Source organism: Archocentrus centrarchus, chromosome 24 (assembly GCF_007364275.1).
Source record: "Archocentrus centrarchus isolate MPI-CPG fArcCen1 chromosome 24, fArcCen1, whole genome shotgun sequence".
NCBI lineage: Eukaryota > Metazoa > Chordata > Actinopteri > Cichliformes > Cichlidae > Archocentrus > Archocentrus centrarchus.
This window is the reverse complement of record NC_044369.1, coordinates 6441673-6712303: the sequence shown is the minus strand read 5'-3', so window position 1 is coordinate 6712303 and position 270631 is coordinate 6441673. Positions and strand designations below refer to the sequence as shown.

The window sequence follows — 270631 nt, the reverse complement described above, 5'->3', positions numbered from 1 at the left end:
TAAATGTCTTAAATGTTAAAATTCTTTGGTTTATTTTATTTTTTTCCCCTTGATTCTGACATACAGTGCTTACTAAATTTATTAGACTACCTGTCATCAAAAACAACTATTTTAGAAATCTGTCAAAACTTGTTTTAAAACTAAAAAATTATATATCAGGCAAATAATTTCAGGCAGCATATTGGATTTCTCTGAGAACTCAGAAATGAATCAAACATAAAATTCAACCACTAAAATATTTTTCTGTTCAGAAATGCAAGTAATTTGGCATTTTGGCATCTTAATCAAAAAATAATAGTAATTTGCGTTACTATTTTTTTTTCTGCTTTTTTTAAATAAATGTAAAAAATTGTGGATAACAATAACTGTATTTTAGCATTAAAAATGTAATTTCAGTTAAAGAACTTGTGCATACTGCTGGATTAACCATTAAAAAACATAAAAAAAATATTTTGATAATTACCAGTGCTGTTAATTTATGGCAACTGTGGCATCAACCTTACGCTGGGTGGTGGTCTAATACATTTGTGAAGCGCTGTATGTAACCGGGTCTTGTTAAAGTCACATATCTGAGAAAACCTGGTCAGAAAATACAGATAAATTTTGTCAATTAAACCAAAATCTGTCTGGCTGGCTGCACAAAATAATTACATTTTTGGTAATTTCATAGAATTGGAATGAATTTTGCTATAAACATCAAGACTGATGGTGTCTTTTGTTGTGCAGAATGGAGGATAATTATGTTTCTGGGGTGAATCTTCCAAGATATTCCTTTATTTTTCATGAGGTGTGATGTTAACACGCAGCAACCTGTGGAAACAAAATACTGTCAGGAAGTAAGTTTAAGCACAATACAGAAAAAAATGACGAGGTAACTCTCCTGGACTCTTCTGTGGCCTTTAATGCTTAAAGTCTCACCATTGACAGACATATCAACACTGCAGCGGTTCTTATTTGAATGTCCAAAACAAACCCGTCTCTCTGGTGTCTAATTTGTTTTCTCACATTACAAACATTCAGGTCCTTCACTTTTTTTCTAATCGATTATTATGCTAATTGGTTGTTATTGTGTGCTGGGTGTCCCAGTCATTTATTTCTGCAAGGGGCTTTAGGGTGAGGAGTGCACAGCCTATCTAATGTCTTCAGACTTGAAGGAGGGAATTTTTTATTAAATGAATGTTCAGCAGTCAATAAAAATGGTTGACAATTTTAAAAGGCTGTTGTGTTGTTGCTGTTTTTTTTTGTTTTTTTTTTTCTTCCTCACAAGCAAAGTTAAAGCATAATTTAGTCAATAAGAATTTAAAATGTACTAAATGAGCTGCTTTCAGCTGCTCCCTTTAGGGTTCGCCACAGCTGCCTTCATCTCAACCTTATCCCTAGCACCCTCCACTGTCACACCAACCCTCTGCATGGCCTCCTTCACTACATCCATGAACCTCCTCTCTGGTTTTCCTCTTTTTTTATTTTCCTGCTTGGTAGTTCCATATGCAACATACTTTGTCCAGTATATCCACTCTGCACATGGCCAGGCCATCTCAGCCTTGCCTCTCTAACTTTGTCTCCACATAGATCAGCCTGAGCTGTCCTGCTGATGTACTCATTTCTAGTTTTGTCCATTCTGTCACTCCCAGTGAAAATCTGAGCATCTCCAGCTCTGCCACCTCCAGCTCTGCCTCCTGTCTTATCATCAGTGCCACCGTCTCCAAACCATACATCACAGCAGGTCCTACTACCCTGTAAACCTTCTCTTCCACGTTTGCTGCTATGCTTCTGTGACAAATCACCCCTGACACTTGTCTCCACCCACTCCACCCTGCCTGGGCTCTCTGATTCATCTCTCTTGTGCACTGTCTGTTGCACTGTTTGACCCACCTTCACTACCTCTACTCAGCTCTTCACCGTTGCACCTGTCTCCCTGTTGCACCTGTCTCCCTTTCAGTCATGTTTTTTCTTGCTTCTACTGACTTTCAGTCCTTCCATCTCCAGAGCATAACTCCACCTCTCCAGGCTATTGTCCACCTGCTCTTTACTCTCAAATCTTAACACACAAACACAGAAATCTGCTTGTAAATCTTGGTGAAGTTTTCTTAGAATTTTAGTTTTTTTTTCTTTAGTTTTTTTTTCTTCAGCAGAGACACTGAGACTTCCCCTGGGCCAACTCCCCCAGCTCTTCCACTGACGCACTGGCATTCCCAAGCCAACTGAGACATGCCATCTCTCCATCATGTCCATGGTCTGCCCTCGGGTCTCCTGCTGGTAGGACATGCCCAAAACAGCTCACCTTGGAGGCATCCTAGATAGCCCTCAACTGGCTCGGTTCAAAGCAGTGGCAATACTCTGTGCCCCTCCCAAATGGCCAAGCTCCTTAGCCTATCTCAAAAGGAGAGCTCAGCCACCAACCAGAAAAAGCTCATTTACACCGCTGTTATCCACAATCTCATTCTTTCAGTCATTACTCAGCGCTTGTGGACATACGTGAGGGTAGGAACCCAGATCAGAGTCACGGGGTAGAGACAACAGTGAGAGATTATTCAGGATCTCAGGATCAATTTAAACAAATGTAATTAAATTACAAACAGCAGAAAACTGCAGATGTATTTACTGAGAAGTAGGAGGTTAAAAACAATGTTAAAATCACTCCATTTGCCCTTGAAAACATAACTTGAAATTGCATTATCTAGTATTTTTATTTTGATAGGGCTCAACTTTACTGCACTTCAATTTTATGCGCTTAAATGTGTTTTGATTGCACATATGGGCTTCCATATTGGGTGGATGGGCCATGCTTTAAAGGGCTCAGTTTCCTAGACATGGATTAAGCCCAGTGAAGATCTCCACTGAAAAAAAGGGGCTAAATCCACGTCTGGGAAACTGAGCCTGAGAGTTTTGCATTCTGATTTAATGAGACAGGTTCTCTTCTTGCCTCTGAGCCTCCTGCAGTGTTGTGCATTAACAGTCGTTTCACACCTTCATCAACGTAAGAAGCTCCCCTCTGATCTCATCAAAAATTTTGCTGACTAACCAAGTATGTACTGCACGTGAGGGCAGTTGTACCTGTTTACCTTCAGTCACAGAAAAGAACCATTTTATCTGTTTACACTTTGCTATATTGTCCCAAAAACAAACCCTCGGCTGCATATTAACTAAGCTGGTGTCATCTGAGGTGTTCATCACTATCGTTGACTGACAGCTGCAAATATCAAAACCTCAAAGAACTGAATAAACGCGCTTGATTCCTCAAGTCCAGACAGCATTCGTGGCTGCTGCTGAATATGTCAAACTGAATTCATTTCTACTGCCTGGACTGTTTGAGCTTGATTTATTTGATGATTAGAAGCTATGGCTTAATGATTTGAAATGGATACTTTTTTACTGATTGATAAAAAGGAAGACGTTTGTAAGAGCAACAGATGAGCCAGTGATTACGACTGTTTGTGTACAGAATTGAAAAACACATCAAATTCATGTGTAGTTAATGTTTATTTTTGCTGGACAGGTTGTTTGTTTTTTGTTTTGTTTTCTTGAATGAGTATAAAACGAGTATAAAAAAATAATGAAATTAGAACAACACGTTTCAGACTGTGGATGAAATGTCTTTCTCTTGCAACAGTCACTGCTGACCACTAGGTGTTGCATAAAGGTTTTAGTCACAGTCAGAGCAACGTGATTTTGTCATGTGGAGAATGTGGCTGAATTTGATCCCTACACTACACTGCTGATCACTACGGGTTAGTTGTCATAGTGGCTGTGGGCTGAGCTGGTGATCATGGCTGAGGATGTGGCCGTGTCAGAGGAGACTTTAACAGACGCTCTCTCTCTGTTGGTCAACATGGGCAAAGTTCTCCTACAGAACGCCAAAGAGGAAGCAGCAGGTAGGACTGATCACCTCACTGAACACCTGTCACATTTTAATCTGAAAATATAGACACCACTTAGAAATTTAGTTTTACGTCTTTGTTTGTTTTTTTTACTTTGTTTGGCCTCTTGACTAATTCAGCTTATAGCAAATGCAAATTATTATTTAAATTTTTAAAATGTGCACTTTATTACACAGTAATAACTGCCTTGTCATTGCTGTTTTACACAAACGACGATTGTAGAAAAACAGGTTGGACAATATTAGCTTGCCGAATTAAAGAACAGATTCAGCTGATGTATGTCTACAGCTGATGTTTTATTTTTGTTGACTTTTTTTAAACGTTAATCTTAGAGTATAAAAATGAGAGAAATTTGAATGGAGTCTGGGATTGCTTTTTTCCCACTTGATTTAAAGATTAGATCCAATGTGTAAAAACAAACACACACACAAAAAAAAAAAAGTTTTATGAAATTTAACCTGATAATTAATTAATATATTAAAGCTGAGTGTTAGAGTGTTTGCTACAGTGAATATTTAATAACTTGGCTTCTTGAGCATTGTTGAAGCATTGTTAGTGGATTAAAAGGGTCGTGCTGACATGAAGGTGGTGTAATGTAATCCCTGTCATGCTTATTGCCAACACAATGATATTACTCAATCAGCTGGGCCCAGTAACTGAGGCTCTTTGTTCTCTTGCAGCCTCCTTAGAGAATTTTGTCCCACATAAAATCACCACTTTATTCGGCCTGATCACAGCTGGAGCTAACTTCTACAAAAGGTAGGATTTGGCACTTAATGCTTAAAGAAACACATTTCTCTGTGTCTTTATGATAAAAATAATCACCATTCAATCTGTTGAGCAGCCTTGGAGTTAAGAAGAAGAGTGAAGCCGAGGCTATTTGGCAGAAGTCCTATCAGTAAGTATATTTAGATAGCAAGCCAAAATAAAACCACATAAATATTTTGTGAGGGTGGCAAATGGCACAGATTTTCTTTAAGCAATTTTACTAGGGAATATTTTTCATGTGTCCTTATTGCCTTGCATTTGAATTCCTTGACACCATCATGCCTGTGATATAAAATTAATGCAAACAATTTACTGAGGCAAACACGCGAGGGAGGCAGTAGACCTAATAAAATATGGAATAATAAAGAGAAAATATTGATAATATAGCCCAGCCTCCATCCCACTTGTAACTGAAAATTTGCTGAAACACCCTCAAATGTTCCCTTTTATATAATTAAGTCACCTTTATACTACTTAACACATACCACAGTTAATGAAAGGCTCTTCACAGCTGTGGTTTCAAGATACATAAGTTCTTCCATCAAAACCAATAAGTTGGCATAATAAGCTGAAGTTTTTGCTTTACTAGTTCACAACTTTTACATCATCTATCATAAATCACCTACTAGTAAAAATAGATAACTTAGTAACATTTAACAAGAATCAAAAATTTGCATGCTGAAAAATCTGACCTGTGGTGAAACTACAGTACTGTGCAGCCTGGAGTCTTGAGCAACCCCTCGTTTCTTAATGTTGTGCTTTCAAGGAGCCAGACTTTTATGTAATGTTTTTAAAGTGGTGGCTTTCTGAAGGTCTTTCGAAGTCTTTGGTTGGACATTGGCTGCTTTTTCACTCATTTTCAGTCCAGTTCTTCTACTTGAGCATTTTCAGAAGAACCTTTTGCTTGTTTGTTAAGCCACCTCACACTGACCTGTGAATCATTCAAGCATAACTGAAGGCACCCAGCTCAACTAGTGTTGTATCTACACAACAGAAAACTCAGCTTAAATTGCATCTTTAGGAACTTTTGTTTTGTAACGATCTGTTGCAAAAACACATAATTTGTTTCCATTTCTTTAGTTGAGTCTATGAAAAATGCCAAAGATAACACAGTTTGACAGACAAAAAATAATATTTTTGCACCAACAAGGTGATTCCCAAAGAGCAATTAGCTGAAAACCTGGCATATTGGCATGCTGTGCAGTGTGTCTTTAAGAAAGTTTGACAAACTGGACAAGTGGCGGACATAAGGAGTGGCAGGCCTAAAACTTTCTACAGCAAATGAACAATATCTAAGAAACAGGGAAAAAAAAAAATCCAGCAAAGACCTGACACAGGACAGAAAAGCACACAGTGGAACCCAATCAGTCATGGATTGGCCTCCCCAGAGCCTGAAGGTCAACATTATTGAAGCAGTGTGGGATCATCTTGGCAGAGAATGGAACAAAAGGCAGCCAACATCCAAAGAAGAGCTTTGAGTGTCCTTCAGTAAGCCTGGAGAACTATTTCTAAAGAAATTACAAGAAAGCTTGCATCAGAGAGTTCAGGCTGTGTTGAACAATAAGTGGTCATACCAAATATTGACTTTCGAGCTTCTTAAAATTGTGCAAACTCGTAGACTGTATTTCCATTTATGTTTACACACATTTCAATAAATCACTAAACCTATTTTCCTAACAAAATCTAAAGAAATTAGGGGTGACTCAAGACTTTTGCACAGAACTGTAACTGCTGACAGCAGCAAATCAAGAACACAGTATTAGCTCAGGTGATCTCGATGCTGACTGTTGGACGTTGGATGGCAGACCATGTTGTGCTGGTTATCATTTTCTTTTGCTGTGCTGAAACCTTTGTATCATCAGTCGTGTGTATTATTCCAGCTGTGCAGCGGTGAGAGAGCAGGTGGAGGAGCTTCTGCAGCTGGAGGTCTGTACATGTGCAAACTTCATTTAAGAAAGTCAGAAATATTTGATCTTGTTAGCTGTTAATTTGTTTATTTTGTCAAAGACGATGATATCTTGGTGGACTGGTTGAATATCGACTAATTATTTTCTTGCAGTATATTTGTGGGAATTACAGTTACTAGGAAGTACTAGGAAGCATTAAAAGTGTGACCTAATTATATTTTGATGATTATAACTCAGATTAGCCCTGTTGGTTTATCAGACTTGGTCCAGTATGACGATAAAACTGGTGCTAAAATTCAATCTAAGTGTTACTAAAAAGTAACAAATTTAACCTGGTGAACCAGCAGAAGCACCATAAATGTGATATAATGTTGCCTGCATTGTTGGCAAATTTGTTCTCTGCCTTACCCAAGGACACTTGAGCATTTGAACTGTACGAGCTGGGGATCGAACTACCAACCTTCAGATTGGTAGACAATCCGCTATAGTGTACATCTGTTTGTTTTTAATATTAATGTCCAACAAAATGACAGTATGCGGTGAAAAAAACAAAACAAAAAACAAATTGATCCTTCTGTCCAGACTTGATGAAATGCAGATTTTTTTTTTTTTTGTAATGATTTATCACCTGAACCATTTATTGCTGATTGAGGAAATTTGGAGAAGCTAGCTTATATTAGTTTATAAACCTTACTGCTACTTTTAAAAATAGTTTGTTTAGTTTCCAGGCAGATGTTCATTTTTAGAAGTGTAAACCAAACCCATGACACTGTAACAGTTTAACTCTTTAAGCTGTGTGCTTGTGTTTGCAGAACGAGTGGGACTCCTTCCTGGAGAGTGTGGACGAAGGTCTGCAGACAACAGATGTGCAGCTGTCTGGAGGAAACAAGACAGACAGTCTGAGCCCAGAAACTCTGTTTACAGATGGAAGGAGTGGAAAGTAAGTTCACACACCAGCCCTGATGGTGGCGCCCTCAACAAAAACTAGTTTAAAGCTAAAAGCATCAGCTGGTTTGAAGTGGTTTATGTTGTGTCTTAATCAGCCCGCTTGGGATGAACATGTGTGTTTTGTTTTTTGTTAAATGAAAGCCAGAGACTGGCTTCAGTGTTTCATTAAGAGTTGTTGGTTCATTGTCTGGTTGTGTGGTTAAAGGAGTGTGACTCTGGGTCAGTACCTGGGTCAGGGTCAAAGCCTGCTGCTGGTTCTCACCAGACATTTTGGATGTCTGCTGTCACGAGACCATGTGACCGAGCTGGAGGCCTGTCAGGTCAGTCAAAATATAGGAAAATACATATTTTTTGAATTACTAATGAGTAATTTCCAAAAGCCACAAATGACTGGTTAGAGGGGTGAGAACAGCGAAAGCCAAGTTTAAGGTTTAAATCTATAAAGGCCAGTTTGTGATGATGAGAGTGGCTGCTAGGTATACTGATTAACATAAAACAACAATCATCATCATCATAATAAAAGGCGGTATGACATAAAACCAAGTCTATAGCCTTTTCAGAGTGCGCTAAAATGTAATCTTATTATCTCAGAGGTATAAAGATGGGATCAGTAATCTGCTCAGTTTGATTTTTATTTATTTGCTGCAAATTCGTCTTTTTATGAATTGGAATCACGCATAATAATGCCCTTCATTTTTACACTTCCTGTTTTACATGATGTCAAACATCACGCTTCATCTCACTCAGAGTTTAGGCTAACAATATTAACTTTGCCCTTTCCATTTTATTCTCAGAGAAGTTCACCCTCCAGGAACTCCAGCCAGTCTTAGCCGCATACCGTTGGTCACATTGGGCCAAATTAATTAATCAGTTAACTCTCTAATAATTAAATAAAATAATTAAAAGTAAAAATATACTGTTTTCAAAATAAAAGTAGCTAAGTGGCCAAACACCCGTCATAGTGATACAATTACAAACTAGCAGGAACAGCAAGTGTGCTGTTTATTGTAGAATCCCTTCACATTAAAAATTTCACTAAAATTGAATAAGATTTTTAACATTAGCTGCCCCTAGCAAGTGTAAAGGTAGCCATCAATTTGCTTGTGACAATCAAAACTAATAAGCATTATTTTGGATAATTGTTACAAAATTAAGACTTTAATTAGTAAATCTGACACAGTTACCGCTGTAAGCTGCACATGCAAATATTAAATACGAGCAATTAGGTGGCAGCCTGGTTCTATCAAATAAAATAAAAGCACATTTTCTTAACGAGCATTTCAAAACCTCACTCACATAATATTTTTGACTTTTTTTTTTTTTTTAAATCATTAAATAAGCAGAAGATGGATGGATGGTAAACAATTGGAAGATGCACATTTTATAATAAGTTAAATACAGGGCTATTTATTTGCTGTGAGCATTGAGATCCAAGTTAAGGAAACTAAGTATTCATACTGCAAACTTCTTAGCAAGAAAGCACGTAACAAAATATGAAGATGCTGAAATATCACTTTTATCTCTTTGAAACTTTATTGTGTCTACAAAAGATTCCAACATTTTTCCCAAAGTGACTGTCCTCACTTGACCTTGCAGCCACAACCTATTATCCATAGGTCTATACAAAAAAAACCCCTAAGCAAATGGCCATAGAATTAAAAGTGAAATAACAATAGTCAAGAGAAGCAAAAAGAGGCCTTTAAGAAAACATATTAACAGTGTTTATCGGTGTTTAACATCTTGTCGTCTGCAGGCCCTCCTGGAGGCTCGGTCAGTGCGGGTCCTGATAGTTTCTTTCGGCAGTGTCGAGGGAGCTCAGCTGTGGTTGGAGCAGACTGGATGTACCTTCGACATTCTGCTGGATCCACAGAGAAAGGTTAAGATCTTTTTTTATTGTCCTGATCCAGTCGTCTGATTTATTTAAAAAAAAAAAAGTATGTTTAATCATTTAACAGTTAAAATGAAAACAATCAAATGTATTAGAGTCCATCTGCATATTGTGTTATATTTTATATTTCTATTCAGTGCTGTTAGGGAGGTGCATAAACTTTAAATAGGCCACTGTAATTTATAGAAAGTATTTGTGGCTGTGGCTCAGTACAAACAAACTAAGGGGAACCAGAGGATTTAGCAGCTGTTTGATGATGTGTCGTCCACCAGAGTCAACCACCAGATGTCAGCTGGAGTAAAATAGAAACAACCAAATATGAAAAAAGAACATTTTCCACATGGCACACAAGCAATCATCTTCACAAAAAATGTGTGTGTAAAAAAGTTGTGTGCTACTGACTCTATAGAACTCATGGTACGTTAATGTGTCTTTTCTGGCACAGGTGTACAGAAGTTTTGGCCTTGGCTCGTCCTACATCAAGGTGATGAAGTTTGACTGCCTGCTACAGTACTCAAACTATGTAGCTGCAAACATAGACTTCCCAGATTTCCCGCATCGTCTGCTGGAAGACCTCTACCAGGTAAGAATGCACAAGTCTGCAAAAACCTTTGACGAGTGATGACGCTGTGAAGAAAACCTAGAAAATTATCCAAGGTTGGATTTACCTCTATTCTTCTTTTTTTCTGTTCCGTGAATATTACATGGTACCAGGTCTTGGTGGAAATATGGACATGTAGGTAGAAAACACAAATCATTAAATTCAGGTCACGGTATACACTAAACAGTAAAAAATTTCATGTGCTTTTTAATAGTGTACTTTAGAAGTTATACTATAAACTGTAATGCCCACTAGTTGAAACAGTCAGGGTTCCTATAACAAAAATGAATCTTTTGGGGTTTAAGGGACTCCAGAGGTTTCAGGTGCAATACATTTTTAGGTCACTTGGGGGCAGTGGCACATTCACGTTGTCCTTTTAAGGCAACCTTAATGGTAAACAGTTATTTATTTATATATGCAGCATGTTATGGAGCAACATATTCATTAACTTTTACATTCTAACACTATTTTCATATTTACATATCTCTGTAATACGTCAGTTATAGCTGTTTTAAAGCCTCAGCCGTCTCTTGTTTTAGAAAATGAATCTTAAATAGTCCGTAACAGATAGTGTGACTTGTTTAGGTGGATGTGGTAGTTCAAAGTAGCTCTCATTGTTGGTTTGTTATTGGGCGTCATTGAAAATCATGCAAAAACATTTTTTTTCCCTGTGTACTACTTCTGTACTGTGTCACACAGTCTCAGATGCATTTTTCTTCACTGACTTCACTGAAACTTTAACACTTGATTCTTCTTCTGATCCTTAAAATTTGCAGATTTAAAAACATGCAGGAGCGGTAATAACAGTAATGTCTGCTTATCTTTTCAGTTGGGAGGCGACTTTTTGCTGGACGATGCAGGGAAGGTGCTTCTGTCTCATCCATCTAAAAACCCTCTGGACAGGCCGACTGTGGAGGACGTCCTGCAGGCTGTGGACCGTGAGCTCCACTAACTCTGCTTATAAGCAGAAGCTGTGAAATTCACAGTGGCAGACACTGAGCCTGTATTCATCGGCGGTAGGAGCGGTTTAAAGCTGACGCCACAGAGGAAGAGCAGCTATTTGGCTCACGTTCATGACGTCACACCTTCCACTCATGACATCATGAAGAGGTGCGACTGATGCTGCGGCGCGAAGCAGAGACGACTGCTCTTCTTTGTTGTGTCAGCGTTGTGATGGCAGCATTTTTAAATAAAGTAGTGAATTTAATTAAAACTTAGTTTTATAATATATTATTCGTTATTTAACTTTAACAAGGACAGCGATTTGATTGAGCAATGTTACCTTTAAAGGTGCATTAAGCAGGTTTGGATTTTAGCGACCCCTAGTGGCAGTGGAAGGTAACACTTTTGTAATTTTGAAATGACATTACACAGAAATCAGGCAAATTGCTCCTTTTAACAGCTGCTGTGATGTAGATCTCATTATTTTATATCTATGATTTGGTATAAATGTATACATGTATGGTCATGTATGCAGCCTCGATTTAAATAAAAAGTGCCATTTGTAATAAAGTTCTTACATGTTTCTGACAATTTAGACGAAATATAACAAGACCTGTGACATCTTCTATAGCAAAAAAAAAAAAGGAATTCACCTCTGTAACAGTTGAGAAATTGAGGAGGTTTTGTCTTGGTTATTAACATTAAAACTCATTTGAGGCTATTGATTCAGCAGTAGTATTTACAAAAAAAAAAAACAAAAAGCACCATGCCTTACAAAGGAAAGAAATCTTTCTTTTACCTGTTGAATGAGTCTGACGGATCAGAAAGTGATGATGTACACTGTATCAACCTCTAGTAAAGATTTATTTAAAAAAAACAAACATCCAGCCTTTTATATACAGTACAATTTTCTCATTTTATGTATGCGCTCTGGCTTAGGATACATTTGCATGATGTGTCATTTTTAAGGAGGTAAAAAGGGGTTCAGAAGTGAGACTGCAGTTTTCTCTCACCAAAGTTATCGGATAATCAGGGAATCACGCCCTGCGCTAGACTTTGTGAAAACATCTTCGGTGTGTAACAGAGAAATGCTGCTTAATTCCACTTCAGCCAGAGTACACACTGATTCGTCCCTTCAAGAGGTTCAGTATGTGCCGAGAAAAATGCCTCCAAATGCTTTCCATTTTTCCCTTTTTTTTTTGGAAACTTGACAAATATTTAGAATTCCGTGAATGAAATCACAGCAGAGTCCCGTCTGGCTTTAACTCATATTACTGCTGCAGCATGAATAATGTAATATTCATAAGTCATAAATCAGTACAGAACTGAAATAGCAATGCAGGAATTTCTGTGTATGAGACATCATTGAAAAGGCTTTAAATACTATGAAGTATTTCCATCCAGCAAGAGACTACTTAAACAATGCTACAATGCCTTAAAAGAAAATAAATTATTAGAAAATTATAAATGGATTTTGATTTCCAATGATCACCTGCTGGTGTTTGATGTCATAAAGAGAGGTTATTTTTAAAAAAGAGTTCCTTCTAAAGAGCCACCCTGTCATCAAATTCGCACATATAGTTCATGGACCGATCGCAGTAGTGGTCCCACCAGTCGCCGTCATCTGACGACATCGCCACGCAGTTCTCTCGCCTCCCTCCGTCCGGCTGGCTGGACAGGAAGTGTTTACGCCACTGGAAGTACGTAACCCCAGTCCCATCGTCAAAGAGGTACAGGCCCTCTGAGCGCAGGTCGTTGATACCCAGCCAGACTGGCCAGTTTCCAGGGTGGAAGAAAGACTTGACATAGTCAGCCAAGGCCTCCTGCTCCTTGCGATCTCGTGGCATTGCCATGCGACCTCCACGTTCTATGCACTTCCTGGACGCTCCGGCGTAATCCTCTTGGCTATTGTACACCAGATAACACTTGTAGCCGATCCGGTGTCCCTTCTCGCACCCTTTGAAGCAGAGAAAAATGATACAAATGATATGATTTCAGACATTTAGGGTGAGTTTCTGGATAGGCCACCTGACCCAGGCTCCAAAAGTGAGGCAGTCCCCGTAGAGAACCATGTAAAAACTTTACAACAGAAATAAACACATAAGGACTCTTGTTTTGGTCTCTGTGGTTTATCTGCCCCTTCTTGGTAACCTTATAAAGTAACTGTGGAAAACATGCTGGCATACAGAAATTAATGCATGTGTTGTCTCTGTTTTTAGCTGTGTTTTGGTCTCCACTGTCACCTAAGGGAATTTGTTTTTGTGACTGCTGAATTCCCCACCTTTATGCAAAAAAGTCTGCTGTTTGAGCCTGAGCAGGTACCATATGTGGGTTTATTTTCCACTGAAAACAGTTACCATGCAACAAGAAGAGTGAACCAAAACAAATTCATGGCCTGAATATAAAAACGTGCTAAAACAAGCCACAGAAGTGCGGGAAGCAGTGGTGACAGTTCTCTCTCAGAAGCGCTGGTTTTGGTTGCAGGTATCAGAGCTGATTGACTGACTGAGCTGTGGTGCATCTCCCTCCTTTTTTATGTCTAACTACTACCCAGAATCAAGTCAATCCTTTGTCGTGCCTCATGCAGCTACATCTACTCGGGTAATGCCTGGAGTGCCGAGCCATCAGCGCGATCTTCAGTTTAAAAGTATGAGTGCTGACAGAAATGCTGTAAAATTTCAGTTTAAAAGTATCTGAGTGCTGACAGAAATGCTGTAAAATTTCAGCACATCTTGTTGATAAAAATATTGGGTTTATTTGCATATTACTGAACAATGACATGTAAGCTCCTGCATGTTGCATCATGTGCCCAGGTTGCTATTCACCTTGCACATTTCTACGCACTTAAATATCACAGAAACAGCAGTAAGCTGATGTGCTTACCTGGGCTTCAGCTTATATAACCCCTCCTCAATTGAATTAAAAGTCTGGTAACAATTTATTTATCCTACAGTGAGACTTTTAGGTGAAAAACCTTTTTACATATGTTTTACTCATTATTTTCTCATTACTGATAGTTTAACAAGTCATATGGAAAAGAATAACACACTTGTACCTTCCAGCCTTCCGATCTCCTTGCGGTTGTCCTTGCTGTGTTGGTAGACCTCCCGGATGCTGTCCTCCAGCTCCCCGACTTTAGCTGCCATGTGAGTGATGAGGAGAAAGAAGGGGACATAAACGTTAGTACAGCACTGGGCTTTGTTCTCATTAGTTTTCTTGAATTTTAAGGTCTGCAGTGGAAAATAAAAGCTCCCCCACCACAACAATAATACCCCTAATCTTCAATTTATACCGACACACACACGTTACAATTAAACTGAGATAGTGGGGAAAACCATCACCGCTCTTACCATCCATTCTAGAGAGACGGTCCATCAACTGGCTGACTTTAACATCCAGAGTGTAGTGGCCCACATTCAGCTTGTGGATCGCCAGGTCCACACTGGCCAGTCTGGATACTGTCAGAGCAAAGAGTGACAGAGCACAGTGTGAGATATATATATATATATATGTATATATATATATCAAAGAAGGGAACTGCATCCATATGTGCTACTTTCCAAATGTGGTCACCTCTTGGCCCCAAAACTAAATACCAACGACCAAAGACGGGCTAGATGTGAACGCACAATGACATCATCAGGGATGTCCAGTTTTGGTGAGTGAAATGCTAGTATTCACACTCATTCGCAGGTGTTAGTGTCCATGTGATACTGCTATAAGTCTATGGATGCATCTTACTAACCAAGTTTGGTTTCATTACTCAGCTCTTTTTCGGTCTCTACCAACTCTTGAGGGTGATGCCTCTCTTACAGTGCAGAGATAAGACTCTGATTATGGATGATATTATAGGTTTCTCCTACAACCAAAACCATTCAGTATTTGTCTAAACAAGGCTTCGAACATTTAGAAAATAACATACAGACATAGTTGTATGAGTTCTCAAAGTCCGATAACGGGCTGGTCGGCTCTGGTTCCGGTTCTGGAAGAATATCAGGGACATCGCCTCTTGTCCTCTTCACCTCTGGTTCAGAAGCCTGTTGAAACACACGCACATAAAACTCCCAATCCATCACATTTAAGTGTGTTTAGTGACTGGGCTTTAGTGGTTAAAATAAAACCAAAGCCACCTTCCCTTCCCGCCCTAAACCAACTTATTAGAGTTGTATCCAAAATCCAGTTTATACACATCTGGAGCTATTTTACTTTCATAATTTCCTTACAGTAGAAAATAGAGACACTCAAGTCAGGCCAACAATTTCACTTCCATTACAATTATGGGATGCAGAGGAGCTCAACTAAGTTTATTGTTTTAGATTTAGATTTTAAAGCTTAGTGGATAAAAATGTTTCCCTTTAAAAGTTTAATATCTATTTATCTTAGCTGGAAGGCACGCGGTCTATACTTTGATCAGCAACAACATTATATTCACAAGTATCAACATGTTCCCTCAGTAGCTTATGGCCCACTGGAGGGAGAGGGGTGTTTTATTTTGAAGTCAAACACACACAGACAAGTCCAATGAAAGAAAAACCTGTTGGGTTGATCTGCTTCTCTGGGTGTGTCATCATCAGTTCTTCACATGTCCTTTCCATTACATCATAACTTACAGTAGATAAAGGAGTTTAGGTCATGTTTTCCACTTTATTCACAGGTTTGTCTTAAGAAAAAAAGAAAAGAAAACCCTGCCCTAATGTGTCTTAATTGCCTCATTCACTAAAACACACACATTCACATTCACTTATATACATGTACTGAATATGAAAGGAGTTAGTGTCTTAACCAAACAGGAAAAACACAACAGTGAGAGGAGTCTAAAAAGAGCGCCGAACCGAACGTACTGTACAGCATATGAAGTCCTGACCTGTGCTGATGCAGCGCTGATCGTCCCTGTAGGAACACACGCACCCAGAGAACATAAACACAGCAGAGCGAGTGAGGTGGCAGCCGGTCCCATTTTCTGCTTCATAGTAACTCTGCTTTTCCTTCAGCAGCAAAAACTCCCTCTGTACCTCCAAGTCTCTCTCTCTGTCTCTCTCCTTTCACTGTCTGCGTTCCCCTCTCTCTCTCCTTCACTCCTCTTTCCCTGGAAGAGCAGCAGGAAGGCAGCAGGAATCTCCCATTAGATGTGTGAATGGGAGCTGGTGTACAGCCCCCTTTAAAAAAAAAATCACAGGTATCAAACAGGAAAAATCAAAATAAAGCCCCGTTGCCTGCCTGCCTGCAGCCTGCTCTTCTCTCCTCCTTCAGAGTAGCGCTCCTTTCAAACAAAGGAAAGCTCTTTGTTTTTCCTCCTACCTCCCATTTCCACTCTTTGTGTGCACACTGTGGATTTACAGGTCTCTGTCCGGTGGAAAACATGTACAGTATCTCTAAAGCATAAACAGTTCACGGACCAAGACAAACAGGCTTATTCTCAGCTTTGCATTAATGTATTCTGAGGCTTTTATAAATACCTCCAACATATTGGCAACAAATTTATCAGATAATCCAATGTTTAGGATTAAATTAGCTTAAAATAAATGCTTCATCCTTCCTCTCTCTTCAGTAACTGCATCTTTATGACTTCTTGTGCTTGTGTCAATGTGTAAGAAAAAGGTTACATGTTAGCATTAGCCACTTTCAGCTACTAATTCTAACAGACCAGGTGAGGGTAAGAAAAAGTGAGCATTTTATTTCAGTCCTGTTTCCAAAAAAAGCTGGAATGCTGTCAAAATGTAACTAAAAGCAGAATGCAATTATTCGCAAACCAAAAATCTAAATGTACAGAGATCAATATCACATTTTTAAACTTTGAGAAATTCAGACAGGGATAACAAAAGACTGGAAAACCAAACACCTGGTGGATTAACTCACAAGTGGGCATAAAGAGAGCAGTAAAGATGGGGAGGGGTCACCGCGTTGTGGAAGAACGTGAATAGCATATCTCAGTGAAAAAGTGCAACTATTTTGTGCATTCCCTCATAGATTGTACATAATGTGACAAAAAAAATTCTGAGAAGCTGGAGAAATTTCTATGCAAGGCGTTGTCCAGAAACTAAAACTGAACGTTCAGAAATAGGACATTTCTGAAAACCAATGTGAATGATAGTGCATTCACAGAATCGAGCTGAAACGCTCCCGTGGCCTGAACAATTAAATCTGTCCTCGGCAATCTGTCCAGGGTGCATCCCAGCTTTCACCCAATGACAGCCAGGATAGACCCCAGCAGCCCCACCCTGCATCCCTGAACTTGTTAAATGGAAGAAGATGGACTGACTGATTCTGACAGCGGTCACATCATCAATAAACATCAGCGGCCTGGGTTCTGCTGGCAGCTGTGTATGCAGATGACATAGCATTATCTCCACCATGTTTGAGACGATGTGGTATGCTTCAGATCATGAGCTGCTTTTCTCCTTCTCCATACTTTTCTCTGGGTTTTATCTGCCCGAGCTGTGCAGGCTCTTTTAGATGTTTTCTACTCTGACCTTCTTGTTCTTGAGTTAAAACAGTGGTTTGCACCTTGCTGTAAATTCTCCGTATTGTCATTCTTGAAGGCAGCTCTTGGTTGTAGACTCTGCAGACTAAGGAAAGAATTCTTTCATTATCTTCTGTGGTCTTTAAGGCCTTTTGGTGTTGCTGAGCTGGCCAGAGCATTTTTCATTTTAGCACTGTATGAGATTGTTGATTTGGCTACTCCAAATCCAAGTTTCTGCTATCTCTGATTTATTTTGGTTTTTCAGCCTAATGATGGCCTCCTTCACTTGCATCAACATCTCTGCTTCATTTTTCATGGAGGGAACAGACCTCACCTCACTTGAAAGTCAAATTATATATACTATATATCATATATACAGACAAATAGCCCTTTTATTAATTTGGCTAAATATTTATAATTTGACCTGGTTGTCAAAATTTTCTAGTATAATTAAACACACTGCTGCAACAGAAGTATGGTTTTGTGAATTTGTTTAGGAAATTGTGACATAATGACAAAACTGCCACTGAAACCTTATGTAAGCGGATGTGTGTTTGTGTGTGTGTGTGTGTCCATGTGTGTTTGGGCCTGCAGCAGGAGGTATGCCAGTTAAAATGCCACAAGAATCCAGCTGAGTTTCCAGGGAAGCGAATGAGGAAAGGCTGTGTGATGTGGAGACTGGGTGGAGCTCAGACAGGGACTGCGAGGGACAGTCAGGTCTGAGTCTGCAGGACAGCTGCACATGCACAGCTGGTTTAGTAACACAACTGATTCCAGACATGTTTCCAGACCTCAGTTTGGAGTCAACCAATGGTCTGGAAAAAAATGTGAGCAGGAAAATCCCTGCTTTAACATTAACGTTTCTTATCACTGGTTTATGGAAACAATGAAATCAAAGCAACTATATTCAGATGTGTCATTATACATTATGCATTTTTTTTACATGCTCAAAAAGTACATGCTGTACATTGTAAGACATTTATGTCATACTCTTTACTAGTGCATGAAATGAAATAATCCTAGTAGTCATAATTTTGTAGAATAGGAATGAAATATAAGTTTTGCTCACTTATCAAGTGTATCAAAAATATCTGGATGACTCAGTCAAATTTCCACCGAAATTTGGATGGACCTTATCATGTCTGACTTCTCAGATGTGAACAAAGCTTTTAGAATAGGGGAAAACATCAGTCAGGAACAATACTAACATTTCTGTTGGCTCTGCAAAGATGACCTTTGGTTTTATTTTCACTTAATAATGTCTGTAGACTCCCTCATTAGTCTGCTAGACATAAGGTAACAAACTGTTACACAACAAGAATCCTGCCTCTGTTTTCGTTGTAACTTTAATACCATGCGATGATTTTCATTCATCCAAATATTTGGAAAAAAAAAAAAAAAAATCTTCACCCAAACATTTCCTGAACACAAAGCAGCCATTCAGGGCCTGGAAGCACTGGGTGGTGGTGCAGTGAGGCGGCTGGACTGGACAGAGGTGCCTCAGTCCAGAGAAGGTGGTGATGAACTCAGATAGAGTAGGCAAACTTGAAGACAAGCACTCATAATATATGACATACCAGCAATATAAGGAGGTTATGACCCGACTCTGACTAGTTTAAAGTCACACATTGTAGCCTAATTCTACACAACTTCAAAATGAATTTGTGCCAGTGTTGCACGCACTGAAGTCTGCTAACAAGTAGCCTATTACTGTATATAAAGCTTTTTTTTTTTCTCTTTTATTTTTTAGAATTGGACAGGGGGCTGTGCAAACACTGAAACTGCCTCAAGTGATCTCACCTGACTCAGTGGGTCTGAATGCTCCTCATATTTGCTCAACTCTGTCAGATGACAAGTTGCATTCTGGGTAATGTAGGTGCCAAATTTTGAATGGGAAGAAAAAGCAGGCTCTGCAGATGTGACCTCAGGGACTGAGAAATAAAGCTAATGCCCCAAGCGCTAAAAACTGCAGTACCTCATATAGCCACTTGAGGCTGGTTCCAAAATTGAGCCTTGCTACCCAAGCTGGCCAGTCAGTCAGCTGTAGTCCAAACATGCAAATTTAACGAATTAAACGTTTTAAGTTACCTTTAGACATATGTAAGTTTCTGTTGTGAATTAACTACACTTCTAGCATCTAGTCATTATTTGTCAATGGTTGCCATCAAGGGCTAATCAGCATGCTTCCCTGTAAGAAACACCAAAGGACATAAGTACAGTTTTATTTTGTTTTGCATATATTATTGATGCTCTATTTTCATATATCATTTTCTTCCATACATAATTTTCTATCCCAGCTGTCATAGGGAGAGAGGCTGAGAGTCTGAGTGATTGAGAGGCAGACCACCCTCCACGCTCACATTCACACCTACGGTCAATTTAGAGTTACCAATTAACCTAACATGCATGACTGTGGGAGAAAGCTCAGTTCAATATTTTGGATGCTATTTTTGCAGCTTTCTTACAAACTGACAAAGATTCAAACTAAGGATATTTCCTCTAGATTTTTATTGTATTTTACTTAATTTTCAAAGTTCAAAACATAATTTCAGTTAGTTTGAATTTGTTCAAAAGTCTAGCTTTTATTTTAGTGAACTAACATGTTTTTACATCTAGTTCCTATTTTAATTAGCTATAATAATCTTGCATTCTTGCCTGGATACAGTAAATGGTACGTAGCCACTGCCAACAGCCCGTTCACTTACTATGAATAATGGAAGCCTGCAGAGCACCTGCACCTCTAAAGCTAACTTATTGTTACATTGCATGTTTTTATTCTATACAGATATGACTCCTTGAGCCTTTAGGCTACCTTTGGGCTAAAACAGGAAAACACGCTTCCCCATTTCCAGTCTTTATGTGAAGCTAGGCTAACAGCTACATATTTGTTATACAGACTTTACTGAAGTTCAAAGAACTATTTTAGATATTTAGGCCCATCAAAAGACTTGCAACAATGACAAATGTTACTTTAAGTGCCAGTCTCTCAGCTCCATATACTGACTCATGTAGCCATGCCTACATCAGCCCTTCACAGCATGCTTAATGCATGAAACAGAATATCGCTCTCCCATTCTTACAATACACACTGCATTGTGGTCGCTTTGCACCTGAGGGAGACGGTAAATTTAGGTCTAATGATTCTGAATGGGGCTGATGTGTTGTTTTCACAGAGCAGCAAAAAAAATTTCCTTCATCTGCGGCACCCTTCTCTCCTCATTTTTCCTAACGGCATGTTGGAGCTCTTAGAAATTATAGCTGGAGAAACTGATCTCATGGAGCTGAGGTCAACGAAAATGCAAACAAGCAGGAAAAAAGTTCTGATGACAAACAATTGACCACCCTGGAGCAAAACTTTGGGTTGGCAGTGGAACTGCTAATTTCTTTTCTTCTGTTTTTCTAATACGAAACAAATTCCACCAACTGATGAAGCATTTGCTACTATAAGCTACTGCAGTGACCTCCTCCATTTCCTCCACATGGAAGTTTGGAAATCATCATGGCCTTTATTAAATTAGGGATTATTTGTGGGTGTGATATGTCCATTACAAAGGAATGTGGTTCATGTTAAAAATTTAAAAAGAAAAAGAGGCAGGTTTAAGTTTAATTTATTTACTTCCTTCCAAACTGTAACCCCAAAATGCACGAGTGTGATACATATGTGTAAACAGAAGATACAATGAGCAGATAGATATAAAATCTGTAAAATCTAACTATGTACTAGATGTTACATGTACATCTGAGACAAGTGCTACCAATCACTATAAGCCTGCCCATTTACCTACCACACAATGTTTCGGTGCAAGTCGTTATAGATGCACACTAGCTTTGTTCAGCACTACTTTGAGGTCAAAGGTGAAAGGTGGGAGGGGTAAAAGTGTTGGCAAGGAGATCAATCCATACAGAACATCTGTAACAGGTTCCCACAGCAGCCCAGACAAAAAAGCCCATGACTTTGGCATGACTAAGTGTGAACACTTCCCAGCTGTTCTTCCCTCCTGTGTGTGTGTGTGTGTGTGTGTGTGTGTTTAAATACCAAAGAGAAGGTTTCTACTTTAGCTGTGTTTAAACCAACCAACAACTTCTATGTATGTATAAAAGCTTTAAATACATTCTGCAGTAATATGAGATATAACGGTAAAATCCCATGATTTCTACTGTAGTAATTGCACTATGTGAGCCAGGACTGCAACACTGAGCACTACTCTAAATCTCTTAGGTTTACGGGAATATATAAGTATAAATAAGAAGCACATGAGAAGAAAATCATAACAAAAAATAAGAAAAACATGGAAAGGGTTTTAGTGTTTTGTTCCATGCTTATGGTATAAAACTGTTGTTAGTGTCTAAGAGCTACATTTGAAGTCAATTGTGCATTCATACTGCAAGCAGCAAAATCATCAGGTTACCATATTTATCAGGATTACGTGGCCAGTGTGTACATGAGGTCAATGAACCCAGCATACACAAACAACATTTTTCTCTGACTGGATTTCCAATCAGCTTTATTCCTCCTTCATATTTTCTATCATTGTTATTCATATCAAGTGTAAAATGGGGAGTGTTTGGCAATTCTAAGGACTCAAGCCTATTCCAAGAAGAGAAAGGGGAGGGAAAAAAAACAACAACCCACCAGCACAGGGGCAGTGAGATAATGTCTTAACTACCCACTGGAGACAATTACAAGAACATAATGTGGTTATTTTTAAAGAATGTTGTCTCTTAAATCTAGACGTGGATGTGTGTAGTCATGGCAGTATGGTCCTCTAAATTGATGATGAGGATGACTCATTCAGAGCGGTGACTGGGTTCTGCTGTGGTTTACCAGTTGTCTAGGAAGTCGAATCCAGTCTTCAGGATGCTGCTGCTTGTGTTAAACTGAAAAGAGACAGGGAGACGCTGATGAAGAGCATAAGGGACAGAAGATATTGTACAGAGACTGGTTGTGTTTGTGCCATTATTATTTTAGCTTAGCCCCTGCCAACACAGAAGTCATAACAGAGAAAGACCTTCTTTTGTATTGTCCCTCCCACTGCCTTAGAGGAGGTCCCACTGACAACTGGCTGACACGAGAGGCTCGTCAGATGATGCAACTCACACGGGCCTCTCAGGCTATAAAAGCTTGTGGCTCTCTCTTTGATTCCTCATAGCAACAACCCTCTTTAGCATTTGTGCTTTTTTTTTTTCAAAAACAAGAACATCTTGTGTGGTCTCCCTCCTGGCTCACATACTTGTGCCAGTTTATAATGAAAACTGAGGATTCAAACCAAAAACTCTCGGCAGCAGCCACTGTCTGTGCTTCTCATGGATTCTTTTTTTTTTTTTTTCCATGTTCCTCTTCTTGGTAAACTCTGCTCTGTCCTGTTCAAGCCATTCAACAGCATCACTGCCACTGGGATCTGCTGTGTTGGTTTTTTATAAAACTGCATGCAAGCGTCTCTCCACAGTCTCTGCATTGGTTCAACTCTATGCAGCCAAAGTCCTACTCGAGCCGACACCAACGCGGGACCATAACTCACACATTAGTCTTCTGTTACTAATGAAATGAAGGTGACCGTGTCGGTTGGTGCTATATAAATACAAGTGGATTGAACTGCATGTTTCACAGTAGAACGACATGAATGCAGTCTTTCCGTAGCACCTGTGCCGATCCTGTAATGCCACCATTTTTTAAAAAATTTATTTGACCTTTACTTAACCAGGAAGTTAAACTCTTGATATTGTAGTGTCCTGTGCTGAGATAGTGAGGGTTAACCGGAGCTGCCTGGTTTAAACTAAGAACCCTCTTGCTATGAGGCAACAGTACTAACCACTGAGCCATCTTGGACCAGGAGTGGATTAGCTACACAACAGCCTGCAGCTTTAATACAGAAACATGGGTCAGGTATGAGCAACGAAATTAAAATGTAACAGCTACATATAAACTCTTAGCTCTAATATTATGGCACAACATGCCAAGACTTACTGTTACATGAATCACTGTCAATATCCAAGTTCAGTTTTCATCCATGGGGTCAAATAACAATTTAACAAGTATGATATAACGAGTCCTCGATCAAATGTAAAAGCTATAGGTTTGTTGTTAGTACAAACAATAATGGACAGAAAGTAACAACAAGTACTTATCAATTCCACTTCTAAAGTGCTGTACTCGGTAACTGCAGCTTCTGAAAAATGAACTTACCTGGGTAAAGTTGGGGCTGATGTCCAAGTTGGGCGAACTCTCTTCCTGCTTCTCTTTCTCCTTAGGGAGGTTTGAAGGCTTGGACACCAGGTTGGAGGAGAACATTTCATCCACCGTGTTGCTGACGGATGGCAGGGTGCTCTGAGATCTCTCCCAGCCGCCGTTCGAAGATGGGACGCTGATGGGAGGAGGTGGGTTTGGAGAGATGGAGATGGATGCCGGGGTTGCACTGACAGCGGTGGGGACAGGAGGTGGTGGAGCAGGAGGCCTGGGTGCTCTCTGCTTGGTGGACCTAGTAGGAGCCGGAGGGTGGGGCTCTGCTGTTTCAGGCTCCCTGGGGCTGACAGAGGTTTCCTGTAAGAAAATGGAGAGAAAGAAGCTGAAAAAGATAATACTGAGAAACAAACCAGGCATAATTTTTTTTGAATGGTTTTTTTTTTAAACTGTAATTTGTTTACATTTGCCATCTGCTTCTATGACACTCACTGAGGCTTCACAGATGCCAGATATCTTAGTTTCAGGCTAGATTCTATTTCAAGATACAGTCTGGCAGATGGAACGTTCCAGCCTTTACACACGTTATCATTTATTGGAAACTTTACAGACCATAACTCCTGCTTTTACTTCAGAATTCAGCAGTAACCAGAACTTTTTTGAAAAAGTTCCAACCTGCAGAAATGACACCTGATTGTAATCAGTAAGCGAGATGTGATGGTATTTTTCCGTGCTTACCTGTCGGAGGTAGGATGGGAGGGGTTTCTCCCCTTTCTCTATGGATTTGATCTGACTGGGGGTCAGGGACTGGAAGTCAGCTTGCTCGCCCTCCAGCCTGGACCTCTCAGCGCTGATCTTCCAGAAAGACGACTCCTCCTCCGGCCTCCGGCCCTCACTGACAGACACCTTCACAACCAGAGAAACAGTTCATTACACAATCCTGTTGATTTAGCCCTGCATTCTTAAGATATTGTGAAGCAAGGCTTGCTGGGTAAAATTCCTAAAACCACACTCAAGCAAGTTCTGTTCAAAATGTGAGTAAAGGTGAAGATTATTCAGAAAGCAATTCTATATAAAAACACATTAATCTTTTGCGGATACAACAAGCTATTGTTATGAGGAAAATTGCAATAGTCACATATTGTACAGTACTTAATATTTATACCATTTTAACATGGCATTAAAAATTATTACATCTACTTCATTTTGCCTTAAAATTGCTTGACTATTTAAGGTTTTAAATCATTTTACAGTCCTACTGTATCAGTCAAATTTTATAAAAGACCATTACTAATTAGGTAAACACTGCCTTTCCAAATGAACCACAGTACACTCCCAATCGCTGCTTCAAATATGCGGCCTGATCATACCTTTGTTCCAGGTGTACTCTTGCCAATCTGACTGGCAGCTTTTACAGCTTTTGCGTCGGCCTGCGAGGAAGAGATCCCCTGATCTGCAGAGCCTGATGTCAAGCTGAAATCCATCTGACTCTGAAAGACGGGAATTACATGTAAGGTAAGATATACCAAAAGTGAAATTCCTGTTTTACAGCAACCATAAACACTGTAAATAACTGTACAATAGAAAGAAGCTCAATTAAATATAAAAACTCTCCATCCATCCATCCTCTTCCGCTTATCCAATTCAGGGTCACGGTTGGCCTGGAGCTATCATAGGGCGAGAGGCAGGGCACACCCTGGACAGGTCGCCAATCTTTCACAGGGCTAACAGACCACCAGTCACACTCCCATTCACACCTACAGTCAATTTAGAATCACCAATCAACTCAACGTGCACATTTTTGGACAGTGAGAGGAAGCCTTGGCACATGGATAGAAACCACGCAGACACAGGGTGAAAACGCAAACTCCATCTTCTTGCTGTGAGGCGATGGTGCTAACCACCACACCATCGTATTGCCCTATTGCATCTAAATAAAAAAAAAACATTTTAAAGTAAAAATGGAAATTAAAAAAATTAAAAGCAGACTGAAATACCATAAATTGATGTTATAAAGTAAAGAAGATAAGATAAGATAGTGTTTATTTGTCACATGTGCAGTTATACACAGTACAATGCACAGTGAAATGTATTTAATAACACCATTGTTAACTTGTAATTGCAAGATTCTGCAAAATGTGCATGTTTATACACTGTCACATTAAAAAATTTGACAGGAATTTATTTTTACCTTTGTTTCCCATGAAAAAGGGGCAGAGTGCTCATCCTGCCAGGTGATATCCTAGACAGAGAAACACATGCTGTGATTACAGATTCAGCTTATACAATTATTGCTTTCAGTACCCATGTTTAAGTATATTTTTAATAATTTAGGTGGTTTTAGTAACATAATGTATAAGTCTGGATATTTTCCATAATCCAGCTCCCACACCTTCATAAACAGACTTTACAATTGCAGGACTTCCGTTGCGAAACATTGATTTATCAACTTTTTGACACTTCCTACCTGCCAGTTTAAGAGGAGGTTGAGGGTTTTAAACTTTCTCTGTATCAGCTGAATGTTGGTCAGAATCTGGTCATAGCTGCATTCATATCATTAAAAAGCTATTCTTTGTGTACATCAACTCATGCAAAAATGTTGTTGTGAGCTGATTTGTTCTTGTTTTCATACTTATTATAAAACAGCGAATACCTTGTTAGTTGCAAGCACCTGTGGCCCATAAAAGGACACTGAATTTGCAACCTCCAACGTGTTTTCAGTATTTATCTCTTACAAATGAACTATTGCATTACAAAATCCATATATAATCAGCGTTTCTTTGCATATATAAAAATACAACAAATGTAAAAACTTTAATATATATATTTTCCACTGTTACATCTTTCGATTCATTATAAAATAATATAAATACCATTTGCTGCCAGTCGTCTCGACAGAGTGACGTTTACCAACATATTTTAAAGGCTACGTGGCTCTTGTTAGCAGGCTACTCCTGTTAGCGGGCTACTCCCACCCTAAAACACACCTTAAAACCCACAAAAGCCGAACTCTAATGTCTTTTAACTACCTCTTCTCCGAAATGAACTATCTTCTGGCCCGTCTGAATGAGCAGTTTAGGGTAACAGGCCACTTCTTCACGCTCAACTCTGTGCATAGCGTATCGGGCTCGAATATGAGGATCCATCATCCAGTTGTCGATAGCGTTGTCTTGCTCTTGCGGCGTCATTTTCTCCCAAGACGAGCCGTGCTTGGCTTTGATTTTCTCCCTCTCCTGCATTATTTTCTTTGCCATGGAGTTGATGGAGGAGAAGTACTCCAACTTCTTTTCCTCCATCCTGTGGGCATCGAGCCCCGCTACGGTTGCGGCGGCCATCTTTAACTGGGGCCAGCTGTTGTTATTGTGAGAAGGAGGAAGCCGGTATGCGTCGCTGGGTGGGCGGAAGCATTCACATTTGACGGCTAGTGGCGTCATCTAGTGTTTTTCCTGACTGTGGGAATGTGCGTTTGTGACCTGCTACTGATCCAAAACGTACTGCTTAAAATAAAATAAAATAAAATAAAATAAAGAAACACGTTTAATCGGAGTATATATTGGACTTCTGGGACATTGATCTTGTCGGTTAAGTAGCAGAGGGGGTTGCTAATAATCAGTTTCAGCTGCTTTGGTGTTAATGAAAATAACAACAGGTGTACAAGAGGAGCAACAACAATGAGACACCCCCCAAACAGGAATGGCTTTACGGGTGGAGGGCACTGATATTTTCCCCTCCTCATCTTTTCTGACAGTTTTTTTTTTCTCACCAGTTTTGCATTTGGCTACGGTCAATGTCACTGATGGTAGGATGAGGTGATACCTCGATTCTACAGAGGCTGCACAGGTTGTCTAACTCCTCCAGGATGGCACACCAATATGTGACATTGCCTTGATTTTGAAGTCTTTAACTCGCATGCTTTTGTTTTGAAGGCAAAACATGCGCCCCCCCCCCTTCCTCTGAACGGCTCTGAGTGTTTGGGAGGTGGGAGACAGCGGCAGGAGTCAGAAACTCTTGAATGAGGTAAAACAGTCTGTTGGGAATGTTGCCATGAACAGAGCCGGACTGAGGCATAGGCGACATATGCGGCCCCCCAAGCTCACATACATTTGTAATGAAACTTTATGCTAATGCACTGGTGACATTTGTCTATGCACTGGTAACAATTATCTTTGCACTGGTAACATTTATCTTTGCACTGGTAACATTTATCTGTGCACTGGTAACAATTATCTATGCACTGGTAACATTTATGTGTGCACTGGTAACAATTATCTATACATTTGTAACAATTATCTATGCACTGGTAATATTTGTGTATGCACTGGTAACATTTATCTGTGCACTGGTAACAATTATCTGTGCACTGGTAACATTTATCTGTGCACTGGTAACATTTATCTGTGCACTGGTAATATTTGTGTATGCACTGGTAACAATTATCTTTGCACTGGTAACATTTATCTGTGCACTGGTAACAATTATCTATGCACTGGTAACATTTATGTGTGCACTAGTAACAATTATCTATACATTTGTAACAATTATCTATGCACTGGTAATATTTGTGTATGCACTGGTAACATTTATCTGTGCACTGGTAACAATTATCTGTGCACTGGTAACATTTATCTGTGCACTGGTAACATTTATCTGTGCATTGGTAACATTTATGTGTGCACTGGTAACATTTATCTGTGCACTGGTAACATTTATCTGTGCATTGGTAACATTTATGTGTGCACTGGTAACAATTATCTATACATTTGTAACAATTATCTATGCACTGGTAATATTTGTGTATGCACTGGTAACATTTATCTGTGCACTGGTAACAATTATCTGTGCATTGGTAACATTTATCTGTGCACTGGTAACAATTATCTGTGCACTGGTAACATTTATCTGTGCACTGGTAACATTTATCTGTGCACTGGTAACATTTATCTGTGCACTGGTAACAATTATCTGTGCAATGGTAACATTTATCTGTGCATTGGTAACATTTTGTCCCCTTAGAATTATAAGGTTCTATCTATGTTCTGACCAGTTTTGAGATATTGAGCTTTAAAGTTTTTGCACTCTTTATAGCAAAAATTACACATGGAATAAGTCTTGTTCACACATGATTATGAAACACACCCTATATGTATTCTAAATCAGTAATATCAAAATCCTATTAAATGTGCAAATGGGTTTTTTTTTTTTTTTTTGAACAAGTATAATGCAGATAGAACCTTCTAATTCTAAAAGCTCCTTTTTTGTTTGGAATTATAAGGTTCTATCTGCAAAATGTGATAACTACTACTGATTTTCAAGGAATGAAAAATAGTTAACTTATAGTAAGTTTTAAACCATAAAATTATAGATATAATAGAGTGTCCACAAGTATGGTTAAATCAAATTTAATGAATTCTGTAACATTTTTTTAAAATTTCTTCTTCTTCTGTTTTTACAGACACATTTCCCTTCCCTTTACTAGACGAAGATGATGCTTGACAAAGTTTTATCTTTGAATGTTTCAATGCTACAACATCTCCATCCATCCATTCTCTTCTGCTTATTCTGTTCAGGGTCATGGGGAAGGGGGGGGGGGGTCATCTGGAGCCTGGAGCCTATCACAGCTGACATAGGGTGAGAAGCACAGTACACCCTGTACAGGTCGCCAGCCTGTCGCAGGGCTAACACAGAGAGACAGACAACCATTCACACCTATGGGCAATTTAGAGTGACCAAATAACCTAACCCCAGTAACTGCGTGGCTTTGGACTGTGGGAGGAAACCCACACAGACATGGGGAAAACATGCAAACTCCACACAGAGAGACCCGGGCCAAGGTGGAATTGAACCCAGACCTAGATGTCAGTCTAGCAGTAGTGTTAACCACCATGCCGCCTTGCTGCTCAACATCTATTACACAATTTTAAAATTGTAAAATAAAAAAAATAAATAAAAAAATCAATCTTTTCATTAAACTCATGTTGGCAGACTGAGCCCTCTTTTTTCCCATCCTTTATTTTTCCAAAGTTTTCTTAAGATAACTCAACATATAATTATATGAAAACCAACAAGTAAAAATAAAATTTATAATAAATAAATAGAACAAAATAAACATTTGATATAAATTTAGGAGGCGTATACTTTGACATATAAACAAACTCAAATTTCAATGAAATTTGTACAGAGTCAAACAAATTCTGGATAATTTACCACAATGTTTTTTTTTGTTTTTTTTTTCCCATTTAGCCTAGATCTTTTTAAATTTTACAAGCTGCAATCTACCTGAAAAAGCATTCTTTAAAATTCTGAATAAACATTTAGATTCTGAGTCCATGTCCACTGAGTACAAAAATCCAAATAAAAGCTCATCCCACTTAAAAGGTAGATTTTTTAAACTTGGATCTTTAATTAAAATCATTCTGCTATAAAAATGTCACTGACAATGAACTGTTTTCTTTTGGTTAGATTTATTCAGGAAAAATGTAACAATTTCTTTGCCGTCCCTTTTCTGGTGTTTTTTCTTTTACTTGCTCTTCTGGAGTTTGATGACAGAAATAAAAATAGACAGAACTCATTAGCATGGTACCACTGCTAGGTCATAGAATATATTAAAATCTGAAGTCATTCTTCAATCAATAATATTTTATACGTGAGGTAACTTATATTATGACCTTTGACTATTCTCAATATTACCAACTAGATTGTTTGTTTTTTTATGTTAGCACTGACCACAGACAAACAATACAAAACTAGTGTTAGCTCGCTAGCTTCGTAGCTAACAGTGCAAAGAAACAGCTCAGTGCAATCTAACAAAAAAGAAATCAAAAGTTAAGAATTTTCCTGCCATTAGTACTTCTGTCTGTTGTCAACTCATTTTTAAAATCCTCAAGCTTTAGATGTCTTGTAAACAGCCCCAGCTTACCATGAAACATTTTCTCTAGCATCTCCTCTGCTCCTTTGCTTGAAATTGGGCACCAACATTACAAAAAAGAAGCAGCCTGATTGGCTCTCTTGTGAACATTTCAAGTGTGCATTGGTGCATTGGTAACATTTATCTGTGCACTGGTAACATTTATCTGTGCACTGTAACATTTATCTGTGCATTGGTAACATTTATCTGTGCACTGGTAACATTTATCTGTGCACTGTGCATTGGTAACATTTATCTGTGCATTGGTAACATTTATCTGTGCACTGGTAACATTTATCTGTGCACTGGTAACATTTATCTGTGCACTGGTAACATTTATCTGTGTATTGGTAACATTTATCTGTGCACTGGTAACATTTATCTGTGCACTGGTAACATTTATTTGTGCATTGTTAACATTTTTCTATGCACTGTGAACTGGTAACATTTATCTGTGCATTGGTAACATTTATCTGTGTACTGGTAACAATTATCTTTGCACTGGTAACATTTATCTGTGCACTGGTAACATTTATCTTTGCACTGGTAACATTTATCTGTGCACTGGTAACAATTATCTATGCACTGGTAACATTTATGTGTGCACTAGTAACAATTATCTGTACATTTGTAACAATTATCTATGCACTGGTAATATTTGTGTATGCACTGGTAACATTTATCTGTGCACTGGTAACAATTATCTGTGCACTGGTAACATTTATCTGTGCATTGGTAACATTTATGTGTGCACTGGTAACATTTATCTGTGCACTGGTAACATTTATCTGTGCATTGGTAACATTTATGTGTGCACTGGTAACAATTATCTGTGCAGTTGTAACAATTATCTATGCACTGGTAATATTTGTGTATGCACTGGTAACATTTATATGTTCACTGGTAACAATTATCTGTGCATTGGTAACATTTATCTGTGCACTGGTAACATTTATCTGTGCACTGGTAACAATTATCTGTGCACTGGTAACATTTATCTGTGCACTGGTAACAATTATCTGTGCACTGGTAACATTTATCTGTGCATTGGTAACATTTTGTCCCCTTAGAATTATAAGGTTCTATCTATGTTCTGACTAGTTTTGAGATATTGAGCTTTAAAGTCTTTGCACTCTTTATAGCAAAAATTACACATGGAATAAGTCTTGTTCACACATGATTATGAAACACACCCTATATGTATTCTAAATCAGTAATATCAAAATCCTATTAAATGTGCAAATGGGTTTTTTTTTTTTTTTGAACAAGTATAATGCAGATAGAACCTTCTAATTCTAAAAGCTCCTTTTTTGTTTGGAATTATAAGGTTCTATCTGCAAAATGTGATAACTACTACTGATTTTCAAGGAATGAAAAATAGTTAACTTATAGTAAGTTTTAAACCATAAAATTATAGATATAATAGAGTGTCCACAAGTATGGTTAAATCAAATTTAATGAATTCTGTAACATTTTTTTTAAATTTCTTCTTCTTCTAACTGTTTTTACAGACACATTTCCCTTCCCTTTACTAGACGAAGATGATGCTTGACAAAGTTTTATCTTTGAATGTTTCAATGCTACAACATCTCCATCCATCCATTCTCTTCCGCTTATTCTGTTCAGGGTCATGGGGAAGGGGGGGGGGGGGGGGTCATCTGGAGCCTGGAGCCTATCACAGCTGACATAGGGTGAGAAGCACAGTACACCCTGTACAGGTCGCCAGCCTGTCGCAGGGCTAACACAGAGAGACAGACAACCATTCACACCTATGGGCAATTTAGAGTGACCAAATAACCTAACCCCAGTAACTGCGTGGCTTTGGACTGTGGTTAGGTTATTTGGTCACTCTAAATTGCCCATATAACCTAACCCCAGTAACTGCGTGGCTTTGGACTGTGGGAGGAAACCCACACAGACATGGGGAAAACATGCAAACTCCACACAGAGAGACCCGGGCCAAGGTGGAATTGAACCCAGACCTAGATGTCAGTCTAGCAGTAGTGTTAACCACCATGCCGCCTTGCTGCTCAACATCTATTACACAATTTTAAAATTGTAAAATAAAAAAAATAAATAAAAAAATCAATCTTTTCATTAAACTCATGTTGGCAGACTGAGCCCTCTTTTTTCCCATCCTTTATTTTTCCAAAGTTTTCTTAAGATAACTCAACATATAATTATATGAAAACCAACAAGTAAAAATAAAATTTATAATAAATAAATAGAACAAAATAAACATTTGATATAAATTTAGGAGGCGTATACTTTGACATATAAACAAACTCAAATTTCAATGAAATTTGTACAGAGTCAAACAAATTCTGGATAATTTACCACAATGTTTTTTTTTGTTTTTTTTTTCCCATTTAGCCTAGATCTTTTTAAATTTTACAAATTTTACTGTGCATTGGTAACATTTATCTGTGCACTGTGCATTGGTAACATTTATCTGTGCATTGGTAACATTTATCTGTGCACTGGTAACATTTATCTGTGCACTGGTAACATTTATCTGTGCACTGGTAACATTTATATGTGCACTGGTAACATTTATCTGTGTATTGGTAACATTTATCTGTGCACTGGTAACATTTATCTGTGCATTGGTAACATTTATCTGTGCACTGGTAACATTTATCTGTGCACTGTGCATTGGTAACATTTATCTGTGCATTGGTAACATTTATCTGTGCACTGGTAACATTTATCTGTGCACTGGTAACATTTATCTGTGTATTGGTAACATTTATCTGTGCACTGGTAACATTTATCTGTGCACTGGTAACATTTATCTGTGCATTGTTAACATTTATCTATGCACTGTGAACTGGTAACATTTATCTGTGCATTGGTAACATTTATCTGTGTACTGGTAACAATTATCTTTGCACTGGTAACATTTATCTGTGCACTGGTAACAATTATCTTTGCACTGGTAACATTTATCTGTGCACTGGTAACAATTATCTATGCACTGGTAACATTTATGTGTGCACTAGTAACAATTATCTATACATTTGTAACAATTATCTATGCACTGGTAATATTTGTGTATGCACTGGTAACATTTATCTGTGCACTGGTAACAATTATCTGTGCACTGGTAACATTTATCTGTGCACTGGTAACATTTATCTGTGCATTGGTAACATTTATGTGTGCACTGGTAACATTTATCTGTGCACTGGTAACATTTATCTGTGCACTGGTAACATTTATCTGTGCACTGGTAACAATTATCTATACATTTGTAACAATTATCTATGCACTGGTAATATTTGTGTATGCACTGGTAACATTTATCTGTGCACTGGTAACAATTATCTGTGCATTGGTAACATTTATCTGTGCACTGGTAACAATTATCTGTGCACTGGTAACATTTATCTGTGCATTGGTAACATTTATCTGTGCACTGGTAACATTTATGTGTGCACTGGTAACATTTATCTGTGCATTGTTAACATTTATCTATGCACTGTGAACTGGTAACATTTATCTGTGCATTGGTAACATTTATCTGTGTACTGGTAACATTTATCTGTGCACTGGTAACATTTATCTGTGTATTTGTAACATTTATCTTTGCACTGGTAACATTTATCTGTGCACTGGTAACAATTATCTATGCACTGGTAACATTTATGTGTGCACTAGTAACAATTATCTATACATTTGTAACAATTATCTATGCACTGGTAATATTTGTGTATGCACTGGTAACATTTATCTGTGCACTGGTAACAATTATCTGTGCACTGGTAACATTTATGTGTGCACTGGTAACATTTATCTGTGCATTGGTAACATTTATGTGTGCACTGGTAACATTTATGTGTGCACTGGTAACATTTATCTGTGCACTGGTAACATTTATCTGTGCACTGGTAACATTTATCTGTGCATTGTTAACATTTATCTATGCACTGTGAACTGGTAACATTTATCTGTGCATTGGTAACATTTATCAAGCCAGTTTGCCCATGTCCTACAATTATAAAACATACATATGTAAATTATACATGCAATCATATAAGTCTACACAACACTATTTTTCCAAGAAACATTTGAAAAATAAGAAAGTAAAAGATCAAATAGCATTTTTTTTTTATGCTTTTCTCAGAGTATTTATGGATCTGTCAGGTTTCCGATATGTGTCCCCCCCAATAGGAAACACATTCCTACGCCCCTGGTGGTGAGGGTGTACAGAAAGTTCCGTGAGGACAAATGAATTGGTATTATTGATTAGCCCCCACGCTTGTCTGACCTAAATGCAATGGAACACCTCTCAGACATTATGTTTTGGTCCATCGGATGCCACTAGGTTGCACCTCAGTGTCCGGGAGCTCAGTGATGCCCTGATCTGGGAGGTGGTCCTTCAGCAGACAAACTGCTGTGTCATTAGGAGCATGCCCTGATGTTGTCAGACATGCATAGAAGTACGTGGGAACAATAAGAAGTACCAGTTTGAGTTGATGCAATGAAATTTCGGCAAAGTGGATTAGACTGCCGCATCATTTTTTCACCTTGATTTTCCAGGTGTCTTTGAACTCATCCCTCTGTAGATTGATAATTTTCATTTCCATTAAAATGATGGGAATTTCTTTTGTTCCTAACAGTCCTTATCAGACTCTTCAAACTCTACAGGTGTCCTTTAAACCTGTTGTTTGTTTGTGACCTCTTGGGGGCAGTGGAAACAAGCTTTAAAAGCAATATTGCAACATCACTTAATAAGTTGTGTCAAAGGTGTTGGCAAACTATTGTTTCTTAACTCATTTAGGACCTATGTGGTGATTTTAATTTAACTGAGCAGTTAAATTATGTGCACCATTCATGTAAATTTGTGTTCATGTAATCCATATTGACAAATAAAGAACTCCAGAGCTGCATGACACTTTGAGGTTAATTACATCTACTCTGTAAGTACCAGAGCTTCATAATCCACAATTTAAAAAAAAAAATTTGATCTGATATTCTACATCTGAGCATTGGTGTTTATTTCCCTTGTAAGCCTTTGAAATTTGTCTTTGATGTTTTTCTGCTTCTAAATGAGCCATTTATAATAGATCAAAAGAAATCCTTATCCAAGAGTTTCTGAGACAAAGAGAATGAAACATAAACAGAGATGCAAAACATTAAAATGTTTTGGACAAAACTCCAAACATTAAAACAAAAAGCATATGTGTTTTCTCAACAATATTTATTAAGATTACATGAGGTACAAAGACAAGCCACATGAACTCACCTGTATTAATATACAAACATGAAAAACAAATCCTTTTAAATTAAATAAGTCACATTTCCAAAAATCCCCATCCCAGTATAATTATCAACATGAGAGAAACAAAAAAACCCAGAAAAACTGAAAAAAAAAAGACATTTGGAAAGCAAAGTAGTGCTAACAACCCCCACTTTTTTAGTGCTACAAAATGACTTTTAGCCAAAGCAAACTGAACCAGATATAAAGTATCAGCAGTGGGTTCAGAAATCTGGTCTCCAAGATATTTAGCCCGTGCAGTCACAGGCCACATCAGACTGTCAGGAAGTTTTAAGTCACTATTTCCAACAAATACCAAAAACGGTGCTTTTAACATTATGTACAAACTCTGAAGTAAAATTTTAAACAAGGACAAAGAAATTTGCTCCATACATCATATTATTTTAGATTTTTCATATCTCTGGAAATGTGTTTATTCCACGAATTTTTACCACTTAAAAATAAATAGCTGTGAGGGAATTTTTTATTTTTTTTTTTTTACAAATGTGTGCTCTGGCCTCTTGTATCCCTATTAGCCACTTTTTTATTGTTCAGACTTTGCACACTGGATCAAAGCGACGCTCCTCAGGCTGTGCTGTGACTCACATCATTGAGGCTGAGTTTCTGATTTCTCATCATGGTGGTGCTGTCGAAACGGGGGTGAAGGGGAACAGCGGTCATCGGCACCGTTTTGGACCTTCGTCTGGATGAGCGACAACATATCAGGTAGAACATCTCAACCACGTTGAGTACAAGAGAGAGGCAGGACGCCGCCAGCATGAAGATGATGAAGATGGTCTTCTCGGTGGGTCGAGACATGTAACACTCAACGGTGAAGGGACAAGGGGCTCGGGAGCAGACGATTAATGGTTCCATGACGAACCCATACAGATAATACTGCCCCACAATGAATGCTATCTCCAGGAGGATCCTGAAAAATATGGAGACCATGTAGTTTCCCAGCAGATTGCCTTTAATCTGGACCTTCCCTTTCTCATCAGAATACTTTGGACCTTTGGTTATTTCACTGCTAGAGTGGGTCTGAATATATTCTCTCAGCTTCTTCTCTTTGTGAATGATATGCATGACATGACCAAGGTAGATCAGTGTCGGTGTTGAGACGAAGATGATCTGGAGGACCCAGAATCGGATGTGTGAGATCGGGAAGGCTTGGTCATAGCAGACGTTCTTGCAACCGGGCTGTTTGGTGTTACAAATCATCTTGGATTGTTCATCACCCCAAACCTGCAATGTTGAAAGGCATTTTTTATTATTATTATTATGTACAACAAGTGTTACTTTAAGTTATTCGAAAGTATTATAAAGGTGTTAAATTTAGTTACACAGAAGCACAAATCATCAAGGATCTCCACTGAAGTGTAAATGCAAACGACATCCTTATGTATATTAAATGAGTTCATTTAACCTAATTTATACTAGTTTTATAAATTAACCCATTTACACTGAGTTATTTGTACTTTTTTCAGTTAATAATTTGCAGTTGATTTGTCTGAGTATGAATAGTCCGCATTGGTGAATGCAAGGAGTCCTGGGACACAATGTATGGTTTAAGTTCAAATCATTGATTTTATTGTGTTGTGATTAGTGTTTCAGTTTTTCATTGATTGCAGTGGATGTCTGATGGGATTTCTTGTGTTTGTGTGGCTGAGAATAATCTTAAGGTTTGGCAACAGGCCACCGTAACGGAAACTACTGTTATGGTTAATAACTTCTGGCCACTGTTAACGTTCAGGGCTGTTGAAATATTAAATAAATTAGTTTTTCTGTAGCTGTGCCATTAATGAGGAATGGAAATTTGACTTTAAAAATGACATACATAATTCTTATATTATTATCAAGAGGATAAAGTAAAAATATATATATATATATAAAATGAATTGTAATAAACCTGATGATTGTTTGTCGGTCTTAATGTACCGCATTAAAGCATTATCTGAATTTCAGCTTCTCTGTTGCTTTTACTCTGGAGTTGTGGAGTTGTGTCTCCATTATGGCCACCAGAGGGCATTTTTTCATCTGAAAGGCCAAAACTCATAAAAGTACATTAGGTGCATGAGTTATGTATAATTCTCCAAACAAACGATGGAAAAGCAGAAGCAGACCTTCTCAGCTCCAGCTCCAAGGATCATGATCCTGAAGATGAAAAGCACGCTGAGCCAGACCTTCCCGATGACCGTGGAGTGGGACTGGACCTTATTCAGCAGCGACGACAGAAATCCCCACTCACCCATGGTGTCTGAAAACAAATGAAAATCCTTAATGACTGACAAGATGTAAATAATCCACAAGTTTCATCAAATTCTAGCTCTCAAAATCCGTTAGAAAAGAAATGTGTCACTGAGGAAATCATGTTTTGATTATTTAGCTGTTGTATATATTGTATATTATGTCCAAATATAACAAGAGATCCACTGGAGACAAACCCTCAAATTAAATGTATTTGCTGTTCTTTATGAAGTTAAATTTTTATATTAAATAGGCCTCAAATTTTAAAGCATTTTATTTTTTTTAATTAATAACATGTAGTTAGGTATAATTGCTTAATGCAAAACAAAGACACAATCATGTGGCAGCATCCCCACTGAATCGATTGAATTTTTAGAGGGTAAAGAAGGAGCTGTGGAATCAATATATTTGATTGGATTTCAAACAAGAGAGAAATTTATATGCAGCAGCTGTATTTTTATCATATGAAAGGAAAGTCCTTTAGGGCATATGCAGTGTACTTGCTGCATATCATTGCTTCATTTAATATGAAAATATGTAGTTAATCTGATGTTCATCCTCACAAATTACAGATAGTGTATCACTGTCTCACTTACACTCCTATTAATACCTTCAGTCCTCATCAGTCAATACATGGCAAGATGCATCTTAAGATCGCTTTGTGGCTGAGCTCATTTGTATCTTAGTCCAAAATTATTACCATAAGTTTAGCCTGATTACATTTTATAAATTAAAATAAATACATTTTAAATAAGCAGCATTTTAAAAGTAATTCTTTAGCTTACCTTTGAATTTGGACGCTCTTCTTGGAGACAAACGAACCAGTCACCAGTGGTGCAGCTGAATGGTGGCGAGTGCACCAAACCAAACGTGTCTATGATACCTTGAACTTTAGATTAGATGAAGTTGTGCAAGTGTGTGAGCTGTCACGTTGTCATGACATCTGGAAATGATAAATCTCCTGTGGACAAATTTGGGTTGAACACAGAAAAGGTTAATGATTGGCAGACTTATAAACCACTTGTGCTGATTTTTTTTCTGTCTTTGCATTAGTTTCATGTGATTGGTTGTTATTATTATCGCTGTGTGACAAGCTTCTTTAATGTTTTGCATTCAAAGAGGTTTGTCAGTTATGCATCTATAAAGCTAACATCTTTAGTAAAACAGTAACAGCAGTGACTAAAGGGCATGCACAGAATGACATGAACATGAATGTTCAGTCAAACAGTGACCCTCCTGCACCGTGTGAGGACTCAACAAACAGGCTGATTTTGTCAAAGCAAAAAAGGCTTCAAGTCTGAACAAATCGAGTAAATTTAATATTATAAGCTTCACAATGATTGAAATATTGAACTGAAATATGCAGAGATGATGCATTTCATGTACTATGCCACACTTTTTTAGGGGTTCTTTCTTTATATTTTGCATTTGATGTAGATGTTCTCACTGTCTCTAATCAAAGTTTGAATGAAGGGAGGTGTCCAATATCAGTTAACCTAACAGCCGCACCCACACAGAAGAAATACCAGATGTATATGAATTATAGATCTGAATAACCCACCAGGTGATTAATATGTAACAACTTTATAATAAAAATATTTTATTTACTTTTTTTACTATTTTATTTACTATATATTTACTTTATATAAAATAACTTTTGCAAAATGGGATTTGTTGACCATAAAAAATAACTGTTAAACTAATTAATAATAAAACATAATTATTAGCTGTAGCCATGAAGTTACATTAAATATGTGTAGTTAATTTTATTTATTTATTTTTAAAAAAGGTGTTTGTGAAGTGTGAACATATAAAATCAAGAGAACTATTCAAGTTCAAATCATTTATTCAAAACAAATATGTATACAAAAAGGTTATGAACATATAACACACAGCATCATCATCATCATCATCTTTCAGCAGGTAAATCAAGGCACAGAAAATAAAGACAATAACTTAAAGGGCAGGTTCAGTGACTGGGGATACAGACTGGTGGCAGGCGTGCCAGTAGTTTTCCTTCTAATCTACTTTACAGTAAATTGCTGTGCTTCATGATTTTACAGTATACTACTGGCAGCAAATGTTTGTTTGTATAAGATAAATATGTCAGTATTGCACTTTTTATTAGAGGATTTTCAAGCACGTACTATAGAATAGAAGCAAATAGAAGAAGAATAGAAGTAAAAATATAACAATGTATACTCTGAAGACTTTTCTAAGCATATATTAACACATTATTTGCCATTATGTTGTCATTTTAGTTCCTTGGATGTATCTGAACAAAAAAACCATGAAGTAAGATGACACATTTTCATTGTCACAGATGTGGTTTTTAATGTCCACTCAGTGGTCGTTTTTCATCTTTGGCCCCATCTAAGCTTCCCCCGATACTGTGGCTGGCCTCGAGGTCTGTGTTCATCCTGTTCTGCTTGAGGATGTCATCTGTAGTTGGCCACCTCGGATCTGAGAGGCCGGCAGGGTTTTTTGCTGAGGTAATCTGAGTGCGAGCTCGGGACCTGCACCTGACCCTGGTACAAATCAGGTAGAACATCTCAACGACGTTTAGAACCAGAGAAACGCAGGCCACCACCAGCATGAAGATAATGAAGATGGTTTTCTCTGTGGGTCGAGACATGTAGCACTCCACAGTGAAGGGGCAGGGCTTCTTAGAGCAGGGGAACATGGGGACCATGACGAAGCCATACAAGTAGTACTGACCCACGATGAAGCCGGCCTCAATGACGATCTTGAATGCAAGCTGGGTTAGATAGCTCCCCAGCAGATTCCCCTTGATGTGCACCTTCCCCTTTTCATCTGTGTACTTGGGCCTTTTGTACTGGGTCCCACCAGGGCTGGAGATCAACTCCCTCAGCTTTTTCTCTTTGTGGATGACATGCATGGCGTGGCCCAGATAGATCAGAGTTGGCGTGGCCACAAAGATGATCTGGAGCACCCAGAAGCGAATGTGCGAAATGGGGAATGTCCAGTCATAGCAGACATTCTCGCAACCAGGTTGCTGAGTGTTACAGATGAAATCTGACTGCTCATCCCCCCACACGCTTTCAGCACCTGCACCCAAAACCATGATTCTGAACAGGAAGAGGACGCTCATCCAGATCTTACCAATCACAGTGGAGTGTGACTGGACTTTTTCCAGCAGCGTTGACAGAAATCCCCAATCTCCCATCTTTGATGATGATGCTCAGCCACTAATCTGAGAAAAGAAAGGAAACATTGTAACCACACAACACCGCACCTTATTACTGAAACATTAACCACAACCTATTCTTTAATCAATAAACTGCTGGTGAATAAAACAGCTCGGTTCTCTGTAGATGGATCAGCTTTATGTCCTAAAATCTGAGAAGGAAGAAAAAATTACAGTATTCTGAACTTTGAGCTTTTTGGTCAACATTTTTCCCCACATAATCATTAATCCTCGGAGAACAAAAGAACAGACTCTGTGTCATGATACAAATGAGATAAAAAGTTCACACAGAGAAAAAAAACAAAAAATAAATAAATTCCTTGAAATATTTGGTTAAATTAAACTATAACGTGATTATGCCAGTTTTTTTAAGCTATACTTTTAAAGAAATCAATCGCTCGACAAAAAAAGTAATTATGATTGAAAAGTAAATTAATAACAAGCGACGTTCTTAGAAAATGTAAGAAATAAACCTCCTGCATAACGTCCCTCTAGAAAGATTCCAATACAATAGTTTTATTTTTTGAGAAAATGATCGTTATCTTTAGCAGAGAACAGAAATCGTTGCATCTTACCTGCAGATCTGGTCAGAAAGGACTGCGCCTGGTTGGGACAGATCACCAGCTTTCGTTGGACCTTGGAGTTTTGTGCTCAGAGGTTATGTTGCGCAACACACATCTGGCTTTAATGTCACGTTGTTAATGTCAGCTAACGGGCGCAGAAACGGTTTAGGAAAGACCAGACTCAGTGGGGCGAGCGTGTAATAATTGACAAGTGTTCAGTTGCATGTTCAGAGGACAAGATATGTCTCTATGTAACGGCACTGAAGTTTGAAAATAAATAAACAGGTGTGTGGATTTTATAAAATATTTATTTGCAATTTGTTTTTGTTTTTTTGTGTGGATTTTATATACAAATAAAAAGTGGACATTTGAATTATTCTGTGTTATTCTAAATTGGTATATATTTTTTAGATTTACAAATGCCGAAGCATTTGTCAGCTTAGTCATAAATGTGTCAGAAGAGACTGTAGATGACTTTCAGCCAGATGCATTGATCATTTTTGTGACTCACAGTATCAACTAGATTCCAGCCAGCCAAAAATGATCACATCCAGGATGTAGAGCAGGTCATCTACTAATTCAAAGGCTTTCCTTTCTTCGTTTGCAGGTTAAAAGCTAAGATGTAACCTGTTAATCTGTAATCTTCAAAGGAGATGGCACATGACGTTTTGTTAATTTTAGACAGAGCCAGGCTAGCTGTTTCCAATCTAAATGCCAGTCTTTTGTTCCAGTCTTTATTCTGTCTTATATAACTGTTAATCAGTATATTTCCCCACATACTCTGCACTACTCAACCCCCCGGACTAAGTATATTATTGCACTTCTGTGCATATACTGCTCATGCTATCATATGATCTTTTATTTATCACAGCTCAAGCACTTCTGGTTAGATGCAATCTGCATTTCGTTGCACTGTACTTATGACATATGCAAATGCTCAGGCAGCGGAGCAGGTTGTCCACTAATTGCAGAGTTGGCGGTTCAGACGTGCGAAGAAAGACCTTTAACCCCACGCTGCTCCTGCAGGCAAGCACCTTGCACGAGAGATCCATCACCGTTGGTGTCTGATTGCTTGTTTGAGTACAAGTGAATGAGAAACACACTATAAAGTGCTCTGTCTAACCTAGATAGGGTTAAAAGACACTCCTAAATACAGACAGTTTGCCTAATGCTTTTAGATGCTCAGTTTCAACTAATAAAACATTCTGAATCAGAAACTCTGCACGCTCATGTTCTTGCAGAGACCTATAAATAGTTGCACAGCTTGATACATTTTAGTTCATTTATTAACCTTTACTTAACCCGGAAGTGAAACTCTTCCTAGCTCCAGATTTGATCAGTTTTGCATGCATTACAAAACACACATATTAATGGTTTAGTTTAGTTTTAGTTTTCATTTCCTCCTAAAGTTAAAGTAAATATTGCATTTATGAGTTGGACTTTGCACATAAACTTTTACTATATATTTTCTGTTGCTTTTACATACAGGGGTGGTTCAGATCAGAAAAAGAATAATGCACTGTAAGAAAAGGACAGTTATATTGTGACCACTGCTGAGTATGAGATTCATTGAATCTGTTATTGCAATTATCAAAAACTGAATCTGATTCATTGTGATCATGGATCTATCCAGCAAACTTCTTTTGACTTTTGTGAAAGAGTAGCCATTTTCAGCAGCGTTTTGCATGTGACTGAGACTTGTTTACACAAACTGCCCATTTTCTCACCCACCTGCTTTATTTAGTGCCCCCCCCCTCCCCAGCACACACACGCACGCACGCATGCACGCACACGCCGTTCCTCCCCAAAGCCAAAGTCAGGAGCCACAGTATTTGTACGCTAAATCACTGGCTTTATCCTTCAGATGTGGATCTCCTTCGTGTTGTTGTTCTCAGATGATCCATTTTTAGGAACCTCACTGACTCCACCTGTGATGCCGTTCACCCCTAACTTTCGTCCTTGCAGCTCCAGCTCCAGGTTGACATAATTCTGAATGATCTCATCCCGGTTTTTAAAAGCTTTCCTTTCTGACTGTGGAGGAGTTACTGGGGTCACAGTGTAATCCTGCCTCCTTTCCATGCACTCCTTCACAGCTTTCACACACAGATAGAACAGCTCCACCAGGCTGAGGAGGAGGGAGACACAGGCTGCCACCAGCATGAACCAGATAATGACTGACTTCTCTGTGGGCCTGGACAGGAAGCAGTCCACCTTGTGAGGGCAGGGGAAGCGGGTGCAGACATAACGAGTCTCGAGGGAGAAACCGTAGAGAAAGTACTGACCCACAATAAACAGAACTTCGAGGGCGATCTTGGCCAGGAGATGGAGGACATAACTGCGAAGGAGGCGGCCACGGATGCTGATCTTGCCACTGCTTTTGGTGTACTTGGGAACTTTGTAGGCCCTCCTGAGGAGCAGATTAGTTTGGTCATCCAGCTCTTCCTGCTTCTTCATTCTTTCCTTCATCTTGGATTAGAAGAGCAAGAACACAAAGTCAGACATTTTCCAGTAAACAGAAAAAGACTTCAGATTTGGAGCTGCAACCTAAACTTCTGGCAGTCCACACAAGCTCGCACAGTTCCAAACTGTTTAGCCAAAATAAGGCTAAACAGTTACTCCAAACTGCCACACTGTTCCAAAATGTGCTTTCATTCACATTTTGGCAAAATATATGAGCACAATATAAAATATTAGAGTAATATGAGCATATGGGGGAACAGCTAACAATATGATTAAGTTGGAGAAGCACCGAGAAGCTTTTTTGATTGTTCAAACAAGCATTAGACAAAAAAGCTGCTTTTTAAGCCATCGAGCTTTAATTAGGCCAGTGTTGTTTCAGCTAAAACAAAAGCTTTGTAGACATCAACACTCGCTTGACTTGATACCCCGACCCTAAAGATAGCACAAATGGACACAGGCATATATTCTGCCCCCTGCTTCACTTGCCTATAGTGTGGCATTCCTGATGACAAAACAAGTATTGAGCAGTCATGCTATCCTACCACACCTACTGGTGTGACACACCTTCTTCTCGGCGTGGATAACATGAAGGACGTGACCGAGATATAACAGCTTTGGAGTCGCTATTGCAATAATCTGAAGAATCCAGAAGCGCACGTGAGAGATGGGGAATGCGAGGTCGTAGCAGACGTTCTCGCAGCCGGGCTGCTGAGTGTTGCACACAAAATCCGACTGTTCATCTCCCCACACCTGGATGAGATCAGAGGAAAAGTGTTATGGAAGAAAATAAACTATTAAACTATAAACATCAGACTTTAAACTGTAGCTGCTTCACCACTGAAAATTCACTGGCTTGTATTCCTGGCTTTTTCCTTTAAACTCTAATTAAAAAGTTGTGACTCAAAAATTTCTCCATTGCTGTATTTCTCCCATAATGACACTTTAATTTTAATACAACTATTTGTTTTGTACATTACAAATACTCCTACTTTTCACTGTGATATATCCTATGAAAATATGACCAAACCTTCTCAGCACCGGTGCGCAGGACCATGATGCGGAAGATAAACAGCACAGTGAGCCACACTTTGCCAATCACTGTGGAGTGGCTCTGCACTTTATCCAGCAAGTGGCCCAGCAGATCCCATTCACCCATTTCAATCACCAGTTGTCCTGCTTTCAGTTAAAGAAGAATGGAAAATGAAATAAACCGTTCTGATGAAGTCATTTCTGAAAGGATACCTACACGATTTCAGATGCATTTACACCATTACACCATTTTGCAAACAGACTTGTAGTTACTTGTTAAGGTCAGAACAGACAGCTTCTCTCTCAAGGCCAAACTTTTATCAGTTCTTGCAGCCTTGTGACTTTGCAGATAGAGGCCACGGCTGCTGATTTCAAGCCTCCAAAACACACTTATCTGCTGGACACTGAAACCTTAGCCTCGGTTAACACCAACTACCGCCGAGCATAATTCAAAGAACGTGAGAAATTGAGCTTAACTGTACATGTGCAAACACAGACGGATCTGCCAGAGTAAAACGAGCCGATGTCAACTTAGATTTGAAATCATAAATTAAATTTGATTTGGCAGCGTTTCTTTTAAGTGATCATTTTGAAGCTACTAACTTTTAATTCAGCATTTTGTGTTGCTTGTGTGGCTTTCCTACTCCATATTGCGTTGCATTGATTTTTACATGACTATAAATATATGATTTGCAGGTGCTTTAAAGTTTTGTCTTTGCCAGCTCTGGTCCTTATTTGCATACTTAGTTACATTCAGTGGCTCATAACTATAACCATTTAGATACAAACACAATGATGATGCATCCTTGCATAATGGTACAAATGAAACTTAACTCATAGCATAAATATATTCCAACATTAATCCATGAACTATCATTTTTCCAGACCATGAACATCAACATAATTGAATTTTTAGTTTGGCGTGCTGAAATCAGAGACTACGTATGTATAAATATCAACTTACCAGCTGAACAAACTGAAAAAGCGAGAAGGAAAGGTGGATGAAGAGAGCAATGGTGCAAGAAGACGACGAAGCAGGACGTGAAGAAGCAGCTGTCCTTGTTTTATTGTTCACTCAGCAACTTATCTGGAAGGTCACCATCCAGAACACAGCAACCCCGAAATGAATGTGAGCAGAAATTATGCTGAAGTTTAACCGACCATCTTTGTTTTATCCACTTCATTTTATTTCTGTGGCATTTCTGCTTTTGTAGGGAAGTGAAGAAAGAACGGAGCCATCTGCTGCACGTCTTGTGTTTCTTCTACAGATGTTGAGAAGTTTGTAGACAAACAGATGCAGAGGAGTTTGGAAGTGATGTGAATAAAGTGCTGTGATACAAAACGTTTATTGAATCTTATTTAAAGGTCTGTTAAGCTGATCTTCTGGAGCTTTCTACATTTTTTCTATCATTTAAACAGAGTGAAATATTGTCTTGAAATCAAAGAAAAAGCAGTGTTTATTTTAGCAGGTTTTTTTGTTAGGTTCCTGTAAATATTTCACAGATGTCTATAATTAATATGGTCTTTCTCATGTGGAAAACTGCACCTGAGGAAACTGGGAAGAAGACCTCAGTAACCTCTCTGAAGGAATGACCTTTCACCTAGATCTTTTAAAAAACTTTTTGCAGTATTTTTGCTGTTGCTGGTAGTACTTTTGTTCTGCCAAAACTGCTTTTTTCCATAAATATGTGAAAGCTCATTTTCATGTGTAGCCCCTGAATGGAGGCCTCTAATGGTGTGCAGAGCTAGCAGCCAAGTGTAATCCATGTGTCTTCTGATGTGCCTTTTAGTCATTTTTTTATATTTCCTTAATACTCTATGAATGTTAAGGTTTTGTCACCAGCAGCACACAGTATTCACAGACATGTTTATCCTTCTAAAGCAGGAAGGGTTCGCTCAGCACTGCATGTGTTTACTGCAAACCACCCCACTGTGTGTTCATGAGGTTTCCTCTGACGTGGCTCATCTGTGGGGGGGGTCACAGACTGAACTCTGGAAGCCTGCATGGCCTCTGTTCTGTAAATGATTTACACCATGCTTATACTTTAAAGAGAAAAAAACAAAGCCTAGCCTTCAAAATATTGATCAACCGATCAGATCATGCAAAAACCACAAGTGAGAGCTTTTATGACAATAGGCTTCAACATGCAAGATATAAAGTCGCTCCACAGAAAAGAAAATAACCACAAGAGTAATGCTGGATTGGATGATCACACAAGTATTTAATATTTGTAATTACTGTATATTCAAACAATCACTTAACACAATATATCTCAGTATGTTCAACTGTCACACACAAATGATAAATTAAAGCAGACCTATTACACTTTTTTATATTCTTATTCTCATATATGCACTGTTTCAGTGGTGAATGTTTATATTAAATATAGTCAAATTTTCAAATACTGTGGTCCGGGTACGAGCAACTGATCCATGTGCCAACGCCCAGGCTTCACATTGCCTTAAATACTCCATTTCAATCTGTGTAATGCCAAAGAGGTGGATATCTTTAACATACCAGGCACCTGCTGTTCAAATCTTCTGTTTGTGAGGGACAGCTAATCAGCTGGCTTAAAGGGAGAGGAGTTAAAACAGGCTGTTTTCAGAGGGACAAAGAATAAAAATGTGGCGCTGGAAGCTTAACCCTAACAGGTCCACTTTAAGCAAAATGTCCTCATACCAAATGTGTCTTAAATATAGTTTCTTAGCAAAATACATCACCACAAACTTCAGTGCACTTTTAAGCTGGAGATGTTTGACTATCACACTTCACTCACTCGTCACACACGTATTTGTAAACACTCTCTGGAGCTTGAAAAAGGCGACTGGACTTCTTTTTGTTTCTTGAAGACGTTTCACCTCTCATCCGAAAGGCTTCTTCAGTTCTCAACCAAATGGTGGAGAGACCCAGGTATTTAAACCCCTGTGGGCGTAGTCCCCTGGAGGTGGTTATGACCCTCTATTGATCATGTGCGTGAACACATGTGCGTGAACACATGTGTTCACGCACATGATCAATAGAGGGTCATAACCACCTCCAGGGGACTACGCCCACAGGGGTTTAAATACCTGGGTCTCTCCACCATTTGGTTGAGAACTGAAGAAGCCTTTCGGATGAGAGGTGAAACGTCTTCAAGAAACAAAAAGAAGTCCAGTCGCCTTTTTCAAGCTCCAGAGACTACTATGACCTGGATGACTGAGAATCTACACAGACATTTGTAAACACTCTTATTTTTTACAGCAGATGAACACCACACTGGCACATGTTGGTATTTGAACTTTGACCAGCAAAAGCAGACCAGCAAAGCAAAGAAGCCAAGGACATAATCTCAGTGCAAGAATAAGCTGAAATGTATACTTTTTTTTTTTTTTTTCTACCTTTAATAAACATGTCTGTAACATCTGGGTGAGGTTACCCATGCAGCTTTTTCATACAAACATGATGGAGGAATGTAACGTGTTATTAGTCTGTTTTTTTTTTTTTTGGGCAAACACCATTTCCTCTGTGTATGTGCCAGATAGGTGTGCCCAGAGGAGTACAAGCTGAAAGGACAGGAAAGGCGAATGTCAGCTTACAAGTTGTTTGACCTTCTTTCTATGGTCCCCAAAAAGTTTTTTGGTTAGACTGAAAGGCTGTAGATTAATAGCAGATAAGAAGAAGCCTTATCACAGTGCATGTCAAAATACAATTCTGAAATGTAGGCTTGTGTGTCTAGTGAATTTGTTCCGGTTGCATTTATATTGCTATAATCTATTACTGTAGGAGTAATGCAGGATATTCTTTACTTCAGGTGAATTCCTCTTCAAGTCCTTTAGTAGTGAATACCCAATCAAAAGAAAGAAAACTCTAACAACCTCATCAGAGCATCAGAATTAAACAAATTTGATGGCAGAAGAAGCTGAAACTCAATGTGAATCATGTAACAAGAAGATCCAGCAACTGGGGTTAAGCTCTTAGCTTGAACTGATGAGCACGCGTGATCCAAGAACCCAGATCCACTCTGGAATGCATCTCATCAGTCCGTACTGGAAAGACAAAAAAGTGAGGAGAGAAGCAGATGCAGAAAATCATTTTAATGTTTTAAGTTCTGGTTTCACAAAAGCTGGAAATGTATCAGCGAACTGTGAGTAATATACTTCCTGTGAAGATACCAAGATAAAAACTGATGGCATGACTTATTTGTACTGACCTGCAGGGTATGAGGCCAGTAGCCTGTGGTCTTGTTCGAGACACCCAGAGTGGAGATGGCATGGCGAGCATAAACTTCTGGCTTTGGTACAAACCAGCCTTCTTTTCGTGATGGTGATGATGATGGCTGCTGCTCACTTGAGGCTATCTAAATGGAAACGGACACAAAGATTTAAGAAGCTCGAATTCACTCATCTCCTAAGCTTTATAGCTAATTCCATATAACAGGAAAGTATATGTTTTGAAAACAATGTGCAGTAGCATTCATTGTAAACACCAAAAAAGATCAGGCTCCTTCATTTAATGGGAAAAAGAAGAAAAACCTAAATGTTGCATGATGTGAAAACCCAAGCAGTCATACATCAGCAAAAGAGCAGTCAAGATTATGGATCTGGTCAGACTCTTGCTGTCAGCACTGAGGAATTAGAGAGCAGCAATTGTTCGGTTATTTACCTGGAAAGGGATCAGACTCTGAATGAAGATCCCTTTGCCACTGTACTCAAGGTGAAGCGCTCTTGACAAATGATCCAGGTATCCCTGAAATGTCAGAGGAAAGATTACTATTGTCAGGAAGAAATAATGTGTTTGTGACTGGGTTTGCACTCAGTGCACAGAAGAGGAAAAGCAGATGACGGCTCGGAAACATTCAAACTTTACTTTAAAAAGTGGCTCACTCCATTTGCTGGCCACACCCCCACTTCACATGCCAAAAGAAACTTACATATTTTAATCAATCATTGACAAAAGAGTGAGGATTAAAGCTGAATTTCGGTGAAAACAGGTGACTTCAACTTATTTTAGAAAAATCATATTTGTTCAACTTAGTTTCCCGACATATTTTTCCCCAGGTCATCCACACCCACCAGCAGTGGATCTACTTGCCAAAGTTTGAGAACCACTACTTTAAGGGGATCCAAGTAATAATTGATCAGAACCATCAATGTGCTATTACAAAGCATCGGCTGCGAAAAAGATCTATGCAGGCTATAGATGTGTTTTACTGGTATCTTTCCATGCTTGCAGAGTTTAGCAGTGATTTGTCTCACAGTGGAGGCGGTGAGCGTCACTCTTCCAGGAAGAGGTCTGCAACAAGCACCCGATGATATATTGACCACGGCGCCTCTGCTGCGCTCCACCATTCCTGGCAGAACCAATCGGGTCATCAGAGTAGTGACTGCAACGTTCCTATTCACCAAATCCAAGAGGTGCTGCTCGGGCACTTCAATCAGGCTCTGGGGTGAAGCCAAAGACTCATCGACACAGTTCACCAGGAAGCCGATATCTTTCCCCCTCAATGCGTCTTTGAGTGGCTTGCATGCCACTTGGTCCAGGGAGACATCAGCTGACACGACAAGAGTTTCCACTTCATAACTTTGGGAGAGGGATGCAGCAGTGTCTCTAACAGAGGAAGGGTCCTGAGCGACAAAGATAATGCTGATGCCATGCCTGGCCAGCTCCTCTGCATACGCTTTGGCTACAGGCTCTGTTGCACCTGACAGGAGAGACGACAAAGTCATGCCATAGACAACAAAAAAGTGTACAGTAGCACGTAGTTTAGTAGTAAGTAGTTTAAGCATTTTTTTCATTTATTGAGAAAATAGAAGACCAATCACAGAGGAAAATGTATTTCCCCCCTTTCATGATTTCTCTCTTTTTTTTCCCCCATATTTGTCACAATTAAATGTTTCAGATCCAATCAAACAAATTTTAATATTAGACATAGATAACCTGAATAAATACAAAATTAAGTTTTTAAATGATGATTTCATTTATTAGGGGGAAAAAAGCTATTCAAACCTACCTGGCCCTGTGTGAAAAAGTGATTCCTCCCTAATTTTGTTAAATCGTGAATTCACTGTGATTAACCAGTTTTTGGAAAGCTGAGTTCAATTTCACTAGCCACACCCAGGCCTGACTACTGCCAGACCTGGTGAATCAAGAAATCACCTAAACAGAACCTGTCTGACAAAGTGAAGTAGGCCAAAGGGAACACATCACATGACACAATCCGAAGAAACAGCTGAGAAACAAAAATCATTGATATCAGGCTGGAAAGGGCTACAAAGGCATTTCTAAGGCTCTGGGACTCCAGAAAAACCACGATAAGAGCCATTATCCACAAATAGAGAAAACTTGGAAGAGTGGTGAACCTTCCCAGAAATAGGGGTTCTACAAAAGTTACTCCAAGATCACATCGATGACTCATCCTGGAGGTCACAAAAGAAACCAGAACAACATCTAAAGAACAGCAGGCCTCACTTGCCTCAGTTAAGGTCAGGATTTATGATTCTGGGCATAAATGGCCTCCATGGGAGAGTTCTGAGGTGAAAACCACTGCTGACCAAAAAGAACACAAAGACTTTTGGGAAACAATTTGAGACAAAAGTTGAACTTTTTGGAAGGTTTGAGTCCTGTTACACCTGGCGTGAAACTAACACTGCATTTCATAAAAAGAAAATGATACCAACAGTCAAACATTGTGGTGGCAGTGTGATGTCTGGGGCTGCTTTGCTGCTTCAGGGCCTGGATGACTTGCCATAATTGAATCGTAAATTTTACCAGAAAATCCTGAAGAATGTCGGGCCATCAGTTTGTGCCGTGAAGCTGAAAAGGACTTGGGTTATGCAGCAGGACAATGATCCGGAACACACCAGCAAGACCACCTCTGAATGGCTCAATAAAACAAAATAAAAGGAAAAAAAACAAAAACAAAATGAAGGTTTTAAAGTGCCCAGTCAAAGTCTGGACTCAAATCAGAAGATGTTTTGACTTGACCTTAAACAGGCCGTTCATGCTGGAATTGTGGCTGAATTAAAATAACTTTGGAAAGAAGAGTGTGCCAAAATTCCTCTGCAGTTATAGCAAACGCTTGGTTGCCATTCTTGCTGCTAAAGGTAGCACAAACAGTTACTAAGTTTAAGGGCAATCCCTTTTTCACATAGGGCCAGGTAGGTTTGGATAGCTTTTTTTCCATTAATAAATGAAATCATCATGTAAAAACTGCATTTTGTATTTACCAGTGTTATTCATGTCTAATATTAAAATTTGTTTGATCAGATCTGAAACGTGACAAAAGCGAAAAAAAAAAAAAAAAAAAAAATCAGGAAGGGGGTAAATACTTTTTTGCAGCACTGCAGATATTTGCCATTAAAATAACTAACAATCAGCATGTTATGACTACTTCAAAGATTCCAAGTGCCAAAAAAATTCTCTGCTTCACAAAATAAACATTTTGGGGGCTGTTGTAGAACATTAAACAATTAGCTGACTGACAGAAAACTTACTGGTAATAATTTTGACATCTTATAAATCATTTAAGAAATTTATAAAAACAGTTGATGCTGTAACTGTAACCACAAGGTTACAGCTTCTGAAAACAAACCATCTGCCATTTTAAGGATTTGTTTCCATTACACTATATCCACTTCTTGTTTTTCAGTTTAACTTCTATTTTCTGCACTTGGTTGTGACAGGAGCTTCAGTAGAGTTTATTTCAATTATGACATAATTTAAATAAGTTCTGTTGTGGCCCATCCTTACCATAAACGACAGCCCAGTCACCGTATCTCTGAGTCAGCTTCTTACTTGGGATCATTCTGGGCAGGAAATGCACCCTGACCAACGTGCAGCAGTCACTCAGCAGGATTACTGCCCTGCTGGCCGTGTACAGAGCACCGACCAGAGCCAGGGTCTCAAAGTAAGAGCTGCACGACCGAGAAATTTCTCTGTACAAAAACTGAAAGCTGTCAACCGCCGCCATAGCCCACGCTGTTGTTGCTGAGATAATTTGCTAGACAATGCTCATTCAGCGATACAACGCTGGAATTTGTACGTGTAAAGGTTAACGAGTAATTCAGACGTGTGAATGAAAAATGCAGCTGTGTCCTGCACAGTAAAATTTCTAATAATACGGTAAGATTTCACGTTTCAAAAGCAGCAAAGTCTCCTCTGTGGCGCCCGGTGAAAGGAGTAAAAACATTGGATCACGTGACAGCGTGGAACAGCGGTGCTGCGTTCAAATCCATAAGAAATAAATTGTCTAAATTCTCTCACCTCATGTCAAATGCTTTTAAAAATATTCACAGTGTAGTGACGATTGAATCACGCTATAGGTTTTGCATGAAAAACAATCAAAGTAAACTATGTCTTTTAAATTTTTACCCCAGGCTATCCTCACTGTAAGACTTTCATCATAAAAGCCAGATTTCCGATTATCGTGGCCGCGCCGTGCAGGGTCTCCCACAATGCACCACAGTTAACACTGGACGTTTCCATAGAGACACAGCTGTGGATGGCGGAGTGCTAACTCGATGAAGCGCATTTACCTGCACAAAGACAAGGTGACGGATTTAAAAAAAAAAAAAAAAAAACCCTAAACGTGATACCTTCCTCTTGGCTTCATTGCTTTTTTAGCCCAGCTGCCGTTTCACGTGAATTTGGGCACTTTTGGTTTTTAGCTTGCGGTGTTTCAGCCATGGCAGCATCAAGCTAACCAGAGAAGGGACACATTCATTGTGTTCAGCATCAGAGTTAAAACGGTGGAGGTGGACACTCAAAGCGATTTATGCCTCTCTTTTATTTATTTAACGGCATATTTACGTGGTAACGGTGGTGTAGACCGTGGCTGGAATCGCCTGTTTGTCCAGAAAAGAATCACTCCTGCTGGTGATTAAGTGATTGTCACTTGGCTAAGTGCAACTGAGAAAGATATAATGATAACGTATTTATGTTTTAGGTTAGAGGACTGAAACCTGTTTGGTGCATGCCAGCATTTTCATTAGAAAGAAAAACCCTGTCATGTTCATCATTTGTCATATTTGAAATGAAGTACAAACTAGAGCCTGACCTGAGCCTACCCCTTATTTCTTTGTATTTTGCTTCCAAGGAACAAACGACTTGTAATTTTGGTCTTGAGCAGTAGTTCTCCAGGCTTTCTCAAGTTTGTCTTTGGACATTGGTTGCTTTTTCACATTTTAAGTCTTGTCCTTGTACCTGGCCATTTTCCCATTAATTTTTTTTTTTTTTGTCAAACCACTTAACACTGATCTATGAATCATACAAGCATAAAAAAATTCACCTAACTCAAGAGCTGAATCAGTTTTGTCTCTACGCATAACAGATAACACATCATCTGTTCCCATTTCTTTAGTAAAATATATGAAAAATGCCAAAGATAACAGTTTGACAGACCCAAAGTAGTATTTTTCAAGGGATTAATCAAGGGATTAGATGAAAACTTGGCATATCTCAGCATGGTGTGCAGTCTGTCCTTAAAAAATCTTAACTGGACAAATGAAGGACAAAAGAAGAAGTGTTAGGCTCAAAAAAACAAAACAAACAAAAATCATCTACAGCAGATAACAGTACCTGAAAGTCGGGGGGAGATCTGGCACATCAGGTGATACTGTTCATCAAAGCCTCATCAGAAATGGTTTCAGTGGAAGGGTGGCTAGAATTGTACAAACTCTATTTTTGCCTTTTATATTGTATTTCCATGTATATTCAAATGTGTCCATTTTCATAGCAGAATATAAACGGAGAAAGTGGCTGAAGACTTTTGCACAGGATTGTAAATATGGTATTTTAAACATCACAGTGTACACAAATTAAGAATGTTAGAGTTATGCTGAAAAGGGAAAATTTTGGGTTTATCATTTATTAAATTTCCAGCAAAATATTTGATCAACTAGCTATTAAAATCCCTTTAATTAAAAACCTTTTCTTTTCCACACAGCAGTAGCAGAGATGTCTCAGTTGTCGGCTGAGGATCAGGTAGAGTTGCAGTCCTTGCTTAAGCAGCTGCTGAGAAGCATCAGTGACAAGATCTCCAGTGCTCCATCAACTGAATGTGCTGAAGAGATCCTTCTTCACCTGGAGGAGACCGACAAGAACTTCCACAAGTAAGTCCACCATCAAACAGCATGGCATCGAATTTAAGTGTTGGATTTAAAAGATAGGCTTTGTGCTGTCTCTGTAGGTATGTGTTCTTTGTGTTGTTTTGAATATATATTAACAGTATTGGTGTGATTTGGTTTTTCTCTCCTTTCAGTTATGAGTTTGTCAAGTATCTCCGTCAGTACGTGGAGAACTCTTTAGGCACTGTGGTTGAAGAGGAAACAAAGAACTTGACCAGAGGAGATGGACAACATGCAGTTGGCTTGGGACATGACACCCTGATTCACGCAGTGACCCAAAGGACCAGAGACTCAGCTGAGTGAGCGTCTCTGAATAGCTTTAGCATCTTTTCACTAATGGCTAGTTTCAAACCTCCATGCTTAGTTCCAGATATGCTGGAAGACTGAAGAACTCAACCTTCTTAGTAGAACAATTAAGTTAGAATTTCAAATACAAAAATGTGCTGCTTCTTCTTGTTTTGAGTGCTCCCTTTAAGGGTCATCATTACAGATCGTCTGCCTCATCTCACCCTATCGCTTCCCTTACACCAGCCATACTGTGTCTTCCCACACTACCATGAACTTTCTCTTTGACTTTCCTTTTATCCTCCTGCCTGATAGCTCCATCTTCAGCATTCAGTATATCCTCTATCCCTCCTCTGCACATGTCCAAACCATCTGAGCTGCCCCTCTGACATGCTCATTCCTAATATCCATCCTGGTCGCCCCTTAACATCTTTAACTCTGCCTCTTCCAGCTCCCCCTCCTGTTTTTTGTTTGTGCCACCTTCTCCAAACCATGCAAAATAACTGGTTTTAATATGATCTCATAAACCTTCCCTTTGACTTATGCTGTTACCTTAATATTCTTCTCTACAACTCGCTTTGTGACCTCTCTAGTGCATTCTCTTTTGCTTTGAATAATGATCCCACCTTTAGTTCTTCTACCCCTTGTATCTTCACCATTCCATTTGCCTCACTTTCATTCACACACATGTATTCTGTTTTGCTGCCACTCACTTTCACTCCTACGCTATCCAGTGCATATCTCCACCTCTCCAGACGCTCCTCCACCTGCTCCCTACTCTCACTACAGATCACAATGTTGTCTGTGAGCATCATAGTCCAGAGACTCCTGTCTGACCTCATCTGTCAACCTGTCCATCATTGCAAAGAAGAAGGGGCTCTAGTACTAAACTGTGCTATATTTCTCAGATAGTTTCATGTAAAGCTGCCACCAGTCTTTTTCCTACATAGAGGAAATTTTGGAACTCCAGAAGAGGTTTTAGTGACATCCAAAAGATAAATGTTAAAGAAATGAGAGGAAAAATGCTACTTCAAACTCACTCGAGTTTCATATATTGTCAGATAAACAATGGCTAAGCTTGCTGTGACCCGTGCAATAATATGGGTTGACCTGGTTTTGCTCACTCACTTTCTGTCTTTGTGACAGGTACCAGCAGATGATGCACACCTTGAAAAACACCATGATTATGGTTGTGGAGTCTTTAATCAACAAGTTTGAGGAAGACCAGCTGAAAAAGGAGGAGATACACCAAGAGACGCAGCGTAGTCAGTCCAATCTCCAGTTCACTGATAACTGCTCTGACAGTGACTCGTCCTTCAACCAGGTTAGAGAAACACCGGTTCTAATCTGATGGCAATAAACTAATTTAATTACTCATTGCTTCTATATTGTTTCCTGGCTTCAATTTCTGGATGGCATTGGTCGCATACGTTTCTTTCTTTCCACAGTACACTGAGTAGAGGTGATAATTAAAGTTTGATTCATAGGGTGAAATTGTTGTTGCAAAGCAGTGAGAGCTATTTTTGTTTTTGTTTGTTTGTTTTGTTTTATGATGTATAATGATAATTTTAATTTCCTATCACTTTTCATTTACAGAGTTATGGATTCATCAGACAAGAGCAGCTGCAGGTTTTGGCCGAAAAGCTTGACTCCAACAAGCCCAAAGAGGTAAAAACCTACACACTGCTTTATAGTTTCTTTCAGGTCACGGGAGGATTCTGTAGCTCAGATCCGTAATTCAGGTGATCAGGTGTTTTAAGGGGGTGCAGTGTAAATGAGAGGGATGTGACATGTAAAACAAGGCAAGAACCAGAAAAATGTCATATAACATTATTTCGTCCCTTTTAGCTTTCCTTAGACTTCTAACCAGATTGCAGCTTATTACCAGTTAGCTATGGAGTAAAATTATGTCCCCATTTTTAACAATGTGCACAGTTGGCAAAGACAACACCAGACAAATATGAAATGCTGAATAAATCACAGATGTAGGTGGTGATTTCCTGGTCTGAAAATGGGCTAAATCAGAATCAGAATACTTTATTAATCCCAAGGGGAACTTTCTTTTATTACAGATGCTCACTTAAAATATAAATATTATAGAAAGAAAATGTAAATTCTTTCGAAAAAAAGGAAAAACTAAGGTATTAAAAATGTAATGCTAAATTAAAATTAAATAATCTAAAGCTAAAACAATACTAAGTACAGTATAGATAAGATATTAGAAGTGAAAATAGTCCAATTGTCATAAGGAAGAGTTACAAAGTTTGATGGTCTCAGGTAGGAATGATTCCTGTGGCATTCTGTGGTGCATTGTGGAAATACACCACTTATAGCAATGATGAGGGTTTGTGCAAAGGACTAATCAGCTAAAATGTTACAAAATACTGCTCAGTGTAATTAACAGTGTAGTCCAGGTGCATGATGTAAATCTGTATGTAGGTGCGTTGGGAGGCTCTGCAGGCCCTCTGCTGTGCTCCTCCATCTGATGTGCTGAGCTGTGAGAGCTGGAGCAGCCTGCGCAGGAACCTCAGTGCAGCTCTGACTGAGCCCGACCCCGACCTTAGCGTGAGTCCTGAGCAGCCTCGTCGACACACTGTGATAGTATAAGTGGCGCATTTATACTTTAATCTATAAAGAAATCAATAATAATCATGCCATTTTTTATTAACAATTTCTTGCTTTAAAATTGAACAGAACAAACAACTACAGAAACGACTTAATCTTGTTAAATTTCCTCTCACTGAATTTTCTCATCATTTAAAATGTCGGTATAATTGATTGATTATATAAATGTATGTATGCTCACGCCTGTCCCTCTCACCTCTGTCAGGATAATGTGCTGCAGTTCTTTGCTAAAAGCCTCTCCTCCTCTCCTCTGAATGTGACGCGGGAAATCTACACAAGCCTCGGTAGGCTACTCAGTGGACCGTTGTGGGTTTTAATGTGCTGTGCAACACCATTTTGTTTGAATTAAACCAACATTATTAAAAAAAAAAATCTGAAAGGGTCACTTACTTTCAGGCCAAATGAAGAAACGCCTCTTTCCCTTTTTGTATGTAGGATTATTCAGTTATTAGTAAATAGTAGTTTTGGTTTTATGTTTAGATGTTTTGAGTGGAAGTGTTTGGTTTGCAGGTTTAGGTGGGTTGTATGTGTCAAAGTTAGGAAGTTTCCCGACAGAAAATTGAATTGTAATAATGTGATCAATGTTATTTACACCATCTCTCAGTGGTTTTAATGTTGTGGCTCACCGTTGTATAGCTAACACCTTTATGATCTTGCATGGTTTGTAATAATTTGCTTTTTGATCTGCAGCTAAAACTGTGGAGTCAAGTTTTCTGTCTCATAAGCTGAGCTTTCCAAGTGGCTCAGCTACTCTTGACATTAACAGACCTGAGATCAGTCGTCTTCTTAAGCAGGTACAGGATCTTATCCATGACAGCGTTTTAACTGTATCATTGTAATATAAAAGTACACACACTATTTCTCTCTGTTTTCAGATTCGCCTGATGAATGACTTTCAAAAGGAGGTGACGAGCTTCTGGATACGTCATCCAGAGAAGTGAGTTGGCAAGTTACTTGTTCCTTGTTTGTGTGTCCAGTCATCACACACTATCCAGATGTCACTGAATAAAATGCAATCTGATGTAACATAATAATGCCTAGTAAATGGTAAAGTAATAATTCATTTTAAGGGGTATGAAATTGGCGCATATATATTTATATTAAGTTATCCATGCTCATTCTGTTCTATTCTAAGTTTCTCAACCTTTCTTTGTGGTTAATTTATTTCCTGCAATTATTTATAGAGTGATGGAACAGTCTGTAAGTCTATTTTGAGGTTTCTTCTTTCTGTCTTGCTTATAGATACATGGAGGAAGTTATCGAGAGCACTTTCTCCCTGTTGGCCTTCCATCATGAACATGAGTCACCAGGAACTGAGAAACTCCTGGAACCAGTTCATTTACTGGCTTTACTGGATGTTAAAGCTACCTGGTTTAAAAAGTGGATGGTGTGTATGACAAATGAAAATATGTTTCTGATTTACAGAGGATGGATTTTTGTATGAATCACTGTGTTTGTATTTTTCATTTTGAGGCTTTATTTCTATGTTCTTTTATTTATATTGCACTCTGCTACATATATTCTTTCTGTTTTTTCTCCTGGCATATGCCTCTTAGCATGGATACTACAGCAGGTCTGTGGTTCTCAGACTTCTGGAGAGAAAATACAAGTCTGTGGTGAGTGACTTACTCAATGATCAGTATCTTTCATTAACTTCTTTGTACTTCTAAAAAGGTCTGAAACAAGAGGGGAGCAAATGAACATCAGAAGGATTTACCTGAGTCTATGCAAAACTGTATTTTTGAGGATGACAGATCCTGATTTTTAGTGATTGAAAAAGTCAATATTGAGATATATATCAGTCAAGCTTAATATTATGACCACCTGCCTAATATTGTGTTGGTCCCCCTTTTGCTGCCAAAACAGCCCTGACCCATCGAGGCATGGGCTCCACTACACCCCTAAAGGTGTGCTGTGGTATCTGGCACCAAGATATTAGCAACAGATCCTTTAAGTCCTTTAAGTTGAGAGGTGGGGCCTCCATGGATTGGACTTGTTTGACCAGCACATCCCACAGATGCTCTATTGAAATCTGGGGAATTAGGAGGTCAGGTCAACACCTCAAACTCATTGATATGCTCCTCAAACCATTCCTGAGCCACTTTTGCTTTGTGGCAGGGTGCTTTATCCTTCTTCCCATAGTGCATCCTGGTGCCATGTGTTCCCCAGGTTCCGCATGTGTTTCTCAAGTGATGCACATGTACCAGGCCATCCACGTGATGTAAAAGAAAAGATGATTTGTCAGACCAGGCCCCCTTCATTGTTCCGTGGTCACATCCCATTGATGGAACTTTTGGCAGGTGGGAGGGTCAGTATGGGGACCCTGACTGGTCTGCTGCTATGCAGCCCCATACACACTAAACTGTGATGGACTGTGTCTTATGACACCTTTCTATCAGAACCAGCATTAACTTTTTCATCTATTTAAGCTATAGGACTTAACGTGTTGAGTCAGACCACAGGGGCCAGATTTTGCTTGCCACGTGCATTAGTGGGCCTTGACCACCCATGACCCCCTTGCTGGTTCACCACTGTTCCTTCCTTGGACCACTTTTAATAGATACTGAGCACTGCAGACCGGGAACACCCCACAAGCACTGCAGTTTTGGAGATGCTCTGACACAGTCGTCTAGCCATCACAATTTAGCCTTTGTCAAACTCACTCAAATCCTTAAGCTTGCCCAGTTTCCCTGCTTTTAACACATCAACTTTGAGGACAAAACATTCACTTGCTCCCTAATAAATCCCACCCAGTGTTATCCACTTCACCAGTCAGTGATCATAATGTTATGCTTGCTCTGTGTGTGTATATACACACACATATACATATGCGCACACTGACGTTAACTGACTCTTGCTATTAAAGTCCTGTTTGTCATTTTGTGGGTTGCAGGTGTAAATCACAGCCAAACAGTGCAGGTCAATGTACTGGTTTTTTTGACCAAAGGGCACAGGAGAGGAGTGGCATTTTGACATTTAAGAATTGATTGTTTAAGCTCAAACCTCCCTTTCAACTATAACTCTGAGTTTAGAAAGGATTACTGTGAATCACTGCTGAAACTTTCTCTAAAGAAACTGTCAATATCTTTCTAAAACACTGTAAGCCTAAACTGCTCTTGCATCGCAGAGCATTAAAATTCCCCACAGTGCTCGGATTTAGATTAAAAGCACCAGTTCTAGTCTTAAATCGCTTGATTAGATAAGAGGAGGTTGCATTGAAATTCTGACTGAATTCTTCAGTAAATATGCAGTTTTGGGCCTGTTTATAACAGCAGTCTACAAATTTGACTCGGCACATTAGTCATTGTCATTTTATCCAGGTAATTTAACATGTTTAGCAACCAAAGCAACATGCATTATTTTAATCTTTTGTTTTTCAGGCTGTAGCGGCTCTTCAGCAGTGCATTCAGTACAACGAGTCCTGTGAACATTTCACAAATGAGACAACTGATCTCCAGTCAGGGGAGCAGCAGAGCATTGGCAAGTAAAAAAACTCTATAAACTCATTATTTCTTCATCAGGTTTGTGTACTCTCTCAGGCATATTCAAAAACAAGTCTTCACTCTGAGCCTCTCCCTGTGTGCTAAGCATCAGCACATTTGAAGTAATGCTGATTTAATGTGTCTTGTGAAACAAACCAAAAAAAAAAAAAAAAACCTCTCAGACTGAACTACTGTGAAAGTCTAATGAGAAAGTAATGCTTCATTTGAAGCCTTTGGGTGCTTGTACCTAGACTTTGCCATCATTTATTCAGTTTCATTTATGCACAGGCGTTAAAACAGGTGTGCAGACGAAAACTATGGAATGAACAAGTCATAACAACAAAGGAAAGAGAAAAAAGCAAACAGAAAAAATGAGTGAATGACAGAGAGAAATGAAAATGTGACAAAATAAATGAACTGAAGGTTAACACACAAAAGACAAAAGTAATGCCACTGAAAATTTGGTGTAGCATTCACATGGTTTAAGAAAATGTTACATTTAACTTGGCACAAAAGGTAAGAAAATTTGTTTGGTCAGTTATTTCTTTGTCATAACAATGCTTCTTGGCAATAAATCATATACCGTATTTTTCGGACTATACGTCGCTCCGGAGTATAGGTCGCACCAGCCAAAAAATGCATAATAAAGAAGAAAAAAACATATATAGGTCGCACTGGACTATAAGTCGCACTTTTTGGGGGGGGGGGGGGGTTGATAGAATCCGAGACTCAGAGCACAAATTCCATCTTGAACGGCAATTTAAAATAATAATGGATTAAAGAACAGGACGAACACGGTTACACCTACGTTATGCTAACGTAGCACATTCAGCTACATGACGCACAACGAACACGTGTTCGGTATTGTTACGTTGTAAACACACTTCCAAAGTCCGCGATATTCACAACAAAGGTCGTCTTTATTAACAGAAAAACGGCTGCTGTAGGCCACAGCCACGCCAACCACAACTACAACAGCGGAACAGCAACACACACACAGGCAAGCTCTCGGTCTTTTTCTCTCTCTCCATGCTGCCTTCACGAACCTCCCGAACAGTCCGAAATCCCACAACATCAACACGCTCTCTAACTAAGAGAATCGCTACAGTATGTTAACGTAACATTAAGTTATTCAGATAACCATAGCATAAAGAACATACTAACAAGTTAACCAAACCATCAATCCATTGAATTCTTCATCCTCGGTGTCACTTCTAAACAATTCCGTACACTCCGTAGACGAAGCGCCGCTTCCTCTTCTGTGTAGCGTTAGTCAGACTCGTCGTCAGCTGCAGTTCCAATTATTCCAGCCTTTCTGAATCCCAACAGGATGGTTTGTCACTGAAGCCCATGTTTTCTTGATCCATCCAATGACTTCCAGGAAAGTTGGGTGGCGCATTCTCCCAGTTGCCGTTAAGCTGTGCTCTCCATCCATCATCCACTGCGCCCACAGGTTACGCAAGACTGCCTTAAAGCTGCAGTTCACGGAGATGTCAAGTGGCTGGAGTATTTTGGTTCATGTGTTATAAATGTCACATATACGTCGCTCCGGAGTATAGGTCGCACCCCCAGCCAAACTATGAAAAAAAGTGCGACTTATACTCCGGAAAATACGGTACTGTTGGAAAGCCTTTCTATTTCCCCCTAAATGGTGCCATATTTGTATGAAAAATCCATTTGTGGGTTGAGCAGCAGAGTTGAATATGTGGGTTGTGCCCATGAAAAACTTGACAACTCTACCTCCAGAGTTCAGCCCCAGACTGTGGAGACAAGGCAATGCCACTGGCTGCAGAATCTCATCTCAGTCTCTCTCTGCACCATCACGCTACCTTCAATAAAAGCTGATACCCTATTGGTGCAGGAATCAGTATAGCATTCTCCACGTCTTCTCCACACTTTGACCCTGCGATCCAGCTGCTGTAGGCAGATTCTGGACTCATCGCTGATCATAATGTTCCTCCACATGTTCAGGCTCAAATACACATATTGCAGAAATCAGCACACACAGGCCTGATGGTGAAGGGCAGTCATGGCAGGCCTGCTGGCAGTCCTATTAGACCGGAGATTGGTTGTGTGCAGTCTGTTCTGGATTGTCTGGGTAGAAAGCTGGCGCTATATTGTCCTGCAAACCTTGACTGCAAATCTGCCTACAGTTTGTAAGTGCTGGCAGGGTGAGGAAACAGTCTTCTTGTGGTGTCGTCTTCTTGGACGCCCACTTCGCGGCCTGTCTCTGACACCCTCCGTTATATAGAACTTGTCCTTCGATTTGGAGATGATACTAGCGTTCGCGCCAAATAATGTTGCAATTTGGTTTTGCGGAACACCAGCTTAAAGTTGCCCTATGGCATGGGCCCTATCCAAATCAGTCAAATGCAGAAACATTGTTACAACAAAGAAATTAACATTGTAATTACAGAGTAACATGGACATCAGGTGCACATCAGTTCACAAAGCTACATGTTGAAATTGAATAAATCAGAATGAATACAGGTGTAGATGGGGGGCATAAGGGAATGCTGGTTCCCTCTGTTATCTCCTGTAAGCCAGCTGGCTCCTTGAGACTGAACACTGTGACCTCGTCTTGGATAAGTGGTGATACGCCGACTCCCTCGGCACTGATACAGTCCACATAAAAGAGTTTTTTTTTCTCTGAGCTGTGCCTCTTTTGGCTCTCTGTTCTCTAGAGACATGGCAAGCCTGCCACAATTTTTCACCTGTCAGTCTCATTGTAATTCTACAGCCTTTGATATGAAAAGTCTGAAAATTGTCAGTCCACTACAATGCTGCCACATTTATTTTGGTTTTATGAGCACTTTTAAAAAAGTTTCACAGCCTTTCCTTTGTTTTATTCTTCTCTGTTTAGTTCCTTAAAATCCTCTGTATCACTCTGGTTTTCTCTAAATGTTTCAGGTTCAGCACAGAGGAGTGTTTATTCTGGAAAAGAGCTTGAGTATTCCTTCTTTGTTCACTCTCTGTGTGTCCTGGGGAAGCTCATCATCTACACCAATGGAAGAAAGCTTTTTCCAATCAAAATAAAGAAACACAAAGGTTTGGCATTGCAGGATTATCTCTTGCGCACTTTAACACATTATCTGTCACATCATAGCGAATATTATGCAATGGCTTATATAAGTGTTACATTTGACTGGAGTTAAATGAAACAACAGTCAAAGTTCTTTGTAGTTACAAAGAGCTTTCTGTGTTTATATTGCCTTTCTGCAAGCCACACAGGAACTCACTGAAGTTAAAGGGACACTGATAGTTTATTGATATGTGCTGATCATTATCTCAGTGAATTCAGTCTTTATAGCACAGGAATGTGTCTGGTCAGCATGTATCACTCCCTACATTTCAAGGGTGAAGAGATTTTAGCCCTCCACCTCTCCACCCTGTAATTACTAATGAAGTTACATAATACTGAAATTTCACTTAGTCAGATGATTACAGCAGATTTGTCATCTGATGTCCCTGCACTGAACTGTAATTAATTTACCTATTGATTACTCCTTCCAGGCAAGTCACACACAGTCAAAACATTCCTGTTTTATAATTTTATTCATCAGAAGTTACACACTTAGGGTGGAAACCTATTGATAAGCAGCTCATGGATAATGGTACACACCTTGATTCCTTGAGTTGGTTGTTCAATCATATTATGACTTTTTTAATCTCAGTTTGGGATTTGTGGATTTTTTCTGAAAGATTATTATATAACTGCTTTATATTTGGGATTTATTAGATTACAGTATTTTTTTTTTTTGAGGGCACCACTTAAGTAAAGTGCTCACATTTGTAGTTGTTTAAATTCTGCAGTTCAACCAGTTCAATATAAAGTCTATTATGCCAAGAAGTAGTAGGCTGTGCTGCCTTCAGATTTTTAGCAGTGTGGTTCTTCACATCATAAGAGATTAAGTCGATTAAATTTCGATTCAGCACTTGGTTTTTGTTTATATGAAGTAATAATAATAATTGTCATGCCATGTGTGACAGTTTATTTACAATTATCTACAATCAGCTATTTACAATTAACTCAAGGTCATCAAAACAAAAAGGGAGTTGAAAAAGGTCAAAAGGAAGTGTGTCAAACATCAGGGTCAAAATAACAAAAATCCCGACTTCCTAGAAACAAGAGTAGAGCTAAGCTTTAGGTGAAAACAAGAAGACAATGCCTACGCTCCCTCGCTGGCCACAAAACAGGAGACAAAGAGTGCACAAACAAAAATGGCCTACCAAGCTTCCACTAACAAGAGAGCTCTAACAAAAAAACAAACAGAAAAAACAGCAGAACCAACAAAACAGCCACCAAGGTTTTGCCATTTCCAGTCATATAAACACTTGAAGCATGAACAGCCTTAGTTCAGCAACCACACGTCGAATTCCAGTGGCCAAATGGCAGGGAGCACTTGCTGCTGGAGCCGTATATGCAGTTTCCCGAATGACTGCAGTGCCGTTCAGCTGTGGCAGTTAGGCAGGAAACACCAAGAGGAGAGAGGAGGAGAGCAGCTGTCTTTCAAGAAGAGGCCATAAGGTCAGTGGCTGTAACACCACGGACTATTGTAATTCATTACTCTCAGTTTGTCTTTAAAGCTCCCTGAAAAGCCTTCTGCTGATCCAAAATGCTGCAGCTAGAGTACTGATAGTGACTAGAAAGAGAGCATATTTCTCTCATATTGGCTTATTGGCTTCTCTTCACTGGCTCTCTGTTAAATCAAGAATTGAATTTAAAATCCTTCTTCTCACATACAAGGCCATGAATAATCAGGTGTACTTAAAAGTAGAATGGGAGGCAGAGCCTTCAGCTTTCAGGCCCCTTTTCTGTGGAAGCAGCTCCCAGTTTGGATTTGGGAGACAGACACCCTCTCTATTTTTAAGATTAGGCTTAAAACTTTCCTTTATAGTTAGGACTGGATCAGGTGACCTCGAACCCTCCTTCAGTCACACTGCAATAAGCCTAGACTGCTGGTTCCTGTGATGCACTGTTTCTTCCTATTAAAAGGGAGGTTTTCATTCCCACTGTTGGCAAGTGCGTGCTCATAGGGGGTCGTTCTGATTGTTGAATTTTCTCTGTATCATTGTAGGGTCTTTACCTTACAATACAAAGTGCCTTGAGGCGACTGTTTGTTGTGATTTGGCGCTATATAAATAAAATAGAATTGAATTGAAATTATGAATGACAAAAAATGCTGGCAGAAAAAGACACACAAGTTCAATATTGATTTGTCTGTTTATTTTTATTATCCTGTTATAAAATCAGAAAATGTCTGGTTATTTTAGTTTTCAGACATTTTTTAATTTGCTTGTTTTTTTTGCCGATCAAATCCAAAGTCTTACTCCCAAACATTTTAAGTGATTTCAAACTTCAGAAAGGCAGCAACTCTCTTTACTGTAGTACCTGCAACCAGGACTTGTGAGTGACATTTATGCTCACAGCAAAATTGCATATTAAGGCATTTATGCAAATATCAGAAATTTTTAAAACACTGCAGATACTAAAACCCATTGTGCACATAATGTACTGAGCAAACTATGCACAAGGGGTTGATCCTTGTCTCTGAGGTTACCTTAATTTCTGATATGGACTATTTCCTTCTCTGAAGTGCCTACTGCTTTTAGAGTCCCTGTCTAGACACAGTCACCACCGACTGATTCATTTATTATTATGTCTGTTTCAGATGCTGTTACCCTGACAGACCTGGTTGTCATTCTGATTAACATCATGTATCAACACCCTAAATTTGTGCACAGGGATGGCTCATGCACAGGTGGGGCGTGTACACTCACACACAGATATAAAGTAGAATTTTAGCTTCCTCACTGGTTTCTGTTCTGATAGGGAGTCTCAAATCAAGTGCTGAGGGAAGCTAGTGACCCGCCCTATGAGATGTAAAAAGCACTCCTTGGGTCATATCTTTTATCTCTTACCCTTGTACTGAGTCATGTAATACTTAATTTGTCTCCTTGAAGACTTTATTGCCCCATTCATTCTCGTGAATTATGTTACAGAAATGTTGCTGCCAGTGATCAATAGTGCTCCCCACCTTGGCTTAGTCCCCTTGGGCTGGGACAGAGAGTCATGCTGAATAAATCAGAGATTGATATTACTATTTTACCTGGAGTCTGATGAAGATCACATGAACCACTCTTGATTGTATTTTGAGCAGCATTATAAAACAAAAACAGAATGCACTCTGTGAGAGAATTAGTCTTGAAAGGGGGATGAGATGTTTGAATTTAAAGCTCCATTAGGCTATGTTTCCAGCTGGAATGCAAACACAACTTGTAAATCTTCACTTTTGTAATTTTCTCTTGTTACACAACATTGAACTCCAGTGATACGTTGATCGGTTCAAAATGTATATTTATGATCCTCATAGACATCAATGGAAATCTGTGTATTTACATAGATCAGAAATGCTTCAAATCATGTCTAAAAGCATCTATTTATAACTGTACATACACTTGTTCTTGCTTGTTTTTTGTCTGTCATTATTCTAAAAATCCAGTGTTGTCAAAAGTTCTTCTATCTGCTGAATCTTTGTGGGTGGGTATATGCAAATTTCAAAAGAGTGGATATACAAACTCTTTATTAGGTAAGCTTTGCTGGGTTAGATCCCCTTTTATGTTTAGTAGTACCTGAAGTAATTCTTCATGACGTAGTTTCCACAAGAAATTTTGGTCCATGCTGACATGAAAGCATCACATAGTTGTATCAGATTTCAACATACTTGAACAAGGCAGTTTGAGATGATTTGAGCTTTGTGACATGGTTGGTTATCCTGCTGGAAGCACTGGGTGCACTGTGGCCATAAACAGATGGACATGGACATACAGGTAGACTGTGGCATTTAAAAGATGGTTAATTGAGACTAAGGGGCCCAAAGTGTGTCCAGAAAATGTCCCCAACACCATTACACAAGGCAGCAAATTTCCAGTCTTCTGCTGTCCAGTTTTGAAGAGATTGTGTGAATTGTAGCTTCAGTTTCCTGTTCTTAGGTGACAGGAGTGCCACCCGGTGTGGTCTACTGCTGCTCTGTAAACCATAAAAATGGTTGTGTGGGGAAAATCCTAGTAGAGCCACACTTTGTGAAATATTCACACCAGTCTGTGACCAACAACCATGTTAATGTCAGAGTCACTTAAATCACCTTTCTTCCCCATTTCTTCCCCTTTGTAACTCCACTGAGTTGCTGCCATGTTATTGGCTGATTTATATACTTGTGTTAATGAGCAGTTGAGGAAGTGTACCTTACAAAGTGGCCTGTGAGTGTATATTTACATGATCTAAAAGTGTAAATCTAATGGGCAGATATAATCCTAGGGGATATAAATTAAATGAATTGATATGCATTTAATCCAGCTAATTGAATGCATATCAATTGCATTAACTGCAATTTAATTCAGTTGGACACATTTGTGATTTCCTGTTGGCATGTTCAGATTCCCTGTCACCCAGCAGTCTGGTGATGGAGGTGCTTTGGATGCTGTGTGAACGGACGGAGTGTGCTGTAGAGTGCCTCTATCAGACTCCAGTTATAGAGAAGCTGCTGGCTCCTGTTATAGCGCTCCTCCATGGACAGAAGGTCTCTCTCTCTCTCTCTCACACACACACACACACACACACACACACACACACACACACACACACACACACACACACACACACACACACACACAAATGTGTGTAGTTTTTCCTTCAGTTTCATCACTGTTAAAGATAAAGGTGTCATTTCAATGTTGAGAATCTGTTCAGGTGGCAGTTTTCCTGAAACAGTTGGTAATTTTGCGTGTTTATGTTCTGTGCTTTGCAGGCTGAATTAAAGTCTCCTGTAGCAACCCTGACTCTCATTGCGGATATTCTGGCTCGTGTTGCAAACACAGACAGAGGATTAGCTCTCTTCTTATATGAGAAGAATCTCATTGCAGCCCACAGTGAGAGGTGAGATGATGTGATTACATACACAGTGTCATTTTGTCTTTTTTAGTAGTAGTGAATAAATTACATTTTCATGACTTAGCTGGAAGATTTTAATATAGAGTAAAATTTGCATAGCAAATCCTGCTGGTTCTGCACTGGGAGCAGATTAGAACATGAGGATGCTTCTGGTTTGTGAGCAAATGGGATTATATCTTATCTCAAATGTCTCTGCAGCAGAAAGTAAAAAAAAATATCAAGATGCTCATCATCCTCATGTTAGTTTTATATTCTTTTGCCTGACCATGACTAGTCTGTAATCTCCTTCAGTCTGCCCAAGAACACTCCTGTTATGAATGAGCAAGAATGTAAGGCCACTTCACTTCTGTGTGCTGCCTCATTAAAAATGCTGGTAACAGTGAGGGTGTATTAAAGGGCTTCAAAGATCCCAAACAGTGTTTTTTTTTGGGGGGGGGGGGGGGGGGGGGGGGTGGTACTCAAGGAGTTTGGAGATGTAGTTCAGACTTTATATAAAAGATAGATGCAGCTTCTGGGTCTGAAAAGTAAATCCAGTGCTGAAGTACCTTAAAACTGCATTCTTTCTAACGGGCAGCAAGAGGCAGCTCCTGTGGGTTCAAGAAGTCAGATGGTAGCCATGTCTATAGCGCTCACTGGATCCATGGCCTCAGTAAACACTTTGCTTGTGATGTTATGTTCTCAGTTGCTAGTTTCAAGTCTTATCAAACAGAACATGATGTTGATTTTGTAAATTATGGTCCTCAAGTCAGTACTGCATGACCACTCAGTGTCAGTGTCAATCAGGTGCACCCTTTGCTCATCACCTGCGGTTTCAAAACCCCAAGACGATGGCAATGAATGTACTCTGCTTGAGACTTCAGTAATGGGACTTAACTAACCAGTACTGTAATTAGTAATGTTGCAGTGGTTACATCCATCTTTATATTCAATATGTGGTCATATATGGAAAGCCTGAGAATATGAGTAATTCAAATTAAAAGGGTTAAAAACTTATGTTGTTGTAGGATATATTTGCATGTACAAACATGTGCAAACATCACAGTTCATCATGCTCCAACATAGTCATTGAAAGTTACAAATTGAGATATCCTACACTCTAAAAAAAAATTCATATTGTGGCTCATATATCTATAATAAGCATCTCTGTCTCTTTCTGCCCTCCTCTGCAGAACCTTTGCTGCTCATATCATTGTGCAGTTCACCCGGAGGCTGCTCGATAGGGAACTGCCATCACTCTGTGAATCTGATGTGTCCCATGCATTATGTGGAGCCTTTATTTTAGTATGTCGGCAGATATACAACACCTGCGAGGGTCTGCAGGTTCTGCGACCCTACGGCCTGCACAAAGCTTTAGCTGCTGCATGGAAAAAGGTACATCCACCTCATTTGTGCCATTTACCGATACTTTAATATGTAGACCTCTTATGCTTTTCCTTAGTTTCACTATGGTGGATGCTCATATTAAACATGGCCAGAATTTCAAGTAATGAGGTCAGTGAACATACAAGTAATACCTGTGAGGTGGCTGTGAGAACAGAGGCCCCACCCACCTGCTGTTCAGATGTTTTGTTTATGAGGGGGAAATAGCTTGTTTCAGACAGAGGGTAAATTGAAGGGCTCCACCAAGGCCCAGTATAAGAAGAATAAGGATTAATTTGGACTTTGAATCACTTGAAACTGCTCTGTCCAAGGAAAAAACTGCTGTGCTAGAAATAAACCCAATTTGTTCACTTTACATTAGCTTTAGTTTGATAAATCTTACTTTGGTTAAGAGAACAGTTTCTAAACATACTTCAGTGGCTTTTAGATTAAAAGCAAAACAAAACAGTATTTACTGTGTGAGAGGAATGTTTCAGTTTTTTCACAAAATGCACCCAAGGATTTCACACACTGTTAAATTGTATCAACCGTCCTTTTTTATTGAGTAGTGCCTTCAAATTCAACAGTAGAAACAGAGTGACATCATCATAAGAGGTGATGTTAACTGTATCTTTTATCTAATATATCTAATAGAGGGGTGCCTGTATGTAATGATCACTGGCTAGAAAACGTGTTGTAATAAAGAGAGAACACGACATTCATCAAGTCAAAACAGCTTGAAGAGCATTATCATTATATGCAAATGGTGGGACTTAACTAACCTTTATAATGTTCTTGGAATGCTGTTTCTGCCTTAACAGCGCATCAGTTATCTTTAGCAATGCAGTCTGTGTTTGAACACAAAGCATAAAATATATAAACAAAACTAAAACCCAACTTCAAACCACCTCTGCTGCAGCACAGTTACAGAGGAATCATAGAAAAGACTTTTATTGGCACTGCTTCTGCCAAGCTGGGGACTTCAGTACTGTCTCAGTGGATGAGGAAGCAGTCCCGCCTCACAGCCTTACATGTCTGTATTCAAAAGATCCAGTATAAAAATTAACTTGTATGAGACATTGTTTTATTATTCTGGAACATTTCCCCACTTACTCCCTCCTGAATTTATCCATCAATTTATCTGTTAAATATTAATTATACACAAGTGTACGTGCTGCACTGTCACGCAGTGGACACACAATGGTCCTTTTAAAGTCTCAAGCTCATGCCCATATTTGTTCATAGCAGGGTTATTATAGTTAACGAAAACGAACGAAATAACGAAAACTGAAATTGAAAAAACATTGTCGTTAACTGAAATAAATAAAAACTATAATTAAAAGGAAAAAACGATAACTAATTAAAACTGAATTGTGAGTTTACAAAACTAACTAAAACTAACTGAAATTATCGATAAACTGACTTTCATTTACTTGTTTTTTTTTTTGTTTTTTTTTTAAACCTTGTGGATTGATATGAAATCATTGTTTCCGCTCTCCGAGTTTAAGCTGGGAGCGCCATAGGACAACTGTGTGAGTGCGCATGCGCGTGCGCTCACCGCGCTGGTCCGCCGAGAAAGCGGCAGAGTCCCGTATGGAGGTTCTTTGAGTACAAGAGCACAGATAGAATCGAAAGTCTTGTTGTGGATGATGAAAAATGTGCGGAACACTTCTCAGTCAGGAAAAACCAGCAACATCAAAGTCCACCTCAAACTGTTGCGTCCTTGTGCGTTTCCGGCTACTTTATCAGTGAGAGAATAACAATCAGGGATAATAATCAAAGCATCAATATAAGGACTCACAACTGTCAGCAAATTCCTGGAGGGAGACTGCTGAAACTATCAGGATGGACGTGAAGGAATGAAGAAAGTGAAAAAAAACAGGGACAAATATGTTTGCAGCCAAAAAACTGAGCACAAAGAGCGAGGACCAAAAAAAGAAGTCCCAGCATGCACCGCATATAAAACACCTGCACACGACCACAAGGTAATTAACACACACACCAGCTACACAAGCATAAATGTGGACATGAGGTCGGACACTTCCGTAGGTTGTGTACAAAGACCCTGCAAGTTTAATTAGCAGCATCTAACCAAGCTAGCTCCAAAACAGAAGCAGCTTCGGGTGGTGAGAACATCAGGATGCAGCTGGATTTGAGCTTTGACTCCTTCGAAGAGTTTGTTTTTGTCAAACACCACATGTAGCTGTTGTTAATCTACTGCACTGATGCTGAACTTTATTGTGGAGTTTATTGTAGAATTTATTGAGTTTGGGAGTTCATGTTTTTCTTTGTTTCTCCCTGTTGATGCTCATGTGTGTCCTTAATATTACACACATTTAGCATGCAATGCTGCTGTCTGTGAACAGTTGGTTGTTGAATATCTTTCTTTAAACGGTATCTTTTGTTGAGTTTTCATTACACAATAGTCACTTTTGTGCCTTGAATCTTGCACCTGATTAGGTATGAAAATACTAAAACTAATACTGAAACTAACTGAAACTAAGCATGAAACCAAAAATAAAAACTAATAAAAACGAGAAAAACTGCTCTGAAAACTAATTAAAACTAACTGAATTAGAGAAAAAAAGTAAAAACTAACTAAAACTAAACTATAATGTAAAATCCCAAACTATTATAACCCTGGTTCATAGGAAAAATAAAATATAGGTTTAATCCTGACTGATTCAGATGGTGCTAGATGTTTACTGAACTTCTTGTTTCATGTTACAGTATGTCTGTTAAATCCTGCTACACTCCTGCTAGTGTTTAGTGCATCAGACAACAACATGTAGGCAAATTATCATATTATTTGGGATTCTGCATTTGCTGATTATTTATTTATTTTTAATTTAAGGATGTCTTGAGTGAGTGAAAATCATCAAGACAAACATGAGACTGTCTGATTCTAAATAGGAAAAGGACAGCAGAAAATATTAAATAAAGTTATATTATTAAAAGCATAAAACCTAGTAGTAAATACAGTACCCCAACATTTCTCCCACTGAGTCAAGATCATGTAATAAATATATATGTGAATAATTTGCGTCTAAATTTTCAAGGGTTCCTTATGTTCTCAAACTGAATTTATTGCAAAGTATATTAAAAAGTATATTTTATAATACTAATACTTTTTTGTCTTTATTTCTAGACCAGCTCGTTGTCAGAAAGGATTCCGACTCCAGTACCTGGAGCCAGCGCTGGAGCATCTACCCAAGAGCTGCAGAACATGTGAGCGCACACATACAAAAAATCTGAATTTGATTAGTTTTTATAAAAGGTCTGGATTCAAAGCAGTAATTGGCCATAATGTGGGTATTATAGAGGACAGTTAAAGGGATAGAATTATGTGTTTTTTGCTCCAAAGTCCATCCAATAAACTATTAGTACAGACATAAATAATTCTGATAACTGTTTGGAGCTCTTTTGGCTGTCCACTTTCCAGCATGCAGCAAGAGCTTTGATTCCTCGTCCTGTATGAATGTAAGCTTAGAAACACAGTTGCACTTTTCAGTATTTGTGCAAGATGATACTCTAGATAAATGCAAACTATTTATTAAAAATGAATACTTATGCAGGTAAGAAGACCCCACAGCCATTGTAAACAACTCAATACAAAGATAGTGCTTTACAGGAACTGCAGGTTGTTGTGTGGGTGTGTACTGATTTTAGATATAACCTGAATTATTTCTTAATGTTACGTTGTTCCCTGACACTTATAAAAAAAAAAGTGACTGATAGCCTGGCATACTGGTATAAGTCAAGCTACAGCATTTATGGCAACAGATCTTCCAGCGCTTCAATTTATTTGCACTGCCAGGGGGCAGAAGCACTGACTTTCTCAGACATGGCATAAAAAATTTAATTAAATTTCAGTGAAGTGTTTTTTCAGTGCCAAATTACAACAGTGGTCATCTCAAGGCCCTTTTATACTGTAAGGTAAACAGTTGCAGAATGACAAACCAAAGATCCAACGATCCCTTGTGGGCAAGTATTTTGCAAGAGTGGAGAAAAAAAAAGAAAAGTTTTTTTTAATATGAAACACCGTCTGCTGGCGTCATTTCGGGGTGGGTGCAAAGAGAAGAGGAAATAATCCTAGATGTGGGGCCATTAAGCATAGATTGGGAGAATGCGTTCTTTGAGCCCGAGATAACGTTGGGTTACATAACGTAATCCCTGGTTCTTTGATAACAGAGTGAGGTGTTTCACTATGGGAATCGCCTTGGCGTGACCAACTACGGAAGCTCCAATGACACCACGTCTGTCTGCGACAGACCTGTCAAGCCGTGCTCAGGGCCCCGCCCCTCCTACTATCACGGCTGACCAGCTCCTCCCTACTCATTCTAAGCAGATTTCTTTCCGTGCCCAAGCAAGGAGGGAAGTGATGGTGAAACACCTCACTCTGTTATCAAAGAACCAGGGATTACGTTATGTAACCCAACGTTCTTTTTCTAACTTCGTTCGGTGTTTCACTATGGGAGATATAGCCCACTCCCGGATTGCGCCAGCCCTCCCGAAGCTGTGCTCCAGTGCTGCCCAGGATCTCAGCTCAGACCTGAGGCACTAGACTCCAGGACTGCCTGAGCCAGGGATGACTGAGCGACATCCAGTCTATAAAACCGCACAAATGTGTGTGGTGTAGCCCAACTTGCTGCTGCACAGATATCCTGGACTGACACCCCTCTGAACAAAGCCCAGGATGTAGCCATTCCCCTAGTAGAATGAGCTCGAAGCCCCGATGGGGGCTGAGTACTCTTACAGCTATAGGCTAGAGTTATAGCCTCTACAATCCAATGAGACAGCCTCTGGCGGGACAAAGGCCTGCCCTTGTGGGGGTGGGCCCAGGAAACAAACAGCTGATCAGATTTCCTGAACCCAGCTGTTCTGTCCACATATGACCCCAAGGCCCGCACAGGGCACAAGGTGTTAAGCCTGCGCTCCTCTACAGAGGAAAAAGGCGGGGGGTGAAATGCCAGCAGTTCTACTGTGGGGCACCTGTATGATGACTCTATCACCTTAGGGACAAAGGCCGGGTTTGGCCTCAGGCATGCTTTAGTAAGACCAGGGGCCAACTGTAAACAAGAGGGGTGAATGGACAAAGCCTGTAACTCGCTAACTCGCTTGGCTGTAGTTAGAGCCAGCAGCAGAGCGGTTTTAAGTGAGAGAAATTTCAACCCTACAGCCTCGATTGGCTCGAAGGGGTGGTAGGAGAGTGCATCCAAAACCAGTGATAAATCCCATAATGGGACCAGTGGCCTTGAGACTGGGAGCTTACGGCGTGCCCCCTTCATGAAGTGACACACAAGAGGGTGCTGACCAATAGGTTTATCACCCAATCCCACATGGCAGGCTGAAATAGCTGCCAAATAGACCTTTATTGTGGAAAAAGCTTTCCCTCCGTCCAGCAAATCCTGAAGAAAACACAGCAACTCCACCACAGAGCACTGAAAAGGGATAACCTGCCTTTCATAGCACCATTCTTCAAAAACACGCCATTTACAACTGTAAAGAGAGCGTGTGGAGGAAGCTCTTGCATTCTGAATGGTGTCAATAACCTTCAGAGGCAGACCTGCAGCATTCAAATTCGACCTTTCACGGGCCAGGCCCAGAGAGCCACCCGGTCTGGGTGAGGATGATATATCTCCCCTCGCGCCTGAGACAGAAGGTCCCGGCGGATGGGGAGCGGCCACGGTTCGCCCGCCAGGAGCTGACTTATTTCTGCTAACCAGTGTTTCGACGGCCACCGTGGAGCTATTAAAATTAGCGACAGCCCCTGATCTCTCACTCTGATTAGGGTTGGAGAGATAAGGCTGAGAGGCGGAAAGGCATATAGCAGTGTGTCTGGCCATGGGTGGGCCAGAGCGTCCATGCCCAGTGGGGCGACTGGGTCTGACAGGGAGAAAAACAGTGGGCAATGTGTGTTTTCCTGCGAGGCGAAGAGATCTACGGCAGCCCGGCCGTATTTCTGCCATATCTGCTCCACCACCTGCGGGTGAAGTTGCCAATCTCCGAACAACGGGTTCCCTCTGGACAGGAGATCCGCCCCCCTGTTCAGAATACCCGGCACGTGAGTTGCCCAAAGGGAGAGGAATTTTGTGCTGCTCCACACAATTATTTCCCTGGCCAGTCTGTGCAACTGCAGGGAACGAGTACCACCCTGGCGGTTGATATAAGCAACTACTGTAGAGTTGTCTGTTTTCACCAAAACATGTTGACCCTGGAGATACGGCAGAAAATGCATTAGAGCTAAGCGCACTGCGTGCAGCTCCAGTATGTTGATGTGAGCCCGAGAGAGCCTCCGAGACCAAACACCATTTACTGCCCTCCCCATCATGGTTGCGCCCCACCCTGACAGAGATGCATCTGTGGTCAGGGTCATCCTGGATGACACCGCACCCAGAGGTACTCCTGCCGCAAGAGCTGCTGGGTTCCTCCAAGGCTGGAGAGCCGCTATACATGACGGTGTTATTTTTGCACTGTGACTGAGATGGCGGTGAGGGCACAGACGTAGGGACGTGACCGCTGAACGCTGAAAATCCCTCATCATAAGCAGCCCCAAATGCACCACATTTATTACCGAGGCCATAAGGCCGAGCAGGCGGAGACAGAGCCGGAAACGCACGACTTTCCCCACTTGAAAGAGGGAGAGGCACTGAGTGAAGGATGCAATCCTGCGCTCTGAAAGCGTGACACGATAACATCTGGAATCTAAAATGAGCCCCAGATATTCCGTATACTGTGCGGGTTTCAAGCGGCTCTTTTCCAGGTTGATTTTGAAGCCGAGCTCCGTAAGGTGGTTTGCCACCACCCTGGAATCTCTGATCGCCTGCTCCCGTGATCGGGAGCATATCAGATAATCGTCTATGTAAGAGAATATTCTGATGCCGCTGTTCCTTAACGGAGACAGCGCTGCCTCCACACATTTGCTGAACACCCTTGGGGCTAATGACAGCCCGAATGGGATAGTCTGAAACTCGTATGCTGCGTTCTGATAGGCGAACCTGAGATATTTCCTGTGCGGAGGATAAATGGCGCTGTGAAAATATGCGTCTGAGAGGTCGATTGTCACAAACCAATCGTCTGGGTGAACGGCCCGACAGAGCGCTTTGTGTGTGAGCATTCTGAACGTGTACTTTCTCAAGTGTTTGTTCAATACACGTAGATCTAAAATGGGCCGGAGAGAGGAACCCTCTTTTTTTGGATTGAGGAAATAGCGGGAGTAAAAGCCCTGCTGAGCCTCCTCGCTCGGGACCGCTCTGATCGCCTGTTTGCGTAACAGGGAAGCAATTTCGTCCTCCAATACGCTTGCTGACTCTCCCTTGGCCACTGAAATCAACTTTCCGTTGAATTTCGGTGGTTTCATTGCGAACTGAAGCCTGTATCCTTGGGAAATGGTGGCCATAACCCAGGGATGGACTGCGCATGCGCGCCATTGCTCCAGCCGCGCAGAGAGCGGGCCCATGAACACGTGTGACGTCACCTCTGCCTCCCGCATGGAGGTGTCCCCCTCGTGAAGAGCGCGAGCTCCCTCCGCGGGGAACGTGGTGACGTGACAGTGACTTTCTTTTATTTTTTCCATTTTCTTTAAACTGGGGGGACATTCTGCCCTTGGCAAACTGCCTGGTTGCAGGAATGCACACTTTATTTCTTTTTGAACCCCCGAAACACAATGAAGTGTCTGAAAACTTTGGGCGGTGCTTGGTGACACTGATAGATTGCTTTGAAGTGAATAATGAAACCGGGGAACTGCATGGTGACACTGCGACCTTTGACCCCACATCTCCTCTCTCTGAACTAGGTGTGGGAACCGAGGGAGGGCTCCTGATGAACTGGGAACCCCAGGAGCCTCTGAACCATGAACCCTGGGAGGTGTGGTTGCCTCTTCCAGCACCTTCCTCCTCTTTGAGGGAGGAGAGAGAGGTGATGCACAACGTTGCAGGCTTGCTAGGCTGAACGCTTCTTCTTCCCTTTACCGGGGTGTGACGTTCGGTTCTTTGCAGCAGCTGCTGCAAAGGAGTGTTTGCCCCAAGGCCTTGGGTTTCTGCCTTGACCTGGTGGGAAGGCTGCAGTCTTGCCGCTTGCCTCTGAACTTTAGCCCCACTCTGCCTACCCCTCACGGCTGCAGCTGCTGCTGCGAAGCCTACTCTAGGCACCTGGCGAGATTGTGGGTTCACTTTTCTGGGTAAGCAGAGATTGAAAGCTTCTCCCTCCTGCTTTCTGAGAGTGCTTGTCTCTCTCATTTTCTCCAAAGCTGGGCCAAAGAGACCCTTGGCTGGGTCATAGGCTGCATCCATGACTTCAGCCTTCTGAGTGTCTCCCAATCCTGACAGGTTTAGCCATAAAGCTCTCTCACCTGAGACTGCAAGACCCATTACACGCCCACAACCCTGGACTGCTCCCCTGGAGGAGCGTAGGATGAGATCATTCACCACACAGATCTCATCCCAGAGGGCCGGGTTTGGAGACCCCGAGTCCAGTTGATGGCCCATGTCCTCTAAAATCTCTGCCTGATAAGCTGATAGCAGTGTAACCGCATTAAGGGAACACACTGACTGTGCTGAATATTTGTACATCCTTTGATAGATGGATGCGGTGAGGCGATCCATCTTACTGGGCAGAGAAATATTAGAAGAAGCTGAAATTGACCTGCGGTTAGGGTGAAGGTGATAAGCCACTGAAGGCTCAACTGCTGGGGGTCCGGTCAGCCCCAGCTCACCCATTCCTTGCATCTCCAGCTTAGAGCAGCCCTGGGTAGGAAGCTTGCTCTTAAAAGGGCTAGACCAATAGCGACTCATTTCTTTCATGCAAGCAGGCACTGCTGGCAGAAGCTGCTTTGCAGGTGGTGAGGCTGGAGGGAGCCTCTTGCCATCATACAGGTCACGTTCTGCCCCTTCAGCCGCCTGGGCTGCTGGCCATGTGATGCCCAGCCTGGCAGCAGCCCGTTTGCAAACATCATACAAGTTGCTGTCCACTGGGGGTACAGCTTCAGCCCCACTTGGGGGCCTGGACTGCTGGGCAGGGAAGGTGGAGTCATCCTCCTCTTCCTCCATGTCTTCTAGGCCGAGGAGGTCGGAGTTGGCATCGCCATCCGCATCCTCATCCGCCGGCTCACCCTCAGTTGGGTCGAGGAGCCCCTCGAACAACTGGGGCATAACCGGGGACACTTCCTCCATTATGTCCGCCCAGCTCGTTGTGGCTGATGGATATCAATCGTAGCATTGTTGGCTGACAGACAGGGGTCCTGGCTGTTAGCCACTGCTACTCTCAACCTCCTTTCCAGGATTTTCTCTGGCATCAAGGCGCAGTGAGAGCAACCTTGCGGGTCCGCCAGAGAAGTTTGAGCATGCTTAGCACCCATGCAAGCTATGCACATCGGATAAGAGTCCCTGCCCGAAATGGAAGCATCGCATGATGCGGGGCATGGGCGGGATGCAGCCTCTTTGGCCTTCGGTTCTGACCCTTTGGCGGGGGTAGGAGCCGTAGCCATCGTGGTCGGAAAGATGGTGAGACTGAGCTATACAAGGCTCGTCGTGACATGTTAGCCTGTTTGTAGCTAGCGCTAGCAACGGGGTTAAGTCCGAGCTAGTCGCCGTGAGAGTCAGCTCGTCGTGACACGTTAGCTGAGCTCTACCAGTGGATTCAGCTAACAAATTAATGCTAACTGAAACCTAACACTGTTTAGGGTCAGTTAGCAAATTAATGCTAGCCAGACCTAACACGGTACTGACCCGCTAACAAGCTAATGCTAGCCGGACACCGAAAAGCTCGCCGTGACGCGTTAGCCCAAGTTACACACACACACAACGGCTACCCTGCTAATTAAAACCAGGCGACCGCTGAAGACAGCTCGCCACGACGCGGTCGCTGTCCAGGGTGTATAACTACCAGTACACTTCTTTCGAAGGACTTACTCAGCACAATCCAGACTGAAAACTGGAGAACTGCGTTCGGCGACGTACCGTATTTTCCGGACTATAGAGCGCACCATACTATAAGCCGCACCTACAAATTTTTTGGAAAAAACTGGAAACGTACATATATAAGCCGCACCGGGCTATAAGCCGCTGGTATCTCCGCCGCTCTCGGTTTTCCACAATTACTCGGCACTCAGCAGAGGGGGACAGACAACCCCAAATTTGAGTTATAACAAGTCAATTCACCATTGATTCGTTCACGCCGAGCTTACGTGCAGCGGCTCTATTTCCCTCCTGTAGTGCCAGGTCGATAGCCCTCAACTTAAAAGCGGCATCATAGGAAGTTCTTTTTGTGGTTTCCATGATGAGGGAGTTTGAAAAAAATCTCTTTTGTGCCTGCTGCTAGCACTTGTTGGCGCTTTCTTCTTTGATTTCCAACTTTGACGTCCCATGATTCATATCCTGCTAAAGAGCCCCCTGGTGGTTAAAGAAAAATCCACAGAAACGCCGCACCGGGCTATAAGCCGCATGGTTCAAAACGTGGGAAAAAAGTAGCGGCTTATAGTCCGAAAAATACGGTACTCCTCTACGGGACGCCTGAGAACTGTTAAACAGCTAACCAAGCCAGCCTGGATGCGCTGAGGGAGCCCGATGTAGTTTCTCACGGGAAGAAAGCGAGAATGAGTAGGGAGGAGCTGGTCAGCTGTGATAGTAGGAGGGGCGGGGCCCTGAGCACGGCTTGACAGGTCTGTCGCAGACAGACGTGGTGTCATTGGAGCTTTCGTAGTTGGTCATGCCAAGGCGATTCCCATAGTGAAACACCGAACGAAGTTAGAAAAAGAACTGCAGAAAGGTCCACAAGTATTCAACAAAGTTAAGTCATATTTTTTTTGTCACTAGTGTATCATTTTTTGACATATATAAGTTTTGCGTTTGCTTTGTTACTGTGATTAGTCATGATTTGGTTACAGTTTTTCAGGGACTCTCTCCAAGGGGACATGGATGGTTTTGCATTGGGTTTTACTTGTGAAAAGTGCTACAAATGGTTGAGTAAGAAGTGGAAAAAGACAGGCAGAAAGACTAGTACAATGCCCTCAACATCATGCCTCTTGCACCTCTTCACAACTGTCTGAAGTGGGTGGCTCAGATCATTGCTTTTCAAAAGTTATAGACAATAGGCGAGACAGACATATACCCTATTCACCATCTGAAAGGTTTGAGATAGAGGGGGATTCTGGAGATTTAGGCTTTGAATGAACATAGCTTATGATTGAATCGCCTGCTGGAAAAGTAAAGAATTCTCACATCTGTGTTATAGTAGCCACAATATTAAGCACACCTTTGAACAAACTAGCATAAATAAAGTAGAATAACTCAATCAAAAGAAATGCAATGTGACAAAACAGAATGGCTCAATAAGGTAAAAGTTACACAAAAGAAATCAGCTCAGTTAAATAGAAAACTCAACAAGTAATCTAAATACAAAACCATGTACAATCTAAATATAGAAAAGTGACTCTATAAAATAAAATCAATCCAATAAAGCAATATAAAACAGAATACAAATGGCTAACTAAATGTAGTAAAAGGGGGAAAAAACAAGTGCAGCAAATGTCAGATGATATTAAAGTGGTTCAGTGTACAAGACTGTAAAGTGTTGTTTTATTCAGAATGTCTTTATGTGTAAGGAATTGACTTCTAGTGATTTTAATATTGTGTTGAATACAAAACACTGCCATGTTTCTGTCTTTCTGCTTTGTGAACAGGCTCATTTGGGAGGAGACATTATTGGACAGCCTGCTGAATTTTGCTGCCACTCCTAAAGGCCTGCTACTGCTCCAGCAGACAGGGGCCATTAATGAATGTGTCTCCTACATGTTCTCTCGCTTTACCAAAAAACTTCAGGTGATAACGTACATAAATATCGTTTGTTAATTTCAATGTGGTCATCATCCTCCTTGCTTTTCTATCATACCGATGTTTTGTCTTTACTTCAGCATTTATGCACTGTAGTGTAGCCCTAGTTTGCCAGCGAGGGCTGCACACATTTTGATTGTTAACATTTTGGTCCAACCTTTAAGGTTTGCTGAGCCAAATGCTCTTTAACACCAGCACTCTGCTCCACATTTGCACAACTACAGTATATATAAGTATCGTCACCTGGAAGCTGCCAAATTCAAATGTAGTCAGTTAGAGGCCAAAGTACAGCAGTGAAGAGATCAAGTGTGGTATTGGGGAATGGCATTATTAGTTCACTTCCACCACTAGATTCAAATCCTCCAATCAAGGATATGGAAATGATGCCAGCAATGCAATAACAGATTTAAAAAAGCATTCTTCAAAAACAAAGTCCGTTAGTTGTAAAAGCACTGGTAGTAGTTTAGGGTTAAAATGTAAGCGATTGTCCCACTTTCGTAGGGATCAGTGCTTATCAGTTTTCAGATGCTGATAAACAATGCTGCTGATGTAGTTATGTTAATGTTTTATTGGCTTTTATGGAAATCCTTTGGCAATTTGATGCTATCAAAGTGCCAAAATAATTTCATGCTGCTCAAAAACTTCTGGGTCATGCTGACTTGAGTTACTGTAATCCTGTAAGAGATACAAAATAAATAATCACTGATGAGACAAAAAAAATAGAGGAAAGGGTAAATATTGGAGTGCATAAAAACATTTGTGCAGAAACTGTGCATGCACATTGTATTTCAAGGATTTATGTTGCATTATTCCGTATGCAGCAAACAGCTTTATTCATTCTGCTGGCTAATGTCACTGATATCATAATTCATTCTATACAAAATGTGGTAATTTGTTGATCCTGCTCCTTCTCAAGGCCACAATCATAATTCCTGAGTACTTCTTAGTATTCACTAGCAGCCTGCTTGACACTGAAGCACACTTTCTAAGATTCATATTCATATTGTAAACACACATACACTTAGGCTTGCTACAAACCTCAGCTGATCCCCTGTGGGCTTAATTTACTGCCATTGTTTACGCACAATTGTAATTGCTTCTCTAGTTCAGCATTTCACTTTAATTATGGAATGTAATTATATTTTGTCTAATTTTAGTTGTGACATTGTGTTGTAATTAATGAAGGGCCCGCACACTCCAAAATCAATTTGCAATTTGATTTCTCCACAGTGTATTTAACTACATTATGTTGTGCCTTTCCAGAATCCCAAATTTAGATTGCTACTACGTTTGCCCTTGACTTGTTCGATCCTTTTCCAACCTTTCATTCATTTTTTAACTGATACAAGAAAAAACTACAAAGGTAAAATGCTGAAATGCTTCCAGGGATATGAGATTTCTGTGTGTTTTCTGTAGGTGAGCCGCTGCGAGAAGTTTGGCTACGGGGTGATGGTGACACAGGTGGCAGCAACTGCTCCGGGTGCTGTGGCTCTACACAGTTCAGGTACTAATGCACTTACTGGCACAAACACACACTTGTCAGCTGTGATGCTTAAGGCTTATATTATAAGTTGTTGTTGTTGTGCTGTTGGTATAAAGCAGACTTCAGGCAGCTTAGGGAGAAATGTGTTTCTCAAACTGTTTTTGCCTGGATAAGAAGGAAGTGTTCTTTGATATTTTTGTAAGGATTAAGATGGTGTGTGATGTGAGCATCAGCCAGGCAAGAGAAAATGTGATTTGGGTTCAGAAATGTTTTCACAGGTAGCATGGTGAGTCATAGGTAAATGAGTTCAAATATCAGGTATATACTACTAGGTGGAAATGAAGTGCAGATATATACAAAAGGCTCAAGGAAATATCATACTGTTTTTAAAAGATGAAGATAGACCTCGTGTCTGAAAAGTGAAGCCAATGCACGGATATCTTAATCCTGCATTTTCCCTAATAGCTGGGAGGGGGTGACTCCTCTGGTTATGGAAAAAGGCCTGATTTCTTATGGACCCTTCAACTGAACAACAGCACCGCTGTGCTCTGAAACCCATTCTTTTCTATGGCCTGCACCATGCAAGAAGGGTTTCCTGCTGTGTCGAACAAAGTGCAGCGATGGCCAGGAAGAACTCATGCATCCTGCAGTGTGACGTACATTTGTGCAACCAATAAAACCGCAGAACTGACAGCAAGTGGGATGTATGTTCAAAAAGTGAGATAGTACACAAATTTTGGGTCATTGCTCAACCTTGTGGTCAGTGCAGTGCATGTCGCTTTCTATAAAAAAGAACCATTAACAGTCTATAAGAAAAAGACTACTGCTCACATGATCCATGCCCTCTGTAAAAACAGTTTATGGCTTTATCACTATTTTCAAGTTTTTTGAATATTACATGATGCTGATATTTTGTTTTTATGGTGACGATTAAAAGTAGTGTGGGCCTACCATGTCATTGACAAGTTGCTAGATCCACCCCTCGCTTATTGCCAAGAATAACACCCTCTGCTCTAGGCTTCAGAAGTTGGCTTTACTAATCAGTTGGTATCAAAGTGGCTACATTGGGGGAAATAATTATTTGATACCCTACTGAATTTGTAATTTTGTTCACTTTCAAAGAAATTTACACTCTAATTTTTATGGTAGTTTCATTTTAATGGAGAGAGACTAAATATTAACCAAAAATCCAGAAAACACGCATTAAATAAAAGTTATAAATGGATCTGCAGGTCATTGAGTGAAATAAGTATTTGATTCACCACAGCCCAGCCAAAATTCTGGCTCCCACAGATTGGCTGTGTGCTCATGTGGCACACAGATTACAATCAATTAATCAATCAATCAATCAGTTACAGATACTGTACTCCTGATCTCGTCTCTTTATGTGCTTAAAGCACACCTGTCCACAGAACCAATTTCTTCCATTACAACCTCTTCCCCTAAACAACCAAAGAGCTGTCAAAGGATGTCAGGGACAGGTTTATGGACCTGTACAAGGCTGGAATGGAGAAACAAGACTATCAGCAAGCAGCTTGGTGAGAAGGTGACAGCTGCTTGTGTGATCATTTGGAAATGGAAGAAATATAAAATGACCATCAATTGCCCTCAGACTGGAGCTCCATGCAAGATCTCGCCTCATGGGGTGAGGATGATCATGAGAGCAGTGGTGTGTCAGCCCAGAACTACGTGGGAGGAGCTTGTTAAGACAGTTAGGACTACAGTTACCAAGAACACCACTGGTAACACACTACGCCGTAATGGATCATCTTGCATCACGCGCCAGGTCCCCTTGCTCAAGAAGGCACATGTACAGGCCCATCTTTAGTTTGCCAGTGAACATCTAAATCATTCAGAGAAGGCTTGGGAGAAAGTGCTGTGGACAGATGAAACCAAAATCAGTGTTCTCCACCTGTAAAACCATTCTTGTTTTTGGGGTTGTCTCGTTGTTGCTCCTTTAGTGCACCTGCTGTTAGTTTCACTAACACCAAAACAGTTGAAACTAATTAACAACCGCCTCTGTTACTTAACTGACCAGATCAATATCCCAGAAGTTTAATGGACTTGTGCTATATGCTGATTAAAAAGTGTTCCTTTAATTTTCTTTTTTAAAACAGACTCACAAATTAATGTTTCACAATTTCTGAATACAAATGCTCAGTGAAACCACTTTCTCCACATTCTGTTGCAGGGTTTATTCAGGCCCTGGTACTAGAGCTGTGGTCTGTTCTTGAGTGTGACAGTGATGATGTCAGAGTGGTCCGTCCCAAACCAACTCCCATGGACTCCATAGACAGGAGCTGCCTTAAGGTATGTATATGTGCATGAGAGGGGAAATAAGTTGTTTAATTATATTAAATGCCAGAAAATTAATAAAAGTTTAGAAAATAGAAAAAGATTTAACTTTTGTTATTAGAATTGTTGAGTCAAAAACAGAAGATGCTGAGTTTACTATTACACAGGGTACCCATGCGTTTTGTTTATTTTCCTGCCTGTATTTTGATATCTGGACATTTTTTCTAGTATGGGAAAGGGACAGATATTAAGGCTTGTTTTAAAATACAAAAAAAGTGTCAGCTACTCTATGAACAAAACCTAGAAAGATTTAGAAAAAATACCCAGATATTACGTGACTTTCTTTTTGGGTTTTTTTTTGCCACAAATATGTGATTTATTTATTTATTTTTTTGGACAGATTAATTAAGGTGTCCTTTTGCCCCCTCCCCATGACCTGGGCCCCAGGACAAAGGACCAGGTGTTTCTGCCATACCAGCAGCCATGTAGAAAATTGAGTGACTTGTGAATATTTATATTCAAGAAATAGTGATAGGCAATAGTGCTTTTAAAAAAAAAAAAAAAAAAAAAAAGGACTTACTTGCTCAGCACTGGTTGGTTCATGGGTGTCTGGGTATATAAGACTTACTTGTATAGCACTACATTTTTAGTTATGTTTTTGGCTGAATTTTTCAGGTCAGCTTCAAAATTTCATTTGAAGCTCCAGTGTGCGCCTGTCTGTGTGTGTCTGATGCTGGCCTCTGACAGGAGCTAAGTCATCTCTCTCAGAGAGACTAGCCAAGTGAATACGGACAGCCAGTGATGTGTAAACTGTGTCCTGCTATCGGCGACTTTAAAGCCTGCCTTATCACTGGGTCAGCTGCCATGTTTTATATATATATATAAAAAACAATACAATTCAATTTTATTTATATAGCGCCAAATCACAACAAACAGTCACCTCAATGTGCTTTATATTGTAAGGTAAAGACCCTACAATAATTACAGAGAAAACCCAACAGTCAAAACGACCCCCTATGAGCAAGCCTTTGGCGACAGTGGGAAGGAAAAACTCCCCTTTTTTTTTTTTTTGGCCTTTTGCAGCTTTTTTGATAGTGTTTTGTATTGGAGAGAGACAGGAAAGTGGGAGAAGAGATGGTGGAAGACATGCAGTAAATGGCGACTAGGTTGGGATTCGAACCTGTGCTGTCTGCACTGCTATGCGGCATATGTGGTGAGCAACCCTGACGCCTGGAAAAACTCCCTTTTAACAGGAAGAAACCTCCGGCAGAACCAGGCTCAGGGAGGGGCAGCCATCTGCCACAATTGGTTGGGCTGAGGAGAGAGACAGGACCAAAGACATGCTGTGGTTGAGAGTCAGAGAATAATAATAACTAATGATTAAATGCAGAGTGGGGTATAAACAGCGTAAAAAGAGGTGAATGAAAAGAAACACTCAGTGCATCATAGGAACCCCCCAGCAGCCTAGGCCTATTGGAGCATAACTGAGGGATGGTTCAGGGTCACCTGATCAAGCCCTAACTATAAGCTTCATCCATCCATCCATCCATCCATCCATCCATCCAGCCATCTTCTTCCGCTTATCTGGGGCTGGGTCGCGGGGACAGCAGTCTAAGTAGAGAAGCCCAGACTTCCTTCTCCCCAGTCACCTCCACCAGCTCATCTGGAGGGACCCCAAGGCGTTCCCAGGCCAGGCAAGAGATATAATCTCTCCAGTGTCCTGGGTCTGCCCTGGGGCCTCCTCCCGATAGGACATGCCCGGAACACCTCACCCAAGAGGCGCCCGGGAGGCATCCTGTTCAGATGCCCGAGCCACCTCAACTGGCTCCTCTCGATGTGGAGGAGCAGCCGCTCTACTCTGAGCCCCTCCTGAAAGGCTGCACTCCTCACCCTATCTCTTAGGGTGAGGCCAGCCACCCTTCAGAGGAAGCTCATTTCTGCCACTTGTATTCACGATCTTATTCTTTCGGTCACTATCCAAAGCTCGTGACCACAGGTGCGGGTAGGAACGTAGATCGACTGGTTTTGCACTCAGCTCCCTCTTCACCACAACAGACCGGTGCAGCGTCCGCATCACTGCAGACACAGCCCTGATCCGTCAGTCGATCTCCCGCTCCCTTCTTCCGTCACTCGTGAACAAGACCCCGAGATACTTGAATCCTCCCCTTGGGGCAGAAACTCGTCCCTGAGCCAGAGAGGACACTCCACCCTTTTCCGGCTGAGAACCATGGCCTCAGACTTAGAGATGCTGATTTTCATGCCAGCTGCTTCACACTCGTCTGCGAACCGTTTCACTGCGAGCTGGAGGCCACCACCTGATGAAGCCAACAGGACCGCATCATCTGCAAAGAGCAGAGATGTGATTCTGAGGCCACTAAAGCAGAAGCCTTCCGCCGCCTGGCTACGCATAGAAATTCTGTCCATAAACATTGTGGACAGAATCGGTGACAAAGGGCAGCCCTGGTGAAATCCAACACCCACAGGAAATGAGTCCAACTTATTACCGGCTATAAGCTTTATCATAAAGCAAAAATAAAACAATGTTTTATTTTATTTTTTTTATCATTAATTCTTTGTACTTTTCTTTTTGCTTTGAATCAGTTTATCTTTTTATAATGGGCAAAACACACAATTATAATATCTGTAATATGGTCTGTAGTATTTGTAGCTGTATAGTATTATGCGACCAATCCATGAAATACACCACTGCATTCGCAGTCTCAGTGGTCTTTGAAACCAAATACAAGCTCTAACAGTCTGTGTTGGTTTTACTTTCCCTCTCTTCAGTCCTTCCTGTCGTTGGTCAACCTCCTCTCCTCTTCCCAGTCAGTGTGGGAACTGCTCGGCCGGCAGCCTTTAGCCGACAAGAGCAAATACACCCTGAGGGAAATGCCAACCTCCATACCTGTGAGTGTGTTTTTTTTCTCCCCCCCCCACATTGCAGTTCTTTTTTCAGCCATGTGAGGGCATGTTTGCACTTTTCATTTGGCCTTCCAAACACCACCCCCACATTTGTTTTACTTCAAACACATTCAAATAAAGCCCCCCACACTGAGGCTGATGTACGTTTTCCACCTTACACATTGTAAATTTCCACACTGTTTTCGTTTTGCACTATAACTGCTGTATTCTTGTTCACAGCCTCTCATTTTACTCCACAGGATTTGATTGACAGGCTGATTGCTGTGAATTCAGATGTGAAGATTCATTCTCTCTTCCACTATGAACAGACTCACACATTCGGCCTGAGGTGGGATTGATATTTTTTTCATATTACTTAACATCAGTGGGGAAGCACACGATATCGGATTAGCACCTGGTGACTGCACACACACTTCAGCCTCTGGCAATATGAGACTGGCATGGTTCTTTATACTTTGATTACCCAGCATTGAAAGGCTGATGAAAGGATTTCTCTGGATAAGAGAGAAATAAGCTGGGCTGTGTGGGTGTTTTTTTGTGTGTGTGTGTGTGTGTGTGTGTGTGTGTGTGTGTGTGTGTGTGTGTGTGTGTGTGTGTGTGTGTGTGTGTGTGTGTGTGTGTGTGTGCGCGCATTTCTATGAGAGCAGACATCCTAACATGTGAGAAGGGTGGTGAAGGAGTTGAAGAAATTCCTCTAAAAAAAGAAAAGGTATTTCAGATTTGATATTAATTTTGAGTTGAGGTTCAAAGTAGAGATTTGCTTGCAGTAAAGAATGAAATTAATACTGAGATGAAAGGATTTAATAAGGCCTGAGAAAAGCTGCATTTTGTATCTTATAGGTATGTGTTATAACAAAGGTTTATTGTAAATGTGCAGGTGGAAATGCGTCTGAGGGCGAAATACAGCAGTTTGCTCAAGTAAAGAATGCATTGATCTTTACATACATTGGTACATACGTGTCTTTGCACAATCCTCTGATGGCAGCTGTGTATCCTTTTGCCTTTTTAAAAGCTTTCTGAATCACAATAGCTTCAGCTTGTTTGGAGTCTTGCTGACTCACTCTGTCTGTGCCTGTCACTCAGCCCACTCCCATTAACATCCTGAAGCAAACTGAAAAGAACAAGATGCTCTGTTCATGTACCACCTAGACTGATGAAAGTAACTGACAGACTCATTGCTCCTCTGCGGCTTGTTAAATGTGGTAAATGTAGCATTTTACCTCTAATCTACCATCTTAATTTTTAACTTATTAGAATAATTGCTTTAAACCAGTGACACTCAGACTTTTTCTGGTATTTTTTTTATCTTTCCCCACAGTTTGAGAACATCTGGGTAAATCTATATTATTTTGTACCCCTAAACAGAGCATGTTCGGTGTTCTTTTAAGTTGTGTTCAGTTAATTTTAATAGAACACTTGAGAAATTTGGACAGAATTTAGAAAAAATTAAAAGGCATCATTTGGGGGAAAAAGTAGTCGTGCAGATAAAATTCAATCATCAAAAGATCTCTAATATAGTAAGCAAAGGTAGAACTTAGATATTTTACCCACAGCTCATCATTCTGAATCACTTCCCCCTTCAGTTTCACCTTACTATAACATATTATAATGTGTCTTTGATTGCGCTCCTGTCCAAAACACACACACACACACACACACACACACACACACACACACACACACACACACACACACACACACACACACACACAAAACCAGTGTGAACAGTTTAACCCAGAAGGCTCATTACTAACACATCATCACCCACAATGTGACTGTTTCTGTTTTCATTCGATCTTCTGATTATCCTTTGCCTGAAGGGATATGACAGTGTGGTACATGGATTGTGCTTTATTGATCCCAGAGGGGAAAATTGCATCAGTAAAGCAGCATTTACACAAAAGGACACTCCACTGATTAATAAAATTCATGTATATAAAAGAAAGAGAAAAGTAAGAATAAAAAGCATAAGTAGAGGGAGGTGAGTTCAAAAATGGGCCAAGATGGAAATATATATAAAAGTTGGATTATATTGTCAAGGCAAGCAAATGTTTAATATGTATATAGTGAAGTATACATCATATTTATGTACATAATATGGTACATAATATGTGTGATTAAGGTATTCGAGATAAACATAACAAAGCCATGTGTGAGTACGGGTAAGACAGAGCGAGAGCTTTGGATACAGGCATTATGTAAATGCAGTCCTTTTAGAATTTCCAATTAACAGAAGAATACATAAATTATATAAATTGTACTAGCACGTCTTCTCTGGCTATGCCATTTGAAATGATTTTCTTACGTCATTAAATATTGATCAATAAAGAAGCAGAAATTGTAGCTGAAGTTTGAAGAAACATCTTTAGATGATATTATTGAAGCTCTGTGGGTGTGGTTTGAGATTTAATTGATCGAGACTTAGTATCAGTGAAGCTACAGCTACAATTATATGACATCACATTTAAACTGAGCCCTGTCCATTTTAAACCCGCTGAAACAAAAACGGATACCTCATTAAAATCAGTTCATGTAGGAATTTCATTATTCATAGTAAGAATCTGTGAAATATTAGCTGGCATTTACTGAAGAACTACAAAATGATGTAGATAGTGGTAGGGCTATAAGCTTCAACATCCAGCTGAGTCAGGCTAATGCCACTACAACAGGACTGTGGGTGTGTACAGTCAGTGGCAACTGGAAGGGAAGAGCTCCTGTTGTAGTCACTGCTACACCACACAAAGAGCTGTAGAGAGGAGCTGTAGACCATGCTTCACTGTACACAGTAAAACATACAGCTGTTTTTGCACAAACACGTGCCACAGAAACCAGAGCCAGGCGTGATCTCACCATGACTGTGTGTCCTGTGGATATCTGAAAGCTGGTTCATGTTGTTACTGACACATTAAATCTGGGGTGTCAAACTCATATTAGTTTAGAGGCCACATGTAGCTCGAGTGAGCTGGATGAGTAAAACCACAGCATAATAACCCATAAGAAAAAGTTTGAATTTCTTTTACCATTAACAGATGGTAAAAACACATTCTGAAAACATTCAAATTTAATGATCCATCCATTTAAAAAACATAATCTTGACTAGTGTGAGATTTAAAAATTTGCATTTCAGAAATCCTTTATTTCCACCACACTAATAGCAGAGCATTTTATTTTCTAAATTAGAGCTGTTAATGATTTCTTTGCAAGCTATTGGGCTGGACTGGACACTGCTCATATTAGATCTTCTCAAGCCAGTAGTGTAGTAGTAGTTTTTTTTCTCTGTTGCTCTAAGGCTGCAGATGATTACCTCATGGATTAATTTGCCCAATTACCGTGTGGTGGACAACAACACCCCCTGCAGTGTAAAGATAATTAAGCTCTGCAGGTTATTATAAAAAAAAAACTAGTGACATGAATGTGTGATTTGTACATTAACAGGATTAATTTATATATTATGCATGCTATGTATTGTTTATGCACTTGTGAATCTCCCTAAGCATGTATTTCCCATTAGCTGCAGGCATTTCATGACAGTATTAAGATATATAATTACTGGTTTTGCCACTTTTATTTTTTTCTGACTCTTTACAAAGAAGCTATTAGATTCCCTCCAGATATCCAAGGCAAATTTCTTGTTTAAAATTTTATGCTTAAAAGCCTTTGTTGTCACGGCTGCATTATTAAAAACAAGACCCCCGAACCCTCGGTCAAACAATCATACATGATGTGCATTGGTTGTGTTTTTAATAATGTAGCTGCAATAATAAAGGTTTTTTTTTCTTCTTCCTTCAAACAAAGCAGTGGACTTTATGGGAGCTTCCTTGTGGATAGTATTAGTTTTTCCCTGCATCAGGGGCAACTGCTTTGTTTATAAACAGAGTTATACTGTAAAGTATAGCAATAAAAATTAGGGATGTAATTTTTATTTTTTAATTTTGAGACATACAGTTAAAAAAACAACTCTTAATTACAAAAACACAGACAAACGGCCGTCTGATTAAGGGACTGTTTTAATTGAAGTAAAAAGAAAAAAAAAACTGTTAAATAGCACAAAAGAACATTTACTGCATTTTGTTCTGAGCTCACTCTCAATAGCAGAGAATGATTATTCTCAGCAGCACCTTTTGTATTCTTCGTTGTATTCATGAGGTTTATTCATGAGTTTCTTGTCATGCAAACTTTGTGTAAACCTTTAGATGAGAAATAGAAACTCTGCTTCACCTGAGGTCAAACGCAGACATATTACCACCTTGTGTGATTATGTGGCCACAATAGATGAGGGAGTGAGGGGAGCCAGCCTCATTAATGTGCTCAGGTGTTGATATATCACGTATGCCACATAATGAATAATAGATAACACCTCCAGGTTGTTCTTCTATTTTTCCCCCCTCTTCTGGTTATCCATTTACTCAACAGGGACATATAACACTTATAAATATGGTTACGTTTTATTTAAAAATATTAAGAAATGTTTAGAACAATCCTTTTTTAATTGGGAGACCTGCATATGGGGGGACATAAGGGCGTTTCTCCATTTTTAGTAGCAGCATATTTGTTTCCTGCTATTCTCTGTTTACTGTGGGTACTTGTAAAGATCAGTGTTGTTCTAAATTTTTTATATTGTCAACATATCTCTCAATACTTTTCATGCCAAGCAACATTTATACTCAACACATTTTTCTTAAAATGGGTAATGATGCTGTATTTTCCAGGAGAAATGTTATGGTTCTAATTATTGGCACTGCTGTAGTCAGCTTAAATTTTATACACAATGAGCATTTATGAAAACGTGACACTGTATCTAGAATTAGCCAAAATACTCTGTGTTCACTGTAATGGTAGAATATCACAAACACAAGTATTTGGATAATATTGACATAGAATATGAGTTATTTCAACTTTTAGGGATACAGGTGACACTTGTAATAAATATACTCTTCTATAGGAGAGTACAGGATAATAGAAGAATGCCAACCTCATCCTTGAAGAGGATCAGAATCAAACCTTAGGAGCTCATTGGAACTATTACAGAACACATAGTTCTGTAATAGAGGCTGGTTTAAAGCTCCAACAGCTTTAAAGCAGCCTCCAGGAGTACATCACAATGTTTGATTCTTAATAGACTAAATCGTTTTTTCTGTTCAGTGCAGGTCTGATCACTGGCATTGCTGTCAAGCAATCCTGAAGTGTAGCCCCCCTTTTTAAAAAAAAAAAAAAGAAGAAGAAGAAAGAAAGAAACCACAATTCCCACCCCTCTTGATCTTCACAAGCTAATGAGAGCTAAAATCCCCCAGTCCTTTCCCTTGTTGCTAAAAGCCTCTTTGTTGTCATGGCAACTGGCTCTCATCCGTCTGTTTTATTTTGTTTTGTTTTTTTGGCTTTTTTTTTTTTTTTGTGTGTGTTTTTTTTGGCTTTCCCCCCCCCCCTCCCCCGTCTGAATTGTTTGGATGCCTTTATTCCACTCTCTGCTATTCAAAGCTCTAAACATGCTGCTGTGGAGCTTCACACGTTTCCACTGATGTGATTTAGTATTAGTATGAATGTGATCTTAAAACTTCCAGAAATGTACCAGCAGTGAAAGAAAAGTTATTGGTATCTTGTAAACTTGCAATCACTAACTTTTTATATACTTTGGTCACACCGTAAAGCTGTTGCAGTCTTTACTGTGTCTTGAAAGACTATTAAAGAGAGCTCGATATGTGAGAATCAGAGGTACAGCCTCTACTATTGACCATAATTTACAAAATGACCTTTATATTTTATTCAATATGGCTTGAAACTATGACTGTAAAGTCATAAGGAACGTGCTCTCTGAGTTCACAGAGCAAGTGAGCTGGGGTCACTTTCCCATAGACTTCTATGTAACCCGAAGTGTTTTTGCACGGTGGGTGCAGGTGCTGCTTACCTGGGCAACACCTGGCACCGGGATGCATTATGGGAAGAAGGCAGGCTCGGTGGAGGCAGTGAGCTACTTTGGGCAATGTTCTGCTGGGAATCCTTGGATCCTGCCATTCATGTGGACATAACTTTGACATGTACCACCTACCTAAGCACTGTTGCAGGCCATGTACAGCCTTTCGTGGAAACAGTATTCCCTGATGTCTGTTGCCTCTTTCAGCAGGATAATGCAGCCTGCCACAAAGGAAAAAAATGGTTCCAGAATGGTTTGAGGAGCACAGCAATGAGTTTGAAGTGTAGACGTGGCCTCCAAATTTCCCAGATCTCAATCCAATTGAGCATCTGTGAGATGTGCTGGAGAAACAAGTCTGATCCATGGAGGCCCCACTTTGCAACTTACAAGAATCTGTTGCTACCGTCTTGGTTCCGCATACAACAGCACACCTTCAGGGGTCCAGTGGAGTCCATGCACCGATGGGTCAGGGGGACCAACACAATATTAGGCAGGTGGTCATAATGTTATTCTTGATCAGTGTGCACCACCACATTAAACTGGTCAAAGTCAGTTAGTGGACCACCATAGCTCAGTTTCTAGCTTTTAGGATTTTAATTAGGCCTTCAAAAAGTAAGGAGTTAAAATGAATGGTCTCTTCATCAGGAAGGAAAAATAAGTGTGGACAGGATGAGCAACTAATCTCAATTTATCAAGCCTTTCATTTCACTTTTTAAGGCTGCCTATTACTTATTTCTTTAAGATTTCAACCTTGGTAATTAAATGATATTTTTCATCAGTGGTTCTTTTGACTATCAGTATAAAACACAACTGGTAACAGCTCATCAGTATGTACAGTCATCATCTGTTTGAGCGTCCTTACCAGAATTTACTTGCGGTCATCTCACCTCACCCACAAAACAAACTAGAATAGAACTGATTGGAAATCAAAACAGAAAAGTAAAAATTAGATTGCTTTTGTATATTTGGCATAAAAAAATATCTGCAACCTAATGTGGAAAACACAGTAGAAGATATTACTTTGTTTTATTTTAATGATGGATTAGCAGCTTATGTCATGTTGTTACTGTGACTCGTTTGGAGTGTTATGGGCCAAATGAAGCTGCTAATTGATGTTTGCAGGTGTTCAGCCAGTGGGGCTTTCAGATGCAGCTCATTAACACGTGCTTTCACTTGTGGAGAATGGGTTAGCTAATAATCTCAATGTTTCGCTGTATGTGTGCAAAGATTGAAAACTTTGTTTCTGGGATGAGTTGTTGGTCTACACAAAATCAGTCTTGTTGGCCACGTCTCAGGAGATTTTCTTTGTTTGCTGCTTCTTTTGATTGAAAATGTATGAATTCATGTAACATTTCATTTGGCAGCAGTGTATAAATATTGATGTCCTAGATTGTTTGATTTCTCGCTCTGACTTCAAATGGTAAAACTCTCCCATATAGCACACCCATAAAGTGTTGACCATTTGCATCTTACCTAATGCATGACTAATCAATCCGCAGCACGGTCATCAGTCATACTGTCAGGCAGATTACTCTTGACTTGCTGTAATTGGTTTATACATAAGTCTTGTGATGCCTGCAGATGTGTGGGCACATCATCAAGTAAGTAATCATCTGTCACAAGTGGGTGTTTTAATGCATGCACGTCTTTCAACATGAAATGAAGTGTGTTGCAGATATGGTCACCACGAATGACAATAAGTCTGAGCCATGAAATGACATAAATTGTAGTGTTTGAAAAAAGGACATGAAAAGTCTGAAATAATGTGGAATAATCACATGTTGAATGTGGCCATTGTTATTCTCTTGATGTTTTTTTTCTCCCAGTGATGTTAACTATGCTGCTTTAATGGTGGCTAGTGCCATTTAAACTGTTCAGTAATGCCATAATGACCTCCATAGTGTAGTGGTTTACACATTTGCCTGACAAGAGAGAGATCCCTGGGAGGAGACACAACCCCCTTAGGCATTGCTTCAGGAAGGGCATCTGGCTTTAAAAAAATCTGCCAAATCAAACATGACCTGCTGTCAGCTGAAAGTAGCTAGTGGTGCCATAGTAACCATATATTAGAAAACACAAAATGAATTTAAGGTCATTTCAAATGACCGGTAGGCAGTTACATCAGGCTCTTTACAATATGCTGTATGTACACAGGGTTGGATCAGTTTGCGTTCAGAACTGCCCTGGTGCTGGAAACATTCCTCAAAGATTTTGGTCTATATTGACATCACCACAGTTGCTGCAGATTCAGGTGCACATCCTATATATGAATCTCCCATTCCACCACATTCTAAAGGTGCTCTATTGGATTGAGATGTGGTGACTGTACAGTGAACTCACTGTCATATTCAAGAAACCAGTTTGAAATGATTTGAGCTTTGTGACATGAGACATTATGGTGCTGGAAGCCAGATGGCTGTAAAAAGATGGGCATGATCAGCAACAATACTCAGATGGGGTGTGGGGTTTAAATGATCTTGAGTTGGTAATAAGGGGCCCAAAGTGTGCCCAGAAAATATTCCCAACACCATTACTCCAGCAACAGCTGAACTGTTGATATAATGCAGGATTGATCCATGTTGCGTGTTGTTTATGTCAAACTCTGACTGCACGATTAAAATGTCAAAGCAGAAATCAAGACTCAATAGACCAGGCAATGTTTTTCCAATCTTCTGGGAGTGGCACCTGGTGTGGTCCGCCGCTGCTGTAGACCATCTTTCCTGTCGTATGTCTGTGTAGATTCTCAGTTATCCAGGTCATAGTAGTCTCTGGAGCTTGAAAAAGGCGACTGGACTTCTTTTTTTTGTTTCTTGAAGACGTTTCACCTCTCATCCGAAAGGCTTCTTCAGTTCTCAACCAAATGGTGGAGAGACCCAGGTATTTAAACCCCTGTGGGCGTAGTCCCCTGGAGGTGGTTATGACCCTCTATTGATCATGTACTTGAACACATGTACCCAGGTGTGAAGGGGGCGTGGGTCATATTTAATCAGTGGTTTCAGTTGAAACCAATTTAGGACTCCGCTCCATTGTTTCCTGTGGCCTATTGAGGTCACTGGAACAAAGGTGTGAATGGGGGTTGAGACGTCTGGGAAGGGAGCTCAGGACAGCACTGTAAGCGGGGGAAAGTTGGTGACGTAATCCACCTCCTCTGTTCAATGATGGTTGTTCACAGTGGACATAGATGGCTTCTTTCACTCCTCTTTCAAACCATCTGTTTTCCCTGTCCAAAATGTGGACATTGGCATCCTCAAAAGAGTGCCCTTTTTCCTTCAGATGCAGATGTACTGCTGAATCTTGTCCTGTCGAGGTGGCTCTTCTATGTTGTGCCATTCGTTTGTGAAGAGGCTGTTTGGTTTCACCAATGTAGAGGTCCGAGCACTCTTCACTGCACTGAACAGCATACACTACATCGCTGATCTTGTGTTTGGCGGGTTTGTCCTTGGGATGAACCAGTTTTTGTCTTAGGGTGTGACTTGGTTTGAAGTATACTGAGATGTCATGCTTGGAGAAAATTCTTCTGAGTTTCTCTGACAAGCCTGACACATAAGGGATGACAATGTTGTTCCTCTTGTCCTTCCCATTCTCTGTAGTTTGTGTTTGGCCTTCATTCCTGTGCATCTTAGCTGATTTGATGAAGGCCCAGTTGGGGTAACCGCATGTTTTGAGGGCTTTCTTAATGTGTGTGTGTTCCTTATGCTTCCCTTCTGCCTTAGAGGGAACACTTTCCGCACGGTGTTGTAGGGTCCTGATCACCCCAAGTTTGTGTTCCAGAGGGTGGTGGGAGTCAAAGAGGAGATACTGGTCTGTGTGTGTGGAGGAAGTCTTGCACTGGAGAGAGTGGCTGAAACAGATCAGGATGAAAGTTTCAGCCACTCTCTCCAGTGCAAGACTTCCTCCATCCAACCTCACCATTCAGGAGAAGAAGGCCATCACAGCCCTAAGCAAGGATCAAAACATCACCATACTGCCAGCCGACAAGGGGAGGTGCACGGTTGTGCTGAATTCATTGGATTACCACAACAAAATTACTACACTCCTCAGTGACAACAATACTTATGAGGTCTTGAGACGTGATCCCACAAGCAACTACAAGAAAAAAGTTGTTTGCTGCCTGCAACAACTTGAAAAGGAAAAAGCCATTGACCGCCCCACTTACTACCGCCTGTACCCTGGAGAAGCCACTCCATGCATTTATGGACTCCCAAAGATCCACAAAGAAGGAGTCCCACTTCGACCCATTATCAGCAGTATAAACTCGGTCACCTACAACATTTCCAAACACCTCGCCACCATCTTATCACCGCTTGTTGGCATCACACCCCACCACATTGAAAACTCTACAGATTTTACTAACAAGGTCCAGAATCTTGTACTGGATCCAGATGAAACCATGGTGTCTTTTGATGTGGTTTCACTTTTCACTTGCATACCTACAACTGAGGCAGTGGAGACCGTCAGAAGACGACTACAGGAAGACGATTCCTTACTGAACAGAACCAGCTTCACCCCAGATCAGATTTGTGCACTTTTAGATCTCTGCCTTACCACAACATATTTTAAATACAATGATGGATTCTACAGACAGAAGCATGGATGTGCCATGGGCTCCCCAGTGTCTCCCATTGTAGCCAACCTTTACATGGAGGAAGTGGAAAGTAAAGCTCTTGGTTCTTTCAAAGGGAAGGCACCTAGCCACTGGTACAGATATGTAGATGACACCTGGGTCAAAATCAAAACCCAAGAAGTAGAAGCCTTCACTCGTCACATTAACTCAGTGGATAAATACATACGTTTTACCAGGGAGGACACCAGAGATAACAAGTTACCATTCCTGGACTGTGCGGTGCTTATCGAGGAAGATGGAAGCCTCAACATTGAAGTTTACCGGAAGCCCACACACACAGACCAGTATCTCCTCTTTGACTCCCACCACCCTCTGGAACACAAACTTGGGGTGATCAGGACCCTACAACACCGTGCGGAAAGTGTTCCCTCTAAGGCAGAAGGGAAGCATAAGGAACACACACACATTAAGAAAGCCCTCAAAACATGCGGTTACCCCAACTGGGCCTTCATCAAATCAGCTAAGATGCACAGGAATGAAGGCCAAACACAAACTACAGAGAATGGGAAGGACAAGAGGAACAACATTGTCATCCCTTATGTGTCAGGCTTGTCAGAGAAACTCAGAAGAATTTTCTCCAAGCATGACATCTCAGTATACTTCAAACCAAGTCACACCCTAAGACAAAAACTGGTTCATCCCAAGGACAAACCCGCCAAACACAAGATCAGCGATGTAGTGTATGCTGTTCAGTGCAGTGAAGAGTGCTCGGACCTCTACATTGGTGAAACCAAACAGCCTCTTCACAAACGAATGGCACAACATAGAAGAGCCACCTCGACAGGACAAGATTCAGCAGTACATCTGCATCTGAAGGAAAAAGGGCACTCTTTTGAGGATGCCAATGTCCACATTTTGGACAGGGAAAACAGATGGTTTGAAAGAGGAGTGAAAGAAGCCATCTATGTCCACTGTGAACAACCATCATTGAACAGAGGAGGTGGATTACGTCACCAACTTTCCCCCGCTTACAGTGCTGTCCTGAGCTCCCTTCCCAGACGTCTCAACCCCCATTCACACCTTTGTTCCAGTGACCTCAATAGGCCACAGGAAACAATGGAGCGGAGTCCTAAATTGGTTTCAACTGAAACCACTGATTAAATATGACCCACGCCCCCTTCACACCTGGGTACATGTGTTCAAGTACATGATCAATAGAGGGTCATAACCACCTCCAGGGGACTACGCCCACAGGGGTTTAAATACCTGGGTCTCTCCACCATTTGGTTGAGAACTGAAGAAGCCTTTCGGATGAGAGGTGAAACGTCTTCAAGAAACAAAAAGAAGTCCAGTCGCCTTTTTCAAGCTCCAGAGATCTTTCCTGTCAAGGTTTGATGTGTTCTGCATTCAGAGATGCTCTTCTGCATACCTTGGTTGTAACATGTGGTTATTTGAGTTCTTGCTGCCGTCCTATCAGCTAGCCATTCTCCTCTGGCATTGTCAAAGCATTTCCTCCCAGAGAACTGCTGCTCACTGAAGAGCTTCTGTTTTTTTTTGGATCATTCTCTGTAAACCCTAGAGATGGTTGTGTGAGAAAATCCCAGTAGATCAGCAGTTTGTCAAATTCTCAGCCCGTCTGACACCAACAACAATGCCATGTTCATTCAAAGCCACTTAAATCACCTGTTTTCTCTGTTCTGATGCTCGGTTTGAACTTTGTCTTCATGCCTAAATGCATCGAGTTGCTGCCATGTTATTGGCTGATTAGATATTTGTGCTAACAAGCTCTACTTCAGAGTTTTGGTTTCTGTGAAGTCAACTACACTGTTTTTATTGTAGCTTGTGCCAGTTAAACGATTTGGTAATGCTGTTGTAACTACATATTAGATATAACTACTTGGCGGAAAACAAAATCTTCAGGAAATGGTCACGCTTAATGAATTGAAGTTAACTTTGAATGGCCTGGAGGCAGTTACATCAGGCTCTTTACATTATGCTTTATGCTTCCTTAGCTTTGAAATTTATAGTGTCTGATGTTTCTGTATTTCACTTTTTCTAATGTGTTTTTGCTGTGTTTATATTATTTGTGTACTTTTGTGAAACCAGTGCTGATTGAGCTGTTGCCTGACTTGGCCATGACAAAAGAGACTGAAATATCAAGAGTCATGTTTTCCTGATTAAATAAAGGTTAACTAAGTAAACACAAAAATTTGGTCACGTTACATTTAGCTGATATGATCCTTTGTCACAACCAGCTTAGAAATGATTTATTAGAAAATATTTATCAAGAGTTTTGATAATTGTGTAACCTTAACCTTAATCTCTGTGATAGTAAACTGAGCATGTTTGTACTTTTGTGCTGCTTCAGATAAAAATTGTTATATTGTGTACTATTACTGATGGATTGTTGACCAGCAAATTATTCAGCAACAAGCCAGCAATTAAAAGCACTAATTGGACACCTGGTGTTCACAACACTTCAAAGTGGAATATCAAACAGACAAAGTGGAAGTAAGCCTCATCCTCCATTTATCTGCTTCAAACTGAGGAGGAGGTCAAAAGGCCCGGCAGACTCTCAGCCTCTTGCTGTGCTGCTGTCAGAATGAGTGAGTAGAGCTGTCCGTCACACAGGTGTCCAGGAAACTGTCCAGCAAGCAGTCGCTGAAAAGGAGGTGGTTCTCACAAAACGTGGCAAATAACATCCAGAGCTCATCACTGCCTCTTGTCTGTCAGCACACAAACACACAATTACATGTCAGTTTGAAAATTGAAATGACATTTTGTGAAACGTGAAATGCAGGTGTTTTCAAAAGTATTTTTAAATTATAAAGACATTTGTTTTTTGGGTTTGTTTTTTGTCGCTTGTGATGGATTATTTTGAAAACCTGGTTCATTAAACGCTTTGACAATGAAGAAGAAATTGGACTTTGAACTATTTAAAAAAAAAAAACTATCTAAAAATACTCGAGGTTGCTATTGAATGCAGATTGTGATTATTAAAACAGTTTTATAAACACAGATGACATCACTTTTATTTTCTTGCATGACTTAAATTGCTGCAGAAAGTGTCAATGATTTTCTGAGACTGTTATTGATTAAGATCTTAATATTTTCTTAATATCTTAATTTTGGTAGAAATAATTTCAGAGGTATAGTCTAGAAAACATATGCATAATAAACATTAACTAGATTGTTATGATTAATGCTGCATATCCTTGATGCACAAGTAAGCTCTTATAATCCAGTATAACACAAAATCAGTTGTGGAGCCGAAGGAATAAAGTGGTGAGGAAGTGACATTTGGTATTTGACAGAGGCTGACACTTTTTTTTTTTTTTTTTTTCTCTACAGGTCATGAACCAAATGTGGTTTCTTTGGCTCTTAGTTTTTCTTCTTTAGTTTGTCAAAAAGCCGCTGTATTTGAGCAGCTTGCACAAGCCTGGCTTCATTACCAGCAACTGAAAATCAACCATGAAACTTTTCCTAAGGGTTCCTGCTTAACAAAGCTTACAATTGGCTATGGCAAGCTGATGGGGGAAACATTATGTTGGCCAAAACAGCACTTGCAGACATAAAAGGCCAGGGGAATTAGACAACAAAAAAGAATAAATGGGGTCTTTGCCTGCCCGGTTTTAACCTGTTGTATGGTGTGGTAGAAATGACGTTTGTTATTCTCAGTGCTGCTGTTCTGCTACAGTATCTCAGGCAGCCAGTACTCTGTATTTTGATGTCTCTGTTTTTGTTTGTGTGCATTACTGCAGACTACTCAGCGTGCTCTGTTGTAATCTGGACTCCTTTCTGCTGTTGGAGAGCCAATATAACATCTGCACCATGTTGCTGCAGAGTCAAGGAGAGAACGTCACTGTCCCAGACTCCGATGAGGGGTATGAACTCAAAAAGACACTCGTGAAAATTTATGACAAAAGACATTAGTTAGGTCCATAAATATTTGGATGATATAAATTTTTGTAATTTTGCCTCTTTACTTAAAATCAAACAAGATGTGACTGAAGTCCAGACTTTCAGCTTTAATACAAGGGGTTCGTATTAAATGTTAAAGAATTAGAGCCATTGACTCATCAGCTAATTGATAAGGAGTTTCATGGCTATGTGAGGCCTGTTCCCTTGTTATTCTAAGACAGTTTAAGCAAATAAAAGCTCTTGAGTTAGGTAGTGGTTGACTTGAATTGTCAATATGAGGTCTATTGTTGTTGAGATGTTGATACAAATGAAGGAGGCCATCACTGAGCTAAAAATCCTAAATGAACCTATCAGAGGAAGCGACCAGCAACTTTAGGAGTGGCCAAATATACAGTGGTACCTTCTTAAAGAGAAGGAATTTCACAGTACAAATAGATAATGACCCAGAGCATACAGCAAACGCAACCTGAGAATTTCTCAAGGCAAAGAAATGGGATATTCTTCAATGGTCATTTCTGTCACCTGATATCAACCCAACAGAGCATGCTTGTCAGTTATTAAATAAAAAACTGAAGACAGAAAGACCCACAATATTTATCGTTCAGATATTTATGGACCTAACTCTTTGTTTTTTATTGTTTAGCAATCAGATAATTCTGTTCATTATTATTTTTTTTTATCAGTAGTTGATTTCTAATGTTTTTAACTTACAAACAGAAATATTAGTTTGTATTTAAGTGATCTAAATTCTGTTATAAATTCCAGCCAAGAATATATGTTGAAATACTTATTAGTTGTGCAGGATGTTGACGTTTCATTGTTGTTATTTTCACAGTGCCACAGTGCATGACATTTGATTCAAAAGTATAATAAGCAATGCAATTCATTATTTAACTAACTATTTAACCAACTGATTACTTGTTAGTTTTCTTCTGCTTGGAGAGTGTGAAAGAAATACAGCTTTATCCTGCAATTTAAACTCAGAGGTTTGGAGCTAACTATTACAGTATATAAAAAATAACTACATGTGGAAATGGCAAACAGGCCTACTAATAGGCCAACGCTCTCTTTTGCCCCTGTTATATCCTATGACAGCAGCTACACGTTAACTAGGTGCTGAAAGATAACAGTCTTGTTTTAGAGACCTACAAAGTCTACATTTGAGTATCGGAGGGGTGGCTTTGGAATATGTAGCAGGTTTGCCTGCCACGAGTGTGGTTCATGTCCCATTTGAAAATTTGTGTTTACCACTTTCTTCTGGTTATTTTGCACTGGCTGTTTTTTTGGCATTTTTCACTTGCTTTTTTTACTTTTGCTTTGACTCGCTGGTTACATTCATGCATTAAAAACAACTTGGTTGGGAACTGCCTGGTTAGGTTAAGGAAAAGTTGTGATCTTGGATTAAAGTACGCACCTATACAATTACCCTGCATGTTGGAAAAAGGATGAGAATGTCACTAATGGGAAGAGTGCAGATGTCAAAGTACACCTTGTTCATAAATGATGCATGCCACCCACTTTGAAAAAGCAACACTAATTGATGCCCAAGGACTGGATAGATGGGGCCTCTGGTATGAGAAGTGATGCCAAAGTGAAACTGCCCTAAACCCGAATTCTTTCTTATGGCCAGCAGAGGGCGACTTTTGCAGTGACAAAAACTATGAGAACATTGCCCTGCTTCTCACTTCAGTATAAAAGTAAACACTTTTCTAATGGGTTTATGGTCTCAGTTGCTACTTCAGTTTTGCTATATTGGTTGCTCTGATATTTGTTCACTGACAGTGTTTTGCTTCTCTGATTCACCCCGATATGACAGAACACTTTTGAATTTAATCAGTGCTCAGGATGAGAAATTGTTTGTTTGTCTTGTGACAAATATAAAATAAAATAAAACAGAAAGAAAGTGAAAAGGCCATTTTTGAGAGTGTGTGTTCAAGAGCCCTTCCCTCTTGGTAATGGTTGGCAGAGTCATGGCTGTTGGTTTTGGATGGAAATGGCCCTGAAATGCCAGCTCGCATGGCATGTCTAAGTGCTGGCTCAATTTTTGAGAGTGATGACTCGTTAATTCATCCTTCCATTTCCTGACATCTTTTCCTGTCTTTCTCCCATTGTCAACATGAGATTATTGTTTCTTCTTTATCTTATCTCCCAACCCCCCAGCCCCATTCACTGTCATCTAAACTTAACATTTTTGGCATCTCACTAGTGACCCTTTTCATTGTCGTTCTTCTGCCTGTCTCTCTTTATTCATATTTTGTTTCTGACCTTTTTAATATGAATGACATCAGTCATTTTATTTTACTTTCTTTTAGCCATTACACTAATATATATATATTTTTTTTCTTACTTAAAAATGTATGAAAATCCCATTTTGTGGCAAGCAGGCCCCCAGAAAGATCACTGTACAAGAAAATAGTTCTCTTTATTACCAATTTCAAGTCCAAATTGCTGCAGCTGTTAGAACTATCCACCAAGGCTGGCACCCTTCGATCCTGAAGTGCCTTTGTAATTGGAATATTCTCTGATCTAATCTGAATTTCTAACATGAAAACCCATCTCTCTTTTCTAACTTGCCTCACAGCAGTGTACAGTTTAAGTTATTGAGAGGCTTAAAACTCTGTGAAAAGTGCTTCACAGAACTTGAATACCAAAAACTCATAGAGTGACTTTCCATTGTGTGTTTCCATTTTAAATTGGTTAACTTTGTCTTGGGATATTATTTCACATTAGGTCATAGTTCAGGAATCGCTGTTGTATACAAACCACTGAAGATGTATGGCCTAAAGGCTGAGATCCATGCTCATTGTTCAACTCGTCTCTAACCTCCCTTCAAAAAGGGGCTGCTAAACTTTCTGCGACTTAACTTGATGTAATAAATGTCAGTAAAATAATCTCCGGTCTTCTCTGTTCGTCTCAGGGCTTTCATCATAGACAGTCTGTCGGTGGAGAGGAATCATGTGCTGGTTCGTGTTGGTGTGGTTGGAGGTCCATCTGAGAGGAGGCTTCCTTCTCGAGCCCTGCAAGAGGTCAGCTCTGCTTTGAATTGTACTGAATTAGTGATACCTTTCCACATGTTGATTTGACTGTTGTTGGCTCTTTCTTTCTTTCTTTCTTTTTTTTTTTTTTGCACAAAAGTAAAATTACAGTATGTTTCTACAAACGGGTCCAAGGAAAAAAAAGATGGCCTTGTTGGAGAGATACATTGCTGACATTTCAGTTTCACAAAATTTCTTTGAGGGGAGGGTGTTTAAAAGAGTAAAAGAGCAAATTCTCAATTAAACAAGGTTTTCATTAAAGAAAAGGGCCAACTTAATGAAATACCTAAGGTTTTATACCTATCATTTAAAAAGGATGAGAGCAAACGTTTAGCAAAGTTGATTCAGAAACTTGCTCAGGAGCAAGCTTACATTTTAAAACTGGCCCACCGACTGTGGCTAACACTTCTCACCAGCTTTTGTAGTCTGGTGCTGATTGTACAGTGGAGTCAAATGGAGAAAAAAGGTGCCAGCTGAGTCAGGGAAAGAGAGGCCTACTAGGCCAGTAACATAGTTGTTTTTTTATCCTTGTTTCATAGGATCATCCTATCCTTTTTTTTGTTTCACTGCTGGTAAACATGGACACAACAGGACTCAAATACACAACCTGCAGCCAGGAGGTTACAGTTCAAAAAAGGCACATTTTACTGGGAAAACAAAGGTTTTGGTGCACAGCAGATCAGACAGGGGAAAAGCAGAGGTAGGACCCAGGGAGGGCAGGCACAGGAACGCTAAGGGGATTTTTAAAAAGGCTGGAATGCTTGACGCAAGGTACAAAGATGATCTGTCACAGAGAGAATTGGATATGTGGTGTGTCTCAGATCATATTCACTGATACTACACTCTATTTTGAGTGCCTAAGTGCGTTCATGTTATCAGTACAGCTACAAGAAGAGCACTATGAGTATCAGATGGTGTATTCAAAAGGGTTGTCTTAACTAAGTAGTGGAAAGAGATTGACCACCAACAAAGTTTTTGCAGCGAGTAGCAGCACACGTCAGAAAATGTGATAGCAGTGCTAACTAGCGATCATTGCTGCTCTGGTGTGTTGTGGCTGTTTGGTGGTAAAGCACATTAACACGTATTCTTCATTGTAGAAGAATTTAGTAGTATGTGTGGTCAGAGGCTCAACATGTTGCAAGTGATTGTAAAATATGGGAAAAATGTGCAAAAAAATCAGGATCAAACCTCGCACAGCTTGCTGTGTTTGAGTTGAAACAGCAGTACCCTGCTGAAATGCATGCACATGTGCAAACATACATTGAAATATGGCAAATATTTGGTATGACCACCTTTATTCTTCAACACAGCCTGGAGAGCTTTCTTGTCATTTCTTTACGTAATCTTCAGGAATAGTTCTCTGGCCTTCCTGATGTCTTTTCTTTAGATGTTGGCTTCCTGTTCTTCTGTTTTCTGTCAGTCCATGACTGATAGGAAAACACACACTGGAACACTATCTAGGTATGCTTTTACTTTAGTGGCACTGTGTTGGGATCATATTCATGCTGAAAAATTAAGCTGCTTCCAATCAGATGCTTTCCACATGGTATTGCATGGTTGATTAAAATCTCACGGTATTTTTTTGCATTCATAATTCCATCAGTTTTCACAAGATCCCAAACACCACTGGCTGAAATACAGCCCCAAAATATGACAGAGCCTCCACCGTGTTTTACAGGTGGCTGTAGACCAGGGCTCTTCAACTCCAGGCCTCGAGAGCCCCTGTCCTGCAGGTATTAGATGTGTCCCTGATCCAACACACCTGAATCAAATGGCTGAATTACCTCCTCAGTATGCAGTCAAGTTCTCCAGAGTCCTGCTAATGACTTCTATATTTGACTCAGGTGTGTTGAAGCAGAGACACATCGGAAACGTGCAGGACAGGAGCTCTCGAGGCCTGGAGTTGAAGAGCCCTGCTGTAGACACTCACTGTTGTGTCCTCCTGACCACCTCCGTACATACTGAACCAAAAGTTTCAAATTTGGATTCATCGCTCCATTAAACCTTTTGCCACTGATTTCCAGTCCAGTTCTTGCATAATGTGGCATACCTCAGCCTTTTCTACCTGTTTCCCTTCCTTAAGAATGGCTTCTTAATGGCTTCTTGATGGCCGCCTGTCCACTGAGACCATATCTGATGAGGCTTCAGTAGATGGATAAATGAAGGGCCAGATGCATCTCTCAGGTCCTGTGTTAGATCTTTGCTGGATTTGTTTTTTCTCATCATGTTCATTGGCTATAAGCTTTTTTTAAATGTATTTATTTCTTTAGGCCCCAAATTTTTTAAGGACACACTGCACATCATGCTGAGATATGCCAGGTTTTCAGCTAATAACTCTTTGGAAATCACCTTGTTGGTGTAAAAATGCTATTTTATATTTGTCAAACAATTTTATCTTTGGAATTTTCATAGATTGCCGCAAGCTGCTAGTAACAAAGTGCCTTAAGACACAATTTAAAAGTTTTTGTTTTCTGTTTCTGTGTAGATACAACACTGTTTCATCCCTTGAGTTAGATGCCTTTTTATGCTTGAATGATTCATAGGTCAGTGTTAAGTGGCCTAATAAACAAACAAACAAAAAGATTTGCCTGAAAATGGTCAGGTACAAGGACTGGACTGAACATGAGTGAAAACGCAGCCAACGGCCAAAGGAAAACTTTGAAAGACCTTCAGAAAACCTGGATAACTATTCCTCAAGAAAACTTTCAAAATAAAAGAAAGTCTGGGACCCTGGAAGCAACATAGAAAGAAATGAGGGGTTGCTCAAGACTATAGACCACAGTACTCTATGTAGCATGTATCATGTGTGATGTAGAAGTGTACTAATGGAAATGAGAGCTGTGAGCAGAAAAAATAAGAATGATAACAAAGGTAGAACATAAGCTAAGACTCAGGATGGGACATCATCTTTTTAAAAATTTTCCCCTCACCATTACTCATTCAATCAAACTCACAATACAAGCACAAACTCATCCATCCATTTCTATTCTGCTCTTGTGCTGCTCATGGTTTATTGCAGATAAAGTGTCCTCCTGATTACCGTGAGAGCTTCAGTTTTTTTGAAGCCTGCAGTTTTATTTACTCAGCATATTTTGGGATAGAAATAAATTATTTAGGTGTTTATGCTGAACTGAATACAGGAACAAATTTATGCTGAGGTCAAGGAAAGGATCTGAAAGATGATTTTGTGTGTGTGTGGGGGGGTGTAAATTGTTTCTGTCATGTTTCACAGGTCTGTCTTATGCCCTCTTATTTGTAGACAATACAAGAGACAGGAAGCTGTGAAATAAGTACTTAATTTGTGTGAAGTTTTCAAAACAAATAAAATAAATCCATTCCTGGTGAGACGTGAAATGATTCACTGTGTTAAAATAATTGTTGTTACTGACATTTCTGACCATTTCTGTCATATTTATTATGAGCGGCTGATGAATACAATCATGGGTATAAAGCTTTCTTTATGCATATACAAATTCAAACATTGCATTTCTTATGAGTTCAACACTCTGCTTCCTGTCACTTCTGCATTGTGCAAATATCCAAGAAAACTTAGTCATTAGGCCTTAGTCATTAAACTTTAAGGGCCAAATTGACGGTTCGCACAAAAACTCTCTTTTGATGTTAAAAAGCTGCTGGGATTTACTAAGGAAGCACTGTGACATGTATTTACATGAATCAGACACGTATTATTTGTTAAGGTTGGCAGCGTAAGCTATTTACAGCAAATTGTATAGTTGTTCTTTGATTGGGGGGCATTTTATGCCTGATGCAACACTGATAGTTGCCATTAGGAGCATCAATTCATGTGAAATGCCACAGGAGATTTTATCACGATTGTGTAACTGGTACAAGTGGATTGCTCAAAGCTGTAAATTTGGCTTTTTTGGCTCTGTCTTGTACCTTTTCAATGAGTCTTCATCTCAAATGTTTAAAGCTAACCCCGATGTATTTTGAGTCCTGTTTTTTAATGTAACAGCAGAGCTAAACATGATATGTTGGAGGGAGGGGGAGAATATCTGCCTACAGATACATCCGGGCAGCAAAGACTACTTTATAAAATGGGCAGAGGTGTTTTTCAGGTTTTTAGTTAGACATTAGTCTATAAGAAAAACTACAATGAGCACAAAAGCCTCTGCACTCAACAGTGCACACATGCAGAGCTCTGGAACACACACAAAAAAAAAAATCGATATCCATGTATTTTCTTTTGTATCTAGTATCAGATAACATAATATAAAGAAATGGCATACAGCTATTAATGTGACTCTGAGATCTGGAGCATCTTAAATTATTGTCTGAATCTTACAATACAGTGTCATTCAGGTGTCACTGTATGTAATTTGGGATTTCATATAAACGTGTTGCTGGGAGTCAGATTTCTTTGTTTGACTTTACAATGTAACAGCACATGCAAGAAAAAAAAATTTTTGTTTAAGAAAACAAAAAACTTATAGTTAGAGGAATTTTGTCTTCATCATCAAATTGTATAGTGCAGAGGAACAACATTGAGAACACTGGAAGGGCATTGTGACAGCCCTCTGCCCGGCCTGCTGTGTGTGTCCCTCTCTGTTGTCTTGTAGGCTCCTTTAGGTGGAGTTAATTAGTGCAACTGGGAACACCTGGCCGGTCTCCCTGGGGCATTTCAGGCTGGCTGTCTTTGTGCTTTCTTCTTCTTCTATCCAGCACCATGCTATTTGTTTGGTTATTTTAGGTTTTACACCACATGACACCGTACACCTACCATCCAAACACTCATATAACTGCTGGCACACTGACAAAACCGACTAGACAGCTCATAAAGTTAACTATGGTTTTGTTTGTTTTTGGTTAATAAATTGGTAATTTTTTTAATGCTTTGCCTCTCTCTTTACTTGTCATGGCTCATGAGCCAGACAGTGCCCATGAGGGACCACTGTCTCATAGCTTTAAAGAAAGTGACTTGAGGTGCACTCCAATTTACTGCTCATAGGTTTAATTAAACACATCTTGGTAGCTTTTGTGTAATCTTACTGCCTAACAAACAGGATTGAAAACTTACCTGTGTCTCAGCTTGCTAATAATGTAGGGACATAAAGGCTAGCCCTGCTGCCTAACAGCAAGGTCTTGTTTGTTTGTCTCTGGGCCTTCAGGTGCTGCTGTTTCCTGCCATAGTCCAAAAACCACAGATCATTCATGACTTCAGGTTTATAGTTTATAGTAATAGTTACCCATCACTGTAATTGACTAACCTGCCAATAGTGTAACCAGTCCCTTCTTCATGCTGCTTCAATCATTACAAGTCCCAAGCTGCATACAGATTGTGTGCAATCCTCAGTACCATCCCAACTTTTTCCAGCATCCTCAGAGAAGCACATCATGGAGTGGTAGAGTCAAATACCCACAGGGATTATCATGAGTGGAGGGAACAGACAATTGGATAAAGAGGCCTGCTTTCTAAACTTCATTAACATTTAGAGCGTGTTATTTTGGCAAGTCACATGCTGAGTTATGGTTCTTCAGAAATAAGTAATGAGAAAAATAATGAATGGCTAAATGGCAGTGGGTTATACAAATAAAGAAATAAATGAAGGAGGATAAGAGGAAAAAAAAACAGAGAGGGGGAAATAAGCAATGGCACATAAATATAAACAACCATTTTATGAACTGCTACCAGCTCTGAGCCAAACAATTTTTTAGTAATGAATCGTCAGCAAGCCACTGTTTAACTGCGCTACACTATTCATAATTTCTTGTGTTTCAGAAATACTGTCATCATATGTTGTCATAAGATTTAGTACAATCCAGTGAATTACAAACAAATGCTGGCTGTCCAGCATCATAATGCATCAAAATCCTCGATAAAACGCCATAACTGCTGTTTAGTCAGAGCAAAATAGAGATAAATGAAAATAACATGCAGGTCTGAAAAGTACATGCAGTGTTCATCAGCACAGCTTGACATGTTTGTATTGTTATGACATTGTAAGCATGTAAATTTTAGCATACCTCATTAAAGCCCGTAAAGAGCAGTCATCAGGTTTCTTTATCTGTTTTCTGTAGGGAGAACATCCTTACCCTTGGCCTATGTTTTCATGCTATCCTCTGCCTCAATGCTACACTTTGAATCCACCAGAGATCCTACATACCTCACCGGGTAAGAGGAACATTGATGAACTCACCAATAATGGCTTAGCATTATTATGATTTTTTTTTTTTTCTTTTCTCTGTGTACAGACTCTGAGATCAGTGCGCTTCTGACTTCATGGAAAGACCCAAAGAACGATGAAATCTGGATGGAAGCCTGTCGAAAACTGTATTGCAAAGTCATGATGTCAAAACCCAACACACTGACCGGAGAGGGTAAGCTGCTGGTTCTCTTGGTTTCTGTGGATCTCATATCTCGTTAGAGGTTTTTATCTTTGAATACATTCTAATAATAGATCTTCACCATTAGTGTTGATTGTAGGGGAGATGCTCTCTCAGCAATGACTAAGGCCTGGAAAGAAAAGCTGTAAATTACCGTTTTAAACTAAAGATTTTCTCTTAAAGTGTAAGAGAAATAACCACAGCATAGAAAAGCTAACCAAAGGTCACAAAGAATACTTCACATAGTGCGCTTGGTATTTGAGCGTTACTGCTTGAGGGTGGTCATAATGCATTTCACGCTGTTTAATTTCAGAGAAAAGTACCAAAAAGGAGAATAACTTTTTTTCATTTTACAGAGAAATGATTAGCAGCAATACTCACACCAGTAAGAACATAAACAGTTACCAATCTCAGAAAGACCTGTGAAAAAAACCCGTGAATGAATCACACTTTTGAACTATTTTGTAACTACAGCTCTACCTTCAGTGTACCTGCTACATTTGCTTGAGTTAGTTTTTTTTTTTTTTTCTTTTCTTCTTTTTTTGGTTAAGACGGCACACGGGTAGTGTATATCTAGGAACAAAAGGAAAGAGGAAAAAAAAGCTGGTGGTGTAAATGGTTTGATTGTGAGTGTTTGTGGATCAGGGATGAGGGGACACATTTAAATTGCAGACAGGAATACCAACGAGTTTGCTGGCTGAATAAGTTATTTTTTGTTCTTATTGGTGTGACTGTAAGCATGTAAAAAAAATGATGCGATCATACAGAAAAACTGCACAACAATGCTGCAGTACAGGAGAAGAAGGTGGAGCTGGACAGCCAGGTGCTTTAGTTTACAGGTAGTTTTTGAGAAGTTAAGATGGGGAAAGTTATTATTGTTCTACATGTTGAAATGAGGTACAGAATACTAATGGGGAGAAAGTAATTTTGATGTTACTGATGAGCGTGAAGATGCACATTTCTTCCCCATATCTGAAGTGAGGAGTAGTTGCGTGTGATTTAACTATCGTTTGTAGTGAGCACGTAGAGACATGGAGTACGTAGCCACGTGGGACTGAAAATAATGGTAGGTGACAGTGAATTGTTAACTATAACTGCTTGTGCTCTGCTGGAGAGGAAGTTATGGATCCAGTGGCGCTGCAGTTAGTTGATTACTTAATGGTGCTGGATTGATGATAGGAGTAAAGGTTATTTATGCGTCATGAAAGGTGAGAATTTACACCTTCTAATCACATTCAGATAAGCTGTATTGGCTTTCACATGTGCCTTATTGACACAACTATTTATGTTTCTTTAATGCCAAGGATAGTTTGGATGAGAACATTTTAAGCTTCTGAAATTCTTCATAAATGCATCCAGTTCAACCAAGACTAAAGAATTGACTTGATCTTTGCTGACAGAATGTTTAAGTGACTCCAAATAACCCATAAAGTGTGAGTTTAGAGTCTAAAACAGTTGTATAGTAACCGTACCACTGGAAAGAGAGAAACCTGATCAACTTTCTGCTGGTGCATCTGTGTGATGTCTGAGCAGTTATTTTGAATTTAGTAGCTATATGAATGGTTTCACAGGTCTGTCTTATGCCCTCTTATGAATGCCCCAGTGACTAATTTCATTAGTCAGTGGGGCACGACTTGAACTTCATGTATAGAATCAAAAGTCAACTCTAATAAAAATTACTTCAAAGGTTTGGTGACATTGCCTCAAATTAAAATTTAAAAAGACTTTATCCCTTCAGGTTGTGCTTCTGCAAGATTATGGCTTCATTTTTTATCATGCAAATGAAAAATGTTGATTGATAATGAAGCAATCAAAGTTCAAAAAACATTTCTTTAAATGCAAAAGCATCTTTATTCTGTATTTTTTTTTTACTCTTGTTTTTCAGTGGGAAAATCATCACTTGTCTTGAGACTCTGTTTTACCAATGAAAGGTTAAATTTAATTTAAAAAAAGTTTTCACAGGACTCTGTACAGTCCTGTGAAACACTAAGTACACCCTTACTGCTTCCATAGGAATTAAGAGGGCAATTAGCAGCCAAATGCTGCTAATTTGATGCACTTTATTAGCTGATCATCAACAAGTATGACCTCTGGAGCATTCAGGTGTGTGTTGACACAATACCACAATCTTCCCAGGAGTGAACATCTCAGTAAAATTCACCCCAAAGTCAGACCAGCTCCAAAAATGCTCTGAACTCAGAGAAATTGTAAAAATTTTAAGAGCTACAGCTCAGACTCTAAAAGCTTCGGTTAGCATGTTAAGGTAAATGACAGTACAATTAGAAGAAGACTGTAGAAGATAAGTATGGCCTTTTTGGAAGGGTTGCCTCTTCTCTCTAAAAAGACCATGGCTGAAACCGAGTTATGCAATAGGGTAATGATCCCAAGCACAGCAGCAAATTTACAACAGAATGGCTGAAAAAGAAAAGAATCAAGGTATTGCAATGGCCAAGACCAAACCTGAACCTGATTGAAATTCTGTGGCGGGACCTTAAGAGAGCTGTGCGTAGGTAAATGACTGCCCAGAAACCTCAATGAACTGAATCAATGTTGTAAAAAAGAGTGGGTCAGAATTCCTCCTGAACAATGTGAGAGACTGAAAAAGTCATTTTGAAAACAGTTACTTCAGGTTATTGCTCCTAAAGGTGGTTCTACAAGCTACTGAATCACGGGGTGTATTTAGTTCCTCACAGTATTGCACAGAGTCGTGTAAAAGCTTTGCTTTCCACACAACTGCATAAGCCTTTATGATACAGAATTTGCAGCAGGAAGGAGTCCACCTTTGTTTCCATACAGCATTCACAAGGTCAAATAATTATTTTCAATAACTTGATATCAATATGTGTAAATTGTGTAACAAAAATCCATGTGACACAATCTGAAGGTATTTAGGATTTCTCATTTAACTGCCTTATTTGCTGATGTCTTTTATTGAAATTCAGGTGCACGTCACACTTTTCCTCACCAAGATTACATAAACCTGATGTCCATGAACCTTTTAAGAACTCTTCATCAATGCCGTTGACAGCCACTGTGAAACTGCACCTACGCTTACTTTTCCTATGTAGGAGTAAATAGCTGTGATTCAACAAAGACGAAAATACATTCAAATGAAGGAGGGCTGACAATCTTGTCATTAATGCATGTACTGCGCAGTGATTGCTTCCTTTCATCAGTACACTGTTGAAGCTTGTAAAAGCATCTACTCCACGGCTCATTTGAAGCCTTTCACTGGAAGACCACGATCAAGATTTATTATCATTTAGCTTCTCACTGCCATCGAAGTGCTATTTCATGTCGCACATCATTAACCGCGTAAAACCTGGCATTTCACTTTTCAAGAAACATTCAATGAAGGAAAGGGTTCATCTTTTATGAACTGACTACTAAATGAATCTGATTTCCTGGGAAGTTTATTCAACACGTGTGTATTTCTGAATATGAAGATACAGTGATTATCACTTGTCTTTGACAAGCTTCTATTCAGCTGGAAGATGATATTGATTAAGCTATCTCATGGTCGAAATGCTTACAATTAGAACTGTTTCATGTTCAATACCTCACTATCTTGTCAGCTTATCGATTCCCTAATTGGTTTCCCTCAGCAGCATATCAATGAAATGCATTCACTCGTATTCAGAGTCACTGAGCTGCATAGTGAATAGTAGGTTTGATCAGCCCTTTTCGTCTTTTTTGAATTTGCAGCCTGTGAAATGTTCATAAGGCTGTGCCACTGTGTTTACAAAACATCTTACACTTCACTCAGTTCACATATTTAGTAGTGTAACAGTACAAAAGTGCACCTGCAACCCTGTGGCAAATGCTAAATGGACTGGTTTTTATTTAGCGCTTTTCTACTCTACATGAACGCTCAAAGCACTTTATGCAGCTTTTCTCATTCACCCACTCACACACACACATTCATACAAGCACTTTCTATGTGCTTTCTATCTAACATTCACACACACACTCCAATGTACTGGCTGCTCCAGTCTGCATCCTTGCCCAAGGGTGCAGACTGGATCGAACCACCAACCTTCCGATTAGTAGATGACCTGCTCTACTTCCTGAGCCACAGCCACCCCCTGAGCATCACCAGGGAGACGGCAAATCATTTTTCAGCACAATGCAAATGTGAGGAATAGGAATCACAATATGGCTACCAGTTTAATCTTTTCTCATAGAAAATGTACTCATCCAAGTTCTTTTCAAATACTTCTATGTGATCCAATCTAAAATCATGCAACTTATGCCAATGAAAAAAACAACAACAACAAAACGAATCCTTTTTTGAATATTTTATTCAACTTTTGTAACATTTTATACCAAAGCTCAAAAAAGAAAACAAAGAACAGACAATGCATGGAAACATGTTACTGAAAGGTAGCCAGTATAAAATAAGACGTGCACAAGTAAACAAATACTACACAGCAGCATAAAACAGCCTGAGACTATGATCCATCCAACAATTTAAAGAAAGGTTTCCAGGTGTCTTGAAATCTGATATAACGTCCTGTGTACCTCTGGATGACTTCCAGTGCTTCTGCTATGTCTCACTTTGACCGCACTTGTGCACCTGCACTTTCACCATGGACTACAAACGTATGCAGTGCATCAATTTCTCTTTCAGACTAACTTGACTTCATGTCAAGGGTCATGACTGGTAGTAAGCTTTGGGTCAAACAGTAGTTTACAGTGCAGGATTCTGCAGTGAAAAAGGTGCTACTTCAGGTGAGCATTCTAATTTTTGACTTTCACAAGATCATGCACCATGAATTTGTCCCTCAGGATCAGACTGTAAATGCAGAGTTCTACTGTAACATCCTGAGAGCATCTGAGGCTCAGTATTTGGCAGAAATCACCTGTGTTGTTGCACAAGGACACTGATTGCACGCATTTGATCATACTTTTGGTTTTTGTGAACATACTAATCATACCCCATGAATAAAATCAAGGTATTGACACTGCCACAAGTTACAGCAATACAGTAGGTTATCCTGGCCACTATGTTGTAGGAGGCTGGTGTTGTATCATCTTTATTACTGATTTTTGCTGGCTTATCACCCAGTGTTCCGCTCTTATTTCCACAATTAGATCTTCAGTGACTGTGGGTGGTTCTTTGCACAGACGTTGTGAAATGACACTAAAAGCCATGCAGACATGGTTTACTCAGTGACAGTCAGGGCCAGTGAAGCCGCAAATTGATACGAGCAGATGTACATTTGCAAAGCTTACTTGATGGTATTACTGCACATTTTTTTTGTTTGTTTGATTTTTCAGCTGAGTTATGATTTCCTGTGACAGACATGTTCATCCTAGATGTGATGCACCGTTGCTTTTAAACTATTATACACTGCTCAAAAAAACCTAAAGTGGACATATCATGCTTTTAAAGCCTTCCTTTTCATATGTAAATCATTCACTTGTGGTCTATATAAAGTAGAACTGCAATGCTTAGGTCTGAATTCCTCATTACTGTAGCTCCACAGACCCCTCTTTTACCCCTGTTCTGAGCGGCGTCGTAGAGCAACTCTTTTTGGTGCGGTCTTTTTAAAGTTTATTTATGCGTCTTGAAAGGTGAGAATTTACACCTTCTAATCACATTCAAATAAGCTGTATTGGCTTTCACACGAGCCCACTCCAGGTCGCAGAGCATTCCACTCGACCCCGTTCGGCCATTTTTGTAGTTTGATAGCAGGAATACGATTATCTACCAACAGAGAAACTTTTTATTCCCAAGATTTTTAAAGATGTCAACAACGGAAGACTCGTCCATCCAGCCTGTTCGAGCCAGAGTCTGACTCGGAGCAGGAGAATGAAGACGACGAACCTGCAGAACCATGCCTTCAAATGAATGCACTGCAATGGTGTGTTATTACTGTATTTACGCCCTCTCCATCCATACCAACTACCTACAATATGGAGCATAGTTTATTTATAGTGTCCATTCATTGGAAACTACTATTGGAAACACCCACAAAAGTACACTGCTCAAAAAAATAAAGGGAACACTCAAATAACACATCCTAGATCTGAATGAATGAAATATTCTCATTGAATACTTTGTTCTGTACAAAGTTGAATGTGCTGACAACAAAATCGCATGAAAATCATCAATGGAAATAAAATTTATTAACCAATGGAGGCCTGGATTTGGAGTCACACACAAAATTAAAGTGGAAAAACACACTACAGGCTGATCCAACTTTGATGTAATGTCCTTAAAACAAGTCAAAATGAGGTATTGTGTGTGGCCTCCACGTGCCTGTATGACCTCCCTACAACGCCTGGGCATGCTCCTGATGGGGTAGTGGATGGTCTCCTGAGGGATCTCCTCCCAGACCTGGACTAAGCATCCGCCAACTTCTGGACAGTCTGTGGTGCAACGTGACGTTGGTGGATGGAGTGAGACATGATGTCCCAGATGTGCTCAATCGAATTCAGGTCTGGGGAACGGGGGGGCCAGTCCATAGCTTCAATGCCTTCATCTTGCAGGAACTGCTGACACACTCCAGCCACATGAGGTCTAGCATTGTCCTGCATTAGGAGGAACCCAGGGCCAACCGCACTAGCATATGGTCTCACAAGGGGTCTGAGGATCTCATCTCGGTACCTAATGGCAGTCATGCTACCTCTGGCGAGCACATGGAGGGCTGGCTCCAAAGAAATGCCTCCCCACACCATTACTGACCCACTGCCAAACCGGTCATGCTGAAGGATGTTGCAGGCAGCAGATCGCTCTCCACGGCATCAACAGACTCTGTCACATCTGCTCAGTGTGAACCTGCTGTCATCTGTGAAGAGCACAGGGTGCCAGTGGCAAATTTGCCAATCCTGGTGTTCTCTGGCAAATGCCAAGCGTCCTGCATGGTGTTGGGCTGTGAGCACAACCCCCATCTGTGGACGTCGGGCCCTCATACCATCCTCATGGAGTCGGTTTCTAACCATTTGTGCAGACACATGCACATTTGTGGCCTGCTGGAGGTCATTTTGCAGGGCTCTGGCAGTGCTCCTCCTGTTCCTCCTTGCACAAAGGTGGAGGTAGCCGTCCTGCTGCTGGGTTGTTGCCCTCCTCCACGTCTCCTGGTGTACTGGCCTGTCTCCTGGTAGCACCTCCAGCCTCTGGACACTATGCTGACAGACACAGCAAACCTTCTTGCCACAGCTCACATTGATGATGTGATGAGCTGCACTACCTGAGCCACTTGTGTGGGTTGTAGAGTCTGTCTCATGCTACCACGAGTGTGAAAGTACCACCAACATTCAAAAGTGACCAAAACATCAGCCAGGTACTGAGAAGTGGTCTGTGGTCCCCACCTGCAGAACCATGCCTTTATTGAGTGTGTCTTGCTAATTGCCAATAATTTCCACCTGTTGTCTATTCCATTTGCACAACAGCATGTGAAATTGATTGTCAATCAGTGTTGCTTCCTAAGTGGACAGTTTGATTTCACAGAAGTTTGATTTACTTGGAGTTATATTGTGTTGTTTAAGTGTTCCCTTTTTTTTTTTTGAGCAGTGTATACTCATACACCCAACAACCGAACATTTTGACTTGTCTACTTGCAACTTCGGCATAACTGAACTTGGACTACAAAATCACTGCGAGGAAAAAAAAGTGGTGGATTCACGAATTTGGTTAGCCGGAAGTCAATGGCCTTGTTTAGCAGTTCCACAGCAAATACTGTGATGTAATTGACAAGAAAATTTAAAAGGGAACAGAGAAAACTGAACAGACTGAAAAATATGACCCAAAAATAATATAAAGATATCTACACGGCACTGGGAGAGAATAAATTAAAATTTTCTGTACTCCTAGACACTCAAAGTACACAAATGTATTTAAGGGCTAAAAATGTGGATTTTGCATGATATGTCACCTTTAAATGAACACTTTTTAATCAGAGTGTAGCATCAAGTCAGTTAAATTTCTAGGATATTGATCTGGTCAGTTAAATAACAGAGGGGGTTGTTAATCTGTTTCAGCTGCTTTGGTGTTCATGCAATTAACAGGTGCACTAGAGGAGCAACAATGAGACAACCCCCAAAACAGGAATGGCTTTACAGGTGGCGGTCGCTGACTTTTTCTGTCTGCATCTTTATCTGATTGTCTTCCCACTAGTTTTGCATTTGGCTAGGGTCAGTGTCACTTATGTTAGCATGAGGCAATACCTGGACCCTACAGAGGTTGCATAGATAGTCCAACTCCTCCAGGATGGCACATCAGTATTTGGCATTGCCAAAAGCTTTGCTGTGTCTCTCAGCTGAGTCTCAAGAATATGGGAATATGGAGGAGATTCCAGGAGACCGGCAGTTACTCTAGGAGCGCTGGTCAGGGCTGTAGAAGTTCCTTAACCATTCAGCAGGACAGGTATCTGCTTCTTTGTGCAAGTAGGAACAGGATGAGCACTGCTAGAGCCTTTCAAAATGACCTCCAGCACTGGTGTGAATGTCTTTGACCAAACTGTCAGAAACAGACTTCATAAAGGACATCCTCTGGTGGGCCCTGTGTTCACTGCCTGGCACTTCGGAGCCCGACTGGTATTTGCCATAGAATACCAGAATTGGCAGGTTCAGCAATGGCGCCCTGTGCTTTTTACAGATGAGAGCAGATTCACCCTGAGCACATGTGACAGACATGAAAGGGTCTGGAGAAGCCATGGAGAACATGATGCTGCCTGTAACATTGTTCAGCATGACCAGTTTTGGTGGTGGATCAGTGATGGTCTGGGGAGGCATATCCATGGAGGGGAGCACAGACCTCTACAGGCTAGGCGACAGCACCCTGACTACCATTAGGTATCGGAATGAAATCCTTAGACCCCTCCATCAGGCCCTACACTGGTGGTTCCTGGGTTCCTCCTGGTGCACAACAATGCCTTGCCTCATGCGGAGAGTATGAAATTCATGGAGGATGAAAGAATTGTAGATTGATCATTTTCATTTTGAACAATGAACAAACAATGTGGCATCATTTTGTTTACAGCACATTATCCAGTCCATATCAGTATAGTAGATATCCTGCACAATTTTTCCCCCACTGAGATCTTTAATTTTTTTGAGCAGTGTGTATCTTTAATTAGTATTTATAATGCTCATGACTCTGTGAGAACTGAACACACTGTATCACTTACTTGGAAAGTATCTGTCCAGTCCACTTACAGCTACTTAATCGCATACATGAGAGGCTGAACTCCAGTCTAAAAATAGTTGAAATAAAGCATCTGATATTTTAATTTTTAAACTGGATTTTCTTTGAACACAATATTTAATGCAGCTCTACTAATACATTGTTTTTTTTTTTTTTTATGTGCATGTTTTTTCTCTTCAGTGCTGGCTGACCTTCTTGAGAAAGTTGTGGCCCATCTATCCAATTCTGCCTCAGAGTGCTTCTTCTCTCCAGCTCAGTACAAAGGTCAGTAAGAAGAGCAACCCCCCTCCCCCTCCCCCCTCTAGTTTAGTCAAGGAAAATAACTAAAGGGCACTTTGTGGATCAGTGAAGTAAGATACATTCTTGGTGCATGGGACACAAGCTGACAATACTGATTTGGTTAAAAACATTTTGTGTGATTTAGAATTAATTTTGGTGTGTTATTGTTGCAGTTGTCACACTAATCAACCACTAACTGCCAGCTGCAGTGGTAGTTTACTGGGTTATGCTTTGATAAAGAGGTGCATGAACTCATCAGAAAAAAAGATGGTAAGTGTGATGGGAGTATTAACTAGAATTTCTAAGTGTGGACAGACTGTAAAGCCCTCTGAAAGTATGCAATTGGAGGTTTTGGCATAATAAAACTGTTGACCTTGGCTGGGAATATTTCCAGACAAAGGATTTTGCACCTGTCACAGGGTCAGCATTGGAAGACTTTGGTAAAGTTTTGTCCCTCTCTTTCGTAGAGTTCCTTGAAGTTGTTGAAAAGCTCCAGTGGGCAAAAGTCTTAATGCTGTTTTTGTCAACACAGTTGTTTACTTATTTAAATTTTTTGGGATGATTACCACTTTGAGTACTAATCAGTACTACTAATCAGGGTGGATAACTCACCTACTGCAAACCAGTACCATCTACTGGTACAATTTAAAGATACTGAACCCCAAGCTGGAAGACAGGGCTAAAAGGAAAAATGTTAGATTTCACAAATATATGAGTGAATGATTTTAGCAGGTTGGAGTGTTTGATAGTCAGTCAGCTAAACAAACTGACTGATGGCAGTCAGAAAGAAAAGATCTTTCTATCTAAATTTTCCCAAAGGTAATATGCAATAAATACCCAATAAGCATATTTGTTTTTCCTAATTTACATCTTTAGAAAAAATTAAGTTAAATCAGATCATGGTTTAATCATGCCTTTCACCCCAAAGACATATTGCACAAGTTGTGATTTTATTTTCCTAATGTATACAAATACCCCTACTAAGTATTAAGTATTGACGTATCAATAGATTTAATTCTGTGTTTAATTAAGTTCAACATCCTATTAATTTGTATAATCACAGTCTCATCAATGGTGGACTTTTATCAGTTTTAATTTCATCAGTATCTGTATGGCTCCACTGAAATAATGCAGTCATCCAGCACTTAATACACAATGTGTTATAATTATAAGACTGTCATTTGTTCAGGCACATTTAGCAGCAATAACTTGAAGTAATTGTTTTCTGTATGACTTTCAGTCTCCCACATCGCTGTGGAGGAATTTTGGCCCACTCTTCTTTACAATGTTGCATCAGTGCATTGAGGTTTGCAAGCATTCGATGATGCACAGCTCTCTAAAGGTCCCACCACAGCATTTCAATCAGGTTGAGGTCTGGACATTGACTGAGTCATTTTTTTTTTTTTCAGCCATTCTGTTGTAGATGTCAGACATGTGTTGGACAGATGGCCTGAGATTTGACTGTAGAGCACTGTTCAGGCAAACAGAGGAAAACACAGTCAACTCAGTGACTGCAACGAGCCCAGGTCCACCAAATCATCACCCCTCCGCCACTGTGCTTGACAGTTGGTATGAGGTGTTTGTAATGATATGCTGTGACACTGTGCGTTATGGCAAAACGTCTCCACTTTGGTCTTGTCTGTCCAAGGGGCATTGTTCCAGACCAGCAGACTGCCCGACCTCTGCTTTATAGAGGTCGTCACTCTTGCTGATGATCAATTCATCAATTGCATTCATTTAACAGCACCTGGCTGCTACTTATACTCTGAATTCTTATGGCAGCACTAAGGGTGGACATAGTTCTTCTGCAGGACTCTGCATAGAGTCCTGTGAAAACTTTGCTTGTCACATGACTGTAAGTTGACCTTGGTGGTTGAAAAAAGAGAATTGCAATTTTTTTTTCATGGAAACCATCCTGCATATTTCAGTTACAATATATAGTCTGGCAAAGGCTTTGTGGCATCAAAATGTTATTTGTTGTGGTGAACACAGGTTTGTGTGCTCTTCGTCGTTCCTTTGTGATGCCACATGAACTACTGTAACAAATTAGAGGAGAACAGACTGGGACAGGTGTGTCTGTAAACAGTTTCTGCAGTAATCGAGCATTTTATTCTCTGCTAATTCCTGCTCAGTCAGACAAAGATTGTATTTCTCTGTGGGAGACTTCTGTCCATAGAACTCCCAGTAACACCACCCAGGCCTCCCACCCACTGCTGTGCTACTCAAATGCATTTAATTTTACTCTCTTCTGCATGCAAATTATGCAAAGAGGTTATATGTTGCCATCTCACATGATGGCAACATGTACTATAACCTCTTTGAGCAGTATGTTATAGATAATATGTATATAATAAACATATAATAAAGATTACATATATGTTTATTATATATTATTATTTTAAGTGTGGGCAACTGTTAATCATCAAAGAGGCAGGTCAGAAGATGTTGGATGCTTTATTTCTGGCCAATGTAACAAAAGCTTACAGTTTGTTATGGCTTTCTATACTCAATACATGCTCCATTAATCATAGTTGTGTTTCAACCACAGTGACTGTTTAACAGTAAATCTAATTTCCTTACACTTAGTTAAATATGGCTCAATTATATCCAGCAAGGGCACTTAAGCTATTAACGGTAGTGGGTGTGAAATACTGAAATAACATTAATAGCGCATTAGATGCTAAACTGCACTCTAGAAAAATTCTGACAAGTTCTGATTATTGTACAGGAAAAAGATTTTCTGCATCATTAGCTGAATTTTTTTTCTGGCTCAGAACACATTTGAAGACATAAGATTTCATTGTAGAACATTAGGTAATATTCTTATATCTGTCACTGACGTGCTTATTATGATTCCTTTGTATTTCTAAGGATGTAATGCCAATAAACTTGCTTATTTACAGTACCTTTTCTAGAAGTCAATCTTCCATGCACATAAACTATGCACAATTTATCCATTCAAAATCACCAGCAGATTTTATGACAAAGCCTTTGAAAGCACACACAACCAAATTGTTTTTCTTTTAGTGTATTTTTGTCCTGAATGCCTAAATCTAAACGATTGAGGTGATCAGATACAAAACAAGCTGCTGCCAAGTTGGACATGAAGACCAATACGTTGTGCAGTTCTCTAATGGTTACTCAACATATAAAACCAAGATTTATTTAAATCTTTTATGCTGTTTATTTCAAGTGCTTTTCAAAGGCCATAAAAAGATATGATGGTGCAAAAAGGCAGGTGATATAAAACAAGGCAGAATTTTAAAAAGAAGATGAATGGAAGAATAAAAGATTACAAGACAATGCTGTATTTGAATAAATAGCTCCATATTTAACCCAGGTTTAAGCTGCAGTTTAGAATGTATGATTTGGTGGAGGCATGAGGCTTAAAATCATTTCATAGGAAACTATGCAATCCTGTAAATTCCTGAGAACACCACATTATTCAGTAACTCATAGAGCCACATTCACCAGCAATAACTTGAAGTAATTGTTTTCTCTATTTTTCTCGATGATCTTATGAGTATCTCACATCGTTGTGGAGGAATAGAAATGGGGGTGTGGCAGTATGCAGATTGCACAAGCCTGTTGGCTCAGAGTGATTCTAAATGATTTTACTAACATACGCATGGTGGTATGACCCTGTGCACGGGTCATAAATCCAATGGTGATTTTGTATATGCACTTGTTTTTTGGGCAGGTAAATAATGTTTCCACACACATTAGTAAATGAGGGCCATTGTTCCAGGAGTCTTGTGGTTTGTTCAGATGCAGCTTGGCAAACCTAAACTGTGCTGCTATGTTCTTTTTAGAGAAGGTTTTCTTCTGGCAACCATTCCAAACAAGCCATACTTGTTCAGTCTCTTTCTCACTGTGCTGTCATGAACTTTAAAATTTAGCCTGCTGACTGAGGTCTGTAAAGTCTGATATGTAGCTCTTGTTTTTTTTTCTCTGAGCATTGCACAATCTCAGATGAATTTGGGATGAATTTTGCTGTGACATCCACTCCAGGAAAATTGTGGCTTTGTGTCAACACACACCTGAACACCCCAGACCAGCAAACTGTAAAAACCTCTGCTTTTAGAGAGGTACTCACATTTGGTGATGATCAGTTAATCAAGTGCATTTGATCAGCAGCACCTGGCTGCTGTATGCCTTATTAATTCCTATAGAAGCAGTAAGGGTGTAATTAGTCACAGTACTTGAAAACTTTACTTATTTTGGTTTAATGTCACATAAACTACTGACATAAACTCCTTGGTGGTTTCTGTAAGTGTACAATCTATATTAAAGTAATGTAGACTGGTACTTAACCTATAGACTCCGATGTTTTATATGTCCAGTGTGTATCCAAACTGGGTAATTGCAATACAAATGAACATTCTTCATGCTTATGGTGTATCGCAATAGAAAGTTTTGAAACAGTCAGATTTGACAGACTTGATTAGTAAAGTCATCCCAAATGTCCCTGAGCTGCTAAAGAAAAGCTATTAAGAGAATTCATGAGAGTAAAAGCATTCAGTTGGATCTATGAATTAGTAGACAGTCATTTATGGCAGGAAGACGGCTAATAGAAGGCAGCATCTGTCTGTAGTGCTGAGTCTATCAACACAAAGGCGTGAGTGCTCTGGGGAGTGATGAAGAATCTTAATTCTGGGTGTTTGTTTTGATGATTTATTTATCTAAATTCACAAACACACTTCAGAGTTGCTTATTTTTTCCACTTTATGATATTTGTTTGTTTTAGACTGTCTCACATTATTTTAATACTTCAAATTTTTGGGATCAGTCACATCCTCATTTGCATAAATTCATTAACGCAGAGCTGTTATGGAAAATAGTCTGCCGACATTTCACATGTCAGACTGTTGTTGCTAATGTTTTTGTAGCCCTGCTCTCAGAGAGAGATTTTAGATGTGAGCTTTGTGATGATTTTGACACACTTTGATGTGAAAATTATCGATAGATTTTAGTAATTCCACTAAATGACATTAGAGGTCAGGCTAGGAGCAGCACAAAGAGGATATTCTTAAAACTGCAAACTTGTGCACTCATGCAGCTGATGAAGGCAGACGTATGTTGCATAAGTCATAATTTCCATTGTTTCTTAAACCTCTCAGGATTAATGAAATAATTTGAGTTACAGAATGATAGATTAGTGTGGACCAGAGATTATAATCTTCTGTAGATGAACATGAAAACAACTATCCAATGATAACATTCTGTATAATGATGCTCAGATATCCAAGTAAAGCTCACTGGTGAGTCTGTACATGCAGGTCTTAAATTCTAGTGACCATTGACATTTCAGTTAATTTACCATCCTGGCCAAATAAAAGCCTGAAGGTGTTTTAAGATGGCTACCAAGCCACAAGACTTCTAGATAGGCTTCTAGATAAACTTTGATTACATACACATTTTGTCTCTAAAAACTAGATTTATGTCCACACGGTGTGAGTGACACAAGTACACAGAAACAGATCTTTTTCCCATTTTGCCCTGTAATCTTCCTCAGTTACAGCAGCCTCTAAAGGAGACCAGATAACGGTCAGGACTCTTGTTGAATTCTGCAATCTGCCAGTTATATTTGAGTGTAATTGTCTGCATGTGATGTGGAAAAATGCCCAGTGGGGATTGGCATTGACTAGTCAAAGCCATTCTTCCCAGCTTGACACTGCCATTGTATAAAGAGAGCAGGCTCATTTGCTGACTGTTAACTGCTTTCAGTTCACCATTCAGAGTTGTATCTCATCACCTGCCACGACACTGACTCCTGAAGGCAGCTGTCCAACAATCCCATTTATCCCAGCTCCCTGTTGAAATTTGGTTACTGCATCCCATAAGGAGCATCTTTTTATGTTCCAGAGACCCAAGATAAAATCATCATTTAAAATATTTTTTTTTCTCCACATGGTCAAACTTTTTTTTAAGGGCCTGCTTTTAAGTATTGCATGAAAAACATTATATCAAAGTTATTTCTCTTTTCAGTCCAAGACAATGCAAGTTGCACAAATGGAGATTAAATTGTATTAAAAAAAACCCAAAAAACAAAAAGAGAGAAATGCCACATATTTTAGAGGGCATTTTGTTGCTGTTCAATGTACAGCAAATGCACCGTGCAAGACAAGATTCTAGTTAATTTAAATACTCTGCATTATATAACCAGTGTAGAAACAGACTACATTCAGTGAGCAGTCAATGGTGAGCTCTTTGTAAAGCATTTAGAAAACTGTGGTGTTTAAATGTTAGGACACAGTCTGAGGACACTTGTACTTTATGTGATTATTTCTGTTCTGTGCATGTGTAAATTTGTACTTCATGTTTATTTCCAGCTGTGGAAATACTTCACTGTAAGCGCAAGTTAAGTATTAAGAAAGTACCTTCACCCTGACTAGTAACAATCCTACTTACACACTGTATAATTGCTAATGAGGATAGGGAAGAATAGAGCAGTGTATCTTGTGTTGAAGAATATCTGGGTGTTAAAAGAGCTTACTATAAGAACTAAACTCCGCATATTTAAAACCAATGTGAAGTCTGTCCTGCTCTATGGTGCGAAAACGTGGAGAATAACTAAGGCTACGTTCACACTGCAGCCTGAAGTGACCCAATTCCGATTTTTTGTGAAATCCGATTTTTTTGGTGTGGTCGTTCACATTTCCAAATATATGTGACTTGGATGTGATCTGTGTGTGAACAGCAGACGAACCTGAAAGTGTCCCGCATGCGTAGTAGAGGACGCGATAACGTCACATGTAGTGAGCGCGCTCAATGTTTGCGGAAGTCACACGTTTTCCTTCCTGCGTCCGCGTAACGGGACGCAGAATAGTGACGTTTGTCGAGTATCAATGACGTGCCGGTCGGATGAATGCGACCTGGCCGTACACACTCAGGTCGTATTTGAAAAGATCGGATATGTATCGGATTTAGGACCACATATCCAAGTGGCCTGGGTCGCATTTGAAAAAATCCGATCTGTGTTGTTCAGACTGGCATGAAAAGATCGGATACAGGTCGCATGAGGGCGAAAAAATCGGAGCCTATGACTACGTTCACACTGCAACCTGAAGTGACCCAATCTGTGTATCCTGTATCAGTGTGAACGTAGCCAGAAGACACAGAAGAAAACCTAGACCTTTATCAATAGTTGTCTGAGACAAATGTTTAGGATTTGCCAGAAGGACAAAGTCAGTGATGAGGATCGAGTAGCACTGCAGACAAGGAGGAGAAAATGGAGGTGACAGCAGGTGCACGACAGTGAGACAACCCCCAAAATAGGAATGGTTTTACAGGTGAAGGCCACTAGCATTTTTCCCTCCTCATCTTTACTGACAGTTTTTTCACTAGTTTTGCATTTGAGGCAATATCTAGACCCTACAGAGGTTGCTCAGGTAGTCCAACTCCTCCAGGATGGCACATCAATACGTGCCATTGCCAAAAGATTTGCTGTCTCTCCCAGCACAGTCTCAAGAGCATGGAGGAGATTCCAGGAGACAGACAGTTACTCTAGGAGAGCTGGTCAGGGCCGTAGAAGGTCTTTAACCCATCAGCAGTACTGATATCTGCCCCTTTGTGCAAAGAGGAACAGGATGAGCAGTCCCAGAGCTACAAAATGACCTCCAGCAGGATACTGGTGTGAATGTCTCTCATCAAACTATCAGAAACAGACTTTATGAGGGTGGCCTGACATTGTCAGGCATGCACACAAACATGTGGGGGCCATACTGAGTACCATTTTGAGTTGCTGCCGTGAAATTTTGGCAAAATGGACAAGCCTGTCACATCATTTTTTCACTTTGATTTTTGGGGTGTCTTTGAGTTCAGCCCTCTGTAGGTTGATATTTCCATTTCCAAATGATGTTGCATCTTTTCATTCCTGACACATTACCCGTGTTTCCTCATTGAGATCTGATGTGGTTTGAAAGTGTACCTTTAATTTTTTTGAGCAGTACATTTTCCAGAGGTAGAATGGTTGTCGTAATGAGTCTATTTTAACACTGTCGTAATTTTATTTAAGGAAGGAGTTCTGTCACAAGTTTCATGTTGATGCATTTCCCTCTTCTGATCTGATTGAGGTAGATGTCATGGCATGAACATACCAGCATGCTGATAATGCAGTGTGCTGCAGAGTTTGAATGACTTGCTGCAACACTGTTGTGGGCCTAAAGGTTCAAATTAGAGCTACAAGGTACTTAGTGTGCTCTATTTAGGTGTTTGTTGCAACCACTACCATGATGTCATTCTCAAACTTGATGCATGTTTGAATGGTGGCCAGGCAGATAGTCATGAGTGATGTAGGCTCCCTCTACTTGGTTTATAGCATTAAAATGGAGGAGGTGGTGCTGCAGTAGGAGGTTTAGTCTTAAAGCTTTTTCACAGTTGAACTTTGAGCAGTTTTGGAAGAATTGGGTTGTGAAGTTTCTTTCCTCACATGTTCCATGCGAAATTCAGTAGGATTCACACTAGTGTAAATACTGGTTTTGGTGAGTATACTGCTTGGAGTGGATCGCGAGGTAGCATCCTTGCTGTTGCTGAATGCTCCAAACTGTTGGCTGTGTTATTTTCAAATTTGCACAGTCTGACATCTTAGTCTTTGTACCAGGGAGATAGCAGGTTAAATGTCCAATAGCATTGTGTCGGACTTTTGCATTCCCACATGCACTTCTGATGATGTCTAGAAAAGTTCGAAAAGCTGAAAAGTTAGGTGTTTTGACTTTTATGAACATGTTAGTCTGAAGGTCGAGTTAGATCATTCATTTTTGATTTTGCAGTTTACGAGGCAATCCTAACTCAGAATTCCCTTGCTTGCTTGTTCTTGAGCTTTCAACCAGACCATGTAGTCCTCAGAAAACTTCTTATTTTCACATTTATGTTTTTACAGCTGCACACAGTCTTGGATATATATTGTTGTAAATGATGTGTGCTCATATCTCTAAATGGTTTCATAGCTATCTCTCACTCTATGAGGTAACTCTTTCAGGTTTCTTTATTTTCAAGATTAGTTTTGTTTTAATTTCTCTAAAGCACAGGGGATTGCACTGGAAACTAAATCAGCTTAGAGCTACAGATTCGTGATATTACTCTTCATAATCTTCACAGTTACACCTAAACTAGGCACAGATTGTCACAACTAATGTCAGAGATAAATTGGACGTGCCACCTTTCATAGTGTATCTTGTTAAATGGTTGTGATTATAGTTATTAGAAACTGCAAAATGCACTCTGGTGGCTCAATGCTGAGGAGAGAGAAATGGGCAGGGAGGGAATAAATACAACAAGAAGAGGATTAATCTCCATTACACAGTAATTGCCATCAGCTAGAGGTTTTCGCAGATTTTAATATATAAGGAGAGAAGAGTGTGAGAGAAATTACAGAACCAGCTGTCCTGGCGTAGATTCATGCCCCCATCAAAAGCTATTTTCTCTCAATTAATATAAGATTTGATGGCCTGTGATTAATCCACATTGGTCAGCTCTGATATTTTGAATGGCAACAATGTTGAATTATCACTTCGATATGTAGATTAAAGCTACTGTTATCATCATTTCCCTTGCATTTTTCTGCACCATTAGTCTGTAAATTGGATTTGAAGTTTTCCCTGCCATTGATGGTGTCTGGACAATACCCATCATATTAATTGTTGAAATGTTCTCATCATCTTTCCATAAACTGTCTGAAGCTGGGGATCCATTTGCACAGATGCAATAATATTCGTTTTCCCCAAAGCCAGGAAGCAGTGGAAACATTTTCCAAAACAAAATGTTAGTCCTCCCACAGTTATTACTTCATTCGTCGTTCCATCTGCACAATGACAACTGTAACTCCAAAAACTAATATATTTTTTTATAGGTCTGAACAAATAATGGCACTAAGTAAGAGCCCATGAGAGCTGCTAGTCAGACTGATTGCAAACAAGTCGTTTGCGCATAAAGCTGTGGCGTGTGGCTCTAAAGCTGGCCTGTATTTTCAGCCACTGTGGGTGAGTCACAAGAAGAAAAGGTCTTGAGATAAAGAGTTTTCTCACTTCGTTTTATTTTTTTTTCTTCAAAACTCTGCCACAGCCCCTAAACTCCTGAGTTATGACTCTGCTGCTCTGGACTGTCAAAATGCTGCTGTTAAATTACCCATGGCTGACTTTTAGTGAAATTACCCAAGTCACCTTGATGCCACGCTACCTCACAAACATCACAATTAAAGCCAAACGACCGCTGTAAAACTGCCAGCCACAAAGTTACCTAGATAAAACGTCTTAAAAGTAGCTTTTCATGATATGCTGTCATGTTTTTCCATTTTCCATGGCGATAATATACGCTGTTAGTGATGTATAGGTAAAATTTCCCCCCAAACCTGCTTTTATATACCCTCTTATTGGGAAATGCCTTGCTTTGTAATAACCACATCTTTTTTCATCCTGTTTTACAGCAGAGGAGAAGACAGTGAAGAATGCAGTATTATCATCTGTGGAACAGCTTGGAGTCAACACCTGTCTGAAGTATGTAAAGGGATTTTCTTTAGCTCATAAACCCTTATTTAATTAGTCTTCTTACAGCAGACGGAGAGCCTGCTGCATATAAACTATATCAGTAAAGTCTTAGAATCACTCAACTGTGCGCACCATGTAAGTAACTACCCTAAAGTATCTCTTAAAAAGAGTTTAAATCACTGCAATGGGAGTAATGTGGATGTACCTGATTTTTCTAGCTCCTCTTATTTGTTTGGTTATGTATTCTTGATTCATAATAAGTGTGAGGAGAGAGTTCAAATTTATATTGGGTAGGGAAAGGGTACATGCAGGCTAAAAGCTGCGTGTACTCAGTTTGAAGTTTTTTCTTATTTTTGCTTCGATAATTAGGTACTGATGAATGTTGACATGGCCCTAATCAGTTGTTTGAATACCTGTGTCTTCTCCACCAGACTCCACATGAAAACAAGAGTCATCAGTGAGGCTTTACTTTGACACAGTGGTATTTTATGCTCAACACTAACATCTTTGACTCACAGTGACGTGCTGATGTTCAGCAGGAGTAAAGTTTACTGTGTTCAGCATCTCAGTTTAGCATGTTAACATGCTGACTTTGGATAAATGGGACTAAACACAAAGTAGAGCGGATGTTGTTGGAGGTGTCCATTGGTTTGGTTTTAACAAAACAGAAAGTGATGCTTCCCAATTTTTCTTATTTGAATTTGATATTCATTTGTGAAGATATGATGCAAAATGTCCCATTTTCCCTCCTTGCACTGGTAAAAAGTCCTTCCAAAGATTCCTGGATCCACATCCAGATTAATTCCAAAAGTTAATCACTTCTAAATTGAGCCAAGCACCAGCTCTGGTAAAATTATCATGCCAAACCATCAATAACTTTTTGAGTAATCCTGCTGACAAACAAACAGACAAACTGAACCAATCACACAAGCTGTTTGGCAGCGGTAATAATGGCTTCATCTGCCTTTAGTTTTCTTCCCTATGGGACTCCTTCACTGTGCTGTAAAAATGAGAATTTTCTCTCCACTATGCAGAGGCAAACAGAACTGCACCGCTACTTTCATATGAAGTACGAACTGCCATCTTAAATTTTTCAAAACATCATAATCCTTTACACTTACTAAAGAATTTCTGTTATAGATCAAATTAATACACTCACACTTTGTCTCCTATTTTTGTTCTTTTGCTCTCCCCGACACCAGCCTCTGCAGTTACTGTGTATAAGCAATATGCATGACTTAGTTTGTAGCTCATCTGGCTTAAGGACTTGTGAATTTGTCCACAATTCACAAGAATTTCCACTAGAGTAGTGGTCAGATGTTAGTAAAAGTTGCACACAGTGTCCTACAGTAATTGGTCTTCACCCAAACAGTACTCAAGGTCAAGGTCACATTTGTTGCTTTACTAGCAATGTACTATGTTGCCAAATGTATTCACTCATCTGCCTTCACATGCATATGAACTTGAGTGGCATCCCATTCTTAATCCATAGGGTTTAATATTATGTCAGCCCACCCTTTGCAGCTGTAATAGCTTTTCCAGCATTTGTCTGAATCTGAGCAGAGTGTATAGCCCCGTACACTTCACAATTCATCCTGCTGCTTCTATCAGCAGTCACATCATCAATAAACTCGAGTGCCTCGGTTCCACTGACAGACATACACACCCATGCTGCTGCCTCCGCCATGTCAGACAGATAATGTGGTGTGCTTTGACTCATGAGCTGTTTGTCTTCTTCTCATTCTCCATACTTTTATCTTCTCATAATTCTGGTACAAGTTAACCTTGGTTTCATTTGTCCAAAGATTTATTTATTTATTTTTACAAAACTTTGCAGGATCTTTAAGATGTTTTCTGGAATCTGATCTTCCTGCTCTTGAGATTGTGGTTTCCACCTTTTTGTACCATGGAAATAATTCTGTCATCATGCACTTTAGTTGTCTTTTGTGGCCTTTCAGGCCTTTTGGTTTTACTGAGCTGGTTAGTGTATGTATTTTATTTCATTTAACCTTTTTTTTTAAATTATTATTATTTTACCAGGAAAATCCCACTGAGTTTTAAATTCTCTTTTATAAGGAAAGAGTAGCAGCAGTATACAGTTACATAAAAACAGACATATAAAACAACAATAAACATAGAAGTGAATTAAAATTGTTAGACTTGAAAATTAAAACACATCTGTATTTAACCAAAATATCCTATCAGCTAAGACACTTACAACCAGACATGTGCACCTCAAAGTCTTTTAAAATGGTCTTAAAATATTTAATGAGATCAGATCCTTCAGATTTAGATCAGTTTGTAATTTATTCCATGAAGATGGAGCAGCAAACTGAAATGATTTTTTTTTTTCCCAAGCTCTGTCCAGACTTTACGTACTGTCAATAAGACGTAGTCGTGGGAGTGAGGAGAGCATCCTCCTGTGGATTTCTGATGGATATATGATAAAAGATAAGAAGGGAGCAGACCCAGAACAGCCTTGTATATAAAAATATACCAGTGATTCAGTCTGTGGGTGGACAAGGAGGACCATCCAACCGGGGTGTACAATACACAATGATGTGTCAAGTTTTTTAAATTGGTGATAAAATGCAGAGCTCTGCGGTAAACAGAGTCCAGTGACTGTAATCATCACCATAATCTAGTACTGACATATAAGTAGCTGCAACAAGTCGCTTTTTTGCCTTGAAAAAGAGGCAAGACTTGATTCTTCTTCTTCTTCTTCTTTCTTTTTTTAAAACCTGTCCTGTCCGGCAGCTTAAACAAGCAAAATTAGAGTCTGAATGATGGCTTGAGTCAGACACATTTGCTTTGCCAAGAGGATCTTTTAAAAAGGTGCCTCTTGCTAATCTTTACTTTTTAAATTCTATATTTATTTTATTATTGATATTGGTATAATAGTGATTTTTGGGGGGATATACACATACAAACACATACACAAACAAGTTTGGGGGCCTGTCTGCATGCTGAGGCTAAACACCACTAACAGCAGATAAACAAAAAAAAAAAAAATGAAACACAACCAAACAAACTGAAGGCTCAGTATATTTATGTGGAACATCAGTCAGTATGAGATCAATCAGTGTTGCTTTATCAGGATTGTTTGGATCGGGTCTGGTGGGACTGTTGACAATTTGAAAAAGGTTTACAGAATCACAGTGAGCGTTCATCTGAAAGTGATTGTAGCCAGTTCAGATTAAAATGACCAAGAATGACCAAATCTTTAGTTTTCTTCAATGCGCTGTGTTAAAGAAGGGAGAGCCTCACTGGTAGCAGCCAATAATAGTAGCATGATGAGTCTCAGAGATCTGTAGATCAGCCGCTAAAAATTAAAATTGATAGGTTGATTTGTTGGTCATGTTTAAAAGCACAGTCAAAATTACACCAAGATTTCTTGCAACCCATTGACAATAAGGAGCTAAAAGACCCATGGTGCCATCATACCCATCAAAAAGGTTGGGTTTACATAATACAATAAAATAAAATAACTTATTTTTCCTGCTGAAAGATTGTTTTCATGATATTCTTCCTCTGTACTGCAACTGCCAAAGATGCTTAATGATATCACTGTGTGTATTACTTGTTCTGTTCTTTATTTTCCCCACAATAGACCCTCTGACTGAACATGCTACATTACACATTGAGTAACTCTTTCATAATCACCTCCTCTGAAGGGGACTCTGCAGTTGAAAAGTTTCAGGGCCTGCCCAGGAGAACATAGTGCCACGTTTTTATTCTGGTATCAACACAGTATGCGAGGACTACCCACAGAGCGCCTGGTATTATAGGATTAAAAGTTGTTGGACATGAATTTATAATTAAGCTTTCACTTACCACGCTGGACTTGTTGAATAAAGTTTTGAGGACTCCTCCTGGGTATTTGCTTTGGACTTCAGTGTTGCTTTATCTCTCAGTTTGATATAAAATATCCCATTGGGCAGTATGACTTTCATGAGGGATTACTGGAACTGAAAAAAAATAGTCATGCTGAGAAATTATCATTTTAAAAAATTTATATTTTCATGGAACCATTTTATAGGTTTTCATTTCAGTAATTTAAAACGTTGGGGAAATAAAAGAAGAAATGTAAAACTGATGAAAAGTAATAAAGAAAGCGGAGCTATTATGCCAATTTCCAACATAATTTTATTCTTGAATTCTAGCAGCGTAGCTTTGCATGATACACAGTTCGAGATGATTCTTGTTAATATTTAACTCTGTCATAGTGTATTTTATCTACTGTCTGAAACAAGCCATTTTAGCTCCACTCCCCTCCTTTAAGCCCATTTTCTTCTGATTGGCTTCTGTGCTCACAGCCAGACTGTGTACCCGGGAACACTGTATTAAATACATTTCTCCTCGCTGACATCATACAGAGCCAAAAATAAGAAAAACTGAAATAAGGATTTAGAGCAGTCTGAACCTGAGCTTTACATTGGCCTCATTATTTGAAACTTGTTTAGTGTGAGCATTATAACTTTACGTAGTCTTTATGTGGTCTACTGTGCAATAATACCATTTACAGTTGATCTTGGAATATCTAAGACGGGAGGAATTTTCACAAGCTGACTTGCATCCTTTTACACACACTTTACCACACTTGAGTTCAGTGAGGTCTTCAGAACGACCCATTCTTTCATAAGTGTTTGTAAAGGCAGACTGCATGGTGATTTAATATACCTGGCAGTGGGACTGAAAACACTTGATTAAGGTTAAGAGGTGTGGCCCAGTGCTTTTGTCTATATAGCGTATATGTAAAACTAAAAATAACAAATGGTTATATGAAGAATTTACACTTGAAGATAAGAGCTTGATATACAGTATATTTCATTTATATTCGCAGGTATGGGATCCACCTCAAGCTTCTGAAAGAAGACACTGCAGACGACTTGATTCTGCTAATGAAGCATGTGAAGATGTTCTTGTCCACACAGAGAGTTAAAACCTCATCAGAGCTCAGTATCCTTTACAGAGTGGGCACTATAAGAGTTACAGTAAATGGACATACTGTGGCTGTAAAAGGTAGTCACCCATCTGACACCGCACAGATGTTCTTGTGTCATACCATTTTGTATTTTAAATACATCAATGTTCCATTTGCATTATACAGTTTATGGTCAAGGTTCCATCCACCATAACTTTGTAATAAGTGGATTCCTTTCAGTGACAACACCATGCCCATAATTTAAAAAATAGAAAATATGCATCACTTTGCTCTAAAATAATGAGTTTTTATTTATGAGACATAAAATAATAAGATAAAATGGGATGGCCTTGGGACTTTACAGTTTTTCATATATTCAACACAATGACTACACAATAGGACTGCTCACTTACACAGAAATATGCCCCAGACCTGTTAATAAATTCATAATATTTATAAATCATTGTTATTGATTTCTTAGTGCTCATAACAGGTACAATTACAAGAAAAGGTTTGTGAAGCCTTTGAAATTACCAAGATATTTAAAAAATTCAGAATTGTAGATACCAAATTCTGAACAAACTACCAAACAAACTGATGGTTTTACTTTTAATGTTTTCATAGAACCCTCACAGTGCAGGCTGGCACAAATAAGTGAATTTAATAACCTCCTCTGGTAGCAATAACCTCAGACAGTTTCTGTAGCTGGTTTTATGATTATATAATGATGAGGGGAAATTCTAAATCAGTCCTAGCTACAAAACTATTTCACTTCATAAATGTTTCTGGGATGTCTTGATTGAACAGCCCTCTTCAGTTCATGCTACAGAATCTCAATTAGTTTAAATTGAGGTCTTTGATTTGGTCATTCCAGAACCTGGAAAATAAGAAAATATTTCAATTGTTCTGTTGTTGATTTACTTGTGTGCTTTGCCTCAGTGCATCACCCCACCTCTCCTATGCTTTGGGTGGTGGACTGCTGGCCTTACCCCTCTGTGGTGCTCCCATCGTTGTGGTGTCACAGTTGGTATTAGGTTTTGGTGTGCAGCTCCCCTTGTTCTTCCTCAAACATAGCGTTCTACATTTTTGCCAAAAACTTTAGCTTTTGTGTCACAGAACATCTATCCCCAAACTGTTATGGCACATACAGATAGTCTTGAGAGAAGTTGAGATGTGCTGTATATTAATACTGTCCTGGATAGCAGAACAGTTAACACCATTCTTATTCAATGTTTTTCTTATAGTGGACATATGAACAAAGATTGTAGCACATTTTGTAGGTTTCTGGAGGATGATCACTATTAGAGAGAGCAGTCCTGAATTTTTTTGGTTTGTCTTATTATTTTTTTATCCTGTCATGGTTGTTGTAATTGAAGCATGTTTCACACCCACAGATATTTCTTGAGACAGACTTTTCTGTAAGCCAACTTTGTATGCCTTTATTTATATGGAGGAGCACCATTACAAACCCTTCTTCTTAAAAGAAGATGCAATTACTACAAAGTAATTATTACAGAGGTTCACCTGACGCATCTCTATAATTCTCACAGTTATTTTAATAAGCAATGCAGAAATTCTGGCAACTCTAAAGATTTCTCAAACTTTTTCTTGTCACTCTAACACACAGTGTAATACACTGTTACCGGCTACTAAGGCAACAGTATATGTGCTGAGAACGCTACAAGTCGGCCTTTTGAGAGAGAGAAAAGGAGAAACAGATAATGTCCCTCATGGTCTGATCAACACAATACAGATTATCTTGCTCCATCTGCGCTTCAGTGAGTAGTTCAACCTTCTTTTGTCCCAAATACCAACTGACAGGCATCCTTTCTCCTCTAGATAGCTTCCTTTGTAAGCAGACAATTGAAACACGAAAACACAGAGTGGAGATAAAGAGCACTCACAAATATAAAATGCTGACATTTTGTTTTTAAAAAAGCTACAGTTCTAGACCAGACTGACATTTCAGCTGATATCAAGAAGCTTGTTTAGGTTAATTTTGTGTTCAGAGGGTAGCTATAAATAGATTTAATCTAATGTTTCTGACAGAACACAGATTAGCTATTTAAGTAAAAAAAACAAAAGATGTTAATATACTTAAATCATAAAAATGTACATTAAAATTAAGAATAATTTATGTCTAAAATTTACCCAAACAACTGAAATCTTTTAGGTAAACAAAAAAAGTAAAGCAAAGAATTGAAAGGATGTTAGATGTTGACTACCGTATTTTCCGGACTATAGAGCGCACCATACTATAAGCCGCACCTACAAATTTTTTGGAAAAAACTGGAAACGTACATATATAAGCCGCACCGGGCTATAAGCCGCTGGTATCTCCGCCGCTCTCGGTTTTCCACAATTACTCGGCACTCAGCAGAGGGGGACAGACAACCCCAAATTTGAGTTATAACAAGTCAATTCACCATTGATTCGTTCACGCCGAGCTTACGTGCAGCGGCTCTATTTCCCTCCTGTAGTGCCAGGTCGATAGCCCTCAACTTAAAAGCGGCATCATAGGAAGTTCTTTTTGTGGTTTCCATGATGAGGGAGTTTGAAAAAAATCTCTTTTGTGCCTGCTGCTAGCACTTGTTGGCGCTTTCTTCTTTGATTTCCAACTTTGACGTCCCATGATTCATATCCTGCTAAAGAGCCCCCTGGTGGTTAAAGAAAAATCCACAGAAACGCCGCACCGGGCTATAAGCCGCATGGTTCAAAACGTGGGAAAAAAGTAGCGGCTTATAGTCCGAAAAATACGGTAATTTAATTTGAGGTATTTCCGTTTCATTGATGGTATTAGGTCACAGCAGATCAAAATGTTATTCCTGTCCTTAGGGGACACTGTTTTATTTATAGTTCTTCATTTAAAAATGATGTCTTGACAGAGTGCATTACAGATGCATGAGGTCTGTCTGTCAATCACTCTCAAAGAGCATGCATTTGTCAGTGAGGGTTGAGCCAGTGGTTAATCCAGCCAGCTCACACTGTGTTTTAAGTATTCACACTGTAGTTTAAGTTTTCAACTACTGTCATAAATTTATGAATATAAAACAGAGGTAAAGTGTAGTTGTTTTGCTTATGGGTAACACCAAAAATTATTTTTATGTTAAGTTCCCTTCAAAAAGTACTGGTCACATTAAAATTCAGTTGGTTGAATGCACTCATTGGTCTCTTCATTAGGTACACCTGTTCAGCTGCTTGTTAACACAAACATCTCATCAGCCAATCACATGGCAGCAACTCAGTACATGTAGGCATGGTCTAGATGAGTGAAAAAAGGTGATCTGAGTGACTTTGAACGTGGCATTGTTGCTGGTGCCGAATGGGCTGTATTTCAGAATCTGCTGATCTACTGGGATTTCCCACATCTCCAGGGTTTACAGAGAAAGAGAAAATATCCAGTGACTGGCAGGTCTCTGGGTGAAAGTGCCTTGGTGATGTCAGAGGTCAGAGGAGAATGGCCAGACTGCTTCAGGCATAAACAACACGAAAGCATTGAATTGCCTTATATCAGTGGTTCAGGCTGGTGGTGGTATAATGCTGTGGGGGATGTTTGCTTAGCAAACTTTGGGACCTTAGAAACAACTTGGCATGATTTAAATACCATTGTCTACCTGAGAATCACTGCTGTCGATCCTTTTATCACCACTGTGTAACCATCTTCTGATGGCTGCTTACAGCAGGATGATGCACAATGTCACAAAGCTGAGATCATCTCAGCTTTGTGACTTTAGGTTTCTGGAACATGACACTGTTCCATGGCCTCCACCGTCACCAGATCTCAATCCCATAGGGATGTGGTGGAATGGGAGATTGACATCGCGGATGTGCAGCCGACAAATCTGCAGCAAGTGTGTTGCTGTCATGTCAGTATGCACCAAAATCAGAGAAATGTTTCCAGCACCTTGTTGAATATATGCTACAAAGGATTAAGGCAGTTCTGAAGGCAAAATATGGTCCAGCCTGGTACTAGCAAGGTGTAACTGATGAAATGTTCAGTGATTGTGTAACCTCCAAACATTCTTTGACTTTATTAATGAAAACAGACTAATCAAGTCAGGATCAGGGAGAAGGTGGACAGACAGTTGAGATGCAGTAACAAATTAGGTGCACATATGAATAACACGGTAGCTGTTTGAACACATTTCAAAGTGAAATCCTCACACTTTTATTGTCAGCAATAACATGATTTCCTGACTTCAAAACAGGACATAAATAAATAGCAAAAAAAAAAAACTCCTCACATCGAAGCAAAAAAAGATGTTTCCTCCCGTCACTTCTTTAACTGATAATCAAAGCTGATGGCACTATCAGCGCGCACAGCGAGTGTCAAGAATGAATTTAAATGTGCTGAGTTTAACAGACGGTCAGCGTTTCTGTGGATTTGGTCCTCATTATTGTGCTTTAATGCAGACAGCCATCCTCCAGTTCTTTTCACTGGGTATCCACAGAGGACTCCTGTCTTTGCCTTTTCTCAATAGTCATATAAGGACTTTAAACGCTTGTCATTCAGATGCAAATTTCAGGCAATTTCCTTAGTCTGTTATAGGATGCAATCAAAACATGACAAAACGAGAATATCAATTTTCTTCGGTAATAACATTTCAAAATCAGCCCAAAAAGTAAAAAGAAAGGAAGCTATTCAAGCAATGTAATAAATAAGTAGCAGTGTTGTTGCATTTCTGTACTTAGTAGATTTTCTCTGTGGGTTTCAGCTGCCTCTCGCTGCCTTGTCTGTGTTGATTTAAAGGCTGAGCATTAAATGTAAATTTGATTATTTAAAGGGGACCTTTTATGCTTATTTTTGAGCTTTATATTATTATTGGACTCTATTAGAGTGCATAATTTATAATGCTAATTGTTTTTGGAACAGCCCCTCGGGTTATGCTTATTCACAAAAAGCCATTTTAGCGCCTCAGCCGTTAAGCCAACTTTTGTCTGATTGGCTGCCCCAAGCAAACAGGATTGAACAGCAGGTGGGAGGGGCTTCTGTGCTCACAGACTGAATGCCTGAGATGACCAGGCATCATGGCAAAATCCCCAGTTTTGCCACGATACAGAGCCAAGAATAGAAAACACTGTCTGAAATGGAGCATTTAGAGCCATCTGAAGCCTGAGCTTTTGGCTCAGTGGGAATATTTGTACACTGACCTCATTATTTGAAGCTTTGACCAGGTTTAATGTGACCATCCAGCATTCTAAAAAAAAAAAAAAAAATATATATATATATATATATATATATATATATATATATATATATATATATATATATGACAGAAAATAAGGAACAGCACGATAGGTCACCTTTAAAGCCATATTAATTCAAGAATATTTTAATTCTAAAAGCAGTTCTGGGTTTCTATTGTGTTTTATTAGCATTGCTCATCAAATGGTTTGAAGAGTTAACATCATTATTTTAGGAGATTAATTAGCTTAGAAGGAACATCCTGTGCAGATACACCCTTTGTGCTTAAAAAAATGTAGAATTCAACAGCACGTAAATATAAATGTATAATCATAAGATGATGAAGAAACACGCTCATGTAGAAAGTCTTTTTTTTTTTTTTTTCTACTAAAACATCCTCCTGTGATTTCCTTGTGGCAGAAATATGATTGCATGAATAATTTCTGAGGTACATGTAGTGAATGTTTCAGGGGGAAAATGTAAATAAATCTTTCTGCATGCATTTCTACCTAAAGAAAAATTAAACGGTGACAGTGTTCAAAGGGATCAATTCAGCAGAAAGACATAAAAAGCAGCGAGTGTTGATAGGCCTGGGGTTGTTTTCTGGAGACGAGCCAGATTGATCGCCCCACAGTTCTCCTGCAACAGGACAGAGACTCGCATATCAGTGCAGTTATTTGCTGCCAGCAGGGTTTGAATGAAATTATCAAACGTCTAAATGTACTGAATTTAATGAGTAATGCTGCAGAGCCTGAATAAATCACTCGAGACGTACTTGATGAAAGCAAGCTTTAACCTTGGAGCCTGATTGCGAATGCTGTTTGCTGTTTTTTTTTTTGGTTTTTTTTAAATATATACTGCTCTGTGCTCACCTTATATTGTGTTCACAAAGTAAAGCAGCCACTCCTGCTTGCAGGAGCCTTATTTAACTTCTATATCCACATAAAATCCCAAAAACCATGTTTTTGCATCAGCTTACCAGTAGCTCTGTTTGAAGCCTTTTTTTCTTCCAGAACTGGATCTTTACAATCTGTTTCTCAGCTGTGAGAAAGCTGATGGTGTACAGTGGTTAACTGACTGTTAAATTGTTACTCACTCTGTAGATAACGCTCACTGGCATCAGTATCAGCTGATACTAAACTAGTATTACCTTTACGTTTTATTTAACCCATGAATGATCAGTGTCTTCTGACACAGAGAATATTTATGAATTTGTTAAAACACAAAATCTCTTAATTTCAACTTAAGAGATGGTTACTAAAATGCACAGGCAGTTATTTAAATCTGTATTACAGTATTTAAAATTAAGAAAAAAAAATTCCATCCCATTTATTTGTTAACAACTTTCATGTTGCCACCACGTCTGTGAATTTGCAGTCTTTGTATATTTTTTACCAGTCATTTTGTCTCTTTAACTTTGAAACCAGTAACTCACCAGGAAGGTTATCCAGGTCACGACTGGCTGGCCTCGACAGTTTTCCTCATCATGGCCGGAAACATGGATCAGTCCTTATGTTTGTTACTCAATCTTTCCTCTCTGCTCACCTCTGCCTTCGTCTGGCCCGCCAGGATACATGCATCGGTGAGTACAAATACAACTACAGTAAAGTGAGTACCTCCTGCTGACAATTAGAAAGTCAGCAGGAGGCAACTTTTCTGGTTGCAAGCAAAAGTCCATCTGCATAGACATTAGCAGGTTAAAGAGGGAATGCTTTTGAGTGAATCTACCTTGTAACTGACAAACTACAACACAACTGAGCTTTTTATACAAACTTCATAAAATACCAAAACATAAAATACACAACACAGTGGCAGTGGATTAAATGAACTTATAGATATAAACAAAAAAAAAAAACAATATTGCAGGGTAATAGGGTTGATTGAGAATAATCCCTAAATCCTGCTTAGCCTCCAGAGTTGTTTCAAAATCCACCAGATGTGCCACAGTGAGTTTCAGAATCATCTCAGAAGCAGCTTTCTAACGCTGCATTACGAAAAATAGACACCAAGTCTATTTTTGATGGAAACCACGTCAAGCTGCAGAGAACAGATGAGGAGGGCAGGACGTCAGAGGCATAGAGCTACTACTGAATTTTCAAAGTAAAAGACCTCTTTCGAACTTAATGCTCCACTTCTGAGACACTAACAGTGTGATTTGTAGCCACGATGGAGCAAACCTGCATTGCAGATGGATTATCACAGACCAGCACCTGGTGAATGGCAGTGGTAATTTTGGAATTTAGGGGCATTTACTTCAGAAAGGTTGCAGCAAGTTATGTGTGTGGAAGCTACTTACCTGTAGTGACTGTAAAGATGTATTGATGAGTGTGATGATGGATGGATCCTTTTAAGATTGGATCGGTCTGCTGGAGCAGGTCAGAATAGTGTGTGAACAGAGCGAAGCCTCACACCGGTCAACAAAAGAACTCTGTGCTGTGTTTGGTAGATACATACAGAATCTGATACATAAACTAGGAGACGGTGAGACCACAGCTGCATGCCTTTTCAGAGGTTCAATTTTAACTGATGACAGTGTGTAAAATAAAAAAATTAACAGTAGGTTATTGCCGTACTTTGTCACATACTGATTCAGGCCCCAGAGAGAATAAAAACCAAAAATAAGCACTACAAACAGATTAAACAGCCAGTTAGTTTCAGAGGGCTAGTTTAAACTTTGTCATCAACCCACCCAAAGAAAAACCTGATTACTTTCTGGCTTTCTGCATTCTTCTAGCACATGCCCTCCATTTTGGCACAAATGCCTGTGGAAAAACATTCCTCTTCTCAACAATGACAGCTCCCAAGCTAAACTGGCTTCCAAGCTTTAACACAAACTTCAGTAGTAAGACAACAATAAAAATCCTACTCTTCATCCAATCCACTGGTCACACAGGAGGGGCTGGAGTGGAGCGAGGATGCAGTAATCTGCATATTAGTTCATTTTGAATTTGATGGCAGCAAAAACGCTGGAACAGGGCCACATTTATCACTGAGTAGCATCCCCTCTTCTTTTAACAGCAGCCTGTATGTAGATTCTGTAGGGGTCGTTACATTTAGCTCAGTCTGCGTTGAGCTGCAGCCACAAACACTGGAGCGGCTAATATCCGAAACATGAATGTTTGTGGAATGTCGTAACACAGACTGGTTAGCTTACTGTTAATTGATAGAGCGTGCTGTAGAGCTGCTATGCAAACTGCTGCAGAGTTTACACAGGACTTTTTTTTTTTTTTTGGTATACCTTTTAAAAACATGTTGCCACACCTCTGACCTCTTTGACATCGTGTAAGTCAGTTTTGGTGCGACCTTCGAGTAAAAGTTGAGTAATGTAAACAGTTACTGTAGGCTTTTCCTCCCAAATCAATCCTGAAAGGATATTGATGTTTGTCTTTATGAAAGTGGCACCAATGAGAATGGTTAGATGAGAGCACTTTGACCAAACAATCAACTAGTCATCCCACAGACTACAGACACACTACTGACAGACGTTTGGCTCTTACCAGTCAGTTTGTTTGTGTTGTTGTTATGCAGCAGTTGCACATGTATATGTTTTCACCTTAAACAGGGTTTTTGCTGCATACAAAACTTTTTGGTGCCTACTAAAGGAAAATCACTTGGACTGTGACACAATATTTACCTTTTGGGCAAAACTGAGAGGAAAATTACTTTTGTTAAGTAAGATGAGACAGAGAATTTGTCTCTTTGCTTCAAAAACCTGTGCATCTTTACAGAGGCAAAGTTCAAACATTACAGAACCATATTTGTATCTACAGTAATTTTCATCTAAAATATTGCCATGTGTGACTTTACTGGACCAAACCAAATCGAGACGAACCTGACACTGGTTGTTTTGGGACTAAGCAGTCCAGAATTATATTTTTAATTTAATACTATTCATCTTGAAGCTCTCCTCTTACAAGCTCCTTGCCAAGTCCCTGTCCCTCAGTCTTACATCCTCTGAATCAGTTGTGTAAACCTGGACATCAAGCAACAGTTAAACAAACAAACCCCTTATTTCTGATGCTGCTCCTTCAAATTTCAAACAGCTTGAAAGTGTGTCTCTGTGTTGTCCTCATTTAATCCTAACAAAAAAAAAAAAAACCCCAAACAAACAACTCCCCCACCCCCTAAAAAAAGCAGCACATCAACAAACAGAAACGAAAAAAACGAATAAAAGGAGACGAATCATCGCTTTCGTGACTTTCAGTTTTATGGCGTCTTCTTTTCAACAACGAGAAAGGAAAAATAGAAAAACAGGATGTGAAATAAGATTTGAGTACAAATGAGGAAAATGTACTGGGGGGAAAAATAAATGAAAGTGACAGTTCAGCTGAGGGGAAGAAGTTTAAAATGAAGTCTAGCTTCAATCATTTGAAATTGTGGGGGAGAGCTGAGGTGCTGAGATTAACTTTGCTGTCATTATACCAGCCTCTATCATCTTATCTGCTGTCGTCAAAGTCAATTACGGCACAATGGGACTAGACTGAACATGTGTTTTGTGCTCTCAGTGCATTTGATGTAGATGCAGCAGTTGAATATCTCACATAGCAGTTAGCCTTCAGCTACACAACGCGGTCGATTTCATCAATATCACAGAAATTTGAAAGGGCACGAATAATTAAGAGGCAGAGACAAATGGAGGAAATGTGGGCGTGAATACACACTGCTGTTAACACGCACACTGACACCTGAATGTGTGAACAAAGCTTCGTGCTGTTCCTGTTTTTATTGGTCTGAAGACTATATCTCCACATCAGCACTGAACACAAAACTTGTAGCTTGTAAATTATGTTTTTCTTTTCTTTATTTTTGTTTGAATATTCCTCAGTAGTGCAAGTAAAATCTAACGTTATTTTCAGATATATGCCAAAAAGTTATGAAATCAAGATGCTTTTCTGTGACAGATCCATTTTCCCAAGGAAGTGGCTGAATCGGGAATCCTTCCCGTCTACTGGTGCACGGCTCACTATGTGGAGATGCTGCTGAAAGCTGAAGTTCCTCTGGTCCACTCTGCCTTCAGGATGTCTGGTTTCACCCCATCACAGGTATTATCTGTAACACCAAGCATATTAATATGTTTGCTAATTCTCAGGTTTATTCAGCAAGTTTCAGTTTCTTTGTGTCGTCTGTGACATTTACAGCATTGACTTATTTTTGTTCATCAGGTCTGTGCTATGACAGTAAGACAAGATAACACACTCTTTTTTTTTTCACCCATAATACCTAATTTAATATTTAAGATTATTTCCTTGTGTACCTTCTTATTATTTTTGAGTGATATGAAAATGGAGTGTCAGAAGATCATAATGCTCCTCATAGAGAGAAAGGGATATTTATCCGCTCTGTGACAAGCAGACATTTACAATTATTATTACAAACACACTGTCCAAAAAACAGAATTCAGTATCAGCATACTCTGCAGGCTTACATCAGCCATTTCTGCTTTAGGACCTAAAAGAAAAGTGACAGAACCTCTGAAGCACAGAAACCAGAATCACTTTGCAAAGTTTGCAGTTTAAAAGTTTAACAGATATATTTTGGGGGGAAACTAAAACCAATGTTGGTGTGATATTAACCTGCTGTTTTAAAACACATCACATATGTAATGTTTCAGTAGCAGAACGATCAGTTTCCACTGTATTCTCAACAATACAGCTGTCAGTCACTGTTGCTAAAGAAGCATATATTTTAAGATTATACTTTCTACTCTTCCAACAGCCAGTTTCGATAGCCGGGGATCGGTCCGCCAGGGCCTCCGCCCTCGGCCACCGCCCTACACACATTGCACCCGACCCCTACATCACCTCCTGCGGGTGGTGGGCCTGCAGGAGGGCGGGCCCATGTAACCTCTTCGGGCTGCGCCCGGCCAAGCACCACGGGCTAATGCCTGGCCACCAGACGCTCTCCCTCGAGCTCCCTCCCCAGGCCTGGCTCCAGGGTGGGGCCCCGGTAACCCTATCCCGGGCAGGGTAAACTGTTCCCTTGTTTTTTCACTCATAAGGGTCTTCTGAACCGCTCTTTGTCTGGACCCTCACCCAGGACCAGTTTGCCATGGGAGACCCTGCCAGGGGGACAAGCCCTCAGACAACATAGCTCCTGGGATCACTGGGACACACAAACCCCTCCACCACGATAAGGTGGCGATTCACGCAGGACACCCTAAGTCGCAGGTCGATGATCGATTTTGTAATCGTATCATCAGATCTGCGGCCGTATGTTCTGGACACTCGGGTGAAGAGAGGAGCTGAGCTGTCAACTGATCACCACCTGGTGGTGAGTTGGATCAGGTGGCGGGGGAAGATGCTGGACAGACCTGGCACACCTAAACGTATTGTGAGGGTGCGCTGGGAACGCCTGGCAGAAGCCCCAGTCCGGGAGATCTTCAACTCCCACCTCCGGCAGAACTTCGACAGCATTCCGAGGGAGGCTGAGGACATTGAGTCCGAATGGACCATGTTCCGCACCTCCATTGTTGAGGCTGCTGCTCAGAGCTGTGGCTGCAAGGTGGTTGGTGCCTGTCGTGGTGGTAACCCCCGAACCAGATGGTGGTCACCGGAGGTGAAGGGAGCCATCAAGCTGAAGAAAGAGTCCTATCGGGCTTGGTTAGCCTGTGGGACTCCGGAGGCAGCTGACAGGTATCGACAGGCCAAGCGGAATGCAGCTCGGGTAGTGGCCAAAGCAAAAACTCGGGTGTGGGAGGAGTTCGGTGAGGCTATGGAAAAAGACTTTCGGACGGCATCGAAGCGATTCTGGCAAACCGTCAGGCGACTCAGGAGGGGAAAGCAGTGCTTCACTCACACTGTTTATAGTGCGGGGGGGGTGCTGCTGACTTCAACTGAGGCTATAGTCGGACGGTGGAAGGAATACTTCGAGGACCTTCTGAATCCCACTGACACGCCTTCTGTAGTGGAAGCAGAGTCTGGGGATGAGGGGGATGACTTGACCATCACTGGGGGTGAGGTCACTGAGGTAGTTAAACAACTCCTTGGTGGCAGAGCCCCTGGGGTGGACGAGATTCGCCCTGAGTTCCTGAAGGCTCTGGATGTTGTAGGGCTGTCTTGGTTGACACGCCTCTGCAACATCGCGTGGAGATCTGGGGCAGTGCCATTGGATTGGCAGACCGGGGTGGTGGTCCCCATCTTTAAGAAGGGAGACCGGAGGGTGTGCTCCAACTTTCGGGGGATCACACTCCTCAGCCTCCCCGGTAAGGTCTATGCCAGGGTGCTGGAAAGGAGGGGGCGTCCGTTAGTCGAACCTCGGATTCAGGAGGAACAATGCGGTTTTCGTCCTGGTCGTGGAACGCTGGACCAGCTCTTTATCCTCTCAAGGATATTCGAGTGTGCGTGGGAGTTTGCCCAACCAGTCTACATGTGCTTTGTGGACTTGGAGAAGGCATTCGACCGTGTTCCTCGGGGTGTTCTTTGGGAGGTTCTGCGGGAGTATGGGGTGTCTGGCCCATTGTTGCGGGCCATTCAGTCCTTGTACAACCACAGTGAGAGCTTGGTCCGTATAGCCGGTAATAAGTCGGATTTGTTTCCTGTGGGTGTTGGACTCCGTCAGGGCTGCCCTTTGTCACCGATTCTGTTCATAATTTTTATGGACAGAATTTCTAGGCGTAGCCAGGTGGCGGAAGGCTTCTTCCTTGGTGGCCTCAGAGTCTCATCTCTGCTTTTTGCAGATGATGCGGTTCTGTTGGCTTCATCAGGGGGGGGCCTCCAGCTCGCAGTGGAACGGTTCGCAGCCGAGTGTGAAGCGGCTGGCATGAGAATCAGCACCTCTAAGTCTGAGGCCATGGTCCTCAGCCGGAAAAGGGTGGAGTGCCATCTCCGGCTCAGGAACGAGTTCTTGCCTCAAGTGGAGGAGTTTAAGTATCTCGGGGTCTTGTTCACGAGTGATGGGCGAAGGGAGCGGGAGATCGACAGGCGGATCGGGGCTGCTTCTGCAGTGATGTGGACGCTGCACCGGTCCGTCGTGGTGAAGAGGGAGCTTAGCGTAAAAGCGAGGCTCTCGATTTACCGGTCGATCTACGTTCCTACCCTCACCTATGGTCACGAGCTTTGGGTAGTGACCGAAAGAATAAGATCGCGAATACAAGCGGCAGAAATGAGTTTCCTTCGAAGGGTGGCTGGCCTCTCCCTTAGAGATAAGGTGAGGAGTGCGGCCATCCGGGAGGGGCTCAGAGTAGAGCCGCTGCTCCTCCACATCGAAAGGAGCCAGTTGAGGTGGCTCGGGCATCTGATTAGGATGCCTCCTGGCCGCCTCCTGGGTGAGGTGTTCCGGGCATGTCCCACCGGGAAGAGGCCCCGTGGTAGACCCAGGACACGCTGGAGAGATTATGTATCTCGGCTGGCCTGGGAACGCCTTGGGGTCCCTCCGGATGAGCTGGAGGAGGTGGCTGGGGAGAGGGAAGCTTGGGCTTCTCTGCTTAGGCTTCTGCCCCCGCGACCCGGCCCCGGATAAGCGGAAGAAAATGGATGGATGGACTTTCTACTCTTTCACTGCTATATTATGGATAAATGTTAAAGATTAAAAAGTATTCACTGTAAAAAGAAAATCTTGCACACTCTCACTCTGACGTGCTCTCACTGTATTAACAATATTATGTATTCTTATTAGACCTGAGTTCTAAAACATTTGAATGTACTGTGGTAGTAGGCTGTTTACACATAACATGTCTAGCATTGCAAAGCCAGTTCATGTAGTTGTTGAAGAATTGTGTTCACCTCTGTTAGCTTTTATTCTGGCCCCGAACAGCTTTTTAACTATATTAGTTTTTACAGTCTGAGCCAGAGTTGCATCAGCTTGTGCAAGCAATCCTGTAGGGCAGCAAGAGAAGAAAAAATATATCTACCTTTTACATCAGTGATGATATCAAATACACACTGACAATTGTTAAGGTCATACAAACCCAACAAAAACAAGTCCATTGTAGATTTCTGTAATTTCAGGCATAACATTCAAGCAGGAAAATGGAGAAGCTTTGCTTAAAAACGGTGCTATTAACACAGAACCAATGACGTGAACACAGACTCACATCATCAGGAGTCACAGAAAGTTAAAGTCAGACTAATGAACTCTGTGAAGATAATATTTACTGGCTGCAGTCTTTTAGTTTTCAAGTAATGAATACTTTGGTATCTTGGAGTAACAACTTAAGTTTTCTAGGATCAATAAAGGATGATTGTGAATACAAATGGAGTGAATAAAAGGAGCTAAATTTGGAATAGAAATGTTCCATTTAAACTACACTGCAACAGTACTTTGGCCAAGACGGACAACAATCTGTTAAGTTTTTGACATTGCTATGTATATATTTAATAAATCATGTCCCAAAACCTTCCATAGCCACACTTGTCACCCTGCAAATAGCCTCCCTTTTCATTCAGCTTTGACTTCAGTTGAATTTAAAATACCATAATACAGCTTTGACATTGAAACCTCTTCCTTTTTTATTTTTTAAATACCAGAGCAGGTGAAAAGTTAGATCTGTTCTCCTCTCTGCTTCTCTCTCTCTCACACAAACAATGAGGCACAAAAAAGGTTTTTCACCTTGAACACTCTCATGTTTGATCTCGTCTTCTGCGTGTCTCCGGTTGACAGTGAAGGCTCACACAATGTACGGCAGCAGGGGTGCTTATAAGACTCTGCGCATTTGCATCAAAGATCTGAACTTGCCGTCTCCGGGGTGGAGTAATGTGTTAGCATTCAGTTCATCTCCTTTTTGTTCAAGGCGCTAATGGGCACCTGTTCTTCAATGAAAAATGGAAAAATCTATTTCAAAGTTTGAGCTTTGAAAGCCTGACAAAGCAGCAGTGGTAAATGAAACATTAAGAACCTTTGACTTTCATACAGTAAAGGCTGTGTTCAAATGTCTGTGCGTGAGTGTGGACACAGAACTTATTCAACATCCATCTGCAGAAGGTTTCAACATTTGAAACACAAGTGTTTGTGACAGGAATCATGAAACAAAGCATTATACGTGTCTTATTAAAAAAAATAAGTTTCTTCAGAGGTCATTCTGCCCTAAAGAGTGTGAAAATCATCTGACTTATGCTTGTAGTGACAAACCTACAGAGAATCATCACATGAATCTGAAGCTTTCAGCTTTATAAATAGGGGCAGAAAATGGGCATAGTTAGCCTTGCTGGTGTGCAAATATCTCCTCTGGAGTTGGTGGAGATCCAAAATGGAGCTAAAAGAGGGACTATTGCCCTGGCATTTACCAGGTAGACAGAAACATGACCCGAAATACTTAACAATGTTGCCCCATAATGGCTAGATGTTAAAGAAAACTAATTAAAAGCCAAAACACTTTTTAGGTCTCTAGGAGAAAAAAGAAGCTATAAACACAACATTGTCATAAACTGGTCCAACCGGTTGCAGCAGATGACTGCCCCTCCCTGACCCTGGCTCTGCTGGAGGTTTCTTCCTGTTAAAAAGGGAGGTTTTCCTTCCCACTGTCGCCAAATGCTTGCTCATAGGGGGTCGTTTTGACTGTTGGGTTTTCTTTGTAATTACTGTAGGGTTTTTACCTTACAATATAAATTGCCTGCTTGTTGTGATTGAATTGAATTGAATAAAGTTGTTAGATGAATCTAGGAGACACAGAGCAACATTGTTCATTTAGGGTCACATTTCTGTTTCCCTCATGAATGTGAAGGCAACAATTGTTCTCATTTTAGCTCTGTTGTTAGTATCTACCAGTTTGTGAGGCAAGCACAATATTGATCTGCAACTCTAAATGCTTCACTGGGGATTTTCATTTAAAAACACCTGCCTACTTGTCCTGGAAACAAAGATTATGTTTTTATGTTATTTCTCATTGCAATAATAAATTCAATGATTCACAAAAGTGATTCACAAAAGTTACAGGCCATCAAACCAACAGTGAGCTGAAAGACAGGAAAAAAAAAATGTAACATTGACCAAGGTCTTTTGTGCATCCCTGGATGAAGATTCCAGTTTATTATTTACATATTTACCATGCTTACTTTTGGTTGGTTTAGAAATGATTTTAAAGTAACTTGTGTAAAAATCAAACTTTTCTGAAAACTTGGGGCATAAAGCTCAGGTTCCCTGCAGCATTAAATATATTGGACGCTGCACTTGTCCTGCCATGGCCTGACCTGTTCAAATTAATAATAGTTGTCAGAGCCGATACTTGGGAGGAAAAAAGTTAAGTAAAAAAATACTGTGAGAATACAGTCACACTCACCTTATCTTTGTGTACAGCTACTTTCAGTACTGCTGATATTTATTTAGACTCTCTCTCTCCGACTGATCTTTCTTAGATAACTTCAGTAGTTACATCCTCCAAACCATCAGTGTTTCTGTTGGACCCCATTTCTGCATGACTGCTCAAAGAAGTCCTACCAATCTTTAATATGATCAATCTGTTTTTATTAATTGGCTACATACCACAGGCTTTTAAGGTGGCAGTAATTAAACTGTTACTTAAAAAGTCGTCACTTTTGTCTTAGCTAATTATAGGCCAATCTCCAACCTTCCTTTTCTCTCAGATTCTTTAAAGAGTAGTTGTAAAACAGCTAACTGATCATCTGCAGAGGAATGGTTTATTTGAAGAGTTTCAGTCAGGATTCTGAATTCGTCACAGTACAGAAACAGCATTAGTGAAGGTTAGAAGTGGTTAGAAGAAGAAGTGATCCTCTTATGGCATTTGACAGTGGACCCATCTCTGTGCTTGTCCTGCTGGACCTCAGTGCAGTATTTGATCGTGCTGACCATAATATTTTATTACAGAGATTAGAGCATGCCATAGGTATTAAAGGTACTGCACTGGTTTGAAATCTATCTATCTATCTATCTATCTATCTATCTATCTATCTATCTGTCTGTCTGTCTGTCTCTCTCTCTCTCTCTCTCTCTCTCTCTCTCTCTCTCTCTCTCTCTCTCTCTCTCTCTCTCTCTCTCTCTCCAATTTGTTCATGTAAATGGGGAGTCTTCTTCACACATGGTTAATTCACAGGGTTCTGTGCTAGAACCAATTCTATTTACACTATACATGCTTCCCTTAAGCAGTATTACTAGAAAGCATTGCATACATTTTCATTGTTATGCAGATGATACCCAGCTTTATCTATCCATGAAGCCAGGTGACACTCATCAATTAGTTAAATTGCAGGAATGTCTTAAAGACATAAAGGCCTGGATGACCTCTAATTTCCTGCTTCTAAATTCAGATAAAACTGAAGTTATTGTACTCTTACTTAGACTTAGATTTAGGTCCTCCTGCACCGTTCGGCACATTGGGCGGCAAGTTGTCTCCATCGGGATCAATTGCTGGCCGCAGCTTCCGCCCCATCCCAGCTGATGTCCAGGGCCCGTAGATCTTGAAGGAAGGTGCGGCGCCACGTGATTCGGGGTCGGCCCTGCTTCCTCTTGCCCTGCTCAGGCGTCCATGTGATGGCGATCTTAGGGAGGCGTGGATGCTGTTGCCTCAGGACGTGTCCAGCAAATCTGAGGCGGTGCTGGGTCACGACATCGTTGAGGGGGTGAGTGGCTGCACCGCCATGAATTTCTTCATTGGTGACGCGGTCCCGGTATGATACTCGCAGGATTCGTCGCAGCCACCGCTGCTGCGCCACGTTTATACGTCTCTCAATCTTGGCGTTCGTCTTCCACGTTTCACATGTGTATATGGCCGTCGGGACGACGATGGTGTTCAGGAGGCGGATCTTAATCATGGTGGAGATGGTCTGGGTTGTCCAGATCGGCCTCAGTAGCCGAAATACGGCCCCTGCTTTCCCAATTCGGCACGCAACGTCGTGGTCCGCGTCGCCGTCGCTGGTGATGGTGATGGTGCTGCCAATATAGGTGAACTTTTGCACCTCCTCGATTTGTGACTGCCCGATGGTGATGGGAGGGCCCACTGCTGCATATCCGACCCGCATGACCTTGGTCTTGTCAGTGCTGATCCGAAGGCCGACCTTAGAAGCTCCTCCATTGAGACTTGTTGTCATCTCTTGTATGCTCTTGGTACTAGCCCCAAGGACAGCGATGTCGTCAGCAAAGTCCAAATTGGCTCGTGCCATGGGATCCCAAATCCGACACCGCCCATTGTCTTCCGAAGTACGAAGTCGATCGTTAAGAGGAACAGGAAGGGGGAAAGGATGCACCCCTGTCGCACACCGGTCTCGATGGCGAAAAATTCAGTTGTTCCTTGTTCTGTTCGGACGCAGCAGCTGAAGTTGCTGTAGAGGCTTCGGAATAGTTTGACTAATTGGTCGGGGATGCCGTACGACCTTGCGATCTTCCAGAGAGAATCCCGATGAACGCTGTCAAACGCCTTTTTGAAATCCACGAAATTGATCATCAGCTGCTGTTGGTACTCCAGTCTTTGCTCGATGATGGTTCACAGTACGAAGATCTGCTCCGCACATGATCTGCCATGTCGGAAGCCTGCCTGCTCCTCTCTGAGCATTTCGTCCACTGCGCCCTGGAGCCGTTGTAGAAGGACGATGCTGAACACCTTGCCTGGGACTGAGAGGAGGGTAATTCCTCTCCGCTGTTGTGATTGCATCGGTCCTGACCGCAATGTCATTCTCTGGGGGCGGGTCCTCGAACGTGATGGTCGACTCGGGGGCAGCTGGTTGAGGGTCTCCTGGAAGTGTTCGACCCATCTTGCATCTTGCTCTTCTTTGGTCAGCAGTTATTGTACTCAGCCCTACAAATTTTAGAAATGTGGTGTCTAATCAGATATTTACTCTGCATGGCATTATTTTGGCCTCCAGTAACACTGTAGTAAATCTTGGAGTCATTTTTGACCAGATATGTCCTTCAATGCATATATTAAGCAAATATTTAGCACTGCTTTTTTTGCAGTTGCGTAATATCTCTAAAATTAAAAACATTCTGTCTCCAAAAAGCTAATTCATGCATTTATTACTTCTAGGCTGGACTATTGTAATTCATTACTATCAGGCTGTCCTAAAAGCTTCCTGAAAAGCCTTCAACTTATCCAAAATGCTGTAGCAAGAGTACTGACACGGACTAGAAAAGAGAGAACAGATTTCTCCATTTCTCTCTCTCTGATTGTGAACATGGTATAACTTTATCTGTTTGACATTGGCATGTTAGAATTGACATTGTGAGTTTGTTAGTTTAGTTCCTCCCCATTTTTACATACCACATTTTAAAACTGATATACATTTGGTTTCTAGCTCTCCATAATAGCCCTACCCTACCCTCCCTTTCCTTTTTTTTTTTTTTTCTTTTTTTTTAATAAAGTTGTGTTGTAACTTAGTCAGAAAGATTTGTTCAAATGGCCCAGTTTTAACACGGGCCATTTAAACAAAAGTTAAAAAAAGATCTGTACAAGTTAGCAAAAATTTCCAGATAGGGCTGGGGATTCATTGAATTTTATTTTCAGCTATAGCTATTGTGATTAGTTAGTAATGAAAATGATTATTGTTCTGTGCTTATTTTCCAAATGGTTCTGCAATTTGATTTGTAGTGTAAATCTAGTACACCTCTTTCTCACACTTTATTGCAGTATGTCTTTGCCCTATCCTCAAAGCTCAAACTTTCTCCAAGTTTAGTTAAGTTAAGCCCAGATGACAGAAAGTGAATCTTTGGTGAACAGGATCCATCCATAAGGTTTCCATATGTGAACCTGCGAAAGGATCCTTGTTTGTGTCTGGATTGCTGAGCGGTGAATGGAACAGAGGTGTAATTTGGTTCATTTCTTACCCCCTATCCTCAGTGTCTGGGGGTTTATCTCTATGTCAGTATGCCTGTGGCTACTATCCAAGTCCTCCCATGGTGGAGGATGCAGGTAGTGGAAGCAGTGGTTGCCCTTGCAAGATAGGCTTCACTGCCAAAATCATCCCCTAGTGTTGGACAATCCTTATGTACCCCACCATCTCCACTCTTTTTCCTTTAGTTTTCAGTTGTATTATACTCAAATTTCCCAATGCCCCCCCCTCCAAAAAGCCATTTTAAAAAATGCATGACATCAAAACTGACCAAAATAATGGTTAACATAATTCTGTACAATGTGTTCAATGATAAAACAGATTATTGTTCAGTATCTATTCACTAAATTTTAGATGTCTGTTAAGAATTGGAGAGTATAAACTGCTCTAAATATATGTAGCCTTTTTTAAATTAACATTCATCCAATGTCCTCAGTTGGTAAACAGACTTTTTTTTTTTTTAAGAGATACTGTAGGACTGGGTGTACTTTTCACTGAGATCAGGTGGGAATCCCTTCATGAACCACTGCATTAAGGTCACTGATTTAAACTCAGACATCAACTAGGCGACTGGAGAAATAAACATTATCATGCACCTCCATGCCTGTTTGTCCCATAATGCAATCTCAATATTCAAGCCTGCTGAGAACTACTGAATGTTTTTTCACTCCCAATGTAAACATGTTAACAGGAAGACTCATAAAGCTGATACAGCAGAGTAAGTGAAATACATTTAGACACTTGCCCAAGAAAAGTAAACTCCTTGTCCATAATCTAATCATGCAAATTTGTATCTTAAAGAGATTTTTTTTTCTCTTTCACTTTGTGTCACATTTATGGAACCCACAATTTTTTATAGTGATAGGCAGGTAATAAAATGAAAATGTAAGTGAGCTTTCTGCTTTATAGCAAAAGTAGTAGAAGCAATTGTTTATTAGGCATGGACACAATGAATTGGCTAGCATATCTGGCTTTTTTGTGCTAGTTAATGTAGAGAAAGTTCTAAAAGTAGCCCCTGATCTACATGTTAAGTCCATATATTTACAACATGGCTCTGATTGATTTTCCATCTTCTCTCAGCTTCGTAATTGCTTGTTTTTCACCCATAGGCAGCTCTCTGGTAACTGTAAATGCACAATCTGCACAAACAAAACCTAAATCTGAAACTGAGTGTAGACATTCAGCACTATTTATTGTTTGAGTAATCAATATAACAAAAAAAATTTTGGTGGCTTCAGACAAAAGGTGCTATGAACAGTGTATAAAATCCAGCTGTAAATACCTGGAAATAAAAACTGAAATGTTGATATTTTGACTGATATTTGCCTTTTATTGTCAAACGTAAATGTTTTCAGTCTACAGCAGAAATAAAGGTATTGTCCTCATTGTTCCAATACTTTTAACTGTATATACTATTAGCATTCTATCTTCCCAACAAACCTCTTAGTTCACATGACCAGTGACCTTTTTCTTTTATTAATGATCAGAATTTAAAAGCTAGTACATGTATTTTAAATGAGGTTTGTAATTAAAAGATACTGAAATATTTTGTCACTAGAAAAGTGCCTTTCAAATAAACATAACCTAATGTTTCTCATTTGGGCTTCCATGGTTTTGTAACTCCGTGTAAATATTTTTCTGTGTTTGCTTATCATTTATGTTCTCCTTATTTACATTTAATTATTTGGTGGCTTTATATCAATTTAATTAAATGCTTGAACAACCTCAGTTCAGAAATGAGATACTGTGCAAGATGTAAACACATAAAGTTATGTATTAAGTTTCTTTTTTTAATTTGGTTTTTATATTTGATACACAAAACTAAAGAAAGGCTGGAAAGATATTAAGGATAGGGAGTTAGAATGACATTTAATTTTTCAAAAGGGTTACAATAGTGGCCTAAAACATTGTTTTTCTGTTGTTGTAGAGTAGATCGAGTTGGGTCACATTCATCTCCTTAAAACCACAACATTTGGTTTTTGTCTTTTTTTTTTTGTTTTTTTTTAAATTCACAGATGTGCCTCCATTGGCTGACTCAGTGTTTCTGGAATTACCTGGACTGGACCGAGATCTGCCACTATATTTGCACCTGTGTGGTGATGGGTCCCGACTACCAAGTTTACATGTGTGTGGCCATATTTAAACACCTGCAGCCAGACATCCTGCAGCACACACAGTCCCAGGAGCTACAGGTCTTCCTCAAGGTCAGATGGAGTCAGTACTAGAGTATACATGCAATATTTTATTAACAGAATATGCTAAAATTTGTTTTAAAACTTTAAGTTGGCCTTGTGTATTAGTAATTCTTTATTATGTATTTATGTATGTGAGAGATAAACAAGTTTATGCCAGTTCTAGTTTTCTGTTGAGAATTCCCTCAAAAACCCTGTGTGCTGTAAATTCTAACATATTTCTTCAGGTAACTACACTACCTAGCCACTTAGTGGTTAGATACACGTGTTCAGCTGCTTGTTAACACAAACATCTTATCAGCCAATCACATGGCAGCAACTCTATGCAGCAGGGACGTAGACATGGTCAAAATGACCTCCTGAAGTTCAAACTGAGCGTCAGAATGGGGAAGAAAGGTGATTTAAGTGACTTCAAATGTGACGTGGTTGTTGGTGAGTATTTCAAACTGCTCGTGTATTGGGCTTTTCCCACATAACCATCTCCAGGGTTTGCAGAGAATGGTCCGAGAAAGTATGGGTAAAAATGCCTTGTTGATGTCAGAGGTCAGAGGAGAATGGACAGACTGCTTAGAGCTGACAGGAAGGCAACAGTAACTCAATCACTCTTTACAGAACATGCAGAACAGCATCTGAATATACACCATGTTAGACCTTGAAGCATATGGGTTACAGCAGCAGAATACCACACTGGGTGCCACTCCTGTCAGCTAAGAACAGGAAACTAAGTCTACAGTTAACACAGGCTCACCAAAATTGCCTGGTCTGCTGAGTCTTGGTTTTTGCTGTGACATTAAGATGGTAAGATAAGAATTTGGTATAAACAAAATGAAAGCATTAATCAATCCTGCCCTATATCAGTGGTTAAGGCTGGCCTTGTAATGGTGTGGGGAATATTTTCTTGGCACACCTTGGGCCCCTTAATACCAACTTGGCATGGTTTAAACATCACAGCCTATGCGAATATTGTTGATGACCATGTCCATCCCTGTATGGCCACAGTGTACCCATCTCCTGTTGGCTGCTTCCAGGAGAATAACATGCAGTGTCACAAAACTCAGATCATCTCACACTGATTTCTTGAGCATGACACTGAGCTCAGTGTACTCAAATGGTCTCCACAGTCAGCTGCCAAAGTAAAATAATAATAATAATTTCCCAGGCAATCAAGACTAGTTGGACTCACACAGTACCCTTAAATTCTTATTCACTGTGTTTTTTAAACTATTTTCTACATTATACAATAATCCAGACATCAAAACTATGTAATAACGCATTTGAATTTATCTAGTAAGCTCCTTTTGCTATTGATAACAGCATTTCCCACTTTTGGGATTCTCTCATCTTATCCCTTCATGTGTATATTATTAATATTTATAGCAATTATTTTTTTCTTTTTTCTTTGGTCTGATCTTCCTCGATCTGTTTCTTGATTTAAATACTTTTATTTTTATTGGCCTCCTTCGCTGGGATTGGTTTATTTGTAGCAATTTGAGGGCCGAATTCTTCTTCCAAAATTTAATGATGAGGTGTGTTTGCTCTTTGAACTCTGTGAAGCGTTGATGTGGGCTCTAATTTGATGTGCTGTTAATTGGTGATTTCTGAGGCTGGTAACTCTAATAAACTGATGCTCTGCAGTAGAGTGAACTTTTGACCTTCCTTTCCAGGGACGCTCTTCATGAGAGCCAGATTCATCAGTGTTTGATGGTTTTTGAGACTTCTTGACATTTTCCAGACTATACTAATGCACAGTTGCTTCTCTTAAAACAGCAGTACTTGAGCAGTACTTTTTACAAACCTGTAATAATAATCATTACTATGGTAGCTCAAAAGTGCTAAGTTTACCTTAGCACAAAACAGCCAGTGGGTGAAGAGAAGAGCAGAGCTGTTATGTGATCGCTACCTGGTGGTGGGTTGGATCAGGTGGCAGTGGAGGTTGCTGGACAGGCCTGGTGTACCCAAATGTAAGGACTCATGAGGTTGCACTGAGAATGCCCTCCAGAGGCCCTGGTCTGCAAGATCTTCAATTTCCACCTTCAGTAGAGCTTCAACAGCATTCTGAGGGAAGCTGGGGACATTGAGTCCTAGTGGACTCACCTCAGATTGGCAAGATCATGCTGAGGCATCTTTATGGAATAGCGGCCATAAGGTAGTTGACTCCTGTCGTGTCAAACCAGATGGTGAATGCTGGAGGTGAAGGGAGATGTCAAGCTGAAGAAGTACTTCTATCAGACTTGATTAGCTTGTGGCATATCTGACATGCCAAGAGGAGTGTGGCACTGGCAGTAGCTTAAGCAAAAAGTTGGATGCCAGTTAGGAGATTTGCATGATCATGGAGTGTGGACTTCTGGTTGGCTCCAAGTCAATTCTGACAAACCATCAGGTGACTCAGGAGGGGGAAGTGGTTTCTTACTCACACTTATACTGTGAGGATGGAGTGCTGTTGACTTCAATTGCCCCTGCAATTCGGACTTGCAACCTGAATAAGCAGCAGATAATGGATGGATGGATGGATGAATATATTACTGAACTGAATCCAATCCAATCCAGTCCAATCTGTCACAGCTATGCTATAGCCTGATGTGCACTTTGCCACAAATCTAACTATACATCACAGCAACCCCCAGCTGTGACTGGTCCATATTGAGTTTTCCAAAGATAATGCTTCTTTGGAAGAAAACATAATATTTAAAGGGGTGCAAATGTATCACGCTTGCTCTTAATTCAAACCCAATAGGCAGTACCGCCAGTGTAGCCACATGCTGTTTTCTCATTTTCGTAACTCTGCCAATCCGTGTGTAGACTCGATTGGTTCTGACATCTGCAACAATTTCAGTAAAAGTAACTGTTGTTAAACATTTTTAAGTTCAAACTCCAATATGGTCAGCTCAGTTTCATTCTCTGTTGTTTGAAGTACTCAACATAACGGCATAGAAGCCCCACTGCCAGCTATTACAGACAAACAAATCAACTATAAATGCTCATAATGACTCATCCACTTGCGTAGACTACAGCATATATTTCAACACAGGAATATAGATCAAAAATTTATAGATTTGCTGTTGTAAATTTGGTACAACATTATACAGGTCAGCCTTTAAATTCATTCATTCCTGATTCACTTCTATACCAAATAAAAAATAAAAGCCACAACTTTTAAAACATATTCACACATCCCCTGCTATGGTGTATTTTGCTGAAACAAAGTCTGTTCTGAGAGTTAACATTTCATTAAAATGCATTCTGCTTGGTGAATTGTATGAACATTGTAGAGATTTCACAAAAGGTCTAACATCATGGTTTCAGAGATATGGACTTCTAATATCCAAAGCAACACGGGCACTGACACGAAGCGCTCATCGTCATTACTCGTTAAGCATTTCGATCCATCTCGTCTTTGCCTTATAGCTCTGATGTTAATACCCGCATGAGCTGCCGCTGACAGTTTTTGTGAATAAAAGATCAGTTATGGAGGCTTTATCTGAGGAAGTTCCTCTAATGAGCTGTAGCATCAGATACTGTTGCAAGAGGCGAGCTTTGAGACAGTGTGTGTTTGTGTCTCTGCATGTTTGTGTGTGTGTGTGTGTGTATGTGTGTGTAAGAGAGAAATTTACAATTCCTGTCCTGAGCTTAAGTGTTAAAAGTTTTAGACATGCTGGTTTGCATCCAACAGCCTTATCTTTCCTCTTCTCCTCTGTCTCTCTCTGTGGGAACAATGTGATGGGAGTATTTTACCCAGACAGATGCGGTATTAAAGGATTTTTTAAAACATTCACACACACTTGCTCCCCTCTACACTCATCCTGTCTCACTAGGGGGTATATCTCTGTTTCATCTAAATTAAAATTTGAAGAGGCAAATGACTTGTTACAAACACTCTGAGTCTGGCTGGAGTTAAACTGCAGTGATGCTGAAGTGGTGAGTGGAAAAGCATACAGAAAAAGAAAGCGATTGCGTCTGCCACTGACGCGGAGACCACGTAAAACCACCCATTCCTCTTATGTGTGGTGATTTGGGAAAATATGTTACTGCGAGCTGACATCTTTTTGTGATATCAATCCTACTTTGGTGCAGACTACAGTAGTATATAAAGCAATAGTAGCATACTTTCTGGTTTTTCATATCACATATGAAACTGCCTGGACTACCATTTTCTCAGGTTTCTCCTACATTTTAGTGTGCCCTCCAGGGTCCTAGCCAGCAGTCGCCAGACAGATTGGAGCTGCATCTGCAGTGAAGCGAAGCTGTCGATTTACTGGTTGATCTACATCCTTACCCTCACCTGTGGTTAAGAGCTCTGGGTTGTGGCTGAAAGAATGAGATTGCAGTGGAAATGAGCTTTTTTTGAAGGCTTAGAGATAGGGTGAAGAATTTGGTCATTCATGAAGGGTCAGAGCTGCTACTACTCCGCATCAAAAGGAACCAGTTGAGGTGATTGGGGCATCTGACTGGGATGCCTCCTGGGTAAGGTGTTCTGAGCATGTCCTACTGGGAGGAGTCCAGTAGACCCAGAACACGCTGGAGAGATTGCTCTCGGCTCGCCTGGGAATCCCTCAATGTTCCCTCAGATGAGCTGGAGGAGGTAGCTGGGGAGGAGAAGATCTGGGCTTCTCTGCTTAGGCTGCTGCCCTGGCAACCCAGCCTCCACCCTCCACCTTCCAACCTAAGGAAATAAGGGAGGAAGGATGGATGGATGGATGGATGTGTGTATGTATGTATGTGCAACCTGGCAACCCACAGCCTGATTTTAGGGAGTGTGTGTGTGTGTGGGTGCAGCTGCTCACTGGAGAGGCAGGCTGTTCAGTGGAATGCTGAAAGAATTAGCTTAATAACTTAGCTGTTTTTGCTGCTTGCACCACTTAAACTCTTACTTTAAAAGACAAGGTCAAGTGAGACACTAAAAAGCCCACCCAAGCAAGAATAGCAAGAACCATATGTGCTCTTCCACAAATGTGTGCAACAGGCCATTACAGTGAGAAACATACTGTATGTAGATTTTTGCTTTTTTTTTGCTATCAAACAGCTGATCAAAGAATGACACATGTGAAGCCGTTTAACATTTGTTTACCTCGCTTTGATCATTGTAAATAATGCACTACTACAGCACAAAACTACTGCACACATCTATTAGTAATACATTTACACATACACACATTCACATGTCCTGACACTTGATTTTTACCTGGATAAATAGAAGCAGAGCATTCCAGCCTACAATTTTAAACAACTTCAGTTTATCTTTGAGGAATTCTTCTGTTCAAAGAGTGCATGAGGAGCCAAAGCAAAACTCTGTAGTGTTAAAAACAGTCACTTTTGCTCCAGAGTTACAGTGGGCTGTCTTGAGAAAAAAAAAAAACCTGACCACTGAAATGAGCAACAGTTTGCAGCTGCAAGATGACAGTAAGTGGTACAAAAATGGTTGCCAAGCTAGCTGGATTTCAGCAAGATTTATTTTTGTTCAGAGGTGCCAGGACAGCATAAACAAACAGGGGAGAGAAAATGTAGAAGAGCTGTGGCTGCCGTTATAGCTGACTAACCCAGCTGATGGGTTGCATGTCACTTTGTTGTGTGACTGCCAAAAGTCATGGTAAATTCATTGTTATGCGTTAAGAAGCTGTGAAGTAACTTTGGAGCCCTTAAATGTTTTTGCTAGCTGACATATGTCAGTATGTGTTGTATCAATATTAACAGCAACCTTAAGCGTATTAATGCGGAACTACTCAGCCGCTTCCTCTATCTGTCAATGGTACATTCCATGGAGAGGCTTAGATTACTTCCTCTTGTTCCATATCACAGTGTGCCTCCAGCTGCCTGAACCACTCTTGTAGCAACTCATCTTATGGGGCAATCATCCTGCTGTATTCATGGATACCCCGCATTTCATGGTGGCTCTGATAGTTGCTAATCCTCTGCTGTCTCTTTCTGAGCCTCAGGGTGCTGGACTTTGGATGGAAACCTCCATGCACTGAGAGTAGTTTTCATGTCTTCATCAGTGGCGTCTATCGCCTTCTGTGGCCAACTTATTATTCGAGCTGACCAGTAGGGCATATGTTTTATTCGCACCACAACTGGCTCCTCAGTACCTGTTTTACCTTATGAAGGTATCTGGCTGTGAGGGGACTTGCATTTACATCATGGTTCCCTTTGGACTGTGAAATACTTAAGCACTTGTAACTGTCCTGTATATCTGTTAAGTCCACCCCTTCAGGCACGACCACCTTCATTCTCTTTACTACCATTCGGACATGGTTATCCAATTCTGCTCCTGATGAAAGTTGTCCATGCACCTTGTGTATTGCTAAGCACTCCAGTCTGTCTTGTGGGGATCCACAAGACAGACTGGACATACACTATAGAATGGAAACTAGACTGCACAGACTGGAGACTAGCTAACACAGTACAAAGTACAGTACAGAAGAATCCTGATCAGGATTCTGTGTTAGCTAGTCTGAGTGAGTACCTTTTGTTAGCAGGTTAGCAGGTAAGTAGCAGTCTACTAACTAACTTAGGTAGCTTAAGGTAGTTTCTTCAACCGGCAGGTGTGTTGATGTTGGTTGGATCTTGTTCTAGGAAGTTCTTCCAGTATTCCTCAGTCTTACTTAGTCTCACTGCTAGGTGTGCCATTGTTTCTTTCAACTGGGAGTACAGCCTGAATGAGTCTTTGGCAAACAGTCCATTTATTCTCATGGCCTCTGCTTCTCTAGTGTATGTCCTCAGTCAAGTAGCCTTTGTTTGTCAGTTTTTAGAGCCAGTTCAGTTATGGGGATCTTGTTGTACTTTTCCAGAACCTGTCTTATTATGCACCTCTGTTAGCGGACTAATGTCCTTCCGGATTTATCTCTCGCTCATGTTCCAAGGCTTGGGTAGCATTTGGGGGCTAGCCTTGGTATCTGACTGGGGTTCAAACCCCCAATGTATTGTTCCAAATATGGTAATGGTGTCATTACACTATCCAGGGGCATTGTTAATATGGTTATCTCAGCCACAGAGCTGTGTTGTTCGAACATCTGTTTTCAAAGGGCAGCCAATCAGAAGCAAGTTGTGAGAAAGAGAGCTACAATGGCTTGTTTCAGACAGTGGATGAACTGAGGGACTATGCCAAAGCCCAGTATCAGATAAATAAGGATTATTTTGCACTGTGAATTTCACAGTGATGCTACTGTGTGTCACAGAATGAAAGAATGTTAAACAGCAAAAGTGTCCTTTCTGGATGCCCATTAATCCATTACTCTAATCAAAAGTGGATGAACTACATCAGCCTGACTAACTGTAATGTTTGTTGTTTAACTAAGCAAAAAACCTGTTCATGCACTGCAATATAGTCCTATTAATTTTACCTTATCTGCATATCCAAACTCACATTGAATATTAACAATTCATCATGTCAGTGCAAGATTTAAAAAATATAAAAATCTTTGGTAATTATCGCAATAATTATCCTACCTAATGATCTCATAAGTGAAAATGGTTAATATAGCATTAAGATTATGTGGAACATTAAGCAGCTCATGTTGCCTGTTAATCATGAAAGTATTCCACTTAACAGCTCCAAACATTGGCACAGAAACTGTAGTTCTGCAGCCTTCTTTACTCAAACTATTTTCAGAAATGCTCACTTCCTATGCACCTTTCTTGTTCTTTATTCACTGTTCTTAAAGTAACAAATCAAAAATACTCTTCCAAGTACTTCCACCACTGACCTCTACTCCCTATTACAGTTTGTAACTGTGGCAGTGGCCATTTGTCAGTGCAATAAATAAACAACCCAAGCAGCTTCAGTTTAGATGATGCTTCAGAATTTATTTCACTCCTCAAAATTTTGATTGAAATAAAAATTCTAAAGGTCTGACTACAATCCAGTGCCAGACCCTGCATAAATAACTATATACCCTCCTTTTTGCGTGCATCCACAGTAACAAAATTTGGCTGTAATAGCTTTAATGTAATGTAGCTGGTACTGCTGACTTATAGGGGTTGGACAATGAAACTGAAACACCTGGTTTTAGACCACAATAATTTATTAGTATGGTGTAGGGCCTCCTTTTATGGCCAATACAGCGTCAATTCGTCTTGGGAATGACATGTACAAGTCCTGCACAGTGGTCAGAGGGATTTTAAGCCATTCTTCTTGCAGGATAGGGGCCAGGTCACGACGTGATGCTGGTGGAGGAAAACGTTTCCTGACTCGCTCCTCCAAAACACCCCAAAGTGGCTCAATAATATTTAGATCTGGTGACTGTGCAGGCCATGGGAGATGTTCAACTTCACTTTCATGTTCATCAAACCAATCTTTCACCAGTCTTGCTGTGTGTATTGGTGCATTGTCATCCTGATACACGGCACCGCCTTCAGGATACAATGTTTGAAACACTGGATGCACATGGTCCTCCAGAATGGTTCGGTAGTCCTTGGCAGTGACGCGCCCATCTAGCACAAGTATTGGGCCAAGGGAATGCCCAATACTTGTGCAGCTCTGGTATGTCACCCATAATGTTGTGTGCATTGCAATATTTTGAGCAAAACTGTGCTCTTACCCTGCTAATTGGACCTTCACACTCTGCTCTTACTGGTGCAATGTGCAATTAATGAAGATTGGCCACCAGGCTGGTCCAATTTAGCCATGAAACCTCCCACACTAAAATGACAGGTGTTTAATTTTTATTGTCCAACCCCTTCAACTCCTCACTGGAGGCTTGCCACGTGCCTGTCTGCTTTAAAACCGCTACCATTGTTCTTGTCCCCAAGAAGACAAGGATCACTGGACTAAATGACTACAGACCTGTGGCACTGACTTCTGTGGTCATGAAGTCATTTGAGCGTCTGGTGCTGTCCCACCTCAAGTCCCTCACAGCCCCCCTTCTGGACCCCCTGCAGTTTGCCTACAGAGCCAACAGGTCTGTAGACGACGCCATCAACCTGACTCTGCACTTCATCCTACAGCATCTGGACTCCCAGGGAGCCTACGCCAGGATCCTGTTTGTGGACTTCAGCTCTGCCTTCAACACCATCATCCCTGATCTCCTCCAAGACAAGCTGTCCCAGATGAACGTGCCAGATCCCATCTGCAGGTGGATCATTGACTTCCTGATGAACAGGAAGCAGCATGTGAGGCTGGGGAAGAATGTCTCGGACTCCCGGACCATCAGCACTGGCACTCCTCAGGGCTGTGTCCTCTCTCCTCTGCTCTTCTCCCTGTATACCAACTGCTGCACCTCTGACCACCAGTCTGTCAAGCTTATTAAGTTTGCAGACGACATGACTCTCATCGGACTCATCTCAGACGGGGACGAGTCGGCCTACAGGATGGAGGTCAAATGTCTGGTGTCCTGGTGCAGCCACAATAACCTGGTACTGAACGCCCAGAAGACAGTGGAGATTATAGTGGACTTTAGGAAGCACACAGCCCCTCTACCCTCCATCATCCTGACTGACACCCCCATCACCACAGTGGACTCTTTTCGCTTCCTGGGAACTACCATCACCCAGGACCTCAAGTGGGAGCCCACCATCACCTCTGTCGTCAAAAAGGCCCAGCAGAGGATGTACTTCCTGCGGCAGTTGAAGAAATTCAACTTGCCAGCAAGGACCATGGTGCAGTTCTATACTGCCATCATTGAGTCCATCCTTACCTCCTCCATCACTGTGTGGTACGCTGGAGCCACCACTAGGGACAAACAGAGACTACAGCGCGTTGTGCACTCTGCTGAGAAGGTGATTGGCTGTAACCTCCCATCTCTCCAGGACCTGTACACCTCCAGGACACTGGGGCGTGCAGGTCGGATCACAGCCGACCACTCTCACCCTGGGCACAGACTTTTTGACCCTCTCCCCTCAGGCAGGAGGCTACGGTCCATACGGACCAGAACCTCCCGCCATAAGAACAGTTTCTTCCCCTCTGCTGTTGGACTCATGAACAATTACCCTAAGACTGTTACCACCACCCTCCACAAACGCTGATGACCCTATGTCTATGCACCTGTCTGATTGAACTGATGTACATATTAGTGGAATATAGTTTACATTCTCTTATCTTTCAATTAGTCTCTGCACTGTATATTTTGTAATTTTGTAATATTGTGTTATAGTTATAGCTCTAATATCTCTGTATATTTGCAATTTGTATACTTGTATATTGTCTTATAGTTTTTATACTTATTTGTTTTTTCTGTAAGCACGAAGTACCGCAGCAATTTCCTAATGCTGTGAACCTGTTCACCCATATGGCAATAAAAACCTTCTGATTCTGATTCTGTATTATCTTCAGTATATCATTTAAGTCTTGTTTGTGATCTATAATTCTAAGATGTAATCACAACAAGCCTTTTTTTGTCTTTTAAAACATTCTCATATAGAAATGCAATCCTTCCTGGAATAATCAGAGGAGCTGAGTCCTTCATCAGACTGAAAACTCATTTCTTTCTGACGGTACTTACTCCCCTCTGAACAGTCACTCCCCCGAAGTCACTTTATTTTCTCCTTTTTAAATTATAGAAATGTATCGCTCCATTTGCTCTTAATCTGTTACTCTTCTTTGCACTTCACTAGTCTGTGGTATTTCTACAATCACAATAATATTCCTTCATAAAAGACATCATGATCCTAAATGTTACACTTGCTGTTTTAGTGGATGGTTATTAAGGGTCACAAAATGACTGAAGAAGCCTGAGGTGATTTGCATAGTAGTAGATGATAAATAATAAAGAAACTAACATTGGTTACATTAAAAATTATACTTTTTTTTGGTGTATGTGTTATAATCTACGGAGTAAAGCAATAAACAACAGCGAGCTGACAGAGGGTGACGGTCGAATCAGAATCCTTCTAGAAACAAGTCTCATAAGTCTCAGCAGTCATCTTAAATTGCATCTGAGCACTTATTATTGCTGTTATTTTAAATTAACTTTGATTTCAGTTGTTTCCGTAGTATATCCTGGAAACCATAGTAGTCACTGTGTTCTCACTGCACTGTGCACGTGTGTTATATACCTGCAAAAATAAAAACATAATTAGCACATCACCACAAGGGGATAAAAGAAAATTGAGAGAATGTTGAAAAGTTGCAGAAGTCATTTAACAGTGGTAGTCCCCCCCCCCCCCCCCCCCCCCCCCTTTCTTTTTAAATTCTTGGCCTGTATACTGACAAAGGTGGAATCTTAGACTTTGCTCTGTGTGTGTGTGTGTGAGTGTGTGCGCGCGCGCGTTATTCTGAATGCAGATTGTCCTCTGGGTGCAGGTTTCCTCAGGCTGCTAATTGATGATGCCACTCACAGTCACAGTGCACAGCAGCTACAGTTGTAGTGTTTGCATTGCCCATGGGGTCGGGTGTTGCCATGACAGATGCATACTTAAGTTCAGGCAGCAATTATAGCAGCTGAAATTAAAATCCTGGCTGAACAAATGAGCCAAATAAATGTTCTGTGTCTGGTCTACTACACGTCTCTCTAGTTAAGATATCGATGCTTGTTAATTTACATCCTGTTTTGTGTGTGTGTGTGTGTGTGTGTGTGTGTGTGTGTGCGCGCGCGCGCACATAGGCAGTGGGGATGGTCGTGGTTATTAAGATATCTATGCAACCCTGTTTGTTTTGCTTTTCCAACACGTAAAACCTCATTACCTGAACACTAAGCAAGCATGTTGTTTACTGGCATGGTGCAGCATTTGATTACCAGACATTTGATTTCCTGTGACTTTGAAACAGATTGAATGTAAAGCATTTTAATGAAAAGGTTATATCAAATTATTCACACCTCATGTCCCAACAAAGTGAACAATGATAAAGTAAGCCACTTCCTGCTTCTCTCTCCAGTGTCTCCCTGCACATCTTAGGACATATACTTTGGTGTCTTTTAAGCTGCATTAACTGCAGTTTTTTTTTAACTATTCAACTGATGGTAATTATGAGACAACAATCTGCTCTTTACAAAGTACTCTGAAACTTTTGATTGCTTCGTTTGTACTTTGTACTAAAATGGTACTCCTGCGATATATTCCACTTGCAAGAGACAAAGACGGTCTGAAGATTGCTTTCTCATTCATTTGTTAACTAATGCCTCTATAACACCCAGTTCAGGGTCACACAGTAAATATAAAGCACAATAAGGGGTCAAAAAGATCCACCATTCCACCCATAAAAAGTAACCCTTAAATTTTCCTCCTGTCCCTCTCAAAGTTCTCAGACTCCTCGTTCATTTGGATCGCTCCTGAAAATCACTTTCTAATCACTTGCTTGTGCACATTTGTAAACATAAACACAAACCTCTGTGTCAATTGAACAAAAAGCCTTTTATCAAAGGAAGAGTCTGCAGTTTCCAAGCCAGAAGAAGCCATATCGTGTCAGAAGCATGACAGTGCATGCTCGTCCTTAGCTTTATCATTCTTTGACCATGAGGGATTCGTGGATGTCTATGCAGAGTTCTACCCTAACACCCCGAGGAAACTCACCGAAGATCTTTGGTGCCAGTGACTAAAACATTTTGCAGGGTGTTTTTGCCAAACTTGTCCTTGTCATCAAATTTAGCTCCCTGTGACTTTGGTCATTTCCCCTAAATGAAATTCAAGTCGAGGACTTGCTGTTTGGACACACTGGAGGGGATCCACAGCAGAAAGGCAAGTGGTCAGAATGAAATTTCCAGGAAACGTTCTAAATGAAGATTAATTACAGATTGAGCAAAGCTGTTTACAGACTGGCATTTTCTCCATTTGCTGTAATCACAGCACTACTCAAGGCAAATAACTTTGATCCAATTTCTAATCTTCCTTTTCTCTGCAAAAGTTATTTCTAAACAACTCAATGAATAGTTTAGTACCAGTCAGGTTTCAGAACCAATCATAGCACAGAAACAGTTCTAAAATCCTAAAGTCACCAATGACTGAAAGTGTTGCAGAGGTGATAATGGACAAAAAAAAAGTAAGTCACAAAATGTTCATGTCACCCAATATAACAATATATAACACTGAAGATTTTTTTTCTTCTCTACCTGCAGGAGGAGCCAATTCAGGGCTTCAAGTTCACCAACTACCTGGAGTTTATGGGTGTTCTGGAGCGCCGCTACAGGAATATTGTTCTGGCTGACATGAAAATGATTCGAACTCCTATAGAATAATATGTAAAATTGGTCTTCTATGAAAGAAAGTTTTATGAATTCAAAAACAAGTAATCTGCTTGAACTTCAAAACCTGATTTAGACACATTTATCTTTGTGAAGGGAAATGCCATTACAAGCCTTCACTGTGGACTGTTACCATCTGAATGTGTACCAAGTTTTCATGCTGATCAAACTGTTCAGTGAGCCGGTATCCAGCAGATGGAGATGTATCATAGATGAGGAAAAACTTGCCAACAGAATAAAGATGGATTATTGATGCAAGATGGTATTAAGGGTGCAGTTTTGCAAGTACTCTAAAAGTACCTGCAAACAGTATTGGAGGTAAGCGAGAACTATTTGATTGTAGCGACTTAACAAAACCCAGCATGGCTCAGTTGTTAAAAGTATTTTACTGTCAATACGTCACAAAAAAAATTCGCTGTGTTCTGTGAAATTAGATTATAAGGCAGGTCTCATTTCAGAGAGTTGGTACTGTCACAAAATTTCATGAAGAGGCTAAAACCATTGGCATTGTAGTTTACTTTGACTCAGCAAGATGGTGCATGAACCACACCAAATGTGTGAGACAATTTGCTGTTACTATTCTGTATACCATTTTGCTGCAGAACGCACTTGTAAGAAATTGTGCATTATAATTTTGTACACGATGTAAATAGTGGAAAGAACTGTTTGATGCTGTTTTTCCAGCAACTTTTCTTCTGGGTTATTAAAAGCATCTCATCACAGTAGTGTTCTCTCTCAGGTGCACTTGTTTCATGACAGGGAGACAGTGACAGGGGTATCACTCACAAACACTTTGTCACTCAAAGTTTAGTTTTCAGAGCACATTTTTATTAGTTTTTATTTTAGGTTTAATGCTTAGTTTACTTGTTATGATAAAATCACCCCCCCGACCTGCCGTCCCCTTGCCGTAGCATTTGTGTTGTACCTCATCAGTCTCTAGCTGTGATAGCAGCTTCGTATGTTGTCAGTTTGGATGTTAGGTTTTGAAAAGTCCATAGGTCCCATTATCCTCTTCATGTAACCCTGGTCAGGATTCGAACTCCTGACCTCCTGCTCCAAAGCCCGTAATGTTACCACTACGCAATTCCAGCTGCTAGCCAACTATATCTATTTTTTTTTTTTTTAAGTTTTCAGAGCAGTTTTGCTCATTTTTATTAGTTTTTATTTTAGGTTTAATGCTTATTTTTGTTTACTTTTCATTAGTTTTAATATTAGTTTTAGTTGTCATAGTCATACTTGGGGCAGCGGCGTGACGCAGTGGTTAGCACTACTAGAATACCATCTGGAACGCCTGGGTTCAATTCCACCTTGGCCTGGGCCCCTCTCCCTCTCTCTCTCTGTGGAGTTTGCATGTTCTCCCCTTTGTCAGGTGCAAGAGTGACTATTGTGTAATAAAAACTTGACACATGAGACCGTTTAAAAATTATATTCAACAACCAACTGTTCACAAAATAACATTACGTGCTCAGTGTGTGTAATATTAAGGACACATGAACATCAACAGGAAGAAACAAAGAAAAACAAACTCATTAAGTGTCAGTGCAGTACACGTGGTGTATAACATCAGAACACAACGAATGGTGGACAAAAACAAACTGAACTCTTTGACGGAATCAAAGCTCAAATCCAGCTGCATCCTGATGTTATCCTCCACCTGAACCTGCTCAGAGAGCTAGCTTGGTTAGAGACTGGCTAATTAGACTTACAGCCTACGTAAGCAGCCGACCTCATGTCCGCATTTATGCTTGTGTAGCTGGATTATGTATATGAGTTGCCGTTAGGGACATTATTACTGAAATGCCTTGCTGTTTAACCAAAACAACTTCCTGTTCACTCAAAATGCTCTCTCACACACACACTACTGAAAACCAAGAGGATTTTGTGTGAACAGGAAGGTGTTTGGTGTGAACAGGAAGGCATCTGAAAGAAAAAATAATGGCACATTTCAAAACATGACTAACACCACGCTCATGTCTACTCAATAGCCTACACGCAACCTAAGTGAAGCACATGTCCACACTTGTAGTTGCAACAATAGGCTGGTGCCACACGACAGTGTTTGCATGGTCACAAGGCCAATATATTGTTCACTTAGACTGCTTGTAGGTGGTTACTAAACATCTGCACGGTGTGTTTTCAATATTAACAAAACTCATTAAATTAAAACCATTTTAAGCATGCTGTAAGAAATGATATTCTGTGTCATCTTTAACATTTCTACAAATACTTTTTGGTAACCACATCCTAGAACAGTCAAAAACATGTCCATGGAACACAAATTAGAGAAAGTACATACTTTTGTACATGGGTGTACACTACATAATGTTTTTCTATTTATATAATCTATAACAATAAGCCAGATATATTGAATACTTACAACACATTCACATCATATTATACTCGTGTACAGGAATATTACTACATAATGCACCCATACTACTAATCTGCTGATATCAATGTATTATGTTATAACATTACTATAATCATAAGACAACCATGTACAAAACATAATGCAACCATGTTTACATTAAAGCTGTATTGGTCAGCAGTAGATATGCTGAGTCATAGTCTGTACTTTTTATGGCCATGAGTCATCCCTGACTGACATGTTAGACAAGCTCAGCCAATCAGAAGTTGGGATCACAGGCTAATCCATAAGGCTGCAGCCTTGAACTGATGTTACTATGAACAGACTGGCTCTTTACCTAGAAATTTGGGATTCCCCAGTTTCTCACTATCTAGCTACTGCCAAGTGTTCAGTGACCTATGTCAGCTGCTAGATATGAGGAATCCCCACTTTCTCCATTTCAGTCAATAATGGTCAGGTAGGTATAGCCAGTAACAGCACAATATTATTATTATTATAACATGATTATGCTAAGCCAATCAGGCATGAGAAAGAGGCTGGATATCATTAGCATATATTATCACAAAAGTGTACAAAAGGTGCTAAACATCCCGGAATATGAATATCGTGTTGTGCATATTTGAAGAGTAAAGAACACATACACCAAATTTCACGGCTCACTTTCTTGTGGTTTTGGAGTCTATAGACTGGAAAGCTAAAACCTCTTGGATGGATGAACAGACAGACAACAGCTTTCTATTACGCGGGAGGATAAAAAGTTAAAAATTAAGCTGCATGAACTGAGTATACTTGAGCTAATTTGCAACTTCATGATTTAAAATTCCATCTACCCACCCACCCACTTATCCCCGGGCTTTGTTTGAATCAGCCCCGAGGTCCTGCTCTGGTGAATGATCCTCCTGACCAACTTCATCTGATCAGTGTCAATCACATGCTCAGGTCAGTCACATGCTGCACATGTTCTACTTTTCGAAGCCTAATATCTACTAAATTACACAATTACATTCAAAATGACCACCAGCGTTTTGATCAGCAGGAGTGAACAACAATAAATAGTTGAGTGATGTGGCTGTGATATGGACATCAGTGGTTTAAACCTGTCAGACACCTGGAACCACACAGACTAACAGGAACGTGGACTCTAGCTCTCTGGTGGATATGACACACATCATTTATGCCCAGACATAGATGAATGCATTGTGCATCCTCATGTGCTGTGTACTTAAGCAGGTTTTGTATGAAAGATGCATGAGGAAGGTTGAATCATTGTGATAAACCCTCATTAGTAACCAAAGCCTTATCTGTTTCTCCCTGCACTGCAGTCCTGTTGTCCCTCTTCAGACACACTGAGGCCTGAATAATAAATGAGCTCATCACATCCATCCATCCATCTCTCTCCCACAACAATTGTGTTTACCAGGGGAATGTGCTGGGCACCGCAGAGGTAGTGTCTGGCTCGCGGTGAGGAGGAACTGATCAAATCTTTACCTTGTAAAAGACAGCACTTCACACAGAGAATTTCACCGCTGAGGTGTGTCACAGTGTATTGAACCTAAAATTGAACTTTGAAGCAGTAATCAAATTTTTGCCACTTTGGGGCAGAACTCCACAGCAAGCTAAAACACCACAAACATGTTTGTAATATTTAAGCCTTTAAGAGTTCGTAGGATTCATTTATCAGTAAAACAAGTGGCTGTTGTACCCAGATCAGTTTATTTATAGATTAGCCCAACTTCCAGGGCTGAAAAGTGTAGCCAATATGGAAGTGCCAGAAACTGCAGTTTCTCAAATGGCCACTAGTGGCTGACTCTAAATGTGAGCAGAGCCATATGGATTCCCATGTTAAAAAATGCCCAGGTGCTGCATCCAGTGGGATTTCCTAAGGAATACAGGTAAAGTGTGTTGCTGCTAGCATACGAACACCCATTTAGAGGTTACAAAGTGTAATGGAGACCAAGGGTTCCATTACCTTTACCTGCTTATATAGTTTAATAAAGAATTGAGGTTTTAAATAAGCTATATAAAAAAAAGAACACATTAATTGTTTGGCGTATTCTTTATTGAGTGTGAATTAGTTTGTGTTGTGACAGTTACGAAAGGTGAAGAAAGAGAGGGGACTGGCCATCCTACCTGTATAGGAAAAACCTTAGTCAGAACTGTTCACAATAATCTGCTTCGCAATTTTTATTCTGTTATAGATATTTGATGTGTTTTGAGGTTAGCAGTACTCACCTTCTCCTAGTTGTCTTCAGCAGGATGTGGAGCAAAAGATTGGAGGGAGCTCGATCACCTGCTTATGAGCCCCTGGGGCGAACCAAAGTATCACGTGAGGGGAGTTTAGATCAAAGAGTTTTAATATAGATGTATAAAATCAATAAAAAAAAAAAGCATGACTCAAATGACTGAATTACCTCCTCAGACTGCAGTCAAGTTCTCCAGACTCCTGCTAATGACTTCTATATGTGATTCAGGTGTGCTGGATCAGGGACACATCTAAAACCTGCAGGACACCGGCTCTCGAGGCCTGGAGTTCCCTACCCCTGGTCTGACCTGTCTCTAGGCCTCCGTCACAGCAACTACCAACAACCACTTGCAACTGGTCGGTCAGACTGGCTGAGGCACAAGATAAATATTTCTGCATTTTTGTAACTCTGGCTACATTTCCCTATGAGTGTACTATGAACATGGGTTTATAATTATGCATACCAGTTCATGATGTGGTTTAAAGTAGCTTGTTTATCCTTAAACTTGATGCATGTTGTTGTACATGCAAAATGTTCCAGTGGTTTATTGATTATATAGGACTACCTCTTGCAGTACTCTTTTAAATGTAAATCTAAGGAGTATTATTGTGCATTTTATTTTATAATCTCTGTTTTGTGGAAATAAAGTGTGTGAGTGTGCAACCACGGCTGAACATGAGTAACTGTATGATTGTATGCTGCCCTTTTTTTTTTTTTCTAAATGGCAACTGAGTTGCCTGTCCATTTCATATGCTGTGCCACCGACCCTGTGTGACCGTGTGAGTAACAGATTGGTGCTGTTTTGTTTTGTTCAGCATTTGGTTTCACTAAAAGACATTATGAGTAGTCAGCTGTTCGTTTTCTCCGGTAAGCACATTTTGTTTTAAGAGTCTTTTCTGCTAGTCAAAGTAAGCTCCAATTTAATAGCACGGTGAATGTTAACCCAGCTGTCTAGTACTCATAAGTCCCCAGCTCTGCCCTCTGTTCCAAATATGAACAAAATATTGCTCCACAAACCAAAAGGTGACATCACAGTGGCTACGTACACCTTTTTTATACATTTTACCAGGAATTTCAGAGCATTTTATATTTTGCTTTGTTGGCAGTTATTCTCCCATCAATATTATTCATGTCTTTCAGCTCTTTATCACACTAACTTTGTTATTCAGTGCAAAATTGACAAAGCAATAGAAAAACATTGTCCACTGTTATCAGTAAATGTCATGTTATTTGCTGCTGGCAGTGGATAAGACCAATATCAGCTGATAAGTGTTTTGCCAATCAGTCTGTCTCTAGAACCATTAGCATGGGTGTGTACAGTGTGTTTATGAAAGTATTTTTTGCTGTAAACGGTTGTAAAGCCAAATCAATGAGCTGAAAGCTGCTAATAATGTAACCGATATCTCTTCTGTCTTCATCACTATAAGCTCAAGCTGAGTCATTTCACTGGTGAATCAAACAGTTCCTGCAACTTTCACTCATTTAATCGTGTAACAGATTCTCTCCACAAACTCTGTAGTTCCATTTTCTCCCACTTATTCTAGGGGCCTGGAGCCACTCCCAGCTGTCACAGGGTAGACCTTGGACAGGTCACCAGTCTGTTGTAGGGCTAACACAAAGCAACAGATAACCATTCACTCTCACACCTACAGATAACTTAGAGCTGCCAATTAACTTGGCCCAATCCATGTCTTTGGACTGCACGAGGTAGCTGAAGACAACCCACAAAAGGGAGAACATACACATCCACACAGAGAGGCCCCAGACTAGATTTGAACCCAGGACCTTCTTGCTATGAGGCAGTAGTGCTAACCACCGCGCCACAATGCCATACCCATCCCTATCCCCAAACCAGTGTGTAGATTTTTACTTTAAGCTGTTCTTCATTGTTTATTTTACTGCAGTCTGTTTGGGGAAAGTCTCTTTGTATGTAATGAGCAAGTGTGTGTTTAGTTTCCATGCAACATAGAAAGGAGGACACAATGATTGTTAGTCTCTGAAGAGACTCTCAAAGTGCTTGAGCTGCTGTGCTTATGAAGAAATTAATCTGTTCCATATTTTCAGACTTTAGTGAAGGTAGATGAGTTTAAATACCTTGGGGTCAACCATCCAAAGCAATGTCCAGCGCACAAGAGATGTGAAGAAGAGAGTGCAGGCAGGGTGGAGTGGGTGGCGGCAAGTGTCAGGGCTGATTTGTAAAAGAAGGATAGCAGCAAGAGTGAAAGGGACGGTTTACAACATGGTAGTGAGACCTGCTATGATGTATTGTTTGGAGATGGCGACACTGACAAAAAGACAGGTGGCCGAGCTGGAGGTGGCAGAGGTGAAGATTTTCAGTGGGAGTGACCAGAATGGGCAGGATTAGAAATGAGTATATGAGAGTCTTGAGGCAACTGCTGTTGTGATTTGGTGCTAAATAAATAAAATTGAAATGAACTGAGAGGGACAGCTCAGGTTGAGCAGTTTGGAAACAAAGTTACAGAGGCAAGGCTGAGATGGACGTGTGCAGAGGAGGGATGGTGGATATACTGGCCAAAGGGTGTTGAATATGGAGCTGCCGGGCAGGAGGAAAAGAGGAAGACCACAGAGAAGAGGATAACACTAAGAACAGGGAGGCATAGAGGCAGATGATCCACTGTGGCGCCCCCTAAAGGGTGCAGCTGAACACTATTTATGGAACTGGAGAATGAGAGTAGGGTTAAGTTGAGTTTCTCTTTAATTGTGAAATGACAGAATGATGGCTAAATTTTATCTTATTTTTCATACAGGTATGAAACTACATAGCCAAGTTCAAAAGGTAACACTGCAGCCTGCAGCTATTACAAAGTGATGGCGGAGAAAGTTTACTTTAAATGTAATAGAAATGATTACATTTTAGGGTTAGCCATTATTAGTGATTCTGGATGGAACACATTCTCGCTGATGCTTAGGATTTATGGTCCCCACGTTTGGTTTCCAACAACAACAGTAAAATTTAATGACAACATTAAATCTGATGCTCTTTTCTGTTGCACGACAATTAAGGGACATTTTTTTACATCAGTCTTATTTTTAGTGTGAGGTGTCAACATCCTCCTTCAAAATGAGCCTTCTTTTCTCGTGTTGTTGCACTAATTTATATTAAACAAAATCCTAAAACAAGGAACGGTGTACTAAGATGAACATCTGTCCTACAGGCTTAATGCGTCTCTTACAGTTTTTGCTGTAGGTAAAGTAAAAATGTCTCATAAGGAATGTGGATATTGGATAAAGATGCAGATGCCAGGCAGCTAACACAAGGAAAAAAAAACAAGGCTTAAATTTGATTCATGGACCAACTGAGAGGCAGAACACACAACTGTAGTTCATTTGTACTTTTGCTTTAACAGGCAAAGAAACAAAACCCCTCAAGGTAAACAAATAATGCTGGCCTGTCAGCTTGAAGGAAATAAAGTGCATTTGTGTATCATGTATCATCATTGGTTTTTCTGCATTTTGATGAAGCTGCAGACATGAAATGAAACCATTACAGAATTATATGCGTTCACTGCAGCCTCTCTGGAATAAACTGTTGACAGCGCAGTTTTACTTGATGGCTTGTTTTAATAATTGGACAGTGAAATCTGAGCTGGTTTATGTCCTTTAGGTTTGATCGATCTTTATTCGGCTGTGCTGCAGCTCTCTGTCAGTCTGCTTTATGGAAAATTTTATGTCAAGCTGTTACCAGATGTCACTGTTCGCTCTAGTTTTCAGAGTGTGAGTGGAGAAGATGCAAGAAGAGGGAGTACAAACCTCAGTGTCATTGCTGGTGGGAGTATGATAGGGCCCATATTAGAAATGTCTGTCAGCGGAGCACGGTGTTTTCATCAAGTGAATCCATGTGGGCACTGCTTCGATTGAGCAGAGGGTGTAAGAGAGCAAGACTGGTGGGCTGTGCTCTGTCAAAGCTGCAGAAGAGCTAGAAGGTTTTTTTTTCTTCTTTTCTGTAGGACAATGTGTGAGCTCAACTGTGCTGAGAGAAGCTATGTTCCTAGCTGTTGGATGGATGGCACTTCTGGCTCACTTTGCAGTTTATGAAACTAACTGAACAAACTTCTGTGGAGTTGGGGGACATCTGACCCCATTTTTATAAATTTGGACAGGCCTGGCAGTGTACCAGCCAACACAGGCTGAGGGGACAGCTAACCTTTTTGAGAAAAGGGAGATAAAGAAGCAGAAGTATCGTCTAGAAGGTACAACTGGAGCATTTTTAAAAAGCAGGATCAACAAAGAAAAAAGGATGACAAGAGGGAAAAAAAGAGGTTTTCAGTGCAAAAAAAAAAAAAGAATGTGAGAAGCCATTAATAAGAAAAATAATCATAATTATTACAATTTCTTTAAGTTGGTGATAATACTGAGACTGATCAACTTCCAGGTAAACTCTGGAGACAGTCTGCCTTCAGTTGCTTCTTGTTTGAAGGTCTTTCTACATTCAGTTTCGTCTTCACTATGTTATGTACGTGAAGTCTAGGCATCACAGGGAGTGTAACACAAACACGCTGGTGAAACAAACTGAATCCTGTGGACACAGAATTATTTATATAATAAGCACCTCATCAAAAGAGAGAAAAAATAGAGCTCAGCTGATACCTGTAAATCTTAGCCTAATCACAGATATTATCAGTATCTGCAGTTTATGATGAACAAAAAACATTGGCCATTGACAATTCTGCATAAGTGGGCTCCAACATATTTATCTTGTTATCTTGTTTTCTGCTTAGAAAAACTGGTGAGGTTATCAGATAGTATCTCTCCCTGCTTTTGGTCCATCTTAATTCGTGACTCACTGACTGGGGTTCATTAGAGTGTCTCCCAAACAACTGCAATGCCATTCAGCTGTTGCAATTAGGCAGGAAACACCTGTAGGAGAGAGAGAGGAGGAGAGCAGCTCTCGTTCAAAAAGAGGCCAAAGGTCAGTGGCTGTAACAAGTAAGTGAAAAGCAATGACTTGAGATCAGGTGACTAGTTTGGCCACTGATGAATATCCCATTTCTTCACCTTAAGAAACTCTTGGATTGCTTTTGCAGTCTGCTTTGAGTCATTACTCATTAGTACTGTAAAACTCATTTGAGCACAGAGTATAACCATCAGAATTCATCCTTCTGCTTCTATCAGCAGTCACAGCATCAATAAACAATAGTGATGCTGTTCCACTAGTAGCCATGCATGCCAGTGCCTCTGATATATGTGCACGGTCACTTCAAGCTCATCATAGTCACACAGTCAGTGAGGGCTCCTGATTAAGCTGGAGCCTTCACTGTCACGCTAAAATCACTGGGTGTCCTTTTTCAGTGTGCTGTGTTAACTTTGTTGTAAACAAGGTGGAAAGTAAGTCTTTCATGGTCCTGCATTTTTACGCAGCTCACTATGCACACAGAAGGCTTATGGGAATTCAACTAACCCAGAGGCTACAGAGGCACACTTGCATGCAGTCCTCCAAAGATTTAAGAGATCTAATTGTTTTTAATCACTTGGTTTCCCGTCACTACAAAGAAAGCTCTTTGTGCATTATGACACCTGTTTTCTCTGCCTCTGTTTGCTGGTACACAACATAGATGTTAGTCTACAAACTTCTGCGGCGCACCTACAGACAACCATCTGCTTGATGCAACAAAGGACGTAACTGTAATAGAATTTAAACCATGTGGCTGTGCCTGTGTTAACTTTAGCTTTCGCTCATGAAGTCCATTAGCTAATCATTATGTAATTAGGAAACACAGAGAAATAGAGGGGGGGCAATAACTGAATGTGATCGATTAAAACTTCTTATGCTGCCAGTAAAAATGCATTTAGTCCTACTACTGCTGACAGTGTAGTCTAGAAGAAGAAGAAGAAACAGCCTTTATTGTCCCACAGAGGGGAAATTTGGGTGTAACAGCAGCCGCAGTTATTATAAATATAAATAAAGATATAATAATTCACACTATTAAGAAAAGAATATATATAAAATCAACAAACAATATTAACCTTAATACTACTAATAATAACACTATATACAATGTACATGATGTGCCTGTGTGTTGAACCTTAACAGGCCGGACTATTTACAGTATATTATATATTATCCTACATAGTCTATAGGTTTTTAGTGCAGTCTGTAATCATATATTGGACATAATTGGGTTTTGGATTGTGATGATATAGGAGATTGACTCTGATAGTCAGCTTCACTTTAAATTCAACTGATTGTTAATTGGTAACAATAAAAATGGTTTAGCCAATATCCAAGGCTAAATCCTCATTCTTTTAATTTTAGAGATAGGCAAAACACTAAGGGATCAGGCTCTTCATTTTCAGATAATTAACTGTAACAAATGAATGTTAATGCCTGAGGTTAGTTGTCACAAGGCCAGAATAAAACTCGGCTGGTTAATGACCTCTTTGCAAGTTGGTATCTGGACTTAAAGATCACCCCTCTGTGATATCACTCTGGGGCCTGTTTTCAGAGATGTACTGCAGCCCTGAGTTTTGCATGACATTACCTAATGGAGCCATATTTGAGAACATAAATATTAAATATAAATCTGACAGTAACTGGGCCTAAATAAGGTTCCCATGAATCCTTAAAAAGTTTTAAAATATATATTAAATTTGATTTTAGGAATGACTATATTGACTACATTACATCGTTCATGTTGATGTTTCAGAAAAAAAGTATATATTACCAGCTATGCTGTTATTCTTTTATTTATTTATTTAGGTTAAGCCTCAGTCATGCAGGCCTAGACCAGGACTGGATGTTGCTGGGTGAAATCAGTTGCAAAGAGGGTGTTGCACAAAAAGCCTCCTTGTAATTGCTTTAGCAGATTGCAGCAGTTACCTGTGGTTTGCACAGAAGAAACTGACTTGTCTGCAAACTACTAACTGAGTGGTAGTAAAACTTGAAACAAAGGAACAGTCTGGAAATGGAGAAGATTTGTCTTTAAAGTTTTTTTTTTGGTGCAACACCGTATACCTCTGCAACCAGTTTCACCTAGTGACTGCCAGCAACCTCCAGCAACCACTCACCAACTGGTTGGGGAATACACAATGTTCCAGAGCAACCTGTAGTTGCCAGGGGGTCACTGACCACTTTCTAGGTCTGTGTGACTGCAGCCTTAGGTCTTTTAAAAGTTTTTTTTAAAAGGGGTAAATTTTATTTTTTGCAACAGTGTTGTTTAATCTGCCACCTCCTGAAGTAAAGTCCATACAGTGTGTGATTGCTCCCATGTGGGCTGAATTTACAGTCAGTGAATGGCCATCAGTGTCCTGTCTCCTTCATGACCTACTAAGACAGCTCCTAAACCAAAAAGAGTATTTCCAGTAGCAGGCACACTTCTGAGGCTGATTACTTCCTCCCATGTGTTACATGTAAAAAAGGGCAACTGCGAACATTGACCTCATTCTCCCAACAGTTTCCAGAGTTCATCTGTGAAATGTAAAAAGCTAAATGTAAAACTATTGAAAAAAAACAGAAAAGATGAGGAGGGAAAAATGTCAGAGGCCTTCACCTGTAAAACCATTCCAAAGCAGATGAAACTGATTAACAACCCCCCACCACTGACCAGATCAATACCCCAGAAGTTTAACTGACTTGATGCTACACTCTGATTAAAAAGTGCTCCTTTAATTTTATATGGAATTAAGAAAACAGCTCTGAATGGTCAGCCTCACTATTTGCCTCCAAATGTTATTCTGATCTGCACGATGCATAACCAATGTTTCACACAGTCTGTAGTGACGAACTGAAAATAATTAGGCTCTCACTAAAAACCTTCAGCCAATAAAAACTAGATCACAAATGAATTTTTGTGGCACCTGGGTGGCTTAGTGGTTAAGCCAGCGACCACGTACACACGCCGCGTTGCGGTGCGGGTTCGCGTCCCGGCGCGGCGCCGATTTGCCCGCGTGTCTTCCCCTGTATCTTTCCCCCATTTCCTGTCTCTCTCCACTGTCACGAAAAGCAGCTGTGGCCAAAAATGGAAAAAAAAAAAAATGAATTTTTGTGCTTTCGTAGTTTTTTTTTTTTTTTTTTAAATCTTAAACTAAAAATGAACTCCACTGTAATCAGAGGATTTAGCTCTGACAATCAGAGTTCACAGATGCAGAGCCTTAACATTCCATAAATATGATAGGAAAACCCCAACTGTAATTTCCAGCTTATAAAAACTTCAAAAAGAATAATTTACCTCCTAGGACATGTACTGAAACACCCTGCTTTAACTGTAATCAGACACTGTAAACCCATATGCTGCAGTGTAATGTTCTGTTTTGGTCAGATCAAGAAAAACAAATGTGAACGGGGCCTCTTGGCTGTAAAGCTGCATGTACTGATGTTTTGTGATAGATCTTCAGAGCTCGGCTAAATTACAAACTGATATGCTGTTTCCAAAGTGGCACCCTGCTGTGCCTCTGAGAGTCAGCACAGTAAAATATAAAATCTGGTCCTGTGGGACATCACTGAAGTGCTGCCTAATGAGTCATGAGGAGCTTAATGCTGGACTGTAATATTTCTGTAGGTAAGGAACCACAACTCTGCACTACACCGGTGGCCGTTTGACACTTGCCTCTGAGTGTCGGTCACAAGGCCGGCGTCCTTGCTTTTAGCTCCTTTACTGCAGGCTTTTTTGTGTGGGTGGTGTATACATCATAGTGTAGCAAATCACGATAAGATCAAAGGAAATTAACAGTGTTGGCTAATTAAGATGTTTCATTTAACCTAAACTCAGTCAGAATGACAACTATAACTATATTTACACACATAGTATATCAGTGAACATTCGGGAACATTACATGCAGGAAATTACTACCCCCCCCCCACACACACACACACACACAAACACACACACATACATACACACATATGTGCAATGCGGAGGTGGAAACTGAATCGTGCTTGTAAGAAATCTTATCTTAACAAAAGACTAAATATGTCCCATCCTTTTTAACAATTTCCACAAAACTTGGTTCACATGGATAAACAGACAGGATTGAATCCAAGAGATCAAGATGACATTACTGTTGTACAGATGAGTGGGCACAGTGAAGCAGTTTCCCTCCTGCATGAAATGATGCAGATACTGCTACAGGAGAAAAGAGAAGCCCGAATTGCCATTTGTATGAATTAAAGATTGAGTATTTTTGCCTCACCTTGCTGGCTGACAGAGGCCTGAAATCAAGACACTTTGCGAAAGCGTGAATCACCAGCTGCAGCTGATGAAACTGGTGTTGTACATTTGGGTGTTTGCATGTTTTACTCCATTTGCTACACATTAGAAGCACTTGCCTATTATTATGTAATCCTCTCTAGCACCGCCAAAACAGCTGTGACCCACTGAGGCATAAACACAGGTCCTTTTGGGCATCCTGTGGTGTCTGGCACTGGGATGTTGGCAGTGGATCTTTTGGGCTACGGCCCCGGCTGACAGCACTCTCTTGCTCTTTGTGATGGGAATCAATGGCACTTAAATACACACAATATTCCTACATCCAGCATTGACCATGCTGGGTCAGTGCTGGGTAAATAAGAGAGAAGCCAGATGCATTTTGCCAGATCAAATAAAAAATACTCTTCAGATTCCCAGACTTGTAAACACAGTTAAACAGAGCTAAAGTACTTTAATATTTAGGATGGCATTGTTAATATGTGAGATTTTGCTAACAGACATTATTGATATAGATTAGATCACCAGTCTTTAAAGCTTGAAAACTGCCACAACGTACCTCTTTAGCACGGCCGATGTTAGCCACTTTTGTCTTGTTAATCTGACAGACATCTGCACCTTACACCGCTTGCTTTTGAACATGGTTTAATAAAAACTTACCAACAGTTGAACCGTTCTGTCCTGCTTCACGCAACTGTTTTGCTTGCCTGATCATTGGCTCTTCAGTTTGACCTGCACTTATCGTGCGGAGCCAATCGACTCCTTAATTTTGACATAACTGGCTGTTTATTTCAATTAGCTTGGAAAACCTCATTAGTGGGAGCTGACTCGACCTCAGAAGGAGATGCAGTTTAGAGATGATGACTATAATGGCGGTATAATACAGTATAATGATCTGTTGTGCTGTTGATCTTGATTATGGACTTTTCAAACTGACAGCAAGCAATTTGAAGGAGATAATCAGCCTCATTAGCACCAATTAGGCATCAGCGAGGACACACCTTGCTCAACTCGGAGCCTGAAGGTGTCTGCAAACCTTTTTCTGTTATCAGCTGCGCCTTGTTATCTTTAGTGGCTTCTTATCTTGCAGATGTTCATTCTCATTTGTAAGTGTCACTGATTCCTTGATTATACTGAACTATTTTCCGTTTCTGTGATTTTAATCTTTAGCTTTCACATTTACTGCAAGAGCTTCTTTTTCTCTTATCAACTTCTTATCTAATTTTTTTTCCCGTTTTATCTTACAGACCCATATTCGGTTATGGCTACTGTCGCCGCTCCTTATTGTTTCCACCCTCTGTAATGCTTTTGTTTGCAGATTTTCTACAGCAGCCCAATTTCAGCGGCCAGAGATGTCATATTTTGATCGCCGTGTATGCACACACTGCTGTATAGGAGCAGCTTTGAGCTTAAGGGAGTGTTGCATTAGCATTTCCATTTGCTATAGTCAATATTTTCCACAATGGAGTGAATTGTTCATTGTGTGCATGTAAATTAGATGACTTTGGGGATTTGGAGTACAATGATACAGACTGTAATACAAAGTGTATTGATAAATACTCAACACGAGAAAGGTCATCGGCATCTTTAATAAGGATGCCATCAGACCTTTGCATTTCATTTTACTGCCTGTTTTTAATGAGCACACAAACAGAATTATTTATTGATCCCAAAACTGCAATGAGTGATGATAGAAGCTTTCCACCTCTTCTTTATTTTCCTGTCTCTCTCACAGCGCTCTGCTGGGTCTTTCTTTAATTTAAAGTGTGGCCTGGTCTTGTTTGGAATGCATGCTACAAGCCTTCTGTGAGTCCCTCTGCCCAAACCCTGCTGCTATCAACTCTGCTACATGTCAGACAGTCTGAGACGGTGGAGAGACACCGAGAATTATAATTCCCATTCACACTCCTCATTGCTTAGGCACAAAGCACTGCAGAGACTCAACTTCAGCTTCCCCCCCTCTTGCATCCATTCCTCGGATTTGTGGAGCAAAATCAAGTGTTGGCTTCCTAATCCTCATAAGTCCAATCATATCCGGAGTCTACTGGTACATGAAGTTGCCTCCTGTCCACAAACAAGGGATTGGTTCATTGTGGAAATTACTGTGGCTTGGATAAGTCTTAAGTCTCTGCCTTACCAAGAAAATTGGCTTCGAGGATTGACTTTGCCAAAGCCTTGAAAGTAATCAGTACAGTCTGAAAATTACCTCCAAAACTATGGGCAGCCAGTTTAATTTCATACCAGCAGGGACACATTCATTAAGTTTCCACCCAAGGCCTCAATGCAACCAGGAGCCGTGCCTCATTAGGTTGGACAGTATGCCAATATTATATACCAAGGTCCTGGCAATAGCTGTAAACTTCAGTGATTTAATTAACATTCTGTTTTCCAATATTTTAAACTTTGTCTGCTGCTTCTCATAGCCTGTGTGCTAACTGTGAAGCAGGACTGAAAGGGGAAGGTGATAGAAATTTCAGACATACGAAGTCAGAAAACTGATGTGGACCAAGCTGTAAACAAATACAGCGCAGGAATCTTTGGACACGAAGCAGATAGAAATATCAGGCACACACACTGATGCGGAGATTCATAAACAAATAAAGTCTGCAGCAGTGCATCAAAATGAAAACCGGAGGAACACAACAACCCAGACTGGACTTGATTTAGTTTGTAACAGTGCTGAAGCTTCCAAACAGTTACTGTTTTGTTTTCTGGCCTTCTTAAAATGTACAGACAGAAAAAGATTTAAGGCGACGTCAGCCTGCACGGAAAGACTGTTAGAACCATGACAAGTTGAAATAAATTTAAATAAATGCATGCATTAAAACACTTTGACTACATGAGCAGCAGACTAAGAGATAACGATTTATTGACTCCCCTTTCCAATCAGCAGTTTAAAATCTTGAGGAACACAGCAAAGACAGCACAGGGGCACATTACAGCTTCACTGCATCTTCACCTTTTAGTGGCCTATCAACCCTACTGTCAAAGGTATTATACCTAATCTCCGTTAATCCTCTTTACAGCAAAGCTGCCATTTAGAGGCCCAACAACCAGAGACATTTAGTCAGGAAGCTCCGGAGAGTTCAGTGTTTTCACTGCTTGATTACACACTTAATAAGATTAATGTACCAATGATATTCATTAATACCGCAGACACATTAGATTAGGTTTTGAGAACTTGTTTGTACAATTGATTTAACTGCATTGATCACTTCTGCCTTATTGTTGGCAATATAATTCAATCAGCAACAACTCTATTACGTTCCAAATTCTTTATTACCTCAACCTCTTCTTACCAAGGGGGGATTGGTTTGGTTTGGTTTGTTAGGAATACTGAAAAAGTTATGCATGAAGATTTTAACTTTTGCAGGTAATCCAGATCTTGATCTAGACATTTTTAAGGATAAATTGAAATTTAAAAAAAAAAAAAAAAGGAAGATACTGACTAATCAGGATCCAGGGACTTCTGTCATGCATATTGAGGAAGATTGATGTCAGCACTGGTGGAGCTTTGCAGTCCTGAACTGCTGTTCTAGCATGTTTTTCCAGTGGCGTTGTTCTTGGGGGACAGGATTATATATTTTCATTCATAGTTTGGTGAAATATTAAGCATGCAAACCATACTAACTGATGGATACTTTATGCTGAAGTTTCAATGTGGAATAACAAGAATCTTATGAGAACAGTAGCTAATGGCAGACACAATCACAGAGGATTCAGCTCTTATCGAAGCCTCTCAGTTTCATTTTTTTTTTTTTATGTATAAAACAGAAAAGTCACACTCAACCATTTATACAGTCTGTCATAATACATGTAATGACAGGCTCTTTTAAACCATTTCCTTTCTTTTAAACAGTAGCAGGAACAAATCAAATGCCATCCATTAGTGACACAGGAAATGACCTCCAGCACACTGAAGAATAAATCTAATGTTAAAATCCCATTAAGATATATTAAACGGGCACAGAATGAAATATCCAGCAGAGGGAAGAAGTAAAAGAAATTTTTTTTTATCTAAAATGTATCTCAAAAAGATTAGTTATGACCTGAAACTTAGAAAACTTATAATAAATTAAGGAACACGTTTTGTTTTCTGTCTTTTGCATTAAATATTATTTATATAGGGCAAAATCAATTGCAGTCATCTCAAGGCACTTCATATTATAAAACAAAGACTAGGCACCCTCCTGAAAATAGAGCACAATCTATTAGATGTGGTTAATTATTGTCCATACAAATAATGTGTGTGCACATTTAAGAGCCATTTGCAATTGTGAATAACCAAAACTTATTTCAGCTGTCACTGAATACTTACATAATGTCAGTTTAGTAAAATGAGTTTGGCTAATGTTAGCAATGCTAGCACCAGCAAGCTTCTTTTGGTATTCGTAGCCAGTTTTGTTGAGGACGGAGCATCTCCTTGGTAAATCCCGCATTGGATGGTGAAGTTGGACTCTAGTGCTGTTCTCCACATTCCCACTGAGTTCCTGATGAAGGCTCTTAGGGTCCTGTTGATCTTGTACGGTTCTAGGCATTCCAGGATCCATATGTGAGGGATTGAGTCACACTTGTAATCAGTCCAGGTTGGTCAGTCTGGTCTTGCAGTCTCCAGAGACCGCTCTAGCTACCAGTAGCTGGTGTTTTAAGAAGAAGAAGAAGAAGAAGAAGAAACAGCCTTTATTGTCCCACAGAGGGGAAATTTGGGTGTAACAGCTCCCCTGGTCTCTCTGCCAATTCCTTTCTGGGGCTCGCTCATGTATAGAGCCATGTGCCTGCTCATCTTAGCTGCTATGATGCCTGACAGGAGTGACCATGTTGTACTGAGGCCGGTTATTGGCCGGTAGTTGGATGGGACCGGTCCCTTACCATCCCTGACACTATGCTGCAGTGTCTGGCAGGCAGTCTTTCTAAAGGCAGATATACACTGGTTGGGGAAAGCTGAACAACATAGCAGTGAATATATACAAACCAAAATGTTTGAGATTACAGCAAGCTGAGCCAAGAGAAGGTTGTTTGTATGAAGGGTACTGATGACCTTACTGAGGAGGTCATAACATTGAAAAAAGATTGGCCCCAGTTCAATTAGTATTATCACTGTAGCACAATGAACATAAAGGTATCCTGAAATTTTAGTGTAGAAGCCTGAAGAAGTAGTTCATATTCTTCAAAGGATGTATTTTAAGGCAAACCATGACTGTCTTCTAAACTTACCCAAATAATTTAGTTGCATAAACAAAAAATAAAAATAAAACTAGAAGCACTCAGAGAGCGCAAACCTCCGCCAAGGCCATAGGGTCACTGAAGCTGTAATACGTGTATCTAAATACTGTGAAATAATCTTTCATCTTTCCCAGACAACAATAACCCCCTATCCCGCAATAGTGAAGAATCCTTAAAAAAATTCCTGGATCCAGATCATGACTCGGATCACCGCCAAAATTTAATCACTTCTTCCTCTTGTCATTTCCAACCACTCCACAAAATTTCATCGTTCATAACTTTTGGAGTAATCCTGCTGACAAACAAACAAACAGACAGACAAACAAACAAACAAACCAATGCGACCGAAAACATAACCTCCTTGGCGGAGGTAATGACTACAGTATAAATACTTTTTTGTCATAAAGTCTGACTAGAAATGTGCACCAAATATCCTAAAACAGTACAAGTTAAACTATTTTCTGGCAAAATGAAAACCTGCAGACAATCTGTAGCTCAAAGGTGGTTAACATATTTTCCAGCAGCAGTAACGTTGTTTTGAGGCAGTGTCATGTCTGGGGACAGAGTTGCGATCATCCCTGACATTCCCCTGGTGGCCTTCCCAGCCTCCATGTCTCAGTCCAGTGGAGGAGGGAAATGAAAAGGTGCAGAGGTAAAACGGCACACAGAGCAGCAGCTGCTGCAGCAGTTAACCCACAATAAGATTTCTCTAAATTTTTTTATTTTTTTTTTAGGTTTTGGACAGATGGATTTGATTTGTGAGTGGAAATAATAATTTCAAAATGAAAAGTGAGGACAGTGTTGGACTAAGCACTGTTTAAAGTTTTGTTACAATTTCCAGTCTCCTTTCTCTTTCTGCAGCTACGAGCCAGAAGAGCTATTTTCTTAATAAAGTGCAACAACTGTTTACAGCCAAACATCTGAGCAGATCCAAATGCAATTACTGTTTGGCTCCATTAATTAAACCTCGCTGAGTAACAGTATGCATTACAAGTAGATTTTCCCTGTAAAAAAAATTATGTGATGTGTTTCAGTGTCTCAAAGCAGTGTTGGATACATCGTGCTGGCAGAATGGTGCCATGTCCTCACTTTAAAATGTGCAATCTGTCACACATTGTAGGAATGAGTATGAGCATTTTATTATTTGCTTCCCTTTGCTATTATAAAGTTGGTCGCCTACAACAAATTTTTAAAGATAAATTCAAACACACTCAGATGGTGCTGTGTTTAATGCCTCAAGAAGACATTTCCTGTAAATATTAGGGTTTCTTGGCCCGTTGTTACTGTATGAGCGTGACCCTCGACAGGTCAGGGTTGTTTTGGCAGCAAAAGGGGGACCAACACAATATTAGGCAGGTGGTCATAATTTTATGCTTGATGGTTGTATCATAGTGTTATCAGAATGATGAGAAAGGGGAGACAGACTGATGGGAAAGAGGTAGTAGTAGAGACCACAGTGTTTTTTAATGCATATTATTGTGGTGTTAGTTGGCCAGTTTTGGAGATACTGAGTGTTGAAACGTCTGCCATCACTTGAATATAATAGAATTAAATTGCATTTCTTGTGCAACTTAAGAAAAAAATAGCTAAAAATCTTGTTGTGAACAGTTTCACTTAGTAACTATTTTCTGAACTACACCCAGCACTGGTATCACTCTTACATACCACTGGTGGGTGTAGCAGAAGGAAGTGTGCATTTACCTGAGACGAGAAGCTTGTGGTTGTGACATTTTGACAAGATGTCAACACTGATGGTATCTGCTTTGGCTGAGCTGCAGTGTTAGCTAGCTACATGAGTCTTGCAGTTTGGTAAAAGGAAAATAGTTCCTCTTAAGTAACTATGCCATGATTTATGAAAAAGATACTGCAGAAACTACATAAATGTATTTTTGGTGCATTGAGAACCACAAGATAAGAGCCATTAAATTCAAGATAAGGCATTTCTACAACAAATATCTGTGCAAACATGTAAACAGTACAACTTTGTGGATATGTAACAGCTTGTGGAATGAACTTGAAATTATTATATTTTTAAAATATAAATAATAAGTTTAGCTTATAATTTGTGGTGGACAGGAAAACATCACATTATTTCCTTCTTTAAAATTTATCTTGGTGACTTGGTGTTATGCTGTATTGATCACCAAATCGATCAACCTAACACAGGCATTGTGTTGTATTGGACTGTGAGTCAATGAGCAGATATGGATATGCAGAGTAAACCACTGGGGATCACATGCAGTCCTGCATAATTCTCTAATCTGTACAGCATGTATGAACACTCAAAGCCACTCTGCTGGGTATCCTTGTTCAGCTATCACATGGCAGCAGCTCCGCGTGTTTAGGCATGTAAACATGTTTGATGACCTGTTGAAGTTCAAAATGAATGTCAGAAAGGGGAAGAAAAATGATTTAAGTTACTCTGAATGTGGCATGTTTGTTGTTTGCAAGTATTTCAGAAACTTTTGATCATTTGGAATTTTCCTGAACAACCATCTTTAGAGTTTACAGAGAATGATCCGAAAAAGAGAAACTATCCAGTGAATGGTAGTTCCCTGGGTGAAAATTACTTGTTGATATCAGAGGAGAACAACCAAACTGCTTCAAGCTGATAGGAAATCAAATAACCTCTTGTTACAACCAAGGCACGCAGAAGAGCATCTCTGAAAGCACAACACACTGGACCTTGAAGCAGATCGGCTACAGCAGAAGACACACAGGACAGAGACAGACAACCATTTGCACTCACATTCACACCTATGGGCAATTTAGCATCAACAATTAACCTAACTCCACTAACTGCATGTTTTAGGAGTACCTGGAGAGAACCCACCCAGACCGGGTGAGAACATGTAACCTCCACACAGAAAGTCCCCAGCCAGATGGTAGGTTCAAACCCAGGACCGTCTTGCTTTGAGGCAACACCATGTGACTGTGCTGCTCTCATATTAATTGGTGAACCACCATAAGGCAGCAAATTTTATTTTTGCCGAAATCATCATATTTTCAATATTTAGTTCAGTTTTTTGTGTTTTCTGAAAAACATGGGAAAAAATGACTTAGGTCATTAGTTTAGGAGGGTGATAATATGTTATGAAAAGACTGCGGCTAATAAACTAACATATTTGTGTGAATAAGTTGCGTTAAATAACTGCCCGTGTGTGTCTATAGAAAACCACTGCAGAGACAGATATGGCAGCACAGCTCTGTTCACACATCATCTGGTCCTTAATTCTGCAATGAGAAAGGTCAGCGAGAGGAGAAGCATCATTAACTGAGCCCTGGCTTCACCTCCGCACTGACGTGAATAAACTCAGAGACAATGACAGAGGAATGGTGAGAAAATGATGGATGGAGGAAGATGAGAATATAATAACCACAGTGTGACATTGGAGCCCTTTACTCAGGTTTTTCATTGTGTGTTTGAACAGTCTCCCCTCTCCGCATTGATTTTCTTTTTGAGAGTGTCCATTTTGTCAGCGAGAGCTTATCAAACACCAAAATGATTCATTTCCCGCTAATAAATTGGTGCCTCCATGCTATAACTTTAGCAACCAATGTGTTGTGTGAGTGTTGCATAAAAAGTCAGACTTTGCCTTTTTGCATTAGTGGCTCACTACTCTGTGTGTTGTAAAAATGAACATTTAACTATTTTGGGCAGTTTAAGAATTTATTTCATACTGGAAAAATCCCCCACTATTTTCTTTAAAAAATATGTTTATTAAAACAGAAACACAAGGAAACTGGTGGTTGTCGCCTTAAAGGAGAAGTTACTCTATTACATGAGTTACAGCTATGCACATTGCATTATGATATTGTTGTTCTATTAGACCATTAATCATTAATTTCAAATTTTCTGTCAGACTGGTAATTGGGTGGCAGCTTTTCTTAAAGGCTGACTCTCTGTTTGTATCTGATTTTCTTCAGGCGTTATACATTTCCTAGTTCAAACACTGAGGGCATCCCAGATTTCAAGGACTGCAGCAGAATATTTCTTGTTAGTGGACGGCCTGAGCTTCGTACCAATCCTTCACTCTGCCTGATTCAACCGCCCCAAACAGCATCATTCAAGGAGTGAAGGGAACTCCATATTAAAAGGCTTGTTAAGAGAGAGAGAGAGAGAAAAAAAATCAATGATCCCCCAAAAGTCACTAATCTACACGGAAAGAACCAGTGAGGTCGAGTTCCTTGCTATGTTGAATATATTGCACATGGGGGTGAAGTACAGAACTGTGCAAAAGTCCTGAGCCACCCCTTGTTTCTTTTGTTTTTTTGTAGGAAAATGGGAAATAGGATAGTAGATAGTTTTTAGGCCTGCCACTTCTTTTTTTTTGTCCCCCACTTGTCCCGTTTTCTCAAATTGGTTTAAAGACATACTGCACACCATGTCAACATACGTTAGGTTTTCAGGTGATATCTATTTGGGAAACACATTTTTGGTGTGAAACTACTTTTTCATGCCCGTCGAACTGTGTTATCTTTGGCATTTTTTTTGTGGATTCAACTAAAGAAATGGGAACAAATGACGCAACAGGCTGCTGGTAACAAGATGCCTAAAGATGCATTTAAAATTGGTTCTTTCCTAAGTTGTCTGTTATGTGCAGATGCAATACTGGTTCATTCCTCGAGTTAGTGCCTTTTTTATGCTTGAATGATTCATGTGTCAGTGTTAATGGCTTAACCCCCCAAACACACATACATTCAAAGACAAGAAACAAAACACTATTCCTCTGAAAATGGCCAAAAAAGCAGCCAATGTCCAAAGAAAAACTTTGAAAGACCCTAAAAAGCCTGAAGAACTATTGCTTATGACTACTTTTAAAAAAATGTCAAGAAAACAAAATTTATATTTATAGAGATGCAGTGGATATTTTCCAGATAAATTTTCACATTTCACCAGGAAGGTCAGTGCCCAGATCCTCCTGCCTGTCAGTTTGAAGAGGGACCGTTCCAGTTTTACAGTGTTTGTACGGCTGAGTCAAGAATCCTTCAGTAGATGGTTTTATAATTAGGGTGCTACCCAAAGCAGCATGATGGGAGTTCTGCTCATAGAGTTTAAAACTTAGTTTTAAAAATTGTTTTATTTTCATTTAAACATAAACATCCAGACAGAGAAAAACACCTGCAAAAGTACCCAAAACTGCCTCGGGGTAGTTTCTGCTACAGCTGCTGTCACTACTGCTGCCATTACAGCTGGAAATGGATAAAAACTATATTAAAGCACGTTTTAAAATAGCCTTTCAGTCCCAGTAATTAAAACAGTTGTTGGAGAATCCATGAAAGAGCTGCCTATGGAATTTATTAAACACTGTTTGTCCTCAAACAAAGACTGCTGCTGCTTCTAGCAGCATTATGTAACATACACTACTAATCCAAGAGTAACTGAAAAGCCACAACACCTGAATGCAGATCAGCACCTTGCTTCTTCTACTAATGCAGCAATTTTGTCATATTATGTTGTTTAGTTTGCATGGTATTACTGTGGACTTAGTAAGCTAACAGTAAGCTAACAGCAGCACATTTACTTTTGAGCTGCACAATTAAACCACCATCAACATTTCAGCACTGATTAAAGTGACATTTTTCCCTACTGGTATTTAAATACTCTACTGATGGAAGGATTTCCACTTAATTAATATCATAATTAGCAAATTAGCAGTAACGAGCTGCTGGCTCACCTTGAGGGCACATTGTAAGACACACATATAAAATATGTGACATGGATTATCTTCATTGTTGAACCGTTTCATCTTTTCATAAATAACATGCTCCAAATTTCTATCCAGTGTGAGAGTCTAAAATCTGGACTTCTAAATGTTTTTCCCCACATGGCACTCAGTAGCACACATACCTCGCCCACCCCAAGTCCTCCATGTGCCAATACAGTAGAAGCTGCCACCCAATGTCGTCATACTCCATCATAAATTACTACATTGCAAAGACTAGAAATTAATTTTAGTGGCTTTTAAAAACTTTAAAATATGATTTTATGTTTTTATTCAAAAAATGAGATCCACATAAACAGATAATTTTAATTTCCCTGATAGAATCTTCCTAAGGGGATTAATAAAGTTTTATCTAATCTAATCTAATGGCATATATAGTCTGGATATATTTTATTCAGTTTATGTACCTTAATAGCATCCTCTAAAAAATGAAATAAAAAAAAACTGAAAACAAACATTTGCAGAGATATGAAGTGTATATGTGTATGTGTTTTTTTTGTGTAGGGTTTGTAGTTCATTTTGCATCATTGGGAGCATTTTAATTTAAAATAGAAAAAGACAATGATGGTAATTGTTTATACCTGAGAACCAAATTTCATCGTGATAGATGAAAAATTCAGTGAGATTTTGAAATTACACAAATGACTAAAAAGGGATTTTTAAAAACTTTTTTTGCGACCTTGACCTTAAAAATGAAATAATATGTTCTCTGGGCCCCTAAGGAATATTTCCACAGTGTTTCATCAATTTTCATTCAGAACTTTTCAAGATTTTTAAAATGTTAGAACATTTTTGGTAACCTTGAATTTTGACCAGATCACCACCAAAATTGAATCGTTTCTTATACCACAACCAACAATTCCAGAAATCCATTCACAGTTTTACAAGTTATCCCGCTAATGGACAAACAAACGCTATTGAAAACATAACCTCTCCACCTATCGTGGCTGAGGTAATTATGCAGACACTGAAGGATTGAAACTACACAGTCAGGACTGTATGAGTGTAACCTCTACGTGGTTTCTTTAAGTCTTCAAATAAATGTTTGGAGCAATCAAGTTGGCAGCCCCTTTATTCAGCATCTGTATCTAGCTAAATAGATATGGATGCAAAAAAAAAAAGGAGCAGAAAGATGTTGGTCAGTTTTGCATTTACACCAGATCAGCTGGTAACTTGTACATGCCTCCATCAAAGCTGATCGCAGCACATGAAAGTATTAGAGCCCCTCGACATTTTGAAAGGTTGGTACTGCTAAAGTTTCACATTTCTACTCCATTCTGAAGAGTTACCTGTACATCTACTACCCTCTTAATGTTGTCCCCAGTGCAGCACCATAAATGTACAAATGCATAATTTACACAGAAGACATAAATAATTCCATCCCATGAACACTTACAAAAAACTGAACATCAAGTAATGTTGTCAGAATCAGTTTGGTGAAAATAGTCATATCCAGCTAAAGGAGTTGAACTAGAGTTTAACTGACTTTTGGGATAATATTTTTAGTCCCCTTCCCTTAAATTCCTTGTGTTCTGTCACTCTTCCTTTCAGGCTGTCTGTTGTGCAACGCTACTCCACCTCATTCAGGTTGACTCATCCACAGTCTTCATCAACCATCTGCGCAGAGTTTAACCATACTTGAATTGCTAATAAAATGCTATCTGTACTATGGCTCAGGAAGAAATCCTCTTTACAGATAAGGCAATGCATTATTTATGTTATGTTTAGAAACCTATATTCATTTTGAGAATGATTTGAGAATCATTTTAATGAAATAACTTTGCTATAAATCCAGATGCAGATGCTGTATAAAAGGGGCTGCGTAACATGTAACACAGTAACATGATTGGGTGACCAAGAGCATTTTAGAGACGCAGAGTTTCTAAGAAGGAAAGATGAGTAGAGATTCACCAATCTGCAAAAAATCTGTGATTCCAAATAGTGGAACGAATTCAGAATAATGTTCCTCAATAAGAATTTTAAATATATTATCATCAATAGTGCATAATATGATCAAAGGATTCTGAGAATCTGGTGAGATTTCTGTGCGCAATGGACAAGGCCAAAAAGCCAACATCAGATATCTGTGGTATTTGTGGTATCTGTGATCTCATGCATGGGCTCAGGAATACATCCAGAAATCACTGTCTGTGAACACAGTTCACCATGCCATCCTCACATGCAGGTTAAAGCTTGATCATGCAAAGAAGAAACCAAAAGTGAACATGATCCAGAAACTGTTCTGTGGTCAGGCGAATCAAAATGTGAAATTCTTGAAATCTGAAAACACGGGCACCATGTCCTCTGGACTAAAGAGGAGACGGACCATCTGGCTTGTTATCGGCATTCAGCTGAAAAGCCCACATTACTGATGTTATGGGGGTGCATTGGTGCCTAGGGAATTGGCAGCTTGCACATCTGGAAAGGCACCATCATTGCTAGAAGGTACATACAGAGGTTTTAGAACAAAATATGCTTCCATCCAGACAATGTCTTTTTCAGTGAAGGCCTTGAATATTATAGGCTTTATAGTAGAAGAGTCCAGATGCTGAACTGGCCTGCCTGCAGGCATTTCACAACATTTAGCAGACTCCATTTCTGAGCTAATGTTAGCTAGTTTTACAAACTGTTTGTGCCACAAGGGAAAGGAGGAGAGGCACTGAGGCTAGTGAGCAATAAACATATTATCCTTTGGACTTCAGCATAAAATTAAGTATGAGTTTTTCCAAATAGAAAATGCTCAGATTTTTTGTTTTAGTGTTTATTGAACAATTTATTGAACAATAGCAGAATAAGCTATTTGGGACTGACAGAGAAGATTTGGGAGGTTTTTCAATCCACAGATGCATTTTCCTTATAAATGTGGCAACACTCAAGAGGAAATAAACAAGCTTTCCAACGGTATAAAATCTGTTGCCAAAGAAAAATTGTTACAACAACAACAAAAAAAATCGACCAAACACAAATTTCCTTTCTTTTTTGTGCTGTTTGTTTGTTTTCTGTTTCTCGTTTCTTTTTTGCATGCGTACACTAACAGAAGGAATGCATCTTCGTTCCCCTGTTTTCTCAGTAGTGTATGCTAACAGAAACCCTCAATAATGCTGGCTTTCTGTTAAAAAACTTTTTAGCTTTGAAAGTTTCCTCCACACATACAACCTTTCACTGGGTAAGTGCTATTACTCACAGCAAGTTAACGGAATTGATGAATAAAATTGTTGGTGGTGGTGGGGGGCTTTTTAAATGAAATGATATGCCTTTTGCAGCCTTTAACCATTTTGATCACCACTAAAAATTAAAACTCAAATATATCTTTGCAGGGCATGTGTGATGTATTTTTAAAGCGCCACTCAGCGTTCTACCAGCTTCCAGTCGGAGACAGGGGCTAATTTCAAGTCTGGCTGCAATCTCTGGCCTCAAATCCCAACCTCCCACTGTTAACTACTTCCTGAAACGCCTTCAAATCCACAGCACTCAACTTGCCCAGAGCTTTCCATGACTCGCTAACCGTGGCTGCCAGCTCAGTGTATCTAAGCTTCGTCCCCCATCTACCACATCATCTCACGGCACATAGAGTTATGCAAAGTTTAACGGTCTACAGAGTACGGGACCACCAAGTCAGCTCCTGAGTGTAGAGGGAGCTCGGTATCTCTGTCGGCCATGACTGCTCACACTCTTCTGAGCCTAAAGTCAATCCCCGAGACTGTGTGGACTCTGGGGAAAAGAAAGGCCAACTTTGCCTCCTGGCTGAAGATTTAGAACAGCTGTAGTGTGTCAGACCTGTCAGACTTGATGTTGGTTTTCAATCATATATTTTAATTCTGTAAAGCTGTTTCATCAGATTAAAATGATTTGATAAATGTTCAATTGTCAAATACGTTAAATTATGTTAGACTTTTATAAATTAGGCTGAAAGACATAAATTGTAAATGGACAGGTATTTATTTCTACTCTATTCCAGCACTCAAAACATTTTCACATTGCAAGCCGCATTCACCCATTCATACAGCGCTTTACTCTCTACAATGCATCAGAGACAAATTGAGGTTCAGTATCTTGCTGAATGACATGTGAACATACAGACTGAAGGAGCTGGAAATCAAACTACCGACCTTCTTACAAGCAGATAACCCACTCTATCCTCTGAGCTATGGCTGCTTTATTTTATAACTGTGCTTTGTATGAGAAGAAACTCTAAACAAGTCACAGAATTATTATAAAATACCCTAGAAGTTAGACTACAAGTACAATAGAATTTTAATACGTTAAAGAAATGTTACCAGGGAGCTTTTAGGTCATTTGGCGCTCAAGATTGAGCCTGTGTTTGCCTGTGTTTGCCGCTACCCATTTATCTGTTGTATTTGTTTTGTTGTTGGCTTTCCTGCTGCTGTGTGATGGTCTTTCTGCTTGCTGGGTGTATGATCGTCAAGCTCTATTACACATCTGAGCTGCTATGGGAAATCACAGTGCTCCCTTTCCTTTCCAGCGGTCTCAGTACGTCCCACTAGCCAACGCCGGTGGGGCTACTTGGTGTCATCGGACCTCTGGCGGATGCAGACAGAAAAGGGGGAGAAGGGCTGTCGTCCAGGTGAGACTGAGGCTGCTTTGGAGACGACAAATTGTTGGGAAATCTCATTTGCTCAAATCATCAGAATACATCACGGTTTCTTCGCTGGATGCTTTTGGCAGGTCTTGCTGTATCTGTCAATTTTCTTGATTTGCCAATGGATTTGATGGCCTCCCCCACCAGTGAGTAAAACTGATGTGTGCAGTGGATATATTCTGTGGGTTCTGCGTACCTTGCCACAGTTATTTTCTGTTTAGGACCCAGCCCTGGACTCTATTTCTCAAACAAAACTTTCATCCTGAATTATCTAATTCAGTCCAAAGACCCGTTGTGTTTGTGTTGTCCTCTGCTGCCCTATCTTGTGGTGTGCCTCAGGGTTCAGTCCTGGACATATCCTGTTTGTTCTATATATGCTCCCACTTGGACACATCCTGAATAAGTTTGAAGGCATCTCATATCACTGTTATACAGATGATATTCAGTTGTACATGTCTTTCAAACTTCAGAATGTAGCCAAATTATCTGTTCTTCAAGACTGCATCCATGTTATAAAGAACTGGATGGCAGCAAATTATCTGTCATTTAATACACAAAAAACTGAAGTTCTGATCTTTGGCCCTGAAAACTTTGTTCTCACAGTAATTGAAAGTCTTGGACCGTTTTCCTCTTCAGTTTTCCCCACTGTGAGGAATCTGGCTGTTATTTTGGATCAGGCATTCACCTTGGAAAAGCATGTTGGCTGTCTTGTAAAAACTTGTTTTTATCATCTGCTTAACATTTCCCACCTTAAATACATTGTGTCTCAAAGTGAAATGGAAATGTTTATACATGCCTTTGTTACATTTAGCTTCTGCCTGAGCAAATCATCCCGGGATCGCTTACAAATGGCCCAGAAAGCTGCTGCAAGGCTTCTCACCAGGTCTCCTAAAAGGTCCCACGTGACACCAATTCTGGCTCCCCATAAAGTTTAGGGTTCATTTTAAAATTTCGGTGATCACTTTCAGAGCCCTCCATGATCAGATGTCTCCATATATCAGTGAGCTACTACAACCATGCATAACGTCTAGATCTCTGAGGTCAGCTGACCAATGCTCATTGGCATTACCTAGATCCAGGTTTAAGAAAACAGGTGACTGTGGAGACTGTTGATACCTTTAAAAAAGACCCACATGTGCAGGCTTGTTATTATTTAGATTTATCTATTTATATAATTGTAACTGTTGCATTTTATTCTGTATTGTAAAGCACTTTGCGAATTCTGTTCTTGTAAAGCGCTATATAAATAAACCTTATTTATTTATTTACTTCTGACACACTCACCTCTAAGAACCAGATTAGCTGATTTTTTAGAAGTTTATTTCTTAAGCAAGTATAGTTCTCCCCTCAAGCTGTAATTTTGACTGTAGCTTATAAATATTAGATGCTAGAAAGAAATATGTAAACACTGAAACCAGACTCCTAAAAGCTCAGCTGTACAAATGTGAAAAATTATCCTCACTACTCATTCACAACAATAACAAGAAAACTAGGAATGTACATCCATAGCATAGCTTAAAAGCTGTGACATGAATCTAGGGCCAGAACTCAGTGTAATCATAATCATTATGTTTTAATGTATATTCCCTGGTTAGAGAAACAAAGCCAATTAGAGCTTTGTACAACAAACTGTTGGGCACCATGTCTATGCAAAGTTAGCTTGCTACCTAGCAACTTACCTACCTAGCATTCGTGAACAATACTGTCAAAAATGTCAGCAAGCATTGCTGGGAGAAATACAGTGGTTACATGTACATTATCTCTTTAGACATTTTCACAGATATTCAGCGAACCACCAAAGATGAAGCTTGAAGAATGAATATATTAGAGATTGGTTGGGGTGAAACAAAAACAATCCACTCCCCAGCCTCCAGGAATTTGCAAACATGACCCTGATGCCAGATTAATGGAGCTGTATAGCAAAGCAGAGATTAAAGGAGCACATGTACAGTTTTGGCAGCGCACCTCCCCGAGGGCACGATGGTAAAGTATAAATGCAAAAGTTGAGAGAAAGGTTGACAGACCGGTGGTGTAGAGGAGAAGCTCAGGTAAAAATCTGCTCAGGAGGATATATTCTATAAAGTCCATGGACATGATGTATTTGGATTGATCACATGAATGTATTTTTGTATAAAATGACACTAATGATTATTTAGTTGAATACACTAACTAACTGATTATACTTTGAACCCATACAACTTAAATCCATTTCTCAGTACATTATTTTAATCTCTTCAAAAACCCAAACACATTCTCTGAGTAGTCTTCCGTTCAGGTTTATTGGTCTTATTCTGTTGCAGGATTGCTATTTTGTTTACTTAACACAAATCATCTCACTTGTAAACCCCAGAAAAGGTTTTTTACTGCAAACCAGCCAAAAATCTAGTGTATGCACAACAGTGTCATCAGTGCAACCATGTCACGACTGACTGAGGTGAAATGAGACTGGCTCTTGATGTGCCAGATGCTGGCATGCATGTTCCATCTGTTGCTTCAGCCCTGCATGTCCAAGAGAGCATCATGTCTGATTTGATTTGTTTTTGGTGGAAATCTGACTGGACAGAGGTACTGAGATGAAACACTCCAACCTGTACTTGTGCCATTCTTGCAGCAGCACCCTGGCTGACAATTGTCTCAACAGGACAATGCTCACCCCCACATTGCTAGAATGATGCAGGCCTTTCTAGGTCAGGAGCATACTGAGACACTTACTTGGCAAACATTTTGTCTCAATATGTCTCCAATTTGACTTGTTCATCAGAGATAGCCACAACCAATGACTACTGCACAGCTGGAGGCTGCACTCATCCAAGAATGGAAAACAAATTCTTTAACAGCAGCTCCAGACACTTGTGCCATCCATGTGCAGATGGGTGACTGCTGACATCACATCCAGAAGAGGCCATTCCTCAAATTAAATGACTTGTACATACTCATACCGTCATCCTCTTAAAATAATTCCTTCAGGTTTTCAGAAAAGACCAAATAAAAAAAAGAACCACCATTAAAAATATGATGATTTATGCAAAAATAAAACCTTTGTTAGGGTTGATCTATAAAATCTATTGAAAACACAAACTTGCATTTCTTTAACTTCTTATAGAAAAAGAATGAAATGCAAAGTTTATTTTCTTTAAAAATTAAATTACATTTTTTACTTTAATGTGGCTGCATAGTTATTTTAAAGTCACTATTGCTGCTTTGTGCACTGCTGTATCTTTTTGTTAAAAAGATGTAAAACATTATTTATTTATTTGCATTTCATCACTTGCTCACATATGCTGAATACAGTATATACTGTATATGAGTCCCACAGCAATAAAGGTCTTTATGCATTCCTTTACTAGATCCAAACACATTAGTGCACAGCAGAATCTCTTTCTCTGAATCTGGGTGGCCGACAGTAACTCTGAAATTTCTCTCTCTCTCTCTCTCTCTCTCTCTCTCTCTCTCTCTCTCTCTCACTCTCTCACTCACATACACACAAACAAGCTAAGCAGGCAAGCAGTAGGAGCCAGCAGGAGGGAAATGTCAGGACAATGTCAGGGTGTTAGCTTGGCAAGGCACGGCAGGGCTCGCTTCTGAATGTTTCTGAATGTCACCACTCTGGAGGCCAGTGGAGCGCACGCACACATATACGCAAACACACACACACTTAGATCTCAAACAGAGAGAAGAGCAAAGAGAAGAAGGGGAATCTGTATTGCCCAAAGGCAATGGTCACGCCAGGGGAAAAATGACTGACAATAAAACGTATCTCACTCCTTTTATAAGGTCATATCTGAATGCCACTCAGTGATTATTAAAAATAATGCAGCAACTTGGGTCATTTCAGTGTGTATGTGCAGATGTGATGTCTGCTACTGAGATTTTGCAGACACATGATGTTAACTTGTCTGCTTTGTTCAATGTGTGACAATCATGGTGGCAATGTAGGATCAAGGCAATAAGGCCCCAGTCACAGGATCCACTGCCAACAAGTTGGGGAATACATGTTTCCCTAGCAACCAGTGGCTATATCATGTCCAATATGTCAAGCTATCCTCAAGCTATGTGCACATGATGCCACGTGAGAATCCTCAATATTCATGGGAGAAAGTCTGAGTAAACTTCATCTTAAGTTTTACTCTTCAATCAGGTTCTTCAATCCAAATTTTTGCAAAGCTCTTAAATGATGTAGTTTGCCTTAGATTGTATCCAGTAGCAAGCATAAATTATATTTTTATGGGTAAAAACCAACAGAAATCATTTAACAAGAAACTGGTACTGGCATGACATCTCTGAAAATACAAAGGCACAGATTTATTTTTGTACTAGCTTGCATAAGTTTGTGCAAATTTTTCTTTATTTCTCTGTGGAACTGTTTTAAGTCTTAAAAAAAAAAGACTGCTAAAACTGTAAAAAGAAAAAGACTAAAATGAAATAATGAATACTAAAAAGAGAAGTCAATCATCTCCTACTCAAAGATCTGTTTAGTAATTCAAATAGCTGCAGTGTTTAACATCTGTTTCCTGCACTTTAAGTAACATCTGACCAAAGTTTTGCAGGACAGATTCCCAATGAAAACCTTATTTTCCTTTATAATGATAAAGTTAGCTTCAGACTAGTAGAATTACAGCAATACTCTATATTCAACTGAGAATAACATCAGTAGGACAAATGCACAAATCAGCTACAAGTGCTTAAATTATGCAGGCCCCCAGTGACCCATCAAAGTCTGAAGCACTTCTGGATGTGTCCTGTGATACACCAGATCATTGGAAGCAGACCCTCTGTCCTGTGGCTTGCTTTGGGGTTTAGCCTGCTCTGGCTCAGTTGGATTGGGATATTGGGAGGCCGGGTCAAAAAGCTGAGGGGTGGGAGGTATTTGTCAAAGTAAGATCCACAAGAAGACCAGGTCCCAAGGTAACAAGATCATTAATGTTATTCACTTTACTCGTGAAGTGGTTTTAATTTTGTGCTTTATTAGTGTGTGCCACAGGCTACTGCTCAGATATAAGACAAAACAATAGAAAATTGCCCATCTCAAGATCAACTTGAATAAATGAAGTGAAAGAATGTGACAGTACAGTCTCTTATTAGTGTTTTAATTGGCTATTTGGTAAGCTGCCACCTGCATCTTCCCATTACACGCCAGTTATCTCTCAAGCCTTCGAGCGATGATGAACCATTTTAGAGACTTGCACAGTCCTCAGGACATTAGGTGAGCGAGCAGCGATGGGCTGCAAGTTGGTCAATTAGGAGGCCATGGTTTGTGTCCCATTGGTATCTTTTTGTTTGTCACTTAGTTTTGCTTATTTTCATTTGTTGTTTTGTTTTTTTAACTTTCAGTTGTTGGTTAGGCATTGAAAATCACTTGGTCAGAGTTACAGTAGCCACAAAAAACTACGTGTTCAGGTTTAGGATGAAATACGACCCTTCAAACTGAGAAAGGATGAGCTGGGAGGGGAACACCCCTCTCCACAACCAGGAATCAGTAATCAGTATAGAACCAGCATGAACTTATAGATTAACACATTTTAAAAAACAAATGAACAAAAAAAAATAATAAAAGCAGAATATGGAAGTCTATATGAAAGGACAGTCAGTGCAAAACTAGTCTCTTGAAATATTAGTTGTAGCTTGAAAACAAATTTTCTGCCTCAGCCTATCAGTCTCTTTGGTGTTTATTTCAATTGAAGCCAGGAACAAGGGGCGTGCAGTATTAAAGACGTACCTTTGTGATGCAGCTGCTGCTGATTTTCTTTGTTTTCTGTGACGATGGTAGTTTATTAAGTTGTCAGCCAGTTAAATCATTCATGAAAACAAAGAAAAAGTTGCAGTGACTTATGACTTATCTGTCTTAGAGTTAAGTGAAAAAAACTGTCCTTTGCTCTCTCTCTCACACACACACACACACACCTACACCTACAGGCCGGCCTTGTGGGAAGCACAAGAAGATGCTGTGAGAGATAAATGAGGAGGACAGCCCGGTGTTTGGCTCTCTGTGTGTTGCTGCTGTAGTTGGAAGCCATTCAAAAGGGCAAAACTAAGAGGGCAGATCTTCATTGATCACAATGACCCCCCGGAGACTAAACAGACAATAACTCTCCAACACACACACACACACACACACACTGCAAACGGTGGCTGAGACAGTAGCTATATACCTACACACAAATCATAAGGCAATAAAAGAACTGCATTCAGCGCAGTTTCTGAGTTGCCCAGAGAACACCAAACATAATGCATTACTCTAAGGTGCCGTTTACACGAGACCGTTTTCATTTTGAAACGGTGTCATTTTGATGCGTTTCGGCCTTCTGTTTACACGACAACAGAGTGAAAACGATGTGTTTCGGAAACGGGGTCCAGAGTGGAGTGTATCAGAAATGCACCGGCTTGCGTTTTCGTGTAAACACTTGAAACCGGGGTGATTTGAAAACGCTCGACTCACACATGCGCACTATGGTTGCGACGGCCACAGTTTTTCGCGCACGTGCAAATTGATAAACAGTACTCGCGGATTCACGAGTGCTTCTTATGCTTTTCTTGTGTTTTTACCGTTTTGTAATTCAGCGTTGTGTGCACCAGCGATCCAACCTCATCGTCAGTCCACACAAAAGCTCTCACATTGGCCGTTTTGTAAGTAATGAACAATTTGCCGCACTACCTACTGTGTCACTCCATGCATGCGCGTCTTGCATAAACAAACTTTGCAAAGAGAAAACTAACGCCAACTTGTGGCCTGGCATGGGAACTACATCGTTTTCATCATTTCCATCGTTTCACATGTCATCGTGTAAATGGGGATCGTTTCTGAAACGCCATCGTGTAAACGAAAGGCTGAAACGCATCAAAGCGACACAGTTTCCAGTGAAAACGGCTTCGTGTAAACGGCACCTAAGTGTAACAGAGTGATTCCCAAAGTATGGGCTGGGGCCCCCTGGTGGGACGCAAAGATACTGCAGGAGGACCACAGTAAGGCATAAATTCAGATTTAAATTACTCAAAAAGTATGTATAGTTACATATTTATGTAAATGTATTTATTTATATGAAAAGTAAATTAAAACTGGTAATAGGAGGTGGTTACTTTGTGATATTACTCATTACTCTGATCTAAATTTACTGCTCTTGTATGAAAAGTGTTCCAGTGGTAGGTGGGTCACAGTTTACATAAAACCGGGTAGCATTAGCAATTCACAGTCAATGAGTTGTGGTTTGCGTTCTACAGACTCTATACCATCAGGTCCACGGGTATTTGGACGAGGACACTTCTACTGCTGCTTGCCAAGGGTGCAACAGTCCAAGCAGAGATACCCAGATATACCACTTCTTCCTGGCCACTTACTCCTGTTCTTCAGGGGCATAGCGAAGTAATCTCCTGGATCCCATCAGGGTCTCTTCACAGTTGAACATGACCAAAGCACCTTACCTAGGAGGTATTTGGGAGACATTACTCAGACAACCTCAATTGGCTCCTTTTGTTATGGTGCTCTGAACCCTCCCCATAAAACCATGTACCTCCCGCTATAGCTTTAACACAGAGGCCCTGTTTACACGACACTGTTTCAAAATGAAAACGGTGAAGTTTTGATGCGTTCGGCCTCCCGTTTACACGAGGACGGCGTGAAAATGATACTTTTTGGAAATGAGCTCCAGAGTGGAGCATTTCTGAAACACTCAGGCCTCCGTTTCCTTGTAAATGGACCAAAACAATGCTTTTTGGAAATGGGGGCACTCGCACACGTGCACTATGGTTGATGGGAGCACTCATACATGCGCACTATGGTTGCGACTCCTGTAGCCACACCACCAACTGGTGGCCTGGCAATAGGAACTGCAGCATTTTTGCATTTCCGTGTACACGGAGATTGTTTCTGAAACGTCTCCTTGTAAACGCATCACTTTTCAGAAACGACAACAGCAACACAACACAGTTTCCACTGGAAATGTTGGTGTGTAAACGGGGCCTGAGCCCAGTAATCCTTCAACTGAAGCTACCTCACTACCTATAGCGAGTGGTACCTGTAAGTGCGTGAGCTGCAGAGGGTAGACTCTGCAGCACACGCCTTCCTGCTCACCATAGTATATCACCACAGCATCCATCCGTCCTGTTCCATTGGTCAGGCACGTTAAGAAATTGATTTTCCAGAGCCAATAATAGCCAGAGGGCGTCACATAGCTTTTTCAGGTGATTTTGGTACCGCCAGTTACATGATTGGCCGAATGAGGTGTCAATCAAAATGGGGCTAAATGTAGTAAAATCTGGCCGTTGACTAAAGCCTCGAGTGCCGAGAGGAGAGAAGAGAAGACAATTGAGGCTCCAGCATAGCACGAACAGTTCAGAAACAATTTGAAATGAGAAAAAAAAAGCTATTTATTATTAACTGATTAAGTCATGTTTTAGACTGCTTATTGCTAGCGGATCTATTCTGACCCAAAGTGCAGCCGTGACTGGTTCTGAATGAGGCTTTACAGCAGACAGCTGCTCCCCCTCTTCTCAGCAGTACCGGACCATACTGGCTTACTTTCACCCCTGTATATTTTTATATATATATAGATATATATGAAGATTCATTTCCCATCAAATGACTATAAATATTCTCTTGTACAAATTATTTTAAAAAAGCATAACTGTGTCAAAAGCCTGAATAGAAAAGACAGACAAAATAATGTGTTCTCATCTAATACTTTATAGTCGCTGTGATTTACTATATGAATATTGTAGCAGACACTGAAGTTTAAATTTTAGGGTTTGCTTCTCTACTTTCAGACTTTTTCTATTATTTGAAATATAAACATCAATCATTCTGGCTCGGCTTCTATCATTTATTCAGTCTTATGGCCCTCCAGGTGTAGTTATATGCCTGTCGTAATTGTAAAACACTTTTCTTCACTAATTATAAGACTACTTCAACCCAAATCCTCATAAAGGTAGAGTCACATGCCTCCTTACCTGAGGAGGCAGCTTCGACTTCCAACACTAGAGAAAATCCATAATGCACACACTGCACACGCACTCATTCAGATATAAAAATTGCTGTGCAACGAAAGACACAAACTCACACAGTCTGTTGTATTACACAAACGTGCATACACATATACGCACAAAGAGAGCATTAAACAAGTGGCCAGTGATGCAAGTCTTCCATGGAGATCAATCTGATAATGGAGCACGGCTGTTAAGTCTGGAGATGAGATGATTATTGCCAGGCAGCCCAAAAACAAATTAAAGCATTAAAGCCCTGAGCTCATTTCTTTATTAATGTGGCTATGATGAGCTTCTACATACATTAATAGAAGAAGAATGATTAGCCGCTCCAGGGTTTCTTAAGATTCACCCATACCTGACTGGAATAGAGATTTCAAGAGCTGTGAAATGCAACAAACAATATAAAGGTTGTTCAAGAGCGTGCCAAAGCAACAGGCGGGGATTAAACCCTAACCATGAAGAAATCAATCAAAATCACAAGTCAATCAAATGCCAACAAACAATAACATGGCGTACAGTCTGACATCAAAAAGGAAGTAAAGACGCACCCCTTTGACATTGCAAGACAAAATGTCCACATGTAAATGAAGAAACAAGCATTTTTGAAAATCTTCACCCTGACGTGAGTTTCTGAAAACCTCAATTTTCAGTGATGATGAAAGGCCAAAACACACAGTACAAGCTGCATTTACCAAATTACCCATGCACATGTGAATGTAGCCTCAGGAGGTCAGTGAAGCTCTGTTTCAGTTATCAAACATGTTAGCCTGGCTGGTGTACATGTGAATGTTAGCTGTTTAACTATTAGCAGTTACCCAATAGCCACATTAGCCATTTGTTAAGTTATCAGTAATGTAGCAGCTAGCAGTTATGGCTATTAATAAAATGAGAATGTTAATGTGGGAGGTAGACAGCAAACACCATCAGTCCTGTAACATTAATATACAATGTTAATTTAACAGGATAACACAACTACACCAACTGAAGGCAGTGGTGACAGTAGAATAAGTTATGGTACATGTTCACAGGATCTGTTATCTATAATTTTCATGATTCACATTTATTGTCTGTGTAAACAGCCATGTATATGCATTCTGGTAACATTTTTGACCTACGGGGTCATCAACTGCCTGCTCATGATTTGCAAAAAAATTGCTGCATGTGAATCAGGAGCATCCAGGATGACTTGATGCAACTGAACACTCCTACAAAACTCTTAAAGTTTTGTAGATCTAAAATAAAGCGAGATTCTGCAAGTGCACAGTCTATTTCTCACAACAGAAGTGCATTTCCTTCAGTTTTTTTGTGAATAAAAGTAAATGTTCGCAAACCAGCTGCTTTACTCTTTTTAATTAGGAACCTGCCAGCAGACAGCCCCCTGGAGTCATTTGCCACCAAGTAAAGCCATGTTGCATACATGTCAATAATTTATTGTGACTGTCTAGCAGCTTGTGCATAAAACTGCCAGTGCTAGGAATGTTTGCTCTCTTGCATGTAAAAAAAATTCCTCCTTGAACATTTACCATCACTCAACTACAGTATGGAAGCTTCTTTCTGCCACTGAAAGGTTTTTTGCCATCAAGAAGTCAAAATTTCAAGTTATTATCTCAAAACGTTTGATTTAATAATTAGTGAGTTATTAATGAGTTATTTTCTCACAAGTTAAAGTTAGTAAGTCGAAATTTTGAAATAATAATGTGACATTTTGACTGGAAGCTGTTTTTTGTTTTTTTTTTCTTTCAGTGGCAGAAACAAACTTCCATACCTGTGAGAGTACTGTTGGAATCCTACACAGGAAGTTTTTATTTTACACTTTCTTTGCTGTAACTTTTACACTTAAGTTGCATTTTAATTTGTTTATTGTCTTTATCACTTCCTTTTTCAATTAAGGTGACAAAATGAATTGGTTAGATTTTTAAAATGATTTCAGAGTTTAGGTTAGGATTAGGTTTGCCTGGATGTTATTCCCCTTTTATCGCCCTGGAGTGGTGCTGGCATGACAAATACTTCCAGTTAGTCTCTAAGTCATGCTGACTGTCACAGAAAGAGGTCAACACATGTCCACACAAACATTAAAAGGAAAAAAAAAAAAAATTGTGGCCATTTCTTGTTTTGCCATGCGACTGGGCTGTTTTGTCTGGGTGAACTGTAATCATAAAATGGACAAAATGCTCATAGGACAGCTGCATATATATCATTTGGAGGTAATCCCAAGACTGTGATGAGACTGATCAGTTTACATGCTATGGCAATATTAAGCAAAGCAAATCACATCTGAATGTGAGCCATAAATGAGGTCTTAGTCAGTGTTTGTATAATCAGGTGCTCTGCCTCTGCTTTCAAATTGATGCGCACATTGTGATCACACATTTTTGGCAGTAAACAAGGGAGTCAACTGCCTGAACCCGGAGCTACAAAAGTGTCCCTGCATTTAACACCATCAACATTATCGCCACATCTTTCAAGCCTGAATACACAGTCTACTAGGATATCTCTCCCCACCCCATCAGCTTAGCATGTGTGGTTTTCAGCTCTGTTACTTTAGATATACACTAATAAACTATTTATATGAGTGGCATGAAACTAAACATGCACTCTGTATATTTACTCCCAGTGGTATATCACGCTTTACATAATTTATTCACCTACTGACTGCTTTCTGGTCCCACGGTCTATTTGGGCATTAATATTAAAAAGGTCTGTTCATAGTAGAGTAGTATGGTCTTTGAGAATGTCAATAATATATAATATCTGTGTATTTTTATGCATGCACTCATAAGAGATTAATTCATTATGTCTGAGTTTCTGTGTGCAGTAAAAACATTAAATTAAGCACATGTGTGGAAATATTGCCAATAAGGTAAATATATGGGTGCACACTGTATTGTTTATTATACATTATTTAGATGAGATGGATACACACAGTCAGCCCTTCCATCTCCAATGATTTCCCTTTGAAACGGTCTACCCTGCAATTACTACCCCTTGAAAGTTCACCCTGCTCTCACTGTTATTGATCTAACGGTCAGTTAACTAGGCAGAGGGAAAGGATGGCGTACATGGAGGTTTATTTGTGTGTGCTACTTAAGAAGAAAGTAGTACGTGAACAGCAGAGCACTGTGCAAGCTAAGACTAAACTTTAGAGTTACTTTAATTGTATTTCATCTAATTTCATCAGTTACTGTTTTAGTTCATTTGCTTCATTAGTGCAGTTTTTTCTTCTAGCCTAAAGATACATTAGGAGATAAATAAATTGAAACTACAAGACTAAATAACCTGAATCTGAACCTACACAATGACTAGAATAAACTAAAAATGTGAACTGTCAGAGGTATTTTGTTTATGGCTGTCGTGGGGAAAACTCAGTTTTTGCTTTATTATACTGTCGTGACGTGCAGGATGTGCAGGACCCAAATGCAGACTAAGAGGCAGACTAAGATGAACAAAAGGTGATCCGTTTATTGACAGGCTCGCCTGCTGATGGCAGGCTGAAAGTAAACACAAAACTTAATGTACAAAAGAAAATGAAACCTAAAAACTTGAACAACACACTGGAGCTAGGAAGTACTGGAACCAGGGAGCACTAGGAATGTGAACAGGCACCGGGGCATAAACAGCAACTAAGGCAGATACTCTGAGAAGGACAAGGGGAGACAACTTATCAAAAAAAAACTATTTTAAATAGTTTGTTACTAGCAGCCTACATAATTTGTTCCCATTTGTCTATCTGAATCTATGGAAAATTCCAAAGACAACACAGTTTGAGAGGCATAAGGTGGTATTATTGCACCAACAGGGTGAGAGCTATTAGCTGGCAACTTGGCATACTCTGCCATGGAGTGCAGTGTGTCTATACAAGTGGAGGACAAAACAAGGTGTGACATGCCTAAAAAACTATGTACAGCTGATGTATGTGAAAGTCATGTCCTGACACAGGACCTGAGAGATGCATCTGGTCCTTCAGTTGATCCATCCACTCTTCATTGAAGTCTAATCAGAAATGACCTAATGGGATGGGTAACTGTAAAGAAACCATTCTTAAAAAAGGAAAACAGGGAGAAAAGGCCAAATTGTGCCAAATTACAAAAGAACTGGACTGAAAAAAAAATCAGTTGCCAAAGGTCCGATCGGGTGATGAATCCAAATTAGAAATTTTTGTCTCAAATCATCATCAGTACATGGAGGAGGTCAGGAGAGAGTTACAACAGTGAGTGTCTACAGCCATCTGCAAAACATGGTAAAACACTTCCGGTGGAGGCTCTGCCATGGTTTGGGGCTGTGTTGTGGCCAATGGTGTTGGGGACAACAGCAAAGGACCAATGCGACCATGCAGTACCTTCTGGAAAGCATTTGATTGACATCATCTTTATTTTTCATCATGACAGTGATCCCAAACACACTGCCAACTCAGAAAAAGCATACATGGAAAAGCGCACTATAGAACACTACCAGTCATGGATTGGCCTCCCCAGAGCATTTACTGCAACATTACTGGAGCATCGTGGGATCGTCGTGACAGAGAACAGAGCAAAAGGCAGCCAACACCCAAAAGAAGAACTTTGAATGTCCTTCAAGAAACCTGGAGAACTATTCCTGAAGACCACTTAAAGAAATTACAAGGAAGCTGCCTCAGAGAGTTCAGGCTATGCTGAAGAATAAAGGTGGTCACACCAAATATTGACTTTGAAGAATTGTACAAATTTTGTTTTTGTCATATATTGTGCTTCTATGTATGCTTACATGTGTTTCAATAAATCATTGTACTCTTTCCCTGCTTTCCTAACAAAGTATACAAGAAATCAGGAGTGTCTTGTGCACAGTACAGTATCTCTCTCTTGAGATATGACCTCAGGAATCCTTTTTGTGAGGTTGCTTTGGCCATTTTTATATAAAAGTTATGTTTCAGCTCATTGTACTGCTTGAAAGTTAGAGAATATGGATATTGGGATAATAACAAAAGAATGTCCAAACGATTCCTACCTAAAACTTGGCAATAAATCGGATATGTATCATTCTCCTCATTACTCTGTTGCAATACAAAAGCATTCCTGGTACAAGAACAACAACAGAATGTTCTGTTCCACCAGTTGCTGTCCAAATTTCCCATGAGGTTACAGCAAATTACAAATTATAAATTGCACAATCCTCAATATGACTGAGTTGTATTCTGCTCTGAAAATATGCGCTGGCATATAGAGTGAAAATACAACGGCCATTTGTTATGAAAAAGTGGCTTTATACTTTCTGGAGACATGCTTTTTGTTATAGGGTGAAAGATCAATAGTGAAGTCATTTATTAAGTGTCACTGCTTTACACTAAGCCAGTGTGCTGAACCATTATTTGCTGGCAATAAATTCACAGCAGTGCTGTGATATTGTTTTCAGGATGCTGCTGCTCCATCATTCTCTCTGCAGTATGTGCTGACTCAAAGAATCTCAACTCCAAGATGTCTGCTAACAGGTTAGGTCTCAGCAACAAGCACAAGTTCTTATTTTTATCTGAATAATGACTTTCCACCTACATATTACTGCATGTTGCATTTGAAGTGGTTCATTGTTACTGAAATGCAATAACCGAAGATTTGAGGAGATACTGGCTTCCCTCTTATCAGCACCATATAACAAAATAAATGTGATTTGACCTGGCAGTTTTTTTTCTCCCCTCACAGGGTTTCTGTCTCATGCAGCAGTACAGCAAAGTAGTATGCAGAGTGCAAAGGAAATTAACCTGGAAATAAAGTCCCTTGAGGATGCATTCAGCAGAGCTGAACTTAATGCAGGTGGAGGTCGGGGTGGAGAGGATTCTTGGAAATGTCTGAAGCAGTGACAGCAGCAAGCACATGACTAGAATATAAGAGCAAGGGCCTTCAAACAGGCCAGTGGATTAGTGCTGTGATGGTAATTATATGTACAGTATGTGTCAACTGATGTAAGGGACCCTGCCTCATTTAAGTAAAGAACACCCAGACAGTGTCAGATGAAGCATGACCACAGTTATTAACTTTAAACAACCCTACAAGATTCTCATGAACAAAAACTGTTCATGTGTCTTTAGTCGCGCAGGCAAAGTGCTATACCTGACACCTCTACATGCTAACAGCTCTTTATGAATACTGTGTATTAGTTATTTATTACCTCTTTCTGTGAGCTGTCTAAAAAGCTGTATTTTATTTAAAAAAAAAAAAAAACACAGCTTCTTAGCATTTTTTTTTCAATTGTTGGTGATAGTTTATCAAATCCCATAAGCTCTTATTCCATTCTGAGTCCTGCTGCTGTTAACTGTATTAACTATGTTGTATTATAACACAGAGGTTAAAAAAAAAACCCTTTATACTTCCATTTAAGAAGAGTTTATGTCTAACTACAGTTGTTATTATCTTGCATACTTATTTGTAATGGAGAAAAAAGAAAATTTGCTGTATTTCTTCCCAAAAACCAATAATTGCTTAAACATTTGAGAAGAAATAATGAGTGTAATAAATAAGTGTGGTGCAGCATCTTTTCAGCGGAGAATCAATAACAGCAATAACAGATAATAGTATTGACAAAACTCTCAACATGTCCATTCCTGCTCGTATATAGAATAGAGACGTCAATATAGTTTGACTGGGTGTTATGGATAGGTTCTGCTCCATATGGACTTCATCTATTGATCCTTTACAGCAGGAAATGCATTAAAAAAAAGTCAAAGAAAAACAAATAAACAACAAATACAAATCAAAGAGAAGGACAAAATCTGGAAATTTTAAAATTTGCACAAATACACAAGAGCATAAAATTTGATCAAATAAATAAAATGGCTTATTTAATCTCATATAAATATGCAACAACTGTAGGCATGGGCAAAGACATCTGGCATCCAGAGCTTTCAGGTTTCCACTCAAGTACTGTTAATCACATTTGAGCAAGGTTTCCTTGGAAGCATGTACACAGTCAATGTGAAGGGCAATAGATGGGTTCCATTTACCAAAATCGATCAGATACTTTTAAATCTGCATCTGTATGACTGGTCAATGGGAGAAAGGCTTGGACTGGATAGCCACTGGCTATACTGGGAGCCTCTCAGTTGACATATGTGTGAATATCAACTTATATATACAGAGCAGCACTTCTTTACCAAGTAAAAGTATATCATATCAGTCTGAAATTAACAAATCTAAAAATAACTGTTCAAATTGTGCAAAATTTCTAATAGGCTCTTATTACATTTCTCTGCAGTGTGAACCACAGATGAGCCATCTCCACAGCCGTAATGGAAGTGCAGTATTTTTGCACTGTTTATGCCTCTTAGTTTTTGAAAGAGTGTTTGAATATTCAACAGCCACTCCGAAATAGAAAACCCCTCATTTTGCACTCGAAGATACGGACACAGCTAGTAATTTGGCAGAATTAATTAGATGCAAAGAGGAAGAGGGGTTGCTTGTGCATGTGTGCGAGCATGTCCATGTTTGTTTGAGAGAGTCCAGCAGCTGCAGAGGCTGCAAGTTCAGCGCGAGTCAGAGATAAACTCGTCTTTAATTAACGATATGGGTCTGGAGCTGTCACGCTGACACGTCAAATAGCCAAAGATGGAGCACTAAATACAGAAATAAAAAATGCACCAAAAAAAAAAAAAAAAAAAAAAAATCAAGGATGCCAGACTATTTTTTATCTTTTATTTCATCTAAATAAATTTTCCTTGATTGAAAAACTATAAAACCTCTATTATTAAACAGATACCTACTTATATAATATATAAGTACAGACAAGTGTTTGCAAGTGTGGCGCAGAAACAAATGAGAGAATATACACAAATAACTTGTGTGTTTTGCATCTTATCAAATAGCTTCGGAAAATGTTTGAGAACCGAAGCATCTAAATATGTTTTCCAACCTTTTTTTCTTTGTCCTATCATCCTCCTCCTCCTGTGTGTCTGAGCATAATTGAACTCAGACTTGCAGAGGGTTATTTCCTCCACCCACACTGAATCAAATGCAACACATTTTTTCCTCTCCTTCTTACTCAAACCCTTTTTGTAAGAATGGAAGACAGGTTGCAAATGTATCACTCAACGTGTCAACCACTACACACAGATTACATATTCTTCAGGCTCTCTCTGATTGTCAAGCAACACAATATCAGTAATTATTGGTGCTGTGGTTGAGACAGACAGAGGGATTTCAACAAACAGAGGAAAGCAGACTTCAAGGCAGCTATCCGTCTTGACTAAAGTGAAGTCAGTTTGCTAGGAGGCGGGAACAGATGGAGAGAGACAAGTGACAGGTATCACTGCACCAATTATAGAGTCTTCAGTCACATATGAATGATTTTATTTTGGTTGTTTGTTTTATTCCCATGTCATAATTATAGTGCTAATGCCAAAAAAAAGAGTATGTTCTGCTTTTATTTTAACATCCTATTACATTTATATTTATTATCTTTTTGACAATAAGTGATGTGAGGGTTATTAAAATAAGTGCGACAAAAACAAAACATCAATGATGAGAAGCACAGACAGTGCCTGCAGTCTTTATGTTATACAGTAACTCTGGTCTTTTATTTAGCTGGCTGAAGGATCAACAAAAGCACAAGCAAGAGCAGCCCCATGGTGACAGTAAATGACTACAACATGTGGATGATGATCTGCAGAGCTGTGTGTGGGTTCTGCGTAGAGCCAATGTACAACCATGCTGATCCCTTTAGAATGAGGAGCTTGGTCACTGGCTTAGAGTACAGCCACACTGAAGGGAACCAGCTGACATGGTTCAGGTATATCTCCTCAGTGCTCCTAGGTGAAGTGTTTTGGACATGGCCTACTGGGAAAAGACTCTGTTGGAGACTTAGGATACATTGAAGACATTATGTCTCTTGGCTGGCTTGGGAATGCCCTGGTACTCCCATAAGACTTTGAGGTGATTGGCCAGGGAAAGGGGGGGGCTGCTGCCCCAGAAACCAGACAAGCAGACTTTCAGTGGCTCTACAGTTTTAAAACCACAGGCTTAATCCCTTTACCCTGGGAGAGTTGATCTCACTGAGGCGAAGTGAACAAATATTTGTTAAACCACAGAAGAAATGTGGGATTAATTTCCCCAGGATATTCATAACCTCTAAGCCCCACTACAGAGAGCATTGATGGCACAAACAAGTAGATTTCAACCTTAAGTTTTTTCAAAAACCCTCAACAGCCAAATCATCTTGCTCTGTTCTCTCACCAGCCTCCTTTTTTCCTTGTATTTGGGTCTCTCGTGGTCTCCCTGCTACACCCTGAAAGTTTGATAGGATCTAACTGTTACAAAGTTTCCACGGCCATTTGTTTTATGGACTGACACAGACACACTCCCACAGAGTTTTATTAGGGACTCAGCAGAGTATCTCCATTACAGACATTTATCTGACTGACAGTAATGCACCAATAAAAAAAGGACAGGAAGAGGGCACAGACCAGCAGATGACCACTACACACAACTCCAACACACATTGCACACATTCTTCTCTCAGATGAATGTAATCAGTTTATAATGTTTTCTGTGTTCCAGGAAATATTCAGTGATGAAGTGTTGCAATAAACAGTTTTGCTAGTGATTTCATATATTTCCCAGAATGCTTCTGTCATGCTAGTGTAGGGCTGTGTACTTCTAGTTAAGACAACAGCCTCCCCATATCAGAACAGCACTTAACAGTTTCTACAGAACAAGCGAGGAACGAACAGAGAACGGCCTGATAGTTGATGAGTAAGACTCTAATAAGCTCTTGGACTGTTCTCAAGAGAGTCACTTTTGCTGTGTATTTATTAAGTTTAACTGGCAGTGATGTTGCATATACTGAGGAATTTGTGGATTTGGGATATAGCTCATGTTGCCTTTAATGTGCTAGCATTGTCTAATTAGCCCTAAACACAAATTACATTTGAGGCTGATAGAAATGTCATTAGTTTTGCTGGTATTTAGGTCATTAACTAAAGCATGCCAACAAATTAAAAATTTAAACTAATGATGGTGCTAGATTAAAAAGGAAAAAAAGTTAATGGATATTCAAAGTTATTACTGTTATGAGGACTATGAATGTCTCAGGCAAGTCTCGATTTCTGCTTAATGATATGAACGAAACATCGGCAGATAAACAGGCTCTCGCTGTGTGATTCTCAGGGACCGACAAAACCTGAATCTTTATCGTCTGTGAGTCTCAGCAGGATTGTTCACGCTTGAAGCCCATTTCGCTCTTGTCTCATTAAGTTTGTCTTTTTCTTACAACATGCTTCAGCACACACAGAAACTGACCTTGCACAGGCGATGCAATAGCGCTGCTGGTATAACTGCTACTTTAGGGAATAACTTCACGTCCCACAACTCTCTGTTCTATCTCTCAGGCATGACAGAGATAGAACGGGATTCCTTTTTGCGGGAGCTTATTGATGGAAAGCTGGCGAATGAGAGGCAAAACAAACTCGAGCACTTTTCAAACATAAATCTGGGGGTTTAAAGGGACCAGCTGTGAGTCTAAAGCACCAAATCCTGATTTTTCTTTATGAATGCAAGAGACAGAAACAAGACAATGTGCTTCTGTGAAATTAGAACTTGACCTTTTTTTTTTTATTCTACCGACTGACTTAAGTGTAAAATAATCCAAAACAAGATGGCAAAATTAAACAACTCAGACCAGAGATCATTAAAAAAACAAGAACAGAAAAGAAAAAGATGAGGAGGTGAGTTTAAAAGGTGAGTTTATTGAGTTCAAAAGGTGAGTTTACTGATGCATTCACAAGTTTCAAGTCTTATTGTGTAAAATGCAATGTTCATTTTATAAATTGTGGTCCCCCTTAGAGTCAAAAAGGAAGATAAAGTGAAGCATGCTTTAGGGCAGGCCTACTGTATGACTGAGAAGTCACTAGTTGATGAGAGTCAATGAGAGTGTCCCTCTTGCTCATTACTGTTCGTCTGGGTTTCAAAACTCCAAGATGAGGAGAGTAAAGACGGTATGCTTGAGGCTTCATAAGACTTACACCAACCATTTCATTACTTACACCTTGCAAGTACTGGGATGGACCCTTGTTTGGAGGAACCAGGGAACAAGGAACCACCAACATTGAGCTGCTGCCATGTGATTGGCTGACTAGATATTTGCGTTAACAGGCAGGTGTTCAACACTGCCCTTTTCACTGAGAGTAGACTGAGACTGTAGCTTCACTGCCAGTGACCACACATTAAAATGGTACCCCAGATGGGACTAAAACAGACCTGGCTTAGGTGGCCAGTTTCCTATCCATTAGGCTGTTTTAGAAACAACTGAGTCAGTGGTCAGCCTTAAGTGCCGAATGAACGTAGCCATTTTTTGATAAATGTGTTGACAGCACCAGCTGCCATTACAGCTCCATCTATCATGGTAGACTGGTGTGCTCTTGTAGGGTCCATTACTTGCTGCAAGATGTGTGCGCACACACACACGTGCACACACGCGTACACGCACGCGCGCGCGCGCACACACACACACACAAGCTCAAAGCTTAAAAAAATGCTCAACAGTCTGGAGAGGAAAGGACAGAAGGACAGGCCGTCTTGTGATTTAATGGCATGAAACACTTTATTCTGAGAGACTGAACAAGAAAGAGTGATACTTTTATGTGTTGTGTGCGTTCATGCCCAGCACTGTTTTTCCCTTCAGCAACCCCCCACCCCCCCACCCCTGCCAACACACACCTCCCTTCAGCATTTCCTTCACTCCGCTCACCCAAGAAGTGGAAATTCTGACAGCCCAGACTGCATAGCTAAAACAAACGTCAAACGTCACCAGCCAGCAATAACAGCCAGAGCATCACTGCTGTCTACTGTGTGTGTGTGTGTTTGGTGTGTGTGTGTGTGTGTTTGTGTGTGTGTGTGTGTGTGCATAAATGTTTGTGTGATACAGCTTGTCTGCTGCTTGCATGCTCCGGCAGCTTTCCCTTTGCTTGATATTTCTTTAATACATTCAAGATGTGACTGTAACAAGCAGAAGAGTGAAACTACACAGACATCTGCTGTCCTCTCACAAATGCAGCTGATTTTTTACAAGCAAATAAAAGATGCTCTGGTTTATGAGCCTGATGGTTATAAAGAGTCTTAGTAATCATTCTCATTTAGCTTTTGAAACTTTCATGAGAGACTCCCAGACCCACGTGGCTGTGATACGCTCTCTTCCTCTCTCTATAAATACATATATCTCATTATCATTCTTTTGACATAAAGTCAAATGCCAGCAGTCATGGTCAGACTTATAATACTGAACACAGACTCTTTGTCAAGTGATTCAACCTTCCCTAATACAAATTAGGTTTATATGCAAATATTATGAAATACAGATTTAAATTGTGTGTCAAAGATCAATACTACTGCAGTGCAAAATCAAAAAGGTTTTATAATTAAGGAAATGGTCTGTGATACTACTGCTGAGAATGAAATAATACAACTAAGGCTTGTGCAAATTGCCTTTGTTAAAGGAATTTTGTTAGGATAATTTTGAAGACATGAAAAAAAAATGCACTTACACCAAAACTGCCTGAAAAAAGTCCACTGGGCACACTTTGTCATTTCAACATTTGATGTGATTAAAAGCTTAAGAATATTAAGTACCAGCCCTTTGGGTGAGATTGTTCTGCTAACCATTATTTAGGTTTTGTTCCTCTTCCGAAGCCATCAACATTTTGCATAGAAGCTGCAAAAACTCCAATGTGAAGGTTATCCATCAATTCATTTTCTTAACAGCAAGGGCCATCGTGTCTATCCCAACTGTGCCAATCAGTTTATCACAGGGCTAACACCCAGAGACAATCATTGATGCTCACATCCACACCTATGGCCAATTTAGAATCACAAATGAACCTAAGGAAACTGGAGCACCAAACCCATGCAGGCAGAAGGAAGCACGTGTGAACTCTTCCTGACAATTAGACTCTATACAATAACACCACTGTTTGAGTTGGGACATCGGCACTATGTAGTGCTTAAGGCAACTGTGTGGTGCTAGCACAGGTCCCAGATTTTCAGATGAAATTAATGCAACTGCAGGCATGAAAAATGCTACATTTCTAAAAGCTGCAAGAAACCCTAAACTCTGACAAGTTACTCTTTGTCATCACTCCCCGGAACAGAGTCGTGTTGTTACTCTGCTCGCTAATAAGGTTTTTAATATAATTAACCACATGCATCCATATTTTCCATTAGTTAAGGAGGGCCACAGAATCAAGATCAGGCAGATCAGCTTATCTCAGTGCTAGTGCACATCAGCTGATACCCTTCTACACATCTAATTGGCTTGCTCATATAAGGGATGATATTTAAACTGCTTAATCCTGCTCAGAAGTGTTGGCTTATATGTAAGCCACTTTGCAACCCACCCCACCTCTTCCTTTCATGCTGTCTCTGACTTAATCAATGTATAATGTATGCATGGAAGGATGGGGATGGAAATGTCAATCTGTTGGCTATTATGGTCCTCACCTTGGTTTAGTCTGACTGTTACAGACAGTGATATGGTTGTAAACAGATTCTTGGTGACCTTAGAAGGAGAAGATCTTTGGACCATAAATATGGACAGAATGTCCCTTGGAATTTGCTGGATATTTAGCTGTTAGGAGACATATGTTGGGATCTAAAATTTCACTTTGCTTTATTTTTGTCTTGATGTGGTATATGAACTTTTATTTTATACTGTTTTTGTGGGTATGAATTTGTTTGGAGTATGATTTTATCCCTTTTCCTCAAATAAAGATTATTTAAAAAGTAAATGCTTTGAGTTCATGCAGCAATCCCAGAACCCTGATGGCCTACAGTTGCAGGTTGCTCAGTCAGAATTCATGCTGTTTTTTTCCTAGAGACCTGAGACAACTAGAGCAAACTCTACCACATATGAAGGACACTGTAGTTGTCATGTAGAATTATGCAGATTTAACCAACGGACTATATGTAAACACTATGCAGTAAGCACATTTTAGTCACGGTGACTTTAAAGTTCTCTTTTCATGTGTGGGATTTTCTGTACTGCTGCTCTTAAAAAACAACAACAACAACAAAAAAATGACAACAATCCAGCTGTGAAGACCAAATGTAGAATGCCAAATGCAAATGACAGACGGCAAGTGTCCTACAACATTACGAAGGACATGAAGTGGAAATAACAGAGAGCGGGGTAATGATGTAAGAGTCTGTAATCTTATCTCCACCAAACACTACAACTCTAGGGTGCTTTTCGGTGTTATTTGTTCAGTTGTCATCCCTCCTCTTTTCATTTAAACACCATCTGTACAGCTACACCCCCCCTTTTTTTTTTAAATATTACTGAAAATATCAAGCATTACAAAATGGATAAAACACAAGGATAAATATCCTCTCTTAGCCAGTGGTTAAATCCATTTGGAGGGGCTGTTTTTGAAACTGCTTCTTTCTTTTCCTGGAGGCTCTCATGATGTCCTCCACCTGTCGCCCAGATATTATTTCTTAATGAGGTCTGCAGTGTAGTCTGTGGCAGCATTCTCATTAGCTCTTTGACCATGAGTGCCTTTTCAGACTTCCTCCAGTCTCGACATCCAAGCTCCTGAAAACTAGGTGTCTTTAACTGCCAGAACTCCTGCCTGCTCGGATTTCTGATGTTTTTGGGTGTCATAACCCAGTTAATATCTTTTATGAGTCAACATAATATCTGAGAAATTCCAATCTGGTTTTAGGGCCCCTTAGAGTGCAGAGACTGTTCTCCTCGGAGAGATTGATGACCTTCTTTTTAATGGCTGATGCTGGAGAAAGCACTATTTAAATTCTTTTAAATCTCACTGCTGCCTTGAATACTAGAGAGAAAATAATTTTATAGCAGCGCTTGAAGGCCCATGTTGAGAGGACTTTATAGCCAGTGTGCCTCTTGGAAAGACACCTTGAAAGTGCAAGACACTGAACTGAAGATTTGCTGCTGCATTTTCACTGTTTTTAACTGGACTTGAACCCTATCAATTCAGACTACGTGTATCGCCTTCTTCACAGGGCCATGAACAATTTGTGCACAACAATTTTGGACACCACAAGCTTAAGAATGCTAACACCTAACAGCCTGGGAACTGAGTGACTTCTGGTAATGAAAAAAGAAGAAACAAGAGGAAGAGAAGGAAAAAGCAAGACAGTGATAAGTGGAGCAGATAAAGCTTAAATATAACTAATAATGCTGCTGGTCTGACCTTATCTGTGGGGGAGAAATACTTGAATAACATAACTTCAACAAATATCACATTATTTCTTGACATTTAACATGAGTTAACTTATTTAGCAGAGCAGCCTAGTCAAGTACGTAAGGCCGACTTGTTAGCGTGGCTACACTCCTCTCCAAAAATATTGGAACAGTGAGGACAAGCCCTTTATTTCTGCTGTAGAATTAAAACAGTTGGATTTAACATAAAAAAAATCAACATGAGGCAAAAGATCAACATCTCAGCTTTTATTTCCGGGTATTTCCATAAGGATCTACTACCAGTTCTTTAGTAGGTAAAATGCTCTCTAGGGTTTAAGTCTGGAAACTAACTAGACCAGTCTAAAACTTTCCACTTCCTTCCCCCTGATGAACTCTTTTGCAGTGTTGGTGTGTTTTGGATCATTGTCTTGCTGCATGATGAAGGATCTCCCAATCAATTTGGTTGCATCTTTCTTTAAATTGACAGACGGACAAAATGTTTCTGTAGAGTTCTGAGTTCATTGCACTTCTGTCATCATGCTTGACATCATCAGTGCCCCTCCCAGAAGAATAGATGAGTTTGCATGTTTGGGATCATGAGCGGATCCTTTCTTTCTCCAGACTTTAGCCTTTGCATCACTTTGGTAAAAGTTCAGCTTTTGTCTCATCAGTCCATTAAAAAAAAAAAGTCCAGAATTCCTGAGGCTTGTCTCTGTGTTTCTTTGTAAATTTCAGCCTGGCCTTTCTGTTCCTCTTGCTAATTAGTCGTTTGCATCTTCTGTACTTTTGTTCATGAGGTCTTCTGCGAACAGTAGATTGTGTTACTTTCCTGGCCTCTGGAGGTTGTTGTTGATGCCACTAACAGTTGTTTTAGGGACTTTTTTTTTTCTTTCAGTACTTAATGTTTCTGTCATCAACTGCTGCTGTTTTCCTTGGCCTACCTGTTCTACATCTGTTACTTAATACACCAGTGATGACTTCCTTCTTCGGGACATTCCAATGGCCGATGTTTGTGCAATGGCTCTGATTGATTTTCCATCTCCTCTCAGCTTCACAACTGCTTGTTTTTCACCCACAGACAGCTCTCTGGTTTTCATGTTGGTTCCTCCTCTAACTATAAATACACAGTCTACACACAGTGTTGTATAAGCCCTTTGAGTGCTCAGTCAGAGTAGAAAAGCGCTATATAAGAACTAGTCCATTTATCATTTACAGTCAAAACCCAAATTTGAAACTGAGCGCTATTTGGTTCTTGAACAGTCAATGTAACAGGACACACCTGGACAACAAAACACACCTGTCAGTCACATGCTCCAGTACTTCTGTTCTTAAAAACTGGGTGGCTTCAGACAAAAGGTGCCATCTTCTGAACTGTGTATCAGATCCAAATGTAAATACCTGGAAATAAAAGCTCAGATTTTGCTCGTTTGTCTTATATTCATCTTTTAATATCATACCCAAATGTTTTCAGTCTAGTGCAAAAATAAAGGGATTGGCCTCACAGTTCCAGTGCTTTTGGAGGGGAGTGTAGTAAGTGGAAATATCATAGAAGCTACTGTATTAACATGTCATAACTGGACAACTTGGTCTTTGACATTTTAATCGAAACAAACACGGTGTCTCCCATTTCTAGACTGTTTTACTTGTCATTTTATAGGACTGTTGTTGTTGTTGGTGGTGTCAGTTTATTTATAATATATTTATAACATAATGGTGATGAACTCTGTCCCAACAGCCTCCAGAATCGCCACTGATTGGTGGCTTGTGTGTGTGTGTGTGTGTGTGTGTGTGTGTGTGTGTGTATAGAGGCTAATGGACCCTCCAAGAGCACACAAATCTAAAATGATAGATGGTGCTGTAATGGAGCTGCTGCTGTCCACATACACACACATATATATATATATATATATATATATATATATATATATATATATATATATATATATATATATATATATATATATATATATATATATATATATATATATATATGTGTGACCAACAAAAAAAACCCATGCTTGTGTCAGCACATTTTTCAATCAGAACAACCATGCCACTACATTTAAGACTTAATAGAATTTAAACGAGCCAGTTATGAAAAAAAAAAAAAAAAAAAACCTGCATACAGTTGTTATAAAGACAATATTTTTGGTACCAGGCTATAAAAACGATTGATTCTGCTGTATAGTCGTGCATTGTGCCATAGAAGTCAATGGGTATTGATTCACTCAAGTGACCACTAGAGGAACTGCATAGTTTGGCCCCTACATGTTGGTTTTTCAGTCCCAGAGGCTGATGCTTGATGAAGATTAAATCTTTCTGGGTCCTTAAAAATCATTATGGAATTAGAAATAGCAGAAATTTTAAAATTCCAATTATATTGTATAGTAAAGTGGTATGAAGTGGGAGATGTTAAGTTTCACAGCCTCTATAAAACAAATTTTGCCATTTCAATTCAAGTGTCTTATTTTAAATTTTATTTAAAGGCTATATTTGAATTGTCTTTTCCTTTTTGATGCCTGAAGACACTTTTTTTTTTTTACATTTATTAAACACAGTTAACTCACCAAATGAATCAAAATTGTGTACATTTAATTCATTTTTATGTCATTATTGTAGAATCCATTGCACATTTCTTCAGTCTTTACTTACACTGCCCAGGCAAAAAAAAAAATTACCACCTGGGTTCAACTAAGCAAAGTTAAAAAAAAAAGAAAAAAAGACGTCCTGAATATACTGAATGACCTGATGGCACAAGATTATTCAATGATGACAACGCAAAAAAATGACAAAGGAAAGATAGCGTAGATTGATGCATTTCTCAGTAGCTCTTTCTACCATGAGAGTGCATGTAAACATATCTGATACACCTATATATTCTCCAGTAAGTGTGGGTGGAACACACATGTTTTAGCAGCTTTTATATTGTTGCTCCTAGGGGACTTCAAATCAGATCATTCCAGAAATTACAGGCCTACCTAGGAGCATAAAAAACTGATCCCAGATCTGGGGAGGCCAGCATCCTGTCTGAGTTGAGCACTATAATATTTTCCCCTTTAAAAGTCTTTCCCATGGGGTTTATAATGGCCTAATCTGTCCTCACTCCAGCCCTCTTCTCCCTCACTTTCCTTATCTAATAAACTGAAATATGAATACAGGAAAGGGCCAGGTCATATGAATACTGATTTTCCCAATGGCAGGTGAGTGCATGAGTATAGTCTCACATTTGAATGGAAATGCATGCAAAAAGCCATTTCACACCAACTGCCATTTCAAGCTGTTGCTAGGAGTAACAACTGCATCCATATTTCTCCCGGGTAGGTGTGATTATGTAGCGTTTGTCATCGGCCCTCTGCCATCAAACGGGGGCAGTGCAGGGAAGAAGAAAAAAAGGCTCAGATGAACTCTTTATTGAAATGGAAAAGTGTGCTGATAATGGTTTCCAATAGATTTCCCATCACGACTCATAAAGGTCACGTGGATCTGCTGCTGCCTGTCACAGGGGACCGTTCATCTGCACTCTCGTGCTCCCACCCACTCAGGCACTTTATACCTGATCAGAGTGGCTGTTTCTGCAGAGTGAAAACTCTCTGAGCATCCTGACTGAATAAGGAACTGAGTCCAGGATCTTTTTAGCATTCAGAAGGCTCTAAGGAACACTGACTCTAAGGAACAGGCGGCTAGTACGGATGTGGGCTTGAGAAATACATTTCATAACAGAGTTTACTTGATAAAATAGAACATATGAAACTCTGGCCGCTTGACTTTAGATTAAAAATGAAATTTCACTATGTAAAAACTTTAAAAAGTATGTTATAAAAGTGTTCAGCACATCAACCGAGAGTGAATAAAAGCAACAGACAGGCACACAGCAGATAATCACATTGAATGCAGGGAAGCAGAATTCTGTCTCTGGGTAAATAACTGGCTGACTGCTAATGCCCGATATCTGTGACAACAGCCTGAACAAGAAGCCAGAGACACCTTTTAACTCAAAGCTCTTCCGTCTCTTTGCTTTTCCTCAACACAACACGCACAAGCAGAAGCAAATCTTTAAACCTCTGCGTCAGTCAAAAGAACCACAGACCAAAGAAGCTGCTTAAAATATATAGTTGCAGCCTACAAATAAAAACAGAGTGGCAACATCTGACAGCCAGTCTTTAAACCTACTGATAAAACCTACAGCTCAAACCCACTGTCTCGATGTGGAAGGAACAGGCAAGAAAAAACAGCACAATAGCTCTCTAAAAATGAAATTGCTATCAAATACAAAAACTTCACAAACGATGTCAGCAAAGAAGGTGATCTCCGCATCATCACCAGATGGTTGTAAACATGTCACTGTTATAACTCTCAGGTATTTTACTTCAGAACAAAATGCACCCAAAATGTCACACCAGTGAGGTGAGCTGAGGAGCAGCAGTTAAATACAAGATGTCCCACGAAAAAAAAAAAAAAAAGAATGAGCAATCTGGTTTCAACATGGCTGCTGATTGTACCCACTCCAGACAAGGGTGGTGAGCAGTGCTTTTCAGAAGTGTGTAAGAAGCTCAGTGTCACATAAAATAGCGTTGCCCCCCCCCCCCCCCTTAAATGGAAGTAAATCTGCACAGAGAAGGTAAGGAGGGCAGGAAGTCAAACACAGAAACAGCTGAGAGAATCTGGCCAAATTTCAAAATAAAAGACCGTGCAGGAAATGATTTGCTTCCCAGTGTCATCTGAGGCTTCACAGAACAAAACAGCATTGAAGATGCAACATTAAGGACATGCACCCAGTATGTTTCCAGGAAAAAAAAGCTAATGAAGGAATGAGACACACACTAGCAACACACTGGATCAGTAAGGAATGGAACTATCTGAAAAGTCACAGGACTGTAGAAATGAAGAATGAAACATTAAAAAATTTGCATTTTTCAAAATTTGATGTGTTGGTAGTTAGGTCAAAAGTGGTTTAGCTACGTTCAGTTCTCTGCATCCTGTTGGTACACAGGTGCACTTTTATAGCGGTAACAGCACCATACTCTTCAGCTTGAATAAGTTCTTCTGCTGATTAAGATATGCATATTTGTTTGCCCTTTCAGACATATCCATATGCAGCCCATTCACATTCCCAAGCCATCAAATACTTCCACCAAAGCCACAGGAGACACACAGATACACACAAGGGGTCCTCTTGCATCGGTGCACATGAACACTTGCATCCCCTTAACATGCAAAACCTTCGAGCATCACAATTCAAAGGACTAGTTAAGAGTTATTTTTAAACTTGTGCATTCTTTTCCTATATCTAACCCAGCACTTTTTGGTCCTTCAACCTAACCAAGTACTTTTTTGGTGCCTAACCACAAGAAGTTAGTTTTAGGCGCCTAAATCTAACCAGCAAGTGAACGCAAAAATAAAAAGTGAGTGCAAGCAAAACTAATCAGCAAGTGAAAATAGAGTGAAACAAAGTCCCAAATGGGACGCAACACAGAATCCTTGCTGGCAAACTTGGCATAACTTACTCAGTCACCACTCCCACAACCCCTAAATGTGGACTTTTTCACTTTTAAAAAAAAAACAGATATCCCCTGGCATCCAATATTGCTGCAGCTGGTGCATCTAGACACCAATGCCAAAGAACATCTTGTGCACATCTCTGCAGCGCCAGTTACATCTGACAGAACAGCACTGCCAAGTCAGATATATTTGATTTAGAGATACTAAAAATAAACTTTTTTTTTAAATACAGAGTTAGAATGCAGACATAAAGTTTCAAGTTTCAAACTATTTACTATTTAATTGCAGTTACTCCAGTATAACAAGAACACCAGATTAGTTTCTGCTACTGAAGATGAAAAATGGAAGAAAAAAAATGGTGCAGTCTCCAACACTATCTTACCTTAACCAATATAAAGTATCTTTCCACACGATTAAAAAGAGCCTCACACACCAAGTGAGGTGTATTTTTCAAACATTGCTGTGTTTTTGTTGAGCAGGTACAATAATTTCTCCTTCCCTGAAGACCAAAGGCTCAGAGCGGTTTTTTAATACTCAGTCAACAACTCGGGAAGAAGTGTCTTGATCTTTTAGTGAAGAAAGTTCTCTCTTTCTCCAAGCTTTGAGTCAGTATCCCTCCGGTCGTCTGTGTAGCCCCGGGCGATGGTAGGAGGATGGGGCTTGAAAAGCATCAAACAGCAACCCTGCGGAATTAATCAATGCAAGAGAGCAAGAGAGAGGCCGTGTCAGGGAAAAGAAGAAAGGGAGGGACAGAGAGATCAGAAGGAAAGAAGTGAAGAGTGTCAAAGACCAGATAACAGGGAAAGAAGAACTGTGTCTACATTGTATATGTATGTTTTAAGACTGTGCAGATATTGTCCAGTCACCCCCGATATGGATATAACGTTTTTTTAATAACTTCAACATTTACATTGTGAAATTAGTCAGTATCAGCTTGTTGTCTGTAGACAGCACTGAGCCTCCTCAAAGCTTTCATTTCTATTACAGGCACATTTAGTATTTCTTCACTGAATTGCCTCATATCCTATTTATGTTAGTATAGCCCTGACATAGATGTTGCAAAGCTTACATGATTACGGGCAGCTGCGGCTCAGGTGGTAGAGCAGGTCATCTACCAATCAGAAGGTTGGGAGATCAATCCCCGATTCCTCCAGCGAGTGTCCTTGGGCAAGATATTGAACCCTGAGAGCGAGGATGTGTGCAAATGTTAGAAAGTGCTTAGGCATTGATAAAAGCACTGTGTGAATGTGTGTGATTGAGTGAATGAGACTTGCAGTAGAAAGCACTTTGTGTGCTCAACTGAGTAGAAAGCCACCATATAAATACAAGCCCATTTAGCATTTACGATTAATTTGATAGAGTGGGATCGCTGAAATGTCATATGAAGGAAAAAAGGGGAAAAAATCAACAGCTTGCATAATGCACATTGTGCCACAAAAAAAAAATGTGACTTTTAAACACATATAGGTGACAACTTATATCATATCCAACTGGTCACAAATGTTTACACAAATGTTTTCTTCAACATGAACATGAGGACTGAAGTGTAGACAAATCTGCCTGCCAGTGCTTGTTTTGGCCTGCTGTAGATGTACATGTATTTTTATAGTTTGAAACTTCACATGATCCTGAGCCAAACTCTGGCATGCATTTTGCCCATGGACCATGGAGGGTAGGAATTGGTATTCTTTTATTTTAAGATGTGACATCCTGAATCTAACACCCCTTTGAAAATCTTGATTTGGTTGACCTCTGTGACATCACTTTTGGGTGTGGTCAGAGATGCAACACAGCACATTGACTGCAGCTGACCAATGTGGTCAGTAATCAAACAGGCTTGAAACTTTATACTAGAGTTGATTAGCTATTTAAATGCAAAAGGTCCCATTATAATGTGTAATTAAAGATGGAAAAAGAAACATGTGATGGAGAATACAAAGTGATAAAATAAAATATTAGAGCGCTATGTAGGATTATAACTATAAATACAGTTTTGATTCCATCCAAGCTTGGTGGGTTCTCTTCATGTCAAGCTATTTTATTCACGTGTGGGAAATTGCAGAAATGTGCAGAAAATTTCTCTATTTAAGGACCATTGCCTTTGCTTCCATCTCAGCTCACTTATTTTGCAGATTTTTCCCTCCTTGATAGGAAAGGAACCTCCTGATGTCAGATTAGGTTTGGCTCATTAACCACCAGGGAGAAAAGAGACATCTGGTGTGACTTGAGAAGAGTGGATGCAAGCGTGTAAAATTTTTCTATCACAGTATTTTTTGCCAATAACAATGACACTGTCACAGGAAGTCTGCAGTACTATATGCCTTTGTGCATGACTGAAAACTGTAAGGCTACGGGTATATAAGATAAAAGATTCTGAGTGTTTTTAATGCACAGTGAAATGGATTCATGGATGACCATATTACAAAAGAAATCATAATTATTCAAGGCTGACTTATGCTGTTGTGTTTACTGTGCTGCTCTTAAATGTAATATTCATAAAAGAGTTGTAAATATTTTTCCAATGTACTGTGAAGTCAAAGCCAAGCATTTAAATCACAGCAGCGCTCTAATTTTTGATGAATTTTTCTTTCATGGTTCACAGTAGTTTTGTCTTTACATAAAAATATTTATTTACTGCAGTATTGTTTGAGTTTGCAGATGATGAATTGGCACTTGTGTTACGACTAATGTACGGAATGTATGTCCAATGTTTGCAGATATAAAACCCATTTCAGTTTAGGTGATCTCTCTGAATTTTTATATATATATATATATTAGGGGTGGGACTTTAACGCGTTAATTTCGATTAATTAATTATGGGGAAATTAACGCGTTAAAAATTTTAACGCATTTTAACACACTTTGCACCGTGGAACGTTTCTCAGTGCGCGAGTTCCCGGCATACAGATTATATCGACGCACAATGTCCAAATTAGGGGCCGCATCCTGCGAAGGACCCGGCCCACGTCTTTCGCAGCCCACGAACACCACAAAGGCCGGAAGTGAGCAGCTAGCCTTCATATCAGCTGCCGTCACCTCTGCGTAGCTCATGTCGCCTAGCAACCGTGAGTGTGAAGCACAGCTGTGTAACAGCAGCTGGTTAAACGGAGAACGAACTTTTTCTCCTTTTTGTGGTTTAATTTTAAGTCTTTAATTCAAAATAAGCTGTTAAAACAAGCATAACACATTTCAACATCAAGGAATACAGCTGAGAGAATGATTAATTTCCAACTATAACAAGTGAGACATTAATGTTGAATAAAACTATCCAGTTATGATGCTTAACTTTAATTTCAGGAGTTTGCTTATCACAGGAGCACTTCCACCCTTCATTGGTCTGTGTAGTAGACTGGTGGGAAAATGAACAAAATTTTGAAGTTTAAGCTTATGTATATTGATTTATTCATCAACCAAACTTAAATTAATATTTATCATGTCAAATATTGAAATGCGATTAAAATGCGATTAATTTCGATTAATTAATTACAAAGCTTGTAATTAATTCGATTAATTTTTTTAATCGAGTCCCACACCTAATATATATATATATATATATATATATATATATATATATATATATATATATATATATATAGAGAGAGAGAGAGAGAGAGAGAGAGAGAGAGAGAGTCACCAGTCACAATTATTTTCTATTTTCATTAATTAGATATCCCAATTAATCATTTGGTACCCCAGATGGCAAAATTTAAGAAATATTGAAGAAACATTTTTCCCCTTTTTCTAGGACTGTACAGTTTCCCGTGTTGCACATCTCAATGGTATCGTTAAGTTTCCAATGATTGCTGATTTAGATGCAAAAAGTGTGAAGCGATGTTCTACCAAAGTAAGGGTGTGTCCATTTTGGTGGCATGGGTATATACATAGTTGTTCTTGATAATTCTTATTTGGATGCATAAAGAACAAATGTGTACTTTAAAGCTGAGGAGGAGCTAGGAGAGCTGGGACAGACTGTGAAGTACACACAAGGGGACAGCTTTGGGGGAGCTTTATGGTACACAAAGGCCGCAGGAGCTGCTGATTTATGTCTGCAGTGCACTTTGGGAAGTGCAGTGCACACAGAAAAAGAGATAAACACACAGATGAATGCAACATATGCAGGAGAAACACATAAAGAAGGGGAAAAAACATAAATTTACCACTTTTATTGCTTGAAGGAGGAGGAAGAATCCCCAGTATGTTGGAGTACCTTAGACTGAAAAGCACAACAATTTAGACACACACACACACACACACACACACACACACACACACACACACACACACACACACACACACACACACACACACACCCACACACAACAGTCTTATGCACCATCTCAGCCCTCTGGCTCACTATGTACGTCCAACAATTGGTGTCAGCAGTAATAAAAGGCAGAGTCAAAGAAATGATTATCTACCATTGAACTCACAGCAGGAGTGGTGCTTGTTTAGATTCTCTCTTTTACCTTCCTGTTGGGATAGATCTCCAAGAGGAAAGGGAATGTGGCAAAAGCATTATTGCTCTCTCTCACTACCAGGGTTTTATTATATGATATGTCATTTTATAGCCTTGCAAAGCCTTTCTTACTGCCACATACTGCTACTCCTACTATACTGCCTGTGGTTTGTATACACCGATATACCATCTATTTATTGGTCCAGTGATTAGACACACAAATCTCACACGGACTTACAAGCAGTAAAAATGGTCAGATTTCCTTTCATGGATAGAGGAAAGATATATGATCGGTATTGAAATTGTGCTGTGTCGGATCAAGAGAATCTACAGCTGGAAAAAAAAAGTATTTTTGCAAAGGAATAACTCAAAGACTGGTAACAGACTTTCCAAAGGCCTTGACTCTGAATCTGATAACATAAACTCTATAAAGATAAGCAGAATAAAAACATTATTAGGACAGAAATCTGGCTCAAGCCTCAACATATTAATTTTTAAGTTTGTTTTTGGGCAAACTGGGTATAAGTCAAAAACCTATTAGTTATAACTAAAAAATGCAGACTGATTAATTTCTTTTGGGTTTGCTTTCAAAAGTTTGTTGTAAAGGCCATTTCTCTGTGGTGTTATTTTTCTTTTAGTACCTTAAGCTTTCATGTTTCCTGTGCTATGATTTCAAATAGGAAATTACTTTTCATGTTAAAATTATTTATTTTCATACACCCAATTAGTGTTAACCAATGCACAGTGGTGTGATGGTTAGCACTGTCGAGTGTGAAAGTCCTGGAATCAAATCTACTGGCTGGCTGGGCCTTTCTGTGTAGAGTTTGCATGTTCTCCCTGTACGGGTTCTCTTCAGGTACTCTGCCTTTCTCCCACAGCCCAAAGAAATGGATGTTTGGTTAACTGAATGACAAATTCTTTCTACAAGCAAGTCTTGCCATTGGCAGCCATCTTGGAAATGCCTCTGGGTAGCTATTTCTATTTAACTGTATGTAAATAACACAATGGCCGCTAGAACATTAAAATTGCAGGTACAGATTTACCAATTAAATCTGAAAAAAGCGCTCAAGAAAAAAAAAAATTGTGACTTTTCTCCTTAAAAACAAACTTTTTTTTTTTTTTTACCTCATTGGTCAGTTTTGATACCCAAGTAGTCCTTTATATGTGTTCACACATGCAAAGAAACTCCCAATATTTGGTCTCTCACGGCACTCTATGTGTGTGTGTGTGTGTGTGTGTGTGTGTGTGAGAGAGATATGTGAATACTTCATATCTTGTTGATATGTCTGTTGTCAGTCATCCAGGTCATGGTAGTCTCAAGACTCAACCCACCTTTTGGTTGAAGAAACCTTTTGGGTAAGAGGTGAAATGTCTTCCAAAACTTAAAGAAGTCCAATTGCCTTTTTTCCCCACAAGCTCTTGAGACATACAGTGTCTTGTTAAATATCCACTTTGAAAGTAATATATGGTGCAAAGTGTTAAAAGATTTGTTTGGCAAATATTTAATTTTGTCCATTTAATGTGGCCTCAGTTTTGAATGGTTTTTGAGAGATTTCTGTCAGACTAGTCGAGTAGTCAATTTTTGTTTCTCTTGTTTAAAGAAACAGTAAATTAGTTGCCAGGAACAACGCTAGAAGATACCGCATGAAGGTAAAATGCTGTGAGAAAGTATTTGCCCCCTTCCTGTTTTCGTAGCTTCTTGTATTTTTGTCATATTGCAGATCATAAAACAAATTTAAAAATTATATGAAATAACCTAAGTAAATACCAAAAGCAGTTTTTAAATGATAAGGGGAGAAAAGCTATCTAAACCAGCCCTGGCCCTATGTGGAAAAGTAATTGCTCCCTTAACCCGTGCCACCCCTGGCAGCAACTGGCAATGAGTCTTTCACATCACTGTAAAGGAATTTTGGCCCACTGTTCACTTTGACTAGGCCACTCCAAAACCACCTTCTTCCTCTTTTTGAGCCATTCAGAGGTGGACTTGCTGGCATGTTTTGGATCATAGTCCTGCTGCATAAACCCAAGTATGGTCAAGCTTCATGTCATGAACTGATGTCTGGACATTTTCCTTCAGGATTTTCTGGTAGAACGCAGAATTCATGGTTCCATCTGTTATGGCAAGTTGTGCAGGTCCTGAAGCCCTGAGCCAAACTGGTAACACTACCACCACCATGCTTGACTGCTGGTATGACGTTCTTTTAATGAAACACTATTAGTTTTATGCCAGAACAATGGGACTCAGATCTTCCAAAAAAAGTTCAGCTTTCATCTCATCAGTCCACAGAATACTTTCCCAAAAGTCTTGGGAGGGAAAATATTCTGTCAAGATGCTTTTTGGATTTTTTTTTTTGGTCAGCACTGGTTTTTCCCATGGATGCCAGTTTTGCCCAGTTTCTAACAAAGGGGAGAAATTACTTTTTCACACAGGACCAGGTAGGTTTGGATAGCTTTTTTTCCCTTAATAAATGCAATCATCATTTAAAAGCTGCATTTTATATTTTCTCTAGTTATCTTTGCCTAAAATTAAAATTTGAACATGAAACATGTCAGTAACACAAATATGCCAAAAAAAACTAAGAAACTGAGAAAGGGGCACATAGTTTTTTTCATTGCACTGTAAGCTTCCATCACTTTCCCTTCCTTTGTAACCCACTCTTTGTACAAGTACTAACCAGACTCCACTCCCCATAGCTTCCGAAATCAGATGAGGTTGGGTGTGCTCAGGGTGGTGTGGCCACTGCTCAGTGGGTGGCAGCAGTATACTATGCAAACAGCCATCACTCTTCAACACAAGACTTAATAATGTCTTAATAAAGTCTCCTGAGTACATGTGACTGTGAGCATAAAAGCCCCACCTACGGGGTAGCCAATCAGAAGAAAGTTGGCTTAAAGGGAGGGGAAGTGAACTGAGGATAAACTGTGCCTTGGTGAATCCAAGGCACAGTATAAGATAAATAAGGATTATTTTCAAATGTGATGGATGCAAAGCTACATTAGAAGAGTCCCCTTTAATTAAATTTATCACAAAGCTTTTGTTTCTTTTCTGTAGGTAAAAACTATTGACCTTCTCTTAACTTCAAATGAAAAATTGTGGTAAGTAATACACAGGAGCCAGCAGTCTGTAACAAACAATGAGTCAGCTAGTTTTAACAATATGCTGCTTTTCTCTTACATCTGTACACACTGTTGTGCAAGTAAAGCTTTTGCACTATACCAAAGAAATGTTTCTGGTCTTTTTGTAAATGTGTTTCGGTACCAAAAGTTCTTAAGAAATGAAAAAAAAAAGAGAAGAAGTTGAATTGCTGTGCAAAGAAAGGAAAAGGAAAAGGATAATACCAACTTCAGATTAAAATGCTCCCATCCTTGCTTCATTACAGTAGTTATCTGCCACAACAGTTGTTAATGTGGGGAGGGAGAACACCAAAGACATCCTACTGTGAAAAGAAAATTCTCCTGCGTTTACTTTTGCACGGGGGAAAAAGCCGTTTGAGGTTCAGAGATAAAGAACGGAAGAGCAGACAAAAGTAATAATTACTTTGATGCACCTAAAAGCTCGTTTAGAAACTTTTCTTTCTTAGTGTTTCACTGGTCGAAGTGCTTTTTAATGTGAACATAAAACATATTTTAAAAATTTCACCCACACTGTTCTTTTGAGTCATGCTGAATATTCAATACAAAATGCACTGATAAATTTACCAAACTAGGGTGATTCTTTGGTTTCTGAAGTAACTAAAAAATGAAGCTCAAGCATCTGATCAATAAGGAAGATCTGAAATCACTCATCTGCCTACCTTTCCAGGTGTTTGGCTGCTTCTCTAGAGAACTCCCACCTCCCCATGCTGTCAAACTCAACGCTGACTTCATCACTTATAGTCCAATCGTCTTTCTGCCCGCCTTCCTTGAGCCAATCGGTCGCCACTCAGTGTGCTTTAAACATCACCTCATCTGTCATTCTCCCTTTCAGACTTGTTCATGCAACCCACCTCCTCCTCTTCTCCACCTAAGAGCTCCTTCCAAGCCTCCATCTTGGTCTCTACCTCCACAGCATCTAGACAGAGGGGTCCTGTCTTAATTCCTCTCTCTACTGGGATTCCCTTCTGCTTCGATGGATCATTGGAGTCTAATCACCAAAAAGCTAATTGTGTTTCTTATCAATAACTCAGGTTTAATTTCTCCTAATGATCTCTTCTTATTGAAATGGCAATGATATGAAAACTAAAAATCAACATAGTGTTTATTTACTGTTTTTTTCCCCACAACTTAAAAATTGCACTATAAGGCAGCAAGAAAAAAAAAATGATGAAATATCTCCCGTGTATCCTAAAAATATCTCTGTATGTCCATCTGGCCATCTGTTCTTTGGCTAGCTCGACACCCGTTTTTCCCACTTGTTTCAAACTTTGTTTGTGCATTATTTGGGCCCACAGTGAGCCCAGTGCTGAGTCTCAGGTCATTCGGGTGAGAAATTCTCATTCTTTGGCTAAATATTATTTTCTGTTACCAGTATTTCCTCAAGGTTCGAGGTAGGGGTGGGCAATATAACCATGATAATGATATTTATGATGTGTTTATGATATAGAAAAAAATACTGAACAACATTTTATCAGTGATTGCAGCTTGCAGGCAGGAGCATATAGTTAGTGCAAACACAATGAAGGTCATTTTCCATCCTCCTTTTCCAATGAGCTACTGTCATTGATGGCACACTATCTAATTTGAACTGTGAATTTACTGAAACAAAGTGTCATCAGTGTTACAGTACAATAGTACTGACACAGCATCATATACAGTGACACAGCATAAGTCCAACAGAAGCACAAGAGTAAACTATATTGCCAAAGGTGTTCACTCACCCATCCAAATCACTGAACTCAGGTGTTTTAATCACTTCCATGGCCATGCAGACTGCTTCTATAAACATTTATACATATGTAAACATGCAGTATGTCAAAATGAAAAAACAACTGTGCAAGGCAAGGTAACCAGATTCTACCTGGGATACTGTATCTTGGCTGGAGCTTTTTAACCAGCTGCTTAAAGGCCTCCTTTTCTCCATGTAACAGCATCAGTAATCATCATCCACTGCACTTCTTTTCATATAGAGTGCAGCTTGCAAGTGCTCGGTTGAGCATCTTGGTTGAGTTGGTAGTGTCTCCTTCTCGCGTACGTTCATAGGCTGGTTGTACTCAATGGTGTGATTTTGCCTGATACATCCAATCCAATATTTTGTTTCCACCTTTAGCGGGAACAGTTTTCGTGCAGATTTTGCAGAGTACTGTTCTTTGTTGGAAATTGTTGAAGCAACTCCCCTTTAAATTGTCATTGGAGGCTGATGCAATGCTCGTGCTCTCACACATCTGGGCTTGTCTCGTTGTTGTGCACGCAAGGGAACATAAACGCATGGCATTGCTATATCATTGATATCACAATATGACACTTTTTGTCATGTAAAAATGTATACCACTATTATTGTAGACACTGTGGCTACTATGAACACTGTAACCATCCCAATCACTTTTGTATATAAGCGGTGACAAGAAATGCAACAGTCAATTCACTAATAGTTATAAAACTATAGAGCTGCACAATTTTTAAGGTAAGCCACCAATCACTGAACACACACACACTGCAAACACCAAGTAACATTTGCATTTTGAGAAAAAATAAAACAGCAACACAGACTGACTGATGACTAGCTAGTCTGTCATAGGCATAATGAGGAAAAGAGCCAATAATTACAGTTATTACTTCACAATTCAATTTGACTTTAAACAGCAACAATTCACAATAGCAATCACTTTACCCTACTGTATAAAGCATGTTAAAGAACCTAGAATATTTCAGAGAAAAGGCCAATGCTCATGCAGTCCCCTGGGAGCAAGCATTTAGCAACAGTGGGAAGGAAGAACTCCTTTTTAACAGGAAGTGACCTCTAGCAGAACCTGGCTCAGAGATGGGGTGCCATCGACCATGACAGGCTGGAGTGAGGAACTGCACCCCATTACACGCACTGTCAGGTTAGGTATGTAATGCATTCTCTGAAGGGTTTTCTTGTCCTGCTAGGGAAGCTTTTGTTTGAATATATGCAATGTTTTTTTTTTTTGTCTTTTTTGGCAGCTGGCCCCCTAAATTGTCACTCAATCTAGAAAATGTGAAATTTGTGATCCAGAGTAGGTGTGGGTGTTTGGCACTGTGAGGATATTCCTTACCCTCTTACCTTTAAGCTTAACCATCATTACTATGCACCAAAAAGCGCCCTAATCTAAATTTGATTCTAACTTTAACGCTATAGACAGGTCTTAGCAGGCCTTTTAAAAAGGTGTGAAAAAAGTTCCTAATTAACTCCCTATCCTAATAAAGTTACATTCAGGTCTGGTCTAAAGCTTTGATTCTCATAAAGACAACTGAACACACTTTTTTTAATATTAAATTTGAATTATTTTTTGTTTTTGTTTTCTTGTGACAAATGAGTTCAGTCTCTTGTTACTCACACTGGTTAGAGAAGCAATTCACGAGAAAGCTGCAACCCAGTCTGCTGTTCTACACAGCTACAATCAGGCACAGTCACACACACATTCAGTGAGTGTATCCTCTGAGCTTTCCTCTCTTCAATACAGTAGCTTTATGACTGCTTACTTACACATTCAGAGGACAAATGTAACCTGAGCTACACTCTCACGAACTGGCTCTGCACAAGTATCCAAAATCAGATAAAAGCCATAATAAGACATTGGGACCACCACTCTTGCATGCAAGATCATGTTCATATTCACACCATGGCATTTATGTGGCCATATAATGCACAACACAAAAAAAAGTTGTTTTTTGTCTTTTTGAATAAAAGATGCATTCACTGACATCCAAATAATAATTATCATTTAATTAAGGAAATCATAACAGCTGACTTACATAACATCTATTCTCAGTAGGTTGTTTCAGTAAGATGCCTGGGACTACTGTGCTTGTTTTGACCTTTTACATTATTTCAAACTAACAACTCCTGGGATACTTGAGCCAAAGTTTTTTTTTATTGATGGGACAAAGATGATCATTCCACAGAGAGAAGCCAGATAACTGGTAGAAAATACAGCTTGTATTATGATATAAGAGAGTGAGAGAGAGGGCCAGGGGAGCTTGTTGTGTATGCAGGGCCAGTGGTGTCTAATACTGTATGTGCTCTCCCCATTTGAATTCATCGTTTTACATTCTAGTCAGGGAATGGAGTCTAACATCACTGATTAATTACAGAAAACACAGCCATATACTCTCTTTCTCTGTGAGTGTGTATGTCCGTGTCTGTGCGCGTGCCCTTGTAACTGCATTTAGAGAATTTGACAAAATAATGTGCAACTCTGCAACATCTCTAAACTAATTAGTGTTGGGATTTCTATTGAAAACGCTGACCACAGCAGACAAACACTTGTTTATGAAACCTACTTTTTACGGTAAATGCTGAGCAGTACTATCTGTATCCCTGGCCTGCCTGTACAGCTTTGATCCTGATTATATAGTGCACCAGCATGAATGCTCTACCATTACACTCTGATGAAACCCAGCAAGACAAAATCTTGCTCCTTTTTTTTTTTTCAGTAGAACAGGGGTCAACCTGGGCTGTAGGCAGTCAGACCTGAATAAATCTGCTGTGCCTTCACAGCCATCAGGTAACTGTACCATACAGATCACCTCTCAGGCCCAAACTGAAACTAATGCCCCTGTAACTAATGACTCATGATTTACCTTGAATTTTGGCTGAAGCATTCAAGCTCCTCTGAGCATAAAACGTATCACTTACTGTGATCACCTGGGTACACATTTTCACTACTGGTCCATCATGGCATAACAGAATATCTATGAAATTGTTTATGACTGGTGTTTTTCACTCTTTTCACTCGTTAACCTAGTGTCTAAAATTAACCTTTTTAAATTTATACTCTAATGGTATTTTGCTAACATGCCAAAAGTTAGGATGGTGATATCCTAAAGAAATGAAAATGAAACATGTTGAGGCCAGGGCCCCCTTAAAAGGAAGAGAACTGTTCCAAGTACCCTGTAATTATCCAAACTCATACGCTTATGCTTATTACCATTTGGTAACCTTAATTTTCATTGGAACTACAGTAGTTTTATTCGGAACCTTTTCAACCTTAATAATTACTTAGTGCTTACAAGCCGCATTCCTCTCTTGCATCGGAGCAATTTGAGGTTTAGCAACTTGCCAAGGGAATGATTGTGGGGAATGTCTAGAAAGTTGTAATTTTAAGGGTTTCCGCTTCCGGCGCCGCGCGAGCAGGCAGCCAGTTTCAGCAGCTCCGCACTCATTTCGTGTTTTTTCTCATTTTGTTTAGTATTAGATGTGTTTTTGAGTTTCTGTATCTTCTGCTCTTTTTCCCCATGATGGAGCAGACTTTTTTCTGGAAAACTTTGTTTTTGTTTTTTACCCTTTTTATGGTGTTTATGTTTGGAGACTGCGAGAGTGGCCATGCTCCTATTGTTTACTCTCGGGACCAGCTGTTCTCCATCGGGAGCTCCGCTGTGCCTACTCCTGCAGAACGACCTGATATTCCCCGCGAACTGAGAAGGAAGAGACGCGGGAGACGTGCGGGCATAGGTCGTCGTTGCCAGAGGAGAAGGTACAGGCCCGTCATCCCGTCCATCATCATGGGAAACGTGAGATCTCTTCCCAACAAAGTGGACGAGCTGGCAGCGCTAACGCGACATCAAAGGAGCTACCGGGAGAGCAGCCTCATGTGCCTGACGGAGACGTGGCTAACCGAGCTAACCCCGGACTCACACATAAACATGGACGGCTTTCATTTGATCCGTGCCGACAGAACCAAGGAGAGTGGTAAGAAGAGGGGCGGGGGGCTGGCTGTGTTTGTGAACGATAGATGGTGCAACTCCAGACATCTAACCATCAAAGAGACGCTCTGCAGTAAGGACATTGAACTGCTCGCTGTTGGTATGAGACCGCACTATCTTCCTCGGGAGTTTTCACATGTTATTGTGATAACTGTGTATGTGCCGCCCTCTGCTAACGCTGCTGCAGCCTGCGATGTCCTCCATGCTACTACCAGCAGACTCCAAACACAGCACCCACAGGCCCTCTTTCTGATCTCAGGGGACTTTAACCACGTCTCCCTGTCCTCCACTCTCCCCACCTTCACCCAGTATGTCACCTGCCACACCAGGAATACCAACACACTGGATCTACTGTATGCCAACATCAAGGAGGCATACAGCTCATCACCTCTGCCTCCCCTGGGGGGCTCAGATCACAACCTGGTTCATCTCCAGCCTGTGTACAAACCCTTGGTACACAGAGAACCAGTTGTGACACACACAGTGAAGAAATGGTCTGAGGAGACTGAAGAAGCTCTGAGAGACTGCTTTAGCTCCACTGTGTGGGAAGAGCTTTGTGCCCCTCATGGGGAGGACATCGACAGCATCACGGACTGCATCACTGAGTACATAAATTTCTGCATGGAAAACACTGTGCCCACCAGGAGGGTACGGTGTTTTTCAAACAACAAACCCTGGATCAACTCCGAAATAAAGGCTCTCCTGAAGGAGAAGAAGAGAGCCTTTAGATCAGGAAATAAGGAGGAGCTGAGAGCCGTGCAGAAGGATCTGAGAAGGAAAATCAGGGATGGAAAAAACATCTACAGGAAGAAGATGGAGGACCAGCTACAGCAGAGCAACATCAGTGGGGTTTGGAGGAGTTTGAACTCAATTTCAGGCCACAAACCAAGCCCTAGGATTGTGGGAGACTTAGAGTGGGTTAACAACCTGAACCAGTTCTTTAACAGGTTTGACCAGCCACCCACCCCTCCCCCAGCCCCGTCCCCCCTGCTGTCAGCCCCACCATCTTTAATGACTGCCAACCTTTCTTCTTCTTGGGACCTCACACCTCTCAGCTCTCAGCCATCACCCACCCCCTTCACTTCTGAGGACTCCATCTCACAACCCCCACCCCCCACCTCCATCTTGTCCCTCTCAACTCATCATGTGAGGAAGGAGCTACGTAAAATCAAGGTGCGAAAGGCTGCTGGTCCAGACGGCATCAGCTCCAGGCTCCTGAGGTGCTGCGCAGATCAGCTGTGTGGCATCATGGGATACATGTTCAACCTGAGCTTGAAGCTGGGGAAAGTACCACAACTGTGGAAGACCTCCTGTGTGGTACCGGTACCAAAGACCAAACATCCTAAGGATCTTAGCAGCTACAGGCCAGTAGCCCTGACATCGCATCTAATGAAGACCCTCGAGAGGCTGGTCCTCAACCATCTACGCCTCATGGTGTCGTCTTCGTTGGACCCGCTGCAGTTTGCCTGGATGACGCCATCATCTACCTCCTGCACCGAGCTCTGACCCACCTGGAGAAGCCTGGAAGCACTGTGAGGATCATGTTCTTTGATTTCTCCAGTGCTTTTAACACCATCCAGCCAGGACTTCTGAGAGACAAGCTGGAACTGTCAGGAGTGGACCACCACATCTCCGAGTGGATACTGGACTACCTCACTGACCGCCCACAGTACGTGAGGACACAGGGCTGTGTCTCTGACAGGCTGGTCTGCAGTACGGGGGCCCCACAGGGAACTGTGCTGGCACCGTTCCTCTTCACCCTCTACACTGCAGACTTCTCCATCAACTCCCCACGCTGCCATCTGCAGAAGTTCTCTGACGACTCTGCCATAGTTGGCCTCATCACAGGTGAGGATGACTCAGAGTACAGACAGTGGACTCAGGACTTTGTGGACTGGTGCCAGCGGAACCACCTCCTGATCAACGCCGCTAAAACCAAGGAGCTGGTGGTGGATTTCCGCAGGCGCAGACCCACCACACGGACACCGGTGAACATCCAGGGAGTGGACATTGAGATAGTGGACTCTTATAAGTACCTGGGTGTTCACCTAAACAATAAACTGGACTGGACTCATAACACTGATGCGCTCTACAGGAAGGGTCAGAGCAGACTCTACCTGCTGAGAAGGCTGAGGTCTTTTGGAGTGCAGGGGACACTCCTGAAGACCTTCTATGACTCTGTGGTGGCATCAGCCATCTTCTATGCAGCAGTATGTTGGAGCAGCAGCTTATCTACAGCTGAGAGGAAGAAGATAGACAAGCTCATCAGGAAAGCCAGCTCTGTCCTAGGATGTCCTCTCGACTCAGTGCAGGTGGTGGGAGACAGAAGGACTCTGACCAAAATAACATCACTGATGGACAAGGTCTCCCATCCCATGCATGAAACTGTTGCTGAGCTGGAGAGCTCCTTCAGTGACAGACTGCTGCATCCTAAATGCACAAAGGAGCGTTACCGCAGATCCTTCCTCCCAGCAGCTGTAAGACTTTATAATCATCACTGCTCCCAACAAAAACCACAATAACCTACACAATGTAGGATAATATATAATATACTGTAAATAGTCCGGCCTGTTAAGGTTCAACACACAGGCACATCATGTACATTGTATATAGTGTTATTATTAGTAGTATTAAGGTTAATCTTGTTTGTTGATTTTATATATATTTATATTCTTTTCTTAATAGTGTGAATTATTATATTTTTACTTATATTTATAATAACTGCAGCTGCTGTTACACCCAAATTTCCCCTCTGTGGGACAATAAAGGCTGTTTCTTCTTCTTAATCTAAACATGTTGCTGGGATTTCCTTTGTAATCTTGACTAAAAACGGTACACAAAGCCTCGCCTCCCAAATAAAATGACAACAGGTTTCTTTTTCTGGCACATTATTGTAACCCACTGTTATAGTTTTAATTACACAACCTTTAGAGGTTTTGTAAGGCAGCCATTGCCATTTAAGTAAACACCACACAAGAAGATATGTTCATGTCTAATGTAAATACAACAATTATAACAGGAGCAATGTTAAGGTGATATAGTTACAGAGGCCCACACATGTACTTTAACACATGACACTACTGTTCATGTTTATCGTGGCTACTTTGTGTTTAGTTTTTGTAACCACTTCAGTACTGTTATGGATCCAAATCAGTGACTCTTTACTCAAACCCATGAACAACCAAACCCATTTTTACCCATGCACTGCAGTGATAGACAGAGCAAAGGTCCCATCAAAAATTAGCTGGCCTTTAACATGTCAGTTCCCTAGTGCAAAGTGTGCATGATGTTGCACTGTGCCAGTGTGTGAATAGCACAGTACATTCACTGTTGGCAAGTGCGCATCAAATCTGCTGCTTCCTGCACGCTCAGTGCTGACAGCTCCCTCATCTAAACCACACAGATCATGTCAGAAGTGTCATGTAACATCTGTGTGGCAGGCAGGAAGGAGGGCCCCAATGCAGGATACACCAGGCAGAGATTAGACTTAAAATCCACTTTATTCACGGGAGCAGAACAAAAGGCCGGACTAGACGGGGCTAGTGGCAACAAACACAGGACAGAAATAAACTTCACTAGATTTCAGGGAAACACAGTCAACAAACGGGGCGCACACAGCCAGAAGACGACGACACGGCAACAGGCACTGGAAACACAGGACTTAAATACACAGGAGGGCTAATGAGGGAGGTGGAAACAGGTGGTAACACAGGTGACGCTAATAACACTGACGAGACCAGGGGAAGCAAAACTGAACACAACAGACAGGGACTGGATGACTATCAAAATAAAACAGGAAGTAAGACAATGGAACAGAGACACAGACCTGACACAGAATACAGGGAGAACACCAGGGACTAGAAATAACAATTAAACCTCACAACCAAAATAAACCCAGAACAGAACAGACAAAACACACAGGGTCAAAAGGACCCTGGACCATGACAAGAAGTGTGACTGTGCCTGGACTATCTCCTGCTGTGTGTGTGTGTGTGTGTGTGTGTGTGTGTGTGTGTGTGTGTGTGTGTGTGTGTGTGTGTGTGTGTGTGTCTGTGTGTGTGTGTGTGTGTGTGTGTGGTTTACATCATACATCACTTGTTACTTTTTTTTTTTTAAATAGTGCATTATGTCACTTATACTTCTTTCTAGGAAGCAAGTTGCTACACTACTCACACCTTAACAGGGCTTGACATGAATGGCCACATAATTGACAATGCAATTCGAATAACAATGTAAACCTCAGGCTGCATGCCTACTCACTGACACAAATCCCAGCATACTCACGAGAAGACACACAAGAGCTTTCTTTTAGTGTTTTAATATGAACACAAAGCTGAAAAAAGGTTATAAACCATCTAGGAGCTATGGCTTTGTTGTTGTTTAAATCATATTCATATCTTTGGCATAGCTCCTTTCACCTCCTATGGAATCACTAGGATATTGCAATATGAACACGCCACCATTTTATAACGATAAAAGAACCATTGAACCCGTGCACCCTTTTGAACCTGTGAATGGTTGGAATGTGATAGAAAATGTAAGACCTTTGACTTCTTTACAATAATAAACTCTTTCTAATTAGAAAATAAGAATTAAAAGCCCAGTAAGAGGCTTTTTGGTACAGTCTGAAATAAAAGGTCAACTTGTCAATCACCTCTTACACAGCATACTTGAAATGATGATTCCCAGGCTAATAAATGCCCACTGAGTCCTGTCATTCCTCCATAAGTGGGTTTATGAGAGAAGTAAAACCTTAGAAATGTGCCAAAATCTCATTAAAAAAATTTCTGAAAAAGTGGCTTCTACTCATGTTCCCACTGAGAATTTCATTTGAGTGGAGTCAGCAGAGGAATGCATTTTCACTGAAAATGGGAGTGACACCCTGCCATGAGAATTATTCCACCACATGAGTCCCCGTGTATTGCTAAAAGGATTATCTATGACTACTGCAACATGTATCACAGCTTCTGGGGAGGGAAAAGCAAAAATGTGTGTGTGGGGGGTCTCCCTGTTGTGTGTGTGTGTGTGTGTGTGTGTGTGTGTGTGTGTGTGTGTGTCTATCTGTCTTCAAATATACAGTACCATACAGTACCATTGGATACTTGTGCAGAGCCAGTACCATAAATAGGACACACCTTCTTATTCAGTGTTTTTATTTTTTTCTTACATTGTAAATTAATACTGAAGTCATCCAGACTATGAAGGAACACGTAAGTAAACTTAAAAATGTTAAACAAACCAAAATGTGTTTTAGATTTTAGATTCTTCAAAGTAGGCACCTCTTGCTTTGATTACAGCTTTGCACTCTCTTGGCATTCTCTCAATAAGCTTCATGAGGTCATCACCTGAAATGGTTTTCCAACAGTCTTGAAGAAGTTCCCAGAGGTGCTGAGCACTTGTTGGCTGCTTTGCCTTCACTCCGTGGTCCAACTCATCCCAAACCATCTCAGTTGGGTTTCAATCAGGTCATCTGACGCAGCACTCCATCACCCTCTTTCTTGGTCAAATAGCCCTCACATAGCCTGGAGGTGTGTTTGGAGTCATTGTGCTGTTGGAAAACAATTGATGGTCCCACTAAGCACAAAGCAGATGGGATGCCATGTCACTGCAGAATGCTGTGGTAGCCATGTTGGTTCAGTGTGCCTTGGATTTTGAATAAATTGCCAACAGTGTCACCAGCAAAGCACCCCCAAACATCACACTTCCTCCTCCATACTTCACGGTGGGAACTACACATGTAGGAGCCATCTGCTCACCTTTTGTCCATCTTACAAAGACATGGTGTTTGGAAGCAAGAATCTCAAATTTGGACTCATCAGACCAAAGGTGTTCCTTGTATAATATGGATTAGAACATTACTCAAATAGGGATATTCACTGTATACCAACTCTACCTCTTCACAACACAACTGATGGTCTCAAACACATTAAGAGGGCAAGAAATTCAAGAGATTACCTCTTAACAAGACACATCTGTTAACTGAAAGCCATTCCAGGTGACTACCTTACAAAGCTGACTGAGAAAATACCAAGATGTCCAAAGGTGTCATTTACACAAGAGGTGCCTGATTTGAAGAATTTGAAATATAAAACATAGTCTGATTTGTTTAGCACTTTTTTGTTTACTAAATAATCCCATATGTATTTCTTCATAGTTTGGATGACTTTAATATTAATCTACAATGCAGATACTTTTAGAAGGTGTGTCTAAACTTTTGACTGGTACTGAATCTTTAAATAAAAAGGGTTTTCATGCATTGTGGTCTTAATCTGGAAGTTTAATTCATGACTATTTCTATAAAAACAAAAGGTCAAAAGCGTAACATAACAGTTGAACTACCCCTCAGTTAAACCATTTAGATTAGGCATACTGGGTCCACATTTCAATATTAAGAAAGGTATTTAGTAACAGAGTGTACAGAAGGGGTTAGCTGTTCTAACTAGACAAGTTTTAGTAGCACTAAGTCATTTAATAACATTCTTGATTGATGCACGAACAAAAGCAATCCTCGCAGCTGTTATTAATTCACAATTTCTGATCTGTTTTTAAAATGTGATTTTTTTTTTTTTTATTGCACCTGGCTTAACAGGCAGACTGTATTTTGGCTATAGCCCTACACTTGCAATGTCAAATGGCACAGATTAGATTAGATTCAACTTTATCATTATCATTGTACACAAGTATACAACGAAAAGTACATTCCAGAACACCCATCCAAGAGACGGGTGTCTGCGGTCATGCAGCTGTTATACAGGCAATAATGCGCAAATACATCTGCATGATGCATATGCTGATGCAAATACATCTGGATTTTGATTCAATTTTTTTGGCAAATCATGTTGTCATTTGCTTTTAGAAGAAAGCATTTGTGTGTGTGTGTGTGTGTGTGTGTGTGTGTGTGTGTGTGTGTGTGTGTGTGTGTGTGTGTGTGTGTGTGTGTGTGTGTGTGTGTGTGTGTTTTATGTGTTTTTAATCATTGAAGAATTGAAGAAATGCTAGAAATCAAATATATTGGTGCCAACATGCCAAATTGCACTAAACCACAGGTATAAATAACCAGAGATTTAACGTGGAGTGGTTCTTTGGGAAAAAAAATTGGCTAATTAATAGCTGTCAAAGAAGGTGCTTTTGCTTTGCTTCCCAGGTGTGTTATTCAGCAGTAATGAGTCATCCACAACCCAATTTCCAAAGGAGATGGAATGCTGTGTAAATTATCTAAAGCTATATTTAACTTAAAAACTGAGAAAGTTACCTTTTCAAACAAGGGGCATGTTTGCCATTGTGTTGCATCACCTCTTCATTTAATAACACTGAGAAGACTAACTGCTGTAGTTTCAAAAGTGAAATATTTTCTTCCTTTCATCTTATTCAGGTAACTTCTGAGTTAACCCTGGGTTTTTTTTGTGCTACAAAGGTGGTTCATTTATCGCTGAGAAACCTATGCTATGAAAGTACTTTGCTCCAGATTAGAGATCAACAGGTATGAAATCGCTGCCTACTGATCAATCAATTCTCCAGAAAATAGGATCACTGTTCCTGGAAGATCCCTCAGATCTCTGCGGAGTGAGCAGGAGGGTCTAAAGTTTTTCACTAGAGTTTAATGTCTTTGTGTTTCTCCAATGAGCACCAGATGGCTGTGGCTCCAGAGGTAGAGCAGGCCATCTACTAATCGGAAGATTGGAGCAGACTGGATATCTGAATATCCATCCCAGGCATGCATTAATACAGGTAGCATTTATCACTGTAGACTGTACTGTGGGAAAGTCCTCAATCTACTGTAAGTTGATGAGCCAGATATTTGGAGTATATAGTCCCCCAGTTTTTCAGAAGCCTAAAGCAACAGAGATTGGGGAGAATCTCTGTTGCAAACAAATTCTATTGGCATTCATGTCGTGTGCTTGACTTTTTAGATGATTCACTCTGTAGACTTTTCAGTCTCGAGAAAAATTGGCTCCACACTGAAGACCTTATCAGAAAGGACACGGAGACCTACACCTGCCAATCACTGTGTCTGGAAATATGCTTGTGTGTGCCTCTGTTATTCTCTGCTAATACATGAAGAAAAAGCTGTGTCAGAAATTCATAGCTTATCAAGTAAAGCCATGCTGATTTAAATAAATGTACATGCTGAGTGTGTTGTCTATTTTTGTTTCTGTGCATGCAAAAAAAAAAAGGGAAGAAACACACTTGGAAAGAAAACAATGTGAATGTTGTTACAGCAGCATGATGCTTAACTCCATTTTTTTTAATATAAAACAAACTTTTACTATTTCAGTTCAGCAAAGTATACAACCCCTTTTTTATATAAATTAATTACACTACACTCTGCTAATTGTCACATACATATTTGTTCATAATGACATCTAACTAATTATGCAAACAACCTAATAGGCTTCAAGTTTAAAAAAAAAAATTATTTCAACATCTTGTGTTTTATGTGGCACAAAGTTTTTGTAAACTTTTGATCAAGGTGCTGATTTTCAATGCAAATGATCAATCTGTTTGATCTTCATTTGAAATTTAATTTAATTATGAGGTAATTTATATATCAATTGCTTGTTTTCTCAGGTCCAATTCACCTTGTATAAAAGACCCTCCTGTCAATTTATAGAATTAAAGTCCAGCAAGTTTATATTTAATTAGATTTCTGTAGGTAAAAAAAATAGAAAAAGATCTGAAAACTGACCCTAAAGTCTTAAAATGTCACTATAGGGTGTTGAATAATTGTACTAAGTTGCACTTCAGTGTTAGGGATAAAACCTTGAAAGGGGCTGAGGTGTCAGATCGATCCTTATGCTTTGGTAGTCTGTAGGGACTGTTCATGGAGCCAGCACAGCACTGTGCGCATTTATATAATATGGGTAAATTAACATCAACAGGGTGCAGCAGAATATTTAAAACATAAAGTCACACGAGCCAGCATCTGATTGAGGCAAAATATATGCCAGTGTTAGTCTTTTGCGCTCACTGAATACTTTATCAGGATTCATGGATGTAGTGAAAGAGGAGGATGCTAGGGACAGGGTGAGATGGCCATGATGATGGACTAGTTCTTTTATAGCGCTTTTCTACTCTATTTTAGCACTTATAGCACTTTATACAACACATCTGCATTCACCCATTCACACAAGCACTTTTTTCTACATCTAAGTGCTCTAAAGGCTCAATATCTTGTCTAAGGATATTTTGGCATGCAGAGTGGAACAGCCAGAAATCAAACCACCAATCTTCCGATTACTAGATGACCTGGTCTAGCTCCTGAGCCAAAGCTACCCCGACCTGGCAAACAGAGTTGGCAAAGCTTACAACATCTGGTATTCCCAGGCAGTCTCCCATCCAAGTACTAACCAGGTCCAACCCTGCTTAGCTTAGATCAGACGAGATCAGGTGTGTTCAGGGTGGTATGGCTGTTAGCCAAAGAGAAGCTGGAAGAAGAAGAAGAAGAAGAAGAAGACACTTTATTAGGTACACCTTGCTAGTACCAGGCTGGATCCCCCTTTTTTTTCTTGCCTTCATAACTACCTTAATTCTTAATGACAGATTCAACCTCTGAGATTTTGGGTCATATTGACATGTCTGTGAGAGATTTCTGATGTGAATCTCTCGTTCTACCACATCCAAAAGGTGTTCTATTGGATTGAGATCTGGTGACTGTGGAGGCCATTTGGGAAATGGCCTCCACAGTCACAGGGAATTCACTGTCATGCTCAAGAAACCGGCATGAGATCATTTGAGCTTTGTGACATGGCGCATTATTCTGTGGAAAGCAGCCATCAGAAAATGGGCACACGGTACTCATAAAAGGATGGACATGGTCAGCAACAACTCGGGTAGGCTGCGGTGTTTAAAAAAGGTTCAATTGGTACTAAGAGGCCCAAACTGTGCCAAGAAAACATCTCCCACATCATTATACCACCAACAATTTGAACATTTGATATAAGGTAGAATGGGTCCATGTTTCATGCCAAATTCTGACCCTATTCAGCAGAAATCAAGACTCATCAGACCGCACATTTTTACAGTCTGCCCAGTTTTGGTGAGCCCGTGTGAACTGTATCCTCAATTTCCTGTTCTTAGCTGACAGGAGTGTCATTCAGTGTTGTGCTCTGCTGCTCAAGCCCATCTGTTTCAAGGTTCCATGTGCTGTGCATTCAGAGATGCTCTTCTGCATAACAAGTGGTTATTTGACTTACTGTTGCTTCCCTATAAACTTGAAGTAGCCATTCTCCTCTGACCTCTGGCAACCACAAGGCATTTTCACCCAGAGAACTGCCATTCACTGTATATATCAGACCATTCTCTGTAAACCTTAGAGACGGTTATGTGAGAAAATCCCAGTAGATCAGCAGATTCTGAATACTCAGACAAGCTCATCTGGCAAAGCCAACCACACCACATTCAAACTCACTTAAATCACCTTTCTTCCCCATTCTGATGCCTGGTTTGAAATGCAGTAGATTATCTTGACCATGTTGACATGCCTAAATGCACTGGTATAGTACTGTAAGTGACTAGCTGAAAAGATATGTGCGTTAATGAGCAGTTAAGCAGGTATATTAAATGAAATGGCCAGTGAGTGTAAAGCAGTAGATTAATAAAAAACAAAAATAAAAGAACAACTTATGACTCATTACCATGCACACAAAAAAAATGACAGCTACATTTTTCCATTTCACATCTCATAAGCACCCGGCAGTAGCTGCTCTCATGCCTGGCATTTTTTGTATTGATTATGAAATCAGGTGGAATCTAGAGGAACCACAGCATTGCAGTATCTGCTCTGGAAACAGCCTTCACTGAGTTACACGTTCAGTGCAGAGAAAGCGTTAGAGGTAAGAGCACTGGAATTCAATTGGACTGTAAGCTGAGAGCTTAAAATTTTGATCCAAGTACTGAAGTTGAAATCACAGAGAAAAGCAGATGACATGTGAGCACTGAAGACAACTGAAACATCAAAATGTAACTGAAGATTTAGAGATGAAAGCAGGTGAAACAAGCACACCACTGTGCTCCAACAGTGGTGCTGGCACTGGTGTACCACAATCAGCTGCTTGTTATCGAAAATATCAGAACACAGAGTTTGTCTACAGCGCCATACTAAAACCTTAAAATGATATCTGCCATAACTGAAGACAAAGAAAATCCAAATCCAAATTTATTTATAAAGCACATTTAAAAACAACAGAGTTAACCAAAGTGCTGTACATAGGGAAAATAAGATAAAAATGAATACACCAAACACACACACACACACACTTAAAGTATATCTAAGAAGTCACAAGATTATAAAATAATACAACAGCTCAAAAAGATAGCTCTCACTCCAATTTGAAGGCCAAAGAATTAAATATAAGTTTTAAGATGCACTTTAAAAACATGCACAGCAGACGCTGACCTAACCACTCAGCGTCTGCTGTGTGGTAAACTATGGCTTTCTCAGCCATAGTTTAGGAGCTATGGCTGAGAAAGCTCAGTACCCCCTGCTCTTAAGTCTAGTTTCATGAACACTGAGAAGTAGCTTGTCAGCGGATCTCAGTGCCCTAGAGGGATCGTAAGGTGTTAGGAGTTTGATGAGGTATGATGGGGCCAGCCCATTTAGAGATTTAAAAACATACAATAAAATCTTAAAATCAATCCTAAAACGCACAGAGAGCCAGTGAAGGGATGCTAGCACAGGGGAGATAAGCTCAGTTTTAGGAGTTCTAGTGAGAAGGCGAGCGGCTGCATTCTGGACCAATTGAAGGCATGAAAGAGAGGACTGGTTTATATCAACGTACAGGGCATTGCATGTATAACTCTTTCAAAATTATTAAAAGATAAGACGGGCTTGACCTTGAAAGGAGCCTCAGTTGGTAAAAGCCTGATCTCACCACAGAGTTTATCTGTTGTTCCAGCTTTAGAGCACAGTCTATTTTCACACCAAGGTTATTTACCATGGGCCTCACATAAGAATCAAGTGGGCCCAGGTCCAATTTTGCAGTACTACTCGAACTACTGGGTCTAAGTGTCATGACCTCAGTCTTGCTTTCATTAAAATGAAAAAGTTTAAAGCCAGCCAGGCTTTAATGTAATTAAGACATTCAAATAGCATTTTCAGAGAGCTGCCATCATTCCCTCTCAGGGGCAGATAGATTTGGGAATCATCAGCATAGAGATGGAGGGAGATACCATATTTATTCAAAATCGATCCCAGGGGAAGTAAATATAAAGAAAAAAGAATCGGCCCGAAAACAGAACCCTGTGGAACTCCACATTAAGGGGGGGATCAGAGGAAGAAGTTGAGCCTCCAAAACTGACTCTGAAACTTCTGTCTCACAGGTATGACTTAAACCACTTCAAAGCTATGCCTTTTACCCCCACACAGTGCCCAAGGTAAGAAATGAGAATACTGTGGTCAACAGTGTCAAAGGCAGCTGTGAGATCTAAAAGCATTAAAATAGCAGAATCCCCAGAGTCTGTAGCCAATAAAACATCATTAAAAACTCGTAAGAGAGCTGATTCTATGCTGTGAAATGCCTTAAAGCCAGACTGAAACACCTCAAGTATCTCATGCGGATCTTAAAAACGTTGAAACTGCAGAAGAACCACCTTCTCTAAAATCTTGGAAATAAACGGGAGCTTAGAGATTGGGCAAAAATTAGAAAGGACTGAGGTGTTAAGATTTGTTTTTTTAATCAAAGGCTGCACCACTGCTTGCTTAAAGTATAAGGGAACAACACCAGAAACAAAACTACAGTTTATAATAGACTGTATATTATATTATTATAATAATAATAATATAATATTATATTATTATATTATATTAGGCCTGATGGTGTCCCAAACTTCCTTGAATAAGCGAGTCGGGATGATATCGGTGGGACAGGCTGAGGGTTTTAGATCAGAAATTATTTTCTCAAGAAAAGGGAGAGACACCGGTTCAAATTGACTGAAAACAGCAGGGCATTCAACAGGAATAGACGGATCAATAGTCGGAGCCAAGATGTTTGTTCGGATCATATCATGGTAACCTTATCCACAAAGAACTGGAGAACTTTTTCGCAAGAGGCTGAGGGGAAATTAGGAGATGTGTATTGGAGGGGTTTAAGATAAGAGTTAACTGTATTAAACAAAACACGAGGTTTGTGAGAGTTATTTAAAATAATACCAGTGAGATGCTTGGTGTTTTCAGCCTTCACAGCTCTCTGATAGTTATGCCAGCTTTCCTTGAGAGCATCATAAGACACCTGTAGTTTATCCTTCTTCCATTTGCGCTCTGCCTTCCTACATTCTCGTCTGGCAGCACGAGTTATGCCATTTACCCATGGCTCAGATTTTGGCCTAAGCTGTATGGTTTTAAATGGAGCAATAGTATCAAGGATGTTTTTACAAGATGTGAGAAACAAGGAAGTTAGCTCCTCAGTATGTAAACACAGGGAGGGCCTCTTGGTTTATGCAACAGCATTAAAAGACGCAGTAAACTGAACAAGTACAAGTACAGCAAGTACACTTATTAGGAATGAAGCAGGGAAGCAAAATCTCAAATAAAACTGGATTATGATCTGAGAAAACTGCTTCGTAAACTGCAACATTGGTAACAGACAGACCATAGGATAAATAGGATAAAGCGATGTCTAACGTGTGACCATGCTCATATGTTGGACCAGTCACAGACTGTACAAGGTTGAATCCATCAATAAGATTTAAAAAGTCTGTAGACAGTGGCTAAGTCAGACAGCAGACATGAATATTCATATCACCCACAATTAAAACTTGGTCATAACTCGGCATAATCCCAGCCAAGAATTCGGAAAAGTCAGTTATAAAGTCCTTGCTGTATTTAGGAGCACGATAAATAGTTGCACACGGTACTGGGTTACATCAACCCAGCTCAAACATACATACTATGTCAAAGCTAGAGAACTGGACATTCCACAGTGGTTTACAGCTATAAGTTTCCTTAAAAACCACTGCGAGTAAAGAAAAGTACTTGAAAGAAAAGCAGCTGGCTGCCGCACAGACGAGCTCAAACTACCAAACATCTGACATACATGATATCATCCATTGGTTTGAGGACTGCAGTTTTAAAGCCTCTAGTTTAGTATTTTGACTCTTTTTCCCAAACCTTTTTTTTTGGAAACCTGATTAAAATAAACAGATGATTGTTGCACCTGTCTTTTTGAAACCAGGTGCAATGGATCTTGAATGTGACTACTATCAACCCTGAGGTAGCCACGCCCTAAAGCATATTGGATGATGCTTTGTCATCTATTCCTCTCCAATTAGGATCATGATTTATAAAATTAATGTAATGCTACATAAAAGAAAAGTACTTGAAATTAGGGATTAAAACCACAACCTAATTAGGAAAGTATTTACTGAGGGCTCAAATCAACTGAGAAGAGCTTTCATTTTGTCACCTCCCTGCTGGCCATGAGAAAGAATGGAAGCTTAAAGCTTTCAGATTGGCTTTACAAACACACCTGGAGGCAATGTTCACCTTTTATATTCAATTTATGTTTTCGAAACACAAGAGATGTTTGCTTGAGACACTCCGAACTTACCCCTCCTGCCCAGTAACGCACCTCTTCATGTCAGACGGGGAGGAATAATCTCATTGATCATACTCATGATCCATTCATTTCAGAATCACCATGGCTACCTAGTGGGGATAGAGACAAACTGGAAGAAGTGGGAGCCTTGGGAAAACAGGGCGCAGTTCTATTTTCTAATTGAATAGTGATTGAATCCTCAAACCCAGTGAGCTGAAGTGCAAAGCAATTAGCCAACTGATGGTGATTGGCCTGGGTGGTGAGGAGAAGGGGGAAGTAGAGAATGCAGAGTGTGTGTGTGTGTGTGTGTGTGTTCTTTTATCCTGGCCACATCAATCACTATCAATCATTTAATTGCTCTCACTGTGCAGAGACACACACGCGCACGGTTTAAGTGCAGAGAGACCCCTGGTGTGAGTGTGAAATTCCCTTGGCAGCAAATAATTCGGAGTATAGGCATGAAGCAGCAGTGTGAAATCCCAGTAGTGCGTGGTGGATTACTGCTACTCAATTCTCGCTGCCTCTTTGAGAGACAAGCAGAGCCTGTCAGTCAGCCTGCCTCGCTCGGCTCCACGTAATTGTGAAACAGATTCTCTCCTCTACTGTGACACATGCATAAAGCACGGGCATGCACGCATTATAAAAAGTATCAAGAAAAATATATTAGAGCATTATAGAAATCAAATCTCAAGGAGAGCTGGGCATGAAGAAGCTTGTTAGCAGAGAATTTAGTCACATCACGACAACCACCTCCTGGAAGATAAGAGAGGAAGCTACATCTATACTAATACCTTTTAATTTTACAGCTAAAATGGCCCCCATCCAGACCAGCCAAATGTAGGCTGTATATAGCTACACTGACATCACCCATTGGATGGTGGACGACCATTATGAAGCTTTGATTTTAGCATTTTTTTCTGTCATGATTTTTTGGACCCCTACATGACCACATATGGATGAGAAGGTGGATTGCTAACACAAGGTGTTTTGCAAGGCACATCCATAAGCACTATGTGTGTATCTTATTGCATAGACAGATACCTGCTAAGTGCTAGCATATAATAAAATAAGAGTACAACTTCACCTGCTAAAATAAACTGACAGACTTCTATTAAGGTCTATTAACACAATTCCTCACACAACAAGCCAGTATTTGACAGATAATTACATTTATTAAATCATCTTAAGCATACAGATGACAATCACAGCCAATACAATCAACCACTTCTGAAAAGCACTTGTGTGAATGGATGCATGAGACAGCGAGGGGCTACAGCCACCTCTGTCAGTAGTCATTATTACCCCAGGTGGTTGGTGGCTATGCCCAGAATCGTGTGCAAAACTTCAAGCTTTAGTGCGATTTAAACCCCTCCATCTCCACTGTACATTGGTTATAAAAGGCTACAGCTGCTTTTGAGACAAAAATAGTTTTTGTACCACTCTGTAAACGTGTTTTTTTTTTTTTTCCTGCATATGTGAAACAGCATGGGAAAATCCAGCTAAAATCCAAAGTTATTATTTTCTGTGAATTTTTAACTCATCAAACTGTGTTGGTTCTTTGAAATAGTGTTGGTGATTTAGGAATGATGCAAATAGATAAACAGCCACTTGTGGCACATTCATAAATAATTAGACTTCTGACAAATACTCCACTACATTTAAGAGAAATCACTGATTGACCACAGTCCACACAACATTATCACCACAGGCTAAAGACAGAAAAGCTGTGGTGCAGTTGTTCTTGCATCACTGCTTGGCTGTTTTTGTGTGGAGGCAGGATTCCCAGTGTGCATCTTTGGCTGACTTTACCTGTGCTGCATCACATATGTTTGGCCATTTTAACATGCAGTTCTGTGGTTTGGACCACTTTTGGAGTCCTAAGCTTTTTTATGAGGAAACGCAGTTTTTGGCACTTCCTGCAGATAAGCTTAATTTTTCAGCTCAAGAGGTTGCTGCTTGTTTAGTGCATTTGTCACAAATACAGTAAATACACTATAGATGCTAAATGCACCTGTCACTCCAGATGTTTGAAAGCTTTAACACTGAACGGATGAATGGCTGAATCCTCAAACTCCAGCTTGGGTGTTATAATGAAATCTCCTGGGCAGAATCCTTGCACTGTGTTCTTGTTCTTTCTGTCATTTATTTAAAAATGATTTGGATAAAAGCCATTTGGCTTCTGGAAAAAGTGTCAAACGGCTCCAAATAAGTTTAAGAAGCAGTCGAGGCAAAGAAAACAACAAAAACAAGCCTGTCTGAAACAATGGCAAGTAGACTGTATAAAAATTCATTAATTATAAATGTATCAACAGCATGAAGCATAGCTACACAATGACACTAAACAGGGAAATGCTCAAATGGGGGCCAAAGGCAGCAGGTAGTCATTAGGATTTCTCACTCATCTTCATGATGCTTTTTTTTTTGCCTGGGGCCGCTGTAGGACATAAAGGCTCAAAGGCCGACTTTCATTTGGGTGGAAACTCTGTGGCCACTTGGGGAAAACAGGAGAACTAAGAGAAGAGAGTCAGACGGGCGGACTAAAAAAGATGGGGACAGAAAAGCTGAAAGCCAAAAAAAACAACAGGGGTAGAAAATGGACGTGTGTGCAATGGAAATGAAGTGTGAGGAAAAATAAAAGGGGGAAAGAAGCAGAAGCAGCTTTAATATTTCCATCCACGTATTAGCTAGTTGTCCTCATTTATTTAGGTCAGGCTCTTTAATGATTGTGTGAAAGTGCTTTACTCAAATCCCATGTTTCCTTGGCTGCAAAATGAGCTGGAATAGACTTTTGCACGCATGTAATTATATGCAAGGTAAGGCGTCTTGATCCTTGAGTTAGCGAAATAGCTGCAATTGTGTGCATGCACTTGTTCATAAATCAATGTGAATTAAAGCTGGACTGATACATTGAGTTTGGATGTGGTCTTCTCCTAACGGGAAATGCAGCTTTGTGCAACCTGGGTCTTATATTTGTTGGTTTTATTACAGTTTCTATTGGTAGTGTGTTCAGTGACTGCTTGTTTAGCATAAGCTGCAAATTCCAGCATAAAACCATAAAGTAACCTTGCATTACTTCCAAAGCATGGAACATATTTGCCAAGTGCATTATTACAGGATATTGAAAAATTACAAAATAATAATGTTTTCTCCTGTGTGGGAGCCAAAAACCACAATCAAGGATTAAGATAATATTTGTGACTCCGTCCAGCTCTTTATTGGATTTAAGAAAATGTATACTCCACTGAGCCCAGGACATATATTACATTACTGGCAAACACATCACCTATTTGCCAGTAACAGATCAGTGAAACATCCGTGTTGCTTGTCCAAGAAGGGTTTTTAAAGTAAACATCCAAAACCACAGTTGTTTTTGATGAAATTCACATCATAAAATGCACCTCTAAATTAAGACAAAACTGAAGTTATTATATTTGGCCCTACAAACCTCAGAAACATCATGTCTAACCAGATATTTGTCAGCAGACATCATCTGCTTTTTTTTTTTTTTTTTTTTGGCACAGCAGTACATGTTGACAGAACAATTTATCGAAAAGGTTCACGTTATTTACTCTTTAATGTTGTGGATGATCACTTTACATTCATTAACTATCCTAAGTTTGATAGTTATAATATTCATAAGTTTTTGGCCAAGACATCCAACTTTATCTCAATCTTTAAGGAGCATGCAGGAAATTATATCTGTCACGAGATTCTTGAAGGCCTAAATGCAGTCAATCTGGATACACTTTCTGTAGGTTTAATGAATAAACTTACAGTAGAAAGGTTTTTAGTGAGCAAGGATATTCTCAAAGCCTGACAGTTACACACTGTTCAGAATATTTTCACATAAGAAGGGAAATTTTCTAAGATTTTCTTTAAAGCAAAATGCTGAAGTAACTTGTAATCCAAACAGGTGCATTTTCTGGAACATTCTCAAGGTCGGAAATTTTCACGAGCAATTTTCTACTTTGTCTGCAGAGCACAAGTCTCTGTCCTCCTTACTCAACACAACAACAGCCCTGGGTCTACAAGTCTCCAAAGCAGGTATGTTTTCCAGAAAGAACAGGAAAATATACCTGCTTTGGCAGAAACAGAGGTTAGTATTCCAGCAGGCACACCAAACAAGACTCACTAAGAGCAGGAGGGGAAGATGAGCAGGTATATATGAGAACAAGTAAGCAAGTCATAAATCTGAACAGTGAGCAGCCTGAGCAACACTACCATGTGAAGCACATTAATAACATGGCAGTGAATGGTTATGAGAGCTGGGTTTAAATGCAGCAAATGACTGAAGATGGGAAACAGGTGCACCTGCCTGCATCCTCACTGGACCACACCCACTTCTGGAAGAAGCTGGTTATTTCTGCTTACATTTCTCATCCAGACAGGTAGAGGAGAGAAAGATGGAGCAAAAGCGTAGACAGATTGAGATCTGCACCCGGAGGACAAGGGGGACACAGTGACACGATCGCAAAGAAAATGAAAATCCTTTAGTGCGTTTCAGGTTAAAAACTTAAAAAAGGTCCTCTGGAAACTTCTTTTTCAACTGTTACAGCTCAGCTCATACTCCACAACACAAAGTTAAGACTGACACCAGGTTTTATTGTACAGTATATTGTATATGTGTTGTACAGTATAAGCGCTTTGAGTGCTCTGACTGAGTAGAAAAGCGCTATATAAGAACTAGTCCATTTACCATTTACCATTTATTCAAAGTTAAAACCTAAGAGCAAAGTGTAAGAAATAATGCAGTTGGGAGAGCTTGATGCCCTGCCCAGGCCCATGTGGGTATGCCTAAATACTTGAAATGACAAGCTTGCTTTAATGTATATGTTGAATTTCAACGATTGATCAGACTCTCCAGGGCTACAGCACTAGACAGGAAAGGCAGCATTTTCACATGCTGATACAAAGGATGGGGTTCAGTCCAAAAATATGTATATAGCATTGAAATGTCAGCCTTCAGAAACCACTGGCAGGCTGACCCTAATGTGAAAGCAGCAAATGTTTATAGTCTGTCCTTCCCTGTTAAGCATGCAGTGCTGGGATAAACAGACATGCTTTAGTGGGTGTTTGCTGCCAACCTTGGGGTTATTTATGAGCTTGCTACATACAGCCTTTGCTTCACAGCCAAACACCCTGACTGGTTTATGCTTTGTTGCTTCTAGCTCAACAGTCACTGTAAACAGCAGACTCAGCACTGAATATCTTGCTCAGATTTTGTGGGGAGGAAGAGGATTTGGAGGGAAATGGAGCAGAATGAGGGCAGGAGGGAAGTGCTGGTAAATGAGGATGGAAATAAATACAAATTACCTCATGTGCTCTTTCTTAATTGGTTAGTGACAATGAAAATTCCCTTAATGTAATTTAAAATATTAATATCATCACCTTAAAAATGATTGATAATTTAACATCAGTCTTTATTGGTTTTGATTAGTAAACTGTCCAAGATTAATTGAAAATAATTCTGATCACTTTTTTTCCCCATTGATAGTTAATTATTAAATAATAGGTTTTTGTTGTTGTTGTTGTTTGTTTGCTTTTTGCCTTTTCTTGTCCTTGGTGCACTTTCAGTGTACAAGACAAATTTCTATGCAGGCACAAAAAAATTAATCTTAATCTCAAACTGCACTGACCTGAGTTTGTGTATAGTGTCTCCTCCATCACAGTGAGTGAATGAGGTGTTATCATGGGGAGCTCACACACTGCAAGAACAAATTGCTTCTGAGAAGTGCAGGTATACAGATAGCTCTGAAATATGTTTCAGATACAGTTGATAAATCATGAAGCTATCTTGGGATTCTGTATCCACGCACCTAAGGGAAAGCATCAGCGGCTGCTGTAGCTTTATGGTGGGCTTTCAGGTGACACAAAAACATGATTGGACATCAGTGATGTTACTTAGAAAAAAGGGGGAAACTTACATGACCATCCACAGATCCACTTTCTAGCACTATACACAGTACAGTAAATAGAAATGCACTGGTATATGCAAATAACACTTAAAAATTAAATGCCACCTTTCTTCCACGAAGATGACACATGTGACCTGAAAATAAAAACAACTCTCACAGGTTAAAGACAGTCTCCTGGTCACTATTCTGGGAATAGCTGGTAAAGTAAGCATGTAAGTATGTATTATAGCTGTTTGCTTCTAGAAAGGCTGCAGTACTTACTATACATGTATGCCATGTTACATATTAAATTAAATATTAATTAAATTTCATTACCAATCTACACTAACACCGTTCACTTTGAAGACGCTGACTCTTTACTAACACTTTTACTTAGAAACTGCAGTTATTTTAGACCAATAATAATAAAAAAAATTATAACTTTATTTATTTAGCACTTTTTAAATACATATAATTACAAAGTGCATCACAGTTTGGGAGCACTTTGTGCACATAAATTACATGCAAACAAACAAACAGTCATCCATGTGCTCATATGGTGCTGTGAAAAAGCATTTGCCCCCATCCTGATTTCTTGGAAGGGGGCAAATTACATGTTTCAGATCATCAAATAAATTTTGATATTGGCTAAACCCAAGTAAACACAAAATGCAGTTTTATTAAATGAAAAAAAGCTTTCCAAACCTACCTGGGCCTATGTGGAAAAAAATAATATTTTTTCCCTTAAAAAATGAAATCCTCATTTCAAAACTGCACTTTGTATGTACTCGGGCTGGAATATGGAATGAGTGGGTCTGCTACATGTGCAGGGGCCTGGCCATGAAGGGGTTTGTGTATAATTAATAGCTTTTGTAAGCAGCCGATCTGAAACTAGTTTAGTTTTAGAAACTCAGATTTCACACATTAATTGTAAAGTAAAAAAGTATTTATTTCTTTTTATACCCAACATTGTTTGCAGATTTAGTGGTTATTGCCGCAGAAATGAAATAAAGTGAGTGAACTTTGGTATTTGCACAGCAAAGTGAAGTTAAACTACTGCTTCACTACTTCCAAACTCTGGATATTATCAAGCTGATAAATCTTCAGTTGGTCTACCTAACAGCTTGGAGTTTATGGTAAACAGCAAAACTTTAGCAGCTGAATTAACAAGTGCCACAATCCTTGCTACGCACTAAAGGGAATTGACTGTTGTAGAAAATTGCAGAGCACTCTGAACTGCCATTTCCATTGATTTGGCTTTGGGTTATCTATTTTCTCTTTTCTCTTCAGAGACTTCAAGACCTGCCGCCAAAACCTGATTTAATGACAAATGAGGCCATCCAGGAACACTCCAAACTTTTACATTGTATTTTGATCACAAGGCCTCTTTTCTAACATTTCTGCTGAAGTCATCTTGTGTGGGGGAAATGCTCGAGTGGCTGTGTTGTAATTTAATCCATTTTAATACACTATAAAATAATATGGAAGATGTAATGGCCCTAAACACCATTTGATTAGTCTTCCTAATTGAAGCCCTAAGTGCGAGTCCCATGCAGCCAGTAACATAATATTTTGACACATTATTATTTTATTGTAGTTCAGTTGTTTGATGATACAGACAAAACTGGGCAACATAATTTATATTGCTTCAGGTTTAGCCATTCCAGCCAGTTTTTCACTAAAGATTACTGAGTATCCAATAACGTTCCAGCCCAAACAGGTAAAAGTCAAACTGTTGCCTCACCAAGATATAAACCTGGGCTTTCACAGCTATGCAGTTTAAACAGGTTTTACTAAGACATACTAAGACCGGAACATGTGAAATGCTGATTAATACTGAAACCAAGATCTCAATCACAACACAAATGTGCGCGTATCGTATTGTGGTTCATCTTCCTGTGATGTGATGCACTTCACCTCTCACTGCATTAGTAATACAGATGTTGATACGACAGAGTGTATGACAAACCACAAGAATATTTTTTGACAGCCATTGCAGGAAAATAGAGGTAATGCTCCATTGCTATAGCTAACTTCATGATCACAACAGGTCCAGTCATATACAGTAAACAAGGAGTTTTACAACCTTACTGCTGCCATAGGAATTGAAAGTGTAAGTAGAAGCCAGGTGCTGCAAATCAAATGTACTTAATTAATCAATCTTCAGCAAGTGTGACCACCTCTATAAAAGCAGACGTTCTGGCAGTTTTCTGGTGTGAAGCATTCAGGTGTGTGTTGTCACTCTAGTCTGCCCAGGAGTGGACGTCCCAGCAAAGTCCACCCAAAATAAGTGTGCACAATACTCAGAGAAACTGAAAAATTGTAATTATAAAAAAAACCTTCATCTCTACAGGCCTCAGTTAGCATGTTAAATGTTAAAGTTCATGACAGTACAATTAGAAACAGACTGAACAAGTATGACTTGTTTGGAAGGGCTGCCAGGAGAAAGCCTCTTATCTCTACAAAGAGCATGACAGCACTGCTTAGGTTTGCACACTTACATCTGAACAAACCACAAGACTTCTGGAACAATATCCTTTGGACAGACAAGACCAAAGTGGATATATTTGGCCATAAAGCACAGTAGCACATTTGGCAAAAACCAAACACACCATATCAGTACAAACATCTCACACCAACTGTCAGCACGGTGGTGGAGGGGTGATGTCCTGGGCATCTTGCAGTAACTAAGTCACCCACAAACTCCTCTGTATAGAAAAATATTCTACAGTCAAATGTGAGGCCATCTGTCTGAAAACTAAAACTTGGCCTACACTGGGTCATGCCACAGGACAATGATTCAGAGCACAGCAGCAAATTTACAACAGAATGGCTGAAAAAGAAAAGAATCAACGTGTTTCAGCGGTGCAGTTAAAGTCCAGACCTCAACCTGACTGAAATGTGGCGGGGAGGTGAAAGACTGATAAAGTCATACAGAAAAGGATTACTTCAAGTTATTGCTGCTAAAGGTGGTTATACAAACTACTGAATCGTGGAGTGTACTTAGTTTTTTTCACAGGACTGTATATCATCCAAGCATTGCGTGAAATCAGCCATTTAACTGAGAATCTTTAACATTAAAAGCACATTTTATGTTGAGGTAATAAAGTGTCAATGGACCGGACTTGCATTTATATACTGTACTGTACTGTAGCTAGTTTGTGCTTTATTTAACCACACATTCATACAGTGCTGTTTATTCTATACTCTTGAGGCACTTTGACGACCTCTGGTCCACATCCAATTGTAGACTCACCAATTAAGTAATGGTGTGCTGAGAAATAGAGTACCTTTGGTAATGCACATTATGTAATCATGTCATATGGTCATGCTATTTGTGCTAGTTAGCCAATAAGAGTTGACAATTCCTGGCTAAAGTGTTCCGATTCGGTGAAAGCTGTTACTATGCAGATATCTTAATTTTGATTTCACATTTAATTGCAAGTGACTTTTTAAAAATGTATAATATTTCTGACTGTCGTTGATGTAAACTTAGTCTTAAATTTAATTCCTACAGTGGACGACTGTTCACAGCTGTTCTCTTGTGTGTTTTGTTGTTATAGTTGCATATGAGCCAACACAGTGGATGCTTGTGCATCATCCCATTCACTGCTGCATATTGGCCTGTCATGTGAAGTTGTATTTCTTATATTATTTGTCATTTGAATGTAATTAACAGCATCAGGATTAGTCCGTGCTAACAGTAGTCACAGTGAATCTGAGGATGCAATATCATTTTCTGTTACTGGTTTGTTAAACACATATTTCAAACATCAACACAAAAGTCAAACATATGACATCCAGCTGGGTGGACATGTTTGTAACCCCACGAAAAATAGGTTCATAAACAAAATTTCAATTCCATTTTTTTTTTCATGCCTAAAGAGGAATAAAAACACTCAGGAAAAAAATCTTGACTCAGGTTCTCATAATTCATGCATGAAAAAGTTTATAGGAGGTGGTTCAGGGTTTTTTGGATGGCCTTTTGGGAATTAACCTGTAGAGGTGTACCAGACAGGACAGGCTGGAAGTTGAACCTGTAGCAAACCCAGGATAAGTTTTTGGTGTAAATTCTCATATTTGGCCTTAGCTCCTTAGGGAAGCTGTCAGTGGGGGGGGCTTTGGTATTCTCTGCTCATTCTGTGACTGACTAGAAAGTACATGAAAATATTCTGAATTTTACTCTGAAAATCGGTCAAAATCTATAACAGCAATGACCTCAAAAGTCACCTCTCCCCAGGATTTTTTTTCTCGATTACACCTCTCCCATCTCTTCTCCATGATAGTTTTGCTCATTGAATCCAACTCCACACTGACACATCTGTGTCACTTTCATCAATACAGCAAAGTTGTTTGTGTGCGGCAGATGGCCTGAATGCTTTCAGCTCCCTGTGAAGTTAGAAATGAATTTGCCTTGTTTTTCTTTTCGGTTATTTTTTCCCCTTCTCGCTCCTCGTTCTGTCACAACTTATCTTCTTCAGGTTGCTGATGAGCCTAAGCAGCTGTGCTCAGAGCAATGAGATAATTGTCACTGTGTGTATGTGTGTGTTTTC

General features: G+C 39.9%; 8 protein-coding genes and 1 pseudogene across 11 annotated transcripts; 2 read left to right on the top strand and 7 right to left on the bottom strand.

The window, feature by feature from the left end:
• The first annotated feature begins 3733 nt into the window (after positions 1-3733).
• selenol (selenoprotein L) lies at positions 3734-11502 on the top strand. Its single transcript, XM_030721723.1, has 9 exons — positions 3734-3872; positions 4559-4637; positions 4723-4776; positions 6527-6572; positions 7366-7493; positions 7707-7821; positions 9255-9377; positions 9835-9972; positions 10820-11502. The coding sequence occupies exons 1-9, from the start codon at positions 3767-3769 to the stop codon at positions 10940-10942; spliced, it is 912 nt and encodes a 303-aa protein (XP_030577583.1). The 5' UTR covers positions 3734-3766; the 3' UTR covers positions 10943-11502.
• A 325-nt stretch (positions 11503-11827) lies between these two features.
• clec11a (C-type lectin domain containing 11A) lies at positions 11828-16041 on the bottom strand. Its single transcript, XM_030722083.1, has 5 exons — positions 15797-16041; positions 14855-14969; positions 14283-14390; positions 13988-14071; positions 11828-12889 (listed from the first exon to the last, which is right to left on the bottom strand). The coding sequence occupies exons 1-5, from the start codon at positions 15899-15901 to the stop codon at positions 12477-12479; spliced, it is 825 nt and encodes a 274-aa protein (XP_030577943.1). The 5' UTR covers positions 15902-16041; the 3' UTR covers positions 11828-12476.
• Positions 16042-20984: 4943 nt separating this feature from the next.
• c24h1orf198 (chromosome 24 C1orf198 homolog) lies at positions 20985-26945 on the bottom strand. Its single transcript, XM_030722210.1, has 6 exons — positions 26600-26945; positions 25762-25812; positions 24941-25060; positions 24309-24476; positions 23577-23930; positions 20985-22270 (listed from the first exon to the last, which is right to left on the bottom strand). Exons 1-6 carry the CDS (start codon positions 26903-26905, stop codon positions 22214-22216), a joined length of 1056 nt encoding a protein of 351 aa, XP_030578070.1. The 5' UTR covers positions 26906-26945; the 3' UTR covers positions 20985-22213.
• Positions 26946-35658: 8713 nt separating this feature from the next.
• On the bottom strand, positions 35659-38912 carry LOC115773983 (gap junction Cx32.2 protein-like). Its single transcript, XM_030720969.1, has 3 exons — positions 38767-38912; positions 37858-37991; positions 35659-36979 (listed from the first exon to the last, which is right to left on the bottom strand). Exons 2-3 carry the CDS (start codon positions 37984-37986, stop codon positions 36320-36322), a joined length of 789 nt encoding a protein of 262 aa, XP_030576829.1. The 5' UTR covers positions 37987-37991; positions 38767-38912; the 3' UTR covers positions 35659-36319.
• Positions 38913-39809: 897 nt separating this feature from the next.
• Positions 39810-41895, bottom strand: gja13.1 (gap junction protein alpha 13.1). Its single transcript, XM_030720968.1, has 2 exons — positions 41765-41895; positions 39810-41195 (listed from the first exon to the last, which is right to left on the bottom strand). Exon 2 carries the CDS (start codon positions 41166-41168, stop codon positions 40314-40316), a length of 855 nt encoding a protein of 284 aa, XP_030576828.1. The 5' UTR covers positions 41169-41195; positions 41765-41895; the 3' UTR covers positions 39810-40313.
• A 171-nt stretch (positions 41896-42066) lies between these two features.
• Positions 42067-46406, bottom strand: LOC115773980 (gap junction Cx32.7 protein-like). 2 transcript variants are annotated; one of them, XM_030720967.1, is made up of 4 exons: positions 46206-46406; positions 45240-45385; positions 44777-44962; positions 42067-44218 (listed from the first exon to the last, which is right to left on the bottom strand). In XM_030720967.1, exons 2-4 carry the CDS (start codon positions 45366-45368, stop codon positions 43613-43615), a joined length of 921 nt encoding a protein of 306 aa, XP_030576827.1. In that variant the 5' UTR covers positions 45369-45385; positions 46206-46406; the 3' UTR covers positions 42067-43612. The 2 variants fall into 2 exon arrangements, with proteins under 2 accessions (XP_030576827.1, XP_030576826.1); XM_030720966.1 differs by having other exon boundaries at positions 45240-45388; positions 46206-46405.
• Positions 46407-48461: 2055 nt separating this feature from the next.
• hsdl1 (hydroxysteroid dehydrogenase like 1) lies at positions 48462-53407 on the bottom strand. Its single transcript, XM_030721520.1, has 5 exons — positions 52971-53407; positions 50477-50922; positions 49884-49967; positions 49432-49578; positions 48462-49267 (listed from the first exon to the last, which is right to left on the bottom strand). The coding sequence occupies exons 1-5, from the start codon at positions 53188-53190 to the stop codon at positions 49196-49198; spliced, it is 969 nt and encodes a 322-aa protein (XP_030577380.1). The 5' UTR covers positions 53191-53407; the 3' UTR covers positions 48462-49195.
• A 284-nt stretch (positions 53408-53691) lies between these two features.
• tbc1d32 (TBC1 domain family, member 32) lies at positions 53692-174466 on the top strand. 3 transcript variants are annotated; one of them, XM_030722066.1, is made up of 34 exons: positions 53692-53770; positions 55168-55330; positions 55480-55644; positions 56777-56954; positions 57227-57298; positions 58070-58195; positions 58461-58539; positions 58946-59049; positions 59131-59192; positions 59498-59642; positions 59812-59871; positions 61636-61735; positions 64648-64785; positions 67410-67499; positions 69175-69317; positions 69546-69673; positions 70858-71059; positions 74196-74275; positions 82725-82863; positions 84292-84379; positions 86550-86668; positions 89441-89560; positions 89815-89903; positions 103809-103931; positions 106886-106994; positions 113043-113136; positions 113217-113342; positions 122680-122763; positions 133202-133271; positions 138106-138221; positions 144799-144953; positions 148273-148413; positions 160098-160286; positions 173255-174466. In XM_030722066.1, exons 2-34 carry the CDS (start codon positions 55176-55178, stop codon positions 173372-173374), a joined length of 3909 nt encoding a protein of 1302 aa, XP_030577926.1. In that variant the 5' UTR covers positions 53692-53770; positions 55168-55175; the 3' UTR covers positions 173375-174466. The 3 variants fall into 3 exon arrangements, with proteins under 3 accessions (XP_030577926.1, XP_030577927.1, XP_030577925.1); XM_030722067.1 differs by having other exon boundaries at positions 55165-55330; positions 133205-133271; XM_030722065.1 differs by having other exon boundaries at positions 55165-55330.
• An 80486-nt stretch (positions 174467-254952) lies between these two features.
• Positions 254953-255068, bottom strand: LOC115774988 (uncharacterized; annotated as a pseudogene).
• Positions 255069-270631: the final 15563 nt, after the last annotated feature.

What these genes read in the sequence shown, in the direction of transcription:
- LOC115773980 (XM_030720967.1), bottom strand. Translation starts at nt 45,368, where the DNA reads ATGGGTGAATGGGATCTGCTGGGCCACTTGCTGGATAAAGTGCAGAGC. An exon ending in TGCGCACCGGTGCTGAGAAG is followed by an intron (nt 44,963 to 45,239) that starts GTTTGGTCATAT and finishes GATCTCATCCAG; the next exon opens with GTGTGGGGAGATGAACAGTC. An exon ending in TTATCCACGCCGAGAAGAAG is followed by an intron (nt 44,219 to 44,776) that starts GTGTGTCACACC and finishes TTCTAATCCAAG; the next exon opens with ATGAAGGAAAGAATGAAGAA.
- clec11a (XM_030722083.1), bottom strand. Translation starts at nt 15,901, where the DNA reads ATGAAGCAGAAAATGGGACCGGCTGCCACCTCACTCGCTCTGCTGTGT. An exon ending in GAACTCATACAACTATGTCT is followed by an intron (nt 14,391 to 14,854) that starts GTATGTTATTTT and finishes TTGCTCTGACAG; the next exon opens with TATCCAGACTGGCCAGTGTG. An exon ending in CCGTCTCTCTAGAATGGATG is followed by an intron (nt 14,072 to 14,282) that starts GTAAGAGCGGTG and finishes CTCACATGGCAG; the next exon opens with CTAAAGTCGGGGAGCTGGAG.
- gja13.1 (XM_030720968.1), bottom strand. Translation starts at nt 41,168, where the DNA reads ATGGGAGATTGGGGATTTCTGTCAACGCTGCTGGAAAAAGTCCAGTCA.
- LOC115773983 (XM_030720969.1), bottom strand. Translation starts at nt 37,986, where the DNA reads ATGGGTGAGTGGGGATTTCTGTCGTCGCTGCTGAATAAGGTCCAGTCC. An exon ending in TTGGAGCTGGAGCTGAGAAG is followed by an intron (nt 36,980 to 37,857) that starts GTCTGCTTCTGC and finishes TCAACATTGCAG; the next exon opens with GTTTGGGGTGATGAACAATC.
- hsdl1 (XM_030721520.1), bottom strand. Translation starts at nt 53,190, where the DNA reads ATGGCGGCGGTTGACAGCTTTCAGTTTTTGTACAGAGAAATTTCTCGG. An exon ending in TGACTGGGCTGTCGTTTATG is followed by an intron (nt 50,923 to 52,970) that starts GTAAGGATGGGC and finishes CTCTCCTGTCAG; the next exon opens with GTGCAACAGAGCCTGTAGCC. An exon ending in TGACGCTCACCGCCTCCACT is followed by an intron (nt 49,968 to 50,476) that starts GTGAGACAAATC and finishes CTGACATTTCAG; the next exon opens with GGATACCTGGATCATTTGTC.
- tbc1d32 (XM_030722066.1), top strand. Translation starts at nt 55,176, where the DNA reads ATGTCTCAGTTGTCGGCTGAGGATCAGGTAGAGTTGCAGTCCTTGCTT. An exon ending in ACTCCAACAAGCCCAAAGAG is followed by an intron (nt 57,299 to 58,069) that starts GTAAAAACCTAC and finishes ATCTGTATGTAG; the next exon opens with GTGCGTTGGGAGGCTCTGCA. An exon ending in ACTCACACATTCGGCCTGAG is followed by an intron (nt 89,904 to 103,808) that starts GTGGGATTGATA and finishes GCATTACTGCAG; the next exon opens with ACTACTCAGCGTGCTCTGTT.
- c24h1orf198 (XM_030722210.1), bottom strand. Translation starts at nt 26,905, where the DNA reads ATGGCCGCCGCAACCGTAGCGGGGCTCGATGCCCACAGGATGGAGGAA. An exon ending in CTTTTTCATGGGAAACAAAG is followed by an intron (nt 25,061 to 25,761) that starts GTAAAAATAAAT and finishes CCCGTCTTTCAG; the next exon opens with AGTCAGATGGATTTCAGCTT. An exon ending in TCAGCCCCAACTTTACCCAG is followed by an intron (nt 22,271 to 23,576) that starts GTAAGTTCATTT and finishes GTCTCTTTTCAG; the next exon opens with TTTAACACAAGCAGCAGCAT.
- selenol (XM_030721723.1), top strand. Translation starts at nt 3,767, where the DNA reads ATGGCTGAGGATGTGGCCGTGTCAGAGGAGACTTTAACAGACGCTCTC. An exon ending in ACAGATGGAAGGAGTGGAAA is followed by an intron (nt 7,494 to 7,706) that starts GTAAGTTCACAC and finishes GTGTGGTTAAAG; the next exon opens with GAGTGTGACTCTGGGTCAGT. An exon ending in TGCTGGAAGACCTCTACCAG is followed by an intron (nt 9,973 to 10,819) that starts GTAAGAATGCAC and finishes TTATCTTTTCAG; the next exon opens with TTGGGAGGCGACTTTTTGCT.